Consider the following 288,358-nt stretch of genomic DNA (forward strand, 5'->3'; position numbering starts at 1 on the left):
AAAGCTGTTGGAAAAATGGCACCAACAGATTTCTTGATATTGAATTGCCACAAACCTTTAATTTGTAAAAAATACACTATCTGCAAAGTGCAGTAAAACAAAACACATTAAAACAAGGTATGCCTGTATATTACTTATATGCAGCTATCACCATATATCATCTATCTCTCTTTCCCTCTTTCTCCTCTCTCTCTCTCTCTCTCTCTATATATATATATATATATATATATATATGTATATATATGTCTATATATAATAGATGATATTTACAGCTATATAACTCATCCATAGACAATGTTAACAAATGGATGTGGCTGTATTGCAATACAACTTTATTTATGACAGTAGTCAAATATAATTTGTATGAGGTATGTAAACACATCTATACCACCTATTACATGAAAACATTATTTTAGGCACTGTGAATGCAGCAATGACAATTTTAGATTGCATTAGTGAAATAATTATAGGTTTATGTGGAAGGTTGGCCCATTTTCAACAAGTTGGCTATAGAAGATCCCACTTTTAAAAAGTGACATTTAACCAAACTCTAGCAGCCGAAAGCCAGTGAGCCCTGGCTTTACACGGGAATGCAGGATCCAGGTAGCAGTAAGGGCAGGTAAGGAGGCCCTGAGGTGTGAGTGTGGCTGGAATATCATAGGAAGAGCAGGAAGGTTGGTGCTCAGAGAGTGATGGGGGGATGGAGATGCAATTATGAAGAAACATAGTGGACATTTTAGGAATTTGGGGATTTATTTTCAGTGAGAAGAACAACCTCTGGAGGGTTGAATTTGATTATGGTTGCTTCTTGTATATATATCATAATATATATGTGAGACATTTCCTTTTTTCCCTCTTACCTTGTTACATTTGCAGATATGCTTAATGATTCTTTCCCATTGATCTCCAGTATGTGTGACACAACACATTTGCTTTTGGCTATCTGCTATGCCAGTCCTCTGCCAAGTATTTAATAATCTGTTACCCAAAGCCCATATGTATGCAAGATAATCTGCCTATTTGTCTTCATAAAGAGATTGCCACTTTTATATTATTCTATACACGCTACTTTGTAATTTTTTTATGTTTGATGTCCAGATGTAGTCATGGCAAACTTTAAAATAGGCTGAGCAGTATTATTTGCTCATATCTTTTTGATTGGTAAGTTTATTTTTGTGAAAGTCTAGAGGAAACAATGTTTGAAAATTAATTCTGGCATGCATATAGAATTTGGAAGTCTACATGAATATCATCGACATCTTTTCATCGAGAAGGTGTTTCCATTCATGAAGAAGGTCACATGTGAATGTCTGATGGGTAAAGGAAAACAAAACTAAATAAAAATGCAGAGCATTTTCTATTCCCAATATAATTATACCTTTTAATGTGTTAATAGCTATTTGAATGCAGTAATTTTCTATGATGATAAGGGAGATCGTTTGTCAAAATAATTTTTATTTTTTACATTATTATTTCTGCTATTTTCCTAAGGATTTTGTCAATTACATTTGGTTCAAGAATTTGGAATCGTGTTTTCTATGATTTACCTGGTATTATTGAATCTTTAATTCTATTGCGAACATGTTATAACTACATATTTCTGTTTCAAATATCATAAACATCATATTTTAACATTGCTCCAGTCCTCATTTTCATTCATTCTAATGTGTTGATCAAATAAAAACAAAAAATTGCTATTTCAAACCTATGGTGAAAATGTGTCCTTTCAAGAAACATGACATATTAAGAATTATCAGAAGTATTTTGTGCTTCTTTTATATATCTTCTTATTGCATCACTAAGTATGGGTTTAATAAGTTAACATAGTTATCCTAGATATTTAAATAGAAATTTTAAAATAATTTAAAATTGTAATGGTAAAAATTGAAAAAAAATATTAAAAAGCCAGCAATTAGAGATGAATTAGAGGTTAATCAGGACCAAGCAAAATAAAGTTTCCATTGTGCATGATCATTAAATTGGAGGCAATATTAACACTGACCCTAGCAAGCTGCACTAAGCTGCTATCAGGATTAAAGTTTATTCACCATACAAAATGCATATTTTATTGCAAGCCAAATACTGAGTAATATAATTTATGATGATGATAATGACAAACATGGTGATGATGCCAAAAGCATAACAAACAAAAATGACAATTCTGCTAAATAGAAACTCTTAAGGCCATTGCTTATTGTTACCTTTCTAGCAATTTTTCTATGAATTTATAACTCCTTAATCTGTGTCCTAAGGGTGATATTAATAATGTTGTAGGGAACTGCCAAAAATTACTTATTGTTCTGTTAATCAGTGCTAATAAGAACAGAGAATTTTTCTAGTTGTCCCAGGAAAATTATACTAATTAGAAATGTCTGGATTTGTGCATCTCCTTGGAGATTAATTTATTCATCATAATCAGTTAATCACTTTTCTTTACATAATTAGATAGCTTCTGGTTAAGAGAAGGACCCTTTAGTTCTCTTAGACCAAAGAAGACTATTTTAGCTGACACTAGTGAAACTTAGAAGTCAGCTGAAGACCTTCTTAGCATGTAGCATCCATAATTGCATACTGATTAGTGCTGGTACCATTGTTGTCCCCAGTAAGAAAAGGCTTCAAGAAATATTTAGAAAATTGACACTGAAAAAGTAAAATGGCCTATTGATGGAAAGTATTTTTTTATTTTATGAATTATTCAGCAACTCACATTAGTAGAGATGCACTTTATAAATATGATTAGACTCTACTACTTTCCTCATGCAGCCTAACAATCTAGATCACTCCATATGACCTCTCAATGAGACACCATTTCTATTGTATTTTTCTAATTCTTTAGTAGTGAAGGATGAAACAAAGGGAGTCATTCATTGAAAGGTGAATACATTCAATCAGTTAGGCAATATAGAGTCAAAGAATGAGTATAAGCAGGAAGAATGCAATTAACTTAGAAAGCAATCATTATTTTAACAGAATATCCATCATGTATACTTGAGGGGTTAGTGTTATTTAATTCCATACCTCTTTTTACAAACAACTAAAATAAAAATATTTCTCTCCCAGAATTTCATTGAAAGAACAACTAAAATATGTATTTCAGGGGAAAAAAGTAAATTCAAACCAGAAGTATGTATTGAAAGGCAAGAAGAAGTATTCAAAGATATTGTTAAAAATTTTGGATATATTCAAATACATATCTATTAAACAAAATAGTTGATAATTTTCGCTAAGGTAGGGTATGAAAGCAACATGTCACTATGAAATATTAGAAGAACATAACACGTAAGTTTGACAAGGCAAAGGCACCAATTGTTTTAAAGCATTTTCAACTCTTCATAGTTTAGAAGGAGTGCACAATTAATCACAGAAAAAAATTGTAAAACTTTTTGAATTTTCCTACTCATATATATTAATATATGTATTTTTAATCCCAATATTTTACCACAAATTTTTATCAAATACAATATTAATAAATATTATTTAAAAATAACATTATAGGCATTTGTATTTACTACTAAAATACATACAAAAATTTTAAAAATTTAATTTATGGATTACTGTACTTTTTAAAAGTACTTATTTTTTATATTTTAACAAATTTGTAGACCTAGTGTGTGAATACCTCTTCCTATATATTATTCTAATTGCATGTATTTTTCCTGTTTCTTGGGGTAGTTTTACATTTTTAAATTATTATGTTTAATTATATATAATTTAATATAATATGCCTTATGGAATATTAATTATTGAAAATACACTTAACAATTTTAATTTTATTAGAATTATGAAATTCACATTATTTTCTTTCATAGCAAAACAACAGGGATTATAAACTGCAATATCATGACTATTTTCAAATTTCAAGAGTTAATCATCAGATTTGTAGATGATTATTTGGCACCTACCCACTCTATAGTAAACAAGCAGTACATATAAGAGTCACAATGTAAAACTTTAATTCTAACAACACTTAAAAAGATTAATATATTATACACACTTTATACATTGATTTGCATAATGCATAGCTTAACCAAAAGTACTTCAAGTAAGTGATGATGTCAAATTTTGTTAAAAATCCTAGAAATTTCACATCATAATTTTACATAATGTGTAAAATTTCCTAGAAAACTAAATACAGGATTTCTGATGTGTAAGTCTGTACATTGTCAGAATCTAGACAACTTCACAAGTAGTATTTAAAACAAATGCATTGAAAATATTTGCTATTTCAAGTAAGATGTTATTCAGTGAATGACTAGGCTATAGGATGACAGCAGTAGACAATGTTAACATATACTAAACACTGTCAAAATTTAACACTGTCTAAATTAGGGGGAGAAAAAAAATTCTCCTATCAATGTACATTCCTGCTATTTCTGGTCATTGTCATCATAGATTCCTGGACAAACTAGAAGTAGAATATTGTGGACAGAGCTGAAACAAAGAAGGTCCACATTGGTAACGCTATACCTATGGGTATGATGAGACACTTGTCTCATGTTTATTTTTTTCATTAAATATTTATTGAGCACCTACTTTGTATAGAGTATTTAGCATTAGTGAAAGGTATGGTACAAGAATAACATAAATTCAGTCATGTGGGAATTCCCAGTCTAATGGCATGAAGACATGCAAGCACATTCTGATAATGTAATATTATATTTATAAGATTATGGCTGCTATGGCAACCAACAGATGGGATGTGGTTAATTTGGCATAAGGTGGTCTGGGAAATTTGGACAGAAGGAGTACCATTTTAACCAGATCATAAAGGATAGATAGAAGTTTGCCAGTTGGACAAGGTTCTAGCAAGATTTAATTATAGGCCAAATATCTCACTTACACACATACACAAACACATACACATACAGGCTCAAAGACTAAGTTAGGGTGAGAAAATGCGACAGGAATAAAAGATGAGTTGCAAACAAATTATACAGATATTTGAATGCATGGTTTGAGCTTTATTCTATGAATAGTGGTTATCCATTGAATCTGTTATTCAGGAACTGTCATGATCAAAAGTGTTTGAGAAAGGTCACTTTGATAGTACTCAGGATAATGAGTTGAAGACAGAAGATTAGATACAGGGACCTTGTATCCTCTACTATTTCTATTGCAGTGAATGACATGATTTCCTATGTACTTGCTCAAGCCTTGTAGATATTTGGCTTTTCTCTCATTCAATCCTTCACTAAATCCTGCCATACTGTCATACCTGTGCCCTGAAGTCCAAATTCTGTGTAACTACACTGAGTAGAACAGTGGTCCCCAACCTTTTGGCATCAGGGACGTGTTTCATGGAAGAAAATGTTTTCATGGATGGCAGTGGGGGGGAGCAGGGAGGATGATTTACATGCATTCCGTTTATTGTGCAGTCAAGCCTCTCTGCTAATGGTAATCTGTGTTTGCAGGCGCTCCCCAGCACTAGTATCACCACCTCAGCTCCAGCTCAGATCATCAGGCATTAGATTCTCACAAGGAACATGCAACCTAGATCCCTTATACATGCAGTTTACAGTAGGTTTCATGATCCTATGAGAATCTAATGTCACTACTGATCTGATAGGAGGCGGAGACTAAGTGGTGATGTGAGCAATGGGGAGAAGCTGTAAATACAGATGAAGCTTCTCTCACTCACCTGCTGCTCACCTCCTGCTGTGCAGCCTGGTTCATAGACAGGCCATGGACCAGTACCAGCCCATGGCCTGGGGGTTGAGGATTGCAAAAGTAGAAGATGATTATTTCTCCTGTGTGTTACATTAGCAGTCATGTAATGAGCCGCATGTATTCATTCTTGCTTTGAATTTCCCTAGAATCCATCCTCCCATGGAACCATAGAGACATTAATAAAATATAAATCTTCTCTGAAGAAAATCCAGTAATATGTTCTTATTTCACTTAGAACAAAGTACAACATCCCTGCCATTTCATTCAAGAGCCTTGCTGATCTGGCACTTACACAAATTTTCTAGCTTAATCTTTATTTCCCTTTGCTCCTTTAGGTTATCCCTTGTCCTTCCTTATATCACAGAAATTATCACATCATAGTCAATGTTGTGATTTTACTTACCTGTTTAAACCATCAGACAAAACAACTAACTTTCTGAGTGAAAAGATTAATTAGAGTTTAACTTTTCAGACACCCTTAAAGATTTTCTCCCCTTGCCTCCATTCCACTCCTTCCCTCCCTCCCTCCATTTCTTCTTTTCTTCCTTTCCTCCCTCCCTTTCTTCTTTTCTTCCTTTCATTGTTTATTTCATTTATTCTTTCATCCATTTTTTTTGCTAATTCCTTCCTTCCTTCCTTCCTTCCTTCCTTCCTTCCTTCCTTCCTTCCTTCCTTCCTTCCTTCCTTCCTTCCTTCCTTCCTTCCCTCCTGCCTTCCTGCCTTTTTTCTTTTCTTCCTTTTATTGTTTATTTCATTTATTCTTTCTTTCATTTTTTCTTGCTAATTCGTCATATTTATTTTTCACCTAATACTATCATGACATTGTTCTGAGCGCTATGAAGGTTACAAAAATGTTTTAGAACATCGATAACGACCAGCTCATGATCTAGGGGAGGGAAGAAAACATGTACATTAGCTCACTCTACAAACATAAGTGGGTCCAGGGGGAAAAAAAAATCACTCAAGGTAAACGGAATTAAGAGAATCAGAGATAAAGCAGCATTGATGTGGACCCTAAGTATTGCATATGCTTTCAATGTGCAAAACTGTGAAAAAGGCACTTCAGGCAGAGAAAGCAATTCGAAAAAAAAAAAAAATGTTATGTGGCAAGAAGAATGAGGTCTATCTGAAGAAAAGCAAATATTTCACTTTGGCTGCCCACTTTGGCTGAAATTTTATGCCAAATGAAGAAGTCTGCATTATATATAGTACACCCAGAAAAAGGCAAAAGGATTATTTTCTCCCCCCTCTGGCAGCTGCCTATGAATAAAGCTTTAAGTGGAAAAAAAAAGTCTATTGCTTAAAAGTCTTTTGCCTTGGAAAGAATTTTGCAATGTGGGCAGATTATCGTTCTTTTATCCCACCAAAAAGAAGATTTGAAAGTAAGAATGTGGAAGTTTGAGTTTTCGCAATATTGGTTGCCTGACTTGTCCGCCGGGTACCTCTAGTTTGCACATCCAGAAACCTTTCGCTTTAGTTCATAAGGATGACATGAAGTAACCACTGCATAATCACAATGGCCACAAGGAGAGTTAGGCAGTTAGGAAGTTATTTAAGGTTAACCCCAGAAGAAGTAAACTATTATAACATACGACTTTATAAAAGCAGTTAATTTGAATATTGTATCATTGAAATCTTATTTTTACATTTCAGTCCCATAGAAAAGGTAACATATTCAGTATCTAGGATGCCACTTCCATAAAGAAAGTGGTAAGTTCTGTGAAATGAAGGTATATGCAGAGAGAGGGCAGGAAGTCTTGTGGTTGGCAGTCCTTATTGTCTGAAATTCACAGAAGTATTTATTCTCTGTGTGAGATGGAACCTTAAATATCATCTGTAACTTGTGCTTGAATACACTCAATAATGCTATTGTTCAATTTAATTGACACTAACCACGAATTTAAAATAAAATTTGTATTAACTAAAATTAAAAATTTAGCTTCTTAGTCATACTACTCATATTTCAAATGCTCAATAATGATAGGTGGATACTGACTCAGTATTAGAAGCACAGACATAGAATGTTTTCTTTATTACAAACAGTTTTATTTGGCAGTGTTATGAAAACAACATCCCAACAAATTATTTGAATGAATACTCCTGTAACATGGAATCCACCATCCACTGAGGGAGTTGCTTCTGTTTCGAGGTAATTCTGTCTCTTTAATTGGAAAGAACACCTGTTTTTTTGGTGCTTTTTACTCTTCAATCCGAATTTGATTCCCTATCAACTAAAACTTTCTTTTGCCAGTATTTCATAAGAACAAATTTAAAGTCCTTTCGCAATATCCTTAGACTTTTAACACCAATTCAAGCTTCTTTAGGCACCAAATGCAAAACAGGAGGCATAAACAAACAATTCCTGGAAATTTCAGGATAAAAATCTAATAGAAATGTAGTAATAATTATCATCATTTTGGCACAATAAATTGCATAGAGTTGGCAATAAATATTTTAGATATGTGCCTTTTAAAAAATGATCAGCTATAACTATAAAAATAATAGGCTATAAAAATTGAAATATGATTATAGTTTGTTAAATAAATTTGAAGTGTTGATGTTAGCACAGATTTTGTTACAAGTGCCTAGAATAATGACCACTATATAATAGACATTCAACAAATGTTGAATAAATTAAATTAACATGGTAATAAAGTAATATCAATGGTTAAATGCTTATCATTTTGTCTGCATATGCATGCCTGACAATCAATACCTTAGAGTTCCTATGAGCACATGGCTTCTAAAGGGTGGAGTCAGACTCAGAAATGATGGGCACCATGTTCTGCAGCCCGTTGTTGGCTATCATCATCCTGTTAGATGGTGCTAAGGGTCACCACCCAGGCTTTTCTGCAGCACTGTGAGAGAGTCATTAATACTTGCGTCATTAATGAAGATATTGTGACTAAGAGAATGAAAATTGGGGGCTAGATCACATAGCAGATTCTGGGAAGTTCTGGATTGTTTAATAACCATGGCCTCTAAGTACAGCAGCAACAGCAAAGAAAGCTCTCATCACATGAATCCATGAGTATGAATTGTTGCAAGAAGCTAGGGTCTGTGTTCTCAAAAGATAAATGGCAAAGTCATCAGATGAAGTTTTTGCAATTGCCTAAAAATCAGGTATTAAATTAAGTGAAATTTATGGCAGCTTGACATGGGAACTCTGACAGGGTACAACCATTACTTTTGGTTTGATGACAATTTTTAGCTTTTATTTAAAAAATAAATAAATAAATTTTATTTTGCTTAAAAGTTGGAACTTTATGATTGTCGAAATTATAAAATTATTGTGAGGCAAGTATAAGCTCCTATAGTGCTAGTGTGTTAGGAGTCACTTACATTGGCATTAGAAAGCTGAAGTCCTGTTTTTAGTTTGAATAAAACTAAGAGATAGAAAATTATATTTACTACACTGTAGTTTAAAGGATGGTGGCTATGATAATTCTAAAGGGAAATGTTGAATGAAAGTCTTAGTTGTGTATGTGGTTGTAAAGTGAGGTCTCATACTTCACCCTTCCTTTTTTGGACATGAAAAATGTAGAACCAAACAAGGTAAAGAAGTTGAGAGCTAGTATGTGAGCTCCATGAGATCTGGGTTTCTTTGTCTTATTTGTTTGTGATATATCCCCATATCTTGGAAGATTGCCTGATACTTAGGTAATCAATAAATATTAATATTTGTTAAATGAACAGAAAAGACCTTAGAATTCAAATTCAAATTCATAATCCACTTGTAGTTAACGATGTTCAGTAAACCCAAACCTTGAAGGAGTTTTAGAAGACAGCGACCTCACCAGTCAGATTCAAAAAGAGTCAATGTTGCTAGTTAAGAATGTCACCCCTATAAACTGCTATATACCCATGATTCTTGAGTGTACTTTGCACATTTGCACAACGCACTCATTTGCACAGAAAGGAATATTGAAAAATCCCTGTTGGTTTCAAAATTAGATGTACACTTGAATTTATTTTTAGATTTTAAAAAATTAAAATAAAATGCTGTAGTGCCAGTCATAAGTAAGTACTTGTTAGAAACTATTATATCGCCAAATTAAAAAAAAAACAAAGTAATGATAAACTGTATACAATTATATTAAGTAAATTTTTATTCAATTATTTGGATCTTGACTCATTTATCTATTTGTTTTTGGAAAACAAATGGCTGAAAGTTATATATATAATCTACAGCTCAATTATCAAAAAAATGTAGATAATATATGATTTAGCTAATTAAGAGAATATTTATAGCCATTATACTTTGTAGTTTTTCTGCAACCGTGTAGAATAAAGAGCTTTATTTTTTCTCTTTAACATTTGTACCATTTCTGATGTAATGCAGAATTAGAAATTTGGGATTTCCAGGGTGCATTGAGATTTGGAAGTAAATCTACTAATTTTACTAGGGTTAGCATAATACAACAATGATTTCTTGGATATGATACCAAAAGCACAGGCAACAAAAGCAAAAATAGATAGGTGGAAACATATCAAACTAAAAAACTTCTTCACATCACATAAAATAATCAATGCAACGAAAAGGCAATCTATGGAATGGGCGAAAATATTTGCAAACCATATCCCCTATAAGTGGTGAATTCCCAAAATATGTAAGGAACACCTAGTAAAAAAACAAATAGCCCAATTTAAAAAATGGTCAAAGGACTAGTACAGACATTTCTCAAAAGAGGACATGTGGATAGCCAGCAAGTATATTAAAAGACACTTAACATCATTAATAAACAGGGCAATGCAAATAAAAACTGTAATGAGATATCACCTTATATCCGTTAGGATGGCTATTATCAAAAAGTCAAAAGATAAGTGTTGTCAAGTGTATTAGTCAGGGCTCCCCAGAAAGAACCAATAGGATGTATTTATGCATAGATATATGAAAGGAGATTTATCAAGGTAATTGGCTCATGTGATTATGGGGACTGAGAAGTTCCATGACAAACCTACTGTAAGCTGGAGACCCTGAGATGCTGGTAGCATGGCTCACTCCAAGTCCAAAAGCCTCAGAATCAGAAAAGTTAATCCAGGGGACTGCTGGTTTAAGTCCTGAAATTCCTAGGCCAGAGAGATGAAGATCTGATGTGCAAGGGCAGGAGGAGGGTAATGTCCCAGGAGAGAGAGAGAAGAAACCTTTTTTTTTTCCTTTTTTGTTCTATCCAGGTCCCCACTCAATTGGATGGTACCTGCACACATTGAGGGAAGTTCTTCCCCACCCATTCCACTGACTCACATGTCAATCTCCTCTGGAAACACACTGAATGCAAACCCAGAAGTGATGTATTCTTTTATTTAGTCAAGTTGACACCTAAAATTAGCCATTGCAGTGAGGATATGAGGAAATTGGAACACTTGTACACTGTTGAGAATGTAAAATGGAGCAGCTACAATGGAAAATGGTATGGAGATTCCTCAAAAAATCAAAAGTAGAACTAACATATAATAAAGCAATCCCACTTCTGGTTATATATTCAAAAGAATTGAAATCACTATCATGTAGAGATCTCTGCACTCCCACATTCATTGCAGCATTATTCACAATAAACGAGATATGGAGATATCACAAGTGTCTATGGATAAAATAATGGATAAAGAAAATCTGGTACATACATATGATGGAATATTATGCAGCCTTAAAAAGAAGGAAATCCTATCACTTCTGACAACATGAATAAACCTGGAGAAAATTATGTAAAGTGAAATAAGCCACTCACAAGACATATATTGCATGATTCCACTTATGTAAAGTATCTATAATAGTCAAACTCATAGAGGCAAATAATTCAATAGTGGTTTACACAGGTTAGGGGGTGAGGGAAATGGAAGCTGTTCAATGGGTATAAAGCTTTAGTTATAGTAGATGAATAAGTTCTAAAAATCTACTCTACAATGTATGTCTATAATTAAGGGCACAATATGGTGTTGTGCCCTTTAAAATATGTTAAACAGGGTAGATTTTTATATTTACCATTTATTTATTTATTTAAAGACAGAGTCTCACTCTGTTGCTCAGGCTAGAGTGCAGTGGCATCATCATAGCTCACTGCACTCTCAAACTCCTGGGTTCAAGTGATCCTCCTGCCTCAGCCTCCTGAGTAGCTGGGACTACAGGTGCATGTCACCATGCCCAGTTATTTTTTTATTTTTTATAAAGGTAGGATCGTGCTATTGCCCAGGCTAGTCATGAACTCCTAGCCTCAAGCAGTCCTCCTGCCGTAGCCTCCCAAAGTGCTAGGATTGCAGGCATGAGCCAACACATCCAGCCTAAGAGGTTAGATTCTATGATCAATATTCTTACTATACATAAAAAAAACAAAGCAAACACAAAAAAATAAAAGACGCAAGGAAATTTGGCAGGTATTGCATATGTTTGTTATCTTGATTGTGGTGATGGTATCTTGAGTGCTTACATATGTCCAAACTCATTAAATTGTACACATTAAATATATGCAGTTCTTTAGATATTAATTATACTTCAATAAAGTTGTTTAAAAAATAAAAGCATGCTATAGCTATGTGTACAAAGAAAATACAAAAGATATTTTGAAGTATTGTTGCTCAAAAAAAACCCTCAGAAATAAAGGCATATTGCAAATGTCATGAATAAATAACATGAATAAATTTTTGTTATATATTAACACTATTCTTTATTTTTTAAAAATAGTTTGAAGATGGGGCTAAAAATGTTAATAAACACTGACTTCTTCTTTTGTGCAATTCTGAATCTATAGGTTTTTATATCATAAGTTTTAGAATTTTAATTTAATCCTTTAAAAGATAAGGTCTTTTATTGCTTTGAGATTTGTAAATTTTATCTAAATTTTATCTACTCTGCAGGACATTAAGTTTCTTGATGACAAGTCTCTAATATAAACTTCTAGGTAGCAGAATGCCAGATATTTAATAAATACTTTCTGAGTTAACATAAATTAAAATTTAAAAGATACAGTTTTCTGTTGATGTATTTTGTCAGGCAAGAATATGTTATATAAATATTCGCATTAAAATACTTATTATGTGTATATGTGTTTATATATATAAATACAAATATTATAAATAAATATATGTATGTTACAGCTAAACATATGTATGTTGCAATTAAAAGCATTTTGATTATCAATCCATTGTGACTTAACAAGAAGATTGGTAAGTTAAATTAATTCTCTGAACATTCATTTTCAACTGACATTAATTGTTAATCACTCTGACACCTAAATAAAAGTCAGTTTCCAAGATTACATCTATAAAAGAATACAGTTTAGTGATTATTGTTTCAATAGGTTAACAACTTTGACTTTATAAAACATGAACTGTTTATGAAGATAAAATGGGTGGAAAGAATGTACATGATTTATTTGACTTGTCTTTTCCATACTACTTTTTTTATTATTGCTCATGCTTCACTTAGAATGATTTTAATTGAACCGAAGTTCTTTGATAAATCAAAAATTTTATTAAAATGTGGAAAATTGGAATTAGAACCAATCTTGTACAAACATCCCCTATATTAAAATAACTATTGCCACTTCTAGTCTTTGCAGGGCTAAAGCTATCACTGCAGACTCCATTGATTCTGTTTGCCATGCAATATTTAAAAAGATGTCTTCTCTTGTTATAGAGAATGCAGTAATAGGGAGCTATTGAAGGTAAAGGAGTGACATATTTACATTTATAATTTAGACCTGTGGCCCCCAACCCCAGGCTGCGGACTGGCACCGGTCTGTGGCCTGTTAGAAACTGGGCAGCACCACAGGAGGTAAGCAGTGGGTGAGCAAAAGAAGCCTCATCTATATTTACAGCTGCTCCTCACCACTCAACACCCCTGCATCTGTGGAAAAATTGTCTTCCTTGAAACCAGTCCTTGGTGCCAAAAAGGAAATAAAATCTTTCTTTTATAGCTCCATAGCTTTTCATCTATTTTGAATAATCTCCTGTATTTCTTCCTCCCTGCCACTTATGCTTTCCAACATCACTAGTTAATAGTCTAAATCAGCGGTCCCCAACCTTTTTATTTTTATTTTATTTTTTACTCTGTAATCAGTGTAGCTCACTGCTACCTCAAACTCTTGGGCTCCAAGTGGATCTTCCTGCTTCAGCCTCTTGAGTAGCTGTGAATACAGGGGCATGATACCATACCCAGCTAATTTTTCTATTTTTGCTAAAGATGGGTCCTCTTCTTGCTCAGTCTGGTCTCGAACTCCAGACTTCAAGAGATCCTCCCGCCTCAGCCTCCCAGATACAGGCTTGTAGGATTACGGGCATGAACAACCACACCCAGACAAAAGAAAGGTTTTATAAACCTAAAATAGGCAGGAGAAGAACACAAGATATTTGATTTTTTAAAATATTATAATGAATTACAGGTGCTATTTATGAGTCATGTGCCATAGAAGTAAAAGGCAGAGGAAAGTATATTTCAATCTTTGCCAGACAGCTAATGAGTCTTACAAAAATCTTTTCCAATAAACCTACATTATATGTGATATCATTTTATACCCTTCTCTTAAATTTCCTGAACCTCATTCTCTATGTAAAACAATAAGCTACACCTGATGTAAGCTACTGTGCCCAAGAAAAAAAATAATGATGTCACTTGAAAAGAAGAATTTCACAGTTTTCCACACTACCACTGAAAGAACCTTTTCATACTCTCTGTCTTAGGTCTGTTTCCTAGGTTTACTAAGATATTGATCCTCTCTGGGCCAACATTTGTTGGGTAGTGAACAAAGTAGAATTGGAGAGAAGGGGTTGAACTGCAATTCAGAGCCAACAAAGTCCTTGGCTCTGGGGCTGGCATGGCCCTACAGAGTACTCCGTCATTGAAGCAAAGTGGGCAAACCTTTTAACCTTCATATAACTAGTTTTGGGATGTTTGCTTGGATGTATCTCAAGGAGAGGTGAGTCTTGGGCAGGGCACTCTGGCCCAATTCCTGGGTAGATACGCAGCTGAGAGGGACGCAGCTGAGCAGAGCCAGCCACCAGCAACCTCCCCTTGGACTCCTGCAGCCTTGATGTTAGCACTTCAGTCCTGTAAGGAGAAGCTGGGCAAAATGTCATTGCATCTACTACACAATCAAAAATAGAAATCAACTCAAGAACTTTCAAACTACAGGTTGAGCATCCAAATTCCAAAAATCCAAAATCTGAAATACTCCAAAACCCAAAACCTTTTGAGCATTGGCATGTTGCTCAAATAAAATGTCATTGTAGAATTTCAGATTTGTGATACTCAACCTATATGATGCAAATATTTCAAAATAAAAAAATAAAATCTCACTTCCAAAGCATGTCTGATCCCAAGCCTCTTGGATAAAAGATACTCAACCTGTTTTCTCTCTCTCTCTCTCTTTCTCTCTCTTTTACGTACACACACACACAGAACAAAATCAACAATGACAAGAAACCAAACCAGAAAGACAGTTAGCTTTATGGGAATTGCTTTCTCTTTTATTTATGTTTATATTGCATTTTTGAAAGAGGAAAATAAAGATAAAGGTCATGATAGCTACATTAGTATGGATTGATCTGGCTCAGTGAACTGAATCTCCTAAATGAGAATTTCTAGAGTAGTTAAAATAGAAAGAACTTTTTAACAGGGACTTTGATTGATGACCATAACCTATACAAGCTTTTGCCTTAGTGATATGGTGAAGATGAAATGCTACAGCTTGTTTGAAATGAGGAATGGTATTTACAAAGGACATTTCCTTCTGTTCATTGGACAATGTAGAGACTTGAGAGTCACAGCAACTTCTAGTTCTTTGTGCCTAGAAATTATTAATATTTCTGCTTACAAGTATAAGAGTTAATAATAAGCAGCTAAAGCAAATCTCAAATAAATATCTTTTTCTTCCTGTGGTTATAATTTTAAAATCAAATAAAACTATTCACTTGTTACATTTTGTATAGAAAGAACATTTAATTAACAATTTTCAAGCAGATTTTCACACCCATTCTTTTTTTTATTGAAATATATTAGGTGTTCACTGATCACTGTATTAGTACTTTAAATATTTTATAAGACTTTTCAATCTCTGATAGTTGAGAGAGAAATTAAAAATATTGAAAACAATTATCAGGTAATAGAAAAAAATTGTAAACGTCTTGTCATTTCTCTGAGAATTTTAGAAACACAAGACAACTGCAATTTAACCAAAAAGGACCAGCAAGGTAGCAACTGAATAATAAACATCTGTATAAGGGAATGGATGATAAGAGAATCCTGATGCTATCTGCATCCTCATAGTGAGACTGTAACTAGGGATAAGCCATGTGATTCTCTTTTCCTTTGGTACATAAACTTAGTAATGAGAAGACTATGAAATAACAATAAAATAGGCCACTTTCTGACTCATGTGGTAAAAAAAAAAAGAAATCTATTTGTAACAAAATGGCATAATTAAGCCACTGAGGATAGCTTGTGGATCATATAAACCTACTTGATGTAGTAGATTTTATTATTTTAGAAAACAGAGATGTCAATCTACATATTACCAGTGCAAACTCACTCACTTAACAAAAATGATACTGAGGCCAAAAGACTGAAATTTCTCAAGGTAACATGTGCCTTGTCTCTACTCTCTTCTAGGTCCGTCAGAGGACAAGGCTGTGATTTCAGTACCTAGTGCAGACTTTTTGGTGACCCTTCCCTTAACCTCTTAGTATGTTTTTGATTTCTAAAATATTAAATAATGATCATTTGTAGATCTACTTCGCCAACTATCTCTCAGTTAGTCTATAAACCATGACATCTCTTATTTGTTTTGCTAATATAACTATTGTCTACTCTGCCCTTTAATCTATTGAGGGTGTATCATCGTCCCATTATAAAAATGAGGTAAAGGTAATTGAATTATAGTGTTTAATTATCTTATTCAAGGTCAGTTAAATATTTTGAGAGACATCCTATCTTCAAACTCAAATTGCTGTGGCTCCAAGTTTATTTCTTCATTCTAAATTCCTAGAGAAATTTCTGGTACCAAGTAAGAACTCAATAAAAGTATGCTGAATGAATGAATGAATGAATGAATAAGTGAATAGTGAGCTAGTGGTAGAGTTGGTGCTAGAACCAATATCTCCTCCCTGTAAATTTTTAAGTATGTGTTCTTTGCATTCATAATCACTATTTTCCTCATTTCTACTACCTTATTTCAAATTTCTTCTTTTCTAAAAATTTAGCACCAGCACCATTTCCAAGAAACTTTTAATTTAAATGAGGTAAAACATTTCAACCTCTATTTAAATGAGAAATCAATAGTCATAGATGGAGTTTCCCCCACCCCCTGCCCCAAGCATGTAAGAAAAGAAGAAAATGTCAGTAACTCTCTTCTGGCTTAACAAGAAACATTTAAAAAATTTATTGTTTTAGAAAACAGATATGTCAATTTACATATTACCAGTGCAACAAATTATTACTACTAGTCAGAATCGCAATGTTGTGGAGGTTGAGTCTTAACTTTACAGAATATGACAAAAGTATCCATCGCTTAGGATTCTTAGACAGTTGTAAAATGCAGAATTATATGTGTTTTTCAGATATAAAGAAAAATAGAATATTTTTCTTCCTTTTATTTTGCTGAGATTTCTCTCACTGCAGTTAGGAGGGTTTGTAATTTTCAAAACATAGAGCTACAATTTCATTGATTAGCTCCAAGAGAAGAAATGGTAGGCCTAAGAAGCCTAAAACTCACAGTGTGCAGAGGAAATGACAGAGAACAGGATTATTAAAAAGCAGAATATGGAAAAAGCTATATTTTTTTATCTACAAAGCATTCCCCAAATATCTAGCTGTACAATTTCTATCCCTTTTCTGATTATCTGGACTGTACCTAAAACATTTAATATTTGATCGAATTCTATCCCCTCATTCATTTTCCATGATTCTTACTAAAGTAAGGTCAAGATCTATGAGAACTCTTCCTCAGTGGCCTCTTATAGTATACCAAATACTAGGGCAAGGTCAAGATCTATGAGAACTGTTCTGCAATGGCCTCTCACAATATACCAACTGCTGTGTGGGCACGATCTATGATACTATTTGTTTATTTATTTATTTACTTTTTTTCTTTTTGTCCCCCTCAGACATATGAAAACAATATCATACTATCTATTTTACAAGGAAAAGAATGAATCTTTAATATTAAAGATAGAGTGATTTGACCAAAAATAGTGGTTCAGTTTTAGGGAAAAAAAAGTGATTCCTATGAAATATATTTAACCCTTATGTTATATTTTAAAGGAAGTTTCACATTGTTCAGTAGATAAGATTTATCATTGCTGTGAACACTAAAGTTATCATTTACCTTATGTTCTACTTTCAAGCCTTTTCAAATGCTTTAAAATGTAAAATTTATTTTCATGAAAGTTACCATCTAACAACATTGTTTACACATAAATGTATAGTAAAAATTAACTATATAATAAAATAGGAACTGAATAATAAAAGAATAATCAGTAATGACATATTTCCCACTATTCTTTTATTATTTCACTGAGCTGTAATATATAGTTTTTCCAAAGAAACCAGCATAGTAGAGCAGAAAGAAAACCATTTCTGTATTAACATAAATCTGGCTTCAAAAATTAGTTTGAAAATCTACCTCCTTTGTAACCTTGGGCAAACCACCTAATTTCTCTAAGACTTTGTCTTCTCAAATGTCAGATGGAGGAAAACATTCCTTCTATTTTTTAATTAATCAAAGTCATATACATCTTCCAGTGACAGCATCTGATCAGCATGGCTACTTTTGCCACACTTGAAACTTGGCACACAAAAAAATCAAGTTTATATTAAAATTTGTGAAATCTTATTATGGATAACTGTACAATTCATTCATGAAGTTTATAATATGTAAAAGCACAACAAATACTTCTACAGCTTTGTGAAACACACTTTAGGACAAAGAAAATTTTAGGATAGAATCTACAATATTTGTGCACCATCAATTGGAAAGCACTTATCAGCAGTAGGGAATAATAATTGACCCTGTCACTATTGCCTTATATGTAAGTATAAAGATGAAACAAACCACAAGGTAGTAAGATTTTGTATGACATGAGTGTGGCATTAATAATGCAAAATAATTTCTAAAAATGTTTATAGAAATAAAAATATTTTTTATAAACTTAAAATTGAAATACTTTTAAAAACATGTTAAAGAAAATATTGAGGAATCCATTTAAGGTTGATTTGATTTCTTTACAATTCTTATTTTTCTCAAGTAACTTTCTAAGAGTATATTACCAAGCTTAACTTGAGTACTGAAATATATCTATCTGTCTGGATTTTAGCTGAAAGCTAGACATACATAGTATTTCATCAGAAAAAATTTCCTTTTATTGTTTTGACTAATGTAATATAACTCAAAATAATATTGGTACATTTTGGGAACCAAAAAGAGTCATTTCCAAAGTTTAGGGATTTGAATACTTTTTCTTTATAGCATCTGAATTTTGATTGACTAGAGCTTATAAATCAAAATTCAAATATATAAATGTGATATATTACAATAAAATAAATTTTACTTACACCTAAAATGTTGCTGAATACAGTATAAAATCTTTATATAATTCCAAATGAACATGAGAAACGTCTTTTGCCTTTTGTAACCATACTTAATATCATTTTTCATTTCACCTATAAAAGAGGAAGTGTTAGTTAACATAAATGTGTTAATTCATTGCTCCATTGTAGAATTACTGAATTTGTTTAAACTGAATGGGCAAATACATGTAAACAGACAGGCTAAGGAGTGAGGTATATCTATATAAAACTGCACCCATAGTTGGGAATCACAAGGCATTTATGTATTAAACTTTCTATGCATTGTTAAGGTGAAATATACAGCATCATTTTTAAAAGGACATAATTGAGGACAAAGATGCAAGAAGTTGGGACTGACAGAATGAAGGAAAGGTTTAAAACATTTGATGGATGTAGAAAATGACCAGTAAGTTTAAATAAAAAAGTACTTGAAATGGGTTCTATTCCTTTTTGAGAGATCTTATTTGAAATCCAGCGTCTCATATGCTTGACTTTCTGGTGAGTGATGAACTCTGTAAGTTGTATGCAAGTTCAGAAGGCTGTAGTAGTGAAGGGAACATTAGCTTGGCCAGTCTGATTGGCTCTATCCTTATTGGCTATTAACTCTAAGCTTAAAATTGCAGTCAGATACTCCTGTAGGGGTACATGGGATATGAGTGGTTGAGTTTGGTGCAAAGGTAACAGGAAATCAGAAATGTTAGTGTTCATCTTTATTCCCTGTATTCCTAGGAGATTGTTAAGAGATAGAACACTACAATGGCTTTAATAATAAGCACAAAAGTACATACCACCAGGAAAATGGGTTTTTCACAGTTCCTGGGCAAATGTTCCTTCTTGGCATTCATCTGAGTGGGTGGAAGAGGTGAGACATTTGTGTCTACACAACCTGTATAAATTATGCACTGAACAGAATCTATGACTAGAAGAGAATAGATCTGTATAATCCAAAAGCTTTCAAGGGCAAATTATATTTTTATACATTACTCAAATTCTTATTCTCTTATGAACTCATCTTTTATCTGGGATAAAATCTTCTCCAAATTCCCCATTCTTTGTACCAAATTAAAACTAGGTAAATTTTATGAATCCAACTACAATTACGATTCAATTTTTCTGCAAGTTATTTTTGTCAATGTAAATTGTTTAACAAGGTCTAATGACAATGATTCAACTTGTAATGAAAATTTATCTGTATTTGATAAAATTTTCACCATGTTTTTGATTCACCTCACTTTTGTGAACCTAAGTAAAAAAAAAATTCCATATTTTTTCTGGCTTGTTTTTCTTTTTACTTAAGATCCAAATAGTTATTTTTCTTCACAATATAAGAATTTATTCACCTCTGTCATTCTTGAAATATTTGTCTTTATCTATATATTAGATCCTCCCATCAACTTTCTTTCCAATATACATTACAGACTCATAAAAGAACCAGAGGATTTCGTAGATGTGTGACTTTAACACATCACCTCTGAGCCTGAGTTTTTAAATTTACAATATGTGAAAGCATACCTACCTGTTTTTCAGTACCTCATTCATAGATTTTAAAGCTATGAAACAAAAACATACAGGGGATAAAGTCGAGAGATGTAAGAGTCTGTGGGAAGAAATCTGGAAAATTGAAAGTAGGCACTAGTAGAAAAACAAAATATTAACAGTGTGAACATTTTGCCTGTTCCCTGGTGATATTAAATGTTTGCAAAAAGAAAAAGAGGATAATTTTTTCTTACAATTTGAGTTGTCTTGTTGCTTCCAATTTGAGATACTGAAAGCACTAGACTAGAACAAGAGCAAAGAGGATAATTCTAGGCATTCTCTTTAGCCTAATAAGTTGAGCAATAAAACACACACTATGATGCTATGATTATAAGTAAACAGCATACTCTCCTCCACTTATTAAAATAAAAAAACAAACAAATTGCAGTGAGACATGTAACTGAAATAAGACATGACATCTTTAAAAAAAATAAGCATTTTCACCAAATGTCAAGTATTACTGGTTTAGATGGAGTGAAATACCAATAGCTTAGTATTTCTCATGAAACTGTGACACTTTCAGAAGAGTCTAACTTACACCAAAATGAAAAAAAATTGAAACTCAAAATTGTTAATCAAAAATTTTCTTAACTTTTAGATATAAGCTGTTAGTTTTAAAAATATTCAAATTATACATCTGTGTTCTAATAATTCCATATAGTATGTAATCCATAGGGAAAAAAAGATATGACCTGTGAAAATCAAGGTGAGGCTAAAACAATGATTGGTCTATACTCCTAAATATTAATTCACTAAATATTCCAGATGAAGTGATCGAAAATATTTAATGAATTAATATTTACTACTAATGATGTTTTTAAGTCATTACATTGACTGAATTGAATGTTTACTTTTACCTCCTCTTCAGATTTTCTCTGTGACTTTGTGAAAATCATTGAACTGCTGCCTGCCTGTTTCATCATTTATAACTTTAATCTTCATTCACTCATTTACTTAAAAAATATCTACTGCACACATTCTAAGTGCAAAGCAAATAGCTTGCTGCTATGTCATATACAATGACAAATTTAGACAAGAGCCTCACTGAAGTTATTATCTTGAAGCAGAGGAAAATAAGGTATATAAAGAACTATCAATATTATACATGTTGAAAGTGACAAATGCCATAAAGAATTTCAGATAAAGTACAAAGCATGTTCAGAGAAGGCAAGATTATTTAAGGTAGACATAAATAGAAAGAGTTTGGATGAGTTGAAATCTGATCTGGGCATAAAAATTCAGGCTGAATTTAAACATATGAAAATAAGAGAGAAGCACATTCCAGACATAGGTAGGTATCTATCAAGGATCTCAGTTTGACTATAGTAAAAAATGCAAACAAACTAATAAAAAGTATAGCATTAATTAAATTTGGACCAAAATGTAAGTGGTGCTGATTGTCAGTGTTAGGAGTTCAAGTTTTATTTTGTGAACTTTAGGATGACACTGAAGGTTTTTGAGGCAGGAAAAGATGGAAATTACTCTTTTAGAAAGACTGATCTGTCATCTATACACTATATGTTGTCTTTTCCTAATTGGATATATAAATGAATTCCAAGAACACTGTTACAAAGACTGAGAGAAGCATTTTACTTTATGTGCTACTGTTTGCAGTAATAAAAGGTTATAAACATAATGAGCTCTATCATAGCTTATTTATCTTAATATTGAAGCAATGCTTCCTGTAATAAATCCGTTCACTGAGAATGAAAGGAATAGAGAATAGGTGACAACAGATTTTTTTCCAAGTAGATTAGTTACTAAAAATGTCAGTGTCAGAGAAAATGGTTTAGAGCAGCAGGCCCCAAGCTTTTTGGCACCAGGGACGGGTTTCAAGAAAGACAATTTTTCTGTGGTTAGGGGGTACAGGTATGGTTTCAGGATGATTCAAGTACATTATATGTACTATGCAGTCAAACCTCTCTGCTGATGACAATCTGTATTTGCAGCCACTCCCCAGCGCTAGCATCACCACCTCAGCTCCACCCAGATCATCGGGCATTAGATTCTCATAAGGAGCCCGCAATCTGGATCCCTCACACGTGTAGTTTACAGTAGGGTTCATGCTCCTAAGAGAATCTGATGCCCTGCTGATCTGATGGGAGGCAGAGCTTACATGGTGATGCCAAAGATGGGGAGTGGCTGTAAATACAGATGAAGCTTCCCTCCTTTGCCCACCAATCACCTCCTGCTGTGCAGCCCAGTTCCTAACAGGCCACAGACTGGTACCACTCCACAGCCCAGGGCTTGGGGTCCTCAGATTTACAGTTTGATGCTCTGCATTGCATGAGAATAAGCAGTACTGGATTAGTGGAGAATCAAATGGCTCATAATTCTACCTCAGAGTGATCCTCAAAGAGAAATTATATTTAATCATAAACAACACTAATATATCCGGAGTCATGTCAGCTGGTGTGACATTTGCACTTTTAATAGTGATTATATTCAGTGCAATGTATTCACATCTTCTTGCCTGTTTCTCTTTATGTGTAAACTCCTACATGCCAGCATCACAGATCTCGAAGATGGCTTATGAAAATGTGCTTTGTGGCTTTTCTATAAGATTATCTTTTTCCCAGAAAAACTCACACCGGGATTCCAGTTTGGACATTGAGGGCTGCCTAATTCCACACTCAGCCTGTTACATGATGCATCTTTGCTTCTTCAAATATGGTCTTGCTGTGAAGTGCATTCTCTGTAATCATATTTGCTCATCTTGATATTTGGGTTATCTTCACTGTTTTACAGGCAGTAGGCATAGGAAAAGTAGAAAGTAAATAAGTAAATAAATAAATAGTCCATTTTGAAATAAGAACAACCTGAGTAAAAAAAAAAATGCTATTTTTCAGTCCTTTGCTCACACATGAGTACTTCAAAATCACACCATCCTCTCATTTTACATTAGAACAAAAACACTTCCAATCCTTCATGTGGTTAGAAATCTAAATACTGCCAAAGATACATCTCTCATTTCACACTTTAGAAATGATGCAAAATATCATTGTATCCCCGTAGGGCTTGAAATAATGGGTAGTCATTGCATGTGCTCTGGTTGGAAAAGACTACAGATTATCGACTGTTCCTTTTAACCATACCCGTCTGGATACCACATCATCACCACTAAAAGCTTTATTTTTTTTTAACAGAAAGGGGGAAATGAGATAAAAAAAAAAAAAAAAAACACTTGTAAATGTGTTAACTGCTCAGTAAATATTAATTAACCATCGGGGGTGGCAGCCAAACTCTTGCATCCACCAAGGGGTTGAATGTTTCCAGACTGATTTTATAAATTTCTCTCATAGCATAGCACATGTAAGATTTTAAATCATTGCTTCAGAGAGAAGGCACACTGTAAATTCAGCATATAAATAAATAAATAATGCTTGCAGCCAGGTATTTAGGTCATTTCTTTTTATCTCTCTCTTTTTTTTTAGGTTTATATATAAATTGTGTTAATTTTCCCCTTTCACAAACTTTATTAGTGTTGATGAATTCAGATGAGATTTTTTTTCTAAATAAAAAACATATAATTTTCTTAGTATAGAATTATCAGTTTACCTAGGAAGCTTATAATAGGTTATAAATAAATGATATAAATATTGGATGAGCTATTTTTAACAGTTTTAACAGTTTTGAGTTTCCATTATGGAAACTCAAGGGGTTGTATAAGCACTATAATGTGTTCAGACTTGGAAACCATTTGCTTTTGTTTAGGTGACCTTGAGCTGGCTCTTCCCATTTTCTAAGATTTAATGTTCTTTTTTTATGGTAACATTATTTTTTATTTTATTTTTTAATTCAGGATATTATGGAGGTACAAACATTTTGCCTCTGATGACAAACTCCAAACTCTATAGAGATGTCATAAGGATGTAATTAAATTTCCTGTTACATAGTAGGACTTTTCAAGTGTGTTTTATTTAACCTAATCTAAATCAAACAATTTAGTGTAAATTAATCAGGTTCATATTTACAAGAATCGAAAGGTATTTTCAATTCAGTTGATTTCTATCAAGCAAAGTTCCATTATGAAGCCAACAGTGAATTCTAGTTGGGCACAATATAATTAGTATCTCTTAAAATTAATATTCACTGAGATTTATAAATGAACACAATTAATAGTAAAAGAAAACTATGGATGTTCTGGTCATGAAATAAAAGTGTATATTTAGGTCTCCTCCCCAGCCTAACTATCAAGCATTCTCTCAGTCTATGACTCACTTCCATTGCTGCTATATACAGAATACACACTCTAATATAACAATCAACAAATATTTACTGATTCTCTACAAAATAAGTATAAAGGCATTATGTATAAGTCACATCCCACACAAGATGCTATTGGTCATGATGTACTCGGGTAACATGAATGAGGGCTTGGGGCAAGAATGTTGCTCAATTTCCATTTATGTCCTTTTATTTCTAAGCATATTCATGCATAATGTTCAAAATGATTAAATAAGAAAAAAAATCAAGATTTTTAAACTGGAATGAGAAACATACTATGCACATACACAGAGCCCTTGGTTTGGTTTATTGCTCTACTATCACCTCTTGAAAGTCTTAATAATCTTTGTGTAAGAAGCTCTGCATTTTTATTTTGCACTGGGCTAACGAACTGTGTGGATGGATCTCCATGCAAGTAAAAGTGGCTTTATAAGGTAGTATGGGGTAAGAACCAAGTGAATAGCACTAAAAATTCCTTATATAATTGATGAGGTGAAGGGTTTACTATCCCAAAATTTGGCACCTTGGGAACTGAGGAAATAGCAAAAGCAGGAAGGTCACTCTCACCTTCCTGTCTCCCTTCATCCCTGAAGCAGGCCACTAAACCTGGGCAGGTCACTCTCTAACTTTCCTGCTCCCTTCCTCCCTGAACCCTCTGCAACAGGTGTCTTGTCCTGTACCTGAAGGGAAGATATGTCACATAGAGACAAGAAAAAGCTGAACAAATAGCTTTGGTAAATCTGCCCCATTTTATTACCTTTGGATTATACTCTTTTGTCCTTTAATTATACTTCTGCATGACTGTCCTTAAATAAACACAGATTTCTCTATCTTTTTGGTGTTTATTTCTGAAGGCTGACATGTCACATAAACTTGTTAAATAAATGTGTATGCATTTCTCTTGTTAATCTGTGTTTTGTTAGGGTCTCAGCCATGAACGTTGCAATGAATGTGTGGAAAAGATATTTTTTCTTTCCTATGGAGTGATAGGAAAATAAGAAAAATCAGACCACTGTGTCTAAACAAAGAGGTTAAAGTAGTATAAAATGCATCATCTATAAAAGGAACAGGTTATGCTAAGCATTCTAGTTACTGCTGCAAATGGTCCAATCTCTAACGTGCCTTTACTCATATTGAAAGGGTAGATCTCTCTATTCCAACCACGGGATGGTTATAATTCTATGGTCATAATATTTTTCTACTTTGGTACACTAATATTTCTTAGTAGTATCTGTTCACTCAGAATAAGGGTTTCTAAGTACAAAGTAATGCCTATTAGTACTCAAAAGAGTATAGACATTTATTAACCTAGTAAAAGTTAATTCCTCTCTCCTTTAAATGTAAATCTCCTACCCTTCTCATATATTACTGCTATTGCCCTTTTGAAGAACCCCATAGAGATTGATTACGTCTATAATTCATGCAATAGGAGCAACTTGTTGTCAACTGACTGACAAGATACTGTCAGATGGGTCACTTCGTGACACATTTGAACTTAATTGGTATGAATTGTCAAAATCTTGGCAATGCTTCTGAATGCAAGAGTTTATGGCTCGAAGCCAACAAATTATGTTGCACCATAAAATCCAACTTTTTGAAAAACAGTATAGACCCACAGAATCTTGTACAAACTAGAGAGATAGTTCAGCACCAATGCCCTCCTTGTTCATGCCCCTCTTACAAATTATACATTTATTGATATGAACATGTGGACATGATGCGTTGTGCCTAGCTATTCTTAAGAGAGAGACTGAAACTTGGGCCAAATGATTTAGGGAGCCAAGCTATTGCATCTGACTGTCTCAGCAAACAGATATGCAGAGCTGACACAGTGGCAAATGGCGCTGAGAGGCACAAGAAAATTGGGACAGAAAATGTGCTGGGCAAGACACAGAATGATTGATGGCATGCCTCTTTTGCTGGGTGCCATCTGTTGAAGACTACAAGTAGATAAGTGAATAAAATATAATTTTTAAATAGCTTGCTTCTTTTATGAAATCAATCAATGTAATAGAACTTAAAAAGTACATGTTGACTTGCCCTTCCAGATTCCAGTCCTTTTCTTCTGTCAAAAATATTTTTGGTAAGTAGAAAGAGGCCTTATGCCATATGTGTTTTAATATGGTAATTTTTAAAACTTATATTTTCTTTTCCTTCCCCAGTTGAGGAAAAGGGAAAATTCTATTGCATACATTCTATTTCAAAAATCACTTGAGAAATGATTTTCGGAACAAGTGATTTCCCATTTTGCAGTTGATTATTTAATTCACCAACATTCCCTAGTGTTCAAAGCCATAACTTTAATTTAGAGTAGAAACCAGATAGTCAAAGCATACTAATAGCTCTGTGCTTTTTAGATACAGGGATGGCAAAAACCTTGTTATGCCTGTCATTGATGGGCCTTTAATTTGAGTAAGGTTTCTTAACAATCTTATATGTTTTATAAAATCTGCTTTAATTTTCCAACCCATGCAAACCATCTTTCCTCCTTCCCTCACTTTCATAGAGAAAATAAAAGGATTTCACAAGTATACCTGTACGCACATTAAATTAACATTAGGATATTTTTCAATATTTTTATAAAATGAATACACTAGAGAAGTCTCATATATTGATGCTGGGGTGAAGTCTATATTACACATATTTCATATAAAAATATGCATCATTATTGATGAAGGCAAAGTTGTGTCTACATTTCCATAAGGAATTTGCATAAATCTCCACAGCAATAGGACTTTAAAATAGTCTACAAATTTTTTTTCTTGCAAGTGAAGTTCCTACAATGAATTTAAGATGAGGTAGGTTAGGTCTGTGCTACAAAATGAAAAATTACATAGATTTAATTGCTTGGGTTAGAAAAGGAATAGGGAGATGACTTATTCCATTCTTTCATCCATATGTTGAAGATATGTATACTGATTTCAAATATCATTGTGGATCAATATCAGCATTAAGGCAGCATTTTTAACAGTGGAAAATATATGTATAGTAAATATGAGATCATATTATATGAGATGAGCATTATCTCATATGATCTCATAAAATATGAGATCAGTATTATCAAAAGAAATTTAAACTTTACTAAATTTAATGCAACAATTTACAGCAATTATAGGTCCTTGTTAAAAAGCAAAATTTCATTAGTTAGGTGAGAAAAAGAAACTTAATATCTCTAATGAATTTATAAAGGTATTGCTCTGAGGCTTGAAATAGACATTGCCTTCTATAAATCTGATTTTAGAACAAAATGTGGGTCCAATGTTGTTTCCTGCTTCTTATATCTCAACAATAAAATGGGGGCCCTTTATGATCAATTCTAAAGCACTTATAATATAGAGGAAAATAAACTATCAAAAATACAAACCTAGTAAAAATGTATAAGCCTAACTGTACTTGACCAATTTGAAAAGCCAGAGATTTTTTTTTTCTTATAGTATACTAATTAATTAAAGCCAGAATTTTTTTTTTTTTTTTTTTTGAGATAGGATTTTTCTGTGTTGCCCAGGCTAGTCTCAAACTCCTGGGCTCGAGCGATCCTCCCTCCTTAACATCATGAGTACCTGGGATTACAGGCTTGTGCCAGAAAGACTTTTAAAAGAAGTTTTACATTTGTACAAAAATCAAGTTCAAACCTGGTTTTTTCCCCTTCTAATATCAGTGAGGCTCTTATACAGCTTACTCCTGCTCTGATTTATTTCAGCATGTTGAGCTGTGCTGAAATTAAGTTTTATAAAGATAGTTAATAATACTTTAACACATTAATCCAAACCCAGACCTAGCCATTAATTCATTAAATATTTAATATTTATTGAGACTCTACTAGGTGCTCTGCTAGGCAATGGGTTATGATCTAGGCTTGAAGATATAAAAGATAAAATCCTTATGAACCACAGGAAAGAACATTAAAAAAGTAAAAAAAGAAAAATAAAAAATGAAATTCCATTTAAAACACATAAAAAAGCATTTTCTTGATCCCTACCCAACTAGCTTCATTACTACTATTGTAAATAAACGTGTGAATAGATACGTAAATAAATAATTACTAAAAATTATGAAAAGTGGAATGACAGCATCATGTAGAAAACACACTCATGTGAGATAAATTGTAGTGATGTGCATGTGTTTGCGATTTCACAGCGGGAGTGTTGCTTTAAAGATTCCATTGATGGGCTCCAAATTGCCAAACTAACTATGCCTGCTTTTTGCTCTAACAAAAGGAAGACACTGCTGTGAGGAGTGGACAGTAGACAATGTGGCTGCACTGCAGGAAATAGTCAAAAAAAGGAAAAAGTAATCATAGTGTCTGGGAGAGAGAAAATAGCATAGATTTATTGCCATAGTTGAGGAGTATTTTCTTCTAGGTGTGGTGGTAAAATTTAAAAATCATATATAAAATTATCCAAAATTTGTTAAGAAACTAATAATGAACACATCTATTAGGAGCAGACAAGAGTCTGGAAGGCAAAGTTGGAAGAATAAGAGGGCTTCTGTATTACCATTATTTTATTCTCTTCTTTAATGCATGTGGTGTGGATATACACACACATGCACAAACATTATTAATTAAACCTGCTTCCATATTCTACTTTAAGAGTATATATAGGCAGGAAGCGGTGGCCTGCTTGGTATCATGGCATTTCCATGTGCCCTGGGAAGTTCTGACCCATGTTTGTGGCATTTGTCAATGCCACAAACCAGGAGGTTAAAAGGATTGTGAGAATAGAGGTAATAATGAGAAAGGTCAGAAGAGAACCACCGATGAGAAGACAGATAGGAAAGAAGTTCTGATAATTGAATTATACTAAGAAACAGCATATGAATAGTTAGATTTAAGTCACTCCCCAAATACTTAACTGTTTCTTATGCATAGCAGATGCTCAGTAAATACAGGTGGGCATTGGTACCTTGGTTTCTAGATTCAGCTCTCTGATGAAAGAAACCAGAGCTTCTTAAAGAGATGGCTGATTCCATAGCTGGGCTAAAAAAAATTACAAGCTAAACCTGGAATATCTTTTTGTGCCCGAAGAAGGGACATGACCAAAGGAGGAGTATCATGCCATCATGTAAAAAGGACACAGGAGTCAATTTAAGGATATTTCTTCTACCAAAAATGAGAAAACTGGAACATCTAAATAAATGCTGATAATTATCTATCACAACCCACTGAATTTAGGATTTATTTTTAAAACTTTTTATTATTTTTTTAAAGATGGTGGATCTCACTATGTTGTCCAGGCTGGTCTTGAACTCCTGGCCTCAAGTGATCCTTCTGCCTCAGCCTCGTATGAATTTTGGATGTAAATGGGATGATTGAATAAATTCAAATGGATCTATGAATTAAATAGTAGTATGATATCAATGTTAATTTTCCAATTTTCATGATTTTATTGTGGTTATGTATGACAAATCCTGGTATTAAGAAAATATACACTGTAGTATTTATGAATAATAGATCATTATATTCTCAAAAGGTCAAGACAACTAATAATACATGTAAATTCATATAGAAATATAATGAGGTAAATGTGGTAAAATATTAATAATTTGAGAATTCAATGGAAGACATAAAAGGTTTTTTGTATTATTCTTGTATCTTTTTCTGTAAGTTTGAAATATTTCAAAATAAAAGTTTAAAAAATTAAATAAATCTCTTCTTGTACTCTGTTTCAGTAAGTTATTTACAAGGCAGACTTGGGAAGGTTTATGAAAGCATTTGTCCTGGGACCAAGCAAAATATTTGAGTCCAATTTTAACAACCAAAACAAAACTGTTATGTCACCTTAAGGCATGTTTACCATTTTTAATAAGATGACATGAGATATTAGGAAACATGTTTGAAAAAGAGCAGTGATATTTCCTCATTTATACTAATATTTAGTGTGAAAAATAAGGGGTAGCATTTAGCATTTAATGATGCTTTGAATGATGCTTAGAAACCAACAAACTCTAAGGTCACTGGTGAAAAAGAACCTTCTTTGGAGTATGAGATATTAAATATTTTTTTTAAGAATTACTTTTTAAAGACTTTAAATGGCCATCTGTGGGGTCCATAGACACTGATTCCTACAACATGCACCATGTCCATCTCCGTCTATGTCACCATAGCAATTATTCACACACTATCTCTGAGTTATTTTTTTTTTTTTTTTTTTGAGACAGAGTCTCGCTTTCTTGCCTAGGCTAGAGTGAGTGCCGTGGCATCAGCCTAGCTCACAGCAACCTCAAACTCCTGGGCTCAAGCGATCCTCCTGCCTCAGCCTCCCGAGTAGCTGGGACTACAGGCACAAGCCACCATGCCCGGCTGATTTTTATATATATATATTAGTTGGCCAATTAATTTCTTTCTATTTTTATGGTAGAGACGGGGTCTCGCTCAGGCTGGTTTTGAACTCCTGACCTTGATCAATCCGCCCACCTCGGCCTCCCAGAGTGCTAGGATTACAGGCGTGAGCCACCGCACCCGGCCTATCTCTGAGTTATTAAGGAATACTCAGACACATCTAAATATTTATTTCACAGACAAATGGATATTTTTCATACGAAAACTTCCATGAAATAGTTTAAATTTAAACATACCAGACATATCACATTAATTATTATTATAAATAAGTTTAAAACAACATCACAGACATCAAAGAAGTGATGGTTATTAATTTTATATATTTTCAATGTAACATAAGTCGTGGTCTACTTCACTTGAGGAGGTAAATTACAAGCAATAAGTACCCATTGTAGCAAAAGGAAATATATGTGATAAAAAATTAGTGACAACTATATTTCTATAGTGGAATTATGAGTATTTCTGTAGTAAAATTATGAGATAGTGTCTTTCTCTTATTTTTCTTATTTTCAACAATGTTAATTTTGCTCTTTTACTCTTTATGATTGTATGATTATATATTATAGTAGATACATATATATATATAATATTTTAGTGATTAATGCCTTTGGCTATACAGGAATATCTTCTAACTAAAATTATTATTTTTTTAATGATTCTAGAAGGTTGAGGTTTTATTGTGTGGAAGGGTATTGATTACTGAAATAGAGCACACACTAAAATTGCATGCTAGTTAATTCACATAATTAAAACTGAGAAGATAATCAATAATTTATTTAGCCCAACTTTCCAATAGAGACAAACCATACAAAAGATATATACTAATGTTATGAGAAGTTATCCTAGTCTTGAATTGGCAGATTTCAATCATGTCTTTTCAAAGCTCCCACTGGAAATAAATATTGAATATCAATGAAAGTCTTCTTTATTGTTGTTCAAATAGACATTATGTGCAGAAAACATAAACCACTTTTTATATGCATAAAATTGATTTCATACATGAAATTATATGCTCACGAAAATTTCTGGTGGGTTGCAAGAGTGGATGTTACCCTGGGCCTTCAGGTCCCTTAAGTCTCAAGACCTCAACACTGAAATGGTCCATTGGAGACACCATTTCTGCCAGAATCAGAAAGAAGAATCAGGAGACTCTATTAGAGCTACAATTAAGGAATTGGGGAGCTATCTTTACCATTGTGGCAACTGTCTCATAACAGCCACCAATTGGTACCTGGCCTCTGGAATGCTGCTACAGAGATGCAGCATTCATGACCAGTGCAACCATGACCATGCATTACAACAGCAGCCAAAGGGTGGAGAAGAGATGCTATAGATTTAATGTTGATGTCCCCACCAAAAAATTTGCATGTTGAAATCCTAACTCTTAATGTAATGGGGTTAGGAGGTGGAGCCTTTGGGAGGTAATTCGATCATGAGGGTGAAGTCTTCATGCTTGGGATTAGTGCCTTTATAAAAGAGACCTCAGAAAGCTATCTCACACCTTCTGTTACCTGAGAACAAAAAAGAGATGGCTGTCTCCAAACCTGAAAGAGGGCCCTGACTAGAACCTTAACATACTTGGCAGATTTAACTTGAACTTCCAGCATCCAGAACTGAGGAAAAAAGTGTCTATTGTTTATAAGCCACCTAGTCTATTGTACTTTGTTATAGCAACCCGAACTGACTAGGATGGGAAAAATGTCACTAATTTTTATAATTCAAATAAAGAGCAAGTACATCTATATAAAAGGAATTATTTCCTATTATTACGCCCAAGAGCAAAGAGTTCTGGGATATGTAGTTCGAATTGTTCAACATGTGCTATAAGGGAACGTATATCAGAAAGCTGGGTTATTGAATTATGTTCACTGTTACTATAATTATTTTACTGTTCTATTCAGACTTTCAGAAACATGCCTCAAAACCCTTCATATAAACCTAAGTTGGTCACTTTGTAAACCAGTCATGATCTGGCAACCTATTTTCTCCCATAGGTTTTTCTGCTACCCATCTTCTATTTGAAATCTTTCCTGTATCCAAATGATTTATTCTCATTTTATTCTTCATCTTGTTACTCAACTTCTTTTGAATATGAAAATATTGCCCCACAAAGATAGTTTCTGCCCATCTCCATTTCTGAATATTTCTGTTCTTCGGGATTTGGCTCAAGTTATAATGCCAGGACACTATTCTAAAAATATTCCTAATTTGATGTTAGTTTGCTTTCCAAGTATGATAGTCTTTTATTCTCTATTAAGTTTCACGGGCTTTAGAGTAGCAACTATCCTTGATATTTATTTCAGTTTTCTCCATATCAACTAGCATAATGTTTTGTATACGTTGGATGATAAATATTGTTTACCTTATTCAATCAACTGTATTTTGAAAAATTGTTAATAAAACTAGATTATATTCAAAGTGCATTAGTAAAATAAATTGAGGACAAAGGTTTTGAGCAAAAGGATAGTCTTATATAGTGATAAGATTATTTCTATTATATCCAATATCACAATATATCAAACAAGGGGACTATATAGATGTAAGAGTGCTTGATAAGTATAGCTATAAAGCTTTATGAATAGATGATTTGTGTGAACACAGAAAAAATTTGTTTAGATGACTATATTGACTCTTAGACTTAAAACCCATCATTAAAGCAAAATACAGATATGGTTGAATATTAGGTATTTGAAAACTGTCTCAAAATGCAAATCTGCCTGACTCGTTTAAGGGTCTCCAGAGGCCTATCCCTTAAGATATTAAGAACTGAATTGGAGAAGAGATTACTGATTATACCAAGAAAAAAAAATGTTGAATTTAAAGGAGTAAGTCCAGATGACCCTAATTAGGTCAATCTGATTTCTGTGATACATCCATTTTATTTCCAGATGTTTCAATTCCCAACTGAAATACTTCTGGCAAATGAACTGTGAAGCTACTGATGTTATTTATTTATTTAGTCATTTATATATCTATTCATTTCTTTTACTTTTAGCTGAATAATGAATTTTAAGAATAACTTTTGGCAAGCTATGTAAAAACACTGTGGCATATATATTTGCAAATGTATATCACTAGATGCAATTGTGGGACTAATGTTGGAATTGAGCAAGAAGCTGTGCATTTCATTGTGCCAGCTAAAGCTAAGACGACAGGCTTTATTTCAATTTAAATAAAACCTGAAGGTAGAGCTGTGGAAAGCTGGCCCAAACCGTCTGGCATTCTGCCTAGAAGAGAATCTTTGATAGTGTTCGTCTTTAGACTATATTAGTTTCACCAGTTTTTCTTAGTTAACATTAAAAATTTAATTCTCCAAACAGTATAATACATCAAGATTTTGCTATTCTTTCATTTGCCTTCCTCTCTCTCACATTTATAAAGCAGTTTATTCAAATCAAGAACCTTGAATTTTCAAAGTGAATAATCTACATTTTGCTGACAGTTTTCCTTTCTGTATTCAATATGATATTGTCATTCACAACTTGGAAGTGCCATTTAATTATATACTACTGCAGAAAACTGAGCTCAAGCTGGTAAATACTCCCCAAAGCTAAAGGGGACTTTTAAAAAAAATGTCATTCTTAACTTTATTTTCATGTAAATTTTCAGGGGCTGGGGGTTATCAGTCAAAGTGAAAAGGTGGATTAAGAAGCATTTGTAGGTTGTGATCTGCTTAAGAGAAAAACAGTCTGCATTACATCTGCTTTATAGGAAGAAAGTACACTCTCCAGAAAAGTACTTAGAACATGTAAAGGAAAAAAAAAAATCATAATCCTACATGGACTAGTTTTACATTTGTTTTTTATTTTGAGCTCGTGGTTTCTCTCATCTTGATGTACGAGCAAAACGATTTTCCCACGCCCTGGAGTCACAACTCTGGAGTTAATGTGCCTTTTCATGCATATATTCTACCACCAACCCTTCTAAAATGTCACTACAGAAAACCACTAGTAGATATTAACACATTCTAAAAGTAGAGTGATTTAATTAATTTATCTCTGGACATCGTTTGATGATTTCATGATTTTATTAAACAGATTCCTCAGAGTCATTTAAAATCAGATCAGGGTATCAGCTGTCTGCTCAGTTCCCTGAGACTTGCATTTCAGATAACTCTGTGGCCCCCTTTTATCAGTGTTTGGGGACAAGAGCCACGAGAGATTGGCAATTATGCTATATTTAGCATGTATAAGGGTCTCTACCAATATTGAAAGGAAAATTTCAGTTGAAAAATTCAAATAACCCTTCAATTCTCACCTTTTATCTGATAATTTTTGTTTCTGCCCTGAGACTTAGCTTATGTTTCACTTCCTTTGAGGGTAAAATTTCAATAGAGAGTGCTTACTTATTACTTATTCTATAGTTATTTTCCTCTTAAATAGTGTTTTAATTAAATCTCCATTCCTCCTTTAACTTGGCTTCTTTGCATTTTTTTTAACTTTATGCAGCAAAATATTTAGTGATCACTTACTACATGCAGGATACTACGTTTAGATGTTGTGATAGATGTGCTTTTAGTTACTACGCTTTTCGTTTCCAAGTAAAATAGTAGAAATGTGAGAGAAGCCAAGGATTTTCATGTGTTACTTCATAGTTATGTTTTGTTTTGTTTTTCCTGGCAGTGAGAAACCCCTCAGCTTTCTCTTAATCTGAACGTCCAAGGCTATAAATACTCTCTCCAACAAAAAAAGGACTTCTTACAGGAAGAAAAGTAATATAGATTTCAAGTTAAATATGAATTTTCTTGCTAGGTTATAAATGTGATCAACAGATACAACATAGACTTGTGTACACTAATTTAGCGTCAACAAATAAGGACTTGTAATTCAGAATTTAATAACTGAATGAATACAAATGTTGGCAACTGAATTAAAATAAAGGAAGACACTAAAATTCTACCTGATGGAATATTCTTTTCAACATCTTTTTAATGAACTTCACAAGGTCTCTTACCAGAATTTCTAAATGGTAAATATCACAATTTGGTTCCTTCAAACTCATTACCAGAGAAAAATATTTTAGTGCAAGAAGTTCATTTGGAAGTATGGTAAGGGAATAAGAAAGTGAGACAAAAAGGGAGAAAGTCAATGAAAGGCTTGTTGATGAATAGGTTATTGCTGTGGACACCAAGAGCAGATCTCAAAGGCAAGAATCTGAGAGAACATCACTCAGATGCAGAGGAGTTGCATTGTTCATCTACCAGCTTTTGCCCTGCATTGGTGGATTTGCTCCTGGGGATATGTGTGAAGATACAATCTACCTGAAAAACTTCAGGCCCCTGAGCATGGGGTAGGGTTGTACCTGCAGCTTGGGAAAGCTCCCCAGCAAAGAGAAGCAGGTTCTTGAGGTGAGAACCTACGGCTGGGTAAAGGAATTAGTCACTGAAGTTGCAGAGTTGGTAGAAGCAATTCAGCAGGTAACTAATATCTGCTACGGTAATATTGATAGAAGGAACAATTCTTGTCAATATTTTTATCTACTTTAGAAATTTAAAATATTATAATCCCATTCAATCTTTATGTCTCAAAAGCTTTTAAATGTACATTATGTAAACCAGTAAACAAAATTTGGTGAAAAGTTTGAATACAGATAATACTCTCTTGGTGGAATCAATGCATATTATAAAATATTACTAAATTCTAGGTTTTTGCATTAATATGTTTGACTAAGAGTTTTTTCCCAGTGTTATTTTTATTTAGAATAGGAAAAGAGTTAGTTTTAATTAGATGTATTAAGTCTTACCTTTTAAATATTTTGACTTAACAAAACAAAAATAAATGTTAATAACACAATTATATTCTATTTGGTGTCTCAATTTGAAAATACCTTCAAAAGCAAGCTAAAGAGATACAATTCTAGAATGGTGATATGAGTTTTGCAGTAGAATCTATTCTGAGTGAAATAACCATTTACTGCTAAAAATTATTAAAAAAAAAAAAAAGAGAGAGAGAGAGAAAGCACAACTATTTAAAGTCTGTGGAAATTATCCCAAAGGCATGCAGCAAATGGAGGAACATCTATTCGTAGAAATCTAGTGAATCTCAGCAAGAACATTGAAAGTCTGCGGCATTTAAGCTCTGCCCCTGTTACCAAACCTAACTTGGGTTCCCTTGCCCAGCACACAAAAAAACACTGACAGAAGGATTAGCAGCAAGAAAAAGAGAGACATTTATTGCAGGGCACCAAGCAAAGAAGATTGACTGCTAGCACTTAAAATCCACCCTCCCCAATGACTTACAAGCAAGGGATTTTAAAGGTGGGGGATACATTTCAGGAAAGTAGAGGTTACAAGGAAAATTATAAACCAATGCATGGAGGTTATATATTGATTTGTCCCCAAAAGATGGGATATCTTGAAGCAAGGACTTACAGATCATAGGTGGATTTAGAGATACTCTGATTTGCAATTGGTTAAGAAAGCAAGGCTTTCCCTGAAATACTTGGGGTCGGCAGAAAAAACGTTAAGTTTTGGCTTTAGTATAGACTGCTTAAAATGAGGAAACCTGTTTATTATCATGTGGTGTTATGCCAGAGTCAGGTCACAAAAGCAAGCCACAATATATTGGGTCAGAATGACCCAGTTTAGCAGGATTCATGACTTGGTATGCATGGTTTTCTCCAGGTCCCTTAGGAAGAAATTTAGAACAAAGAATGGCAGTTAAAGCTCAGTCCTCAATTTTCCCTTATCTGAGGTCTAGCCAATAATAACTGCATTCAGCACTTTCCATTCAGTGGGGGTCTGGGTTTCTGCAATACAACTCAAGAACATATGTCAAGCTGTCATCTCTTAGTTTTTTTATTAATGTAATTAACAGTTTATTCCTTATTATTGCTGCCTTTTCATCATAAGTGCTTTTAGTTACTTATTTTATTTATTTATTTATTTATTTTTACTTTGATTTTATCATATTATGGGGGTACAAATATTGTTAAGGTTACATATATTGCCCCTGTCATTCCCCGCCCCCCCCCTCCCCGCCTTACCAAACATCAAGCGTGTCCTACCCCCAGGTGGTGCATATGGCACCTAGTTTTTATAGGGAACCAAAACATCTTAGGACTCTAACTTGAGGGAGACTATTGTTTAAGTAATTATTGTCTTCTCGCTTATCTTACATTTTAACACCAGCTTGGAGCCTGGAATTTCCTGTGAAGGGACTTAAGACTTTTTCTTTATTTCCATGTGTGGGGGTGGTATTGGGGCTGTCAGACCCCTAAGAAGGGTACCTGCTTCATCTCACCTCCTTCTTACCTCAGTGTGACAGAAGCTCTACCCAGGTGCAGCAGGACAAGAATACTAACTTCCTGTCCAGCACTACTGTAGGACTGAATTACATGTTGAAAGAGGTAAGCTGATATGCTCAGAGGTTTTTGCCCCAACTCAAAGACCTACCTATGGAGCAGGGATGAAACTGTAAGAAGTGGGCAGCTGTCCCCCTACCAGCTCCAGTGCAGTGGTACTGCCTAAAGGGAGGGGCAGCTTGTGAAAACAAAACTATCCACTATTCACCTTAAGGGGACTGACTTTATCTGATAAAAAGCGTGGAAAATTTCATTTCCAAGGGTGTTGAAAACAACAGAGATATTGTAGTGAACGATTAAGATGAGGCTGATAACGACATGAGATTTATAGCAACAATCAAAAGGTTAGACCAACTAGAAATTTAACAGAGACAGCCAGGAACAGAGATACTCAAAAGACCTCTCTAGTGTCAGAGCAGCCTAAAAGACTGGCGACATCTTGTACTTGCAAAGGGGCATTATTTCAACAGGATCAGAAGGGAAAAAATTTGGGCCCTGGGACATTATTTGAAAGCAATATAGCAATTAGCTAGCAGTTAGTAGAAGGTAACAGCTGGCTGTGACACCAATAGAGGCAGATCAGACTAAGCATTCAGGATGACTGTGCATGTGCCTAAGTCTTTGTGATCTGAGGAATGATATAAGAGGCTACGCAAGACAGGAGGGGGAGGATATCAGTAATCAGAGTTGCAACAATGCATTTACTTAAATGTCCAGTTTTAACACAAACTTATAAGACATGAAAAGAAATATGAATCTGTTGACATGTGCAGAGGACAAAAAGCTGGCAATAGAAACTGCCTGTGAGAGAGTTTAAATATTGGATTTAGTAGACAAAAATTTCCAATCAGATATTATAAATATGTTCAAAAACCTAGTGAAAAGTAAGTCTAAGAGTTTTTTTTAAAGGGTAATAATTATGTCTTCATTAAGTGGATAGCATCGATAAAGAGATGTATTATTTTTTAAAGTAAGAGCCAAATGGATATTCTGGAGTTAAAAATTATAATAACCAATATAGATTATGCAGTCTGAAGAACAAAAAGAGAAAAACAACAAAAATGAACAAACAGAGAAGTGTTAGACATCTCTATGTGCACCATATACACATAATGGGAGCACCAAAAATAGAGGAGAAAGAAACAGAAAAATATTTGAAGAAACAGTGGCTGAAAACTTTCCAAATCTGCTGAAAAATATTATTCTACATGTTTAAGAAGCTCAAAAAAACTTCAAGTAAGATAAAAGCAGAAAGTCCCACATCCAGGTATATCATAGCCCAAAGGTGAAAGCCAATAAGAGAGAAAATCTTGAAAGCTGCAAAAGAAAATAATTCATCTTATACTAGAAGCTTCTCTAAAAAATTAACAGTTGGCCTTTTCTCAGAGACAAGTGATACCATCCAAAGAGTAAGATGATATAGTCAAAGGATATGGTAGAAAGAGAATGAGAACTGCCAACTAAGAATCTTATATCCAGCAAAATTATCTTTTAAAAATGAAGGCAAAATAAAAGTATTCTTAGGTAAACAAAAGCAGAAAATTTATTTCTAGCAGAATACCCTCACCAAAAGTACTAAAGAAAGTTTTTCGGGCTCAAATCTAGTGACTTTAAACAGTGCTTCAAATCCACACTAAAAAACAAAAAATTATAATAACTCTATGTGGGCAATTGTAAAAATACATAAATATAAACATATCAATAATAACAATAATATCAATAAACATATCAATAATAATATTAAATGTGAATATATTAAATAGTTCACTCAAAAGACAGAAATTGTCAGATGATAAAAGAAATCAAGATCAAACTATATTATGTATATGGGAGATATAAGACACACTTTAGATAGAAAGACACAAATAGGTAGAAATTAAAAGGATGAACAAAAATTAAGCATGCAAACAGCAACTTCGAAAGAACAAGAGTAGTTATACTAAAATAGAACAAAATTGACTATAAGCCAAAAAATATCACTAGAGACAAAGACAGACATTTTAAAGGATAAAAGGGTCCATCTATCAAGAAATTTACAATATTTATAAATGAAGATACATCTAACATAAGAGCCCAAAATATATAAAACAAAACTGGAAAAATTGAAGGGAGAAATAAACAATTCAATAACAATTATTCTAGATAACACCTCTCTTTTAATAGTGGATAGAATAGACAGAAGATTAAAAAGGATATAGAAAACTTTAATAATACTATAAACCAACCTGAAGTAACAAGCATCTATAGAACACTGTACCCAACAATAGCAGAATACACATTCCTGTCTGCTGCACATGAAACATTTCTTTATAGTAGATCATGTTCTAGTTCAATAAATCAAGTTCAATAAATCTAAAAGAATTGAAAACATATAAAATATGTTTTCTGAACTTATGAAATTAAATTAGAGATCAATAGCAAAATACAACTTGAGAAACTTATAAATATCTGGGAAAAAAACAACATACTTCTAAATAACAAATGAGTCAAAGAAAAAATTTCAGGAAAGATTTGAAAATATTTGAGATAAATGAAAACTGAAGTTCAACTTATCAAAATTTTTGATAATACAGGTAAAGGAGTACTTACCAAAAAATGTCCAACTGTAAATGCTTATACTAATGAAAAGAAAAAAAGTTAGAGAGCTTTCACTTCCCAACTTCAAAACATGATGATAAAAAGTTACAGTTATTGAGACACTGTGGTACTGGCACAAGGACAGACATACTATTGAAGGAATGCAGGGAAATTCATCCCAATGTATGGCTCCCTAGTATAATAAATATTTCGAATTAAAGGCTGTTTGTCAAGTCATGGTCTGTTCTCAGTTTGGTTTTTGGTGCACACTGGCAGAAGAATGACAAGATACACTGATAGCAAAGCAAGAGGCAAACTTCATTGAGGAAAAGCAAGACACATTTGTCAGAGATAGCAAATGGGCCCTGTTGCTACAGGAGAACATGACTATTAACTAAATTTTATTTTATATTGTCTGGGTTGGACCCTAGCAGGCATGGCTCATGTGTCACCTTGATGTATAGCTGTTACTTATATAACCTGAATCTTACTGCACATATAGGTTTTCCATGAGTCTCCTTGAAAAGCCCACTTGCATTGAGGGAGGGCATGGAACTGTAATGCAGATTTACTCCAGTGACGTAATAATTGGCCCAAGGTTACTTTTGGTTATTTTCAGGTTTCTGGGACTTCCTTCTTCCTGGAATCCTAGCTGCTTTTGCAGTTAGTATACTGAGTTCTGATTGGCAGTGCACTCTTCCTTCCCCCCCGCTGTGATTATCTGAAGCAGGCCACTTATCCCCATCATCCCTGTCCTGGGAGAGCCAGAGACTCCAACTATCTACCTAACACCTTTAGAGATCAACAGAAGATGGAAGAGACTTTCTCCCTCTTTAAAGATCAGAAGGACTCACTAAGGAGAATACTTGCTTTTCCTTCCTTTCCCTGTAATCTCATTATCTATTGCAGAAAAGAAGACCATGAATGTAACCAAACCTGAATACACAAATTCACAAGATAATGTCCATCTCCCAGGCTCATTCAGTGTCCAAAAAGAACCATTTACAAATTAACCTCTATTCTCCTATCTATTCATCCCCCCAGGTATCCATCAGTTTATTCTCCATAGTAACCTTTTATTATCCCTCAAAAGAATCACCTATATTCTCTATTTGGCCTCTCTCCTCTAAAATAGTCTATATAAATATTTGGGCCCCCATGGTATATGGGTCAATCACTCTATGATCCCCCCAAATATGTTAGCACATTCATATATCACTACTCATATAAATTTGCTTATTAGGAGTTGATTTTTTAGTGAACCTTCAGAAGGGCAAAGAGGAAATTTTTCCCTTAGCCCCTACACTATCAATAGAATAGAATTTTATAGTCAAGAAATAAACCTTTATATTTGTGGTTAACTGATACTGAACAATGATGCCCAGACAATAAAATGAGGCAAATAATCTTTTCAACAAATAGTGATGGGACATGAAAAAAAAGAAAGAGAGAGAATTGACCATCTCTTCACATCACAAATCTAAATTATATTACAATAAACCAGAGATCTTGGTGTAACAGAAAAAAACTCTAAAACATAGAAATAAATCTTTATAAATTTTAATTAGGCAATCATTTCTGGGCTATAACACCAAAACCATAAGCAACAGAAGAAAAAATAGCTAATTAAACTTTAACAAAATTAATTAATAACTTTATTCTGCAAATGATACCATCAAGAAAATGAAAAGACAACCCATGGCATGATAGAAAATGTTTACAAATCATATATCTAATAAGGGACTTTTATTCATAATATACAAAGAACCCTCACAACTCAACAATAAAAAGACAAACAACCTGTAAAAAATGGAAAAAAATATTTGACAGACATTTTCCCAAAGGGATATACAAATGGCTAATAATATATGAAAAGACGCTTAACATCATTAGTCACTAGGGAAATGCAAAGCAAAAACAAGATGAAACACCAATTGACACCCACTAGACAGACAATAAGAAGTGTTGGCAAGGATGTGGAGAAATTAACATCCTCCTATAGTACTGGGGGGAATGGAAAATAGTGCAGTTGCTTTATAAAATAAGTGAGAAGTTTCCTAAAATGTTTATCATAAAGTTCCAATATGACATAGCGATTTCACTTGTAGGTAAATACACCAAAGGGAAATGAACACATAAATGCACACATAAACTTGTGCACAAATTTTAACAGAAGCATTAATCACAATAGCCAACTGATGAATGGCTAAATAGTATTTCCCCTATGTATAGAATTAAAGGTTAAAACTATTAATTTAAGTAGTTTGCTAAATACCAAAACAGTTTTCCTTAAGAGATGCACCATTTGGAACTGAATCCTTTAGTAAACTATCCCATAATATTTGTAACAATGGAACTCTCTGCACAGTCCAGGGCTCGGTCAAGGAGAATGGAATGCTGTGTCCTCTGTCGCTTTCTAATGGATCTATGGAAATGACCAGTAGACCAAAGTGTTGTCATTTATTATTACACTCTGCCTTCAGAGTACAGAAGAGTGAGGAACATCAACAGCTTCACTGTGTCCCGCTTAAGCAACATATGCTCTGGGTGTCTTTATCCAGTAGATCAATATATTAGAGTTTTGGGAAAAGAACCAGATTAATCATCTATGGATTACTACAAGATATAACTCTACTTCTTCATCAAAGAGTGTAAGCAAATCTATAACACATTATATGAAATGAAATATAAAACTCTGATAAATCTAACATTCTATCATTGTTTTAAAACCACTCTTCTTCAAGCAAATATCACTAATTTGGTCTCCATCAAAAACCTAGGCTTAAATTGGACAGCTAACACTTTAGTACATGAAGAGGAGGGTAGAAGCTAAATCCTGAGCCTGCGTAATTCATCTATGGTCTGATGCCAAGTGTCATGGACAATAGAATAAAAAACAGAGTCTAACCTCACTAGAAAATTGCTCTCACCATTATTTTCAGAGACCTAATAATATTATTTAACAATAAATACAAATGAGTTGAGGAATAAATATCATATGCATGCCACGGAGTTTCCCCTTTAGAACCTGAAAACTTTCAAAAATATAGTAGCTTCTGCATAAAGAAAAACGCATTTTTGCTATTTTAATTTTTTTGACCTTTTGCTAAACAATAAGCAAAGCTACTTATATAATTAAATGAAGTACTTACAGTCACATCAAAGAGATAAACCCATGCAAAGAGATAAACCCATTTTTTAAAAATTGCTTCTAGTTACACAGGGGGGGGATTCAATTGGATCTCTGTAATAATAACATATCTGGGTCCCTCAAGTAGTCACTTTGCTTCAGTTCACTGAAAAGCACTGTGTTCAGTAGAACAAATGATTCCAATAGGGAAATTGCCTGAATTATGCTGTAATATTTTCTGACAACATATATAAAGCAGTACTTCTTATCCAATATAATAGGATAAAAGAGAAAAAATTACATAGTGAACAGGCTTATTTATGTATGTATGTATTTATACCTGCTTCATTTCCTAAAAAGAATTTGTGTCTACTTGTAAAGAGTATGCATGCAGGTAGAGAGGAGTGACAAGGTGGTGGTGGGGGCACTTCAGATTTGTAAAGACAACAAAGATATAGTAGAGGTATAATGTTTAGGGCAGGTTGTCCGCTGAATGAAGATTTGCTTTTCACTGAAATTTTATTCAAATATTATCTACGCCAGGAGTTAAATACAGTCATGAACCACATAATACAATTTCAGTCAATGACAGACTGCGTGGTCCCGTAAGATTATAACGGAGCTGAAAAATTCTTATCACCTAGAGATGTTCTAGCTATTGTAGACCAAAGCATTACTCGTGCAAATCTATGAAAAAGGAAAAAAAAGGAAACAAACCAAGAAAACCACCATGGACATAGTTCTGAAAAGACACCTCCTCAAAGAGAGACTCACACACATTCTTCAGAAGTTATTCCAGAAGAAGGCATTGTTATTACAGGAGATGATAACTCCATGCATGCTTTTGTCCATGAAGACCTTCCAGTGGGACATGATGTGGAGGTAGAAGACAGGGTCCTGTTGATGATCCTGACTCTATGCAGTCCTAGGCTAATCTTAGTTTTTACAAAAAAGAAAAAAATTTAGTTTTTACAAAAAGAAAAAATTAATAAATGAAGATTAAAAGTAGAAAAAAGTTTGTAAAATAAGGAAATAAAGAAAATACTTTGTACAGCTGTACAATGTATTTGCGTTTTAAGCTATGTTATTACAAAAGAGTCAAAAAGTTTAAAAAAATAAAAAGTTTATAAAGTAAAAAAGTTACTGTAAGCTAAGTTTACTTTATTATTGAAGACAGAAAAATTTTTAAATAAATTTAGAGTAGTCTAAGTGTAAAGTGTTTTTAAGGTCTACAGTACTATAGTAATGTCCTAGGCCTTCACATACATTCATTACTCATTCCTTCACCCAGAGCAACTTCCAGTACCCCAAGTTCCATTCATGGTAAATGTCCTATACAAATATACCATTTCTATCTTTTATGATGTATTTTTACTGTACCTTTTCTATGTTTAGATATATTTACATACTCAAATAATTGCTATTGTGTTGTAATTACCTACAATATTCAGTACAGTAATATACTGTGCAGGTTTGTAGCCTGAAAGCAATGGGTTACATATACCACATAGACTAGGTGTGTAGTAGGCTATCTCACCTGGGTTTGTATAGGTATGCGTTATGTTGCTTGCACAATGCTGAAATTGCCTAACAACATATTTCTCAGAACGCATCCCAATCGTTAAGCAATGCATGGCTGTAATCCTCAAGGATCCATTAAACAAATCAAGTGGCAGTGAAAGCTCTCAGCAACACCTCTGCAATCATAGAAATCATTTTTTCATCAGGTTTGGTAGGAATGGATTCTCTTAGCACTTACCTTTTGGCTCTATGAAAGTGCGCTGCCAGAAAGAAACTTAAATTGGTCATGTTGCTTTAAATATAATATAGTGATAAGACTTTTCTTTCTAAACATGCAATCCCTTGACCTTGAATTTGGAAAATTTGCATTAACTACCAGCTATGCTACAAAGTGCTTGAATAACTTTGAACAACTTTCTGATGTCTTAACTGCTACACTTTTCTCTCATAAAAAAGAATGGTGACAATATCTCTTTTTTGAATATTATAATATTATAGTGCGAATACAAAAAACTGTAACTGTACAAATGGTTGGTGTAGAAAATAAGAAAAAATAAATTTAGAACAATTTACTTTCTGAAAATTGACTTCATATGAACCCTCAAAGCAGTTATAGGAGCTATAAAGACTCAGAGGTCAGATTTGCTGTATCCCATACGGTGAGAGAGCAGAGGAGATAGAAGGTACCTCTTTGGCAGTAAATTAATGATAAATTAAAATTTGTACCACTTAAGAGTCTATAAAGGATTATATATGCACATTATCTCATTTAATTTTTCAACAACTCTTAATATCTCTATGCATAGATAACAATAAGAACTGACATGTCTGAGTGATTTAGGACCAGGCATCCTTCTAAACATTGCACCCATGCTGGTATTCACTCTTTTTATTACCACAAAAGCTCTATGTGATAAACGCTATAATTCCTTGCATTTACAGATGAGGATCTTGAAGTAAAGAGAGACTAATTAACCTAACTAAAGCCACCCATTTAATAAATGGTACATTTATTAATTAATCTATTAATAATTATCAATCTATTAATTTATTACTCTTTCAAAGCCAGGGCCCATGGTCTTAAGACTTTTCTAGAGATGAAGCTAAAATTCACGCTGCAACATTTTACATAAGCTCTTTAGCTTGTCAGTTATGAAGATCCATAATCTTTACTTTGAACTGTTTAGCCTGTCTTGAAAACAGTGTGTGTGTCTGTGTCTGTGTGTAATGTTGTCATTAAAATGAGAATTAATGGAGAGTGAACGGGCTTCATAGATACAATCATAACGAAAATAAAATGTAGTATTTACATTTGCAGAAAGCAAACATTCTGACTTTTTCAAATCTTATATGAGAGGATATGATTAATGTTTCAATAAAATATTAAAAATATATTGTAAAATATTTCATGTTTAATCAATGTCCCCTTAATGACTGCATTTTACGTCTAATTTATTTATTTATTTATTTATGTATTTATTTATTGCTGGAAACCCATGCCATTCTTCTTGTGTCTAGTTACTAGATCAGCAGCAGTTGCTTTTTGGTTATGCAGTTTCATTTAATATTTAGTTATTTTTCAAAAAGTGTAAATAATCTTTAACAAAAGAAGAAATTCTTATCAAATTCCAACATTCTTATATTGCAGCAGTTGTTTTAAATGTTCAACAAGTACCTGATTCGAAATGCATCCAAATATGAGAATATGATGATATTCATTTAAAAATAAATAAATGTAGGCACTCTTGTTGGAAGCAATTTTAGTATATCACTTGAAGAATGTTCCACTTAAAATTCTGTTTTAGCAACTTGGTTGATTTAATCCTGCTTTATATTCAGATAAACTAGCTGTTATTTACTGCTGTATACTAGCTCTTCCACAGGCAAATACAATTCATTTTTTTTTTTTTTTTTACTTTCCCCTTGCTTGGTTAGCCCATAGGTATTGAAAAGTCTGAAAAAGAAAAAGGTGAGTCTAAATAAAGATTATGTGGATGGGATTAAAATTTGCAAATCATTTGACAAAGCAGTGAACAAAAAATATGCAACAGGGATGTTCGTTCTCTGCCCAAAGGAGCTATAACCTGTACTCAAAGTGTGACTCTTATCATGCCATTTTTTCTCCAGTGGAATAGGTGGCCATTTTACTAACACAGATGTCATTAACTTGCAGAATAAAGGCAATGAGAAAGGCAGTACTATTTTTCCAGAAAGATGTGGATGGTAGCTGCTCAACAGTTATGTTAATGTGGCAGAAAAACTCAGTATTCCCAGGCAAAACTCTAGAGGAAATCCTCATGGTCATGTTTTCTTTCAGTAGACTCTACAGTTTGTATATGTAAAGTTTGGTCTCCAATGTTATGGAACCTGGAAAATAAATGAACATCTTTTCTGAATCATTTTCTAGAAATAGAAGAAAGAAAAACATTAGCTCTTTCTGCTGAAAGGATTGAGTAAGAATAGAGGCAGGAAAAGCAAGAGAAGCACACAAGCTTCTTTTTATTATTTTTTAATAAGCACCATAGTTCTTTATTCACCTTCATCAAATCCTCCTTCTGCTCCCTTTATGATAAATGCTACTGTAGAGGTGAAAAGAGCAGACTGACATCAATCTTGTTATTCCAGGTCTTGGAGAGGAACAGACACAAGCAGATAAAGTGATGTTATAAAAAGGCCTCTGTCTGTTAAGCCAAAGCCAGGTAATTACCATCCTGGAGAGAAATTACAACCAAGATCTCAGCTTCTATAAGGAAGGACCCATGAGTCTAGAATACAAAATAATTCTTCCATCCTAGTGATACATGAAGGTTGGATTGGTTAGCAGTACGCACACCAGACCTGACATGATTTACAGAGCAGGTTGGCATGGCTATAGCATCCAGGAGCTGCAAAAGATAGTGAATACAAGAAGGAAGATTGGTTTTCTGCCTAGAATTGCTATATAGACAGTACAGGCTCTTAAGTGACAAAAGTCTCAAGTGGCCAGGCCAGTCACAGCTATGCAGAGTACATCACAGGTAAGTTATTTTCCATGTTTTCGGTCAAATCAACCTTCACTTGCAGTTCCAAACTCTTGTTTAGATATTGTGGTAGGTTCAATAGTGTCTCTCAAACATCTCTACCCACTGGGAACCTCAGAATGTGACCTTTATTTGGAATTAGTAAAGATGAAGTCATAGTGGATTAGGAGCAAAAGCCAATGATTGCTGTCATTATAAGAAAGGACATGCAGAAACACATGGAAAGAGTAAGGTCATGTGAAGATGGAGACAGACATTGAAGTGTTGCAGCCATAAGCCCAAAAATGTCAAGAATTGCTGAGAGGCAGCCAAAGCTTGGAGGTAAGGAAGGATTTTTCCCCAGAGCCCTCAGTGGTAGCATGGCCCTGTCACACCTTGATTTTGGACTTCTGGCCTCTTGAGCTGGGAGAATAAATTTCTGTTGTTTTAAGCCACCTAATTTGTCGCAGTGGCCCCAGGAAACTAATACAGATGTCATGTCATATTCTTAGAGAAGTTTTATCTGACTGTGCCCTGTGCTTTATCTCAGTACCTACCCCATGAGGTCTAAAAGTTTTTTCCATGTTATCGTATGCTCTTTTCTCTACCACATTTTAATGTGATTCTCAATTTTTAGGTTATTAAATATGAAATGTCCGATTTTGAATCAAAAGTGTCTTTTTTACATCTCAAACAAGAAGCAGTATAATTAATCAAAGTATGTGGCTAAACTATCAACATAGTTTTGTCATCTTAACAGCAGCTTGTTTATGCCAGCAGCAAAGAAGGCTAGAGAATGAGTGGAAGTGAAATTGTGAAAGGCATTTTCCACAGCTTGTTGAAAATTGAATATTTTTCCTTGCCAGAAGTGGTCCAAAGGCTGGAAGAAGTGGCGGTCAGTTGATGCAAGATCTTTTGAATACAGTGGATGACAGAGAGTTTACAAGTCCAGCCTCTGTATTTCCAGCAGCACTGTTGGTTCAACATATGGTTGAGCATTGTCTTGCAAGAGGATTGGCCTGTCTCTATTGATCAATCTCAGCTGCTTAATCACAAGTATCCTCATCATTTCATTCAATTGGTTGCAATAGACATCCACTGTAATCGATTGACCAGATTTCATGAAGCTGTAATGGATAATACCAGGGCTGGACTACCAAACAGACACCATTAGCTTTTTTTTTTTTTTGATGAATATTTGGTTTTGGATTGTGTTTCAGCACTTTATTTTTATCCACCTATTGTGCCAAATGCTTGAGATTGCCAAAAATAATGCCTTTTATCACACATAACAATATGATGTATAAATGGTTTGCCTGTATGCAAGGCAAGCTTTGAGGGAATTTCTCTTCTGACATTCATTTAATTCATGTAGAACCCATCTATGCAGATTCTTTACTTGCCCATTTGTTTCATATGGTCCAATATTGTTGGAATAGTAATGTCTAACCTTGATGCTAATTCATGTGTAAGTTGAGATGAATTTGCTTCCCTTACATCTTTCAGCTCATCATTATCCACCTTGGCCTCAGGTCACTCACCTTGATCATTTTCAAGATGAAAATCAGCACAATGGAACTTCTCAAACCACTGTCATACTGTGAATTCATTAGCCACATCCCTTCCAAACACTTCGATGATATTTAGAGCTGTCTCCCTTCCATTGGTTTCATGATGTAACTCATATTTGAAAATAACTTGAATTTTCAACTTATCCAGGTTTTCAGAAAAATTACTCTAAAAAACAATTGGAAAGATAATCACAAGTCAAACCATGTGCTTGAAAGACTGAAGATGTACCTTCACAATAAAAATAAAACAAGACGTGTCAAAGTGAAATATCAGAGATATCAATGGTCAAACTTAGTATTTGAGGAAATCATACATTTCTTACTTAATAACCTAAATATTCACTTTTCTTTCCATGAAACACTAAGGTGTTTGAGGGCAAGGATTTTGTCTTATTGATCCTTCTATACCTAGGATTTATGTTGGTGTCAGAAAGTCTGAATAAGTGCTTGCAAAATGAAGAGTTGATTTTTTATAAAATCTAATCATTAACAATATAAAGTGTTTCTACATATTAGCATTACTTGATTTAATTAATAATAAATGTCATCACATTCTGTTTATAACAACAGCAATTTCTTTAGCTAGGTGCTGAGAATACTATAATCTAAACATACAGGATTCCTGCCTTCAAAATATGCAATATAATGGAATGGATTTTAAAAAATTAAATAAAGGGTTAAAGAGCAAAGGCAATCTGCCCTTGGTATTCAAACTAAGGTCAGATGGATTCCAAAATGTTTGCCTTCAACCACTTGGATATAATGTCTTTCCCCATGAAAGAAGGGTGATTCTTTCTAGGTAATTTTTATTTGTATATGGAAAGAGAGTCTCAGTACCGACTGGTGTGTACTGATAGTGGGTTTCATGAATTTCAAGTCTACTAAGCTGTACCCACACATGGCGGCTCTCAAACTGTGGCATGCATGATAATAACCAGTGATTCTTTAGATCCACCCCCAAAAAGGTCTAGGTTGAAATCCAAAGATGTATCTTTTAACAGCCTTCCCTGGTGATTTTAATTTCAGCTCTGCCTTTGAGAAACACTGCTTCAAGAATTCTAAAAACATTCCTAAAGGAACATGTGATGTTTGTTCCATCTTATGCATCTTTGTTCATACCATTATGACACTGTGAAATGTGCTAACCAATTTTTCTCTATCAATACTAAAAGATTTTTTGAAATTCATACTCAAGTCTCACAAACTTTCTTAATCATTGCACATCACAATAATTATTTCTGCTATGGCTGCACAGCATTTGTGATGCAATTGCTATTTCACTCTATTTTACTATTTTTGCCTCCATTCAAATGACCAAGCACTTTGTGATGCACCTAGTTGATATTAAATACCCTATTTTAAATAAATGTGTATTTAATGCAAAAAGGTAATCAGTAAATAAATTTAGTAAACTAAATATTTCTCTATAATCAAGTGTCTAAGAATATTTTCTTTTGTATTAACTCAGAGATACTGGTTTATAAAAATTGTGGCAACAAAAAATATAGGAATTGTAAATCATTAATTAGTATTGTGCCTGTTTCAAAAATTTTCTTGGAAAATTTAATATTTGTACATAATAATATTATTTTGCCTGAGGAGGCCAGTAAGCCCAAGTAATATAACTACATGTGTTAAAAGTGGTTCCAATTGCATATATAACCAAAAACCATAGTAACACAGGATTTTATTAGTGCATATTGATATTATAGGTGAAAAAGAGAGTGCTTAAAAAAATCTTGGTGAGACTGATCTTTTCATGAACAGTCTACAATGCAAGATCCTTTTCAACGAATTACTAACAGTGTAAAATGCACTGAATATTGCATCCAGACTGAATTCAGAAATGAAGATTTACCTTTTAATGATCAGCAGGACATGGAAAAAGTTTTCTAATTCAAAATTTTATCTAGTTCTCTATTTATCTACCCTTTCATCCACTAGTCCCCCTGAATCTTGGTTTAAAAAATTGATTTTGCTTTTGCACTTTTAAATACAAAAAATGATCTCCTTTTGTTTCCCACTCACAGCTGCAGAATCCCACTTGGATTAATTTAGTGATTTATTGAAAATGAGCACATTGATCTTCCTTTACCCTTCTCTTCTTGGCTTTGTATAGGTACTCCTGGCCCCAACATCTGCAGTAGTATCTGATATTTAAAACCCTGTAGAGACTGAGCCTCCCTGGTTGAAAATAAATTGCTGCTCATTTTGGTCAAGCTCAATTGGTTTTCTAGAACAAGGCTAAGCTTGATGGTGATGTCATGACCACTCAGTTCCTGGTGGAAGAAATTGATAGATTGATCATACTCAGAATGTCAGAGCAGCAATGCACAGAGCACAAGACATGAGCTGCAGTGGGATTCCTTGGTTGTCTTTGTGGTGAGATTTAAAATCCCTAGCAAAAAGAAAAATAGGACTGTTGGGCTGATATATGTCTCTGAGGGTGGCTTCTTCAATTGTAGCAGGTCATGTCATAGATATTGTAAACAGCAGGTATCAGGTAAAATAATTGCTGCTAGGTCATTTACCGAAAATTCTGAAAAGAGATTTCTTTAAAAAGCATATCATCTTTTTTGAATACAATCTATACCTAGATTTTCTGGTATAGAAAATCTAGGTATAGATTTGACATCTATACCGTTGACATCTGACCAACGTTGAAATCTCTTGCACATTACTCATTTATTAAACATATGTAAATGAAGAAATCTTAAAATATAATGGCTCACAACCAACAAACATCATAGCCAAATTATGCCGACTATAGAAATTTGTAGATTCAGAACTTGAAAAGAGTATGAGAAAAGCATCTGGAGTTGCTTCTTGTCATACAAAAAGCAAGGATATTAGCGCTAAACACTAAAGCTGGTCTTATCTTTCACTCTTTCAACAGCTATCAAATGACAAACATACTAGAACTTTGGGACATATCATAAATACAGCATTTTTTCACCACTATCAAAAAGTTAACTGTATGCTAAGGTAGATTGAATACAGTTTGATGAATGCTATAATATGGGGGTATTAAAATTTCCTATGAAAGCATATATGGAGAAAGTTCAGGCATTATCTATCACCAAGTATAAACCTATTTGAGGGGCTCTTCACAAAGGTAGAGAAGTCTTTACCAGAGAAGTCTTTCTATAGGAAAAAGAAATGGCTGTTTTGTAGTCATCATCCAATTTATTATAAATTACTGTAGATTTGCTGGACTAATTAACCTTAAATTAGGCACCTGATAATTGTCTTAAGAATTTAATTTTGGTTTGTTATAAATATAATATTTTCCTTAATGTTTCTTCTTTAAAAAAAATAAAACATTATTCTTTTGTAAATCCATACAACATGATTTAAACAGATCATGGAAAACCTTTTTTAAGGACATAATTATTCTTCAAATATTTAACAGTTACTCCTCTCAAGATAAAAAGGTAATACTATGGAGAGAAACATATGTGTATGTATGTGAGTACGTGTGTGTACATATATTCTAGTAAGAAGGCTAGACCTTTCTAACAGCTTAGGTAGAAATTATGTACATTTAATATAAGAAAGAATGGAGAGACTAGATCAAATGAAAGAAATGCCAGAAAGAGCAATTTTAAAATATTCTTCATAGCTATATATTGTATAGATTCCTCCTAGTAAATTACATACCAAGAGACAAAGCCAGAAGAAAAGCCTAGGTTAGTTCATTTTTTGTACTCAAAATAAATTGGGTTGTCATAGACCAAAAGGCTAAAAATACTCAACTTTGCATAGTTGGCCCAACTCTGCATAGTATCTTTTACTGTTTTAGTGTAGAGGAGGGTTGTCTGGTGCTAAGTGGGATAAATGTAAAATTATTACTGCAGGGTGGCCAAGTCTCTTCTTAGTATCCTTCATGTTCAAACAGCAGAAGCAGCAGTAGGGAAAGAGGTTGCATGTGGACTCTGATTTGCAGACACCCACCTCCACACAGAACACTGATGATAACATTGTACTCCTTCCTTTGTTTCCTAAACGGGCAACAGAAGTATTCACAGAGCAGAGCATTGTGTATGCCATTGCTATCTTAGTGGTTACAGAAACTTCTTTCTGTGCTCTTGGTCTGCCCTGGCTTGACTTGGAAGCTTCTTTTTATTATGCACAGAATACAGTGGCACTTCAGGTAGTTTTTCTGTTTTATTTCCCTAGGATTAGATCGTCCTGGAAATATAGTTCAATTGAATTTTGAATGACAGAAGTTGTTTGAAGTTATAATTTGGCAACCAGCATTTTCCATTTGTCACAATAACGGATCAATTAATCTATCATTCAAACAAACAAAACACTATTCTGAGTCCTGCACCCAGGAAAGTATACGGAATAGTAGCAAGAAAATTAACTCATGTATTTCTTTATTCTCTGTTAAATTATAATTGGATTTTTAAATACTGGTAGATGTTTTTGGAAGCTGGAAAAGCTTCATGAAAAAAAAAAAAAAGAATTTGTGCCCCATAAAGGTGATATTTTTATATATACTTGAATGATATTCATTCATTTATTCATTCAACTAAAATACACTAGCCATTCTGTTAAAAGCTTGGACCATAGATATTAATAAGATATTGGCCCTCTTTTCCAAGAGATTAGTTTCTAAATATGGGAACAAATAACTTCAGTATATATATTTTGAAGAGATAAAAATACATTATTATAATTGCTATTATACAAGATGCATGCGGTTCTCTGAGAATATATAAAAGAGACATTTTATGCAGAATAGGAGAGTAGATATTACCAGGTAATATTCCTCAAAGGTGGCAATTGAACTGAGCCCTCAAAATATTTCAAAGAGAAACACAATGGAACTCTAAAAGAGGTGTCGGAGGAGGTAGGATGGATGGAATTTTCATCTCTTCAGACCTTGACTGGAAGCATCTTTGACTGAGAAAATGTTATTGTTCCTTATTGTCCTATAATATCTGTTTATAGGTCTATCTCTCTATTATATAGATTGTAAGTTCTTTGACAGCCAAATGTTTACTCATGTACGCATATTAGCTTCCTAGGGATGCTGTGACAAACTACCCCAAACTGGGTGACTTAAACAATGGTGACTTATTATCTCACAGTTCTGGAGGCTACAAGTACAAAATCAAGGTATCTTCAGTATAGGTTCCTTCTAAGAGCTAGCAGGGTGAAATTGTTCCATGACTTTCTCATGGTCTGTAATGGTTTGCTGGCCATAGCCGGCATCCCTTGACTTATAAGTGCATCACACCACCCTCTGTCACCGTGTTCACATGGTGCACGTGTCTGACTCCATGTCCAAATTTCCTCTTTATATGAGAACACGACTTTTTGGATTAAGACCCATTCTAACGACTTCACCTTAATTCAATCATCTGCAAAGACACTATTTTCAAATAAAATCACATTCACAGATAATGAGGGCTAGAAATTCAACATCTTTGGGGGAAGTCAATTCAACCTGCAACAGTATTCTAGATGTTCAACAAGTGTATGCTGAGGATATAATAAATAATGGAAATATTTTCTGAAAATGACTAAAAAATATATAATTATAATAAATTCTGATAACATAGAAGAATATGTTTAAAATCTAACAGTATAATAAAAAGAAGAGGACTGGAGATCACCTACTCTAATGCTTTTTCTCAGTGAATGGGTATGATCTTAAATTTGTAATCCTCGTATTCTTAGCCTCTGTATAAGATGGGTGCAGAATCTCGTGCCATAAATGGATAAATGTCTGTTGAATTGGCTGCCTGCCCCTATCCTACTGTTTTGAAAGTTGTTTCTCTTCCCATTTGGATACATAGGCACAAAGGCAGGGGCCTAGAAAATGTAGTCATTAAACATTATCCTACACTTCCAGCCTATAACAGTTTGGACCAAGGGTGGCCAAGCAGCCCATATTGAGCTAATTGAGCTACTTCTTTGGGGGATTTCAAATTGAAACTATGTGATGTTAACTTTAGGTGACATATATTGTTTTTGAAAGGAGAATATGTATGTTTAATTTCTTCAGTCATATAGAGTAGCATATAGAATAGCATACAAAGAAGACTAACGTGTAGTAAGAAAATAAAATAAAGTAGTTGCCAGAGAGAAATAAGGACAAGAGATAGGGATGCATCTAGTTTCTGGTTCTACTCCCTTTCTAAGCATGCCATTGGTTCCATTAAAAATCCTGATTTTATTTTTCTTTTTACTTACACTAACTTTAGAGAGTTCCATTGAGAAGTAGTATTAATAAAGTAAATTTTTGAGCTATAATTTTCAGAGTCTGAATCCTGCTTGTCTACTAATTATATAAAATTTTTCAAATACCTCTATTTCTCAATATCTAAACTATAAAGGGGAAATAATAAAGTAATATAACTTATAGATTCATGGTAAAATTAAATGACATATGAATATAAATGTCATTTATATATATTATACAACTGTGCATACATGCATAAAGTATGTATGTATATATGTTACATAATTTACATATATGCCAATATATAAACATATAAAATGAGAAATGTATAAAATGAGAAATGTATAAATATCTATACATAAGTAAAGAATATATACAATTGATACTTGAACAACATGAGTTTAAACTGCATAGGTCCACTTATATGTGATTTTTTTAAGATACAATATTGGAAAATGTTTAGGAGATTTGCAATAATCTGAATTGCATAGCATAGACATATCAAAAAATAAGAAAAATATATGTCATGAATGCATAAAATATATTTAGATTCTAGTCTAGTTTTTCATTTATTACCATAAAATATACACAAATCTATTATAAAAGTTATAATTTATCAAAACGTACTCATAGAAACATTTACAGACTGTGTGTGATATCATTCACAATTGAGAGAAATATAAACAAACATAAAGATGTATTATTAAATCATAACTGCATAAAATGAACTGTAGTACATACTGTAGTTTTCTAATAATTTTGCAGCCACTTCTTATTGCTATTGCAGTGAACTGAAGTGTTGCGGGTATCTGCTTAAAATGCTGTGCAGTGCTAATCATCTCCAAGTGAGCAGTTTATCTCTCTAGTAAATTGCATATCACAGTAAAAAAAATAATCTCTCATGGTTCTTGCATATTTTTATTGTGTTTAATGCAATACTGTAAACTTTGAATAATACCATGGGACCCATATGAAATTCTACTAGTGATGCTGCAACTGCTCCCAAGAAGCAAAAAAAAGTCATAATATTACGAGAAAAAATTGAATTGCTTGATAGGTACCGTAGGTTGATGTCTGCAGCTGTGGTTGCCTGCTATTTCAAGATAATTGAATTCAGCATAATGACCAACGTAAAAGAAGAAAGAGAAATTTGTGAAACCATCACTGCAGCTACATCAGCAGGCATAGCAGGCATACCTTGCGTCTTTGGAAAATACCTTTTAACTCATATTGAAAATGTAGCTGTTATGTGGGCAAAAGATTGCTGTATCAAAGGTATAGCTATATACTCTAAAATGATTTAAGAAAAAGTGAAGTCATTATATAACAACTTAAGATAAAAGGAAGGTGAAGGATTTAAAGCTGGAGAATGTAATACCAGCAAAGGATGGTTTGATAATTTCACATAGAGGTTGGCTTAAAAAATGTCAAGATAATAAGAGAAGCAGGTTCTTCTGACCAAGAGAAAGTAGGTTAGTACCCAGACCCCATTAAGAAAATCATAGAGAAGAAAGGATATCTGCCTGAACAGGTTTTTAACACAAACAAAAGTGCTTTATTCTGGGGGGGGGGGGAAGTGTCAAAAGGACATTTATTAGTAAAGAAGAGAAGTGAGCACCAGGATTTAAGGCAGGAAGGGATAGGCTAACTTCACTGTTTTGTGCAAATACAATCAGGTTTATGATCAGGACTGCCCTCATCTATAAAGCTGCTAATCCCCAAGCCTTGAATAGAAATGATAAGTGCCAGCTGCCTTTTGGTTGTACAGTAAGAAGGCCTGAACAATGAAACTCTTTTCCTGTGTTGGTGTCAGCGATACTTTGTTCCTGAAGTCAGGAAATACCTTGTCATTAAGGGGCTGCTTTTTAAAGTTCTTTCAGTATTGGACAATGCCTCTGGCCACCCAGAACCCCATGAGGTCAATGCAGAAGACATCAAAGTGCTCTACACACCGTCTCTGATTCAGCCTCTAGATCAGGTACCATAAGAACCTGTAAGGCTCATTACAGATCATACTCTATGAAAAGGATTTTCAATCCTATTGGAAAAGAATACTAACAGAGAGGACATCATGAAAATATGGAATTATTACACTATTAAAATTGCCACTTTTGTTATAGAAAAAGCTATGAAAGCCATCAAGTCCCAAACAGTAAATTCTTGTTTGAGAAAACTGTGTCCAGATGTTGTGTGTGACTTCACAGGATTTACAACAGAGCCAATCAAGGAAATCATTAACGATATTGTGGATATGGCAAAAAATAAAGGTAGGGAGTGCATGATTTCAAGATATGGACCTTGAATAAATTTAAGAAAATAAACACCACACCACAGTAATTAACAGAAAACAACTTGATAAAGATGAGTGCTTCCAAACCAGTGCCAGATAATGAGTAAAAAGATATAGAAGAAGCAATGCTAGAAAAGAAATTGACATTAGACAATGTGAAAGAAGCATTCCAATTTTTCAAGACTGCTTTTGACTTTTGTTACAACATGGACCCTTCTATGATACTGGCACTGAAACTAAAGCAAATGGTGGAAGAATAATTGTTACCATACAGAGATATTTTTAGAGAAATAAAAAAAGCAAAAAAGTCAGACAGAAATTACAATGTATTTCCATAAACTTTTACTGAGTGTTCCTGACTCTCATGCCTCCCCTCCTCCCTCTCCACTCCTTGTGCCTCTCCCATGCATGAGACAGTAAGATCAATGCCTCTCCTTCCTCCTTCTCCCAAGCCTATTCAATGTGAAGATGATGAAGAGGAAGACCTTTATGATAATCCATTTTTCCTTAAAGGATAGTAAATATATTTTCTCTTCCTTATGATTTTCATAATAACATTTTCTTTTGTGTAGCATACATTATTGTAATAATACAGTATATAATATGCATAATATACAAAATATATGTTAATCAACTGTTTATGTTCTAATAAAGGCTTCCAGTCAAAAGCAGACGAGTAGAAGTTAAGTTTTTGCAAAATCAAAAGCTATATTACAGATTTTTGACTGCACAGGGGGGCCTGTCCCCCTAAGCCCTGTATTGTTTAAGAGTAAACTGTAAATATAGCCCTCATTTAACTTTGTCACCAACTTCTCAGGAAAGTACACACACACTCACACACACACACACACACACACCCCTCTAGAAGAGTAATAATGTCTTACACATAATGTGTACACAGTAAATGTTAGATTGCCAAAAATAATACAGTGGAGGGGCAAACTTCTACTGTCTTCTAGTGACTTTAGGTGTTCTCCAGGAGTTTCTAGGAAATGATTAAGAAGGAACCAGTGCTTTTCCCTCTGGGGGGAGGTCATTCAACTGAATCCTTATTTTTCTCTAAATTTTTGGGTACCTGCAATTGGGCTTCCCAAACAATTCTTCCAGAGAGCCAGTACTGAAGCTCAGATTATATACACCATCTTGGCTCACTAGACTGTTCTCATATCCTACAACAAGTTAGAGTGGCAAGGGTGAGGTCTCTCTCTCCTGGAGCACACCATGCATCCAGCTGTGTATCTTTGTAATCCTCTTCAAGGGAATATAAGAGAACAGGAGGGAATGGTGTGCCTTATCTTACTAATCCTCTGCTTGAAAACAAATTTAATAAAGCTCATTTTGTGCCTGTATTAATTCACTAGGGCTGCTATAACAAAGTACCACAAACTGAGTGGCTTAAACAACATAAATTTATTGTGTAACAAATCCAGAAGCTAGAAAGAAGTCTGAAATCAAGATATTGATAGACCCATGCTTCCTTTGAAGACGCTAGGAAAGGCTCTGATGCAGAACTCTCCCTACCTTCTGATATTAATAGTTTATTGGCTGTGGCAGCATATCTCCGACCTTCATGTAGCATTCTTCATGTGTGCAGGTTTATCTCTGTGTCCAAATTTTCTATTATATGAAGATACCAATCATATTAATTTATAACCCACCTTCATGGCCTATCTTAAGTTGATCATCTGCAAAGACATTATTTCTAAATAAGGCCTCATTCACAGTTAGCAGGGTTAAAACTTCAAGGTCTTTGGGGGGACATAATTTAACCAATTACAGTGCCTGGACTGGATGACCTAGTGGTTTTCCCCTTCCACCAGCAGTGAATGAATATTAATTGTGGAAGGGAACCAGCCTAAGAATAATATTAGGCATTGGGTCTTGGTTATTCTATTACAAATTATTTTCAATCTGACATGAAAGAAGGAATGGTTGAATGATATAGGCACAGAAATAATTGAACCAAGACAATCATCCAGGATTTGACTCCCTGTTGTTCTAGATGAGGGTGCTCCTTAATGCCTCCAGGAGGCTGAATGCCATTGTTAGTTTCTCTAAATATTTGCATATCTAAAAATTTATATTTCAGTCACCCTAAGTACTGGAAGTACAAGTATGAGTAAAGCAAAATAGTAAACCTATTTGGGATAGTAAGACAAAGCTTTAGGGGCACAATCAGTAAATTTGGGTATGGAAATAAAATATCTTTTGAGCATAGCTGTGAAGAACAGGTAAAATCATATGTGATGCAAAACATGATAATGATAATTATGCAGTTGAAAAATACTAATAATATTGGAGGTTGTAATTATTTTATCCATTTTAATATTTAAAAAGTAGTATAATATGTCACATCATTTAAAATGTAAAAAAAAACCCACATATACACAAAATATAGTAGTAAACCCACGTCTACCCACTCCAGTCCTGTTACTAAGAGGGAATTGCTTATAATCATGATTATTCATAATGTAATTGGTGGTTATAGTTTCTAAAAACTCTTTTTGATTTACCAACATTAGATATTTTCTCTTAACTTTTTGTCATGCTAAACGAAGATGTAATTTGTTTGCCCTACCTCATGTTCCCTACTCCTGATATAGAAATATCATTCTATTGCCAGCTTTACTTATTATAACTGACTCAGAACCATGGAGACTGCATGACTTCCCACTTTAGACTGGTATTATGAGTGCTTCCCTTTGCTGCTCCTCCCTATATCTATCTCCTACTTTCATATTGTCAAGCATGGATATATTTATATCATTTATAACAGTCTTTTATAGCAATAATCAAACCTTCAATGCTTTGCCTTATAGGCTGATTACAAATGCTAAATATGCATTGGTATAATTTACATTAGTACAACTATGTCAATATGATTCATTGCAGAGACAAGTCTTTTGAAATGAACATATCAGGCTCTCTAAAACTCTAATACCTTTATCCCTGTGCTACTCAAATCAGGATGCTCAAATGGATTCTCTATAATTCACTAATTGTTCAAAACCAATTAATGCCAATTTAATTCATTTCATACTTGGATCATGCTTTTCTTGTACTGTTTTTAACTTTTTTATTTTAAAATAATTTCAGATTTAGCAATGTTGAAAACTAGTACTGAGAGTTCACATATACTATTCATTCTGCTTTCCTAATGGTGAAAACTTACATAGCCATAATACAGTTATCAAGACAAGGAAACTGACATTGTTACAATGCTGTAAAGTAAACTATAGGTCCTATTTGAATTTCATCAGGTTTCCTCCTCTCCACTCCATGTTCTTTTTCTTTCCGTGGTGTGGTTCCAAACTGGGATCTCACATGCATTTATTTGTCATGCCTCCTTAGTCTCTTCTAATCTCAGGCAGTTCCTTAGTATTTCTTTGTCTTTCATGATCTTGAATCTTTCAAAGAGGACTGGTCAGTTATTTTACAAAATGTCTCTCAATTTTGGGTGTCTAGTGTTTCCTTGTGAGTAGATTGTGGTTATGCATTTTTGTCAAGAATAACACAATACTCATGTGTGTTATCACTGCCTTTTATTCAGGAGTACGTAATGTCCATGTGCTTTAATATCAGTGTTTTTAACCTTTATCACTTGTTTAGGGTGCTATCAGGTGAGTTTCAGCACTGTAGAGTTATTTTTTTTTCTTTGGTAATTGGTAAATCTTTTGTAGGAGATCCTTTGAGACTATACACATAATCCATTTCTACTTTAATTTTTAACCACTAATTATAACACCCATTAGCGAATCTTGCTGTAATAGTTATTAATGTGATGTGTTTGCCTAATGGTGGTATTATAGTTCCATAATTCCTTCTCCAATTATTAATTGGCATTGTCTGTATGGGGGAGCTGTCTCTTTTCCCCTATTTAATTATTTATTAAACTATTGATTTGTATTAGTATGGATCCAAGGATATTTATTTTATTCTATGGCTTATCATGCAAGGATGCCATTATTTAATTAGTTGCTCAAGTTTTTCCACTTTTGGCCATTGCTATCTTCTTGCAGTGGAACTTATGTTTTTTTTACTTGACCCCACCCTTTCTCAAGCACTTCATCATATTTTGGCATAACAAGATGTTCCAGGTACATCTTAAATTTTCTATGTCCTAGCCCTGGAATTAATTTTTTTTGTCAAGAAACCTAGGTTCGTGTTATTAGAGGATGATATTTAGTAACCAAGATTTGGCAGTAGGTGCTCATTGATATTAGGGCATCATGTCTTCAGGCCCTCTTAGAATCTCAACAAAGAAAGTAGGAAATATATGTACGTATACTAGCAATTCAGACACATACATCTATATTTACTTAAAAGCCATGAGCTAATACTTAGACTTCCAATTCCAATCAATTTGGTTCATTCTAGGCTTCCCCTGCAACAACTTTCTCTGAAGAACCTGCCTCCCATTAGCAACAATATACTCACTTATTTGTTCAGTCCATTTACAAAGTGGCTAACACATGTACCTGAAAGTAACAGAATTATTAAATAGAAGACAGTGTTTTTGTTTACAGTTCTTTTAGTCTTTTAGATTTACAGTAGCAGCTACTATAAATAACCTATGAAAATACTGTTTTCCAAAATTAGTTAGGTATTTTATTCCTTACCTCCATGAGTGTGGTTATAGATTTTTTGTTTTGTTTCGTTTGGCTTTCTTATGTAATATAGTTAGGCTTTTTGTTACTGTTTACATTATACTTTAGTTTCCCTCCACATGTTGGTTGATTTTATTTATCTATCTATCTATTTATTTATTTATTTATTTATTTATTTATTTATTTGTTGTGGTGTGGGAACCAGTACAATGATTCTCAAGAGTGAAAACTACACAAAAATGTATACTCCAAAAATGCATAACCTTTATTGCCTATATAATCAATTCTAATTCTTTCTTGTCTTAGTCCATTCTGGGTACTATAACAAAATACTTTAGACTGGATAAATTATAAACAACATAAAAGTATTGGTCACAGTTCTGGAGTCTGTTAAGCCCAAGGTCAAATTGCCAGCAGATGCAGTGTTTGGAAATGGCTTACTCTTGGCTTCAAAGATGGTGCCTTTTTGCTATTATACATCTTCACATGGTAGGAATGGTGAACAAGGTGCCTCAGGCCTCTTTTATAAGGCTGCTATTCTTTTTTATGAGGGTGGCACCATCACGACCTAATTACCTGCAAAGACACCTCTGTTAAATACAATCTCATTGGGTATTAAGTTTCAACATATGAATTTTAGAGGAGGACACAAGCATTTAGAACATTCCATCCTTGACTCCCCTGAACATCCATGTCCTTCTCACATGAAAAATACACTAACAGCATTTCTTTAATCCCAAAAGTCTTCACTCATTTCAGCATCAACACAAAAGTCTGAAGTCCAGAGTCTTAACTAAATATAATCTAATCGGACATGGGTGAGACTCAAAGTATGATTCATCCTCAGGCAAATTGTTCTTCAGTTATAAAGTTATAAAATCAAACATGTTTGTTATATGCTTCCAAAATACAGTGGTGGGATAGGCATAGGATAGACATTCTCATTCCAAAAGGGAGAAATAGGAAGGAAGATAGGGCTAACCGGTGCCAAGTCCATCCAAAACACAACAAGGAAAATACATTAAATCTTAAAACTATAGAATAATCTCCTTGGATTCCATGTTCTACCTTCTAGAAACACTGAGGATCAAATTAGGTCCCCAAAGCTCCACACAGCCCTGCTCCCAAGCTACAGCTCTCATGGGTTAGTGTCATGCCTGTGGCTCTCCAGGCTGGAGTTGCGTGCTAGTGGCTCTACCAGTCTGTGTTGTGGGGGCTACCCCAGCCCCATGACTCCACTAGACATTGCCCTAGTAGGGGCTCTCTGTGATGGCCCTGCCTCTGTGGCAGTTCTCTGTTTAAAATCCTAGGCTCTCTGGGGCCTCCTTGAACTCCAGGTGGAACGGGCAAGCCCCCAGAGTTTGTACATTTTTTGTAGATATGGAGATGGCACTGCTCAGATGTTACTTTGGTTTAATATATGTACCTGTTGGAGGCAACCACATTGATCTCCTCATCAAAAGTTCACTTGTCCACACAATCTTGTTGTTCTCTCTTGAACGTGCTTTCTCATTTTTAACAAGTGGGGAATTTTCCAAATATTTAAAGTTATGGTACCATTCTAATTACAAATTTCATCTTCAATTTGTTTCTCTCTTTCACATTTTGCCATAAGCAGTCAAGAGAGGCCATGTCCTACTCTCAAAATTTTGCTTAGATATTTCTTCCACTCAGTATCCTATTTCATTACTCATGAGTTTCTCCTTCCACCAAATACTAGGACAGAAACACAATTCAGCCAAGTTCTTTGTCATTTTATGACAAAGATGGGCTTTCCTCCAGGTTTCAATAACATAGTCCTCATTTATGTCTGAGACCTCATCAGAACAGCCTTTACCGTCTCTATTTCTACCTACATTCTGTTCAAGACCACTTTGGTAATCTCTGAGAAGGTTGAGCTTTTCTCTCAGCTCTCCTGTTCTGAGCCCTTCCCAGAATTGCCCTTTATGGTCTGTTCATGGTAACAGGCTTTTGCTAACATTCACCTCCAACCTCCTCCAGCCATTACCCAATTTCAAAGCTGTTTCTACATTTTTAGGTAATTATTACAGCAGCACCCCACTTTTCAGTACCAATTAATTTGTTTGTTTTAATATTTCAAATGGATTTTCCTTTTTCTTGTTATTAGAATACATTTTTGCTTTCTTTAACACATCCATAATGTCTTCCAACTTGTTTCTCAATACATGTATTGCTGTTATTGTATTATTTTTGAATCTCATCAAATTCTATTTCCAATTTGTAAAGATTGCTTTATCTTTAAGTCTTGGACTTCTCATATAGTTTTGTTGTTATTGTTGCTGTTATTTTTTTCAGAAGTTTCTAGTTGACATTTTCTTTTAATTTTATTTGTTGAGAAAGAATTTTCTTTCCCCTGGTATCCTATAACCAAGTGCAATCGCATCCGTTAGAGTAATCTGGTGTATAACTGTTCTCTCACCTACTTCTCTAGAGAGGAGGAGTATCTTACCTAGCACGCAAGCTTTGGAGAAGGAACTAAAGATATGATGATGTGGTTCCTTTTCTCCTTTTGTCTTCAGATATGATGTATGACAAGGATAAAGCACCTGAGTAAAAAATTTTTTAAAGGCTATTAGAAAAGGGAGAGATATTTAAGTTCTTATAGATCTGAAAGTGACTGAAGCCCAATGACATGTGACAAAAGAAAGCGAAATCTAAGATAGCAGACTTGAATGACTCTGCCAGAGAAAGCCAGAACCTGGGATGCTTTTAGGAGGCTTTCAAAGCCCCTGATGGAAAATTCTTGGCAATTTTTCAATAGCAATACAGAAAATATCTTTTGACTAACTAAACAGATAAAAGGGGAGGGATTGGCAAGGTCAACATAAAACAGTCAAAATATTTTGAGTGACATTTCTGGGTGCCATATTTATTGCACACAGTATACTTGCTATGGTCTGAAAGTTTGTGTCACCCTAAAAGTCATATGTTAAAATTCTAAACCAGGAGGTAACAGTACTAGAAGTTGGGGCATTTAGGGACATGATTAAGTCATGAAGGCAGAGCCCTCGTGTGTGGGTGTAGTGCCCTTGTAAATGACCAGAGAGTTAGCTAGCTCCTTCAGCCATGTAAGGACACGGCTAGAAGGCACCATCTATGTATCAGAAATCTGCTGACTTCTCATTCTTGGACTTCCCAGTCTCCAGAACTGTGAGAAAAATTTCTATTGTTTATAAACCATACATTTTATGGTACTTTGTTATAGCGACCTGAACAGTCTAAGACAATGCCTAAGAAATTTTACTCTGAAAGAAGTAAATATTTAAGGCAGTAAGGGGATGCTATGTAGAACTATAATAAAATACTTCCAGGCCCGGGTCAGATATTGGTCGACAGGGAAAATAATGTTTCAATGGGTTTATCAAATTCAAGGAAGTCATGGATGAGGTATATGTTCTAGCAGAAACACACACCTCAAATACATTACAGCAACCTAAGTTGAAAGTTTGATGAGGGTCATTTTCCAATTGAAGCAAATATAAGTAATGGATAGGGAAAAAAGGCATCTCAGTTATCTACAATTTGGGCAAAAAGGCATCCATGCTTCAAATATGCTACTTTCTGGGAGAGGAAATAATATGTTTCTGATACTGATGTGGAGTACTAAAATATACCTTTTTAATAGGAGATGGTATGTTTACCAAATGAATTTAGATTTACAGCTGATAGATTCTGGAACATTGGCATAAACTGGAAACCTGATAAGGCTGATACCTGAAAAGATATTTTTTTAACCTGATTTCATTTCTTTCTGATAATCTTTCTATCATAGTCTTTGGTACTAAGTTCTACCTTATAGAAACTAGTACTACATATTCAGTACTAGTTCTATAGTTCTATAGAAACAAATACTACATATTTGGTACTAGTTCTACATTATAGAAACATAATTTTGCTTGTGCCAACATTTCTATGGATAGTGGATGATGATCTTATTTTGAATTTTTTTTAGGTGTGGACCACTACTATGATGATGCTATGAGTCCTTTTATTTTCAACATGAAACTAAATTAGCAACATGAATTTAGACAACCAACTTCAGCAGTGCTAAAGAAATATGTACAAAACAGTTCAGCCTTAAAGCACCTAGTTGAAAAGCCCAGGACTGAGAGTGAACAGAATACAAATTGGAAGTAGGAAGAAACTTTGAATTTTTATTTCTTGGACTTTTAAATAACATGGCTAAAGGGATTTTATATTAGACTTTAACTGTTTGGAATTTAGAAAATGTGTCTTTACATTTCTGGAATATTAATTCATCTCTGGACATTTGACAACAGAATGGGGTTATATTATAAATGTAATCAGTTGATGTCATTGCAGAACCCTTAATGAACTATTAGGTTGGTGCAAAAGTAATTGCGGTTTCAGACCCTGAATTTTAAATCATTGTAACTAGGTTTGAATACATCTTTATTAACCAAAATAGGAACCATTACAACCGAAACATTGTTGCCAATGAGAAATAAGTTTGTTTATTCTTATAGCGTAAAAATCCATGCTTTGACATTCAACGAACTCTTGGAAAGCATTTTCTGCATCCTGTTGGTTGTGGAAGCGTTTTCCCTGCAATAAGCTGTCAAGATGCTTGAAAAAGTGGTAGTCAGTTGGTGAGAGGTCAGGTGAATATGGCAGATGAGGCAAAACTTCGTAGCCCAATTTGTTCAACTTTGGAAGCATTGGCTGTGGGACATGTGACCAGGACCTCATGTTTTGGTGCTCGTTTTGGAACTTCTTCTTGGTCCAACCGCTGAGCTACTCAGCTGATTGTTGCCGGTGGTCATATAAAATCCACTTTTTGTGGCATGTCACAATCTGATTGAGAAGGTTCCTTGTTGCTGCATACAATAAGTGAGAACAACACTTCTTTTGATTTTTGGTCAACTCATGAGGCACCCACTTATGGAGATTTTTCACTTTTCCAATTTGCTTCAGATGCCAAATGACCTGGTCAACGTTGAGTTCTTTGGCAACTTCTCATGTAGTTAGAAGAGGATCAGCTTCCATGATTGGTCTCAATTGGTTGTTGTCAACTTCCCATTCCTGGTCACTGGGTTCCTCATCTTCAGTGCTCTCGCATCTTTTGCAAAATTTCTTGAACCACCACTGCACTATATGTTTGTTAACAGCTGCTGGGCCAAAAGCATTGTTGATGTTGCAAGTTGTCTCTGCTGGTTTATGACACATTTTAAACTCAAATAAGAAAATTGCTCGAATTTGCTTTTTGTCCAACAGCATTTCCATAGTCTAAAATAAATATAAAATAAATAGCAAGTAATAAGTCATCAACAAAAAACATAAAGCAAGAAATTTGCATTAAAATGATTTATAACATAACCACATTTATTTAATAATGTATTCCAATATCAAAAGGCAAATGTCAACAATGCTTAAACTGCAATTACTTTTGCACCAACATAATATATGGGACAATGTGGCTAGACATAATTGAGTTGGAAAATAGAATAGAAAATGCTATTTTAGCTTTAGATACAGAGTGGACTTGAAATTTTTCTGACTTATGTGCTGCTTTAATCCATTTGAGATCCTTCTGGAAGTTAAATTTCAAATTCTTAGCAGTGGGAATTTATACAGTGGCTGGTATTGTGGTGGTGGGCTCAGGAATGTGGAAACATTGCTTTGAGAAACTGATGATCTCCTCGTCTGGGAAACCAGACACACTCTTGGTAGATCAGAGGCATCATGGTTAGAGAGAATGATTTAAGTTAACAAATCTGGGGAAATTTGGAATATGAGATTTAAAAACCTCCTTTCTCCTGGCTTCTTGAAATCCCATCCTATTGGGCCCCACTGTCACTGGAGCTCTTAGGAACCTCTTTGTGTGTATTGAAGCCATTTCTTTAGAGGATTTTAGGCACAGAAAATAAAATTTCACTTATATTTGTGCAATTTACAATGAAGGGTATGCTAGATTAGTGATATTATCTTGATTGCTGGTAGGATACAACTTATCCGTAAGCAACCAATATAACTGCATCCGTGCATAGCTGTTGTGCTTAGTATATTCAATAAACAGTGTGCCTTGTGAGGGGAAAATTCACAGCTGAGAGCCAGGCTACACAGGATAATGTGCACTACTTGTGTACACCATTAATATACTATACAGGTAGGCATTTAAAAAAAATTCTTTTTTTGAGACAGAGTCTCACCCTGTTGCCCAGGGTAGAGTGCTGTGGTGTCAAGCCTAGCTCACAGCAACCTTAAATCTCCTGGGCTCAAGTGATCTTCCTGCCTCAGCCTCCCAAGTAGCTGGGACTACAGGCATGTGTCACCATGCCCGGCTAAGGTTATATATATATATATATATATATATATATATATATATATTTAGTTGTCCACCTAATTTCTTTCTATTTTTTTAATAGAGGCAAAGTCTCACTCTTGCTCAGGCTGGTCTTGAACTCCTGAGCTTAAACAATCCTCCCGCCTTGGCCTTCCAGAGTGCTAGGATTACAGGCGTGAACCTCCACGCTCGGCTGGCAATTAGATTTTATTTGATAAAAATTTGGGAAGTCCAAGACAGGCTTTTATCAGAGGAATGACAACGATTGATCCACACAACCAAATGCTGCTGTTTGGAGGGTGGACAACAGAGGAGCAGGAACTGAGGCAGAGAGTGAGGCAGAGAGACTTTCCTTGCCTGCAAAAGCTTGCATGCAGTCCTGACTCTTTCAGCAGGAAGACCTGCATATTCTCTTAGATGTTTTGAGCTTAGAGGCATCTAATTTTAGCAGAATCCACAAAATATGAACATTTCCATATTTAATGGCACACAGCAGGGAAGCCCCTTGAGCAAGGAAGTCTTGGAGTTTCGCCAGGCTTCCAGCAGGAGGGCTCACTGAAAAATCACCAGGGTTGGATCTGTGTCCAAAAAACGAGCAGGGCACAGGGCAGTAATAAGGCTTTCTCAGATCTAAAGTACAAATCTGCTGATCCTGGTAGAGTCAAAACTTGGCCAAATTCACTTCATTAAAGAAATCTCTGTTAGAATAAACATTAATTCCTTTAGCTAGCTGTCTTCTTAAGTGCATATGAATTAATATACATGGTGTCAGTACACAGGGATGTTTTCAACTTCATGGAGAAATGTTTCTGTCCAGCTACTGTTCTTTAGAAGGGAAGTATGGAAAATTATACACTTCCTTATTCCTTTTAAATATTTTATTTCATAAGTCATAATCCATGTGACAAACACTGGGCTTACAGTTTCTAAATTGTAAGAGTTTTCATCCTAAGTTTAGCAGTTGGTACCAGGCAAATGGCTAGTTGTTCCCTAAAGCAATCATTTGTGCAATTTACAATGAAATGAATGCTAGATCAGTGGATACATATAAATCTAGGGTTCTAGAATTAGAAGGTAATTCTAATATAGATAAGCAAAATCTCTGTGGTACTTAGATTTCCCAATAGTGTCAAATTCAATTGTATACATTGGACATTGATTAAAGGAATTTAAGAAAATGTGTTTTAGGAGTCTTTATTATTAGAAAAGAAACTGAAACATACATACATAGTGAAGGACTGTAATTGCAGCCTCCAGAAAAAGATGTGGACCAGCATCATGATATCAGTTTTGGTTATACTATTGTGCTGTTGTGCAAATTTAGGAGAAAATGTCTCCGACTTTCTTGGCTTTAGTTTTTCCATCAACTGACATCAAACCTATTATTCACTCAATACCATTTCTGACAGAAACAAATAATTTCAAAGAAAAAAAGTACCCAGAGTACTGTACCATTATCAGCAACTAGTGGGATATTTTTGATCCTGGTACTATTGCTTGGGTTTTTCTTAAATAAATTTTAAGTTATTTGCAGTGTTTTGAAGGATAATACATAAGTATCCAGCCAGATAAAATTTCATGAATTGAGTAACCAGCTTGGGTAACCAGCTACTAGCTCAAGAAAGGGAAAATCACCAGCATGTCAGCACTTCCATTTGCACTCTCTGAGTCATTACTCCATTATGAAAATGCTGGTGGAAAACTCTGAGTCTGTTCATGGATCTTGTCAACGATGAACTTTGCTATAGGGAAACTTCCCAAAGACTTTCCTCTTGGATCATTCAAATTCTTTGGAAAAAGAAACTTTAATTTCTGTGTGAATCTTGGCTCTCTGCTGGAAGTCCAGTGAGTTTATCTAATCTCTCTAAATACTATACCTTATTTTGACCTTCAAATGTGCCCAATGGCCATAAGTTCAGAATTACTTTACCAAAGAATAAACTTACTCCTTTTTTTTTTTTCTGTGCTGGAATGAGACAATCCCACAAATCTACAGAAGGGTAAAGAATCTGAGATTCTTCTTGCTGCTTAATCAATCTTTCAAACAATCTTTTTAATTTTCACATTTCCTTTATCTTACATCCAAAAGTATCTGTTTTCCCCAAATCTATAGCCCTCAGATGATTCTGTGGTACGATTCTCAGATATTGTTTCTAGTGTAGGACTCAGCTTTCTTTAGATTTAATACACTATTTATTTCTTTACAATTGTTTTCCTGGTTCTAATTTGTTATTGTTGTTTCCCTTTTTCCTTGTTTTTGTGAATATACACTTATTGCCACTTGAGTGGGGTATAGGAAGGAAGCAGAAATAGATATATATATTCAATATTCAAAATTCTATATCTGCTCTGAAATATGTTACAAATTTTCTTTAATTTTTATGCACATATTGCTATTTTTCAAGATCCAAGAAATAATTTTTCAATAAATATTACATACTTCCTCAATTCTGATTAAGAATCTTATTAAATTTAACTTTATAGATTAGAACTTCAACTAAATTTTCTCCTGAAGAACTTTCTCTTCCATTTTTCCATACATTCTAGGTTTTTTTGGAAGTTCTCTTCCATTTTTCCATATGTTCTAGGTTTGTTTCATATATATTTCCTGGGCCTCCCTGGTGTTTTTTTCCTTTGTTTCTCTGTTTTCTCAGTCTAATAACTCTGATGACTTTTCTTTGTAAGTCTCCTTTTTTTAAGCTAAGAAAATTTTAGATCAAGTTCCTAAGAAAGAATTCATGTGAGATTAATTTTTTAATCTTAAACATATTTGAAAATACATTTATATGCATTTTTTATTGCTCATCTGGCTGCATTGAGAATTCTATGTCAAAAATCTCATTCTTTCAAATTTTGAATGAATTTCCCCATTAGTTTCAAAGCTATAGTTTTGAATTCCTTTTTTTTTTGCATGTCACATTTCTTTTCTCCATATTTATATATTTTTTCTGCATGTATTTTTTTATATGTATGTATATATTTGGGGTGTGTGTGTGCTTGCAATGTTCTGTGCTACAATATTAATATTATTTTTAGTTAAAATTTTTTTTTCTTAGCTTTGGGAAATGTTTTGTATTATTTTTTTGATAACTTACCCATTTAAGTAACCACAGCTTTTCTTCTTAAAACTATTATTAATGGGAAGTTGATCTTCTTGGATTAATCTTTACTTTTTTCACTTTTATATATTGCTTAACCTTCATGTTCTACATTTTAGGAGATTTCCTACCCTGTTAACCTTTATAATGAATTATTATTTTGTTAATGAAAATTTTGACTTTCAACAGTTCCCTCATATTCTCTATATGTTCCTTTTTCGTGCCCTCCTGTTTTTGGTTTATGGACGAAACATTTTCTCTCATCTTTCTGATATATTAAAGATAGGATTATTGGTATCTCTTCCTGATCTGGTGCCTTTCTTGTGAGCTCCTTTAGAGAAGAGATTGTTTATACTAATTTATGTTTCTTGTCGAAGGATTTCTGAATAAGTGTTGAGTTGTGCTTAACTCTTTATTCATGTTTCAGACTGATTGCTCAAAAGCTGACTGATTGCTCTCTGTGTATGGATATAAGGCTTACTGACATGTGAGTTTCACTGTGGAATGATCAGTTGAATTCACTTATTTTTGCTTAATTATTTTGCCCTCTAAAGTGTCAGTGTATGAAATCTTTTCTCTGGGATTATTTAGGTATCCTTGAGAAAAATCCTCTACTCTCCCACCTGAGAGGAGAAATTATGTTTGCCAACATTATGAAAACAGAGAAGGGAAATGGCTTAGAGTCTCAGCATGTAGAATTTACTTAATTCATTTTATTTATTTTTTTAACCCAGTCCTCAGCTTTGCCCTTTTCATGCATAGGATACCAATTGTGTCACTTGAGGGGAAGACCTTGATGTGGTTCCCTTTCTTTACAAACTCATTCCCTACTATTCACACTCACCTTCCCTATGACCTGTGCTTGCAAATCTTGAGGCTCTCAGAATTACATAAGGGTGAAATGCCTTATTTTTCCTGGCCATCCTTTAGTTATTTATGTTATAACTTTCTTTATCCTGCAATATTATCACTTCTACATTTGCCTTAGCGCTTCTGAAAATGTGTTGAGATAGTTCTGTAATTGTTGCCTCTTCTCTCTGTCATTATGTACCCCCAAAGTACAACAGGGTGGGGCTGCATGTTTTACAAATAGTAAGCACTTTTAGGACATGCATCATATTATTTTTTCACCATTCTCTAGGACAGTGTGTGGCATAAAGTTGGAGTTTAGGAAATTGATTAGTGTTAAGGGACTAGTTATTGAAATCAGTATTTATTAAACCATAACAGATTCTGGAATATAAATATTACAGACAAAATTAGTGATAAGATAAATTACAGAACATCTTTCAGGACATTATTAAATTTTTAAAAATGATCATTTTGTCCAACTAGAGTGGCTTTTCCAAATATTATCTGTTGGCAGATCTCTTATTTATCCTTCATCAGGTTGGCCCAGTAAACATGTGATCATCACTTCTAATATGACTTCTCTGGTCTGCAGGGAATTAGTCCCTATTCTGTACTGTTTTTGCATAATGCATATATACTTATGGTTGAATACATCAATTTGTAAGTATTTGTTTTTATGTCATTGAGAGCAAAAACCTAATCTTATCTGCCTTTTCATCTCTAGAAATAAATATACCAGATGCAGAACCAGGACTCCACAAATATTTGCTAAATTTAAATGAACTGACTATCATCTTCTAGGAATTATGGGGATGAACAGAAAACCAGATATTGGTATGGCTGCTAGTTGATTTCAGCCATTTTAACATGACCGCAAAGCCCAGGGAATTTGGTTTTAGTTTCCCTGAAAGGCTTTTGTTGTTGGTTTTATTGTATAGAAGGAAAAGTGTGCTTTCCTACAGAGGGAATAGGAATGAATAGAAAATGAATTAGCCTCTCATAAAGTTTTAAAACACATACCCAAATCAGAATTGGCCTTTTGATTAGATTTACTCTATTAGTTTTAGATTATCCAATATGCCTTTTGGAAGACTGACCATGTGGAAAACCCAGGTAGATTATCTAGTCAAAGTCTTTTTAGTATCAATAATTTTCATTAATACTTCAGCAACTGAGATTCAACAACTTTTCCTAGTGCATTTCTATCCTGAATGTGTGTGAGTATATGTGCATACACACATCAGAATGTTATCCAGGGTCAAATGTTGCCCTATATTTTTAAACAAGAGAGGATTTATCATTTCCTAGAGGCCAGGAAGAATTTTTCCCTCTATGGTTAGATGATTTTTAGGTTTTCACACTTGCAGTGAAAACTCACTTTTTATAGAAAAAAGCAACACCTATCCATTGTAGAAAATGTCTTTTGGTTTGGAGGTAGGGGGAAAAAATGAGGTGGTGAATGAAAAATGATTTGCTCTTCTGTCAACCTTCAAAGAGGTGATTTTTCTCCGGTCTAGTTGGCAATGAGATTTATTTTGATTCAGTTCTATCAGCAATAGGTCAAAGTGCATTGTTGCTTTTCTTTTTCTTCTTTGTTTTGTTTTTCTTTAATTTGAAATTAATCAAATCAAACATTGCTATGCTGTATCTTGTTGGCGATATGAAATAAGAAAGTCAACTTACAGTTGTGGTCTGGATTACCATGCTTCACTATCATTGATTGGGGCAGTTACAGTCTTCTGGTTGAATTTTAAATGTAGCCTGATGCACCTAGGCATGTGTATTCATCTAAACACATCTCTAGACATTTTAGCAATTAGAAAAAAAAGCAATTTCTCTGAAAGTAGTTGGAAAATACAAATTGCTTGTCAAATGAACAGAATTATGTTCTGTTTACCAGAGAGAATATGATGGAGAAAGGCTGGGGAGATAGGAGGAAGATTCAATAGTTAGCAGTGCTGTTAAGATAATTAGCCTTTCTGCATTATAAAGCCTAACCTTTGTTCTATGATTATTAAAATGATATAGGATTTTTGAACTGATAACAGTTGAGTTTAAAAATGGTTGACTTCTATAGAAATGCATGTTGCAAAAGTGCTGTGATTAAGGAATAGATATCTGTGTTTATGCATTTCATATATATCTGCATTTCCTAGAACATAATTAATGTTCAGAATAATTAACAACGAATGTATCCTATTCTTTCTATAAAGATTTCTTATGCCCCACTGATTGAATAGAAAATAGGACATCTGTTTTAAACGTGCCCTATTTTACCTAAACTGAAACAGCAGGAGTGTCTTGTCACTAGAGGGCAGCCATAATCTGCTAGAGTCCAAAAAGATCTTCCTGGATATCCAAGTCCAATTGTGGATGTGAGGGACATGATTTGGAATCAGTGAACTATTTCTCAGCTATACTTATTGTAGAAAGAGAACACTAACATCCATGTTTAGACAACCAACCAGAAATGATCTGATTACAAGGCAAATCAAACAGACAATTGCAATACTGTTTGTGTAAATTATAGGTAAATATATACCCCAGTTATCACAGAAAAAACCTGAAACTAATAAAAACAATACATGAGTTTTCATGTGCATGCACTGGCCCCGTTCACATTTCCACTGGTTTGCTGTTGTCATTGGGGAACCAAAGTTCCAAGCAAAGAAAAGGAAGTCACTGAACAAATAACTATGGAATTCCTATGAGGCTGCTCATTTCTTCAGCATTTAGCTGCTTCAAAATGCATGTAGATCTACTGGAAGCACTTGGAAATTAAAAGCAAAAGAATACTTCATATCAATAGATGTTACCAGGATTTTGTAATGGGGGTAAATGTACTCCATGCCAACTTAAAACACATCACTGCCAAGTAAGCTTTACACGTAGTAGAGTTTAATCTCTTGCCTTTAAAGAGATCTCCATGCCCAGCCAACGTGAATTAAAGATCAGTACCCATTAGTATTAATGCAGACCTTTCGGCTTTTGTCCTTTCTCTTAAGATCACCTGCCCACTGATTTGAAAATTATTTGTGTGATCTATTGAGACCAGTAGAGGTCAGTAATAAGCAGACTCTCTAGTATGTGTTATATACTGTTTCTCTCACTGGTAGTATACTTAATATAGGGGATCTATATTACCATCTGTGACATATACAAGAAAAGTCCTTACTATAGTTGGTAAGAGCATGCTGCTAAAGAAGTCATGTTTTCACTCTTTGCTTTGTGACACAGAAAATTCCACAGCCACTCTCTATTTTACAGGTCACAAGGAGGTCCAGTTGAAAGGATACGGAGAGATAACTGTAACTATTTGTATAGTAGAAAAATAATTTTAAAAGCTTGCCTATTAATAGTATGTCTTATGAGTACAATGAGACCAGATTTCTTTGACATTTAAAAGGAATATATATGGCAGAGTAAATATACACACTATTTTTATTTTTTCAGATGTCCATATGATTCTTCTGTGCTTCATAATTTAAAAGTGCTACAGAGTTCATAGTAGTACTTTGTTATTTCATATTTATCCCAGTTTGCATTCACTAAGAGCAAAACTACAATCATGTGAAGGTCCACAAAGTTTTAAAGAGATTGGCAACCACTACTCTCATGAATCCCAGTTAAATTTAGGATATCCATGAACAATAAAATTAGTGCTTTTTCATGACCTATCTATAGGGGTTTGTAGCTTTGCTCCACTGACAATTTTGAATTTAACCACTTTGTAAAATATGTCAAATTAAGAATAATGGGGTTAGAAAGTTGTAAAATGATATTTACTTCGCTAAGCCAAAATTTTAATTCATTCCATGTATTTAACGTGTCCAGAAACAGTTTTGGTATACAATATTTTTATACTCTTGCCTTAAAGTTATACATCCCAAAGCCCAAGAACAACTAAAGTTATTTAATTTTCCCAAAAAATGATAGTGAAGTTTAAATTTAAAAGAATTCTTGATTTGATATTAAAAAACTTGACTTCCAGTCCTAGTATGTAAAATTAAACTAAACGCTTACTCTTGAGCTCATTTCTTTGCCTATAAAATGAGGTATGTTAGACTGGCTAATTCTGTAAGTTCATTCCTACTCTCACAGTTGTACTTCTCTTTGGCGGTTGGTTCCACCTTGTTCAATATTCATTTGTATACTTGTCAAATCCTCCTTCATAGAACATAAGCTCCAAACTTGAAAGCAAGGAATGCCTCAGTTGTCATATAATAGACAGCAAAGGAACGAGCACATAACAGATGGGAGAGCAGTAAATATTCGTGGAAATAAAGGTGGGGCACAGGAGTATTGTCCTATTCTAGACAAAAAGTACATTTTTGTATTTCCTACAATTACTCATCAACATAGCACTGGACTTAATACATTATGGTGATTATCACTTCTATTTCATCAATGTTAAAATGAAAGATGGACAGCCAGTAGAAAAATGTGTGATTACTCAAAATATCAGAGCTTAAAAAATGTATATGTAGAACTTGATTGAAAAGTTATACCTTCTCTTTTGTAATGTTTTTAAGTTACCAAATATGCAAAGATCCTCTTTCCTAAGAATTAAATTCTATTGCAGCCAAGAAAATAAATAAATAAATAAAATACTTTACTCAAGCTTTCCATTTTTCAAGCTTCCCACTTATATTTGATGTTTTCTGGACATTTTATTCTTTGTAATGGATTTATCTCCACCCAATAACATCAGCACATGTGAGTCAATCATTTAACCTTTGAGCTTATGAGAAGTAATAGCACCTAGGATATTTTATACATTCTCACTTTTTGTAAGTCTAAGAGAAAACAAAATATGAGGAAAACAAAAATACTCACATATCCAGGTGCTTCCTAACATCTCTCCTGAAAAAATAATTTAGACATGTCCTTTTAGATGTAAAGAAAGAGATGTCCCATATCTTGCTGCATTGCATTTTTGCAGTTTTGCTTTAAATTAATCCATAGATTGAAAATAATAGTTAAAACAAAAGTCAAAAGTTGCTCTCATCCCTATGTAAGTCCAAATAAATTTATCATAAAATTATTCAAAACTCCAATAAACAAATTGTTATTGGCATATAGAAAGAAGTAAGAGATTTTAAATCTTAATCTGTTTCCATTTTTCTTAAATGCCTAAACTGTTTATGCAAAGAAATGAAGGTTAAGTTTTACCACTTCATTGTGTGTAAATGAATACCAAAGGCACACATATGCAGTCTTTGAAATTGCAAATGTCTGCTTGAGAAGATGACCTTCCCAAAGCCATTTTCTTCTCCCTGAAACTCTTTGCTGCTCTGGCCATAAGGTGTAAGAAACCACTCAAGATTCTGACGACCAACTACAGTGGCCCATCTGTCTGCTAAACCATCCCCACTACCCTCCTTTGTGTTATTGTCCCCTTATTTGTCATGACACTCTCCAAGGCCTTTTCATAGCTCCCAGAGCATTCACACGTGGGACATAGGACACTGTCCCTCGTCTGCCCTTATTTGATGTGGTTGCTTAGCTTGTGCTGGAGTAAATTTCTGTTCCCTGGGGATAACCACCTGAGAAGACCCTGCTGAGTCCTGTCTCAAAGGAGAGAACAGATCTGCGTAGTTTTAAATTGACTAGACCAGGGGTTAAATGCTGAAGTGACCCTGGCACCTGGAGACACTGCATCCTCGACCTTCAAGCTGCTGGGCCTGTGAATGACTGCTGAGCTGCTGGAGGTGTCACAGAGAGACTCAGTGGGGATGAGAATTTTTAATGATTTATGAAACTTGGCTTAGTACTGAGAAAGATGCTTTTTGTTTATAGGCCAATTTAGATATTATTGCAATATGGAACTGATGTTAACTGCTTTTCAGAAACATATGCACAATCATGTTTATTATTATTAAGATTTGCAATGTGCATGGGTGCTCACATGCATTCTGTTTCCCATGAATCTCAAGTGCAGAGCATTACACTGATAGATGTCAGCTTCTCCATCATCACAATAATAACTAACATTTATCTAGCATTTACCATGTGTCAGTTACGGTGCTAAGAACTTTCTATGGGTTTCTTTATGCAATCCTCACTATAATTCTATATTATTTAATCCACATAATAATCCTAAATGTTGTTATTATTATTGTTCCCATTATAAAGATAAGGAAAAATATACTTAGATAAGTTAAGATTTAACCGGCAGAGAACAACTTCAAACCACTGTTGCATTCATAGCCTGTGCTCCCAAGTAAAACTGAGCATACGACTCATCTCTGAAATGTTTCCTGAGCTGCTCTGTGTGCAAGTTAGAGACAGGAAGAACTTAGGCTGGGAGGTGGACTTTTCAGAGCCAGGCTATAAGAGTGGAAGAGACTATTAAGGTCTTTAACACAACAGCACCTTCAGCTATTATTCTCAGAACACTTGATGCAGTGTAGAAACTTACTAAACATAGTAGAACAAAAACATAGCATCTGAGCTTAATAAAGGACAACATGTAATCACTAGCATTCGCTCATTTTAACCTGGTAAAAAGTGACTCATCATAAGATAAAATGCATGTTCCAGTTGTAGAGAATGATACGTCCTGATGCTTAAAACAGTGACACAGAGCCAGGCAGCCTGAGTTGTAGTCCTGTGGCAACCACTTAGTGGTTGCAAAACTAGGGCCGAAGTATGTGGCATTTTTCTAAGCCTTAGAGATGATAACAACCTTACCTACTACACAAGATTATTGTTAGGATTAAATAAAGTATTTAATATGGCAGATTTAAAGAATACATGCCAGGTACATAATAAGCTCTCTATAAACATCAGCTATTGTGATGGCTGTTTGTAGTTTTATAAATATCTTGGATGAAAAGGGCTATTACAAGTCATCCAGCATACACTAATACTCAATATAAGACCCCTAACTACAAAATTGGTGGACACACTTGAAACTCTGACTCAGGTAGGGTAAAGGCAGTATACGTAACCGAAACACTTTTACCCCCACAATCTGCTGAAATAAAATAATAACAATAATAAAACAAAATTTGGTCGAGACTTTTAAATCTTGCTAGAGAATAATACTGACTACTTCACAAAATACCTTTTTTTTTCTTTTCCTTTTCATTAAACTTCATCTTCCATATAGTGAGTTAAAATTAGTCTCTATAATTTCTATTCATTAATCTGGAGCTCCACAGACTACATTAATTTTCTCATTAAAGACAAATTTTCAAACATTCAAGAACCTCTGAATTATTTGTATACATTTTCTCTTCTAATGTAAGGAGACACCTATCCATTTATTTTTAACTATTTCTCCTATTATATAATTTTGAGATCCTTTTTATATTAGCCATAATTCTTTGAGTATGTTTCAGTTTGAAAATGTTCATCCTAAAAAAGGGTATGGAGAATGAGAGGCAATATTCCAGGTGGAGTCTGCTTTCTAAAAAACAATGAAATATGTACCATTTGTGTTCTAAACATTAATATCAATATAATCTAAAAATGCAAGACATGTTGATGACTGGGCAGAAATTTAGATAGCCAAAACACCTGAGCATTTTGCCACTGAGCTGTTTGTGAATCTCTGTGCATACTTTCATTGATTCCTATTTTATTTTTGGTTGGTTTTATCATTCAAAAGTGTCAAGGTACTTTTGTATCATTATTCTATCAGAGCATTAGCTTCATTTCCACTCTTAATTATCTATTTATTTAATAAATATGTTTTTTCCCTTTTTAACACAAGGACTAAGAAAATGAGAACTAATATAAGGCTGAAGCACAAATTTAAAGATTTTTTTTCTAGGTAGATATCCATTCATTAACCAAAAATATATTACTATCCTGATTAAATCAGTTCTGATTCTTCCAACATACAAAACTTTAAAATGCATATGTCTTTTGACTCAGCAATCTCACTTCCAGAAATCCATCTTGCAAAAATAAAGGCACAAATGAATAAATATATATGCATAAAAGTGCTCATTTTAGGAGTTTTTATACAGCAGAGTTGCATATTTTATGGAACTCAGGTTCTAAAGTTAGTGAAATGCATATCTGAAAATCTCTTAAATACTAGGATCACTATCAGTACAGAAAGATGCTTACATTATGATAGTTTCAAGAGAACTGAGGTTAACTAAGAGAAAAACAGATTTAGTTCTCCTATGGCATTCTCACTCCCAAGTACAACCTCATTGGTAAATCAGGCTCAAAGGAAAAGTCCTGAGGTATGTAAATAATAATCTCTTTTCCTTGCTCTCTCTTTTCCCATGCAATAACAAAATATGATGTGTTCATCTATAAGGAATATTATGTAACTTTTAAACAGTGAAGTAGATTTACATGTGTTTATGTGTCAACTAAACACACACACACACACACACACACACATACACACACTCCCTTCTAGTTACAGGGATGATCACATGATGAAGAGAGGGGAGAACAAGATTATTAATTTAAACCCCTTGAACTTATGTAAGGCTTAAATTTTTATAATGACAATGTGCTACTTTTAAAATTGCTAAGTATAATTCTAGGAATTAAGATATTAATGATGTCTTATCTCTCATGATTCTCCAACAATTTTTGGAAATATTGATGGCATAATAACAATTACATTTAACTGAGCAAACATTTAATGTTTGGCCTGAAGATCTGAATACAGACAAATCTTATTCAATCATTTCTAGAAGCAGACTATCTCATCAGAAAGACAGAAAGTTACAGAATTTATTCTACTTTCAGACTTAAAGTAAACCACAACAGGGAGTTTTCACTAATATGTGCCGTGATGAATCCAAGTAGATCAGGGGAGCTAGTAATGATATTTTAGGTAGAAAGGAGAGCGTGTTTCTGGCAACAAAGCAGATGTGAGTATGACCAATTAAACAGTAGTCCAATTTAACTAACAAGAGTATAGGAAATATGGGACGAGAGATTAAGGGGTGAGAGATGATGTTAGAAAGGGAATTTGCTAGCCGGGCGCAGTGGCTCACGCCTGTAATCCTAGCTCTCTGGGAGGCTGAGACGGGCGGGTGGATTGCTCAAGGTCAGGAGTTCGAAACCAGCCTGAGCAAGAGCGAGACCTCGTCTCTACTATAAATAGAAAGAAATTAATTGGCCAACTAATATATATAGAAAAAATTAGCCGGGCATGGTGGCACATGCCTGTAGTCCCAGCTACTCGGGAGGCTGAGGCAGGAGGATTGCTTGAGCCCAGGAGTTTGAGATTGCTGTGAGCTAGGCTGACGCCACGGCACTCACTCTAGCCTGGGCAACAAGTGAGACTCTGTCTCAAAAAAAAAAAAAAAAAAAAAAAAAAAAAAGAAAGGGAATTTGCTGCTACAATGCCCAGATATAGCATTCTAAGAAATATATCCTGTAGAAACTGTAGAAATGTAGAAGGGTTTTTAGGTAAGAGAGGGGCATGATCATGTAAGTGGGTTTCTTTTTCTTGAAAGTTCAGTTTGCAGCCAGTATGGAGAATTGATCTCAATGAAGAAAGGATGGATCCAGGTAGGCTGGATAGAAGGGTGTTAAAATAACCTAGAAGAGAGCTGATAAGTGTCTGGGCTGGACCTCGGCAACAGAGACAGAGAGGAGTAGGCAAATCCACGAGATGAATCAGGGTCCAGCTACAAGTTATTTCAGCCCTTGGGGATGTAATCAGTCTGGGCCTGGTAATGTGAGCTCATTTAAGTAGCTAAGTGCTCTCTTACTATCTGCTCACTTATCTCAGGATTCGATTCCCTTGTTTGTCCTACCTTTTTGAGTTTGAAGATCATTTTTTTCCTGATTGAGAAAACAGAAGCAAAATAGGAGTTTAGTCCTTGCAATGTCATCTGCTAATATTACACCATCTGGCCCGGGAAGCAGGCCTATTCCTCGTTCAGTCTTTCTTAGAAATTATATTTAAATTGTCTTTTGTGCTTTCCAAAAGGCTCAGCTCACCCTGTGGTTGAATCTTTTTGATACTATTTTTGTAGGTTCTCACCACTTTTTCAATTCTGCCCTTGCTGGTATGTCTTTCCTCCTGGCCATTTGCCTCAAGATTCCAGAAAGAGAAATATCTATTCTTGGTCTGTTGTCAATTTCTTAGGCCCACATTTTCAGCTTTTCTCATTGCAAGAGAATATTAAATAAATATCTCCTCCCCCTTTTTTGTTATTGGATGTTATAGAGTGACAGTGTTAGTACCAACAGACATTTGATAATATTTTCTATATTTGAGTTCCTCTTTCCTTTTCAATTCAGAATATTCTTCACATACATTTTTTTGTTTTATTTTTATATCTTCTTTCTTTTCTTTCTATTTGCTTAGCACTGGTTTCCTTTGCTTTATATAGCTCTTCTATCCAAGGATTGTTTTTCTATCAATTTCTATCTTGATTGGTCTACCTTCTTCTCGATAGTCCAGTCTCTTTTCTGGCTTTTCCCTTTTTCCCAGATTATGTGGTTTAAGTACATTAATGCTAACATTCCTGATATCCCAAAGCCATGAATGCAAAACACCCTATGTATACCTTTTTATTTTTTTCAATAGCATCTTACAGGTGTATAACGCCTTGCTTAAATCACAATTTTCCTAAGGCTCACTTTTGTTTGCATACATAAAATAAGAATGGACATTTTTTGTGGTAAATCACAAACTCGTAAGTATTAAATGAAATGACACACAAGAACTATTTAAAAACTATAATCTTTATACAAATATAAATCATTCTTTTTAAAATTAAGCTCAAAAATTGTGTTTGTTGGCTGGTTTTGTACATAATTCCCTGCATAAAACTTGGGGAAACTAACTTTTTTTTCTACTTGATGATATGAAGCTAAGCTTGATAACCACCTTTTTTTTTTTTCTTTAAGCTAGATTATTACTGAAGTTAACAAAATACAGTGAGTTTAGGTTTTAATTTTTTCTAGCTTATTAATAAAAAAAGCATACTTAGCCCATGGAATGAATTGGTATTGCATTATATTTTCATAGACATATGCCTTCTTGTGGGGAAAAAAAAAGACACAAATAGAAGCTGTTTTGGAAGTGTTCCTTTGTGAAATTAATTAAGGATGTTATGAATACTGTTTGCAAAGGCTACAGATTTGATTTTAATACTTTAAACCATCCTTTACAGCAAGTGTATATTCACAAAGATGATACTAGCAATTGTTCACAGTTTCAATAACTAAAAATGTAAAATTAAACATGTTTTATGGGGTATTGATGATTCCCGAATCTATCCTCTTTAACACTCATGAGATCTACATTACCTTCACTGCAATTAAAGAAGATATTTATATACTGAATTCATCTGGGGATTAAGAAATTCAAAGAGAATGATAGGAACACCTTGAATAAGTAATTCTGTCCTTTTTGATGAGACTTCCAGAGATCCGATGTAATGTTAGTTGCAATTACCATGCGTGTCCTGAGGTTAATCAGGCTCAGGATTGCGGATTAAAGCTGCAAGGGGAAGCATGGAAGGGCATCCACTCAGGACCTCATGTATGTTCTGCCCGTAAGGGATGAGCATATGTTTCTTTACTTATTCAGTGCATATCCCTTTTTATTTTAAGTGAAAGTAAGTTCCAAAGTGCTACTGACCCTATTAGAAAAGAAATAGCAAAGCTCTCCCACTGAATGAAGGAAAGCCTGGCAAAGTGAAATAAGTTAGCCTTGTAAGCAGAAGGTCAGCCTCTCTGGCGAACTGAGGGTCACGGATAGAAGAGAAGGTGAAATGCTGTCGCACTGTTACAGATGCGCCAGAAATTGTCCACATTTGATCTGTGGAGGGGGGGAGCAAAAAGCAATGAGAATCAACGTTCTCACTTAGAATCTGTCAGTTACACACTTCAATGAAGGCTGCGCGTTTCTAGGAAGATTCGGTGTGTTTTTCCTTCTTCCATTTCACCAACACTGGGCATTGCTACAAACCAAATTTAATTTACAGCTTAGCCCCGTACCTTTCATTTTCTTTTTTCTCTTTTATTCACTACTAACGTTTTTCTTTAACCTAAAGAGAACGAGGAAGACCAGATCGACACCCTTGTCAAGCCTTCACTCTCTTAAACCACACGCCGCTAAACTCCAGACAGATCCCCTGATTTTCTAATTCCAAGCGATTCTTGACTGATTTTATGTTTGTGAAATAGAAATGGAATGTGTGCTGATTGGCTGTCAAAGCGAAATTAACATTATATCACATCATCTTGCGGATTTCTTTAACTTTTAAAATGGACAGCAATGCATGTAACATTGCAGTTACTACAGATTTAAATGGTACTCTGTGTCTGTAACCGATTGACAAGATCAATAATTTTAAGATCAAATAGGAACAGCAGTTGTTTTTTTCTTTTTCTTTAATCGGGGCCTCTTTGTTTTATACGTATGCCTACAGCTAGATCCTGTTTTCTGTCTGTAGACAGAGATTCCTGCTGTGCACTGTTGAGAAAATGAGAAGACAAAATGGAGAATCAATTTAAGGAAAAAAGCTTTCGTTGACAAAGCTTTATAGTAGATCAATGAAATCTAGCTAGTTAAGATATCTTTAGTAGCTGAGATAAGATTTTATAATCACTGTAAATACTTATACCTTTTTATTTCTTTCTCATCTTAAATTTCAGTATTTGGAGAAAAATTTCTTAAGTATGCAAAAATGTGTCTTAGGACATTTGAATGAATGTCTCCTTTGTGGTACTATATGTAGCCAACATTATAAAGCAATAATTCAAAGATAATCTGGCTCTATAACATCCCACTTATTAATTTGGAATACATCTACTTAAAAATTAACCTTTCCTTTCAAGAATTGAAAAAAAATGTAAGTGCATTTTCAAGGTAGACATAATTGTTTTATTTCATTACTTAGTACTTAAGGGAATTACTTATTTTAGAGTTATTCTTTTATCACTTGTTTGTTTAAACAGGTTTTCCCATAAACACAGGATGTGCAAGACTGATATAAACCAAGAACATTTGTTTAATAGGCAGATCTATAGATCTGATATTTATGTAATTAGGTTTCACTAAATTTGCATACAAGTAGTAATTAGTTGTTTATAATTCCCAATAGCATTCAGTGAAATATTGTTTAAACTATTTTAGCATACCTTCTCTTTTTTTTCACAATAAACAAATGTTAATAAATATTGTACTAACTGGCTTTTGTTCACTTGACAAAAATATCCCAGCTATGTTACTTAAACATGATATGTAGAAGTAAATGATTTAGAAATTAATTTAAAGCTGTAGCTAGTATGCAAAATAAATAATATGAGCCATACTGCTCACTCAACTTTAACCTAAATATACATGTGGCTGAGATTTCTCCTTTGAAAATACGACTATTTTTACTACACAACATCATTTTTAGATTAAATAATGGCTATTATATAGACAGACTAGTGATTCTGGAGCACAGCTGTTCAAAACTCCAGTGGTAACCATGTAACTTTGAAACAGTCTGATTGCTAAACCCAGTGACACTTAAAATCAAATATTCTGATTACACTCAAGTATGCATTAGCTCCAAATTGAATTACATGGTATATATTAATTTTCACATAATAATTCTTTATTAAAATGCAGTTTCTGGGATTGAGAAAGTATATAATGTATATGCACACTCACCAAATACACCTACATATATTCGTCTACAAAAGCAAACCATTGTATATCATGTAGCACATAGAAATTATTCTAATTGACAATACTTGAGTGTGAAAATTATCATGGTATTTGTTTTCTCTTAAAGACACACATTCAATTTTTCTAGATAAAAATATACAATTATATAGTAGACTATGATTGTTAATAGGGAAGAATTTAACAAATGTTGCTATCAAATGAAAGAGCTTTTGCTATCATGTTCCCACTGGGAAAAGTGTCAAGAACAATCATGATGTCTTTCCCTGATGTCTATGATACATATTTATTTAACAATTCATCTAGCAAAGGTTATTGAGTACTTACTAAGTGTAACATTACAAACTAGGAACAACAGCTGTAGAGATAAATTTGTGAATATGGAGAGAACTTAAAAACTGTGAACATTAGAAAGAATGGTGGACATCTTCTGGATTTGCATCATTCTTTTACTGATGAGGAAAATGAGTCCAATATATTGATTAAGTTGCCCAGGATCACACAGTTAGCTAATGCCAAAGACAACTATTCAAAATTCCACTTTATTTTCAATATATCATGTTGTCTCAACCAATGTCTCAACTTTAATGATATTTTTCTTGAAAAAAGTCTGCAAGGGTTTCTAGGTTGGTGGGAAACCCAGCAGCACGAGAAGCAAATCAACTAACACTTGGTGTGAGCTTGAAAAGATGACTTAAAGCCAAACAAAGGTAAAAAATCAGTTATCATCTTCAGAACCACAAGATCAGGCTGGAGGGTCAGAGAACCTATAGTTGATGTACCCAGGAAAGGAAGATATGCAATTTTTTTGGATGATATTTGGTCAATTGCTGCTACTGCCTCTGGGCTTTCTATTTATGTATCAGACAGAAATGCAGAGAGGCTACGATGGAGTGGAAGTAACCCTTTATGAGATGATGTGCATAGTGTAGTCTGAAGGTTGAAGGGTCTAAATTATAAAGTAGTGTGCCTACCTTCCTGGGGCAAAGAAACTGACAGTAAGTTGTAATGTTATGAGGTTTATTCATAAGAAATAGGTTGAGAAATACCAAAGGAACATCATTCCCAATCCAGAAGCATTGAATTCTTTGAGGAATGCAGGTGGTTATTCTTAAACTATGAGGCACCATTATTATAGATGGAATGTAACAGAGTGGACTCCACTTAACCCCCAGGCTTAGAATAATAATTATAATCTCACTACATTAGCTTCTTCCCAATGGTACCTTCAGGAGGTTTTGACTATAGAGTAATGGATAAAAATTATTAATATGTCATGAGGCTACAACATTAAGAACCATGGTCATGTGGGAAAGAACTGGGTTGCCTTTGGAATTCCCTGGGTGGATCCAGGAGGATAAGTGAAACATTACCTTTTGTGACAGCAGTGGTAGCAGCTTGACAGCAGTGACAAAGCAATAATTAAGACGATGCAGACAGGCTAGCTAGAAGATCAGCCAAATGGACTGGCATGATCAGCCCAGACAAGTATCGAAAGGATTTAGGAATGACTTAACTATCATAACTTCTTGGGTGTGGGATTGAACAGTTTTAAGTAGGAGATATATCCTCCTTATTCTTTTATTGTACTAGTTTGTTTCTGGGAAAGACATTGAGAAAAACTGATTGAGGAAGCATCGTTTTCAGCGTCAGGTAGATTCTGTTTTTCAAAATAATCTGACTTCATCCTATCAAGACTGAAGCATAGTTTATGATTTCATAAACTTCAAGGGAAGCTGTGGTCTTTGAAAGTCCTGGAGGGTAGTGGTGTACTTACCTGGGATGTGTATATGGAGGAGAGGGAGGGAGTTTTTATCATACAGTCTACAGTCACTCTGGCATGTACTTAAGAAAGTGACACATTACTGTTGGTAAGCAAACTCATTTTAGTTGAATCATTTAATTTAAGTAAGATTTTTTTGTTCATGTCTTATTTTGTTTAGCATTTTTTCTGTGGAATAGAAAGTTGGTATTATAGCATATACTACTTCAATTACTTAGCATGCAGTGAGTCTATTTCACAAGTTCTGAAAGGCAAATAGTTTGCAGTTCGTAAGATTGTGGTTTGAATTCTTCCTGTGATATTGAAGCATTGTTGTGATATTGGGTAAATTGATTAACTTAAAAATCTGTTTCCTTTCAATGGCTAATAAAGCCTAACACTCTGTCGACAACATTTGCCGAGATCACTGCATTTCATGGAATCTAAGCATCATATTTTTCACATTTTGATTACTCTGAAATTAAAAAGTTTCCTTCAGTTCATGGCATTTAAAAATCCCTGTCAACTCTAATTGAAGTATATTTCCTTATGAGTATAATTGCTTTTGCTCTGGTAGTCCCTTGAGGATTACCTACCACTAAAACTTTTTGGGCAATGTTGGCAGGATGAACTGCAAATCTGTGTTGAGTGCCATCTTGGGTTCAATTTTCTGTTATTTTTTTTCTACTTTTGCCTTTTTTTCCAAGGGTAAGATGTGCTTTTAAAAATAATTGATTATTTTTAACTATCTTTTTCTGGTTGGCAGAATTGTTTCCAGTTTACCATTTTTTTGATATCTCAGTTTCATTAGATTCCTGACCTTGCATAGCACTTTATAAAATTGATCCATTTCCTTTAGTTATATATATATATATATACACACAATTATATATTTCAATTATATATGGTATACATGTATTTCTAGAAGAATACGTATATATTTATTTAATGAAAACACATCTTTAAAATTTTAGTAAAGTAAGTGTATGTTAAGCAGATAAATAGGAGGAACTATTTTGTAGAATCAATACCTTCCTTCCTTCCATCTATTTATTCAGAAATACTTTCTGAGCACTTACTATATTCCAGCCTTGGAGCTGGGCACTGAGATGCTATTTTTTTGCTCTTCTATAATTATTTTCAGTTTACTGAGGAAAATACCGCGGTGAGAGATAAGTTTTCCCTAGATTCACAGAAACCTGGAGATAAGAACTGTGTGTTGTTTTAAGCCAGTTATTTTGCCACAACTTGTCATGCAGCAATGGAAAGATATCATAAGGTGCATGTAGTATAATGCATGTAGTACGATGCCTAAGTATCATAAAGTGCATGTTGCACAGACATGTGCAAAAGACAAAGGATCTGGGAACAAAATAGAAATGAAGGCTGGAATCTGAGGACAAAGTCAATTATTCAGAACCAAAGTCACAAGGGTGAATAAGCAAAGATGTCTGTGGGTGGTCTCAAGGATCTAGCAGTAGAATTATGGTCTAGAAAAAGTTAAAGATTTAGAAAAAGGCAATGGATTGGAGAACAATTTAGCAGTCCAGGCTATGTTTTATCTAAATTTTTCACAACATGTTCTAATATTACTAAAGGGAAGACCAAATGATAAACTAAGGCTGATTTGGAAAGGATTTGGAAGCTATTGCAAAGGCAGAAGTTTGAGCTTTTCTATTTCAGCTGTGAGGAGGCATCAAAGACATATATGCAGATATTTCCCCCTGGAACTTCACACATAATACAGGAGAATTTTCTGTTATTTGTGTTTGTTCCACCATTCATAGGGTCATAGAAAACATGCATTTCACTTATTAATAAGACATTACATGGGTACTTTTAATTATAGATTTAGAAATATAGTTCACAAATTTGTTCAATATTAGTTGAAGAATATTCAACAGGTTTGAAAATTGAGTTATTAAGGCATCTTGAAAAACTAGCATGATTATAAATCCTAAATATTTTAATTGCATTGTTTCACAAAAAAATACTACAAAATACATTGCAATATGATTAGTAGAATTTTTATACTCATTGAAGTTTGGTATATTAAATTTTCACATGAAAGTTATTAGAATTAAATATATCAAAAATTTTTAATGTATAATGGCCACTTCATCTTGATGTTAGAGTTATCATCACAATGTTTTGATTGCTTGTAGTTCTTTTCTTTGATTCTCAAATATAAGATTTTACATTAAAAAATTCTGTTTCTTTCTTTCTTTCTTTTTTTTTCTTGAGACAAAATCTCACTCTGTTACTTGGGTTAGAGTGCAGTGGTGTCAGCCTACCTCACAGCAACCTCAGAGTCCTGGGCTCAAGTGATTCTCCTGCCTCAGCCTCCCAAGGAGCTGGGACTACAGGAGCACACTAACACGCCCTGTTAATTTTTTCTATTTTTAGGAGAGATGAGGGTCTCACTTTTGCTGAGGCTGGTCTTGAATTACTGACCTCAAGTGATCCTCCTGCCTCAGGCTCCCAGAGTTCTAGGATTACAGGGATGAGCCATTGCACTCAGCTGTTTTTGTGTGTTTTTTGTTCATTCAAAAATATTTACTCTGAAACTTTCTAAAAGAAGACAGAATAATGACGAACAAACATATGAAAAAATGCTCAACATCTCTAATCATCAGGGAAATGCAAATCAAAACCACAATGAGATATCACCTATATCCAGTGAGAATAGCCTTTATTAATAAGTCTCAAAACAATAAATGTTGGTGTGGATGTGGAAAGATAGGAACACTCCTACATTGCTGGTGGGACTGCAAACTAGTTCAAACTAGCTCAACCTCTGTGGAAAGCATTATAGAGATACCTTAAAGCAATACAAGTGGATCTACCATTTGATCCAGCAATCCCATTACTGGGCATCTACCCAAAAGAACAAAAGACACTCTATAAAAAAGACACCTGCACTCAAATGTTTATAACAACACAATTCACAATTGCAAAGATGTGGAAAGAGCCGAAGTGCCCATGAATGCACGAGTGGATTAATAAAATGTGGTATATGTATACCATGGAGTACTATTCAGCTATAAGAAACAATGGTAATATAGCACCTCTTGTATTTTCCTGGATAGAGCTGGAACTCATTCTACTAAGTGAAGTATCCCAAGAATGGAAAAATAAGCACCACATGTACTCACCAGCAAATTGGTTTCACTGATCAATACCTAAGTGGACATATAGGAATAACATTTATTGGGTATTGGACAGGTGGGAGGAGGGGATGGGTATATACATACATAACAAGTGCGATGCACACCAACTGGGGGATGGACAGGAGGGGGAAGCTCTGAATTGAAGGAGGAGGGGGGCAAGGGCAATATAAGTAACCTTAACATTTGTACCCCCATAATATGCTGAAATAAATAAATAAATATTTACTCTGAATTGAAACACTGTAGTATTTGTTGATTCGGTACAAAAAAAGTATGGTCTTTCAAGTGTATTAATTTCATTTTAGTCAAATTGAAAATTGTTTATCATTTGCTACTATTCTAATAATAATAGGGGAAGGCAGAAATAGGTAATTATTTTTGTTACTATTATATACAACAGGAAATAGCCCTAGCAGAGATAATGCTTTAACATTGATATGGTGCTTTAAAGTTTTAAAACTTTATCGTATTTTTTTATATTTTATGATAGAAAGGGCAGTTATTTTTTTATTTTATCTATTTTTAATATTTTATTTTACTTTATTTTTTTGAAATGTGAACTAAGACCTGTAGATTTTATTAATGACTGATTTTTTCCAGGTCATAAAAGTAGTAAATGATGAAATTGTAATTAGATTTTAATCCAGTTGACTCCTAGACCTTTCCCATTATACCAGGCTGCCTCCTATATCAAGACAACAGATTCTGTATCTAATTCTGAAGATAAAAACAATAGCAATCCCCAACCAGAGCCATCTTCCAGGACAAATTTTTTCAGTAAATAATTTGGCAACATTTTAAAATAAAAACAGTTCTGAAATGGTATTTAGGCTCCCAGGTCAATGAACAAATGTGACGTTACTACATAGAATGATTAAATTATTGTTCTATAGTACAATGAGCACAGACAATAATCCAGTGGATTTTTAGTGATATTGTACATTTAAATAAGCTTTTATGAGATGGAAATGAAGATAAATAACTATGTCATTGCTCTCAGAAGAATACATTCTATTATGTGAGAAGAGAAAAGAACATGGTACTTACGTAATCTAACCCTGTAACTCCATTAACCATGTCAACAAAACACAGAATAAATGTGGGAGGGGTCAGGGGTGAAGCTGTTGGGAGCATTCTGCTTTCTTTTACTTTTCTTCTACAGGTAACAATGAAAGCCTAATCACATCATGGAATAAAACAATAGATTTCAAATGCTTGCACTTCAGAGTACACTAAGACCAGATCTATCATCACACCAATTTGCTATTAAATATATCTATATATTAGAACATAACATTTATGATCAGAAATTTGTGTTCCTAATGTTGGAAATGTTAACATCAACTGGGCACAGTGCAGTAGTAAACACTAATTTTTTTTTCATGTTTCATGATATGCATGTCCCATTGCAATGTGACTATGGTTGCTGTCCCATTAAAATGTGGAGCTTGTTTCTCCACCTTTTGACTTTGAGCTTGACCATGTGACTTGCTTTGATCATTGGGACAATAGCAAATGTAAACTATGCAGAGTCTTGAAAAGTGCTTGTGTGTTAGGATTCAACAACTTTTGCTACTGGAACCCTTCTGCCATCAAGTGAGCAAGCCCATGACATCCTCCAAGTGAGTGGGAGACTATGTGGCTAGATGGACCAGCTATATTGCAGCTGTTGGAGTCATCCAAGAAGCTCCAAACATCCCAAACACATCTTCTACACATAGAATGGCAGAATAAACACTGTGTAAAGAACTCAACTCAATCAATCTACAGAATAATGAGAAGTGACAAATGTTTATTGTTTTAAGCCACTGTTTGGGGGTAGATTGTGATGTAGCAAAAGTTTATTGACCCACAAATCTATTCACAGTATTTATTACCAATCTTATGCCTACTGAAAATTTCGGATTTTAAAAATTAAATATTTGAGTGCATAACTAATATCTATATATGATATTGATCTGCAAACAAAATATGTCCAAAACTAAAAGAAGTGTATTTTTCTTACAGGTTTTGCCCTCTTCATATGTTTATAATTCACAGTTTTCCCATTGACCCAAGTGCAAGTTTTGAGCTATCTATTGATCCTTCCTTCTTCCTTGCATGCTATTTAGAACTTACCTTCTAAGGTAGTTGTTAGGATAACATAAGTTTATATAAACAGCGTGAAGGTTGATTTTATGTGTCAATTTGATTGGATTAAGGAGTACCTAGATCGCTGGTAAAACATCATTTCTGGATATGTCTGTGAGGGTATTTCCAGAGGAGACTGGCATGTGAGTCAGTGGATTAAGAGAGAGAGAAAGAGAAGAAACATGTAACATTGTTTGAAATGTATAAGTAGCCTCACAACAGAAGCAATGTGCACCTAATTAAAAACAAAAAGAAAAAAACATAATTCCAACCATTTTTCTGTGGCAACAAAGTCCTCCTTCAGCATCACCTGCATGATTAGCCAGGACATTTTATGATTAGACCAGACTAATCTATGGTAACAAATACCACTAGTCCCCCAAACAAGGTGGCTTCACATAAAGAAGTTAATTTGTTTTTTACACAAAGTCCTCTTTGATGAGTGACTCTCTAGGGCAGTTGTCATTCATACCATGACTCAGTAATTCAAACTTCATACATTTTCGGCACCATAGGAGAAGAAAAGAATGGGAAAGACTTGCAAAGACTTTTCATTACCTCACAACTCATTGGCAGAACTATGAAATCAGTGCCACCTCGCTGGAAAGAAGTGACATTTCTGTCTTCCATGTGCCCAGGAAGGCAAGAACCAGGTACTCAAGCATTATTTCCCTGAAAGACACTCCCATCCGTTGAATTGGACGAATTACGAACTTTGATATTTTTGTCTGCTTTCCTACTCATCATCTACCAGACCATCACTAAGTTTATTATATTTTTAACTTGCAACTATCTCTCACTATCTCCATTTCACTTCATCTCCACTCATGTCAATCAGGTAGGAGATAAAATACATTTTAAACTGGGCTAGTGAAATAGTCTCCTGACTGATTACCCCAGTTACTACTAGACTACATAACAACACCCCCCAAAAAAGCTTAGTACTATAAAACAACAACAATTTTATGATTTTGTCATGCTCACAAATTGTATGGATCAAAGATTCAGATAGGCGCATGATGGGAGTGGCGTTTCTCTGCTCTAATGGCATCTGTCTAGCTCTACATCTTGGAAGACTCAATGGTGGGAAAGGGTAATTCAAGTGACTGGGGGTGATTTGAATGGTTGGGGGCTGAAATAACTGGGGCAGGATGATCCATGTCTAAGATGGCTTCTTCACTCACATGAGCAGGAATAACTTGAAGCCTGGGCTCAGTTGACATTGTCAACCAGAACAACTCCATGTGATGGCTTGGGTTCCAAAAGGAACCTCTGGAAAGCAAACATTTCAAGAGATCAAGACATAAGCTTTAAGGCTCCTTTTGACCTAGAATGAAAGTCATATAACATCTATTATGCCTCATTTTATTATAAATAAGTTAATACGGTCAGCCTAAACTCAAGGGGAGGGGAATTAGGCTCTATCACTTGGTGGGGGAGTAACAAGCTCACATTACAGAAGAAATGTGAAGAGGGAGATACTGTTCACGGCGTTTTTATCAGATATTCACTCAGGTACCACTGCCTAAGGAGGCCACATTATCAATCTCTTTAACTTAAAGCACCATATGTCTCTACGTCTAGCACTTCTCAGAGTTCCAGTTTTAATTTTTTTGTCATTAACTCTTCAATATCTGTCTTCACCAATAAACTTAACACTCACTGTGAGCAGGAACTGAGTCCCCCCCCCCCATCAGATATCTGTGATAGATTGTGTTATATCCATTTGGCTATGACTGGGAATCACAGAGGCAACAGCTGCACAAATGCAATAGGTTTCCTACAACAGTCTCCATAGGTTTCTTCACAAATTCCCCCTTTGTGGTCCCACTTCAGTAGCTCAGCTTCTTGGATTTACTTAGAAGCTCTGACTTATTCCCCTGCCATGAATCAAAAGAGTTAGTGACTTTTTCTCTGATGCTCCTACTACACTTCCATAGAGCATTTTACTTTTGCTTAAGGTCTAGTTTCTATAATAAATCCCATCTTCCTATGATACCTAATAGTGGCTGTTTCCTGATCGGTACAATATCTTTAGAACTTTGCCCAGTACTTGATGAAGTTCTTAATAAATGTTTTTGAATAAAGAAATAAATGTTAAAGAATTGATTTTGATTTGTCCAAAAAGAGTCAGAGTGATTATGAATTTCAGACAAGAATTATCAATGGATGCTAGAACTAAGGTTTAAAATTTGAGAAGTAGCAGGGTAATTACATAATCTTAATGAATTACATAGTCTTAATGAATACTGTGAAAAATACTTATTCATTACAAAGTGGAAATGAAAAAGTTTGTCAAGTACCAGCTCCACCTTAACCAAGGGATCTAATCTACCATCACTAGTAATAAGATGAATAGTTACCATGTGTCTCCAATATATTAATAATACACAGAAGACAGCATTCCTGCTGCGGTTATTTCTACTAAATGTGTATACCTAAATATAACCATGAAAAAACATCAGACAAACTCAAATTGATGCACATTCTTCACAGGTACCAAAGTCCTGAAAGGTGAGGAGAGACCAGAGAACTCTTCCATAATGAAAGACAATAAAAAGACTTGTCAACAAAATGAAATATGTGATCATGAACTGGGTCTTTTTTTGTAAAGTACATAACTGGGACAACTGATGAAATCTAAATAGAGCCTGAAGATTTGATGATAATGATATATCAGTGTTAATCTTTTAGTTTTGATGTTTGACTTGCTGTTGTGTAGGAGAGTGTGCTTGTTTTTTTTTTTTTCTTGTTTTTTTTTTTTGGACAAACACGAGCATATTTTGGAGTAATAGGGTGTCAGTTTGTCAAATTCTCAGAAATAGCTCAAAAAAGAGAGGAGTACAGAGCAAATATGGCAAAATCTTAACATTTGAGGAGTGTCATTGAGCAGTAACTAGAAGTTCTTTGTACAATTATTAAAACTACAATCTGATTTTGAGACATTTAAAATAAAAAGTTTAAAACAAACTAGGAGTGTTAATAAATAACATCACTATTTTTTCCCAGTAAAGTTTACTGTTAAAATTAAGTGCTGGAATTGAAATACAGGATAAGATAGTACTATGATTTTTCTGAAAATATAGAATAATCTCGAAATGTCTAAAGGATTAACCCTCTGATCATTATCCCCACCGAAATGGAAGGTCCGAACACACTGCAACGGATGCTCTGCTTTGTTATCTTGCACCTGCCAGGACTGTTGTGACATAACCTAAGTCTTTCCATCTCCCAAGTCTATCATTCTCTCATATGCTAGATATATTATACTCATCCATGAGGTGATTTTTCTGACATGTGAGGAGTGAGATTGAATATCTTTATCTTGGAATGAATCCTCTATCTCTTCTCTTTAGCCAAGGGTGATTAGGTTCTCTACCTCAGCTAATTCAGGTCTTTATTCCATCTATCAAAGAATGTGAAGAAGCAAAACTGAAGAATCAAAATAGAACTCATAATTTATTAATGTCACATTTATGCACTTAGTTAAATATTTTATTTTGTACTTTTGTAGAGATGCAGCAGAGATTTTTTTCATCAATGGAATAAGAAAGAATTGTAGATAATACTTTTAAAATTATTTTTCTGAAATAAAAAAATAACGTAAGCACACACAGAGAGCTGTGATTTGCATACGATATTGTCATTTCTTCTAGGGTAATTCTATCTGCTTTTTATAGGTCACCTCTTGAGAACCGCCAGTGATGAATTTGCTTCTGGAAAATGCCTTTGCAGAGTTCCTCACTGTCTGAGTTTGAATTCTTGTCTATAAGCAAGAAGATTTTATGTCTGTACTCAAATTATGAAACCTATTTCTGTCTGTTGTACATCAGCATGCTGCATCTGAATCATATCCATTCATTTACTATCTATTCAGCAAACATTTATGTTATCATACAGTGAACTAGGCTTGGAAGATAACAAAATGAGTAAAATCTTGACAAGTCCTCTGATAGAAAATGATTTCTACAGCAGATATCTCTCAGTATGAATGCACGCACACACAACTACTTCCTTTCCCTGAGAAGAAATAATTCCCCTACTATGGCTTTATTAGATTAGGATTGAAGACCTTACACAAGCTTAACCACTGACATTCTCTTTTAATAAATTTAGAATTGAGATTTAAAGGATAAAACTCCTTGTAGCATTTTGCTTAAATTTAAGTGATACATTCTGGAGAGATGTGAGGAAGACATCTTCTCCTAGGTGTGTGAAGAAGGAAAATGCATTTAATTATCATGTAGAAGAATGAAGTAGACTTTCAGAGACAGCAGAGTAAGGCACACAGAAAGAGTGATCAAACCTCAAAGAATAACCATTTGGCTTTCTGGAGGCCCAGATGTACATCCCCAGGTTCTATAAAATACCCATTAATTCTTCAAATCAATCTCCTCTCTTTTTTGTCTTAAGCAACCCAAGGCAGTCTATGGACTACTAATAATAACCAGAATGAATTATAATTGAGCTTGAACAATGCAGGGGTTAGTGTACCAACTCCCCACACAGTTGAAAATCCATGCGTATGATTTTTTGATTCCCCCAAAACATAACTACCAATAGCCTACTATTGACCAGAATCCTTACTGATAACATATGCAGCCCATTAATACATATTTTGTATGTTATATGTATTATGCACTGTATTCTTACAATGCGGTAAGATAGAAAAAAGAAAACATTATTAGAAAATCATAGGAAAGAAAATACATTTACTATTCACTAAGTGGAAGGTAACCAAATAACACTAGACTACACAGGATGGAAGGTTTATTTTTCTTTCACACAAAATTCCTAGCTGATAGATAATCCATTAAGTGTAGGGAAATTCCATTCCACAAAGTGAACCAGCAACCCAGATTTCATTTATCTTGCTGCTCTGCCATGCCCTAGGGCGCTCTTTTCCATATTTTAACCTGCAGGAAAGGAAAAGTGAAAGTGGCGATCAAGTAGCTCCCCTTTAAGGATGTGATCCAGAAATTTCTCACAGAACTTCTGTTTACATCCCACTGGACAGATGCTAGTCATATGGCCACACCTCACCTCACAATAGGGTTGACATCTCTACTCTGTTGGCTATATGATAAATAGTTGAGAGTTTCATTGCTAAGTGGAAGAAGAGAACAATAGATATTGGGGAACACAAACAATTTCTGCTAAAATAGTGCCACTGGAACATAATGGTAGAACTGCTATGTTCATTCATTCAGGATTATAAGAAAAGGTATCTTAGAGAAGGTGAGTCTTTCTTGAATCTTCAGTGATGAATTGAACATTATAAGGTTAAGAAGAAAAAATTCTTTTCAGAAAGAGGAGATATGATGTGCCAAAAAAGAAAAAAAAAAGAAGTTATTATTAGAATTTCTTCTGGCTGGAATATAGACTGTGTATGATGAGGAAATAAGGATGGAACCAAATGAGTTTGAAAGTGAAGACCAAATTGAATTTTTAAAAATTTCCTGTCAAAGTATTTGATTTTAATGTTATTTCAGCAAAATATACTAAAGGATTTTTTTTCTTTTTTTTTAGCAGAGTGGTGATGAAGAGGTCATTAAATATGAAATCTCTGATTTTGAATCAATAGTTTAGTTTATATTAGTTTATATCTCAAACACGAAGCAGTACAATTAATCATTGTATGCCCCTAAACTATTGACACAGTTTTGCCATCTTAATGGTAGCTTGTTTATGCCAGCAGCAAAGAAGCCTGGAGAGCGACTGGTGATAAAATCATGAAAGGCATTTTCCACAGCTTGTTGAGAATAGGACATTTTTCGTTGCAAGAAATGGTCCAAAGCCTGGAAGAAGTGGTACTCAGTTGATGCAAGTTCTGGTGAATATGGTGGATGGCAGTTTCCAAGTTCAGCTTCTGTAGTTTGAGCAGGGTTGTTTGTGCAACATGTGTTCGAGCATTGTCTAGCAAGAGAATTGGCATGCATTTGGCATGCATTGGCATGCATCTCTTTTTTCATGCATTTGTTTTCTATTGATCTTTAAACAATTCACCATAAGTACCACAATCTTAGTGACTTAAAACACCATTTATTTAATATTATCTCACAGTTCTGTAGTTCAGAAGTCTTTGTGGATTTCACTGGCATCACTAAGGGTCTTACAAACCAAAATCAAGATGTCAGCCACGCTTGGCTCTTATCTGGAGGTTTGGAAGGGAAATCTTCTTCCAGGCTTACTCAGATTGTTGACAAAATCAATTATTTGCCAGTAGTAGGATTGAGGTCCCCATTTCCATTCTGGCTGTCAGCAGAGGTCGCTCTCAGCTTCTGGAAACTGCCCACAATTTTTCTCATGTGACCACTCCATATTCAAGCCAGCAAAGTTATGCGAAATTCTTCTCATGCTTAGCATCTCTCTGGCTTCCTTTGCTGCTCCCACCTGGATAAAAGTCTCTGTTTTGGCTCTCCTGTGATTAGGTTAGGCCTACCCAGATAATCTGCCTTTTACCTTATAAAGTAACATTGTCAAGTGAGTTCCCTAAACTCTAGGGAGAAGGGATTATATAAAGTCATTGAAGGCCACTTTCAAATTCTGTCTCCTACAATGCCTATATCGCAGGTTTTAAGAAATGTTCTTAAAATATTTATTGAATGAATGCAAAAATGAATGAATGAATGAATGAATGACTATTGCTACAGTATCACATGCCTATCTAGAGAATGTCATAAGAATAAAACCCTATCTACCTAACATAACAGGCAATAATGATTTATCTGAGGCTGGCACAGGTGCATAGGGTTCTACCTGGGCTAAATGTATAGTGGCACATTTTCTCTCGACTTTCAAATCTCATGAACACATCTAGAAAGTCTCTTTACTCAGGCCCTGCCACGGTAGATCATCTCTCATAGAAACTAAGAAAAGAGCTGATTCACAAAGACCCACCATCTTCTAATCTTCTCATTTCCCTTCCAGCTTCCTTCTTCCTTCCTTCAACAGAATATTCTTTTCTATCTAGATCCTAGTCTTTTGCCAAATACCTCAGTCCTTTTCCTTGTTTTTGGAATATATATCTTTAGGTCTCAAAAGTCAGAAAGAGACCAGTTTATAGAATAAGGGGAAGGATAGAGAGTATGGGAAAAGAAGGTACCAAGGTAGAATTGAGGATCAGGAAGGGAAAAAAATATTTGTTAATATTTCTAACATATTATTTCTCCACTACATTTTTTAAACTCTTATTTTATTTTACTATAATTACAGGGATGTGTTACTTAAGAACAGTGATACATTCTGAGAAATCTATCGTTAGGCAATTTTGTCATTGGGCAAAGATTATAGAGTGCACTTAAACATACCTAGATGGTATGGCTTACTATACAGTTAGGCTATGTGTTAAAGCCTATTGGTCCTAGGCTACAAACCTGCACAGAAAGTCACTGAATAAGCAAATGCAACACAATGGTGAGTATTTATGTGTTCAGACAGAAAAGATACAGTACAAATATGGTATTATAACGTTATGGAACCACCATTATATATGGCAGGGGTGGGAAACCTGCAGTCTTAAGACCACATGTGGCCTTCTAGGTCCTTAAGTGTGGCCTTTTGACTGAATCCAAATTTTATAGAACACATCCTTTTATTTTTATTAATACATTTTTGTTTATCTTTTATCTTTTTAATTTATTTTTAAAATGAACGTATTTAAAATACCAAAGAATAAAATAAGTTTCTATAAAAGAATCTTCCCAACACAATTAGAACATTAGCAAGCCATAAGGGCTAAATTGACCTCTGCTATGCTCATGATTTAGTTCTAACTGCCCCTACCTGACTGGTGCCACTACCACAGAAAGCCGGTTGGTGAAAGCTTATGATGGTCGAATATGCCGGTCTGTTATCAGCTTTTGACAATGGTGCACTGTGTTTCTGTTTGAAGTGGAATTTGTGAATAGTTTCACAGCTCAATATTATTTTTTAAGTCTGTCTGCTCAATAGCCCATCATGTCAAAGACCAAGAGAATGCTGAAGGAAGGAGGATTGGGAATTGTAATATTATCTTGTTTCTGCTAAAGATAAGGTGATTTGCTTGCTTTCTGTTACTATAATATCAACATTAAAGAAATTCAATGCCCATCAGCATTATAACACTCATGAGGAGCACAGATATTTTAAATTAGAGGGAGAGGCATGGAAGTTTATATTGCAGAAATTCAAAGATGAAAAGCAAAAGCAAATGCAATTCTTTCAAGCAGAAATTAGACCTGGAAATAATGCCACTGAAGCAACTTATAAAGTAGCTTGTATACCTAGGAAAAAAGGGAAGCTATTCAGTGATGTAGAAATTATGAAAGAATCACTATCAAAGTTGTAGGATGCTTAGACCTCAATAATGTTTCAAAGTACAAAGAATTGCCTCTTTCAAAGAGAACCATAACTGATTGGCAGCATGAATTTGCCTTCAATTTAACAGAATAACTTCATGCAATACTTCAAAAGGAAAATGTACATTATTCAATCACTTTGGATGAATCAACTGATACTACTAACTCAGTGCAGTGTTTATAGTTCATTTAGGTCATAACGGAAGATTCTCTTTGCTATGAAGAGTTACACACTTGGGGCACTCTTGTGAACAGAACACGGGGAATAGATATCTTCAACAACTTTCAAGATAAATGTCGTGAAGTTGGACTGAATTTGGTAAATTTAGTGAGTGTATGTATAGATGATGCACCTTCCATGACAGGAAAACATGAAGGGTTTTTTCCACAGATAAAATAAGTATTAACAGATCCAAATGCTTTCATTTATTTACACTGTATCTTGCATTAGAAAAATCTCTGTGCTAAAGCTACTATTTTAAGTGATGCTTTGCAATAAGTTATAAATATTGTTAATTATATTCATGCAAAGACAGCTCGGCAACCTCAGTTTGGTAACATGCTAAAGTCAAATGATGAAGTATTCAGTGTGGATTTGCCATATCATTCTAAACTGCATTGGCTATCACAGGAACAGGTGTTAGCCAAAATTTTATCTCTGCAAGAACAGATAGTTAAATTTTATGAGGAATCAGCAATGTGAATTATTGAAAGAAGATTTCTATAGGAATGTAGCATTTCTGTGTGATATCATGTCAAATCAAAACTACTTGAAATATTTCTTTGCAAGGTAAAACTAAATCTATACATAATATGTGGCAAGAAATCCAAGCATTTCAAAAAAAAGCTATCTTTTTTCAAAACATTTCTTCTTCAAAGGGAAATTTCAGATGAACATTTCCCCCATTTAGCAAAGGTCATTGATGAGCAGGATAGCAGGATGATATATGCAAATCATTTGAAGAATATGCAGCTGTTATCGATTTATTAAGTGGAGAATACAATGAAAAGTTCACTGACTTTGAGAATCATGACATCACACTAAAATTAGGCTTTCAGCCTCACCTACGTGATATCATCAAGGCACCTAAAGCACTACAGATGGAACTGATTTAGTTCTCAGTAGGTGACATTTTAAAGTTTTTGTTTGCTGCTAAGAAAGATCCAATTGAAATATGGAAAAAATGCAGTATAATATCCATGCCTTCAGCAACATGTCCAAAAAATGCTTTCTTGCTTTTCAACTACTTATTCCTGCAAGTATTCCAAATCAAGATGCTCTTAAGGTCACAAATGACTGATACCCATCTAGAAGATCAACTGAAACTGTGGACCTCCATGCTGCAACCAAATTTTTAAATGTTTTTCAAGAGAAAGCAGACACAACAAAGTCATTCAAAGTTTGGTTAACTTGAAAATTAACAAATAATTTTCATTTTTTGAAATTATTAAGTACTTAGTAGTTAGATTTTTACAAAATAATGTACATTTTTAAGTATATCTAATTGAAGTTTCTTGGATGTAGCCTTTTTGATTACAGCTAAATTAATGTAGCCTTCCAACAAAAAAGGTTTCCCACCCCTGGTATATGCCGTCCATCATTGACTGAAATGTCATTATATGGTGCAAAATTGTATATGTTTACATGTCTGTCTCATTTTCTTATACTGTAAGATCCTTGAGGGCAGCAGTAGAAACCATCAATTTATTTCTTTATTTCCATCTCATGTCACCATTCAGAGCTGCTGCCCAATAATTGATTGCTAAACAAATTAAAAAATGAATGCTTAAATTAAAAACACAAAATAGAATATGTATGCATTTATTATTCAATTTAATGTGAAAGTTTTCAGCCCCCCAAAAGATACCCAGATTCTAAACACCTAAGCAGATGGAAATATTCAGAAGGGAATTTCAGATAATTTTTCCACATAGCAGAATGGAAAGCTTTTCTATACATTGATGATAAATATTATCATTTCTACTAATATAGTTTTGAATATAATCAAAATATTTAAGCACTGTTTTACTATACATTTTCATGTGCCATTTACCAATGTGAATTAGATTATTAAATGCAAACTTTCTTTCTTGGACTTCAAGTGTATGTATAATTCACTCCAAAAGTTATAAATCTACCTCAGTTGTTTTTTGAGATCTGCTAGAGGATGTTCACATTAAGATAAATGGATTGTCATGTTTCGAGAACTGTTTAGTTTCACTTTTAGGGGACCATCTGTTCTCTGATGAATGGTTCTGTGTATAAGAGTGGGCATGTTGATTTAGCTCTTTTTTAAATAAATGCCATAGCTAATTATTTTTTTGAGAATGCAGTTCTTAACCTCTCCAACTTCCCTGGTCTCTTTGGACAATAACTGTGTAACAAGGGTTCATGTCCACATAAAGTTTTCTCTTAGGATGCAAATATATTCACCATAAATATCAGGAAAAAAATAATTTTGATATGTTTTACTATCTACATTCTTGACTGAATAATACCTTTCCCTATCTGGGAAACTAACTCTCTGAATGAACACTTAGTTGGAAGCACACACACTAAATAATCAGGGAGAAAAAAGGGTGAGCTCATTTTGCTTTGAATCAACCTTATTCATCATGGGGTTGAGGGATACCACAGTATTATAACCCTTCATATTTGTTTGGCCACTGATACTTGGCATCATCAGGCAGAGAAAAACAACACAAATAATATAATTAAAAAACACATGGTTAGCATATAAGGGTCCATATGATCAGTTGCATTGATAGGTACTATTTAATACTTAATTTGATATTTTAAGCGTGTATTCAAATCACTCCAATTATAGCCATAGTTGGGCAATCAAAAGCACAATCATTGAGCATTTTCATTTGTGATTTACATTATAGGTGATAAATGAACCACTCATAGTATAACACATATAAAATATTCACTCATATATTACCATGCTCACATTTGTGAAATACATACATATATACATACATACATACATACTTTTAACACATAGACCCATAGCTTTCCAAACTCTGTTCTCTAGTAGAGTCCCAAGTTTATGGGGACTCTGGCTGAAATTGAACGAGAAGGCTGAGAATAGTTGGCTTACGGACACCCATCCTTTTTTCCAGCAAAATTCCTCTATTCTGAATTTTACAAAATATTATTTTTGAATGTTTGCATTTATAGAATCAGTTCTGCCCCTAAAGTAGCAAGAAACCCAATGCCCTAGATAAATTCATCTCCCCAACATTTTCTGCTTTATAACATCAACCATGACTGCAGAAAATATTTTTTATGAAAAATAATATTCATCTTTGCTAGGAAGGCAGAAGAAATAACTGGTTTGTTGCTTCATATCTTTCTACCTGACTCTCACTATTTTTTACTACACTTAGTAATGAGCCCTCTGCAACATATGAAAAATTATATAACCTTTAAAACCATGATGAATACTCTCCATTACTGGAATTTGGGGTACTACACCAGGAATCTTGGGAAGGTATTTTATGATAGAGAAATCTTTCTACTTAATGTTTCCCAAATTTTCATAAAGACTGATATCTTCATATTGTACTGATCTATCTTATCAGTTAAGGTTTTCTGTACTAAGCCAAAGAAAACTACCCTAGTTAGTGATAGTACAAGGGAATTTATTGACAGGGTGTGAGACAATTCACAAAATCAATATAAGTGCTGAGGAATCAGGCTTTATAAAGGAAGGATCCAGAGTGACTTTCTGAATTTGAGCAGTAGCAACTATAGTAGTCTCTCTCCAAGTAATTCCTATTTGATCAAATCACTTGTAAACTCGTACTTTCTTCCTATTGCACTGGACAGCAAATGTCCTATTTTCATCAAAAGTCAAATTCTCCATTTGCATTCTAAAATTACCTTCTCTCATCTTCTCCATGATTGAATTCTGACAATTTTCTACTTTCCAGGGTATTTTCCCTAATTTCTACCTTTCTACTCATTTTCTTCAGTAGGTGATAATGCTTTAGAATACACATCTTGCAAACAAAAAATATTTTCTTGTTCATCGTTCTACCTTTGTTAAATACAATGGTTAATTATTGCTGTTTCCACTTCCTCATGTGACACTCTCTCCTTAACCCACTCCATTGTTTCAGGACTCAATATTGCAGAAACTATTCATACTTCTGTCAAGAATACCAATAGTTTCTATTCTTGTCAAAACCCATGGTCACTTCTCTGATTGTGCCTTCCTTGTCCTCTGGGAAGCATTTAACCTTGTTGATCATGCTCTCTTTCGAGAAACACATTTTCTCTTACCTGTCACAAGAAGTGTTCCCTGTTTTCATCCTAACTGACAGGCTACTCCTTCTCAAGCTCATTTGCTGGCTTGTCCTTTTCTGCTTGGCTTCTCAGAGCTAAAGTGCCTCCTGGGCTTTGTCTCCATCACTTCTCTCCTGGAATGGCCTACATGTGTGAGTTCATTCACTTCTATCTCACCAATTGCTACTTCAGTCAATGAATCCAATATTTCCCTCTGCAGCCCTGATTTCTCCTCAGAGCTCAAGGCACTCATATGTATTTGTCTACTTGGCATCTTCACATTAATGATCATAATCCTCTAAAACTTACCACATGAAAAACAGAATGTTTAAACCACTCTATCCCACCCCACTCTTTCCTCTATCTTTTCCATCTCTGTAAACCACATCACTACTTAACCAGTTGGCCAAAACAAAAATCTCAGAGTTCTTGATGCTTCTTTTTCCATCATTTTATATAACCAATTCACCAGCAAATCCTATTGACCATGCCTCACAAACTCATATAAAACTCATCCACTTTTTCTGCCTCTACTAAGGCCACCAAGGCCAGCTGCCTCTCTCACTTGGACTATTACCATAGCCTCCTAAATAGTTTTTCATTTTCTATCCTAATAATTCCTTTCTCTTACAATAGAATACAAAATATATTTTATAAATATGACTTGGAGTGTCACTCACTTGTTGAAATCTTTCAATGAAATTTCATCTTATTTTAAATAAATATCTATTCTTCTTCTTCTTTAGCCTGTGATATAACCCTGCTGTCTTTGAGTTTATTTCATATTAGCTTACCTCTCACCAGCCCCACCAGCTTTCTTTAAAATTAATATACTAGATAATATTTCTTTATCCCTTGAAGGCTCTTCTCCATGATTTTTATACAGATAGCCCCTTCTCTTGATCATTCACTTAAGTTAATATCTTTATATAGTTATCAGCCATACCAAATGCAGAGTTTTAGTAGCTTACCACAAAAAAAGTTTATTTTTCTCTCACATCACAGTTCAATTTTATTGTGTGTGTGTGTGTGTGTGTGTGTGTGTGTGTGTGTGTGTGTGTGTGCACCTGGCCTCAAGAGAAAGTCTATGGAGAATTGCACAGGATCCTTTATGGGCCAGGTTTGAGGTGGCTTACATTCCTTACTCTCCATATTCCGTTGGCCAGAATTCAGTCACATAGTGAAACTAAAGACAAGAGAGGCTGGGAAATGTGGCTTAGTGGTTTCCCCAGGATGAAGAAGAGAAGATGAATATTGATGATTACTAGTAGTCTTTGGCCTATCACCTCACCATATAGTTACCCAATGAAATTTATCACATTACCTAGTTTTAATTATGTGCAAATAAATTTTCCTACATTACATTTAATAGTTGACCAATTTTTCTTTTAGTCATTTATTAATCAATTAATATCTCTGTTGTTTCTCTTCAGAGGAATGTAAGCTTCATAAAGATAAGGCCCTTTTCTATTTTGTTTTTTGCTATACTCTTAATTCCTAGTTACAACCCATGACTGGCAAATAATAAGTACTTAGTAAATATTTTTCTAAGTTTAGAGTGTGTTGCTTTGTTTATGTGTAAGATTAAGACAGTATAATTTTCTTGACAAATCCATGAATACTGTCTTAAGAAAGACAAATACAAGGACCGCAAGACTGTTTCCTTCATTTGTTTCCAGTAACTTAGTAAGAACTAGGCTTAGAACTGACTAAGCAATTCTAATTGAGTTAACTGGAAGAACAAGCAGATACCAGAGGCTGAATTTTGGAAGGCTTTCCACTTCTATAATAATAAGGTCATATTTATACACAGGAAGCTTCCCTTATTACACATCTGCACAAATGTTCCCTGAGCCTCTGTTCCTAAAACATGTAGATGATATTAGGATTCAGATCTTTCTCTACTATAATGTTGTCCACAGTGTGTATAGTCTAACTAATCTCAATCTTGACACAATTCCCTTTGGGCTATTGAAAATTTGAGGGGCCATATATTTTAGTCTTGTAATTTTCTTTATAGGTTTCTGGCCAAAAAATTATTATTTTTTGTTTTTATTTTTAAATTTGTACTTTGAAATGTTAGTGTCCATGATTCCTATGTATGATAGTGCAGAGTGAGAGAAAAGTAGGTCACCAGACAAAATCTGGGTATACTTATCAGAAAAAATGGGATTGAATTTGAAGAAAGAAAGAAAACAATAGATTTCATCTACATTTTTTCTCAAGATGTTAAAATCTGAATAAAAAATGTAAACATATATAAGTCAAAAGAAAATGGATACTGAACAATAGTAAAATCCTGAAAGTATAGCAGGTAGAAAAATTAAATATTAATCTTTAATAAGTAAACCAAGATATGCTATTATGTACATAAAAACAAGAGTTCAATATTGTTTATATTGAAAAATGCAATACAGATATTTATTTCAAATATTTTTTCATTAAAATTCTTATATTTTCCCTCATATTTCTATTTTAGGTAGCCAATATTTTTTCAATGAAATATAACTTTTTAAAGTTATATGAATTATAATCTCTCTGGAATTTGAAAAGGACTATGTCTTCATTCCAGTGATTGGTATGCATATAAGCTTTTGGTGGTAATAGTCTGTGTTTTCCTTTATTTTGTATGACAACCTTTAAAGTAGGTAGTTTGCAACTTTTCTCAATTGTTTCTCACGATTTTATATCCTTACTAGTAACTTTTGTCCATTTGTGTCCAGTATCAAATAAATATGCATATAAATTGGTATAATCCATTTGTTTTACAAACATATTTTATTCTTTTTTCCCTTATTCTTAAAAAGCGTATATTAAAGACTGGAGTCTACTATATTGTAGGTACTATTCATTTTCTTAAATATACAATGATACGCAAGAAATACTATCTGACCTCAACGGGTTTGTAGTTTTCCTGCAAAGCTAAACATGCCAAAGTTAAAGTCCTCAGAAAGTATAATAGAAGCACACACAGCTTATTAGAAAGCTCATTTAGTTTAGATTGAAGAGTCAAGTCACACTGTCTAGAAGAAGCAATGCTTGAGTTAAATTCTACCTGATGAGTAGGAATTCACAGGGTAAAATCTAGAAGTGAATTACAGTCAGAGGGAAAAGCATGTAAGAAGGCAGTGATTTGTGACATAACATAATAAATTCAGGTGTGGCAAATAGTTGAGTATGTTGGTGGGGAAAATTGAATTACATGTGAATAAAGAGGTAAGCAGGGTTAGATCATAATGGGTCTTGTTTTCTATGCTAAGGAATTTGGGTTTTGTCGTCTATGCTAAGGAATTTGGAGTTTGCCAAGCTCCTAAACTTCTAAAGTAATTCAAGCATAGAATATACATAATCACATTTAAATATTAGAAAGATCACTATGGAGGATTGAAAGAAGTAGACTAATAAACAAATGGAAACCAATTGATATGATTTATGATGGTGCTATCACTTATGGATTAAATGACTGCCTTTAATTCTCATCAGGTAGAATTTCCTCCATGGAGAGGAACTGGCCAAGCCCCATGCCTAAGCCTCCAAAAGTGCTTTGTGGAACAACTCAGTACATTGTACAAATATCCCCCAGCACTGGCTCAGACTGTGACAACCACAGGGATATGAGATGCCAAAGGAGAATAACTGCAATACAGGCTCTTAGTGCATCTGCCCCTCTCCCACTGGGTCAGTCCTATGGAGTAGGACACAAATGCACTATCTAGGGACCACTTCTTTTCACTAAGTAGGAGAGTTCCCAGCAGGGTTGAACAGGCACACTGCAAACTTACCTGTCTTGAGCTGAGAGAAGAGGATTCACATGAGAAGGACCCAGCATAAGAACACTGGCAACATGAAAACAAAAGCTGTTTCAGTACCTCCAAAGGATCACACTAGGTCTCCAGCAAAGGACCCCAACCTAAGGATATTGTTGAAATGTCAGAGATGGAATTCAGAATATGAATGGCATATAAAATGAATGACATTGAAGAGAAAGATGAAAACACAACACAGAAATATTTCAGGACATGAATAAAAAATTACAAAGTTGCTAAAGAGATAGATAACATAAGAAAAGATATAACAGAACTTAAAGAAATTAAAGAGTTATTTAGGCAATTTCAAAATACAGCAGAAATCTTCAACAATAGGCTAGACCAAGCAGGGGAAAGAATTTCAGAGCTTGAAGACAAGAGTTTCCAACTAACCCAGTCAGTCAAAAGTGGAGTAAAAAGAATAAAGAAGAATGAACAATCACGCAAAGAAATATGGAACTATGCAAAGTGAGCCAATATAAAGATTATAGGTATTTCTGAGAGAGAAGAAGGAAAAGCAAAAAGCATGGAAAACTCATTCGAGGGAATACTTGAGGAAAACATCCAGGTGTCAACAGAGATTTAGATATCCAAATACAAGACAGTCATTAAACACCTGGAAGATTAATAACAAATAGGACATCATATTGTCATTAGCTAGCCAAAGTCAAATGAAGGAGAAAATCCTACAAGCTGCAAGAAAAAAACAATAGCTATCTTACACAGTCAAACAAGAGCTGAGATAATTTATCATACTAGGACCTTTTTTGGGAAGGAAGGAAGGAAGGAAGGAAAGAAAGAGAGAAACTTGTACCCTAGCAATATAAAAGCAATAAATAAATCAAGAAGAAAGAAAAATATGAGTAGATGTGAATAAAGAATATAATGAGGTTTAATGTTTTCTACAAAAACAGTGACAAACAAGACAAAGTGTATCCATAACAACTCAAAACTAGAATACCAGAGGATACCACTGTGGCCAGAGGGAGGAGAAGAGATCAGAGGTAGATGTCTGTGGGCCAACATTCTTTTCTTGTTCAGATGGAATACATACACAGGGAAAACCTTCACACAGTAAGAAAAAAAAAAGCATACTTATGGCTCTTAATAAGTAATGATAGCCAACAGCAGAGGAGAAATAGTATATTGAGCTTTAAAATCAAAAGAATATTCTGTCTACTCAGAGTGAAAGATATACAAGAGGAGGGAAAAATGTATTGTAAATAAACAACACAAAATGAGATAGTAGAAATAATTCATGAAGTACTTGAGTTATAATAAATGTAAATATGTTACATATCTCAGAGAAAATGACAAACAAATTGAATTATAAAGAAGTATTAAGAATACATCATCTACAAAAGCCATATTTAAAATAGAAGGCTGGGCCGGGCCCAGGTAGCTCACGCCTGCAATCGTAGCACTCTAGGAGGCCCAACTGGGAGGATAGCTAGAAGTCAGGAGTTCCAGACAAGCCAGAGCAAGAGTGGGGTCCCATCTCTACTAAAAATAGAAAGAAATTAGCCAGACAATGAAAAATATATAGAAACAATTAGCCGGGCATGGTGGTGCATGCCTGTAGTACCAGCTAATCGGGAGGCTGAGGCAGAAGGATCCTTGAGCTCCTTGAGTTCAAGGGCTCCTTGAGCCCAGGATTTTGAGGTTGCTGTGAGCTAATCTGATGCAATGGCACTCTACCCTGGGCAACAGAGTGAGACTGTCTCAAAATAGATAGATAGATTAAAAAAAAAAAAAGGCTGAAGAAATATTGAAAATGAAACTTTGATAAGTAGTTTATGAATCAACATTTTAAAAAATATAGTGAGGTGGCTAATTTTCTATCAATCAAATTAAAATTTAAGTTATAAACCACCATAAGGGAAATTTAGATATTATATACTGGTAAAAAATACAAAAGAATGACAAAATATAGTGATCATGAACATAAATAAACTCAACAATATAGCTTATTTCAGAAATCAAAAATTGTACTCAAATTTTAACATGTTCTTATCAAAACCTGATAAAACAAGTAGAAAAATAGCAAAGTAACAGAAAATTAAATAATATTTAATTTGTTTAATCTAATAGTAATTAGAAATTATAAGCCCATCAACCAAAAATAAAAATTTTTCTTGAGCAAACAGAATGAATTGATAAAAACCAAATATGTACTATATCAGCAAGAAATCTCAATATACTCCAAAAATCAATATCATAACATTACATTTGCTCACTACAATGTAATAAAATTAGAAATCAATAACAAATCATGGCTCAAAATTTCTTGCATGTATGGAAAATTTTAAAATATAATGAAAAATAATTCTTGAAATAAGAGTTATATAAAACACACTAATATACTCAGAGATTAATAACAGTGGAGTGTTTATAGTTTAAAATTATAAAATAAAGATTACAGAAGTATTATAGATTTTGTTCATATTCATTTAAAAACAAGAATATTAAGAAACACTTAATTCAAGAATATACATAAGTCAAGGGAAAAAATAACAATCTTTTTTTTTTTTTTTTTTTTAAATGTTTTTTTTTTTTTTTTTTTTTTTGAGACAGAGTCTCACTTTGTTGCCCAGGCTAGAGTGAGTGCCGTGGCGTCAGCCTGGCTCACAGCAACCTCAATCTCCGGGGCTCAGCGATCCTACTGCCTCAGCCTCCCGAGTAGCTGGGACTACAGGCATGTGCCACCATGCCCGGCTAATTTTTTGTATATATATTTTTAGTTGGTCAATTAATTTATTTCTATTTTTGGTAGAGACGGGGTCTCGCTCAGGCTGGTTTCGAACTCCTGACCTTGAGCAATCCGCCCGCCTCGGCCTCCTAAAGTGCTAGGATTACAGGCGTGAGCCACCACGCCCGGCAAAAAATAACAATCTTGAGGATAGTTATTCAGGACCAAGATGGATGAAGATAAAAAATAGAAGACCATAAATCAATGGAATGGAGAATAAAAATTAAAAATTGAGATATCTAACAAACAGATGCTGATTCTTTATACAGACTATTAAGGTAAATTTAAAAAAAAAAAAAACATGAAAACTTAAGACACCACTCTTTCAAGGAAGATATACATTGCCAAAATTGGAAAGAAGACATTGGAAAGTGGAATGGACCAATAAAAATTAAGAAATGGCCTTTCAAACCTCCTACACTAGACTATTATGTCATTTAAAATTAAAAAAATTAAATCAGGCTCAAGTATTTTTGTGGGGTGTTCTAAAAGCTCTCAAGAATCACAAAAATAAGAATATTGACCAGTGGAACAGATCTGAGAACCCTGATATAAAACCATCCTCATATAGCCATCTAATCTTTGACAAAGGAAACAAAAACATACACTGGGGAAAAGAACCCCTTTTCAATAAATGGTGCCAGGAAAACTGGATAGCCACTTGTAGAAAGCTGAAGCAGGATCCACACCTTTCACCTCTAAAAATCAACTTACACTGGATAACAGACTTAAACCTAAGGTATGAAACTATTAGAATTCTAGAAGAAAATGTTGGAAACACTCTCCTAGACATCGGCCTAGGCAAAGAATTTATGAAGAAGACCCTAAAGGCAATCACAGCAGCAACAAAAATAAACATGGGACATGATCAAACTAAAAAGCTTCTGCACAGCGAAAGAAATAGTCATGAAAATAAATAGACAACCTACAGAATGGGAGAATATTTTTGCATCCTACACATCTGATAAGGGGCTGATAACTAGAATCTACTTAGAACTCATAAAAATCAGCAAGAAAAAATCAGAAAACCCTGTCAAGAAGTGGGCAAAGGACATGAACGGAAACTTTTCTAAAGAAGACAGAATTATGGCTAACAAACATATGAAGTAATGCTCAACATCTCTAATCATCAGGGAAATGCAAATCAAAACTACAATGAGATATCATTTATTTCCAGTAAGAATGGCCTTTATCAAAATGCCCCAAAACAATAGATGTTGGTGCGGATGCGGAGAGATAGGAACACTCCTATACTGCTGATAGGACTGCAAACTAGTTCAACCTCTTTGGAAAGCTATATGGAGATACCTTAAAGGGATACAAATGGATCTACCATTTGATCCAGCAATCCCATTCCTGGGCATTTACCCAAAAGATCCAATGATACTCTACAAAAAAGACACCTGCACTCGAATGTTTATACCAGCACAATTCACAATTGCAAAGTTGTGGAAACAACCCAAGTGCCCATCAATTTATGAGTGGATTAATAAAATGTGGTATATGTATACCATGGAGTACTATTCAGCTCTAAGAAACAATGGTGATATAGCACCTCTTGTATTTTCCTGGTTAGAGCTGGAGCCCATACTATTAAGTGAAGTATCCCAAGAATGGAAAAACAAGCACCACATATACTCACCAGCAAACTGGTATTAACTGAGCAGCACCTAAGTGGACATACAGGAACTACAGTAATTGGATATTGGGGGGGGGGAAGGGAGCGGGTAAATACATACATAATGAGTGAGTTGTGTACCTTCTGGGGGATGGTCATGCTGGAAGCTCAGACTTATAGGGGGGGGGGCAAGGGAATTATTTGAAACCTTAAAATTTGTACCCCCATAATACGCTGAAATAAAAATAAATAAATAAATAAATAAAAAGAATAGCTTATGCTTATTAAGTTAAAATATTTCTGCCAAATAGTAAAAATAAAAAAATCAGGGTGAAGTTATACAGCTCAATATTTATTAAATACTGTATGATAAAAAGGAATCCAATATCTCCAATGAACTTAAAAAAATAGTCCTATAAGAAAATATTAGCAATGAAGGGAATTCCATTTCTAAGAATGCAGGAATGCAAGATAAGGAAACTATGCCCAACTCTCTCTCTGTCTCTTCCTCCCTCCCCCCTCCCCTATGTATATCTCACACAAGCACAGGCACCTGCAAGAGAAACGAAGCAATCCGGAGCTCAGAGTGCTACACCAACACCACTGCAGTATTCTACCACTGGGGGTGGGAGAGGAGTGGAGAGGACAGAAAATTCTCTTCTGCGCAAATATGCCACAAATCCAAGAAAGAAATTGGCTGTCATGAATAAGAGACTCAAGAATGCAGGGCAAGCCCCACCTCTCAGGCCCAGGCACACAGGATATGGCTAAATTTGCGGCTAGACCAGAAAAAGAGAAAGTTCCACCCTCCCAATTCCCATCACCAGTCTATCAAGCGCCAAGTAATAAACAGTGGCTGACTACTGGGGAAATATAAAGATGTAGGACAGAGATGTCCTCTGTGGCTGGCATGAAAAAACAGAAATGTTGAAAGCTGAGGGTGGAACATGAGGATCGAGACAAAAAAAAACTCCTTGATCTCCAGGCCTGAGAACAAGCATCATTAGAGAAGAGTGAAATGTGTGGTGCTCTGAAGGCAATCATAGCAACAACAGGCCCCAAATCCAGATTATCTCCTAACTAGGTAGACACAACCCCAACACTGACAGCTTGACAGAAGAAATAAGCCCAGTTCCAGATTTAATCACACTTGCCTCAGTCTCTTTTGCCTATACTCACAATGTCTGCCATTAAATTAAAATTTATAAGCCACATAAAAATGTGGGGGGGAATGCCTCACTGTGAAGAGAAAGCTATAATTTCATGGTTAAATTAATACATTTTCCTGTATTTTCTATTCTTTGAAAAAAGTGGCTCTTGCATTGTGGACCCTGTATGAGCAACATGAACACTATCTTACAACTTTTTTGGAAATGCAAACTATCAAGCCCCATGTCAGGCTTAGTGAATCAGAAACTCTAGGGCTGGGGCCCAGTAAGCTGTTTTAACAAACTGTTTAGAGGATTCTGATGGACTCAGAAGTTTGAGAAATATTACAGTAGTGGAGCCATTAGGCTTGTCTACACTTATTTCCTTGAAAATATAAAATTTGTAATGGGTATGGGAAGGGTTATGTTAATCTGAGCATGTGCCAATCTACACAAATTCTTATAGAATCTAAACGAGGAGGATTTTTTTTTTCTTTTTTATAGGAGGAAGGGTTCTTCTCCCAGATGAAAATCCTATTGGCTCTACAGAAGGGAAGTGTATGGTGGCTTCAACCCTCTTACCCACTCATGTGACAGATTTGACTGATCTACCACAAATGACTTGGAAAACTTTGATCCAAGTTTTCAATAAAATTTATTTAAAATAAAATGTCAGCTATATGACTTCTTCATAATATAATTCACTATTGGAAGAAAGTGCATTTTAAATATGAAATAAATGTTAAACGTATCTATCCTCAGATTTGGATTTCCTCTCTAAAATTTAATAATGTCTTTCTAAGACACTTACTAGCATTATAAGTACTAGAGATTGCTCATAATATTTAACATCTGGAACATATGCTGGGAGATGAGCAGCATCTTAAAGTAATTCATCAATCATGATGTAAAAGGGCTTACTGTACCATTTCATGAACTCAAGTGGAGTATATTTCATCTTGATATTTAGTCAAAAACAAGAGATAGGGATAAAATAACCAAAAATAGTGATTATGTATAAAAATAGTTTCTAATTAAATATTCTAACTTTATTATATAAAATAATGATTAGCATACTATATCAACTTTTATAATGAAGATTGTATATAAGGCAAAATTATTCTATCCAACACCTAAAAGTATTCTCATTCTTAGTTTTTTGAGAGATATATGAAAAATCAATATAACATTTGTCAATTTGCCCAAGATGTTAATCCTTCTAAAAATACATTGTAGAAATGTGTAGGATTTTATATCTATTAATACCTAAGAAGTGTTACATGTACTTTTAAAACATGGATTTCATTTAGGAATAATGGAAACGGATGTAGTTTAAAAATATAAATGCCAGTTGAATGTGTCTTTCCTCCTAATCTATTGTACTGATTATAAAAACAGATACCTTTCCATTTAAGCAGCTAAAGCTTGACTGTACCACTTCCTTTTCTTTCTTTGCCTGCCAAATTATTTGAGACTTAAATAGATATACAGCCTTGGTGGGCCAACTTTCATTTTTTTATCTGAGCTTAAAGACCAAAACTCTATTTAGAATCAGCAATAGGCAAGTGACTATCATTATTTCTTACTGCATGTTAACAAAACATTTCAAAATTAGGGAAACTATGTTCTTTCATGCCATGGATTTCTCAGATCCTTTAGGGCTCATGTCTTACAAATGTTAGGATAATGTAAAAGGCTGCTCTCTGTACTATCCATTCAGAGAAACCAATGATGTTATTACAAAACAGCTGGTTTAACTACAGGAGAGAACTACAAATTGGCCTCAGGTATGAAACTACTGAGACAGGGAGCAGCAAAACAAGGTGAGATGCTGAGGAAAAACACTGTGGCAGCTGCACTGGTGGGAAGGTGCCTTAGGATATAATGATAGGAAATGTTAAAAAAAAATTTTTTTTAAAGATCCTGGCAATAGAAAAACCAATTCAGCTCTCAAGGAGCTATCCTTAGAATGAGAACACAGTATAAAGAAATAAATACAGTCAATTTATTAAGTTTTAAAATTCTTATAATTTATCTGGGAAATATAAGTAATTAATGGCAGTCCTCATTCGTTTTTTCAATTAATATTTTCTTAAACTCAAATCTAATCCACACATATTTAGCATTACGACTCATCACATTGAGTAAGAGTAAGCTGTGTTGGTATAGTGTTGGAAAGTGTCAAACACTTATTCATTATTATTTCCATCCTCTATGTGATTATATGGAGGAAATGGGATAGGAGGTCAAAATACAATGTAATGTTGATGTGAAATTGTAAATGTAAAAATATTAATACAATAGTCCCCTTTTTTCATGGGGGATAAATTTCAAGACCCCACTTGATGCCTGAAACCACAAATAGTACTGAACTTGATTGCTATCAATTGGAACACGTTTCTGTTTATGTCTTCAACCTCACATTTAATGCCATTTCCATCTTAACTAAGCTCTTGTCATGCACTGTGGTCATCACTTTTGCAGTTTGTGGTGTTATAAATTTTTTTTTCTTTCCTTACAATTGCACAGATAGAAGATTCATTCTGACTGCAGATCTTAGCAATGTCAGCATACAATTTCTTCTCTTTCCTTTTTAACTGGAGAACTATCACCTTTTCACTTAAAGGAAGCACTTGACACTTCTCTTCGGTGTACCTGAATTGCCAACATCACTATCCTTGTGCTCTGGCGTCGTTATTAAGTAAATAAGGGAGACTTGAACACAGGCATTGCGATGCCCCAACAGTGAACATGGTAACTGGAAAGGCTACTGAGTGACTAAGGGGCAGCAGCGTGGATGGCGTGGGGAACGCTGGACAAAGGGGTGATTGACGGGGACAGACGTAGCTGAACAGTGTGACACTTCACAGTGTTCTTTAGAATGGCCCACAATCTAAAACATGAATTGTTTACCTCCCAAATTTCCCATTTAATATTTTCAGATTGCTGTTGAGCATGAGTAACAAAATGTACAGAGAGCAAAACTGAAGATAGGGGCCAAGCTGTGTACCTCTGACTTCTCCATGTTAAAAACTCTTCAGGACCTTTCCGTTAGATCTAGAATAAAATGTCTCATCTGCATGATTTCTGTGGCCCTTGCATTGCTCACTGTTTTAGCATCACTGCTTGTTCGAAGTTTACAGGATGGTCCAATCATATTAAATGTTTACAATTTCCAGAACTTCCCACTGTCTCATGCCTGCCTTAGCACTATTGACCTTCTTTCCTTCAATGTAGAAAGCCCATACTGCCCCTCAGTTGTCTGTTGAATTTCTGCTCACATTCAAGGTCTATTCAAAGAATTTTCTCACCTGTGAAGGCTTTCCTGATCTGCCCCAGACAAGCTTGAAAATTCTTTCCTGTGGAATCCCAAAAGTCAGTAATAAAGACCATCTATTTCAGCTCATGACACAATTATGTGTTGACATTTTTGTCCTTTCTACTAGATTTTAAATTCAAATGCCCATCTCACTTCCTCCTCCTCTTCTTTCTTACTCATATCTTATTATTCACTTCCTTGGTAATTTTTCTCTTCTTTTCCTTATTGTTCTATTTTTGACTTCACGGCAGTAGGATTAAAAGTGCATATCCAGATATAAGTAACAATATTAGGATTTGTTTCTGAGACCCATTATTTTCCTTTCTTATCTCCATTGATAAGTAATTTTTCTAATAATCAATTATATTTTTTCTGACAAATTTGGTACTAAATACAGGCATATGTATTAGTACAAATATGTTAGGTGAAATAGATACTGTGCAGTGCTGACTTTTACATGGTCTTTTTTCTTCTAACCTCATAAAGAATAAAGAAAAAGTACACTTGTTATGAATAGTACTTATTTTGGCAACTATAAATTGATATGTCAGTTTTAGCCTTTTTGTAGCAATATGACAAATAACATCACAGGGTGGCCTTAGGAAAAATTATTCTATCAAATTCCCAAGCAACTGAAGTAAAAGAACTACCCCCCAAAAAGACAGATGTAAATTGATTTCAACCTCTTTTATATCTAGTGGCATATTATGTTTAATGAATAAGAGTTCATAAGAAGAAAATACACTAAGAATGAAAATGGGATTTAAAAAATCACATGTATCAGAATTTTAGAAAATCAAAGTGCAATATGTCTTAAGTTAAAAACTCAAAGTAGCCAATGTTTTTTATTAGACATTATAATAAAAATGTCATATTTTAATAAGGGCAATGTTAAAAATAAGGTACCAAGAAAATAATTTGTTTTTTTTTTAAAACTGCTCATGAAATGAGTCTATATAAACATTTCTGTTACGTTCCTGACCTGATAAACAAATTTGTAGCAAACACGTCTAAATTTTACTTAGGCAGTGACAACCAGTCTCACATATTCAATTAATGAATTAATTGATGATATTCGTGTGAATCAGATGGAGCAGTATGGAGTAAATAATAATGCAGTTTTGTAAATCTGTGACACAACTTTACTTTGTACCATTCATCATTGAATGACCATACACAAAGAATGTACCAGATAATAACAGTTAGGTCAGCCTGAGTGGAGTTTTCTAGAGTCATACCACTGGGCTACAGTTAATCAGTATAACCAACATTTAGATGAAGACACTGGTGATGCAAGCCCTCACTGATGCATAGGCTAGAAGAAATGGATGAAAGCTCAGTGATAGAATCAGAATTTTGAAAGATTTTGACAGGCGCAAAAAATGAGCCAAATTTATTAACATTCAATCTGAAAATAAATGTCAACTTCCGCATATGCTCTTGGTGTGGATATAATCATTCAGCCTTCTTTGTAAAAATGAGGTTTTCAAAGAAAATACTAAGAAGAAGGATCCTTTCAGGTACAGATTCCCCAACATCCCTGAGTGCACCTTTTTTTCCACTCCTCTCAGAGGCAAGAAATGTAGCACTCCTGAGGCTCTCAGTGAAATGGGAATAAACCTCCTTTCCTTGAATCATCGGAAGACAGATGCTATTCTCCAGAATTTACAAATTAACTTATTTAACATTAAGCAAAAAAAAAAAAAACAAAAAAAACATTAAAGTATAAGAAGGAAACACAAAATTCAAGTTTCAATCCCCACCCTAGGCAACTTCACAGGGAAATTGCTTTCTTCCTCACTCCTCTAGATCCTAGCTCTGACCACAGGAAGGAGCCACCTGGCTTTTTGCCATATGAGTGTGGATCCTGGAAACCTTGGCACCCACGCCACACCTAGGGCACTCTCTCTGGGTTCTCTCAACTACTTATTTTTCTGTGGTGCATTAACTGCCAGAGAAGAAACATTCTACCCGAGAGACAGAATAAATGTGCTTAAGGAAGTGAGTTTTCAGTAATATCTGTGACACGATTTTTTTCTACTGCAAGTCATAGAACAGAAACAAATGTTAAAGACATTCAATTTGGAGTAATTACTAGAGGAGACAGGATCAGGCACCAGGTGTGGCAGGAAGCTATGAATTCTTGGTGATGTGGAGACCAAATGAATATAAGTTTGTAAAACCATAAAGTCTATAAATTTTCTCATGAAATCTCTTAGCAAGCTTGCTTCATGGTAATGTAGTTACTCCAATAGTAGTCTATTCTGCTGTACAATTTAACTTAGTTATATTACCAAATAAATTTAAGATATAGTTCACTCAACAGCTCATGAATTGTTACTATCAAACTTGAATAAAATTATTCTTGAAATATTTTAGCAAGACTATTACGCAAATAAAATGTATCTCGGTCTACCCAAATTACATTAAACATGGTACATATTTTGCTGGGCCAGAAAATCTATAGATTAATATCTAGTGCTTTGAAAATCAAAATGTTTTAATAAAATAAAATTGGTATTGTAATAGCTAATAAGCTTAAGATACAGCCTCTGTGTTAAAAATAATAATAAAAATCTTTGAGATAAGAACATCAAATTGATTTAATCATGAATGCAATTGAACTTTCTAATGGATATATTTAGAACATTATTAGGTTGGAATCGATTTTTAAGTTGGAAATCATCAGTAAAAGATTCTTTTTAAGGTTAAAAAGAAGGCATTTTAATCTGCATTCAAAATTAACACAGCGAAATATATGCAGGGCAATATGGTGCTAACTAAAATTTTTTAAAAAACACAATATGTGTTTTTTCACTGAAACTATCATTTCTTTCATTTAAGGAAAGGAAGCTTAATTTGTGTTCTCTGAATAAATCAGCCATTTGAAAAAGTGTGTGGTCAATCTAAACCATTAGAAAAGAACCTCTTATGGCGTGAATGGAAAAATAAGTATTGTCTCTTTAGATCGGGGAGTTCTTGACCCAAATGGTTGTCCTCTGCCTTCTTGTCTGGACCAGATAAAGACAAAATAACACTGCATATTATTATTTTGGAGTAAGAGTGAAAGGAGAATTTCATAATTTTTTATATTTTGTTCATACATTTGACTGCCTTCTTCTAGCCAAAATGTAAAATTTTTGAGGGTATGTATTTAAATGTTGTATATCCAGACCTAAGAACAGTATCTGAATGGTAGATGCTCAATAAGTATTCATTGAATAAGTAAAAGAAAGAACAAATGAAGGATATATTGCAAAAATATAAGGAAGAAATAAAGAAATATGCCTAAAATTATGGAAAGTTTTTCCAAAAGTAAAGGTTGTCAAATCCTGGAATTTCTAAACATGATTTTGGAAGTCATCATTGTTGTAGATCTTGAAGAAAACGCAATTATTTAGCTTGGAAAAAAAGCAGGCTGAATACAGACGGTATAAAATGACAAACTATTTTATTTTAATCAGGACCCAGAATTCTGCATTCTCTAACACACAGCTTTCCAGACTCATATCCTACATTAATCTTTGCTCCCAGATTCTTGATTTTCTTGCTTCCATTAAGTAATTTCTTATTAAAAAACATAAAATTTAAAGGATTACCTATAAAAGACTACCAAATATAAACCTCCATCTCCAATTTTTCGATGACTGTGGATCACGATTGCCATCCCTTTAGCAAAAGTAATAACTTTGATGACTCCCAGAAAAATGAAACCCATCGAGCTTCTCTTCTTTTCCCTCCACATCTGCCTATGGCCCCTTTTATTTCTTTAAAAAATATAATATCACCAGTAGACCATTTGCCCAAGCTAGAATCTTATGAGGTTTATGTGACTTCTCTTCCCTTCATCCCTGTGGCGAGTTAGTAACTGTGCCAAATTGACTTCCTTCTCTCTGTGACTATTGCCATGACCTTCATTCAAAATTTCTTCTTTTTCCTCAACCAAGGAATTACAATAAATTCCTAGTGGAGCTCCTGTTCTCCAGTTCTTCCTCACCAAATTATTGTTCACATTGATTCTACAGTGATCTTTCTAAAATACAAATGTGATTAATTCTATTGAAAACAAAAAGAAACTTTTAATTATTCTTTTTGTGCCTATGGGGAAATGTCTAACTTTTCAAGAAGCCATACACTGCCCTTTGTAATATTAGGGTGTGAGCCTTAAACATAATAAATAACACATAAATCTCCAAATATGTCATGCCCTTTTACTACACTAAGCCAATCTATGTTTTCCTTTTGTCTTCTGTGAGCATTTCCCCAGTATTCATCTCTTATTCTACTATTACTTATCCTCCAGTTCTAAATGAAATGCCACTTTTCAGTAAACAAATAATCACTCATTGGGTTTCAAAGTACAATGCAAATAATTCTGTTATAGTCATTATTATAGTCTGTCAATTATTTGTTGATGTATTTTTCTCTCCCTTAAGAATGTATTAATATATTCTTTTTATACTAGGAGCTTTTCTGATTCAGATTTATATCCTCTGTTCCTAGTGCTCTCTGATCCTAGGTACTCAATCAATTTTTATAAATGGATGAATAAATGATGAGTGCTATGAACTGAAATAAGCACCCCTAAAATTCATATGTTGAAGCCCTAACCCCACCCCCACCATGTGACTGTATTTGGAGATGGGGCCTTTAGAATGTAATTAAGTAATTAATGAGATCTTATGAGTGGGACACTAATCTGATAGGGCTGGTACCTGTATAAAAAGAGGAAGAAACACCAGAGTTTTCTCAGCTACATGAGGGAACTGAGAAAGGTGGCCATTTCACCAGGAACCATATAGGATGGAACATTGATCTTGAACTTCCCAGCCTCCAGAACTGTGACAAATAAAGCTCTGTTGTTTAAACCATCCAGCTTATACTATTTTATTATGGCATGTAGAGCAAAATAAAACAATGAATTTGGAAAAGAAAAATAACTCCCAGCATAGCACAGCAACTAATACTGGAATTTATGCTATTTGAGGAAACATAGTATGTGTATCTTAGGAAAGATAGCTGTATATAAATTGAAAAAACTACATATATAAACACTTTTTTTGAAGCTTAAATAACAAGGCTTCATGCAGCTACAAACTTGCAATCATAAATACACATAGTATTTCAGTTTGATTAACATTGGAATATTAGACATTTGACTACACTGATGACATAAAGGCAACAGTAAAGAGGGCATTGTTTGAAACTTGAAATCAAGTGGCAAGAATTGGGGTCATGGTATGCTTTCTAAACAAAGCCAGGGGCCAATTTTTGTACACATAAGTTTTCTTAGTAGTTTTCTGAATTATTTTGTGAAAGAGAGTCTAATATTTCAGGATTCTTGAAACCAAATATTTGGGAATATTATTATTAACAAAATTAAATGTAATCCAGATGTTAATGCAGTAATCTTTTATATACTAGTATATATACATTGATAAAACTGGCACCTTACATCATATAGAGTCTTGCAAACTCATGTTTTAAATAACCGCTATTATCTAACAAGTATTGGCAATGTCTTTGGTTCAATATTCATTGAAAGTGATTTTAGTGACACATAATAACACTTAATAACTGTGATCCCTGACCCTGTTAGGAACTGGGCCACACAGCAGGAGAGCAAATGAACTTTCATTTATATTTCCAGTCACTGTCTCTCATCACCCCCAGATGGGACCCTCTCTAGTTGTAGGAAAAGAAACTCAGGGTTCCTACTGTTTCTGCATTATGGGCAGTTGTATAATTATTTTATTATATTTTATAATGTACAATGTAATAATAATAGAAATAAAGTGTGCAATAAATATAATGCTCTTGAATTATCCCCAAACCATCTTCCCTCTTCCTCTGCTCCCCCACCCTGTTTGTGGAAAAATTGTCTTCCATAAAACTGGTCCCTGGTGCCAAAAGGATGGGGACCACTGCATAATAACATATAGTACATTTGTTTCTTAACTTTTAACAATTTTCTTAGTCTGTGACCATTAGGGTATTTTTAATTTTAATTACACTGTGAATATTTTATTAAGAAAAAATTCTAAAAATGCAAATACTAGATTTCAGGATATAAACATGTTTTACTCTTTTGATATATACTGTTATACTTCGTTTGGAAATAATGTACAAATCTACCTTATGAACAATCAGCATATGAGTGTGCCTTTGATCCCAATGTTTATTCATATAACCTTTTTAAATGTACCATTTTGATGGTTAAAAGTAGTATTTGGTTATTTCAACATGTAGTAGTTTTATTATTGATAATTTAAATGTTTTCCTATGTGCATGGCTGTTTGTATGTCTTGTTTGATGAAATGTCTATTCATGTCCTTAGTCCATATTTTTTATTGGTCTTTATATATCAAGGTTATTACTATGTGGCATTTATGTTTCAAATATTTTCTCCAGTTTGTTATTTGCTTTTTGGATTTGGTTATAGTGTTTTGTGCCCTTACTTTTTGAGGTTTTTCTTGTTAGTTGTTTGGAAATTTGAAGAATCAATAAATATGCTATTTTTTTAGATTTTAATATGATTAGTAGTATCTAGCCAAAATTTTCCTAGTTTAGTCAGCTGAAAACAAAGAAAGTATAATCATATTCAAAGGTAGCATAATGGATTTCTGGTGATTTTGTTAACACTCAATTTTGAGACACTCAAAAGAAAAATACTTTCATTCATCCAACAAACATTTATTAAACTTTTATTGGGTTCTAGTACGGTCAATTGCTTCTTTCTTGAATGTTGTCTAGGGCTTGTCTCTTTGAAACAAATTTAGTTTGAGAAATGCAATGCACATGTAGAATGACCAGAAAAGCAAATATGTAGTATATAATTTAATTTAAAATAATATATGAACAAAGAATAGTTTCAAAATAAGGCAGAATTTTTAAATTCCAAATTGTTGAATGTAAAAATATCTAAAAATTTTAAGAAAGTTAAAACACCTCCCACTCTACCTTTATAGACCTTTGAATGTCTATAAAAGCACTTAGGAATTACAGTGAGATTTGTGTGAGTATAATGAACATCCTAAATTCTATTATATATTTTAATACTGGCAAAACTTGTCAAACAAATAATAAGGACCTATTTTGTATGCTGTTTGCTAGGCATACAAAAAAAACACAACAGATAAAACTTCCTTCCTCAAAGGTCATGAATCTTAATAACGGCAGAGATATATATAATCATATATCTACCCAACATCATTATAGGTATAAAAGAGAAGTTTGCTTTAGGGTGATAGGAAACAAACAAATAACAACGGCAACAACAAATTTTAATTCTGCTTGGAAGGATAAGGCAAGAGGGGAGGGTTAAATGAAGATCTCTTTCTCTAGGTGGTAGGTGAGCAAATTGTTGAAATACAAGTAGGTTATGATATGCAGGGTTTAGGTGAAGGTGATTAGTCCAGGAGGAAGAAACTATGTCCAAAATCTGGAGGCCTGAGGCACAGAGGCATGTTGATTTCTGGAAGGGCAGGTACTAAGGAAAATTGAAGTGCAAGACAAGTCGTAGGCCATGACATGAATAGTCTCATATCAGACTAAACAACTGAAATTTGTGCTCAAACATTAGAAACCATTAGACAGTATTGAAATAATCAGATTTATATTTCAGAAAGATTGCTGACTGAAATGTGGATGGCTGACGAAGAAGTGCATAATCTCAAAAGCCAGAAACTCAAACTGTAGCAAAAATCCCAGGTAGTGACAATGAGACTCTGAACCAATGAGTGGATGATGTAGGGACTTAGAGCAACAGTAGACTCAGAAATATTTTAGAGGTAAAATAAACAGATCTTGGTAACCTAAAGAACCTGAAGAAAGAGAGTTTAGCAGAGACCTAAAATGACTTTGATTTTTCTCACCTGGTTGAATAGGTGCATGGCATTGCCATTCTCTAAACACAGTCTTTGGCAGAATTATGGACGTGGTATAAATAATTTACAAAAAATAAGCTATTTTGACTTAGGTCTCCTACAGTATAGTTTGGGTTGCTACAGCTCTCCATTTCCCTAATCTATTCTGGTTTTCAGCAGAAAACTATAAGTGTATTTTTGATATCACTATTAGTACTGCACTTAAGTAATTCTTCCCCATGTACTAGAGCCACCTCACCTGTTGGGTTTTGTTGCTGTACTTGCTGCCACCACCATAAGAGTATTTCTTTTTCTCTGCTTTTCTAACAAAGTAGTTTTATAGCAGCATAAAGCAACATGAAATGGGAAATTTTTTCTAGGGCCTTATAGTGAACATTTGTAATCTCCAAAATGGTTTAGTGTCCCATGTTTGGGGCATTTGGCAAGAACTCCTGGAAAGAGTCGTCCACTTCTGCTTTCTTCTCCTATAGTTATTAGAGGAAAGATTCAAGCTTTCATCATTTCTTTGCTTCTGCCAGTCTAACAAGAGAGAGCCAAAACCAGAGTATTGGTTTACCTAGGATTGTTTGGGCAAAATTCTTTCAAAAACCCGGTATGCTTCACCACTTTGCCTGGAATATTTTGGGATCCTCTCCTTTTTGTTGGAGGTGAGGTTGTCTCTCATATTCCAGAAATTTTGTGCATCTTTTTGCTTTTCCCACGTCTCTTTTGCTTCTTCTGCACCTGCTGAAGAACGATGGGGCTAGAACTACTGATTGAGCCTTTTACCTTCTTAGAGATGTATTGTTTAAGGGAAAGGACAGCAAAAGAACAGAACTTATTTGCAGATAATTTTGGTAGGTAAAAACAGAAGTTTTTAGAAGCACTGGGTATCAGTCTGGATTTTGAAAGAAATGTCTGGAATTATAGACCAGAGTTATCTTTAAAGAGTTGATAGTTGACACTATGGAAATGGATACAATTACTCAAGGTAAATATGCAAAAATATTAATAGAAGAATGAAAGGAGAATATAACAGAAGATAGTACCAAGAATGAGTGGATGAAGAGGTTTTTGTGAAGATGAAAAATATGGAGTGGTTTACAGTTTAAAAATTAACAGGAAAAATCGAAAAGAATGGTGTGGTAGAAACCAAGTGAAGAAACAAACATACACAAAAGCAAAATATAAATTTTTAAGAAGGAAAATAGTGAACATTGTCTAATAAAAATAAAAAATATAGCTTTAGTATTAAACTGACTATACAGATATCGTGGGATAATTTTTCAATCATCTATTTTCAAAAATTCTTTTCAATTCATTTGGCGCTTAAGCCTAGAAAAGTTCAATAAAGCACAAAAGACAAAATGAAAAATGATTACAGAGAAAAAGCATTGCAGTGTTTCTTTATTGTTTCCATGTTTAATATTGATCTATGTTGTTCCAATAACAGACTTTTCTGGCCCATGGAGCTCACTATTGGTTAAGCATTAGGATTGATGTAACAAACCTTCTCTATTATTATAATAATTTCTTTTATGTATCATCAGAAAATTAATACTTATACATGAATAGATTAATGACATTCCCATTTTATCAGTGTGTCATATGTTTATAAATATAGAACTTTCAAATATTAGTCAACCATTCATCTTTATTCCCTGCATTCTCTCTACAGTTAAGTACAAAGAAATTGGATGCAATTTTAATACTGTAAAACCTCTGTAAACATTTTCCTACAGCAATCAAGGTGGATTTTCCAGTAAATCAAATTTCCCTGCATTAGCTAAGAGTTTAAATGCTGATTTTATGAAGGGCCATTAAGGACACATATCAGGTATGCATGAATGTGGTGTAAAATTGATGTATTTAAAAAAAAAACTCTGCATTTTAAACAAAAAGAAAAATATAACTTTATATAAATGTCCTTGTGAAACAAATCTATTATATTACAGACATACAAATAATAACAAACTTTATGAGTTGCCATAAAATATTGATTGTACATATTTGTTATACATCATAATGAAATGTTTATTCTAAATTCAATATGTAAAATTCATATACAGTATGATTCAGTCTCCTTACATAATTCCTAAATTTAACTTTTAAAAATTTAATTGAAATCTTTTAAATACCTTCATAAACTCTAATATTTTGAGAGTACCTAAAAATTATAACATTAACAATGTTGTGTGATAATATGTATATGCTTAGTTTAATTTACTGAAGGCAGGTGATATGATTCTGCACAAGAAAAACAAAGAAACATTCTATAGAAACAAAATGTCATTGCAGAGTTTATCACTCTTAATATTCTCCTTTAAACCTTTGGTGAAACAAATACTGTGTTTATTAAAATGGGTAATTTCTTATCAACTATTGTGGCACTCCAATATAATACATACACGTGGATTGAAAAGAAATTATTAAAATTCATCCATACTGCCCCATCTTTGTCCCTTCCTGTTCATTCAAGAACTGTGGTTGCAAGGCATAGACTATGGCCATGCTAAGAAGTTTTGTTGTTTCTATAAATGTATACAATTGTTAAATCAACTAAGGGTCATGCAATACGAAAAATAAAAATAAATTTTCATATCAGCTGCATTTTAAAATTAACTGTAATATATTAATGATTTTGATTTGTGTTCACCAGACATTAAATTTACCAGACTGTTTTCCATGTGATGGAAATCAACAGCCAAGGTTAAAATCGTCATATCAATTTTTAGTTGAAATCAATTAAATCTTCAAATAAATAAAGTATTTGTGGAAACATAATCAAAATTTTGCATGGAAGTAATAAAGTAGAATTAATTAAAACTACACCATCACTAGGTGATAGGACTTTTCAGCTCCATTATCATCTCATGGGACCACCATCATATGGGAAGCATGTTGTTGACCAAAATGCCAGTATGTGGCACATAACTATATTTTTGTTGAGGACTTACAATGTGCTAGGCAATGTCTATGTGTAGTTTTTTTTTTTTTTCACATTGCCTTTTCCATCTAATGCTCACAGAAAAACAACAAGGTGGATATTAATATCTCCACTTTACAGTTGAAGAAATCAGGTTCAGTGAAATTATGTCATCTGTCCAAGATCACACTGCTAGTATTGGAGGGTCTGAGTTCAAACAAAGTCTGTCTAAGTCTAGAACCTAGCCAATGCTTTCTGACACTCAATCAGAACACTTTCAAGAGTGCTACTCTAGAAAAATTATTCAAAGGTAAAATGTGTAAGAACTAAGTTGGTTCTTTTCAAACCCCAGGATCTAGTTCTGGTGAGCAGAGGAAGACTTAAGATAGACTTTGATCTTCAGGGCCCTTACCTGCAAGGACTTTTTCTTAAGGAGCTCCTAACTCCCACTTCAACTGTATAAAATTCAGGGCATCACAAGTCTTAATTAAGGCCATAAGGCTGAGTCCTTCCTAAACAAAAAAATCCACCCAGGAATAAAGGGCATTGAAGAAAAAAGAAAACCATCCAGAAGAGAATCACCATATTCCCATGAATGGTTAAGCGGATGTCACTCTTTTGCAAGTGGCAATGATAACAGGGTTTGGAGGAAGTCCAGCCTAGAACCTTGAAAATAAGTGACTGTTGATAAACCTCTGTGATGCAGGTCATTTCTTCCAGGAAGCAGACTAAAGAGTGCTCTTTGGATTTAAACCTTCGGAAAAGAAGGAAACAAGCAAGACTGTGAAGAGGAAGAAATTGAGCTGCAATGCAAGCCAGGCAGGCTCCATATTCACAGTCCTGGGAATTAGGGCAGGAAATCATGGAAGGGCATTTTAAGATTCTGCCTACCACATAGGCCATATGGTTTCTGTCACAACTATTCAACTCTGCAAGCTGTAGTGTGAAAGCAGCCAGAAAAAATATATAAATGAATGGAGATGGCTGTTTTCCAATAAAACTTTATTTATAAAAATAGAAGGTAAGCTGGATCTAACCCATGGGCCACTGTTTGCCAACCCCTTGTCTAGTTAACCACTGAAAGTGGAACTGTTAGAAATAGATTCACATTAAGTGCATACTGAATGGAATCCAGGTGAACAAACCCCAGGCAAGAAAACTCTGGGCACAAGAATTATCATATCAAGTATGTATAGTATTGCAAATGTTCACTTGAGAGGAAATGCTACAAAATATGACTTCTGTGCCTAGCGAGATGCCTTCAAAGATGAAATTCTGAATTCTAGAATAAGTTTAGCTCTTACTGGATAAAGAAGCTTTATAAAATGCGACAACCAGAGGATTTTTATAAGAGCCACCCCTAGGATTTAGATAACTATGGGCCAGGAATCTTTGAAAATTAGAGATTCTATGAAATAATATGAGAAGCTAGAATTTAGCTAAGCAATTATGGAATGACAAAAGGTAAAAATAGTAAATTCCCTGATAGATGAAAACTAATATATGCATAACCAAGTATTAACTAATGTGAAAACACTAGTAGCCACTAGAGACATTCAGTTATTATGTTATAGCATATATTAATGAGAATTATATATCTACTTAAAACCCCTAAGACTCTCTTTTGATATCTAAATATTTATTTTATTTATTTACTGAGATATAAGTTTATCCAGGGCAAAGACTGTGCTATTAACATTACTTCATCACTTAATAGGTTGCATAAACATAAAAGAAGCAATTAAGTATATAGAAATACAAAATTTTCTAAACTTGTGAATGAGAACTGAAGAGCTTTACGTTACACTTTGCCTAAAATGAGAAATCATATTTTTCATTTTTATTTTCTCCATGGTACTTAGAATAATGTCTGGCAATAGTAGGTGCTCAACCAATATTTTTATAATTGTTCTCTGCTGCGTTATAACATCATCATCAACAACCACAGCATTCTAGATCATTATACTTCACCTCAATGTTGATTGTTAGGGATCCCAGGAGTTCTTGGCCTATCAGTGGACATTTCTATACATAGATCTTACATGAAGATCATAAAAATATCAAATAGATTGTCCTATTTAACCAAACTTAGCCCATTTTACTAATACAGAGACCTGATAATATGACAAAAAATAATGATTTGATCTCATATATCTGTCTCTCATCGCTCAACACGCAATCCTCTTCACAAGAAGCCAAAGGCAAACTTTCCTCCACTTTTCCAGTTCAGAGCTATCTTTTTATTATACCCTTTGAATTGTCTAGGGGATAATCAGGATAACTGTGTCATTAGCCTAAATTCTCTTTTTATGAAAAACACACTTTAGCTGAGTAGCAAGTGATTACCTATAGCAAAAATAATGTGAAAATAGTACATCCACTATATTATATGCACTTTATTAGATCTTTCAACAAATTTGATCAGAATCTCAAAGTATTAATGTTATGGGAAGTTTTGTCTAAATATATTTGCTCAAGACATTGCGGAATATTCAATATTATGTAAAAATATAATTTTTCAATTTCATTTTACTTCTTGTGAATAACTACAATCCTGCATTAAAACTTGTTCACATTTTTCTTACTTTATCCACATTCTGACATAAAATTCTGTATAAAATAAAAAAATATTTATTACAAAATTAATTTTCTTCATGCTTGAACTTAAAAAAGCTTTCATGGATGTATGATAGAGTGTAATTATTTTAATACAATCTCTAATAGAAGATGCTCTAGTTTTAGGTCACTATTTTTGGGGTAGTGTATTAGTTAGCATTCAATCAGAGAAACAAAATAAGTAGGATAACATGTAGAAATTTATTTCAAGGAATTGGTTTATGCAATTGTGGAGACTGGCTAAGTAGATCATCTGAAAACAGTAGAGCAGGCAGTAAAGAAGGAAAGATCATGATGAGGTTAAAAGCCCATGAGTATGATCTGAACATTGTTGTCTATAGGCAGTGAGGAAGGAACACTCAGAACGAAAGGAGAGGAACTGCTGACTCAACTCTTCTGTGGAGTCTCCGATCTCAGGGAAGGCCTGAGCCCTCTTTTAAAATCTTTCCAACTGATTATTCAGAATCATCCAGGATAATCTTCCTTTTGATTAATTTAAAGTCAACTGATTAGAGACTTTAATTACTTCTGCAAAATCTCTTCACTGTAGCGTCTAGGTTAGCATTTGAATAATTGCAAGAAAGTATGCATGGGCTTCAAAATGGCAACTGCCACCTTTCCATCCTCCAACTCTGAGGAGAATAACATCCTAGAATCATCCTGGAAGCATCCTACAAAGGGGACCCTTGAGATTATAGTTCAGTCTTGCCACATTTACACATCAAAATGCTATCACAGTAGCTAATTGTTTTTGGCCTTACAAGCTTCAGAATAACTAGCATTTTTAAGTGAAACTTAAAAATATGTATTTGGTAGAATTAGAACTATCTTTTATGTCAATTTCATTTACTTAGATATCTTAACTTTCTTTTTGAAAAATAGCAACAAAAGCACTTAAGACATACAAATGAAAATAATCCTGAGATTAACAAAATTTCAAAATAAGTTATAGAGGATAATGTTTAAATTGTTACATAAAGATATTTTGAAGGGAATAGTTTAAATAATGAAATATTTAAAAATATCTTGCTCAATGCATTTTCTAAAGGGGCTTGAATGGTGGGGTACACACATTTTCATGAAATAACATCAGTCTGGCGTCTCCATAGGTCAAATTGAAGGAACACATGAAGTCATGATACTAGCCTGCCCTACTGTGACAAGTCACTCCATATGAAAACCATGGTTTGGTTGAACTTGCAGCATAGTATTCTTGACTGAATTGGGCCAGCCAGCCAGAGACAAAGAATTTTTTCCTAATATGACAGATCCATAATCTCTATTTATTTATGCATACTTTTATTTCTATGTTTAATATGATCTAATGTTGTGCAAAGTACTATTAATGTGTGTATGTGAAAGGCAAAAAGGGAAAAAAAAATGAGGGAAGGAGAAGATGAAGGAGACAGCAGAGAAAAAGAAAGATGATAAGAGGGAAAGAAGAAAGGACAGCAGAGGACAAAGAAGGGAAGATAAGGTGGAAAAGAGGAATACTTAAATCATAAATTCTTTCACTCTTCACTAGTGATCCACTATCACAAATGCTACAGCTATTAAGATCTTCCCAGAATAAGGAAAAATTTAGTGAAAGTACCAGCCTCTGGAAAAGCAAAGAGTTTCAGATGCCTCTGCAGAAAGTTACCACGGTTTTTCATTGTTTTGAAAATAGATATTAGATAGTTGATGTTAGATTATCTCTGCAGGCATTTTGATGAGATAGTTTTGAGGCATACGTGATGTCACAGATGAAAGAAATCACTTACTGGGAAAATGATTTTCCTGACAACATATCCTAACTACTAGAGGAACTCTCTCCCTAATAATAGGGATATTGCAGAATGTCATAGTAACCTGGAGGTCAAGGTGTAGAGTAGTATTCCTTCCTGGAGCTCATCTGTGTTGAGCTATATTTGTTTGCTTTGCAGAGCAACAGTGTGAACCAGTCAGTGGTGGGCTGGAGCCATTTGCACCTGCTGGCAGGAGCCAACTGTGCTCATCAATTCCCAGCTCCATGTTCAAGGGTTAATTATAAATCAGTCATGACAGGAATATTTACACCACAGAAATCAACCAAAGCTAAAAATCAGGGCATTTTACCCCAGAGAGCCAGCTTTTGAACATTGACTATGACAACAGTGGAAATTGACTTTTTAGAATCTTTTCCATCACAGTGTTCCCATGTATCAGTTATTCTATGTATTACTGCTTAGTAATAAGTAAAATGGAAACTTCTCACCCCAGACCCAAATTACTAACCAATATTTTCTTTATATAGAGAATATTCTTGTAAATTTGTTTTATAGTTATTTTTCTAAAACTATAACTATAAAGTTATTTATCTAAAACTAAAGTTCTCAGAAAGACTTTTTGTAATTGATTTCCCTCAAGAATGAAGAATAAGAAACAACTGGTCTTAGAAATCCCAGGGCAAAGAAGATAATATTTTACTGAGTCAAATTTCTTAGTAAATTACAAAGATCAAACTAGTGAAGTTCATCCTGTGATAATGCCTCATTCGTTCATTCTTCAGATTGACATTCTTACGAAAAGACAGGCACTGTAGGAAGTTCATTTCTTCCACGTGAGGCGTTTATTCCTGTGTGTATCTATTAGTTCATACATGCATAGTTGGAATAAGAATAAATCTATACAGGATGATAAACGGTAGGCAACATTATCTAGACCCTCAGAATAAAAAGATGTTTTAGACATTGTTCTTGACTTAAATTCTCATATTTTATACCTCAGGAATTAGTTTTAGAAAACTAAATGAAATTCAAAACTCTGTCATTTGAATCAACAGCCACAAAATTTTCCACTAAATGGCACTGTATATGAAGTGTATTTGATAAATTTTCTGTATATTAAGTATATCATAAATTGTATTAAATATTTCATACATTATGAAAAATAAAATATGTGCAAGGTTCTCACAATTTTTCATCGTAAGTTCAATAACCTAAATTCCAAAATAAAGGAGGATGTGGAAAAACCATTCCTTATTAATAGTGCTTTTCAGGCATAAAAGTTATCTAGGACATATGTAAAAATATAGATCAATGGGGCTCAACTCCAGAGATCTTTCTTTCACAAGACTAAGGGAACTTGAATAAATTAATAAAAAGATGAGGGCATAATTCTAACACAGATGATTTCCATTTGCAATTTGAAGCTCACTGATGGGAGAGATCATCAGGGCTTTCTGTTCAGTGAAATCAAACCTCCAAACCCAGTACTCACCACTGAGGCAGAATGGTTCTCCTCCACGCAGGGCCATGACTGTCCTTGAGCCACCTTCCACCTTTTACAAATGAACAGCATTTAGCACTGTGTCTTTAGCAAAGGCAACTCCAATACAGTGAATAAAAAGTTTCTTTTCTTATAGTTCAGGGTGGGAGCGGGTGGTGGAAAGAGATAATATTTCCTGGAAGTAATGTGATGTTGTAAAGGAATCTTGATATCAATTCAGAATTGGAAATCTCAATATACCTGGATCCCCATTTTCCCATCTCCTCTCAGACTCATAGAAACACATTGTTTTTCTTTAATGTCATCTCCTCACCAAAAACCCAAATTCTGAGGATCACTTTTATGAATATCATTACCAAATTCAAGTAAGTTGTAGAGAGGATTTATTTGGTCTCATGATGAAAAGCAAGAGGTCAAATACCAACAGGTATTTATCTTCTCTAAAACATTCCAATAATAGCCTTTTATTCTCATACCAAACACAAACTAATCAATAATCAGAGCACTTTAAAATGGTAATAAACACATTTAAACCTTTAAGAATTTATTTCTAATTATTTAATTAAATGATATTTGACAGTTACTATTAAAGGACAAGTATTTAAACATCACTGTAAGATAAAATGGGTGGATAAAGAGAGGAAATCTTTTTGTCTTTATAGAACATACTGGTTGTTATTTGTTGCAAAATATTATACAGATACTATTTTCTCAGCAATTATGTTGTATAAGATAGAGTATAATAGAGTTATAAAATTATAGCTTCCTATTATTTGGGTTTTTCATTTGCTAATAAATAAAATTTTTCTATGTATAAGTGTGATATATATTAATATAAATCAATTCTGTGGTTGCAGCATTTGATAAGGCAGATGACAGAAAGAATCAAAAATATCTCTCTACTCTTTTATACAGAAGATGAGATACAAACTATTGGGAAAGAACACACAGGTCTAGAATTTTTATTCTGGTGATTTAGTGTAGCAAAACTAATAGTAAAAGATGAAAATCTTTTTGGAGGCAGAAAAGAGACAAACCTCCCAGTGTTCCATATTTATTGGAATATACCAAGGGATCCGAGTGTGCACACAGTGGAAGGGTAATACCCAAACAGCCTCAATTTTCTCATGAATAATTATCCCCTTGGCTGCTGCCAACTACTTCAAGCATCACCTGATGTTACAGTGAGTTCGTTGTAACACCCAAGTAACACACACTTACACAGGGCTAAGCACAAGTCAGTACTATGATTTAAAGATATCTCTTGGAAAAAGTAAATATCAGTCAATTTTTTAGTGTGTGAGTGGACAGTTTGTATCATAATTTTTGAAAAACCCACTAAGGGGGAAGAATAAAAGGTATTCTCTAAAAGTTTAAAGGTTAACTATTCAATCCTGGTAATTATGCTTTGAGACAGGCAGGCACTCATACGATATTGCCATAAACTTCAGAACTTCAGGAAGAAAATTTATAGTGTGTTAGACATTACAAAATTATGCATACACCTAGACCAAGAAATTTCATGTCTAGGACTTTAACCTAAGGTAGAAGTCAGAAATCTTTTTCTGGAAACAGCCAGATAGTAATATTTTAGGCTTTGCAGGCCACAGGGTCTCTGTCTCAACTTTTAAATTCTGCTGTTATAGCATCCAAGCTGCCACAGACAAAACATAAGCAAATGAGCATGGCTGTGTTCTGATGAAATATTATTTACAAAAGCAGGCAGTAAGCCATAGTTTGATGACCTCTGTCTTAATGAATTAACCTGAGTTAGAAAGATTTATTATACAGATATTCTGAAAACATGTTATTTATAATAACCAAGGATTAAATACAACCAAAATTCTTAATATAATGATAATAAATAATTTTTGCAAATACACATAATGGCATGATATGTCTTTTTAACTTTATTTATAGGAGAATAGAATAAGATATAAAATTACACATATAATGTGACCTAAATTTTATAACATATTCAATATGTAGATTTTTAAAGGAAATTGAGCTGATTACTGGACTTCTTTAAGAATGAGACAAAACAAGTTGTGTTGGGAATTTAGTTGAAATATTTGATAGCAAACTCAAATAAAAAAAATTCAACTAAATTAATGTATGGAAAGTCTTAATGTGATAAGACTGTCAGCTTTCCCAAAATTAACCTATAAATTTGACTAATATTTAGGGTATTAAGTATACAACGTCCCATTTCTTAAGTACAGTTTGACAGTTGATATCTCTGACATTCTCTTTGACACTCCTTGTTTTATTTTTATTGTGAAGGGACACCCTCATTCTTTCCAATGCATGGTCTGGCTTGTGATTATCTTTCGAATTATTTTTTCAAGTAATTATCGTGAAACCATGGATTAGTCAAAAATTCATGTTATTTTCAAATATAAGATCCATCGTGGAACCAATGCAGCACAGACAGCTTGAAATATCAACAAAATGTTTGGGAAGGACGTGGCTAATGAACACACAGTAGTACATTGATGGTTTGAGTTCTGTTTTGGTGATTTTAATCTTGAAAATGAGCCAGGGGGCGACCTGAGACCAAGGTGGATAATGATGAGCTGAAAGATGTAGGGGAAGTGAATCTATCTCAACCTATGCATGAATTAGCAGCAAGGTTTGACATCACTATTCCAACAATATTGGATCATTTGAAACAAATTTGCAAGGTAAAGAATCTGGATAGATGGATACCACATGAATTAAATGATCGTCAGCACAGAAATTGTCTTGAAACTTGCCTTTCTTTGATGTCACAGATAAACAGTATGCCACACCATACTGTTACATGTGATGAAAACTAGATTCTTTTTGACAATTGCAAGCATTCGGCACAATGCTTGGCCAAAGATGAAGTGCCAAAACACAGTCAAAAACTGAATATTCATCAGAATATTCGTCAGTTGATGAATATTCATTAATTGAATATTCATCAAAAAGCTAATGGTGCCTTGTGGTCCAGCACTGGTATTATCCACTACAGCTTCATGAAAAATGATCAATTATAGCTATGTCTACTGCAACCAATTGGACAAAATGATGAGGATCCTTTTGATTAAGCATCCAAGATTGGTCAATAGAGGCAGGCCAATCCTCTTGCAAGACAATGCCCAACCGCATGTCACACAAGCAACCGCTGCTCAAACTACAGAAGCTGGACTTAGAAAATCAGTCATCCACTGTATTCACGAGAACTTACACCAACTGGCTACCCCTTCTTCCAGGCTTTGGACCACTTCTTGCAAGAGAAAATATTTAATACTCAACAAGGTGTGGAAAACGCCTCCTGCAATTTCATCACCACTTGTTCTCCAGGCTTCTTTGCTGCTGGTATAAACAAACTACTATTACGATAGCAAAATTGTGTCAATAGTTTAGGGCCATGCATTGATTATTTGTACTGCTTCTTGTTTGAGATATAATAAACTAAACTTTTTATTCAAAATCAGACATTTCATATTTAATGACCTAAATGATAACAATAGTCATACCTGGTTTTCTTGGCCCTTGACAACGAAATAAGAGCCAAGATAATTTTGAATAAGTAAAACAAGGCTGTTGTTCTCACCTTATGATATATTAAAAATTATTAAAAAGCTATTATAATTATGAAAGGGAGATACTGACACACAGATAGGCTGATATATAACCTAGAAGCAGACTCAGGCCTGTAGAAAACTTTTTATATATCAGAAATTTGATCGTAAGTGCCAATGTTGAATTTTACCTGAGATTTATATTATCAGAAAGCGGCAATAGTTAAGAAAAACAACCCCATCCCAATCATTTTGTTCTCTCAAATCTCCACACACTTTTTTGTTATAGGAAATGCCTAAATACAAAACATGTCCTTGCATAGCTTCAAATGAGACCCATCTGCAACCTTCCACATGACTCCCTAAGATTCCCAGATGACTGTTTTATTTACCTGCCTCTTTAAAACTGCAGGCCCATTTCCTTTCTTTTGAGATGCTCCTCATTAATAAATTTTCTTCTAACTGCAATAACTTAGAAAAATCATCTCTTTAAATTTTGAGTACATTTTGTCTTTTGCACAAGTCAAATGGGAAAATATGGACTATTCAATATAAAGGCCTTGGAAAATCGCTTACTCCTTTTGGGTTAAAACAATTTCCCCCTTTCTCTCCATACAACATACACATAAATAAATTTCTACAGGTAAAATGTAAACTTTACATTCTTTAAGAAGAATATAGGAGACTATCTTTATAGCTTCAAGGCAGAAAAAAGATTTCCCTCTACAAGACACAAAAATACAACCCAAAAAGTAAAAGAGTGATATATTTGAGTATATTATTAATAAAATTAAAAACGTGTACTTCAAGAGATACTGCAAAAATTGAAAAGCAGTGAATGCATTTGATTCAGGTATTCACACTGAAGTTTATTATATGCTTTTCTATAATTATTTTATGTTGCAATTATTTTAAAATAAAAAATTAAGTGTGAGATTCAATCTTTGTCAATCTTCTGCTCTGGGGTGGAATATTCGATTCACTTAGAACTCTCAGCAATCAATCACTCATTAGTCCTATTTTCCCAGATCAAGCAGTGTCCATGGCTAGAATTATAATCTCCATGTTTTAGCAGTATTATTTTAAATCTTTTTAAATAATCACGGGGCAGAGACAATGGTCTGAATGCCTGCATCCTTGCACTGGAGATGAAGGATACTTCCTCAGCTTAGGCTCTCTGAGGCCCTGGTGGTATTTCTGGGTCCCATCCAGTCACTGGCAGTGGAAAGCCCTGGGCAATTACCAGGTCGTCTCATCTCAAGGACAGTCTCCACAGTAGGACTCATTCTCTCTCAGTGGTCAGTGTACTAGTCTGTCAATAACACAGCAACAGCTCCAAAATCCAGGTTCTTTTAAAGTTTGCTTTTAGAAATAATGAAATAATATATGTGAAAGGGGTATAAAAAAGATAAGCTCTGCTTTGTGAAAGAATGTAGAAAAAAGAGGAAGACAGAGAAGGCTTTTCACTGAGAAAACAAATTCAGTGGTGTAGAAAAGAGAGTAATAAAACTGCCCTGGATTTGTATATGGGTGTTTGTTCCTAAGAACACCTAGGGATTTCTCCTTCTATTACTTCACTTTATCCTTGTAAACGGGTGTCCAGTGGAGACTGGAGTTTAAAATTTTTGAAATTAGGAGTTTACAAACATTTCTTACCTTATCATTTGGACATTGATATAAATTTTTGGCAGATTTTCTTTTATTTGGGGACAACTTGGATGATCCAGTCTTTTAAGTCATACAGTTGTTAGGCAAATAACATAGGCATTTAAAGTATTCTTTAAAAGTCCTGAATCAATGCAGCAATCCAAATTATGATGCATTTGTAATAAATGTGAAGTGGGCTGTTTAATAGCATGATTTGTATGTATCTATAAGGTAATAGCTTTTTGTGAATTCAAATATTGAGTCATGGGTTGAATTGTATTCCCCAGAAAGATATGCTGAAGCCCTAACCTGTGAATGTGAACTTATTTGGAAATACAGTCTTTGTAGACGTTTTAATCTAATTAAAATGAGGTCAGACTGGATTAACGTGAGCCCTAATCCAATGACTGGTGTTCTTACAAGAACAGGAAATCTGGACACAGAAATACACAGAGAAGAAAAGCATGGCTCAATGAAGGCAGAGATTGGAGTGATGTGTCCCCTAGAATCGAGGAACTCTAAGAATTGCCAGCAACCATCAGAAGCTATAAGAGAGGCAGGGAACAGATTCCCTCTCAGTGACTTCAGAAGGAACCAACCTTGCAGAAGCCTTGATTTCAGATACCTGGCTTCTAGAATTGTGAGAATAAATTTCTGTTGTTTTAAGTCACCTACTTTGTAGTGCTCTCTTATGGCTGTCTTAGGAAACGATTAATAACATAAATCAAAGTTAGCTTAGCTTTTTTAGTTTAGTTTCATTTTTCCTGAATCTGGATTTAGAATATCTAATGTTTGAAATTTATGCATTCTTTGTGCCATGTGGAAGTGTGTGAGAGGGAGCAAGAGAGAAGGAAAGAGAGACAAAGAGAGTTTTGGTTCAAGCAATTGCTTTGTTTTCATTAGCTACCTGGACCATATTAAGCCAGAACAGATAGTCAGATCTGATTTTCTCTTAAAGTCTCACTGGTTGAAAGGCAATTGAGGGAGCTGGAATGAGATATCTCAGAGATGTTATTTTATATTAATGTAACATATTTGAGAATGTACTGTTAGTTACTACTGACCATTTGACACAGACCACACCATATTCATAGAAGTGGGTGTTAAACTCTAAAATAATGAGAATTCTCACTGCCAATCATTCTGAAGATTAAGTGGAAGGAAATGAGCTAGAATGTGGACTTAGGAAGTCAGGGTTCAGGAAGAGTCTTCTTCTTGTCTCTGGGTCTAAAATAAAGTAGGGCCCAGTTTTCCAGGCATGGAGATAATGTATATTTCCTTTGATGTGAGATGAGCTAGAACTTAACATGTAAAGGTATATGGGTGGTTAGGAAATGGTTTATTTGAGATTTTTGGTCTGTTAGACATAAGAATAGCTACTGCTAATAAGGGTTTGATGCTATATTTATGTGTACTTATCTTAATATCTGCCTTTATAAATTCTTAATACACATTGCTTCCTGGCATAAATTGTGCTGAGAAAAACTATGTAGAACAGTGAAGTTATCAGTGGTCATTGACAGAAAAAGAAACCACATCTAGTAGTTAACCAGTAGTAAATGCAGGGGTGGAATGGCAAAATGAGAAGACAGGAACAGGGACAGATTTGCCCTGGAGCATCAACGGAACTTTCCAGGAAAACTTTAGAAATATGTAGGACATTGCTAAGAAGTCCAAACTTTTTACATACAAGATAGTGTTTGTAAAATACTACATATACTACATGCATACATAGTGAGAACTCTAAATATAACAATTTTAATGTTCAGTCATATAATTTTATGTTATTATTATAGACATGGTCTGGTGAGGCTAAATTTTTACAACATCCACTTGTGTCTAACACATGGTAGGTGCTCAGCAAATGCACCTTAATTAAGCTCTTTCTTTGACTTCAGTTTAACACATTGACTGCTACACTAGAAAAAAAATTTCCTGGAGGACATGGTGTTTTATTACTAAACTAGAATAAAAACTTTTAAAACAAAATGATCCTTCCTAACTTAATGAAAAATGCATTTTTTATTGTTTTATGTGCATGAGTTAGATGCAACTTGAAAAATAGTTTATGCATCTCCCAAGGTAAAGAGACTTGTGAGTTACATATGCTTCATGAGGCCCCAGACTCAAAACTAGCATGAGTTAAATACAACTCATGTGACAGTTAATGCGTTAAAACAAATGAGGAGGCTGGACGTGGTGGATCATGCCTGTAATCCTAGCACTCTGGGAGGCCGAGGCAGGAGAATTGCTCAACGTAGAAGTTTGAAAGGAGCTTGAGCAAGAGCGAGACCCCGTCTCTACTAAAAATGGAAAGAAAATTCTGCAGGATAGGCACCAGTTCTTCTTTGTAGGTGTGGTAAAATTCAGGTGTGAAACCATCTGGTCCAGGACTTTTCTTTTTAGGAAGGTTTTTTTTATTGCTGTATCAATTTCAGTACTTGATGTTGGTTTGTTCAGGAATTCTATTTCTTCCTGGTTGAGCCTAGGGAGGAAGTATGTTTCTAAGAAATTGTCCAATTCCTCCACATTTTCCAGTTTGTGTGCATAGAGGTTTTTGTAGTATTCAAAAATTATATCTTGTATCTCCATGGCATCCATTGTCATTTATCCTTTATTGTTCCTGATGGAGCTTATTAGAGATTTTTCTTTTCTGCTTCTCATTAGATTAGCCAAAGGTGTATCAATTTTGTTTATTTTTTTCAAAGAACCAACTTTTTGTTTTGTTAATCTTCCATATGGTTTCCCTGTTGTCCACATCAAGAAGGATGGAATCCTCTCCAATACAATTTATGAAGTGAACATAACCCTGATACCAAAACCAGGAAAGGATGCAACAAAAAAAGAAAACTACAGACCAATATCCCTTATGAATATAGATGCAAAAAATCTCAACAAAATCCTAGCCAATCGAATTCAGGTGTTTGTCAAGAAAATAATCCATCACAAACAAATGGGCTTCATCCCAGGCATGCAGGGATGGTTCAACATGTGCAAATCTATACATGTAATTCACCATATAAACAGAAGCAAAAACAAAGACCATATGATCCTCTCAATAGACGCAGAAAAAGCATTTGACAAAATTCAACACCCTTTTATAAGAACGCTCAAAAAATAGGCATAGATGGGGCTTATCTAAAACTGATATAAGCTATATATATATGACAAACCCACAGCCAATATCATACTGAATGGGGAAAACTTGAAAGCATTTCCACTTAGAACTGGAACAAGACAAGGTTGCCCACTATCTCCACTTCTATTCAACATAGTGCTGGAAGTCCTTGCTATAGCAATCAGACAACAGAGTGGAATTAAGGGTGTCCAAATGGGAGCAGAAGAGATCAGACTCTCCGTCTTTGCTGATGACATGATATTATACCTAGAAAACCCCTAGGATTCAACCAAGAGACTCCTTGAATTGACAAATGAATTTGGTAAAGTCTCAGGATACAAAATCAATACACAGAAATCAGAGGCATCCATATACGCCAACAACAGTAAAAGTGAGAACCAAATAAAAGACTCAATTCCCTTCAAAATAGCAACAAAGAAAATAAAGTATCTAGAATATATTTAACTAAGGAGGTAAAAGACCTCTACAGGGAGAACTATGAAACACTGAAGAAGGAAATAGCAGAAGATGTAAACAGGTGGAAAAATATACCATGCTCATGGGTCAGCAGAATCAACATTGTTAAAATGTCTATACTACCCAAAGTGACCTACAGAGTCAATGCAATCCCTATCAAAATACCATCATCATTTTTCACAGACATAGAAAAAATAATTTTATGCTTTGTATGAAACCAGAGAAGACCCTGTATAGCAAAATATATCCCAGGCAATAAAAAAAAAAAAATAGGATGTATCAACTTACCAGTCTTCAAACTATGCTACAAGGCTATAGTCATTAAAACAGCTTGGGATTGGCACAAGAATAGGGAAATTGACCAGTGGAACAGAACCAAAAATCCAGATATAAAACCATCCTCATATAGCCAAATAATCTTCAACAAAGTAGACAAAAACATACACTAGGGAAAATAATCCTTTTTCAATAAATGGTGCTGGGAAAACTGGATAGCCACATATAGAAGACTGAAACAAGACCCACACCTTTCACCTCTCACAAAAATCAACTCACGCTGGGTAACAGACTTGAACCTTAGGTGTGAAACTATTAGAATTCTAGAGGAAAATGTTGGAAATACTCTTCTAGACATTGGCCTAGGCAAAGAATTTATGAAGAAGACCCCAAAGGCAATCACAGCAGCAACAAAAATAAATTAATGGGACTTGATCAAATTAAAAAGCTTCTGCATAGCCAAAGAAACTATCAAGAGAGCAAACAGACAACCCACAGAATGGGAGAAAATTTTCACAAGCTACACATCTGATAAAGGGCTGATAACAAGAATCTATTTAGAACTCAGGAAAATCAGCAAGAAAAAAACCAAAGAACCCTGTCAAAAATGAGCAAAGGACATGAACAGAAACTTCTCAAAAAAAGACAGAATAATGGCCAACAAACATATGAAAAAATGCTCAACATCTCTAATCATCAGGGAAATGCAAATCAAAACCATAATGAGATATCACTTAAGTCCAGTGAGAATGGCCTTTATCAAAAAGTCTCCCCAAAATAAATGCTGGCATGGATACGGAGAAACACTCCTACACTGCTGGTGGGACTGCAAACTAGTTCAACCTCTGTGGAAAGCAATATAGAGATACCTTAAAGTGATACAGGTAGATCTACCATTTGAACCAGCAATTCCACTACTGGGCATCTACCCAAAACATCAAAAGTCACTTTATGAAAAAGACACTTGCACTCAAATGTTTATAGCAGCACAATTCACAATTGCAAAGCTATGGAAACAGCCCAAGTGCCCATCAATTCATAAGTGGATTAATAAAATGTGGTATATGTATACCTTGGAATACTATACTATTCAGCTTTAAGAAACAATAATGATATAGCACCTCTTGTATTTTCCTGGATAGAGCTGGAACCCATTCTACTAAGTGAAGTAACTCAAAAATGGAAAAACAAGCACCACATGTACTCACTAGCAAATTGGTATTAACAGATCAACACCTAAGTGGACATATAGAAGTAACATTCATCGGGTGTCAGGAGGGTGGGAGGGGGGAGGAGGGGGTGGGTGTATACAAATACAATGAGTGAGATGTGTAACGTTTGGGGGATGGTCACGCTTGAGGCTCTGACTCAAGGGGGCAGGGGGCCATGGGCAATATATGTGACCTTAACACTTGTACCCACATAACCTCAACACTTGTACCCCATAATATGCTAAAATAAAAGAAAATTAAAAAATAAAAATAGGAAGAAATTAATTGGCCAACTAAAAATATATAGAAAAAATTAGCCGGGCATGGTGGCAAATGCCTATAGTCACAGCTACTTGGGAGGCTGAGGCAGGAGGATCGCTTAAGCCCAGAATTTGAGGTTGCTGTGAGCTAGGCTGACGCCATGGCACTCTAGCCGGGCAACAGAGTGAGATTTTGTCTCATAAAAACAAACAAACAAATGAAGAATAGAAAAGTTGGTAAGGGAAATATTGAGACTTTATTACATGAGTCTGTGATAGTTATTCTTCAGAGGTGGCCCCCAAATTCCTCCCCTCTCTGTACAGAGATGTCACTCCTCACTCTAAGAAACAGAATTATTTTTCCTCTCCTTTGGATCTGGGCTGGCCATGTATGCTGCTTTGGCCAATAAAATGTGGCTTACGTGACATTCTGGGAATTAAGTGATACCAGGTCTTAAGTGGACTGGCAGCTTCTGCATCTTTCCTCTATAATGGCTCACTCTTGGATTGCCCTTTCTGAAGACCCAGGCCCCATATGCTAAGAAGCCCAAGCCATGCACAGAAGCAGTATGGAAGAAAACTGAAGTGCTCTCACCAACAATCCCAGATCAGTTCCTAGTCCACAGGCAGCAACAACTGCCACGCCATGTGAGTGAGCAGCTGTACATTCAACCTGACACCCCAGATGACTGCAGTCTCATCTAACATCACGTGGAGTGGAACTGCTCAGTTGAGTCTAGTAACTCGCAGAATCACTAAAGATAATAAATTGCTTGTTAAGCCACTGAGAGGTCTGATTTCTAACAAAGCAATGAATGACTAAAACAAATCTTTTTATTTCTTTTAATTTTTTAATGGCTCCTCATCAATCAACTTGATAAAAACAAATCTTAAGTGCCTTGGAATTATGCTGCCAAAGCCGTCCAATGAATTTAAAAAGACAGTCTTTCATTCCATATTAAATGTGAATGGACGTACTTTTGTCTTATTATTATTAATACTATTTTGCCATTGAACAGATAAAAAGAAAATAGTGAAATAATACTCTGAATTTGATGGAATATTGATGATCGAATGATGAAAATTCTTCTGAGTACCATCAAGACGACATTGATATTTCAGACAAAAACTCTTTTGCAGGTATCTGTTCATTCTTTATAAGCATATGGGACTTTAAAGTCATTTAAAAATTTCTACTTCATATATTTTTATAAGATGATAGTTTTTATTGTTTTGATTACTTAATTAGTACTGTTCAATTTTAAGTACTGTTCAATCAGTACTTAATTTTAAAATGTATGGAATCTAATTTAATTTAATGTAGAATTCAGAAAGTGAGAGCTCTGGCCTCATTATTTTCATGACATTAATATGGAGCCAAGAAAAATGGGATGGATACAATTTATTGCTTTTACTTTTTTTGTTCCTGCCTCAAAATCATGCCCTCTGTCTTTGATTAGGGCCAAGAATTGCTTAAATTTTGTTGTTCATAAAATGCTTGGCAAAATAGAGGTTAGAGATGTTGTAGAGATAAAAAGCATATGTGAACATTATAACTATGTATGCTAACTTGAGTGTCATTCATCATTGCCAAGTTATTCACAAAGTGGCAAATTTTATTCTTCTTATAAGAACAATAAAGATTGGCAATCAACTTAATTGCAACAACTGGATGATTTTTCAGACTTCAGCTATGATTACTTCTCCCTCAAAAATTTACATTGAATGAAAATGACACCATAATGCCTGAAAGTATAAAAAGTAATAGACTCAAGACAAATTATGACTCTCTGGAGACTATCTATTAAATATCTATAAACATTTTTTATAGAAAATGAACCATTTTAAAATCAGCTTTTATAAAACATTTTCATAAGATCTTCTGTATCTTCTTATGATTTTAAATTAATCTGACTTAGTAAAATTCAGGGATTATCTCTGACACATTTGTGGTAAAATGGAGACATGGAAGATCATCTGATTTATATTGTGATGTTTAGCAAGGTCGATTAAATCTAAGTGATAATCCTGAGTAACACCATTTAACACTTTACTCTTCACTTGTGAAGAATAAGTCAAAATAGTGAACTGAAACATGAAATAATCAATGCTCAAATATAATAAAACACAAAACAAACACAATGAAAAACATTTGATTTTTCTCATTTGATTTTCTTTCCTTTATATTCTCAGACCTACTTTCTGGAAGTACAGTGTACCATTATATTAATATCTTCAAAGAATAAAATCCATTACACAGTCCTTTAGAAATTACAATGACTCTAGAAAGGGTAATACATACCTGGACATTATTCTTTGCCTTGATTCAAACTATTTTTCTAATTTATTTTTAATTGAAGAGGCAGATAACACTAACGAGCTAAATTAACTTAGTTGGGGCATTTGTTTTTGTGGTTAATATGACATTCCCAACTTTTAATATAGTTTTTGCTTCAATGATGAAAATTGGATATGTCATTTAAAGTAAGGTAACAAAATCTGTATGCAAGAAAATCAGCAGCAAGTATATTCCTTAATATAAATAGTACACCTGAGGGTCCACTTCATTAATATTATTCTAATGTTATTTATATATTTTAATTTGATATATTACTATATAAAACATTTGAGAAATGATTTATTTAAATAAAGTAAAATCATTTTGTTCTCTCCTATGTATATCGCAATTTTATAAAGCAACATATTACTGATGCAACATTAAGAGATATTATGTGCTTACATCATATAAGATATCAGCTTTCTTACAAAAATCATGTAATTATTTATATTATAAATAAAACAGAAGTTATAGAACACCTATAGTTAACCCCTATAGCAAGTATAGTCATTGGTGTGCCACCAATCCACACCCATTTCAGGAAGGTATATAAAACTGTCATAGTCACTGAACATCCCATATTGGTTACTTATTGCTTCATAACAAACCACCACACCACCCAACAGCTTAAAATAGCTGTTCTTGCTCATAATTATTTGGAACAGGAATGTGGTCAGGACTCATAGAGCTCAACTCATCTCTACCCCACTGTGGTATTGGCAGGGCTGACATGATTAAGGCTAGAGGATTCAAGATGGCTTTACTCACATGTCTGCCACCTGAATTTTGCCGGCACAAAATGGATGTGGTCTGGCTATCTTCTCTGGGTTATTTTATTCCCTGGTTTTGGCTGGACTTTCTCATCTACCTGGTGCTTTGGTTCTCCTTCACTGAAACTCTTTCTCCACCTGGCTTCTTATCCCCTAGAGTCTTTCTCTCCACCTGGCCTCTCTCCTTACCAGTATAGCCAAGATCCTTTCCATGGTGGCTATGGTTCCCCTGCATGAAAGCAGAATCTTAAAACCTCCTAAATATTTATCTCAGAAGTCCTAGAATGGTGGTCCCCAACCCCCAGGGCCCTTGACTGCTACAGTCTGTAGTGTGCTAGGAACCCTGCCACAGAGCTCCACCCTTCCCACCACTACCATTTCACCCCCAACACCCTGTCTGTGGAAAAACTGTCTTCCATGAAACTTAGGAAGGTGAACAGGAGGAGGTGAACAGCGGGAGAGGAGCGAGGTTTCATCTGTGTTTACAGCCGCTTCCCATTGCTGGCATCACTGTTTGAGCTCTGCCTGCCTCCCACTCTCCCACTCTCTGTCCCCTCCACAGAAAAATTGTCATGAAACCAGTCCCTGGTGCTGAAAACACTGGGGACCACTGCCCTAGAACGTCACTCCCTACCCTGTGTTGGTAAAAGAAAGTCACAAGGCCAGTACAAATCAATACATTTTACCTTTCGATGGCAGGAGAACAAAGACATGGCAGAAACATATGGCCCAAGGGAGGCCATTTTTAAGAATCTGATTTTTAACATCTTTTTAACAAATGGTACAGAGATCTTTTCTAATTATTTTTTTTGAATTGGAACAAAATATGTTACTCTTTGGAGAAGTGTTGTGTGAGTTAGCTAAATGTCTGCTATTTTGTTTTGCTTTGTTTTTCTCATCTGCTTTTAGGCTATGAATTTGGCTAGGAAAATTTCTTCTTGAATTATCATTTTTAAACTCCTACTCAAAGAATGTGGAGCAAAAGCAAGAGTTCAAACTTTTCTTTAAAGTGAAGCATTTGAAATATTATATAAAACCTAATCTTATACCCAACATGTAGAATTTAAAATTCAAAATTATTTAGACATATTTTCCAGTTTCATTTTTTTCTTTAGTGTTGCTCATGAGTACCAAGTATAGATTTATGAAGTTTTTTCCTGTAACCCTACTATAACCTCTCCACCCTTTCTTCTAAATTTCAGCCACATCTTTTCTTTTCTAAGTCTTCTCTTTTTTTGATTTAACTATGATAATTATTCAAAAATTTTATCAAAATTCAAAGTTCAAAGAGAATATAGCAATTTTTCTTCATTCATTTATTCATTTCATAAAAATGGATCATATGCTGTGTATTAGGTACTGGTATTAATTCAGTAAAACATACTCCTTTGTTCCAAAGAGCTTCTACAGAAAAAAAAGCAAACAAGTAAACATTCATTATAATACAATATGCTAACCGAAACCAACGTAGTCAAAACAAGTGTATTGAGCAAAAAAATAGGGATTCTCTTGCAAAAGATTTAGATAATGTCAATGGCATCACTTGATGCAAGCTGGAACTCACAGCAGAGGAGATAAAAGATATATCCCCTGTCCTTCCTTCTTGGTAACATGTGAAGAGGCATGTTTTAGTTAGGCACTGGGGAAATTCCATGAGCTGTGCTCCTGTGTTCCCAGTAAGAAATGATGATTATATGACTTAGAATAGAACTAATAAATACAAAGAAAAATGGATAGGTAGTAAATGCTTATTTAACAAACCTGATTGTAATACATACATTGATATATGAGAGGGGACTTCAGAAAGTTTGTGGAAAACTGGAATTAAAAGATAAAAATAAAACTATAAACTTTATTTCTCAACATAAACTCTGTCAAGGTCAAGACACTTTTGTAAGCAATGATACTACCTATGTAGCCAACACTAAGGAACTAAGGCTCCTAGGACTTTAGTCATGCCAAGGTGGTCTCTCTTTTTTTTTTTTTTTTTTTTTTTTTACATTATTAACTGAAGAAAAATGGATGCCTTTTAAAGATTTTAAAGATTTTTAAAAATTAGGAAACAAAAAGAACTTAGAAGGAGCCAAATCAGGATTGTGAGGCAAATGCCTAATGATTTCCCATGAAAATTCTCATAAAATTGTACTTGTTCGATGAGAAGAATAAGCAGGAGCGTGGTTGTGATGAAGGGCATTCTGGTGAAGCTTTCCCAGGCAGTTTTATGCTAAAGATTTCACTAACTTTCTCAAAACACTCCAATAATAAACAGATGCCATTGTTCTTTGGCCCTCCAGAAATTCAACAAGGTAAAGGCCTTGAGCATCCCAAATACAGTGGCTATGACCCTTGCTCTTGATCAGTCCATTTTTGGTAAAAATGGCCCTCTTCCAACTCTTGGTAGCTATTGCATTGATGTGCTTCATTATCAGGATTGTACTGGTAAAGCTGTGTCTCATCTCCTGTTACAATTCTTTGAAAAATGCTTCAGGATCTTGATCCCACTTGTTTAAAAATTTCTATTGAAAGCTTTGCTCTTGTCTGCAGCTGATCAGGGCACAACAGTTTTGACACCCACTGAGTGGAAAGTTAGCTCAACTTTAATTTTCAGCCAGAATTGTGTAAGCTGAACCAATTGACATGTCTATTATATTGGCTATTTCTTGTGCTGCTAATCATTGGTCTTCTTCAATTAGGGTACTAAAAAGATGATTTTTTTTTCCTAATACATTGATGTGGATGGTTTGCTCCTGCAGGTTTTATCTTCAACGTCATCTCATCTTAAAATGAGTTGTCCATTTATAAATTATTTCTTTGGGGCATTGTGCCCATAAACTTTCTAAAAGCATCAATGATTTCACCATTTTTCCACCCAAGTTTTACCACAAATTCAATGTTTTTTCTTGCTTCAATTTTAGCAGAATTCACATTGCTCTGATAGGGGCTCTTTTCAAATTGATGGTTTATCCTTCTTAGTGTCTCAAACTATGTCCTATTCAGACATGTTTTAATAAGTTAGTATGAGTTTATTGGGTGCAAAAACATCTTTGTGCTTCATGCATAGTTTTTTTTTCATATATGCATTTTCCATGAACTTTTTGAAATCCCTTTGTATATATAATTTTTAAATTTCTTAAATATAACTTATATCTTCACGAACTTTTTAGGTTGGTAGTATAAACTGACCCTTCTCTCAACCCCAGGTTTGGGCTTTGTATCTGCATTCTGGAGTAGCTGGAGTTGGTGCTTACATAAACTCAAGTCATTTAGGAAAAAGAAGAACAGGGGCCTCAGTGGCTAAGAACCACTTTCTTTTCCTATGCCAGTATTTTCTTCCAGATTCAGCTGTGGATGTACTACTCTGTGCCTTTATTGAGCTTCCAAATCTACCAGATGATGAAGTAAGGAGGATTGGTCTCTAATTTTCCTGCATTTATCTCCACTGGCATTTGCTGATATATTTCCTTTGTGTTCCACAGTAGCACAGTCCAATCTAATAGCAGCAGAGTACCTCTTGTGCAACTAAAAAGCCTCTTTGACTGTGCTGTCTTTCAGCTAATTCTGTAATGTTCTCAGTAGGGCAGATGGAATTTTGCACTCACTTGGAATATCAGTCTCAGGCTTATCTGTATAGACTTGGCATGACCACTTCTCCTGTTTTACTCTTTGACAATCAAAATGGTGGGAAAGAACTCAAAAGTTTTTTGTTCACTAGATTACAGGTGAGGATTCAAAGGATCCCTGTGCTCTATGGATCTCCAAATCTTTTCAGGAGTTTTAGTACCCTGTGGGTTTGACTATAGGAGGAGCTCTGAGTGTGTTTGCAGAGACTCATACTAGTGGCTAATGCTATTGCTCTTGTCTTTGACCTTTTTCCTTCCTTGCCTGGATTAAATAAGCTTTATAGTGTGTCAACTATTGCCATCCTTCTGCATATATTGCTTAGGCCAGGACATAGATAGGTATTTGGTGCTCCAAGAAACAGATGATTTATATTCAGGGTCCTTTCCTGCTATTATCACTGCCATCTATGCTTTTGAACCTCAAAGCTAAACATTTTGGCTAATTATATTTCAGAAATGTCTCTAGCAATAGCCCTACATAGAAGATAATAAAGGTAAAATTTCTTAGCTTCCTAAGAAGGAGAAAAGAGGAGTTTTGTCAAGATACAGCAGAACTGAGGCTAGGGTGGTAAAGGGATACATACACATTAAATAGAAAAAGTTTTATAATATTAGTCTGACCCAGAAAGAGTCCAGTGAAGAATGAGTCTGATGAATGGTATTTGAATGTGTTGAATGAAAGAATAAGAAAGAAAGCATGACCTCAGGTAGCTAGGTTGTACTCTTCATCAAAATGGACAGCAGGAAAAAAATGCACATTTGGGAAAAGATGATAAGCTAGGCCAAGTCTCAAATAATAATGTTTTAAGAATTAACAACTCAACCTTAACACTTGTACCCCCATAATACACTAAAATATAAAAAAAGAATAACAACTCAGTCTGAGTTTGAGATTTTTGTTATATAGTATATTGCTGAACTCACAAACAAGTAGTACAAAAGTCATTCATAAGAAAAAATATAACTCAATGCACATGACTGCATGGGCTTCTATGGTAAATGCCACTTGTAGCATGATTTTTTGGTAATTCTGAGGCAAAATGTGGTCATATAGGCAAAGAATTCTCACCATCCTTGGCAAATATCAGAAACAACAGTAGGTTCCCCATGTTCTCTATGCATGGGTGGTATCTCTGCAAGAAATGAGCTTTAAGTTAATTTTGAAACAAAAAAGAGTAAAAAAGGAAGAAATGTCATTTTGTAAATAAAAACTACCTCTGGTAGAGACTACTAATAATCCTTCAACATCTACTTTTCCTATCTCTCATAGTAATATTTACACAATTGCTACTTTTAGCTGACTACTCTGAAAAACCAATACATTTCATAACTGCCCAGTACCCCAGGCCATGTGACTGAGTTCTAGCCATTGAGATGTAAGGAAAAGTGTTTTGTGTTCCTCTTGCTTAATTTCCCTACAATACAGCTGGGATGTATACTTTGGCCTTTCTTCATCATCCTTTCCTCCTTCCTGTTGGTTGGCATGTGAGCGAGATAGCTGGAAAGGACCAGTCTTTTGGAACTAGGAATTGGCCTTTAGACTAAGGAAGAGGAGTACAGCAAGATAGAGTGATGCTGGTACTCCAGGACATTGTGGAGCAAAGTCACCACATCAGCTGTAGACCATCTACTCTGGACTTTTATTGAGGGGGAAATAACATTCTTTCTCAAGTCACTGCTTTGGATCTCTGTTTCTCATAGCCTAAACTAATCATATGTGATATCTGGATTTACTGTTTCTTTTCTCAGGATAAGTTAGACCTGTGAGAGAAACACTTGCCTAAAAAACAGGTAGAAATTAATTAAACATTAGCAAAATATCTTGCTCCTGGCTCTCCCTTCCTCCCTTTCCAAGTCATATTTTTTTGTTCTAACATTAAGTCAATTTGTTAGAATTACTTTATTCATATTTTGTTAATTCCCTTGGCATCATATCGCCATACCATGATGACTTTCTCTTTGTTGCCAATATAATATAGATCAGAACTTGGATCGTCAGACTCTCCTGTGCTTCAATGCCTTTGCTTACACCATCTGAAAGTAAATCATATTTAATGTAGCTAACTATTTCACTGGTTGATCCTTTCACATTTCTCTCCATCCCTGAAATCTATGCCATCAAAGATTTCCACTTTTTATATGTCTACGTGATCTGAAACAATTAATACTTTACTGCTGTAAAAGTTCTGCTGACTCCTTGAAAGCTCTTGGACAATACAGCGTGATGACTTAGAAGTCTTTCTTACTGCCTTAGTTTCACCATTTACTAGCTATTAACTTTAGATGAATTACCAACTCTAAAATCACCCTTTAATTTTTTTTAAATCAAAATGGGGATATTAATAAGAATAAAATTAAACAATCCATGTAAAGCAATTGGCTGAGGCCCTGCTAGAATAAGTGCACTATATATACTAAATGAAAATAGTAATGGATTTTCTTTCCCGCTTTGCATTCTTAAAAAGAATAAAATTTTCTGTTATTTTCCCTTTTGTAGACAACATAGAATACATTAATTCATTTATTCAGTAAATATTTCTGGCTTATTTTTGTGCCAGGCATTGAAAATGCCGTTTAACAGACAAACCTGGCCCCACCATCACGTCTTCTCGTTCACTTGTTTGCATATGAAATTCACCAGCCAAACAATTCCTGTACATTACTGGCTTGATATTCTTTCAGGTGTTTTGTGCTTTTCTTATGTCTCTTTTTATATTTTTACTTTGTCTCATGACAATCATCTAGGTAAATGGTACATCACTGTTTAATTTGTTTTAATTAATTTCTCTAGGTATGTGTATGTGACTACATAGTACTTCAAAGATATTCATTTAATTAACATAACTAATTATTTGAATGATAATATATAAATAAATAAAGTTGGAATAATGGTCTGAAAGTAGTAGCTTTATCTTCATTTTCCAAATAGATTACAGTAAAATCTTAGACTGCCTCTTTACTTATGTTTCTATTTCTCTTGGGAAAAAAAATAGATTTGGAAAGGTTTTGGTTTTTTTCTTAGAAACACAGTTTGGATATTGCCAATGAAAGGTTATTTAAAAAATCTGAGCAGTTTCTCTCTGTGATTTAGCATAAGAAGGGAATATGGAACATCAGGAGCCTGGCTGAGTATAACGGTATACACCTCATTCAGATTAGGATTTCCACATGGCATGGCTCCTGCTTTCCTTGCCCCCTTCCCTTCCATAGCTTCTCCCACCTTCTATTACAACTCCTGTATCAAATAATTGCTCATTTCTTACTGCCAAATTTCTGCTCCAGATCTAGATAGAAAATTTATTTTTCCCCATTGTTGCAAAACAATAAAATAAAAAAGAAATTTTTTTTCTGCTAAAACTTCATTTTTATTATATTTGTTTGCTGCTTTACCTGATGGAAGAAGTAAAATATGAAAAATCTCTGTTAGGATCTTGAAATGGGCATCCCAAAGGGCATCACCAAATATGCACCCCCAAAATCTTCCCTATTTGAGATGATGAAGAAAGCTCATTTATTAAAAATCTGCAACATATCACATTATGCAGTATAAATCAACATAATGTGATGTGATCTGACATCAAGTTAAAAAGTGCCTTTTCTGCTTCTGCTCAGGCCATATGTTCAAATTATTTAAAATATCCACAAATGCTTTTTTGTTTCCTTTTAAAAAACTCAAGCTTCTCTGAAATAAACCATTTCAACTTAGATATTGTTGGGCAGAAGACTATTGATATTTTCTTCTTTGGGTCACTTTTTTATCAATTACTTTTTAGATAATGTTTTTATCTTTTGCTAGAAGAGATTTTATTATATAAAAGAAATGCATACACACACACATATATACACATACGGAATGTAAACTGTCAAAAAGTAGTGTTACTGTATAATGAAGAAATACAACTTATTTGGGAAATATTAAAGTTTACTCTTGGGCTCTATGCTCTTTATAGTAAAAGCTTCTGACTATTCTATTTTATATTAGAATTTTAATATTCAAATATGAGTCATTGAAGATCTAAATATAAGTGCCTGTTCATTGTCACTAATTTTGACCTGAATTCTGTTTACTGAGCAACCTCCAAAAACCTGCTCACCCATGGGTAAATAGAAGCTAAGCTTTCTTTAAAAAATTATTATTCCATGCAATTTATGGGGAAACAGCCAAGTTGGCAAGTTTAAAAAAAACACACACATATAAACGCTGGAACATCTTGACTCGGTTGATGACATGACAGCATTGTAGTATACTACCAGCTGGGAGTTGGCTGGGGTTCAGAAATGGACTCAAGACAGTGGAAGCAGAATGCAAGAGGAGGCAGCTCTCCACTAGTGTGGCTGTTTTGTTAAAACCAGCAAGAAGACCATTTGCTACACCAGCTTTCCCTCACTCTGCCCTTAGCTGATTTCTTGTCGGCACCAGAAAAATGTGACATAAGGGGATACAATAGCATGTGAAATGATACTGCACAATCTGCTCAATCTGCCATTGCAGTCTCCAGGCCTGTTTCTCACCTTGCTCTAGATCCCCCCTGAGCTGATGCAAGCACGGAGTTCTGTGGACTTCCAAGGGGGCTCCATGCTTGTGATAGACGAAAGAATGGGAGGTGGAGGGGAGGGAGGAGCAGAACAGATGAGCCACTGCAAGTTACTGAATTCACTGTCATTTCCTTGAAATAAAGACCAATAGAACGCTAGGTAAAACACACAAAACAAACAAACAAAAACAAAAAACAGGCTACAGAACTGATTTATAAAGGTTTTGAAAACTCACTTTTGCCTTTTTAACGTCTCTGCATTTCTGGACTTTTTTTTTTAAATCTCTTTTTAAGCAGACCCAAAGAATGCTGAAAAAGCAGGGAAAGAGCGTGCAATGTAATATTTTCAGTTCAACCAGAAACATGATGCTCTTGAAATCTTGCAAGTTAGCCCTCCCCCCCCCCCAAGATTTGCCGTTCAAATTTGCAAACACCAGAATTTCCACAGTTTTGATAAAGTTCAAGTAAGCATCCTCCAAACTTCAATATTTATCTGGACCAGTGTGTACGTTGCATTTTCTTTAATTCACCCAACACTAATTACCTTAATATTTTGAGATAACAAATACTGATCTGTAATCTTTCCAGGGGAAAAATAATCTGAGGTTCCCATTAGAAATAGCTTTTTATTAATATCCTTAAGGATCTTGAAACATTGGTTATTGTTATGTCAGCACATCTGTGTATCCTGTTTGGGCAGAGAAATTAACTATCTGGCAATACTGATACAGCAAGGGAATTTCTGAAGTCCTTTGATGAGAGAAAAGTATAACTGTAATGAAAACTTAAGGATTTTTTTTTCCTTATTCTTCCCTTCTCAATTTATATTGCAATACCTCTGCCATTAGAAAAATGGAATAAATAATGTAAATTTCTTAATAGCTAAATGAGGCCTGAAATAGACCTACAAATTTAAAAGTCTATAACCCTAAGCATAAAGAGAAAATAACTACCTTCTAGCATTCTTGTAGAAATGACAACTCTTTATCTAGCAATAATAATAAAGATTGGAAAAGTTTATGTTTTCATTTAATAGCTAAGCATTCTTTTAAAAATTTACTTCTACTAATCCTTTATGCTTGGTCAGCCATGAGAAATAAAATGTTGAAAATCTCACAAGCACTTATACGAATTTGTGTTTGGCATGCAGTACCTCGTTCTATTTGTAAAACAATGTTAATTAGGATTTATAAATTAAAATATGTGAGGTAAAATAAATTCTAATTGCCTGAGCTATGAAATAAAGGACTGTCCTATATTTGAGTGTTGATTACTCCTCAAGAGAGCAGCTCTGGGTATCTGTATAAACTATCAACTCAGTCAATCTACACTCAAGTTTTCTTCTTACAATCATGTGTTCATTTTTTAAATGAATTTTTCTGATGGAAATTCTATCCCTCAATTGACCTCTTCTTTCTCAATATCCCATGAATTGTTTTTCTTATTATTTATACTATTTATCCTTTGCTATATCAGCTCATGGCTAGATTTCAGTAACTTGGTTTTAATTTCTTATAATTTCAGGATTTAAAATAGATACTCAGAATAATAATGAGTGGTAGCTAGCTCTGATTTATTGATTTCTTATTAAATGGGTCACATGGTGCTTAGTGTTCCCCACACGTAGTCTCATTTAATTCGCATAATAATCCCATGAAGCAGACATCCTTATCTCCATTTAAGAAATGAGTAAAATGACGCTCAAAGAATTTAAGTAAATTCAGCAGTATTTCAGGGTTAGTGAATAGTAAAACCATAATTGAATCCTTGGTCTCTCTGACTCCAACACTTATATTCATCAATATTAAATACTCTCACTTATTTATGGACATTCAATACCATGGGGTCTTATGTAATGTCATCATAAAATGTCTTCCCAGATCATAAACAAATTGCAATTATATTTTGTTGAACTTAATCATAAAGTATAGCTCTAACATCTTGTACGAATTGCTTATCAAACATCTAGCCTTACACTGATAGACTTCAGATTTATGTCCTGTGATGATGCTGCCAGATTTGTATGGGAAAAACAAATCTAAAAGTAATAATTCTAATAGTAAAAATTATTGTTTTCTTTATTTTTGTGTAATTCGATTTAATTTCTAACATGATCTCCCATTACTGCATGATGATAGAAAATTTGACCTACTTAATTCTGAGTTCTCGTGGCTTATCCCAGTGATTTGTCAGTCATTATAGGCTCACAACATAGTACCATTTAGCATTAAAATTCTATCTCACAGTGAGTCTCTTTCTTCCTGAAGAAATTTTGAGATGATGCCATTTCAGAACTTCAATTGAATGGAAAAGTATTATCTGTGTCTTCCTCTGTTTTGTTTCTTTCTTTTTTTTTTTTTTTTTTTACCTTTTCTTTCCTTTTTAATTACCTTGTCAGGCTGAATGTAGGGTAATATAGTGATATCTGGGATACCTGTGGGTCTCACTTTGGCTTTCTGTTAGCTCTCTATGTCATTGTCAATGCACTGGTATTTCAGCTATGTCCTTATACCGTCTTCAGAAGGGAATGAGTGAGGTATATCCTAGGATATGCTCCCCACTAAGCTTTACAAGGCCCCCATGAAGGTTGCTGGCACATTTTCTCTCACAATTTCCTATAACAGTATCCTTTTGAGAACCCAAGGAACTTTGCGAAGCCCTCACAAAACCTGAGAACACCATCCCAGGCTTTCTTGTATTTGAAATGAGGGATGTTCCTCTCCTTTGAGTGTGACTGCATTTAATGATTATCTTTGAAAAGTAAAGAGAAGGAATGGGGGGGGAAGTAATGTTATAATGAAAAAATGTCTCAAACACCACCTTAACCAAGTGATCAATCAAGGTTAACAATCACTGATGTGATGTTGATATTATGGACCATAATGTGATGAGAAGGCTAACTCATCTCCATGATATTATTTTCAAAACTCATGAGAAACCATTAGACAAACTCAAATTAAGGAACATTCTACAAAATAACTGATTGTTTCTCTTCAAAACTGTCAAGATCATTTAAAAAATGAGAAATGGAGAAATTGTCATAGATCAAAGGAGACTAAGATGGCATGACAACTAAGTGCAATGTGGTATCATGGACTGGATCCTGGAACAGAAAAAGGACATTAGTAAAAAGAATGCATGATGTGCATGTAAAAATTTGCAGTTTAGTTAATAATAGTGTGCCTGTAAAATTTGCAGTTTAGTTAATAATATTGTATCAATGTTAACCTTGCAATTTAGACAAATATACCATAGTTTTATAAGACATTAACATTAGGGGAAAATGGGCAAACATTTTGAAAAGTGACATTGTAAACAAGTCTATCTTTAGATAAATTTGTTTCTAAAAATAAAGAGTACCACCTATAAAAATTGTCATGTAAGTACACTTTGAAAACCTAGAATTCTCTCTAATCTGAATACAGGTCTATCAAATGAATTGCTGTGACTAGTATTGAACTTAGTTTAAAAAAATGTGAAAATGTTAATATAGCACTTTTTGACATAAAAAAACAACGGATAACATCAGGAAAGCTTAAAAACTAATAGCTTATTTCAACAAAATATTCACCTAATTAGTGAGTAGAATTGAAATAAGAGTTTCAGGATTTTTCAGATGCAGGCTATATGTATTTCTTTCATTTGGATCCATGAATTTTTACCACTTGTCTTTTTCAGTCATGGCAATCATTAAAACAATAAACAGAATGTTTCAATAAATAGAACTTAGAACCATACCTGCAAATCATTCTAGCATAAAGTTTTTTTGTTTTGTTTTGTTTTTTTTTTTTGAGACAGAGTCTCGCTTTGTTGCCCAGGCTAGAGTGAGTGCCGTGGCGTCAGCCTAGCTTACAGCAACCTCAAACTCCTGGCTCAAGCAATCCTCCTGCCTCAGCCTCCCAAGTGGCTGGGACTACAGGCATTCGCCACCATGCCCGGCTAATTTTTTGTATATATATTAGTTGGCCAATTAATTTCTTTCTATTTATAGTAGAGACGGGGTCTCGCTCTTGCTCAGGCTGGTTTCGAACTCCTGACCTCGAGCAATCCGCCCGCCTCGGCCTCCCAGAGAGCTAGGATTACAGGCGTGAGCCACCGTGCCCGGCCTAGCATAAAGTTTTAAATCAAGATTTTTATGACAATTATGTATATTTAATCACTCTACAAGCATCAATTTTAATAAAATGTTAACACCAGTAATAAACAGAAGAGAATAATACTTCCTAAACATGTTTTTATTTTATCATTATCACATCCATTTTAATTTGATGATTTTGTGTACATTATATAAAACACAAATATATTACTACCGTAATATATGCATTCCTTGTGGAGATTATTATAAGCACATGACTATTTACATCTCAAGAAATTATTGGCTTCATTTTTAGCTATAAAGATTGTTTCATAAAAAAAAAAAACACTGAAAACATCTGCCTCTTGCTCTCCACCCTAGACTATGTCTTAGGAAGAGCACCACAAGTTTTCTCTACTCTCCTTTCCAAACTTAAACAAATTTCCAATAAAGAGTAGAACATAGGCAGTAGTGAATGTTCCTTAACTTCTAATTCTTTTCCTAATCTCCAACACCTTGTCATATTTCTTGATAGAGTACAGGGAAAGAAGACTGATTTCAGCTGGGGTATGTATACCTTCAAACTTTTCTGTCTTACATCAACTCCTGAATTTAGAGATAATAATCAGGAGTTATTATTTATTGTCTTTTTACTTTCTACTTGTTTTTTTTTTTTTTTTTTTTTTTTAGAAAATAGCAACCCCCTATCTCCAATTTAAATGGAGTGGTCATTAGAAATAACAGAATTTACCAGTTAATGTGGGTGTTACTGTTTCAACTCATTTGTACGGACTTCACATAGGAAACAACTACTTTAAGTTTATTTAAGGAGTAAACTCTGTCATGAGGGAGGTCTACCATGGATAATTCACATACACACACACACACAAAAATGTGTTCGTGAATTTCCACGGCTGCTTCAGCTAACCCCAGGGCATGGAGCCAAAGGGCAGCCAGGCACCAGGGTATTGCAACCTGGAGTGGGTGTGCTTTGATACAAAAGAAAACCGTCATGCAAACTGCACGTGCCAACGTGGCACAGATTTTAGAGAATGAACCCTCAGGCCCTGAAAAAAATTAATGAGTTCTGCCTCTCCTTTCTGTGACCTTTTAGTTAGGTTTTCATGGGAATTTGTTTTCTTTGTTTTAGTCTGAGCTGTTCTGGAAAGAGTCACAGTGGGATAGTGAATCTGCAGAAGTGCTCTCATGGCACAGATTTTGCAATCTACCACCGAGTCGCTGTCTCTTGAGTAACTGAAGGCCCCGAACAAGATAAATTCACATAGTAGTCAAATATTCTATTTAAAAAATCCAACTCAAGAGTTTCTTTTTTAGGTGTTTTCCTCTTTGATGGTATATTATTTTGCAAAGAGCCTATTCATCTCATTATCATTCCATCTTTCAGACCCTGCTTTCGTTAAAAGGTTAGATTATTTTACTTATCATGTTACAAGAGAGTAGAAAATAGGGACATGAGCAGTGGACTTGGGGTTAGAAAACCTGGTCTAAAAATCTGACATTGACACTATGAGATTCCTGCCTCAGTGTCTTATTCTATAACACAGGGCTAATAACCTCGGCCTTGATTTAAGTAGCAGCCATGCGGATTGTGTTCCTGAATCTGTTTCACTCTGCTCCCTCACCCTGCTCAGTAGCCAGTGAGATTTGAGTGGGATTGTCCTCTCCCCAGTTCCAGAGTGGGTCCCTGCTTGACCCAAGTTTATTAATTAATTTCCTCTCATTTGCCATTAAGTCTGTCTCCTGGGTAGACAGTACTGCAGGACTAAGTGAATAGGACTGATTCTTCCCACAGCAGTTGATCTAGGGGTGGGCTTATTAATCTGTCTAATCAGTGTCTCTTTTCTTCAAGTAATAAGCTGTGTAGTATGAAGCTTGGTCAGATTCAAGGTTACTCAAAAATTTTAAATTAACCATGGAAATATTACTAATAATATCTAATATTCTCAAACTCTTTCCTTCATAGCACTCAATACCTGCAACAAAATAACTCTTAAAGCTGTTAGGAACTGCAGCAGTAATCTTGTCTAATGAACCCAACCCCATTGCAATACATACATACAATACATAAAGTCATGGGAAGGCCAAAAAGGAAGGTTTCTTTTCTTTCTTTTTTTCTTTCTTTTTTTTAGATAGGGTCTTGCTCTGTTGCTCAGTCTAGAGTACAGTGGCATCATTATAATTCACTGCAACCTCAAACTCCTGGACTCAGGAGATTTTCCCACTTCAGTCCCCCTGGTAGCTGGGACTACAGCCATGTGCCACCACTTCTGGCTGATTATTTTTTCAAATTTTTGTAGAGATGGGGTCTGGCTACTTTGCCCAGGATGGTCTCAAACTCCTGGGCTCAAGCAATCCTGCTGTCTTGGTCTCTCAAACTTCTGGGATTACAGGTATGAAATACCACACCCAGCCAAGATATCTTTTCTATTTATGTATTTCTTATCAAATTATTCTGCTTTATTTGAATTTCCTGAAATACAATTCTCCTAATTTTTGAAGGATTCAGAAAATATAAACTCATAATATGAATTAGAAATAGTGGAGGAAAAAGAGAAAAGTAAAGTTAGCAACATAAATTTGAATAAGAGTAAGGCTAATTAAAAAGTATTATGCAATTATACACACATCTTAAGGACAGATTATAAAATTTACTTAAAGCTGGGAAGGTCAATTTGTTTTATATAAAATTTGAAATCTTATAGTTTAGAGATGCCTACCTATAGTATGATGTATTCTTCACTGCATCTTAAGTTTTCAGGAATGTATGATTCATTAGTGGTTATACTGGCTTCTGTCCAGGAAGGAAAGTATAAGATATTAGGAGAGGATTCTTGTGTTTATACTCATCACTGATAGCTTTTCTACAATAAGCAGCCTTGGAAGACAGAGATAGTGTCTCTCTTTGGAACAAAGGGCAGATTTATATACTACTCAGTTTAGCAAAGATAATGTCTCACTATGAGTTAGATTTACTAGCCATTATAAAGATTTTGTTTCCTTTTCTGGGCGTTCTTTTTCCGTAACAGAATCCAATGTGTATGCAGATATCACCCAGCCCTCTCCACATTGCCCTGTGAGAACAGGGGTTAAGGGAACCAGCACAAATCCTTAGAATCTGGCTTCTGCTATTTCTGGAAATACTAAGGGCGTTTATCTGTCATCCAGGAATCTCATATTTCCTACCAGCATGCATGAAACTGGCAAGTTAAATATTAGGTAAGTAGGGTAAAATTTCAGATTCTTCACAGTTCTTGTCATAGTAGGCTTTATTAGTTTTTTGTTTTTTTTTTTTACCACAAGTAACTTTTATTTTTTAATTTTTTTTGTATTAGTTTTTATTGCTATATAATAAGTTATCACAAATTTAGCAGCTTCAACCAATACCCCTTTATTTATTAGCTTCCAGTTCTATAGGTCTGAAGCTCAGGCATGGTATGGCTAGGTTTGTGCTTAGGTCTTCCAAGGCAAAAATCAAGATGTTGGCCAGGATTTGTTACAGTCTGAAGTCCGTGGGGAAAGAATGTTCTAAGCTCATTCACTTTTTGGTCAAATTCAGTTTCTTGCAGCTGTAGAACTGAAGTCCGCATTTCCTTGCTGGGCGCTGCTCTCAGCTGGTAGCGCACACCCGGGCCATATTCCTTGCTACATGGCTCCATCCAGCAAAGCCAGAACAGATACCGTACCTCAAGATGAATCCCTCTCATAGTTTGAGTCTTAGACTTCCTCTGCCTCTGACCTCTAGATTCGGATTTAAAAGGCTTACATGATTAGGTCAGGTTCACCCAGATAATCTCTCTATCTGAAGATCAACTAATTTGGGGCTTTGATTACACCTGAAAAGTCCCTTATCTACAGATTCCACCCACACTCAAGTGGAAGAGAATGTACACGGGTAAAATCAACAGGAGTCATGTTGGAATTTTTTCTATCACAAAATCCCAATATTTGTCATTCCAGCCCTAAGTTCTCAAGCAACCAGTGAAAACTGCATAGGGAAATCAGTTCCTAACATAACAATATCCTGAGATAAAAATGAGACAATTAGTTAGAATAACAATTTAATTTCACACTATTAGAAATAAAGATTTGATTAAAATTTCATAAAAGGAATGCCATGTACTATAACAAATAGTGTCCTCAACAATATTCTTGCCATGGACACCATGATAGGATCTATAGGTATATTTCTTATAACATATTTTAGCATAAACTGATGGGAACGTCAACGCACAATTCAGGACAAGGAATTATATAAAGACTTCTTTTAAAGAATTAACATGCATAATGCTTTGCCAGATAGTCTTAACATAAAGGTAGACAGATATTCTTAAAATATCTGTAGCAAGTTAACAAGGTGAAATCATGTCAAGGACCAGGAAAACCGTGTAATGGTGAAGATGATAGGGAGTGGTGGAATCAGAGGCTAGCTAGAAAGAACACAGCCTGCCTCATGACATTCAATGCATCATGTTTAAAACACTACACCTGATAAACAAAACACATCTTCAGACTGCAGTGAATCAGGTCTCCCTTGCAACCTTCAGCATATCTTCATGTCATTCAAGCAATCTCCTATACTATCATCTTACTTGAACTTTAGATTACCTTTGTTAGTAAGTTCAAGATTATATGCCTTGCAAGGCATATGAAGGGTAGTTATCAACTAAATGTCAGATAGGACTTAAATAATAGATTCTTATTACTTTTGAATTGTTTTATGTTTTTGTGATATTTTTATTCAAAAGCTGCCAATGGTTATTTTGATATTTCAGTTAAAAAATGTTGAGCTACTGAAAAACTAACCACTCTGTGAATCTCTTTATGCATCACTTTATGCAAGAATAAAACCATTTGTATGGTTGTAAGTAAATTGGTTTGGCAATCATTAGAATTTCACATTTAAGCTTAACTTATAAATAGCTATGTATCCTACTTCTAAGCTTATGCTGAGCAGAGTTGTGAGAAATGGAGAGCCTATAGATTTAATTAAACATCACTTTGAAGTCAAAGAAACACAATGTCTATGTGGCACCTGTGCTACTCCTCCAGGTTCCAAACTCCCATATTTAACTGCCTTCTTGATATTGCCTCTTAAAATTTTATGACCATCTCAAACTCAATCGGAATAAATAGAATACTTTTTATCTTAAAACCCAATGTCAGTAAAAAGCACCCGACCTATCTTTTTTTTTTTTTTTTTTTTTTTTTTGAGACAGAGTCTCGCTTTGTTGCCCAGGCTAGAGTGAGTGCCGTGGCGTCAGCCTAGCTCACAGCAACCTCAAACTCCTGGGCTCGAGTGATCCTTCTGCCTCAGCCTCCCGGGTAGCTGGGACTACAGGCATGCGCCACCATGCCCGGCTAATTTTTTATATATATATCAGTTGGCCAATTAATTTCTTTCTATTTATAGTAGAGACGGGGTCTCGCTCTTGCTCAGGCTGGTTTCAAACTCCTGACTTTGAGCAATCCGCCCGCCTCGGCCTCCCAAGAGCTAGGATTACAGGCATGAGCCACAGCGCCCGGCCTCCGACCTATCTTTGAAAATTTGTAGTTATGGATGATTTCTCTTTTTCTTATCTTACTGTATTTAATCCTACCTCCAAAATATAGCTCAACTCAAAGCACATTAGTCCATCTACAGTGCCACCATCTTTGTTCAGGTCATAATCACCTCTAGCATTGCATTCAACAAAACCATCTTAATTGTTCTCCTATTCCATTCATTCTTCAAATCCAGCAAAATTACCTTTCTCGATACTAAGCAGATACTGCTACAACTTCACCTAGAACCCGTTAAGGGCTTCTTTATCACACCACACATACCTCTATCTTAGGGTCTATCTGCTATTTCCTCTGCCTGGGACATCTTTATTTGTGTATGGGGGGGTCCTCTTGGCTCTTTGTCTCATTTCTTCCAGGTCATATTCATGGCCCCTTCTTTATGAAACTTTCTATAACATCCTATCCAAAAAAATAGTTCCTCTATCCCCCCTTGCTTCTGCTTTTCCTTAGCTCTTCTCTCTATATGTAACATACTATTTCTTTTACATATTTTCTTTCTTTGTCACTCAACAATAATGATGATTTAGTCTATTTTTCTCCCTGTTGGAATATTCCTCCCCCATTCTTAATATGATAATTCCAACTCATTGTTTAATACATAGTTTAAATACAATATATTTTGGTAGAAGTCCATCTAAAGTCATTCACTTTAATGTACTATCTATCTTAGCAATTTTTAAAAGCCGTAATAGCACAACTTAAAATCATTTCCCTTGGCTTTATGCCCCTAGGAATTAGCTCAATATATGTCAAATGATTGCTTGAATAACTAAATGAGGGAATGAAGCAAGTGTAGGATATAAATCATTACTAAGTGAAAATGCACCTTGGAAAAATTTTTACATATGAGCAAATTTTTATAAAATGTATACATTTTCAAATCCATTTATTGATTTGATTTTTTTAGTAGTATCAAATTATTTCTTTTAACAATCGACCTTACACACAAAGATTATGTATTATGATACTTGAAATCAGTCTCAGAATTCCATGGAAAAGTCACTGAACGTTAATTTCTTTATTAACACAGTTAGATAATTATATGTTCATTATAAGTTTAAATGTGGTAACATTCTATGAATGGTTTTGTTTTTGTTGTTAATAGTATAAAAGGAAGCTGCTCATAGAAGTTGGAGAAAGCTCTTTTGAATAAGAAATAAAGTACAAGCTCACACTGCACTAAGCACCCTGGAGGTAGATAAGTTACAAAGATTAGAATTTGCATAATTGGTGTAACTCATAGTTTGCATTAACCTTATGAAGGGCAGCCATTTTTCATAGGTGTTGAGAATAATGTTAAAGAATACCAAAACCTAAGCCCTAACAATCATGAAAGTTAGCATGGATTATTAAGCTAATTAAAACACCGGCACTCTGGAGACCTGAATTTTAATACATATTTTGCCACTAACTTATAATGTAACCCTAGGCAAGGGAGCAGGTCTCTTTATTCTTTATTTTCTTCATCTGTGAAGTGAACGTTACCTTCCAGAGGTGGTTGTACTGCATAGCAATGAACTGACGTGAAGTACACTGTGAGAATGGCATCCTTATGATAATTGTAAATGAGTGAAATAAAAGGGATATAACATGGTTAAAAGAAACCTGCATCTAGAGAGATTACATTTTATGTATTCAAATGGTTTACTATGCACAGAGGGAACAGGATCATTTTGGCTTTGACTGTTTGGTTTACTCCGCCCCGCCACCACCACACCCCTTCAAATAGCATCCAAAAATGAGTGATTAAACTGTTCAGAATACTTCAACTACCTAAGGACTAGAAACAATTTATGGCCAGCAAATGTTAATTAATATTAGATCTTTACAAAATATACCTTAAAATGCAAGCTACACAGACTTAACTTCCACCAGAGCACTCATTTATTGCTCCTTAATTAAAGCTCCGATGTCTATTGCCATTGCTTCTCTTGACTGAGCCCTGCAAGAAGCATAATTGGGAAGTAAGATTGTGGTACTAAATGATGAACGAGTGTACCACTCTCTGTACTAAGTGCTGTAGTGGAATACAAAATGGATGGATGTCATCATGGTATAAAATATGGGCTTGAGTTTAAGATAAATTAGCCTACCTATAGCACGTTGCAATTTTCCATACAAAATTTATTTATTTCTCCTGCCAAATTGCTGTACATGTATTAATTTGTATAGGTTATGATTTTTTTTGTAATTATAAAGTACTTTCTCTGAGATCCTGCAAATTTTCTGTCAATGTGAGGAAATAACAAGAATTCAGAAAGTTTGAACTCTTTTATGTAAAATATTACTAGTTGTTTAGAGAAAATGACATTTTTTAATTTAAACATCTTTAAAAACAATACATATTTTTTTCTTTTCAGAGAATTGTCTAAGTTAATGTATAGAAAGCCCAAATTATGCAAGGGAATCTAAATTCAATACTCATCACTCTAGAATGATGGCTACCTCTCACAGGGGTTAATTTTCCATTTTCCTCTTTATACACACTTAGATGTTTTTTTGTGATGTGCCTATAGTTTGCTGATTTGGGCATATGCTTTACCTAATATATGGTCTTATTTTAAAGCCATATGAATAAAGAAAATGAAAATAGAGAAAATAAAACTTCCAGAACATTACATGAGAATATTTGGTAGCCATGAACTTGTGACCTCCACCACATCTATAAGAGACTTTCTGAGATTTAAAAAAAAAATCAGAAAGTATCTGATCAACATATTCTAATGAAATAGATTTTATTTCTGTGTATCAACCAGGAATACAAATTCAGTAAGAAGTAATCATACATTGATCATGCTTATTTCAAAGTAAATTGTGACATTGATAATATTACCACATGCTTTCTAAGTCATGATAAAAACCAATAGTATTCTGAATACTTCCTATGCTTCATCAGAAAAGACAAACTCAAGTACTTATATATCCCCCTAATGTCAGATGTTTTACAGTTTTAGCAGAACTCTTGAAACTATTAGGATTTCTGGAGTGAAGCATGAATACATTAAACCTATCATTAAGGTATTCCGAAAATTGTTGGTTTTTTATTTTCTCTTTCAGTAAACTAATCCATAAGTTGATGGCGATTTTATCTGACCTTCATGCAGGTGTTGCACTCAGAGTGTGGAATGTGGGATGACTAACCCTGCAAATGTTTTGTTTGAAAATATAGTCCAATAACATTGATTTATAGTGATGTCTCGGGACAAAACCCTTATTAATACAACATTCAAAACGAATGGGACAGTGACAGTACATCATTCTGGGGAAAGGGAACAGCTCAACAATATGAATCATAGTCATAGATAACTGGTGTCACTTAGACCACATTAATATAAGGGGTGTAGTTTACATTTTGTTGTTTTGTTTTGTTTTGTTTTGTTTTTGAGACAGAGTCTCACTCTGTTGCCCCATTGACCCGGCTAGAGTGCTGTGGTGTCAGCCTAGCTCACAGCAACCTCAAATTCCTGGGCTCAAGCAATCCTTCTGCTTCAGCCTCCTGAGTAGCTTGGACTACAGGTATGTGCCACCATGCCCGGCTAATTTTTTCTATATATTTTTAGTTGGCCAATTAATTTGTTTCTATTTTTAGTAGAGACAGGGTCTTCTTGCTCTTGCTCAGGCTGGTTTCGAACTCCTGATCTCGAGCTATCTGCCTGCCTCAGCCTCCCAGAGTAGTTTATATTTTGGAATTACTCAGTATGCAAATACTGCATTTCAACTTTACAGTACATACCTAGTCAACATGGGAAACTATACAGCAAAGATTTTAAACTTAAAAAAATGATCACTGACTTTGATCCCTATATAGCGATCAGTAATGATATTCTTTGGATAAATAACAATAATACTTTACATCGTAGTAATAACAACATAATCAATTAGCAAAAAATATCAGAGGCACCGGCTTTCAAAGCTAAGAATTTATAATTTTATATGATGGAAAGATTGGCAACATCCAAGATAGGTTCTGACTAAAATTTATGATTTTCTACATATTTCTCAAAGGAATGTGAAATATATGTGTAATGATGTACTTATACTTAAGTAAATAAAAAAGATTTTGCTACTAAAATCTTCTAGCTTACAATATTTTGGGTACTCTGGAGAATAAAAAATACCTCAACAATTGATGGATAGCTCTCTAAAATATGCCCCAAGAGTGGACAGAAAAAAATTACTGATGTTACACAGACATTAGGAGGCAGTTTAAAGCAGCTTGTTAGTTGAATTGAACAATAGGGAAACTTACAATTTAACAGCTTTGCTAGCAGGTGTTCCTGTGGTGGTATAGCACTATATGTTTTACTCAATGATCATGATAATACGATCGAGCTATCCCCAAACTGTTTGTAAAAACTCAAGTAATAAAAGCACAGTATGATTTCTTTAGTACTCTAGTGTTTCTTTAAACTATGTGCCCCCAAATCTGTCTGCTTTTGATAATGTCATATTTAGGCCAGGGGAAAAAATGGCAATTTTGAAAATGGAGTTTGATTTAACCTTATGTGCTTTGTTAGAACCATTATCTATTATATACATTTATTTTTTTCTCAGCTTCTCAACAGGTCATTAACACTGCAAAAACCTACCAATAAATATATTGCCACCTATATTTACAGTAACTAATTATAATAAAATGACATACTACATTTCCCTATCAGGCTTTCAGATAATACAGGATTTCTTCTGATCATACCCTTTAAACCTTACAATATTTTCAGATTCAAAAAGCTTAGCCTCAGGGCAAGATAAATCAGTTCACTACATGAAAAAAATGACATTAGTTAAGAATATTTATTTTAGTTTGACCAGAGAAGATATATCTTTGTTTTTATTTAGATTTTAATTTCCATGTGTGACATATAGTAAAATGAGAAAATTATAAACACAAGTATGCAAAAAGGAGAATTTAAAATAACCAAAAAAGAATGAGACCAATAACATCAATAGCTATAATTCTCTCACTGATATCTTACAAAGTTTTACTTTAGACTCAGGTACATGAATAGGCTTCCAACCCAAGCTGCTCTCAATTAGAACGTCTGTCTATACTATCTCAGTGGTCAGTCATTCGTTCAAAATTTATTCATTTTCCAATAAAGTATCATGCCAGGTACTGAGGCTACTCAAACAAGGAGACAGGACCTGACCTTCAGGGGCTTGGTGACCAATAGAATATACAGACATATAAGTAAAAAAATGCAGTCAAGTGCTATGAAAGAGCTATGAACAAGGTGATAGCAGAGCACAGAAGAGGGAACAAAAAACACCATCTGACAATATCAGGCAATAGCCTAAGGATTTTATTTGCATAAGATTAGTAAATACAGATCTCCCTGGGGACTGATGGCATGCACACCAGAGTTTGAAGGACAGCACTCGATTAAATCTTTATTCGGACTTCAACATACTCAGGGATGTCAGTTTTCTACTGTAAATGTGTAGTTGCAGTTGTGATATCCTTTTGGATCTCGTCTCATGAATGTATCAGCGAACTTGAGGTCAAGTCTATGAATATATGCAGTGAATAACAAAGTTTAATAAGTCTTATAAACAAGAATGAGATTAGTCATAACAATTTGTTAGAAACAAGATAATGTCTGAATATTCTGCAACTATTTCCATATTCAATGCATGTCTTAATAGAAATTGGTTGCAAATCGTATATTAACGCGGACTTAAAAATAATTCCACTGTAAATTTAGGCATTGTATATTTAAATTTACTCAATTCATTTTCATTGCCTGATTTGGCCTCAAACTAGAATCACTTTTGTCAGCAGCTATGGGAGAACAGATAAAATTTTAAATATCCTGATAAAATATTTGTTCTATAGCATGCAGTAATATAAATGAGGATGGTTGAAGACACAATCAATTCTCAAAAAGTGATAACATAAAAATTTAAAAATGATTATTAATCAAAGAAGTTAATGTTTAAAAAGCAATGAGCCACCATTTTGTCTTATAATTAAAACTTCATGAGTAAAGGCTGGTAAAATTGGCATTCTATTATCCTGTCCCTGCTGGTGTAGCCATTTAGTAAAATATTATAGAAATACTTTCCAGAACCAAAAAATATTTATATTTTTAATCCAGTAATTCAACTTGTAGGAGTTTACACACTAAGGCACACTAATTCCAAATAGCCAAGTAATCTATATACTGTAAGAATTACTTATGCATTATTGATAAATGCAAAAAAAGAAAAAAGCTAGATTAAAACACCAACATGTATTGAATTTTGTTATTACTAATATAACCATTGCCAAAAATCTATTGTGCTTTTATCATTTGTCAGACACTCTAATTGATTGTATAGATTATATCATTTGATGAAAACAAAATCGCTCTGTGTTAGTTTATTGTTCTGATTTATAGATGAGAAAACTGAGGCTGAGAGGTGAAATTACTCATCCAAAATAATAAAACTAGTAAGTAGAACCAATATGCAAACTCCATCTATGACCCAGAGTTTGCCTTTGAAACCCTAGCTCCATAATACATGGTAATATTTAATACTCACAAGGATGTCATTTTCCAACTTTATGTATTACAATACTAAACAGTCACAAAGTTAGTAATAAAGCCCCACGTCTCATGTCTCTAGAGCCAGATTTTTAATTCTAGAGTTATGTTGCCTTGTAAGGTAAACCCTATAGAACTTGGTGTTCCTCAATATTCTAAATTTATATATCCTGGGGCCATATTTTGCTTTGATTACATGAGATCAGTCAGATGTGATCAGGCATGTATATGGTGATTTGAGATAATCAATAATTTAGAAAAGCATATGTAAATAATTAGTAAATATATCCAGTCACTTAATCTTATGATTATGAAGGCCCCAATGCAGCATAGCCAATCTTATGTTATAATGAAAAATGAATAAAGATGAAAAAAAGATACATATGCAATGATTATTTAAATGTAAAATAAATATATGAAAAAGACTGCAGAGAAAGTAAACAAAATTATTATCATAACAGTGGAATTATGGGTGATTATTTTTAATTTTCTTTGGCTTGATGGGTTTTTCAAACTTAAAAACTTAAATGGAGCAATAAATATTTAAATAAAAGTTAAACTATAGCAACAATTTAAATCAGACATTAAGAGCTGATATTCTCCTGCTTATAGTATGTAATGCATTTATTTATGTTAAGTTGTTACAAAAATTTTATAACATAGGTGGAAATAAAGACAATTCTTCAGCTATAGGCTTCCATAATCTTACATATTTTATTTTGCATTCCTGTAATCACTACTTTTAGAAAAAAGTATGACTGATAGTATTATTCTAATGTCTTTAGATCACTATTTGTAAGAGCTAATATATATTAATAAATACATATATGTATCCATATATACATTTATATATATTATCAAAGATATATATGAAAAATTTATTTATACTTAAAATAATCTCAACCATCCTTCAACGTTTCTTCAAGTACTTTGTTTAATATCGTTAACTGATTGTATAGGGCACATGAACCTGCGTATTTATCAACTACTCAGTTATGATTTATATATTTGATGCTGAAGTGAGATACCCTGAGAAAAACAAAAATTTAAGGGAATCAATAAAGCATACTAATGGAAATGCATATATTGTGAATAAGCTGCTAGAATTTACAATACTTTTGTCATAAGTAAAACATGCTATAAAGAAATCAAAAATAGCAAAGACTGAGAATAAGGATAATCTTAAAAGCTCTTATTATGAGTCTTTTATTTCTATATTGCTTATTGACTACAATGTATTTATGACTTTAAATCATGCCTATGTTTCATTACATGTGATTAGGAAGATCATTCAAAGCTTGTTCTCATATCTCTTATAAATCTCCACTGTAAAAGTAGTCCTAACAAGTCAATTTGTTGAAGCTGTGACTCAGGTGGGGCAAAGGCAATATATATATAACCTAAACATTTGTACCCCTGAAATATGCTGAAATTAAAAAAAAGTCATTAGGCCCTTCATATAATTTACCACATTTATAAATTGGTAAGGATTATGGTATTTTCTGCACCAATATTTATTCTAATGGAAGCACCTTAAATATGGCATATTGTATTATAGTATACCACATTACATATTATTATATTAATTACAAATCCCAGTTATGAATTCCCTACTCTTTCCTCATTTTAAAGAAAGAAAAGTCATGCTATCTTTAGTTTTATATGTTTTCAAACTTTTGAAGTTGGCTCTCTTTTTGTTTACATATGTAGTCAACCTATAACACCCCGGGAGAGTGTTGAGAACAAGTGTACTGTATACTGTTATGTAACATTCATTCTGAGTTTTAGCAAAGATAGGCAAAATATACCATCAAGCCTCTTTATAAGTTTAAGCAATTAATTAATTATATTGTAGATATGTTCTCCAAAATATTTACACAGCAAAATAATTGTATATTAAGAACTATTAGTACACATTAAAAGCGCTTGTATATTATGTTCTATTAAGAGATTTAGCAATACTAAATTGTACCTTAGGCTATCTCTTTGAGGCTCACTTTTGTAATCTTCAAAATTGGAATGAGTATCATAAATACTCTTTGATGATTGGTACTGTTCCATTAAAATATTTCCCGTTATCCACATAATTAGAATATTAAAACAAAAGTGGAGATGCTAAATGTACTTAGAAATCTTAAAATCTGTCGACCATATACAGAGATATATGTCTGCCCTCTATCAGTATAGGTGAGTATTTCTGAGGATGTTCAAAGTTATTACAAGATTTTGTTGTTTTGTTTGTTTGCCTCAAATTTCCATTTGGGAATCTGGTCAATCTGGCCTCCATGGAGGACTGGGGAAGTGGTTTTGTTTCAATAATAAGGAAAGAGTCTTGAGAGAGTTTAGAAGGTCAGACCTTCTCGGTCTCTGACAAACACTGATTAGTGAAAGTGAATTTTCAAACACCATAACCGTGGGAACAATTAGGCAAATAAACTCAGGGGCTGAAGGATATAGGCATCATAAAAATTAATATAGTATTTATCTATCTATTATCCTATTTTCTTTTCTTTATGTCCAATTTATACAGTTTGGCACTCTGTAGTTTCAGATATTGGTCTTTATTCTGGATACAGGTAATCTCAAAGGATTTATAAAATACAATCAATCATATTTTAAGAAAATCTATTTTCCAGAGTATTTGATCAATATGACAGAGTGTAAATAGCGACAGAGTGGAGAATTAAAGTGAGAATACAGATCACCTAAAGAGAGTAGGGAACGATGGCAGGACGTAGGTGTTAGAAGCCTGAATTATTCAATTTGACTATTACATTGTTCAAATTTTCCAGTGAAAGTCTAAAAATTATATTCTACATTGAGTGTGCAGATAACACTAAATTACCACTTCAGTAGTTTTGTGTGTGTATAAAGAAAAAATAATTTATTGAATTTCATTGCCACTTTTTTGTAGAAGTGTAAGAACAATGTTACCAGGAAATTATCTATGATAAAAAATGGTCATATTTATAGTTTTTAAATAAACGACAATATTAAAAGGAATATTTTTAAATGGAGAAAAGTACCATTAAGTCCCTAAGACAAGTAATTTTGTTGTAAATTACCTTCTAGTTCTGTCCACACATACATAAAATTTACATTATTACAATTATATAATACATTTATTTTATGCTCCACATATTTGAATTATCTTAAAACCAGTTTCTATGATTTCATTATCTTGATAGTAATTTTTAATGCTTTAAATTTTCTGTCCTACACATTTAAAAGTATGGTATATGAACATAAAGAACTGAAAACCATAGCTGATTATTTTTATAGTATGTTTTTATAATCAACATGAAAACAGCATCAAGCCTCTTTATATATTTTATATACTAATCAACAGATAGTTACTGATGTGTACAATGGTATCAAACTTTGAAACCTTTTAAGTATGTGTGTATGTGCATGTGCAGATGTGCTTACATATCTGTACTATATGTAGGAACCCAAAATATTTACACGGTGATATAACTGTTTATCAAATTAAGAACCACTAGTATAAATTAAAACTACCTATTATATTCTATTAATGGACTTAGCACAAATGTCAATACTGAATTATACAATAGGTTATCTCCTTCAGCCTCACTTTTATAATCTGTAAATTGGAATGAAAATATCAAACACAGAATAAACAAAAATGATAATGGGATTTAATATACTCTGTGTGAATATCAGTTGAATCTGAACTTTGATGGCTACCGATAGACAAAATTAGGCACTATATTATCAGTTAATTGGTGCATTAAAAATGGATTATTGCGTTAATCTACTTATTTAAAATATTTGCAACCCTCTAGGATAATTGGAATTCAAATTGTTCTAAATCTTGAATTAAACTCAACTATAAAGGAAAAGCCTGCAAATGATAGTGACAGTGTCAATAAATCTATTGAATCTTTGGTCTTTATTGCAGTTATGATGTCATCAATGGCAAATAATAGGACCTTGACTCAAACTTACTTAAGCCATAAGGAATTTTTATTATTTCACATAATGAGAAATAAAAATTTAGAGAGCTTCTTTGGTTAATTTAGCTGCTTAGAGACATTATCAGAGATCTAAAATCTTCCCCTTTTTTAATCAAATTTTTTTAGCATAGAAGCATGATCTTCAGGACAGCTTTCTGCAACAATGCAAAATGACTATAGCATTTCTAATTATCATGTTCAAATATGACAGCATCTAGTAAATTCTAAGTCCATCTCTGTGTGTCTGGATTTGTGAGAATTTGTATATCATGAATCTAATTAGATCTCACCATACTTAATAGATTTAATTTGTTCTTGGACTAATTTGCCACACTTTTGTCTTATGCCTTGTTCTAAATCAATATTAACAAAAGGAAGCAAGATGACCATGAGCAGCTTACTAAAGTTGAAAATCAGTTTAAAAGGAAATAGGGAGTTAATTAATTGTTGTATAAACAACCTATACTGGTTCATCCAGGATGCAAGTGCTATTTAAAACTGATTCACTCATAATTATAGGCACTTCCAAAGAAAAATAGAAACAGAGATTAATGGCTAAAGTAGTATGCCAAAGGTACTCTATGCTATGAATTCAAATGGAAAAACAAAGAAAACAAAAGGCCTCAAGTACGTCCATGTACTTTAAATGATGAAAATATCATCACCAATTAAAAGACCTGAGTTAGAGCACTTATTGATTTTCTAGGTGTAAATATTCCCACCACAGGTCCAATTCCAGTTACCAGCATGAAATCTGGTGGCTAGTGGTCTACTTATAAGTAGGTCCAATTATTTTGAGGACCTAGTTATAATTGTTTAAAATTGCAATTTTCCCTCTCTGTAATTTCATCCTTATTCTGTTCTCCTCCTCTAATCTCCCATGCCAAATAGCACCTTCTCACATACTATAAAATTTACCTATTTTATATATCTCTTTTTATTTGTCATCATTGGCTATAATTTAAGCATTAAAAAAACAACTTCTTTTTTTTCCTGATATTTCCCAAGTTCCAGAACATTATCTAGAACATCGTAGGCATTTAATAAATATCTGTTAATTTAATAAATAATAATTTATAATAATCCAAACAATGTTTAAAATGTATACCTTCTTCTCTTGAAAACTGCTGTTCTTTATAATGGTCTTTTCTATATATAAGTACATTATTTTTTTCTTAGTGTGTATCCTAGAAACCATGCGGTTCTCTTATACTTTTAAATGTTACACCATATCCATTTTGATTTGAAATTAAACAAATAAATAATTATTATATTCTCCTTATATGCCAACTATAAAAATCAATGCTTTGATACAAATAAATGACTTATTTATCCATCTTTTATACATAACCAAACTAGACTTTCAGAAATTTTGGTATCTTGCAGTGATAATCAAACAGAAAATATAGATATTTCTTTCTCTCAAGATATATGGTAAATCATGAGAAATAAACACACAAAATTATTTGGCTCTTACAAAATTGTTTTAAATAAAATAGTTTCTACATTCACAGTATATAATTTTATTAACTTGGAATAGTTTCTTTCAAAAAACAATGACCAAATTCTGTGGATTCTTTTGTTATTTATTTTTTCCATACACAAGCTCTTTACTTTTATAGATTTAATGAATACTACCATGAAAAACAAGAAGAAAACATTTTTCAGATTTAAAATTAATTTTATAATATCTTTTACTCTTGAATTCAAGTTTTAACAAAAAAAATATAAAAACACTCTTTTACATATCTGTATGCCAATATAACAATCTAAGAGGGTAGGGACGACTGATTGTATATTTCCAGAGAAAAAATTGAGAGAAAAATTATGAACAGAAACCAAAATGTAACTTGATACTATTTTTCTTATTCTTAAAATTCCCTTTTGAGTCCCTCAACTATTTATCCTTGTTTGATTTGTAGATTTACTCTGGAGGCAACTGAATTATTTGGTTGAGTAGAAAGAAAACTGCATTATCCTCCCCTATGTTTCATGGTGGATCAGTTCTATAATTTTTCTTTAAAACTCAGGCATCTAAATATCCAAAGTTGCCCAAAATATTTCCCATCAACTTGCCTCCAAGGTAATTTTAGTGATTTTCTTTTCCTAAAAGTTAAACACATATGCTTTCCTCTTAGCCTGATTGGAAGATGTGGATATAGGAATGAATATGGGATGCGATCCTTCATTTGTCCGGTAACATACAACTCAACGTTGAAGAAGAAGGACAGTGGAGAACTGATACTACCAAACTTCAAGACATATGATAGAGCTACAGTAATCAAGGCAATGTGATATTGGTAAAAGAATAGACAAATGGATCAATGGAATGGAGTAGGGAATCCATAAACAGACTCACATAAATATACTCAAGTGATTTTTGACAAAGAAACAAAGGTAATACAATAGACCAAAGGTTTCTTTTCACCAAATAGTCCTGGAATAACTGGACATCCCTATACCAAAAGAAAAATGTACATATGAATCTAGACACAAACCTTACACCCTTCCCAAAATAAACTCAGAATAGATAATAGACCTAAATGTAAAATGCAAAATATAAAACTCCTAGAAGATAACAGAAGAAAATCTAGAGGACCTTAGGCATGGCAATGACTCTTTTTTCCCCACCACCATCCCCTGTGACTTTTTAAATATACCACCAAAGGCATGGTCTATGAAAGAAACAAATAATTGATAAACTAGATTTTATTAAAATTAATTATAAATTTATGATCTGCAAAAGAAAATGTCAAGAGAATGAGAAGACAAGTTGTAGAGTAGAAGATAATATTTAGAAAAGACACATCTGACAAAAGACCATTATTCAAAATATACAAAAAGCTATTAACACTGAAGAATTAAAAAAAATCCAGTTAAAAGATGGGCCAAAATCTTAAACAGATAACTCATCAAATAACATGTACAGATCACAATAAGCATACGAAAATTCAACATCGTATGTCATTAATGCAACTTTAAAAAGCCATGAAATACCACAGCATATCTATTAGAATGATCAAAATCTAAAACACAATACCAAATGCTAGTGAGGATATAAAGCAATAGGAACTCTCATCCATAGTTGGTGGGAATGCAAAATGATGAGAACACTTTTGAACATAATTTGATAGTTTCTTACAAAAGTAAACATACTCTTACCTTACAACCAAGCAATTGCATGAATTTACCCAAATTGGATTAAAATGTATGTCCACACAAAAATCAGTACACAGATGTTTATAGCAGTTTTTTTTCATAAGTGCCAAAACTTGGAAGCAAACAAGATGTCTTCCAGTAGGCAAATGGATAAATAAACCTTGTTACATATAAACAATGAAATATTTTTAACAACTAAAAAGAATTTGTGCCCCTGTAATATCCTGAAATAAAAATAAATAAATAAATAAAATTAAAAAAGAAAAATATTATATTTGATAATAGATATTAAAAAAAGAATGAGCTATCGAACCATAAAGACATAGAGAAGTCTTAAATTTGTATTACTAAGTAAAAGAAGCCGATCTGAAAAACCATATACTGTATTATTCCAATCACATGACAATCTGGAAAAACAAAAGTTATGGAGACAGTAAAACGATGAATGGCTGCCAGGGATTAGAGTGGCAGGAAATACGAGTGGGCAGAGCATAAAGGATTTTCAAGGCAGTAAAACTACTTGGTAAGTTACTATAATGTTGGATACATGTCATTGTACATTCATCAAAACTCATAGAATGCACAACAGCAAGATTGAACCCTTATGTAAATTATGGACTTCTGTGATAATGATGTGCCAGTGTCAGTTCATCAGTTTTTATAAATGTACCACTCTAGTGCTGTGTGTTGATAGTGGGGAGGGGGTGTGTATGTGGTGGGGGAGGGGCGGGGAGCATAAGGGAACTATCTGTACTTTCTGCTCAATTTTTCTGTGAACCAAAACTGCTCTGAAAAATAAAGCCTACTTAGAAGTGGAGAAAAAAGAAGAAAAACATTGACATCAAAAACCATATTAAATGTTGAAAATATACTACACACTGGATGAGGATTTTCCAACACATGTGAAGGATTTTAATGTCTTAAGTACACAAATCTTCTGCAAATCAATAAGTAAATGACAAATAATTCAAAACAAAAATACGCAAAGGACATGATGAATCAAGTCACAGAATATGCAACACAAATGGCTAATAATCCATTTAATTCAAACTTAACCTCTTAGATAATACACAAAATCAAATCACAGTGTGATTCTACTATGTCATTCAGATTGTCAAAACTTTAAAACTAAAATTACCAACCACTGTTAGGTATGAGAAACAAGGGCATTCATACATTGCTGGTGGAAGTATAAATTGGCATAATTTTTTGAATAATAATTTGGTAATATCTATTCCAAGTGCATATCCATGTAGACAGCTACTTTTCTAGTTATACATATAAGAGAAAATGTGCCCACATTCATTAAAAAGACATTTATAAGTATGATCATAGCAACACGATTTATAATGATAAAAATAGGTGGGGGGAACTACCTAAATGTTAATGAAAAAGAGAACTTATAGATAAATTATATATATATATATATATATAGTAGATAGAGCATTGGAAATGAATGAATCAAGCTACTTGAATTAATACAGTAGACTCCTATAAATATTTTAAGTAAAAAAGTAAGTTGCTTATGGAAACTGAATGCAATGAGCTATTTTGATTGGATCTTGAATCACAAAAAACTGCTATAAAGGTCATTATTAGGATAATTGGATACATTTAAATTTGGGTTATATATTAGATAATAGAATTACATAGTGGTTGCATGGGAAAATTCAGTTGTTCTTTGGAGACACAAGTAGTGAAGTGTAAAGTTGTAAAATTTATATTGCCCACAACTAAAGCTTCCTAAGATATTTCCTATCTGGTTTCTGATTGTGTATATATATATATGTTATATATATATATATATATATATATATATATATATATATATCCAGGTTCTTTGGAGAACCCTGACTAATACAATATATATCTATTATAATTATAATTATATCCATATATATATGAGGAGATTTATTATAAAAATTTGCTCACATGATTTTGAAGAGCAAGATGTCCCACGTTCTACCATCTGCAAGCTACAGAACCAGAAAAGCTAGTGGTATAATTAAATTTGACTCTGAAGGTCTGAGATCCAGGAGAGGCAATGGTGTAAATCCTAGTCCAAGTTTGAAGGCCTAAGAATGAGGACCTCTGATTCTGAGGTCAGGAGATGATAGCTGTTCCACCTCGAAGAGAAGCAAAGCAGCCCTTTCTCTGCTTTTTTGTTCTATTCAAAAAGTTTGTTCTCAAGAGATTGGGTGATACCCACCCACATCACTGGGGACAATTTCCTTTACTACGTCCACCAAGTCAAATGTCAATCTCTTCCGAAAACACCATTACACTTAGAAATAATGCCTTACCAGCTCTGTAAGTTTCTTTCAGCCCAGTCAAGTTGACATATAAAACAACTATCACAGAGATAATTAAACTAAGGCAACAGGTATATTTTGTTTGGAGAATCTGTGTGCCATGCAAGCAGAAAATACGAATGTATCAATATATTCTTCAGATTCAAACATTTATTAAAACTGAGAGTACATGTGATCAAAAATAAATGCATAACTTATTATAAAAATTAAATTTTATAACTGTCATTTTCTGAATATAATCCATTGAAAAATCATTTCAGCAATAATGACAACAAGATTACTGTAAAAACCTACTAACCACATCAAATTTTAGAAAGAGAATTCTAATAAAGCAAAGTTCAAAGAGCATGGGGCAAATGAATATAACTTTTTTTTCCATAAAGGTGTAACATATTCCTATAGGGGTATTCACAAACAGAAGGTATACAAATGGGCATAAACATTTGGGTAACTATTAAAGAAATGTGAAATATATCTGAAAATCTTTGAAAATATGGAAGGCTATACCAAATCATACAAAGGATAGGCTTTATGAATAGAGAGTCCAAATTTGAAAGAGACAAAAAATAAAACTTATTTTTAGAAGAAGTTCAACTTCAACTTCTTATTTTACTTTTTTTTTCACATTACATTCTGCAAAAAGAAAAACAGGGTTTTGCATTTAACTAATATTAAATAACTTGGTGACGTACAAAGCACTACAAATTTGGAAGAGCTTTACTCAATTGTATCAGAGTTTATAAATATAAAAAAGAATCTCTAGGCATCACAAACACTATATAGTTTAGTAAAACTTTTAAAAAGTACTTAAAAGATTTATCATTTAACAACATATTCCCAGAAAGCAAATTGCATCAAATTGGTGGAATACTATAAAACTTACATCCTGAAATAACTATCCGTGATTGTAGGGAACCAAAAAATAGATAGGGACTATAGAAATACACATAAATCTTTGGTAAGATTAGATTTTAGAAAAACATGTACAAACTATAGGATAAAGGAATATTTTGAAGGGAATGCCAAGAAGTGACAAAACTTTATAAGGAAAGATGAAAGGTAAATATATCCTAGAATAGGCTAATGTCTGAGGAAGAAAAACACTTAAGGATATAAACAAGAAAAACACTTTGAGTTATGTTGGCAGTAAAGACAAAACCAAAAACAGGGGAAAAAGATGTATTTCAAAGTGAAATAGTATAATACTAGTATATACAAATGACAGTGAGAAAACAGAACTGTTCAACTTCTTCTTTCTTCTCTATCAAAAAAAATGATTTTAAAATTGGACAGAATTGAACAAAAATTGTTTGAGTGGACTTGAAAACTCTAAGCTAACTACTCATGCCTGTATCCTATGCATTTTCGGTGTGTCTTCTTTTTCGAAGCAATGATGAATTACCAGTAGCCATTCATCTTCTCTCATTCACCTCCCATTTTGACCAATTACACTCATTTTTGAGATGACTATCTATAAAAGAGTTTGATTTATATATGTAACAAATTTATTGAAAAGTCTAAATTTATTGAGGGAACAAGGAGAAAACCTCTTTACTTTTCTGTAACTCCTGCCTTCAGATATGCTCCATTTGCTCTCTTCTTTGAATTATGAAAACTCCCATAGCTTTCTAGTTCCCTTCAGGAATTAAAACAGCTTGCCATATCCATATTAAAATTTCTTTATATAATAGTGTATAACTAAAAGTTCCCAACTCATCCCTTCCTCCTAATCAGTGTCTGATTTATGGCTTAGGGATCTTCTGTGAATAAGAAGGCATGATCCATCTTCTGCTATTCGTGATTCTTTTAGGATAGAACAAGAGTCATGAGAGGAAGCAGAAAGAGAAAGGAGCAACAGACGTTTGTAGGTTTGTAGCTTGTGTTCTGTGGGACAAGTATACAAATTTTATGTATTTCATGGGGTGCAGTTGTGGAACTCTCGTAGTTCATGGTTCCCTGATTAAGCTATAAACATTTATGAACCAGTCCCCTCTGCTCCTGCCTCTACAAAATGTTGCTGCCTAAATATCTCATCCCAATAGTCCACCTTCTTGACTATGATACCATTCACAATGGCTTAGAGCCACCTATCTTCTTCTAGCTGCCCGATACATGGGAAACACGTACATCCTTGTCTTGCCAAACAATGGAAGTTTAGTTTGTTCTTCTGCCCTTATTTCACATAACCTAACTTTGTGGGCTGTAGCTGTCAGCCTCTCACCTATTCAGAATTATATAGTTGAGAGGCAGGCAGAAGTTCTCTACACGCATACCCTCCGAACTTCAGGGATGACAATTTCCTCCAAAAATTGTCACAGCTCACCAGCTCCTACAGTTTAGCAAACATGTACTATGAAATGGGCAAGATACAAATCTCCTCCTCTGGAAAACACCCCCAATGTTTACAAATAGCTGTCTCGAAGTCCACTCAGTCAAGCTGAGGGGGCAGATCCCTTGGCTCACTCCACAGGGAAAAGAGGAGACATCACAAAGCATTCTCTCAGAGGTCTACAATGCCACTATCTCAATTATCCTGCTGTATTTTTCGGTATTATTCTATATAGGCTTATAGGGAGCAGTGAGTTTGAGAGACACGGGATAGTTTTTTGGTGTCTTTTAAAACACTGTGGAGGAAAATAAGAGTCTGACAGTTAAGCGTCATCTTCAACATGTGAAGACACTTACTCATGTTATCCTGAGAAACAGGACCGATCCCATTCAGTATTATGTTACTATCTATATAGCTACTTCCACTTCTATATATGTACGTTTCTTTCAATAATAAGACAGGGCTTGGTTTTGTGGTACTAGTTGGATTAATACAGAATTCCGTTCACTTGAACTACCTAACTATGGGTTAAAATATGGAGAACGACAGAGTGACTAATTTCTTGGCCATTCGGTAGCTATACTTGTCTCTAAAATTGGCTTCATTTTAGAGTTAGCTCTCTAATTTACATGAATGTATTCAAAGTTGTTAACATTAAAGTTAACCTAACCTTTGGCATTTGTAAAAATTTCTGGATTTCAATGACTCATAACTTCGAGCAAAATCCCTTTGGTTATTTTTAAGCCAGAAGCAGGGAATAAGTGCACTTTTCCAATTTTAAGTTCAATTTAAACTTAGTGTGCTTCAATAATTCAGAAACCAATGAACTTTAAAAACTGAAGGTTTTCATGAGTCCAATCCTCTCCCACTAAGATTAGTTCAGAAATATAGGCAAGATACTTTCAATTATTTGAAAGTTATATATTACAAAAATATTTCTTCTCGATTTATTTAGTATAAAACTGAGTAATTCTATTTCAAATATGAAATATAATATTAAATAAAGCTGGGTATTTTGTGGTACTGCATAAGAAGAAGGTATATACATTTAAGATATTAAGATATGTAAAATAATGTTGTTTGTATTGATCTAAACAAAATATTTAAAAATAAGACTAAATAATTGCCTTATAATAAAATCATTCTGATAAATTGGTCTATTACATTTTAAACAAATATTTACACAGATTTTATATTATACATACATGTAAATATGTTTTTAAGAGAGAGGCTTCACATTACCATAAACTATAAGTTTTATAATTTTAATGATATAATTCTAGAACATCACTATCAAATAGCACTTTCTTCAATGATGGAAATGTCAAATGCCTTTGCCGTTCAATGAGGTAGCCACTAACCATATATGGCTATTGAGCACTTAAAGGTATCTAGTGCAATTGAATTACAGAATGTTTATTTTAATTTTTAATTTTAATCAATTAAAATTAATCTATATACCCACATGCAATTAGTGGCTATCATATTTGACAGTACAGCTCTAGAATGAAAGCATCCTTAATGTTCTCCTAGTATGTGCATTTGCACTTTTGAAAATTATATTTATTACAATACTTTACAATGTTAGGATACACAGGATATTAGAAGACACAAAGACTATTATTTTATTATTTTCAAAATGAAATTGTTTGAAAACAAATTAACCATATATGCAAAAAGGCAGCATATAACATTGATATCTCTAAAAACCTGGCAATGTATATAGCTCATTGATGTCAATGATCACTATGAAATGAGTATATCATTCTATGGAATATAATGTTTTTGGACTTGTGTAATTTTTAAATAGAAATTTATGTCAGATTATGATAATAATCTATTATTACAAATTACAAAAGAACAATCATTTTTAGACATTTTAATTATCCACTTCCACCTTCTGACCTCTAAATAAATTTTTGTTTTCTTATATATCTATAACATATTAAATTGGAAAAATAATAAAGTAGAGAAATCTAAAATTTAGAAAATGTAAACAGCTTGTTTCTTCCATGACACATGTGTTCTCTACAGGGGAACTTTGTAGTGCTGAGTTGCAAAAGATTCCACACTCAAATCTGCCCTTGGGACTGTCTGTCCTGTTCTTATTTCCAAAGATGAATGTTTTCTATACTCTGCCAAATACCAGAAAGAATGAATTCATTCAAGGCTGAATTATTTAAAAGAACCTTTTACACACCTCCTTTCAGGGACTTTGTTTTGTTTCTGTTTGGTTGTACTGTATTCTATAGCGACTTCCAGGATAAAAATTATAAAAGAAAATATGAAGACCATCTGAAACATTTTATTTAAAGGTAATATTAGTTAAGAAAGTGACATAAAATTCAATCCATTCATTTTTATTACAGTCTATAATAGTAATACCTTCTTTATAAGATTGTTGTGAGGATTAAATAAGTTAAAATAAATTGAACACTGGTAACCACACATACAATTAGTGAATATTAATCACTAATTAATATTGAATATTAATACTAATTCTTTTAAGGTAAAATTTTTTTATAGTTGCTGTTAAATTTTATTTTTAGGAAAGTACTAGGAATTCATTAGGATCTTTTCCACAATCTTGCATAGATTCTGAGGAGAGGTAGTGCTTTCCGGAATTGCATAATTTTGTTATGGAAAATCTAAATAAACAAAAATTAGTAATTTGTCTGTTGTATCCTCAAATGATATTAGTGAGCCACCATCAATGGAATCAGTACTTTAAGCTATTTCTCTACTAATGGAAATAAATCTTCCTCTTCCACCCACATTCCCCTGCCCAGCCAATATCATGCTTTTGCGAGAGTGCTGACCAGCATTGTGGGAAAACTGACCCCCAAGAGTAATTAACTCAGAAGTCATGGTTAGTTGCCCTAACTCATTTTAGTCCACTTCTATCTTTCAGTCCAGGTAAATCAAGAAATCATGTCAGGTTTTTAACATTCTGATTATTTCTTTCACTCTGTAAGCCATGGATTGTATTTCTCCTTTTTCTCATGAAACTTTCTTAATTATAGGAAGGAAATATGTTTGCAGAATGATATTTCTACCATATAAATTAAAAGAATTTTAAGTAATATTCTTATATTATTTGTTAATAGAATACTTTTTAAGACATATTAATTAAATAAGCCCATTTACAGTTTTAAAATGAATATGCAAATGCCATAATAGTTTTTTCTATTATACTCAAAAGTAGGGGATTTGTTCGTAAAAATAATACATTAATTAACAGTGAAATAGTATTTATATAAAGGACATGTTTAAGGACATCACCAGGAAAGAAAATAATTTTTTTAAATCTTCATTTTCAAGGAGTTTAAAGGTACTGTTCAAAACATATTCATGGGAAATAAGAATACAATGTTGTATGCAATAAGTATCAACTGCATATTTTGCATAGTAAGTACAAAAGAGTTGGGGCTTTATCTGGGTGGTGCCAGAATTTGGAAACATGAATGGAAGAGTGAAGTGGTAGAGAATAATGTAAACAGAATTTTATAACAGGAATCATAATATGAATGGCATATTTGGTGCAAGATGTATAGACAGGAATCTTTTCAGAAAGAGGCATATGTAAGGAAAGTGGATTGGTGTTTTACTATGGAGTCTGAAATATCAGTTTTAGGAACTTAAACTAGCAGGAAATGGGGAGACAACGAAATTTAAAATCAGGATTAGTCTGTATTCTAAAAATCTTCAGGGAATTAATCAGGTGCTTAGGTGCAGTATGTATTTGAATAGGAAGACATAAAGCAGGGAAACAAGTTAGGATGTTATGGTGGTTTTAAGAGTAGTATAATAGACGTAAGAGGAATAGTAGCGATAGCAGCCATTATATTTCACTTTAAAGTTGTTATTTGACACAGTTGCGTTTCATACTTTACCTTATGTGATTGAAGCGGGAGTGATAAATGACTGATCTAGGGTTGAGGTAATGGCAACATAAAAGAACAGAGAAGTGGAAGTTAAAAAACAATAGTATAGACAAGGCAGGCAGTATTGGTGTGGGGTGTAAGCAAGAGATCAGAGATAGCTCTGAAATGAAAAGAGAAATAGCAGAAAGAGAAATAGGAACTAGTTTGACAAGAAATCCTGTGAGTTCTTTGATAGAGTATTGAGTTTGAAGTGACAGCAAAACATTAAAGTATAAATGCCCAGTAAGTAATTCAAACCTGTCCACTCATTATATAGGAGAAAGGTCAAGGCTGAAGATGAAAGTGAATAATTCTCAAGAGTATCTTGAGAAGTAAAGACTATAGAGAATTACTCACTTTCAGAAGAGAAAGAATGAAGAAATTTGGAAAACCAGGAAAATTTAGTGTCATAGATACAATTAAACAAATGATTCTTGAGCAGAGAGAGCGTGACCAATGGTTTGGTCAAAATTTCAAGATTTTAAATTTCAATGATTGAGAGAGAGCTTTTGGATGGGGATGAACATTACTAATGATCTTCATGTCTGGATTTTCAGATCTCAGGCTGATGGGAAGATTAAGAAGTGAAGGATGGTAGGAATATTGTGTCAGGCAGTATCAGAAAAAGAGGCAAGAAATAAGAAGGGGATAATACAACAGCCTTATGAAGGTAAAAAGGTTTAAAGGCAAAGGGATCAGAGAAGAGAGTGAGATTCAACATGCTAGAACCAGAGGAACAAAGAGATAAGCATAGTGTCCCTAAGGGAGCTGAGAGTGTAAGTTCAAAACCAGGAGGAGGAAATGCCCTCTCACCGAGACATTCTTGACAAAGTTTCTTAATTAAAACTCACTGCAAGTACAATACCAACTGAAGTATTTTTTAAAGTTATTCCTTCAACCAATAACCATTTTGTAATTCTATGAATAATATCTGAATATAAAAAAGGTAAAAAATTGAGCTCAACCTTCCTAGAAAAGGTACACTTCAGTCATAAAGAGTTGTACAGTCATCCACATAGCATTATAGACCTTGAAAGTGGCCTCAAAGGGCAAGTATTCAAACCAACGATAAAGAGAAGCCAGTTCAAAGGATCTTCATATTATGAAGTCATATTTTTGTATTCAGATCGTGATTTTTACACCTTATAAAATTGCTTTTTTCGGATAACACACATGAATGGAATTTATAGTATTTTGTTCTTAATACAAACCATGCTTTCTGCTTTTACTAGTTTTATCCCACATTTGTTGCAATGGTCAGGTCATTTCCTTCTTACCACATAAAGTGAAAAGGACCTTTCTGTGAGGAAGGATGGAAAGGAATTCTTAACAATAGTAGAACAATAATGTCCTGTATGTATATCTCGGAAAGTAGAAAGATAGTGTTCCAGATAACTTCTTTCACCTGCAGTAGCTTTCTGTGTCAGTTAACGATACAGTATTCACATTACAACAAGTTCACACCAGTCGTTTCAGACTAGAATGGCAGTGGCAATATTAATAACCCGTTAAGATGGAAACTCTGTTTAGAAACAATGAAGTGAGCTTTTATAAGTCAGTAAAATCAAGCCACTGTTCCAAAAGAGAACTTGAATTATATAGTCAAGGTTAAATTTGCCTTATAAACTTCTCTAGTATCAAAGTTCTGAAAGGATCAATATTTTTAGTTTCTTAGGCCAAATTGTCTGTAAGATACTCTTATCTTATGAAGAGATAGCTGAGATAGAGTTCTAGTATGAAAATAATAGTTCTCAATTGACCTTAATTTCTCTTCAAGTTTTCAGGGCATTGAATATTTACACTAAAATAATACTCATTTTTTTCCAGAAAGGTATAAAAACAATATTGACTAGAAAATGGTATCTGTCTACTCTTTATATATCCACGATACATCATCCACTTACCCAAGAGTCACTAAGTCAATTCATTATCGCAAGAAACATTTTTCCAACACTATTGTTATTAGTGGTCATTTTTATCTATGCTCCCTAACACTGAATAAGTTATCCCTTTATCCAATAACTATGATTGATTTTTTTTCAGATGTAATTAAATGTAAATACTATGCTATGAATTAGTAGCAGCATTACCAAAATATTGGCAGTACAGATCAACCTGTTTTTCAGAGTTAAAAACTAATTCTGTTGACTTCACTTACAGTATGACTAATGACATTGTTCAGATTACTTGGAAAATAAAGAAAAATAATTATATACAAGGGCCTCTCTTAAATATAATATAATACTTTACTTTTCAGTTTGAATGGGTTTTTTCTGTACTAGTATCTTGTGGCTAAACCCTAGTTTCAATTCAGTAAGATACATTAGTGGTCAACAAAATGATTTCAAAGTATGAGATGGATGGTGCTTGGCACATAGTAGGTCCTGAATAAATACTAGATATTGTCACATTTGAAAAAGGAATCTCAGAGTGTTATCACTTTTCCAGCCTAATAAGAAGAATTTGTTTTTTATGCAATGTAACAAGAGATTGTCTTTGCAGAGAAAGAATAATTATAGTATCTAATAAAATTCTTAAAAACAGACATTTAGATAATTTTAAATAAAATAAATAAGCACAATTTCATTCACTGCTAAATTTTGGTGAAGCATTTTGGGTTTTTGTTTGTTTATTAGTATGAGATTACTGTAGCGAGGAAGTAAAGAATACAAGAATGTAAACTCCTACGAAACAAGCCTATTTAAGACATACTTTCTTTGCACAATTAATTTGATTAATTATAACTAACTTAAATAATTAAGGAACATACTCTGATATCTGGATTTTCTGTTACTATAGTTTGAATGACATTCAGTGAAAATATTAAAATGTCAACTGAATATATCCGAAATCATATAATATTTTATCTTTGTGCCAAGACATATAGCCTAGAAAATAAAAATTAACGAATGCAATCAAAATCAAGCCTCTGCTCCACAGGGCATAGTGATATAGACCATAGATCCTCTTATCCCCTTATAAGTCAGTAAAATCAAGTTCTATTTCTTACTCTTTCAATATACTATACATTGGTGGTAACTACTTATCTCCAACTTTTAATTTGTCCTGATTCTCAGAAACCAATCCAAATCTTTTATAGAAGCTCAATATGATTTATTTTCCTGCCCTTCTTCCTTTCCTTTTATTTCTCTTATTTCCTTTTCCCAAGGAATTAATCTTGAGGTATACGTTACCCATTCCTCCCTTTCCAGTTCTCCTTCCTTCCTCACCTCTCCTCTCCTCTGCTCTCTTCTCTCCTTTTATCTTTTCTCTCTCTCTCTCATTCCTTTATCCCTCTCTTTCTCTCTTTCATTCTCCCTCTTCATGAATCAACTTTTTATATCAAATTCCCAGGAATGGATTTGGAAGTGGCAGAATTCTTTATTGAGAGCAACAAAGAGGAGGCTCTGCAGGCAAAGACGGATTTGCCTTTAAAGGGTGAAGAATCTTGGTGGTGGAAATGGAATGTCTGTGAATAGCCTCTTGTTAAATATTGTTGTCCTTATTACAAAAAATATTGTGCAAGGATTCATATGTACATGCCCAACTTTGAACTCCAGTGTCAATCCTGACAGTGATATTGCAATCCAGAGTTTAACACCTTGCTTTGCAGCTAGCAAGATTCCCCAATTGAAAATATATAAAGCCCATTAGACATTGTGAAGTCAAAAACCTCTCTTTCCATGGATACTTTATTTAAAGATGGAAATGAAACCATTTAAGTCACGAAGATAGTTACCCATCTGCAGTTCTGGGCATGTAAGGACAATGTTTTCCATGGTTGAACTTTATTCTGACTTATTAAAAAGGAGCATATGGAAATAATTCCGATTTTACTTACCTGGTAGGCCAGACAAGAAAAACTACAATCAGTAATACTTCAAACCGTACTATATACGGTTTCCAAAAGCTGCTCACTTACAGTATTGCATTTGACCCGTAGCACCCTGCGAGTTAGCTATTATTATTTCAATTTCATAGATGTGGCAACTCAAGCTCAGAGAGGTTAAATGACTTGTCCAAGTTCAGATAGTAAGTGACAACAGGGCCCGGAACCTATGACTTCTAGAATTGGCTCTAAAGATAGCTATTCATTTTCTCAGACAAAAACTGAGTCTAAAATTTATTATGTGGATAATGGGTTATTCATTGCCTTTTGTGTCTTCTCACAAGGAAGAGACACCAGGACAGAGATGCTCGACATATCGAAAGTAATGGGGGGTAGAGACATCAAGCAAGCGGGTTGGCCTGTTGAGCTTCTGTCTATATTTCCCTATATGGTGCCTTATGAATATGACATCTGTCACAATAGCCTTTGTACCTTGAATCCTTTTAACAAATCATAAAAGATACAATGATTGGGTCTCTATAACCATAGCAAATTGAATGAAAAACCTTGTTCCCCCCCTTTCCATCCAATTTGCCTGGAGTCACCCTATGGTCACACATGCAGTGGGGATCATAGCTTTGTCTCTGATTGAGGTTATGGTCACAGGGATGAGTGGCACTGGGGCCAAACCCCGTACGGTCACATTAACAGCTAGTCTCTGTCACTGGGTTCAGAACACAGTGGCTGCCTAATAAGTGGCTGCCTGACTGAAGCATCAAATGAACACAAGAAAGTAGCTTCTGAAGCCCTGCCTACTTTGGTCTCGCGACCCATTGAAGTGAACTCCTTGAGGCACTTATTCCCTCACAAGTACACTGAGTACTTGTGAGCCCCAGCCTAAGGCCCATACTCAATGACCAAGTCACAGCTCTGCATGACAAAACTTTTCAGGGTCCCTTTCACAAACCACACTACCTACCTTGGTCAGTGGTTAAGTGAGTTACAGAATTGCCTCTGCTTCCAAACCCAACCACAGCGATGTTCCCACCCACCCTCCTGGGTTTCTCCTCCTGATCTTTCCTTTGTAATTGTTACTCAGGGAAACCTTTCTTTTATCCCAAGATTTGTTTTTCTTCTCTTCTTTGAGTACAGTTATGCCTCATCTTATGAATCCCCCACCTAGATATACAAAGGAGAGGCTGTGATAGGAAAATTTTTCCTTCCTATGTTTTTCTCTGGAACAAAACGGCATTTAGTTCTAATGGCTTAGTAATGCACTTGATAAAATTAGTGACATTAAAGCTTGGGCCTTCCTTCTCGATCAGTTTCTCTTTCTCTTTTTTTCCCCCACCTTTAAAGCTTTAAAGAAAGATTTTCTTGGAAACCTACTATAGCATGTGAATAGGATGCCACAAATTAATAAAAGAAGAATTCTGCCATTTACAAAGCAATGTGATCAGCCTACATACCACCCAGAATCTCTCTATGTAAACAAAAATAATCAAGAACATCATTTAAATGGATTTAAATGGATGTTTATGCTTTTTTTTCTGATTACTTGAAATTGTATAATTCTGGATAAAAGTTGGAAACCAAACTAATGAATGCATTATATGAGGCAAACCTACATGGACTCATTTATACAGTAAGTTCAAAAATGCATAGATCTTTATAAACATAACAATTCAGAATGCTTTAATTATTGTGTTAGTATGAGGTAAAATGAAAACATTTTGTGCTATGATTAGGGTGGTTTATGTTGCCAAATATAAAGATGTTTGCTATTTTGCTTAAACAGATGTTTTTGTATTCTGGATTGGCCCTTTATTACTTGAGGGAAAGTAATACTTTGGTACTTAGCAGCACTTTCATGGTACTTTATTATTACTTAAATAAGAGCTATAAATTTGGAATATAAGCTATTTGGAAGAAAGTTCTAGTCTTTCTATATATATTATACATATAATTTTTAATTTAAATTCCCATGATTTATAATGCCTAATTAACTGTATGTATGCTATCATCAGCATCATTTTGTCATTCATAGTTGGGAAATATATATTCATAGATTCAGACTGCCTTCTAAAGTTCGATTATTATATAAATTTATACATATATATATCACATCTCAAAAATGTGTCAAGAAATGTCTTTCTTATTGTGATAAATATGTTTCTCAATGATGCTTATATAGCAGTTGATTATTTTTTGTTTTTCTTGTTAGGTTCTGTGATTCTTTCATGATTTTAAAACTACTTTTATATTTATCTTACAATAATGTATCTAGATAACAATTAAATGAAAACTTCCAGATCCTCATCTTCATGGTTGAAATGTTAATAATAATACTAATAATGAATGATTCTTATTTAATTAAATAATATGACATATCCCTATGACTTTGTAATTATTGCCCTAAATATTTGTGCTTCAAATTTAAGTGAGATATCAATGGTATTCAGTGTTACCTGAACTGACTCTTCTTCCCCTAAGACTGTTCTTCCTCTAAGACCAATTCTTAAACCTTCACCACTTTTTCTCTACATCCTATATTCAGCCTCTCTCTCCTCTCCTGCCCCTCTCTTCCTTACTCTACCTCTTACTCCTATCTCCTTTCATCCCTGTCTCTCTCCCACATCTCTCCCTGTCTCTTTCTGCTGATGACCTTGTGCTACACTCCCTAGATAACTTGTGCCTGTTAGACATAATTTCCTTGACTTCATGTCTTACCAAGAATACATATCTCTATCTTTATTCATCTTTACTTCCTTTCCTTTCATAACGGAAGCAGAGTGATCGGTCCTCCTCTTTGGGTTCCTATCCATGGCTTTTTCCTGAGCATTATCTAGTTTCATTCTATCACATGTCTTCTGGAAAAATCTTGTTACTACTTTTTTCCCCCTATTTTCAATGATACCCCTCTACTAATTGTCTTCTAGATCATATAAAGCAGATTAACTATTTTTCATCCTAAAATAACAAACCAAATCCTTCCCTAATACCATCATGTTCTAGCTCTTGTCTGGGTTACTGCATTTATTTATATGTATGATTCTTACAGTCTTCATTTGACTTTGCCCTATGTATTCCTTCAGCCTGTTGTCAGATAGATCCACATTTACCACATCAAATGTGGTCTTATTGAAGTCACTACCCTGATTACTACACACAGAGGTCACTTCTCATTTCTAATTTTAGCTGAACTTGCTGCATGATGTCAAGTTATGGCTAAATCAATTGTTTTAAGTCTCACCCAACTTTGTTTCTATAGTTCCTCTAGGTTTTAGTCTATAAAGCCTCAGTTTCTTTCCCTTACTTTTCTTTCACATTCTGCTTCTTAAGTATCATTGTGTTTTAGGGCTCTACATTTTATTCTTTTCTGTTTTATTCCACAATATCTTTCAACTTAAGATTTGTATTAAAAGTATAGCTGTACCTTTAAGTAAGATCTCTCTCCTTAGCACCAGATCCATATACTCAATCAAGATGTCTATTTGTATGTGCTATAGTAACTTTTTATTCAGCCATCCAACAACTGATCTTATTATTCATTTGGTATTTTTTTTGTTTTTTCATAATGAGTTATTCAATTTTTAAAATGAACTATAAGTGTTTCAAATCATCCTGTTGGAATATATTGAATGGTGTTTTCTTTTGATTAAACTTCATCTAGGTGTTATTTAATATTCTTGTTAACAAATTTTATGAAGTTTTATATGTAACTTTGGATGATATTCAATGGGCTGGCACAAAAATCCATAAATGATGATATAACAGAAATAAAAGCACATTGTAAACTCCAACTTCTCTCTCTACATATAGATCTGTTTCTATTTCTTGAAAAAATAAAATTATAGTTGGAAGATACACTAACTTATTATACTACAAAATGCAATTTTTATGCTTTTAAATGCTGATTAGATTGGTAGGTCAAAAAATAAAGGTAAGCAGTTTTTCAGATCCAGGCAATATTTAAATTCAGAGTGGGTCTCATTGAAGATACATGTAAAGACAATCTAAGCAATAAACCCAATAGTATTACTGTCCAAGATAAAACACAATTCTTTTATTGAGATATTTAGGTTAAATCCTACCATAATGACAAACATGATAAATCTGTATCCCAGGAAAAATGGACATGACCAACAATCAAACAAAAGCAAAACAGAAAAAGCAAAATATGAAACCCAAAGTACTCAATGGCATTATATAACAATGAGTACTTACCATTGGGCATTGAATAGGTAGCTCTGCCAATCTCGACTCAGTTTACACACATTTCTAAAGCCAGTTGATTAACAGCTCACCTAAAATGACATCAAGTGGATCAATGAGGGGCAATACGGCTCTGCTTATGTGTTCCTTTCCCTCCATCAGACTAGCCCAGGTACTCACATAGTGAAGGCAGAGACACAAGAGAGACCAAACGTAATTACATGAGTGCTTCTCAAATCTCTTATTACATTACACTTGTCAGCATCACTTGGTCAAAGTAAGACACATAGACAGAGTCAAATGGAAAGGTATCATAAAGTTACATGGAAAGGTAGGGTACAGGAAAGAGAGAATATTTAGAGCCATTTTTTTTCATCTACTACATGACAGTTTAGTTTTATCTGCAGATCTCTTGAGATTTCTTTCTTTTTTTTTTTTTTTTACTAAAATTAAGTGCTGGTGATTCGGTAAATGTTTTAGTACATGAGCTCATTTAAACTTTACAACAACTCTGTGAGATAAGTGTTTTTATTGCTATTAATAATTCCTAATATCTTTTATATTATAAACAGGAAACTAAGGTTTGGAGAAGATAATTAGCTCAAGATCACAGAGGTTGTAAATTGAAAACCTGGGATGTGAACACAGATGGTATAATTCCAAAGACTTTTCTTAACCATGACGTTATGTTATGTGTCCACAAATGCTCAACTTAAAAAAAAAAATCAATGTGATGATGCTATCTCTTATTTATGCATGATTTCCATTTTGATTATATATTTTAAAAAGCCTTAATATACTTATATAGTTATAAAGTGCATCTCAATTTTTTATTAGTGAAATTATTATAGACTCTTTTTACATTTACAAGGGCAATATACTGCTTTGGTTTTTGTTTTGTTTTTAAATTTTATTTCTGACAATAAGCAGCTCCATAGCAATACTGGGATTCATAAATGAATCTCACTCAAAAATCTTACGTTGTAATCTCAGGTTTGATGTTAAACTCACCTGACAAGAACTGCTACAGGCTTCAACTTTTAGTAAACAATACAAAGAAAAAGAAAAGGAGATTCATTAAATCCTTTCTACAGGCTTTTCATACTTTAAACTTGAAAACTAGTTTAACCCCGAATGCTTCCAGCATTTTATAATTTGACTTGCAATCAGTTAGGAGAAAGGAAAAGTAATCACCAAAATGGAGTAGTTTACCATCCTGCAAGTGGGACAGCCGAGAGATGGGATTTCACAATAACATCAAACAAAGGAATGCTTAAAAAATACAGTAAAACATTCTTTGTAACTAAAAGCTTGTGCCACACAAAACTGTAATTTTAAAACTTAAACTCATGCACATTATAAAATGATGTTTACATGTTGAAAATTATATTTCATTTCTCAAAACCAAAGCCAAAAAAGAAAAGAAACAAACAAAATGCAAAAACCTTTCCACTCACATCAAACTTTCTTTTTTCCATTAAAAAAGTAATAAACATGTAATTTACCAATTCCAAGAACTTCTTAGAAACTAAAAATGGCAGACATAATTAACTAAGAATTTTGATGAACAGGACTGGAATATCCACGTAGTTATGTGTCCACTGCATTAATTGGGCCACCTTTAGGGTCCTGTGGAGTGGAAATATATTGTCTTTTATGATATTTGTGTGTTTAACAACTCCTTTTGAAAATATCTGCTGTGTGGAAGCATTTTATAAATGAGCTCAGAAAGAATGACAACCTCTTTTTCTCAGATCAGTTAGATTCCTTCCAATTAAGGAGCAGATGCCTAGCTGGTTACATTCCTTAAGATGTTTGAGCTTCAAAGATCAAAAGCTAATAGATTGACTGCTGTTAAATCTCATATAATAGAATTGTTTCTACACCTTGAAATTATGTAAGTTAGCAGTATGATTTTCTAGTTGTAATTTAAGAAAATCCCTACCCTGCTACCCTGCTTTTTTCCCCTTATTTTCTTTTCTACCAGCTGTTGCCTAGTTTAAGGAAGAATAAAACTTAGCAGTCGATTGCCATTCCTTAGCAAGGAATTAAGGAAGTAGTATTTTTCTGGTCACTAGATAGCTCTCCCGAAGCAGAGAGATTTCCAAGTATTGGTTAACTTTTTAATTTTTTTTCTAGTTTACCTTAAATACATAAAAGACCAGTCAATGTACAGCATATTTCCACTTCCAACTGATTCTAATATCATTCTTTAAAATGATTCTGTTTAAGAGACAGAACATGTGGATTTTCACTCAGAAACCCTGTTTCTCTGAATAGTACTTATCAATAATAATAATATTCTCTTAAGCTTAAATGCTAAAGTACTTATCATCTTGATTTAAAATTGTCTATCAACCCTTATAATTTGTAGGTGACTTGAGGTTAGAGGTTGTGTTTTCCCATTTTTGTTTATCCAGAGCATATCATGGTACTAATTAGTAATTTGTTAGTTTATTATTTAATGACATTAATGTAATGAATTTATCTTGGGGTAGTATGTATTGGGGTTTGCTATCTAGATGTTTTATAAAGCAGAAATGGCTATAGGAAACAGATTTGCAAATGGGATTTTGAAGCTGGATCACTAATTACTTGGCTGTCAATAAGGATGTCATCACTGGTGGTAATGGATGATAGAGAAACTACTTAGCCCATGTCATATTGTAGGAGAGCAACTGTTAAAACTTTCACTGGTTATTAACTAAAATAGGAATAGGATGCTGATATAAGAGAATGCATTGGTGGCATATTCACTCAGGCATTTGAAAAGTACAGAGAAAGTAATAATAAGAACTATGAAATTGGATGGCTGTTGGTGGGAGCTATTGATACAATGAAAAAAAGTAATGGGCCGGGCGCGGTGGCTCACGCCTGTAATCCTAGCTCTCTGGGAGGCCGAGGCGGGCGGATTGCTCAAGGTCGGGAGTTCAAAACCAGCCTGAGCAAGAGCGAGACCCCGTCTCTACTATAAATAGAAAGAAATTAATTGGCCAACTGATATATATATTAAAAAATTAGCCGGGCATGGTGGCGCATGCCTGTAGTCCCAGCTACTCGGGAGGCTGAGGCAGAAGGATCGCTCGAGCCCAGGAGTTTGAGGTTGCTGTGAGCTAGGCTGACGCCACGGCACTCACTCTAGCCTGGACAACAAAACGAGACTCTGTCTCAAAAAAAATAAATAAATAAAAAATAAAAAAATAAAAAAATAAAAATAAAAAAGTAATGCAAGGCTGAGGGTCAATAATCCATTTAATCAATGTGTGAATGCCAGAAGCCTTAGCAGCATACAGAGTGACTTACCTTTTAAAGCTGGAGGGCAGAGAAGAGTGAGGATCAGGTCCAAGACTTAATACAAAGGGTAGTAGTTCTTTAGTGAGTTGAATTCTCACCTCATCAAGACTTCCTATACCAAGAATAGGGCCCTGATTGGGTAGATGAGGCACTTGAGACCTCAGGTGGAGATAATAGAGGTAGTGCAGGGGATTAATGACATTATAAAAAGGTTGTAAAACACTGAAGTTGTCCTTTTTGCTCTTCCATCCCTTCTGCCATGTGAGGACACAGCATTTATCACCTCTAGAGGATGCAGCAACAAGGTACCATCTTTGAAAAAGAGATCAGCCCTCACCAGACACCAAAACTTCTAGTGCCTTGATCTTGGACTTCCCAGCCTCTAGACTGGGAGAAACTAATCTCTATTATTTATAAACTATCCAGTCTTGGATATTTTGTTATAGCAGCGCAAATGGACTAAGACAACTCCCTGGCCTGATTTTGATGGTAAGTTGATATAGGCAGCACCCACACTCTGAGAAAGACCTGGTGACCAGGGAATTAGACTTTCAGAGAGGAGGGTCTAAGCAACACCCTGAGGTAACCCACACAGCATACAGACTAGTTGAGGTGCTTTAGGAAGCTGTGAGAAAGCGAGCATGGAAAGTACAGGAGGCAGGGGATGAACATCATCTTTGACTTTAAGGCCAGCAGCAGCAAGAAGATCCCCAGTTGTCTCATTAACATTTTTTTTTTATGTTTCCCCAGAAAAGGAGAAAAATAAGGATATTGGAAAATCTGTTTCTACATAGGTTAAACATTTTTCAAAATAGTAAGATCCATATGGTGTGCTACCCATTCTTCCACCTTCAAGATTTCAAGATATCCATTCAGCCAGTTACTTTGAATGAGTTCCCCCTCCAAATTTCCCTCCACCATATTACAGAGAGCTGCTTTACCTGACTTTGAACTCCCTCCTCTGGGACAACTTTTATTCAATAACTGGTTTATATTGGGGTAAAACTAACTGAAACTTCTTTCTCGATTCAGGAAACTCAAGAACTCCCTGTGGGATCAACTAAGTGCTCTATCATACTTCAACTTCCCCCTTTTCCTGGCTCTGCATTCTCAATTTATTGAAATCAAAGATGTCCTTTTGTGTGCAATCCCTAAAACCTTCTGAATGCAAAGCTCCTCCTCAGAATTTGTCTTTTAAGATATTCAACCTAAGAAATTCTTCAACTAAGTTTTATACTTATCACTTAAGTGACAATCTTTGTATGTTTTCCCATAATTTTTTTTACCCAGTAATACTCCATATTATGTATGTGTCATAATTTATTTATCAATTTAGCCTGCTTCAAAAGTCTTATCTTACAGAGTATTGTACTATAAGCATTTTTAGGCAAGGGCATTGTTGTTGTAGTTTGGTCTACATCCCATCTCTATAGCTACTGATAAGTAATTTCAATATTTATGGCCTTACAGGTTCATTGGTTTCATTTTTGGAAATGTAAAAAGTTACCTATGTCTCAGTTTTTAGAAAATTCAATGAGATAATTTTCAAGAAAGTCATTTTAATATTATTAAAAGTTGTTTTAGATAGCTTTTCTTAATCTTCTATTTTTGTTTTATTCAGCTATCCTGAATCAAACTTAAATAAAAACATTCATCTTTAATAAAAACTCCTTATACTATCTTTCACAGCCCCCTCCTCTGGCAAATCCAACTTATCCTTTTTTTAAACTTTTATACTAGGACTAACAAGTACTGCTGGGGAAAAATTACAAAACTATTTTGACTGATTTTATAAAAAGTTATGAATTCTTACATTAGCTGAGGTTGTTACTGCCCAGCCAGGCTCATTGCTCATTGCTCAAGTGGAAGTCAATACATTGAGATAGCAGGGGTTACAGTGGAGAAAAAGTTCAACATCATAGGGTGCCAAGTGAAGAGACTAGAGACATTTCTCAAATCCATCTCCCAGAGAATTTTTGGATCAGGGTTTTTAAAGATAGTTTGGTAGACAAAGGGCTAAGGAATGGGTCTGCTAATTGGTTGGGGATGAACCCATAGGGTTGGGAAGCAGAAACTGTCTTCTTGCACTGAATCAGTTCCCAGGTAGAGAGAGGGTCATGAGACCAGTTGAGTCAGTTCCTTGATATCAGTCACTGGTCTGGTTGGGTCAGACTGTCCGCTGGAATGCAGGGTCTGGAAGATAATCTCAAAGACCCGCCTTAGATTTCATAAGGGTGATGTTATCTATGGAAGCAATTAAGAAAGCTAAGAATCTTTATGACCATTATGTGACTCTTGAGTAGTAAGAAATTATAGGAAAGCAAACTAGGGAACAATGGCCAGTTACATATATATATATACATACATATATGTATATATATATGTACATATATATATTTATATTTAACAGTTTCATATATATATATATATATGTATTTTTTTTTAACTGTGCCTGTATTTTTGCAGAGTTCAGGCCCTTATCACAGTTCCCACCTTAAAGTGTTTTTTTTGTTGTTTTGTTTTGTTTTGTTTTATTTCATCATATTATGGGGGTACAGATTTTAAGGTTTCAATAAATGCCCGTCCCTCCCTCCCCCAACAAGTCTGAGTTTCCAGCATGACCATCCCCCAGATGGTGCACATCTCACTCATTATGTATATATATATATACCCGCCTCCCTCCCCCTCTCCCCCTGCCCAATACCCTATTACTGTAGTACCTATGTGTCTACTTAGGTGCTACTCAGTTAATACCAGTTTGCTGGTGAATATATGTGGTGCTTGTTTTTCCATTCTTGGGATACTTCACTTAGTAGTATGGGTTCCAGCTCCTTAAAGTTTTTAATCAATTTTATAAATTGCAGTTTCAAAATGTTTATCTGTTCAAAAATATTTTTATTGAAATATACAGTAAAGTCCACAAATGCACAGATACTAAGTGTAAAATTCATTAAACATTTAGAATATACCTGAACAACCACCGCACATATAAGTATAAAAAATTGCCAGCACAAGAATTTTTTTATGTGCCTTTACCCATTCACCTTCTCCTCCAGAGAGGCCCATTATTCTGACTTGTTACCATAAATTAGTTTTGCCTATCCTTGAATTTCATAGAAGTAGAATTATAAATTAGATATTCTTTTTTTCTCTGGTTTCTTTCCTCATTATATATCTGTGAGATTCATTCAGTTTACTGAGTTCAAAAGTAGTTTATTCTTTAGTGTTGCTGTGTGGTTGTGGCATGTAGAAATATATGTTTATATTTCTATAGAGTGGAGGATCTCTGAATAAATTTTACTGAGCTAAGACCAAGCCTTGGGAAGTTAATTTACAATTGTATAGATGGAGAGAGAACTCCAGTGAGATTTACCTAGCATCTAAAGTATATATTTACATTTCAAGAGCAAAAGAAGCCCAAGACTTCGGCAAAGTCTCTAGATTGTAAAATCTGAAGACACTTAGGACTGTCATGCCCTTGGAGAGATTTTTAATTATATTCCAAGAGATTAGAATAAGAACCAGGATCCTTTCCATCCCTTCTCCAAGGCATAAAGTTTTTCTCCCTCCTTTTAAGAGAGGGGAGTATGTCCCTTTTTCTCCTGCATTTAAGCATTTCTTGCATAAACATAGACTTCAAATTTTTTGTGTGTATGGACATTTGACCTGACTTTCAGCATACCACCTAAGGAGTAACAATTGGGATATGGAGGACACAAAATCATTACTAGCTTTTCAAGTGATTAATGATAATCTGTGTATGGGCCAGATCACCTGAATGTGCATTAGGTATAAAGTTAGTGAATATAAATATTAAAAATCCACACTGGTATCTCACTCTATCAAAAAGAACAATGTATTATTCATCCTACTTTTGATGCCTACTTAGGTTGTTTCCAATTTGTGACTACTATGAAGAGCACTGCCATGAACATTCTTATACATATATTTTGGTGGTCATGTGTCCTCATTTCTGAAGGCATACATATTAGGAGTGAAATTGCTGGGTTACAGAAAATTTACATGTTTAGTTTTTTCATATATTGCTATATAGCTTTCCAAAATGATTTTCAATATGCACACCCACCAATATGCAAATGTTCTACTTGTTCTACCTTCTTTGCAATACTTACTCACTCATTGATACTTATTTTTCAATGCTATAAAGATTCTTTGCATTATCTTGTGGTTTTTACAATATTGGTTCAGAAGTTAGTCATCTTGCTATTGTTTCTTTGAAGGTGGTGTTTCGTCTTTGGCTACTTCTAAACTTGTCTCTTTGCCTTTGTCTTTAGTGAACTTTGCTTCTTGAAGACTTTGGACATTGGACAATTTTGGTCACGGTAACTGCCTGAAAATCACATAAGCATTAGAGCTTTTTCTTCCACACATGTTTATTTTTTTATTTTTATTTTTTTATTTTAGCATATTATGGGGGTACAAGTGTTAAGGTTACTTATATTGCCCATGCCTCCCTCCCCCCCGAGTAAGAAAATCCTGAGATCATCATGTGAATAAATGTGAGTTAATCTCCTGGAGAAGAAAAGGCCAGTAAGAGAAGTGAAATATACCAGCCAATAGTTGACCGCCTACTATCCTACATTCTGCCAAATACCAGACATGAGAAACTGTCCTAGATTCAGATGCATGAAATCTAGCCCAGGAGAGAATCGTTCAAACCTGATGAGACTCAAAGAATCATTTAGTCAATGCACACAGTTGTGAAGAAATAATGAATGGCTGTTGTTTTAAGTCACTAAGTTTAGTAGTAGGTTACCTACCAAAGTCTAAATTTCTCTATGCCCCAAATATTTTATATCCTACATCCTCCTTTTCATTTCTTTTATGATTTTGTAATTCACAATGTTTTCTACTGATAGGTCTTTGAGTTTATTCTTTCTTTTTTTATATCAGTTGTTAAATTTGTCCAATAACTTTTTGAGTTTAGATATTAAACACTTCAATTTTAGAATGTCCATTTGATTCATTTGGTGGTAATTTTTAAATTTTTTAAATTTTTTAAATTATTGTGGATACATAAAAATTATATATATTTATGAGGTAAATGTGATGTTTTGATAGAGGCATATAGTGTTTCATTGTGTCATGATCAAATCAGAGTAATTGAAGTACCCATCTCCCTAAGCATTTATCAATTTTTTTTGTGTCTAGAACATTCCAGTTCTACTCTTTTAATTATTTTAAAATATACCATAAATTATAGTTAATTGCAGTCATAGGGTGCCAAGTGAAGATACTAGAGACATTTCTCAAATCCATCTCCCAGAGAGTTTTTGGGCCAGGGTTTTTAAAGATAGTTTGGTAGACAAAGGGCTAAGGAATGGGTCTGCTATTTGGTTGGGGATGAACCCATAGGGTTGGGAAGCAGAAACTGTCTTCTTGCAATTCAAGCGTGTCCAGTCTTCAAGTGGTGCACCCTGCACCCACCATGAAAGTGCGTACCCTTCCCCTTCTCCCCCCTTCCACTTGTTCACCTCCCATTAACAAATTTTTTTTTTTTTTGACATTTTGGTTACAGTGTGTTTCTTTGCCTTTCCCTAAAAAGGGATAGAGGTAATCCTTTCCCCCTTACAATGCTCATTGCATCCTTAATATGTGGGTCTAATAAACATAAATGGTTTAAACTGTCCTCTGAAGAGTTTCATTTTTGGTAAAAATCTTGTATAATTCTGCCCTTTAACTTTCAGCTCCTTTAGCCTACTAGCTTACAAAGTTCCAAAAGCTTTCACGTGTCATGAAAGGAGACTGATTATGTGTTTTGTGCAGGCTATTTTTCATCTGCCTCATCAGCATGGCTTTGGCTTCTGGACTAACCCCTTGCTTTACCTATTACCCAAGTTTAAAAGCATTCCATAAGAAAAACCAGTCATTGTTTGGAGCTTCTTTCATTTCTAATCTATTTATTACTCCCATAATACCATCAAAAGTGACAATTGTTTTAATAAAGATGTATAATGTTTTCAAGGAAGAAATATTTCTCCACATCATCAAGGTTAAATACTCTATTTAAACAGAAATTAGTTGGTCTTTCCTATTGGCATATTTCTATAGGGGAGGTGGATGGATAAACAGATGGATGATAGATATAGATAGACAGATAAACAGATATAAAGATATATATGATAGATTAGATAAATATAGTGTTTCCTTCACTATACCTTTGTCTCATTTCTCTCCTATTATGTAAATATATTTCATTTTAGAATTTCTCTAGTCTCCCCTTTTATTTCTTTTCTGTTGTTGTCAAATTGTCTATATATTATTTCTCAGACAGACATCTTACATACTTATATAGTCTCAGCAATTATTTTTATACAAACATTTTCTAAGTCTTTAGCTCTATTTTTTCTTTCTTTTTAGTTTCACTCTTGATGGCAAAACTTGTTTATTAAATGCCATGCCTAGATGTGCTATAGGTTTTCAAATTTGAGCTACCAGGGATAGAAATATACTTGTTAAATTAATAGTCACTGGATATATTTAAGCAGGCTTCATGCCACCTACTTGAGATTTTCAAGAAGCATAAACTTAGAGGCAACAATCTGGTTTTTAGTTCATGGAAAACAGCAGTAAGCAAATCATCTTAAAGCTCAATGTTTATATCAAGCACCTCAATCACTCACACAAAAATATTTATTAGCATTTATTATGTTACAAACATCATTCTAAGTAATGGCAATACATCAGTGAACAAAACAGACATAAATCCTTTTCTTGTGAGGTTTACATTGAATCAGGGGAGATAGACAATAAACAATAAACAGAATAAATAATGAATAAATATGCCATATAAAGATACTATATAATGTAAGAACATGATAAGCGCTCTAAAAGTAAATAAATATGCAGGCCAAGAAGGATTGGAACTACTGTAGTGCTCAGAATGGGCCTCATTAAGAAGTGAAATTTGAGCAAAGGCTTGAAGAAGGTGAATGAGGAATGTATCATTCAGGTTTCCATCAGAGAAACAGAGCAAATAGGCTATAAATATCCAATGAGAGAGTAAGAAAGACAGGGGATGGGGGCCAGGAAAGAGAGAGAGAGAGCGTGCAAGGATGATAAGTCTGAGACAGAGACAGAGATAGAGAGAGGGAGATAGATAGATATATATGTTTAGGTATGTGTCTGTGTGTATATTTGGTCTTCTTTATTCACAAATTCCATATTTGTGAATTCACCTACTCATTAAAATTTATTTTTAATCCACAAATTAATACAAATCAATAATTATGGAGCTTTTGTGGTCATTCATGAAAGTACAGAGTAGCAAAAAATTTGAGTCACCCAACACATATGTTTTTAGGTGAGGCCAAACAAGGCAACGCTATGCCTTCTTGTTTTAGCTTTTATATTATAAACAAGTCTCCTTTTCATGATCTATTTAGGGCCATTTTTGAAGTACTTTTGTCTTTTTTGCTAGTGTTTCGCACTAGTTTAAAATAGCCCCAGAGCATAGTGTGAGGTGCTATCTAGTGTTCCTAAAGTGCAAACACTTTACAGAGAAAATACACGTGTGTTAGATAAGCTTCATTCAGACATGAGTTACGGTGCTGTGGGCTGTGAATCCAACATAATGAATCAACAATATAAACCTTAAAAGATCTATTTAAACAGGGATACACATAAAATAAGGGTATTTATTGATTGGTTGATGGGAATGTTGTGATTAGTACTTAACCTTGTATTTGCCATAGGAGCAATGATTCATTCAGTATTGGCTAATTTAGTGCTCATGGTGACTTTACAGAGCATCACCACCATGAATAACAAACATGACCTGAATATCCATATATCTATCTATCTATCTATCTATCTATCTATCTATCTATCATCTATCATCTATCTATCTAGAGAGAGAGCACAAGAAAGGAAGAGACAGAGAGACAGTTATTGCAAAGAATTGGCTTACAGGATTTGGGGGGTTGCCTAGGCAGGTCCAAATGTGTAGGGATTTCAGAAAGGGGAGTCTGGAAAGTCTCAGGCAGGAGCTGATGCTGCAGTCCCTCCACAAGTAGAATTTCTTCTTCTTCTTTAGGGAAACCTCAGTTCTGATCTTAAGACCTTTCAACTGATTGGACCAGGCCTACCCAGATTACTAAGGATAATCTTCTTTTCTTAGGATCAGCTGACTTTAGATGTTAATGGGATCTAGAACATACTATCACAGCCACAGTTAGGTTAGTGTTTGATTGAATAACTAGGAACTACAGCTTGGTAGAGTTGACATACAAAACTGACCATCACAAGAAGGAAACACGAAGATATTTGAGAGAAAAAAATTTCAGGTAAAGAAATAGCCAACAAGACAATGTACAAATTTAAGTTCTCACTTTGGGGTAACCAGAGATTTATTGAGTGGTTTTTGAACAACATAAGGTATGATCTGATTTACATGTTAATGTGATCACTTTGGCTGTGGTGTTGATGATAGATTGGAGGAAAGCAGGAATAGAAAGAAGGAAAACACTCGAATGAGAGATTACAGACTTTGATCAGGATGGTAGCAGTGATGCTGATGAGAAAATATCCTCTGGATATATTTTGCAGTTAGTGTCAAGAAGATTTGAGGAAGAAGGACTGAGTGAAACAGAATAGTCAAAAACGGCTTCATGAGTTTTGTCATGGGTAACTAGAAGAATGGATTTGTTTTTAACTAAAATGGGAAGACTCTGTGTAAACATAGTTTGGATTGGGGAAGAAATCAGAGGTGCAGCTTTGAAATGTCATATGGATAACTCAAGTGAAAATGGTAAGAGGGCAGTTGAATATATGAGTTTAGAATTAAAGATCTATATTTGGATGTAAATTTTGGAGTCTTCAATTCACAGATGATGTTTTAACCAATCAAGCTTATAATATCACAAAGAGGAAATAGGCAAAAAGGGAAGCCACCAAAGGACTTGGAATTATTCCATGTTAAGAGTTTGGAGAGTGTGCACATGCACACATACACACAAACAAATGATGAGGAAGGGTAGACATTGATGCTAGAGAAAAACCAAGGATGTGGAGTTAACTGGAAGCCAAATTAAGAAAGAGTTTTCAGGTGGATAGTTGGTAAATTGTAAAGAAATACTTGCTTATTGGATTTAGCAATGTGGATGATATTGGTAAAAGAGACTAAACCCTGATTGGAGCAGTTTTAAGAGATAATGGGAAGAGAGGAAATATATGCAACTAGTGAAATCAACTCTATTAGTTTTTCTGTAATATGGAGATAATAAAGTTCATTGAAAACATAAGAAGATTTGATTATTGGGTTAAGAGGATAACCTCCTTCACCCCCAGACTCCAGTTATCATCATTGAATAATGGTCTTTGAATACACTCTGTACTGCAGCAACAAGATTTTTATTCATATAGTTGTGGGTAACTAGAGTTATCTTCACCTTTCAAAATATTTTCTCTTGCCCAATCCATCTTGTTAAAGTCACTTTATTAATTAATCTTCTGATCATTTCCTTGATTTAGTATGTTCCTTTTCTGTAATCTAAATCCCACACTAATTTAAATTTATGCCTCTTTTAACATTCAGTTATATTCTGATCTATATCCTAACTTTTTGTTATTTTTCTTTATCTCCTGCTAAGAATTTGAGGAGAGGAAATTTTTCTTTCTCATCATTGTATTCTTCTTAACACCTACCAAGATGTTTTGCGTAAAGTAAGTTTTGAATATTTATGTGTCAGATGAATGACTAAATGTGATAGTTCCTATTTGTTAGATAAATATCTATTCCTGAAAGAAAACACAAAATTGGCATAAAAATGTATTAAGTATTTTAACTATCCTTTGTAAAGGTAATATTAAAATGTTGAGTTTAAAAAACATGCAGGCATTGTTTTTGAAATTTGTATTGTTTAATTAGTTTGCCATTTTTTACTTTCTAAGAGTATCTTCAATTTGGGATTTTTTTCTGTCTTTACATTTATGCAGTCATATTTAACTCAGACCTCCATTCAATCTGTCATTATAAGAAGTAGCTTTAAGGAATAATGAACAACTTCGTATCTTGCAGTTTTAAAAATAAGTTAAAACTATTAAACTAAAATTCACTAATATGATTCATTAATAACTGTGCTTCTTTTAATATTTTATTTACAGCATTTTTGCAGAGGGTATATAATGATTTTCCAACAATCTTATTTCTTTTTTTACATTACATAAATACATACAGTAAATATATGAAAGAAAGCATAAATGTTCTGAAAACTCTAGACATAGCAATTAGATAATTTTATTTGTTTAGAAATACAAAATTAGTACCGTGTGACTATGTCAAAACATCCTTTATTATGCATAATTATGTGAATCAAATTTCTTTTGTTTTCTAGTAATAGAAGCAGATTGTAGCTAACTTAAGCTGAAGGGGTTATTTATTAGAAGGAAACAGAAGCTGAAACTCAAAATGGTAAGGAAGTGTGAACTTCCTGACATGGTAATAGGTTTTTCTTTAGAATCCTGACAAATATTTACCTCCAACAATGCAACAATTTCAAATTGAGAGGAAGAAACATCTGATTAGCTTAGCTTGCATTGATTAGCTATAGCCAAAGAACAAATTTTGTTTATTAAAAGCTTACCTTTGTGTATCAGGAGTAGTTTCCAGAAAAGCTGCAATCATTTATAGCTAAGAAAACCACTTTTAGAAAAACAAGTTAAAGTTGTCTTTTAGAGAAATTTTCAATTGTAAAACAGATATACTCTATGTTCACTGGTTTTATTTCCCCATTGATGTTTTTAATGAGAATTCTTTTCATTTATCTGTGTTTTCATTCATTCAGTTGTATACCAAATACCTTAGTTATATGGCCTTTGCATGATGGACTTGACTACAGACTAAAGATCAAGATCAATACCAAAAGTTTTTCCTTTGAGGACCTCTTAGTTGAGTAAATGTGAAACTATGGGCATAAATAATTACAGCATAATATTATGTTAAAATTCATGCAAATTTCTGGACAATCACAAAAGAGAGAACAAATTTCTTTGAGAGGTACTTTTAACTCTCAAAAATTATAAAATCACTAGTTTATCCAATTCTGGATGTCAAATAGCCTTAAGATACAAATCATTTTCAATCATTTTCAGATATTTCATAAGACTTGGGACAGTAATCTGAAATGAAAAGTTTGAAATCCCATTACCATTCCTTAAGCTTCTCCGCATCTGAAAAAAAAATTTTTTTGATGGCACTTCTTCAGTTCTACAAAATGATTAATAGCAGAATATTACTAGAGTTTAAATATTTCTGAGAGAGCAATTCTTCACTCCCTGCTGTTTACAAGTAAAACACTGTCTACAAATAATACATTACATTAGCTGTCCTCTTTATCATAAAGCCATGTTGAATACTTGTAACATTTATAAAAAGACACCAACTGATTGCAAGATGAGCGTTACCCTTGAGCAAATTATGAACACATTTATTTCAGTCTTATGCATTTGAAACTAATTTTCTGGTAATATCAAAAGTGTTCATAGAATTAATTTCCTGTCAGTTCAGCAGTATTCAAGTGAATATTTTATGATTTTGCATTAGCTGTATTTGTCTAGAGTTGTGACATGATCGAGTCATTCTCTGAGGGAAACACATTAATAATTAAACTCTGTCCAATGTGGAGTGCTAAAGATGACAGCATAATTGTACATTTTCCAGAGACCGTTTCGCAAGGCAGAGAGGGAGAATTGCCCTGCTACCATTTAAATGTCAATTTAGAATTTCTTTCAAAACTAAAACAGTGCTTCAGAAAAAAAAAGGAGGGGGTTGATGTCAAATTTGGAAACTGTTCTCTTTACTTTCTCTTTATTTTAAAATGTGAGCTAAATGCAAATAGCTTCCTTCATTCTTTCCTTCTCATGCTGAATAAACTGTCAGTTAGAAGTTCTTTCTTTTGGCGATATAACATCATCAATGGTCTTTGAACTAGAACTGTTTAAATGATAAATACTACTTGCATAGATTAGCTCCCTAGGAAATAGTGCAGCTGACAGAAGAAACTTTGATTGGTTTCAGCTCTTTTCTTTGAATCTTTTTTAACTTAGATAACTTCAGCAATAATTTAGGATTTTAATCTACTTTCCAGTCAGATGGATCACTATATGTGCCCTTATTTATGTTTCCTATTCTGATTCTTAAAATAAATTTACTGGAATTTTAGAAGTGAGATTTTAAAAATTTCTGAGGTCTATATATTATATACATTAAAACTTGTATTTGTGTTTCCTACCTAGACAAACTGCGGTTAAAAATTGTGACTGGAGAGAGCTTAATAAAATTCAATTCAATAGAAACCAAGACTATTGGCACAAAAATGGTCCCAAAATAATTTGAGTTGAAGTTTACTGTTAAACAGAGTCTAGGAGATAACCCCTCAGTGAACTTCAGTTTATTTCAGACATATATATTCCTTAGCAATAATAGGTACTTTTTTATTATCTTATACTGGCTGAACAAATACATAGTTTTGAAAAATTCTACTTCCTGGAATTTATCCTAAAGAAATAATACTAAGTAATTTAACCACAGTGTAGTTCATGGCAGCATTGTTTATAAAAGGAAAAGAAGAAAAAGTAATTAATTAGGTTAGTTGCAAAAAATAAGAGATTTGTTAAATAAACATGATGTATTTATATCATTCAATATTCTAATGCTGCAATAAAAGCTTTTGGTGACTAGGAAATTGTTTATTCATCTATTTTTTCTTTTATTTATTTATTCATTTCATAAATATTCATTAAATATTATTAAGTGCCAGGCAGTATTCCTGATTTTGGAGATAGGGCAGCAGAGAGAAAAACAACCTTAGTTTCATGGAGCTAGCATTCTGGAAGTCTGACAATAAACATATGAAAATATAATGTTCTAGGATATATTAAAAGCTATGAAGAAAAATCAAGTAAGTTAAAGAATGCATTGGGCAGATGGTTATCCAGATGGGTAGCCAATGAAGACTTCTGAGAGTTGAAAATAGTGAGTTAAGCCCTAAGGCATTTCCAGGCAGGGCACCTCAAGGTAGGACAGGTAGGACATTAGGAAACACAAGGCCTCAGGTGGAAGCTGGTCAGATTGTGTGACTGAGAGACAGCAAGAAGGCCAAGGTGGCTACCGTGGGTGACAAAGGAGGCACCCATCAAAGAAAAGGTCATAGAGCAGCCACCAGCATTTAGTGCCTATCGGCCAAGGGGAAGGGCTTGGGACTTTGTTCTGAGTCATTGGGAAGTTGATGGAGAATCTTGAGCAGATACCTGCAACTATTTGACTTTTGAAAATAATACTTTCACGATATATTAAGTGGAATATAAGCAGTTAATAAAAAGCAGTATGTACAAGTTATCATAATGTGTAATGAAGTATGTGTTGGAATTTGTACTTATTCCTCTGAATTCGTAGCTCCACGGGATGGGCGGGGAGATCAGGAGGGGACGAAAACATATGCTTATTTTCCCATCACCATGTAACTGGCACTTAGCTTTACTGCCTGGCTTACATTAGTCACAAAGTAAAATTTGTTGGCTGAATGGATGATTAAATGAATAAATATTGTTAAAAAGATTACATATGCGGGTATATCTCATTTGATTGTTTTACTTTATTGCACTCTAAAGGCATTGAACTTTTTGTAAATTGAAGGTCTGTGGCAACTTTGTGTTGAGCAAGTCATTTTTCTAATACCACATGCTCACTTCATGTTTCCATGTCACATTTTGGTAATTCTCACAACATTTCAACCTTTTTCATTATTATTATATAGGAGGGCTGTCCAGAAAGCATCCAGCCATGTGATATGAAAAACAGAGACATTTACTGAAGAAGAGACAAGACACAAGAAATATTGTACATAAGACAATGATGCCTCAGTCCGCTTCAAAGTAGGCACCATGGGACCTCACACAGTTCTCCCAGCTTCTCTTAACCTACCCCACGTTCAGCATTCTCAGGTGCTCTGCTTGTTGCAGGCCTTTCGGAACATGGATCACTTTCAACAGATTCTCCACCATCTTTGAAGCATTTGCACCACATTTTTATTTTTGCTGCACTCATTGCGTTGTCCCTCAAAGCCTTCTGAATCATCCAAATACCACAGAGGAATGTTCAAGCTTAACATAATATTTGATGCAGATGTGTTGCTGTACTCAGTCATTTTGAATGCAACAGCCACACAACACACAAGCTCACTCAATGGCATCTAGCACCTCAAAAAAAATGACAGTGAGGTCGTCATTGTTCACACATGTACATCCCAGTCCACTCTCCTTGGCTGCCATCAGTGTTGTTATATTATTATAGCAATGGCTGGATACTTTCCAGACAGCCCTCGTATGCTGTGGTGATGTATGATGTTACTATTTTACCTGTTTTCTTGGGCCATAAACTGTACTCGTATAAGATGAACTTAATCAGCGAATGTTGTTTGTATTCTCACTGCATTACCAACCGGCCATTTTTTCATTTCAGGACACTGTATTTCCTCAGGATTCTCTATTTCCTAAGACAAAAAAAAAAATATATTGAAATTAGCCCAATTGATAACACTACAGTGGCTTCTAAGGACTCAAGTGAAAGGAAAAGTTGAAAGTCTCTCTTTAAATCAAAAGCTAGAAATGAGTAAGCTTAGTGGGGTAAACATGTCAAAAGCCATTCTAGATGCCATTAAGAACATTTATGACTTGTACATAGGAGGGCAAAATGTCAACAACAAGAAAAATTTGAAAGAAGTTGATTTCAACTTGTATGGATAACTTGAGCAGTTCAACACTTCAGTGGCAGAAGAAACCACAGATGTGGTAGGAATAATGCAAGAACTAGAATTAGAAATGGAGAATGAACATGTGATTGCTTCAACCTCATGGTAAAAATTGAAAGGGTTTTTATCTTTGATATGGATGAGGAAAGAAAGTGGTTTCTTGAGATGGAATCTATTCCTGGTGAAGATGCTGTGAACATTGTTGAAATGACAACAAAGGATTTAGAATATTTCATAACTTGCTTGATAAAGCAGTAGCAGGATTTGAGAGTTTTGACTTCAATTTTGAAAGTAGTACTAAAATGCTATCAAACAGCATTGCATGCTACAGAGAAATCTTTCATGAAAGGAAGACTCGGTGCCAGAAACTGTTTTATTCTCTTATTTTAAGAAATTGTCATAGCCACCCCAACCTTCAGCAACCACCCTGATCAGTCAGCAACCATCAACATCAAGGCAATATTCTCCAAAAGCAAAACAGTTACAGATCAGTTGACAGCATTTTTTAGAAATAAACTACCTTTTAATTAAGGTATTATTATGTACATTTTCTTAGATTTAATGCTTTTACACACCCAATGGAATACAGTGCAGTGTAAAAATAACTATTATATGCACTAGCAAACCAAAAAGATCATATGACTCTCTTTAATGTGATATTCACTTTATCGTGGTGGCCTGGAACTGAAACTGTTATATTTCCAAGGTATGAGTATAAACAAGATCACTTGTTTTCCTTTAATCATCTGGCTATAACTTTCCAGTTATATTACTGGTTCCTCTTATTATATTGAACTGATCATAGTTGGAGTTTCACAAGGCTTGGTCCTGGAGAGATGATAGGAATTATACCTATTGTTAATTCCCTCATAGTCTCTGAATAAATCTAAATGAGTTAGTCGGTGAAGTCCTTGGCAGAATGTATGTGCTAAATGGAAAATAAGTGTATAAATCTATGTATGTATATACACTCATGCACTGATAATGATGTTTTAGTCAACAATAGAGAGCTATGGTCCCATAAGATTATAATGGAACTGAAAAATTTCTATTGCCTAGTAATGTTGTAGCACAACGCATTGATCATATTTTTGTGATGATGTTTACGTAAATAAACCTACTGTGCTGCCAGTCATAAAAAAAGTATAGCACATAAAATTATGCACAGTGCATAATATCTGATAATGATAATAAATGACTATGTTGTTGGTTTATATATTTACTCTACTATACTTTTTATTGTTATTTTAGAGTGTGCTCTTTCTACTGCTAATAAAAGAAAGTTAACTAAACAGCCTCAAGCAAGTTCTTCAGGAGGTATTCCAGAAGAAGGCATTGTTATCATAGGAGATGAAAACCTCACTCATGCTATTTTCCCGGAAGACCTTCCAGTGGGACACGATGTGGAGGTAGAACACAGTGATATTGATGATCCTGATCTTGTGTAGGCCTTGGTTAATGTGTGTGTTTGTGTCTTAGTTTTTAACCAAAAATTTAAAAGTTAAAATAAATTTAAAAAATTTAAAATAGCTAAAAGCTTACAGAATAAGAATTTTATAAAGGAAATATTTTTGTATATCTGTACAATGTATTCCCATTTTAGGCTAAATGTTATTTTTAAAAGAGTCAAAAACTTAACAACAGCCCCCCACTCCCTTCTGGGCCTTATTTTACTGTTTAAATGGCTGTAAAACACATCTGAAGGTGGGTAGTAGGGTTCTTTTTTTTTTATGATCCTTTAATTTATTTATTATTTCAGCATCTTACAGGGTTACAATGTTTATGTTACATATATTGCCTTTGCCCCACCTGAGTCAGAGCTTTAAGCATGTCCATCCCTGAGATTGTGCGCACCGCACCCATTAGGTGTGTTTATACCTATCCCCTACTCCCCCCTCCCATCTGCCCAACACCCAATGAATGCTATTGCTGTATGTGCACATAAGTGTTGATCAGTTAATACTAATTTGATGGTGAGTACATGTGACCCTTGTTTTTGCATTTTTGTGATGCTTCATTTAGTAGAATGGGTTCCAGCTCTATCCAGGATAATACAAGAGGTGCTAGATCACCATTATTTTTTGTGGCTGAGTAGAACTCCATGGTATACATATACCACATTTTATTAATCTACTCCTGTATTGATGGACACTTAGGTTGTTTCCACATCTTTGCAATTGTGGATTGTGCTCTGTAAACATTCTAGTGCAGATGTCTTTTTTATGGTATATCTTTTTTTCCTTTGGGTTGATGCCCAGTAATGGGATTGCTGGATCAAATAGTAGTTCTACTTTTAGCTCTTTGAAGTATCTCCATATTACTTTCCACAGAGGTTGCACTAGTTTTCAGTCCCCCCAGCAGTGTATGAGTATTCCTATCTCTCCATATCCATGCCAACATTTATTGTTTTGGGACTTTTTCATAAAAATCATTCTCATTAGAGTTAAGTGATATCTCATTGTGGTTTTGATTTTTTAATTCTCTCATGATTAGAGATGTTGAGCATTTTTTCATATATTTCTTGGCCATTTGTCTTCTTTTGAAAAGTTTCTGTTCATGTTCTTTGCTCACTTCTTAATGAGGTTGATTTTTTCTTGCTGATTTTCCTGAGTTCTATATAGAATCTAGTTATTAGCCCTTTATCAAATGTGTAACATGCAAATATTTTCTCCTGTTGTGTAGGGTGTCTATTTGCTCTCCTGATAGTTTCCTTGGCCATGCAGAAACTTTTTAATCTGATCAGGTCTCATTTATTTATTTTTGTTGTTGGTGTGGTTGCTTTTGGGGTCTTCTTCACAAATTCTTTTCCTAGGCCAATGTCTATAAGAGTTTGAAAGTTTAAAAAAACATTTATAAATTAAAAATGTTACCATAAGTTAAGGTAAATTTATTATTGAATAAAAAAATATTTGTTAATAAATCTAGTGTAGCCTAAGTGTAGAGTGTTTATAAAGTCTATAGTAGTGTACACATTTACTCACTACTCACTCACTGCCTCACCCAAAGCAATGTCCAGTCCTGCAAGCTCCATTCACAGTAAGTATCTTACACTGGTGTGCCAATTTTTATTTTGTATATTGTATTTTTAGTATACTTTTTAAATTTAAATATGCTTCATTTAAATACACAAATATTTACTATTATGTTACAATTGCCTACAATATTCAGTATAGTAACATGCTTTACAGGTCTGTAGCCTAGAAGAAATAGTTTATACCATATAGCCTAGGTTATAGTAGGCTATACCATCTAGGTTTGTGTCAGTACCACTCTGTGATGGTTGCACAATGACTAAATCGCTTAATGATGCATTTTTCAGAATGTATTCCCATATTTAAGGGACACATGACTGTTTACATTTTTATATATTTGATATTTTTTAAAACTTTCTGGAAAAGCTACATTTTTCTTATACTGTCAAAATAGGAATAAATAGTAAAAAATTATATTTATAAACATCAGCTAGGCAACTTAATAAGCTTGAAATTTTAAATTCACTTTATCAAAAAATATTAGAAAACCTTTTCTCAAAATTCACTTATTTAGAATTTAGAGACTAGATTAACATTTCTTCTTTGCAATACACATAATAAAAAGAGATGTGCAAAAATATGAACTGTGCAAACAAAAACTCAAGGGACACATCTTAAACATATCAGCTCTAAGTACTGTAAAACCATAATTAACAAAAACCTCAATCTCTCAGAATGCTCAATTGTGAGGAATTGTGATTGCTATTTTTATTTTGCTTATTCAGCACCATCTTCTAGAAGAAAGAGGCAAATGACAAAAATACCTCCAGGCAATTTTTGGAATTTATTCAGAAAAATATCTTCCAGACTACATTATGCTGTCAAAACATATTCCCACCTTTCTCCACTTTCTACATCTACATTTATACAACTCTATGCAGTGACAACCAAGGTATTGAATGACCTAGAGGTGCTAAATTTTATTATGATCATTATACTAGACTAATTTAGAAAGAAATGTGAAACACTGAATTTTACAATTATCTTCTCGATATTGGGAACTAAACTACATTTTATTAAAAAATTTAATTAGTTAACTTATACTCAATTTTGAAAGGTGATAATTAAATTGGGTTTATAATCCATGAGTTTCCTTTTTGATATAATAAATTATATAAATAAAATACATATTATACACACACAGTTAAACCATAAAGGTAACTGTCATACTTGGAGGACTAATTATCTGAATATTTAATAAAGTGGTTTGTCTGAAAAGTAATGTATATGGCAAGCATAAGTTAGCAATATTAGGAATATTCATATGAAATAAAATTTAAAACAGTAGCACAATATGAAATATTTGATCATTCAGAAGACCCTTTGGGAACTAGGAGGCTCATTTTGGAAATTTGTCACAACAGAACTACATTTATGGAGGCCCTAATAAATGGAGGCAAAGAACAGACATGTGTTTGCTAGAATTCCTAACAGGCAACATTTTATTAATCTATAATCAATTTTTGCATGTGCTTGACATCAATGCACAATTAGAATTTCCTTAAATAGAATTATATGTATATATCACCCAAAGTCCAAATTGATGAAGTTTTTCCCCATATGAACTATGTTAGGTTTAGAGCAGTCTGTATAAGGTCATACCTCTGAAAAACATTCTTGTTTCCCAGTTATAGAAAAACAGTCAATAGATTTCACTGACTTTTGAATTTTTCAGGAGCAACTTTTTTATGTTAAAATTATCTTCCTGGGTCATGAAACTGTAATGTATTTCTATTGTAATACTAGTGGTGCATTATTAAAACATTGTCATTTCTCGTTTAGAAAACAATATGAGGATGAGGTTGTTCTGGGGCTTCAGAACTCTCGCAGCCATAGTAGGGGGTTCAAATGCGGATCAGTTCAGAAAACTATCAGCATCTTTCTCAACCTCTTCATTTCCTGTGTTTTACTTGAGTGTCCTTCATTTCAGGGCCAGATAATACTTTTTGCTGCTTCTTTGTACTTCCACCTCAGCTTCACCCCTGGCTTTTCATCTTGCCAGCTCATTTAAATGCATATTAGACACACAGCTGGCCCTCCATGTCCATGAGTTCTGCATCCGTCTGTGGATTCAACCAACCACCAACTGAAAATATTTGGAAAAAAATTTGCATCCTTATGGAACATGCATAGACATTTTTTTTTGTTCTTATCCCCTAAATAATACAGTAGAAACATATTTACACAGCACTTACATATTAGGTATTATAAGAAATCTAGGGATGATTTCAATATGCAGAAGGATGTGTGTGAGTTATGTCCAAATACTATACCACTTTATATCAGGGACTTGGGTGTCTGTAAACTTTGATATCCTTGAGAGGTCCTGAAACCAATCCCTCGTGGATACCAAGAGATGACTGTATACGTATATGTTAATTTAAAAAAATACAATAACATAGTTTAAACATTCACAATAATATACTTAAGCAAGAAATCTTATAATAATTAAGTCTTCCTACCCAAGAAATAATATCTTTCCATTTATTCAGTCCTCTCTCTCCAGCCTCCCACTGTACTAATATTTGTTGGGAGAGAGTTGAAGCATTCTTCATATAGGTTGTATATGGAATAGTCTCTGATCACACTATGTAAATGATGATTTCTATTCGATATACAAATTCTGAATTCAGATCACTTTCATTTGTACCCAGCTCTACCAATTTACTAGATCATTGATCTTGGGAAGTTTACTTGAAATCTCTGTGCCATGGTTTTGTTATCTATGGACTAGGGGTAATAATAGTACCTACCTCATGGGCTTAAATATAATATAAAAAAGGAGTAGATAAAAGAGTCTTAGTCACAATAGTAAGCACTTAATAAATGTTAGCTACCAGGATTATAATTATTCCTATTGTATCATTTTATGTGTTCCTACATAATGTTAAGAAATTTTGTTTTGTTTTGTTTTTATTTCAAGAAAACATGAAAGCACAAATATTTTAGTTGCATTTTATATCTTTGCCTCTCCCTAGCAAGGGTTAGAAGTATGCCCTTCCCCTCCACAATGCTCACCACATCCCTCAGATGTGGGTCTACCTTCACAACCCCCAAATCCCTGGTGAACACCACCACCATTTGAGCACTATAGTGTTAATCAGTCAGTACCAATTTGATGACGAGTACATGTAGAGCCCATTTTTCTGATCTTGTGTCACCTCATTTTGGATAATGGGCTTAAGCTTAATCCAGGATAATACAAGCAGTACTAGCTTGCTGTCTTTTCTTAGAATTGAGTAATATTCCATTGTAAATACATACCAAATTTTAATAATCCCCTCATGATAATGGGCACTTGAGTTGTTTCCACATCCTTGCAATAGTGAATTGTGCTGCCATAAACATTTGGGTGCAGATGTCTAACTCACTCAAGATGGATAACAGACTTAAACCTAAGGCATGAAACCTTAAGAATCCTAGAAGAAGATGTTGGAAAAACCCTTTCAGACATCGGCCTAGGCAAAGAATTCTTGAAGAAGACCCCCAAAGCACTCACTAGCAACAAAAATAAACAAATGGGATCTGATCAGGTTAAAAAGCTTCTGCACAGCCAAAGAAACTATCTTTAGAGCAAATAGACAACCTACAGAATGGGAGAAAATATTGCTCTCTACACTTCCAATAAAGGTCTGATAACAAGAATCTATCTAGAACTAAAAAGAATTAGCAAGAAAAAAATCAAACAACCCTATCAAGAAATGGGCAACAGAAATGAAGAGAAACTTTTCCAAAGAAGACAGAATAATGGCCAGCAAACATATTAAAAAATGCTCAACATCTCTAATCATTAGAGAAATGCAAAACCACAATGAGATATCACCTAACCCCAGTGAGACTGGCCTCTTTCAAAAAATCCCAAAACAACAAATGCTGGCGAGGATGTGGAGAGACAGGAACACTCTTACACTGCTGGTAGGACTGCAAATTAGTGCAACCTCTGTGGAAAAGAATTGGGAGATACCTCAAAGAGCTAAAAATAGAAATACCATTCTATCCAGCAATAGCATTATTAGGCATCTACCCAAAAAAGCATAAGAAATTTGTATTTGTATTTTATTTAGAGGTCTTGAGGAAGAATGTTTTTAAACATTTTAAGATTTCCTCTTCATTGTCTATTGAAAGGAACATATGATCACACATGATCTTCTTAACAATGTACAGATATTCACCATTGAATTTACAGTTATTTTTTTCCTTATTTTTAAAGCTATTTTTCTCAGGTTTTTTTGTATTAATGTCACTCTTTCTTTATAAAAACATGTGGTGGCTTTTCTTTTCTCTATGTTCTGGAAAACAATTAAAAGCATTAGAAATCTCTGTCTCTGAACATTTGTTAACATTATTCATGAATCATTTTAACCTGGTATTTTGGGGCTGGCATCTCTGTGATTTCAATGTTTTTATTCACTCGGGTCAGGGTCACTTAAGATGTTTGACTACTTTGGTGAACAATTATGGAAATTTATTTGTTGCTAGATAAACATTTATTTCTTATAATTTATGAATTAACTTTTATTTGCATAGGGTTGAATTAAATTTCTGTTCTTTTAATTTTTTTCTTTCTGACCTTTCCTCTATTTCCTTACTAATTTTCTGTCTATGTTTTTTCTTTTCTTCTTGTTTCAGATCACTTTCTCAATACATTTGCTGAGTTCCTTGCAATTACTATTATTCACTTTGGGGAAAGCAGAGGTCTGTATGGCGCGCAGTGAACTCCACTGCTCCCCACAACTCCCCTTGCAACTAGAACAGATTTCTGTGCTGATTTACAACGCTGTGACTTATCCATGACCTGCCAAGCCTACCACTCTTCCAGACGGGGATTTAGTCGCCCCTCTTATGCCTCTAATTCCAGGAGAACATAGTACTTGCTTAAGATTTGTAGAGGTCTGTGTCTGCACCTGTCCTTGCTTTGGTCTGACTTTTACAGTATTTGACAGCTATTTTTTATAGATATAGGTTTAAGGTGGTGACTAGCTCCTGTTTTCATTGGCGATGCTTTTTCTTTTCTTCTTGTTAATTTTTGTATTGATGTTTTGACTTTAAACAAAGAAGTGAAATAGAATGCTTCTATTGCATTGTATTCAACTGTAAGTCTTGCATTTTTTGATTATTAAATTTAATTTTATTAATTCACTCATTTCTTTAAGAAGCCTTTCTAAATCTCACTAAATTAGGAAAGGTATTCTTTAAATTTTTATAAAACTTACCCCATACTTTTCTTTTTATTTCTCTTTCCTTAACATTTCTAATTTGTTTGCATTTCACCAAAAGTTGCTAAACTCAGAGATCAGGGACAATGTCAGTCTTCACCATTGTATCCCTAAAACAGTGTCTAACATATAGTAACCTCTAAATAAATATTTATTAAATGAATATTTCCCTCCTTGGTTGTTGTTGGGGATGTGTGTATAGCAAATTATTGTCAGTATAATTGTTAATACAAGGCTTCACTCTTTGATAATGAAACATTTTCATTTACTAGTTAATGAAGGTTTTAGGTATTAAAGTGGTCTGTTTCAAGAGTAGGAAGTGCAGAATTTTGGAAGACCAGAGCAGCCACCTCATCTCCCCTCTTATACCGTTCACATTTGCAAATATCCCTGAACACCATCATGTATCATACCACTACTATAGTTATTTTTTCTCTGGATCACCACAATTTCATACTCAATAATATCTCTCTCTCTCTCTCTCCTCTCTCTCTCTCTTTCTCTCTCTCTCACACACACACACACACACACATCTCTTGAATGAGTACTCTTTTGCAGGTACCAGCTACCACAGGAGCAAGTGTTCTAAATTCAGGTTGTAGAAGTGGGCTGAACTCATCTTTATGAATTAACAACACAACACTACCACTAACTAGCTGCATGACCGTAGGCAATTTGCTTAATCTCCCGATATCTCAGTTTAATCATTTACGATACAATCATGGTAGTATACCTACTTCATAGAATTGGGTGAATTACATGTAAAATGCTAAAGGCAATTTGCTGAGAAAAGTGAAGGAACTTGTATACCTCCTTCTGGATTTTGCCAAGGGCTGACCCTGCTAGAACAAAGTAAATAGCAAAAAAGTAATGGCCTCCAGCAATCTTGATTTCCTACTCTCTGCTCACATTTCTAAAGTTCTAATGTTTTTTAAACAATCATAACCTTAACCTTCCTTAATATTGCATTAAAAGCATTTACTATGCCATGATTTTTTAATGCTAACTTCAAAATGTGCAGAAGGGAAATATACGGCTACAGAAGGTTAAACAGTAAGAAAAGATGTCACAGGGCATCAAATGGTGTCTGCAGCAGTCAGCCAAATGCCTTTGTCACAGGCTTCTCAGAGCAATCCCTTAGGCTAGTTTCAACTTTACTCCTATAAATTCCATATGTTTTCATTCAAAGAACTACCACTGAGTCACTCAGTGGCTGATTATTCAGGTTTTGTTTTCTTCCTTGTCAGCCCATAATCTCTCTGAAACTCTGTAAGTTACAGAGTTAGGTGGTCTTTCTATTAGAACATGGGAGAACAAAACAGATAAAATTTAAATTAGCCTATATCATTCTATCTCTGTATATTTTACGACAGCAACAACAACAACAAAAAAATAGTAGAAGCAGTGATTGATTCCGTAGGTTAAACCGAAGACTTGAAATTTATTTATCTGTTTTCCCACTACCCAGATAATTAAATGTCAATACTTTGGCAATTTATCAGAGCACTGAAAGAACAGCTTTCAAACACTGTAGAATTCAGAGAAGTTTTTAAAATGTGTTTTAAGTGAAGAGAAATATAGAGACCTAAATGAAGAGAAAAAATTTAATGACAAAACTTTAGCAAGGGATCGACTACAATGTCTCTGATGTGGTAAGCATCCAATAGGGCATGTGCTGAACACTGAGGGATTGAAGACTACTAAGCATGAAGAAAGAGCAAGAGTCTAGGATCTTACAGAGGAGAGTGTTGATAAGGAAGAGAGAAAAAGTAGAGGCACAGAGAGAAAAACCTAACAAATGATAAGATGCTAAACCTGCATTAGAATATGAGTATCCAATATTGACTTCTAAGTTGGTTCCATCTAAAACCCATCCATGCTTCAAAAAACCCACCATAAAGGCTGTTATGTTACATGCCCACTGAATGTCCTTGGGTAGGGGTGGAGAATAATAATAATAATAATAATGATAAGGGTATTAATTCTTTACATTAATGATAAATAAAAGGGAAAATAATAACTGAAGGTAAGATGCTGGTGAAATCTATTCTTCACTGGGGCAAAGACTTGAAATAAGAAATAGGAATTAGAAAAATAAAAGTAAGTGAAGATGGGGATGATAGGATACCCCATAGAACATTGGCTAGAGAAATTCTTTAAGATTTGAGAAATAGGATACTTCGTCAGACATTTGGTACATACTAGTTTAGTGTTTCCCTCTTTTAAAATAAGATGTTAACCATATGGTGACATGGTTAAACAAATACTATTAATATTAATGACAAAAAAACTTTCTTTCCTTTCTCTGGCTCTCATTTCATTCCCATCTATCTACTATAATCTATGATATACATTTAGAGCAATTCAACATTAGAGTATCTACTATGTACTAGGATCAACATTTAGAGTAATTCCAATTGCAAAGGATTTTATAAGTACATAATGTAAAGCTCTAGTAGTATAATTAATGAATCGTGAAAGGAGTAGACTGAAGTAGATTTAGGAAGTGAAGATATGACTAAAGAGGTTGGCTATTGTTTTTGATGTGCAGATATTTATCAAAGTCCTTTCCTTATCCAGACAGAATAATCTGTCCTAAACAACTCATTATCTTCTGTAATTCTGCTTGCCCAGTGAATAATTGTGGAAAGATGCATACACATTTGAAAAAAAAATGACATGTAGTAGACACTATAAATTTGGAGAAAAACACAAAGTTGTAATGGTAATGGATATTACTATTAATAATAATTATCGTGTGCTATAATTTATGTACCCTTTTCCTTTGGGTAGATATGTTTCCAGATCAGGGTTATCAATAATGGTTCTATAAACATTCTTGTACATGTATTTCAGTGAATGTATATTCAAATATTCTGTGAAAAAATACCTAGGGATGTGATTGTTGGGTCACAGATTAGGCATATATTCAACTTTACTATATAATGCCAAATAGTTTTCCAAACCAATTTAACATCCCATCAATAATGTATGTGAATTCCGGTTACTCTACTTCCTCTACAATTGTTGATATTGAGAGTGTTTTTAAATTTTGTCCATTCTGATGAGTACGTGATGGTACATTGTTATGGTTTTATATCATATTTCCTTCTTAAGAAATAATAACAAGCCCTTTTTGTGTGACTACTGGCTATTTGAATATCTTCTTCCGAGAAGTATCTGCTCAAGTATTCCGCCAATTTTTTAATTGGGTCATTTGTCTTTTTGTCACTAATTGCAAGAGTTATTTATATATTGTTAGTTATTTTTAGGTTATGAGTATTGTCAAAATCTTTCACACTGTGACTTGTTTTTTCATTTTTTTAACAATGCATTTTTGGTAAACAGATCTTAATTTTAATTAAGTCCAAGTTTTTTTTTTTGTTTTGTTTTGTTTTTTTTTTTTTTTTTGAGACAGAGTCTCGCTTGTTGCCCAGGCTAGAGTGAGTGCCGTGGCGTCAGCCTAGCTCACAGCAACCTCAAACTCCTGGGCTCAAGCAATCCTGCTGCCTCAGCCTCCCGAGTAGCTGGGACTACAGGCATGCGCCACCATGCCCGGCTAATTTATATATATATATATTAGTTGGCCAATTAATTTCTTTCTATTTATAGTAGAGACGGGGTCTTGCTCTTGCTCAGGCTGGTTTCGAACTCCTAACCTTGAGCAATCCGCCTGCCTCAGCCTCCCAAAGTGCTAGGATTACAGGCGTGAGCCTCCGCGCCCGGCTCCACGGTATTTTTTTAATGATCAGTATTTTCTTCTCTTCATTTAAAGAAATCTATGCCTACTATAAAGCCATAAAGATATTCTTCTTTTCTTTCTTAATGCTTTATTTTTTTTCTTCTCACATTTAGTTCTATAATCAACATGTAAGTGAATAACCACATTTTAATAAATTTATAAAATGTAGTACTATACAGTAATAAAAAATTACTCATGTACAATGACATAGATGAACCTCATAGACATTATCTGAGCAAAGGAGTCCATAAAAATATTATATGCTGTATGTATTTACTGTATGATTTCATTTATATGAAATTGAAGAATGAGCAAACTTAATCTATGATTATAAAAGTCAAAATTGAGGCTTTTGAAAGAACAGAGACACAAAGAAACCTTAAAAATTAAATGATGGAAATGTTCTATTTTATCTGACACTAAGCATACACGAATGTAAATATTTGTCAAGTTGTTCACTTATACACTTTATATGCAAGTTATGCCTCAATTTTAAAAAGTGCTTCACTTAAAAAATGCAAGTGCTATTTTAAATCATCTGATTTACTTCTCAAAATCGTCCTTTAAGTTAAGTATTTTTAAACCATTTTTTAATCATAGATTCAAGAACATTAAGTGGTTGCCTAACACCACAGCACAATAAACGTCACAGCCACTTTTTTAAGCAACTGTTTGACTATGAAGTTTGACTTTTCAAAACATTTTACAAAGATAAGCCATAAAGAAGAAACTGAGGCCTTTGTATTCGCAAAAATATCTTTAAGTGTAGTTTTTAGTAACTCATTGATTCTTTCCCACGTAAATTTTTTAGATCCTCAATATTATTAGTTTAATTTGCTTTGCCATTAGAGCCAGTATTTTAGCTAGGGACTATTTTTTGATGCTGGATATTCATTAGGAAATAGTCACATGTTTCAACGTTGTGACATACTGGCAAGACCTCCTCATGAAGGTGAAGAAATTTAGCAAAAGACTATATCATTGGTGAATGTCTTCATACTTTTATGTTCTTCGATTAAAACAAAAACAGAGACTAGAAACCTGCTGTATTAAATTTTTAGGTTGCCATTTAAAAAGAGTATCACAAACTAGGTATTTTTACACAATATAAATGTATTGTCTCGCTGTTATGGAGGCTAGAAGTCTGAAATCAGCTATTCATAGAGTTGATTCCTTCTGAAGGAAGGATCTCTGTTCCAGGCCTCTCTTCCAAACTTGCAGATGGTCATCATGGTGTTCTCAGTCATATAGGATTAGGGATCCAGTCTGCTTCAGTGTAACCTCATCTTAACTAATTACATCTGCAATGATCCTATTTCCAAAGGAGGTCATATCCTGAAGTGATTGTGGTTAAAACTTCAACATATAAACTTGGTGGGACACATTTCAACCCATAACACATCACCACAGTGTCATAAATTCCAATTCAGACACATCATGGTACATTTTGAGAGATATTATGTTAATGTAATATTAACCTTAATTTTTCATGAAAAAGAAATTGCTCAGAATATCTTCTAAAATTTTTCCAAAGATGCATCTTAAAATATGCAAAAGACAATTTATCAGACTTCTAATTATGAATCATTATCTATATAGTTCAAATGTTCTTGTCTTACATTTTACAAATAGCTATACTGAATTGAGTTTATTCTGACCTTTGATTAAAATGATACATTGAAAAAATTAAAAATGCAAATAACTTACATATAAAATTAAGCAGATATTTGATTTACTCAGCCAACTAAAGAGCCCTTAAATCTCTAATGATTTAATTCCATGAACAAATACTTAACAATATTCTGAATTTTGATCTTGGCATAGGAATATATAAAATTCATATTTCCTTTATTCCCATTCCTTCCACTACTTTTTATGATGAAAGCTTTTGCTCAATGCTTTTAGTGTTTATTTTGAATTATATTTCAAAAACTTAAAACATATTTATAATCACAGACACACCATAATGTTGTATAAGTAAGGATCAATTCCATCTGAAATATAAATTGCTCGCCTTACCTTCTCATAGTTTATATTTAAAAGAACATAACATATAGCACTACAGAAGTCATGTTGTTATTCTTTTATATAAAATCATAAATCCATGACTAAAAATAATACAATTCACCTATGCATGCAAACAGAAAAGCTGTATTTGACCAAATCGATGCTGGTAAATTTAAAACAAATCAATTTTAGAGACTTTTTTGTATTTGTTTTTAAATCCATGATCTCATAATTGCAGTATTTTCTTAAGTTCTTCTCACATTCATGTTGGTTAAACAACTAAGATGTTTACATGGCTTTCATTTTTAACATTTACTAAAATTCTGTATTTTCATATTGTGAAAATTTGCATTGGTCTGCCAGAATTTCCTTTAGAATATTTTCCATCTTCTGTATACATTGGTGCATTACTTTTTTTTTCCCTGTGGGAGATGTATTAAGTACTGTACTTATGCCAGTTATCTTTGAGCAAAAAGTATCAACAGAATGAAATCTCATGATGGGTAAATATAAATATAGACTAGTAATAAATGGCTGAATCAATATAAAGAAGTAAAAGTTATACAAAAGGTGCCTACTCTGATCAAACCAACTGCTTTCCCTTGCAGCATACCACACATACACACATGCAGAGTAACTCGCTTTTTTCTTAGGTTACTGAGGAGTTTGCCCATGGTGTCATTGGCTTTAGGATTTTGTGGAAGGCAATTTGTTATGAGTTAAATAATATCCCCTTCAAATGTATGTGTTGAAGTCCTAAACCCCTATACCTCAGAATGTAACTATATTTGGACTTTTGAAGAATTAATGAAGGTAAAATAAGGTCATATGGGTGAGCGCTGATCCAACATTACTGGTGTCCTTATAGGAAGAGGACACTGGGATGCAGACAACACATTAATGAAAGGGTCATCGTGTGAGGATACAGTGAGAAGGTGGCAATCTCCAAGCCAAGGAGAGAGGCTTCAGAAGAATCCAACTGCACTGACACCTTGATCTTGGACTGTCCAGCATCCAGAACTGTGAGAAAATAAATTTCTATTGTGGAAGCCACCCAGTTTGTAATATTTTGTTATGGTGGGCCAAGCAAACTAAAGCACCATTTATTTTTTAGCAGAAGCTGCTCTTGCATCTTTGTTAATTTGCATAACTAGAAAAGACAGTAGTAAAACCATCTTCTGTGTCTCTGAAAGCACATGCTTACTGTTGAATTACAATTGAACTTTAACATCATTGTCCCTTACCATTTTCCATACAACTGAATTTTTGTAGTATTTTCCTTCCTGCAGTCTTATAGCTCCTTCAAGGAAACTCACAGCATTTTATTAATAGGAAAACAGAGTGGATAAATAATTTCCCCATTACAGACTATGTGACAGACGTATGTCTGATTAAGACAAAAAAAATGTTACTTCTCTTCAGAGTTGTTCATCAATAACACTAACTTTTATTTGTTTTGTGGAAATTAATGTTTAGAGAGATTACATGGTCGGTCAGATAGCTCGTAAGTGGGGCATGGAGGATTCTAAACTAGGCTTATAGATTCCAGAGCCAGTTTTCTTTATACTGCTTTTTAATTCATTCTGACTAAAGTTCAGACATGATAATTTGCACTTTCAGGTCATCACTACCTCCAGTATACTTTCCACTTTATAAATCCCCAGAAGAAACCTTCAGTAAATATTTCTTGATGCTTTGGGAGCTCTGTGTGCTGTTCTATTTACTTACTTCTTGGTCCCAAACATCTAACAAAGATACCAATAACAAGGTAAAACTATATCGAAGCAAATATCTGAAAATGGTACGCACCTAGCCTTCCTCATAAAGTATTAAGACTAGTAACTTATCTTAAAGACAACCAAAATGTTGAAGGAGTTCTGAGATTCCAATTTACATCAGACAAACTAAGATTAACATGTGCTAAAATAAATAACAGCAAAATCCGTGGCTATTTTACTTTAGGGACATTGTTGATATCAAAAGAAATTGTCAAAATCAGATGGGCATTATTCATTTGAGGTCCTTAGAGGTCAATACCAGAGCAATTTAGATTGCATACATCATTCAGAATTGGGAGGAACAAAAGTACTTGGGTTAAGTGAAGCTTTTCTAATTAATGATTGCAAAGTACCTTACAACATATCATGCTACACAGAGGCCAAACAAAAATTATAACATCTGGTTTGTAAGAGTTCACCCTCCTATAATGTAGGACTACTTTATAGATCTGATTGCTTCCTCCCTTAATAATATGTCTGGATTGGAATGCTGGTTTATTTATTGGTTCTCTACTATTTAATGGTATTTCCGTTAAGCCAGTATTTTATAAAAATGGTACAATATTTACCCAAGCATTCAATCTATGTTTAAATCTATGAAATAAAAAAGACTTGTAAATCCTTTATTTGATTTATGAGATACTCCATCAAGTAAAACTCTTGTTATAAATATAGTGTGATGGCAGGGATAACCTGGGTGGGTGGCAACAATGGAATGAGAACTTCATTCCTGATCTTTGTTTTCCTAGTCATCTAATTTAGTGTAGGCTTTCACAGCTGGACTCCCCACTCTATAAAATAAAGTGGAGGGAAGTAAAGATGTCTAGCTGTAGAGAGGGGAGGAGAATATTTTCCTATGACCCAATATGAGCAAAGCCTTCACAGCAGCAATGTAGAGATAGTTACTAACAACTGTATAGACAGGGATCCTCAAACTTTTTAAACAGGGGGCCAGTTCACTGTTCCTCAGACAGTTGGAGGATCGGACTATAGTTTAAAAAATATGAATAAATTCCTATACACACTGCACATATCTTATTTTAAAGTAAAAAAAACAAACGGGCAAAAACACCCTCATGTGGGCCATGGGCCATAGTTTGAGGGTGCCTGGTATAGGACTTTATCACCTAAGAAACTATCTCAAAATATTATTAGTTATGTTTTAACAAATATATTGCAGTATGTATATTGCAGATGTGAAAATGTGATTCATTGAAACTATGTTACTTAAACAAAGTCATCTTCTTTTTAGCTGAGCACAGTATGGTGTCTACTTCAGCATGCTTGACATGCCCAGTATGTGTGGATAGAGTGAGCTCTTGTTCATAATAAGATGACAAATCTACTCTTTCTCTCTGCCACATTGATAACTGACACCTGGGTGACAACTAAGGGAATATATTCTTTCTCTATTACAAAGTTTGAAGAAATAGAAATGAGAGAGAAAATCAGAAGAACATTCATTTATTTCCTTGTAAAAAGAAAGCTACATTTTCAAAATTTTCATTTCTTATCATCACTTGATTTTTCTATACTTAAACTGTCTAATGGTTAGGTTAGAGTAAAAATTAAAGAAAAATAGAAGGTAATATTACCTAAAAACCAAATTCTTATATATAAAAAGTCCCCTTAAATGAAATTATTTCACAATATTTTAAAGAACTAAAAAGGTAAAACTGAATTCTACTGGCAAAACTAAAGTAAAATTTGATTATGGAATAAATGAACATTTCTAGGTATAATGGAATTTTTCCTTTTATCTTTGGCATCTTCTTTAGTTATGCTGAATCAGCTTATTGGTTACCTAAATTCTCTTTCCACTAGATCTTGCCTTTATGTGTTATGCAGAATGCTCATAAGCATGTGCCACATGTAATACAAATTTATTAGCTTTAATGGTGTTATAATTGGAACCATCATGAATCTTAAAATGGCTACGATAAGCTTGCATTGACTTTGCTATTTATATAGACTCAAACTTTGTGGTGATTCAACTGCACTCTGAAATTCAAACAACATATTTCCATTTTAAATACTTAACTTTAACCAATAATTTATACACTAAAAAAAAGGGAATGCTATTCCAATGAGAAGTTGGCTTCTTTGGAATTTCTCAACATTTGTATGCCATATGCTTTCAAAAAATAAAATATTCAATATTTAATAAAATAATCCCAAACTGAAATGCATCCATTGCAGCTGGAGTTGTTTCTTTACTTAGAATGGTTTACTAAACTTTAGTTGAGGGGAAGATAATTCAGGAAAAAGCCAAGCTTCTCCCAGTAAGACCACTTTTCTCATCATACTGAAGGTAATTTTATAACACTCTATTAATGGAAAGATCTAAGCAAGATTAAGAGGCCTCTCCAGGTCCCTCCCACAGCCCAGCATGCACTAAAGTACTTTAAAGGAACTGTTTGCATTGGAATTCTCCCATGCATTAGCACTTAAATCTTTAAAATATCTTTGAAGCCCATCTGCTGCAGAGCTTCATTTTTAATGAAAATGAAAAGGGGCAGTTATAACTGTCTCTGATACAGTAGGTCTTTTTCTACAATTCTAATTTGTTGTACCTCAGTGGTGATCTTTGAAACAGGACTTTTTTATTCATAATATAATGAATCCATTGTAAACTACTTGTAGTAATAAAAATCATAGAAAATGGACATATATCAGCAATAAATAGGCCATTTTTATCATTTTAGAGTTGTATTCTATAATATAGAATATATTAATTTGTTGCTCATTCATAAACTGATATAAAGTCTTTATATATAGTGTCCAACACTATTTTCACACTCAAATGTAATGAATACATTGTGTTTTTGAAGTCTTTATTTTTGAAAACAAATGCTTTTGGAATGAATAATGTAAAACAAAGAAGAGAAAAAATTTAATGAATAACCCCCCAATATACATTTTCAGATATAAAGTTTTTTAGATTTAATCACTGTATGATTCCAACAAAAATTTGCCCCATTGGTTTTCTTCTCCAGATGGAGGTATTTTAGTTTCTCAAGCAAGAAAAAGAAAATGATTTCTCACTTTTGAGACAGTATATATAATGCATAAAGTTGGGTTTTGAAGCTAAACCATTCACCACCTACTATCCTATGAGGCCTTGGCTAAGTTACTATGTTGAGTCTTAGTTCCAACTGCAGTAAAATTAGAATAAAAAGGGCATCTAGGTCATAAGGTAGCTGAGAGGTTTAAACATGTTAATACATGTAAAGGATTTAGCACATAAATAATTCTTAGTCCATGTTAGGGGTAATATCATTATGGTAATTTATTTTCAACAAAATTTTTTTTTTCATGGCTGATTGGTCATACTACTCCAGTAAATTTACCTGTACACAGAGTCTAAAGAGTGGAACCACAGAATTATCCCACAGGACAAGTGCAAATTTCTTAGAGAGTCACAAATTTATCTGACTTGAGGCCTCTGAAGGTGTTTTACCTTTTCCTTATATTCATCAGCATCAGGAAATTTTATGTAGTAGTAAAAGCACAAGATTTTCCTTTTTAATATAAAGAGATGATCTTAGAATCTGCTTTTCATAGACTATGTAGATTAGTGAGTAGTTTGAATTCATCTATTAAAGATGAAAAAGATTACACATACTCTGAAATTTTCATGTGAGGAATAAATAAAATCATAGGCAATCCAGTATGCACTTAACAAACATTCCTTTATATAAATATTTTTTAAGAAAACTGGTTCAAGAAGATCTACTCCCAGAAAGAATAAAGGAGCTGGTGGTAGATAAACATTCCAACTGAGGAAACTAGAAATAAGCCAATAAAATGCACAAAACACTGCTGCTGGGTGGGGAGAAAGGATTACAGAGGCCAAGATCCTAAAGAGAAGAGAAAGTTGAACTGAGTTTCTGTAACTGCATTTTCCTTTGGGACTTTTTCAATTCAGAGTGCAGGGTAAAAATCTGAGAATATAGGCTTTGCATGGACAAACCACCACTCTGGGAGATAGAAAACCTAACAGTTTATAGTGATATTTGGGTGCTGATAATACAAAATTGGAAATTTCAAAGACCAAAATGCCAGTGGGAATGGTGAGGCAGAAAACAGAGCTTGACACGCAGGCAGCTTTATCCCAAGACATTTGTCAAAAGCTAAAATTGGAGAGACAATAGGGAAAGGAGTTAATCAGTAAAACTCTTTCCCTTATAAAATGAGAATTTAGGACCATGCAAGTAAGAAGCTCCAGTTAACACACAAGGTTCTCAGTTGAATGCCCTGAATATCTATGACCTGGGCATGCAAGTTAACCAGAGTTATATGGGACCTTAGCAAAATCCAAATCACAATCTTGCTTTATCTCAGCTCAGTCTCTGATTGGTTTCAGGTGATTAGCACCCAATCTGCCCAATAGTAGAAAGGGTAGAAACTCTTTAGAGAAAAGTGGTATCATCTGGATTCTCTGTAGTTTTTATACATAATATTCAATATTTAATTTAAAAATTACCAGAAAAAAAGTTGCAGGACACAAAATCATCATACCAAAATCAGTAGCATTTTTATACATCACTAATGAACTAGTTGAAAATAAAATCAAGAAACCAATCCTATTTGCAATAGACACACACACAAAAAAAACCCCAAAAACCCTTAGGAATAAGTTTAACCAAAGAGGTAAAAGATCTACAGTGAAAACTGTAAAACACTGATAAAGAAATAGAAGGGGATACAAGAAAAACAGAAAACCACTCCATGTTCATGGATTGAAAGCCTTAATATTGTTAAAATGACTAGACTACCCAAAGTGATCTACAGATTCAGTACAATTCAGTTCAATTTCTATCAAAATACCAATGACATTCTTCAGAGAAATGGAAGAAGCAATCCTAAAATTCATACCCAACCACAAAAGACCTGGAATAACTGAAGCAATCCTAAACAAAAGGAACAAATCTGGAGACATCACACTACCTGACTTCAAAATATATTACAAAGCTATAGGAATTAAAACAACAATAGCACTGCATAAAAATAGTCACATAGACCAATGGAACAGAATAGAGAACCAGTAAATAAATACACATTTTCATAGCCAATCGATCTTCAACAAAATTGACAAGAGCATATATTTAGGAAGGGATAGTGTCTTCAACAAATGGTGCTGTGAAAACCAGATATTCACGTGTAGAAGAATGAAAGTAGACCCCTATCTCTCATGATATACAAAAATCAACCCAAAATGGATTAAAGACTTCGATGTAAGACCTGAACTATGAAGAAAACATAGGGGAAATGCTTCTGAACATTGGTCTGGGAAAAGATTTTATTCATAAGACCTCAAAGGCACAGCCATCAAATGCATAAATAGACAAATGGGATTTTATTAATATCGAACTAAAAATCTTCTGCACAGCAAAGAAAACAATAGAGTGAAAAGAAAATCTGCAGAAGAAAATATTAATATTTGCAAACCAGAAAAGGAATTAATATCTAGAATATACAAGGAACTCAACAGCAAAACAACAAATTATCTGATCAAAAATTAGGAAGTGATCTGAATAGACATTTCTCAAAATAAAGACATACAAATGGGCAAAAAGTATATGAAAAAATACTCAACATCACTAATCATTTTAGAAATGTAAATCAAAACTGCAATAAGATGTTTATCTCACCCTAGTTAGAATGGCTATTACCAAAAAATCAGAAAATGACAAATGTTGGTGAGGATGTGGAGACAGGGGAACTCAGACACTGTTGGTGGGAATGTAAATTAGTACAGCCATATGGAAAACAGTACAGAGTTTCCTCAAAAAACTAAAAATGGGACTACAATATGATCCAGCAATCTCACAACTGGGTATCTAGCCAAAGGAAAGGCAATAGAAAATCAGTATGTGGGAGAGATAATCTGCACTCCCATGTTTACTGCAACACTATTCACAAATCCAACACATGTAGTCAACCAAAGTGCCCATCAATACAATAGATGAAAGGATAAAGAAAATATGGTTTATATATAATGGAATTCTATCCAGCCATAAAAAGAAATGAAATTCTCTCATTCACAGCAACATGGATGAGCCTGAAGTATATTATTAACTGAAAAATGCTAGGCATAGAAAAAAAAATACCACATGTTCTTATTCATGTGTGGAAGCTAAAACTCTTGATCTCATAGAAATAGAGAGTAGAATAGTGTTTACTAAAGGATGGGAAGGATAGCGGACAATAGGGAGAGGTTGATTCACAAATACAAAAGTTCCGTTAAATAGGAGGAATAACTTCTAGTATTCTATAGCAATGTAGGGTGACTATAGTTAATGATAATTTACTTTATATTTTCAAATAGCTACAAGAAGGGAATGATAAATGTTTGAGATGATAGATATGCTAATTACTCTGATTTGAGCATTTTACATTGTATACATGCATCAAAATTTGACACTTTACCCCATAAATACATACAATTATTACATGTCAATTGAAAATAAATTTGAAAATTACCAGAAGAACCAGGAAACAGGACTAGAGAAATATGGTGTGTGTGCATGTATGTGCCTGTACGCTTGCACATGAATGTGCGTATGTATGAAAATAGAGAAAAACATAAATAAATAATAAAATAATAATAAATAAATAAAATAAAATAAATAATAAAATAAAAAATAAATAAATAGAGAAAAAATAAATAAATTTAACAAGAGGATAGCATCTAGAAAAAGCGAAATGGAATTTCTAGAGCTAAAACATAAAATAAATTAAATTAATAACTGAAGGAAATATTTTTTTTTTTTTTTTTTTTTTTTTGAGACAGAGTCTTGCTTTGTTGCCCAGGCTAGAGTGAGTGCCATGGCGTCAGCCTAGCTCACAGCAACCTCAAACTCCTGGGCTCAAGCTATCCTCCTGTCTCAGCCTCCTGAGTAGCTGGGACTACAGGCATGTGCCACCATGCCCGGCTAATTTTTTCTATATATATTAGTTGGCCAATTAATTTCTTTCTATTTATAGTAGAGACGAGGTCTCGCTCTTGCTCAGGCTGGTTTCGAACTCCTGACCTTGAGCAATCCGCCCGTCTCGGCCTCCCAGAGAGCTAGGATTACAGGCGTGAGCCACCGCCAGGCCTGAAGGAAAGATTTTAACAGCAGATTAGTCTCAGTAGAATACAAAATCAGTTAACTAAAACTTCAGTAGGAAGTGCACAATCTGAAGTTAGAGGAGAAAAATAAATTTTAAAAGAGAAGAATTTTAAAATAGTAAGAGCCTATGTGACAAGTGAAACATTCTCAAAAAGTGTAATATCTGAATAATTGGAATCCCATTTCTCAACAGGACTGAAACAACATTTGAAGAAGTAATACCCATGAGTTTCAAAGACCAATGAATGACATGAAAACACAGATTGTAGATGCTCTCTGAACTTCAGCAGTATGACACAAAGAAAATAACACCTAGACATATAATAAAACTTCTTAAAACTAAAAAAGAATAAGGAGTAAACTAAAAGCAGCCAAAGTAAGGGAAACAATCACACACTACCTTCACAGGGTCAATAGTATGCCTAAAGGTGACTTCTCAATGATAACAAAGAAAGCAAAAAATAATGGAATGAGTTCTGTCAATATTGAAACAAAATAACTGCCAACTAAAAATTCTATACCCAACAGAAATACTCTTCAAGATAAAGGAAAAGTAAAGACTTTGAAATAATTAAAATCAGAAAATATGTCACCAACTTACTGGCTGCATAATAAATAAATGTAATTCTTCATGTGGAAGGAAAATAATCCAAGATGAAATGTTGAAATAAAAAAAAAAAAGGTAAAGGAAATATATGGGAAAACACATGTGAATTGTCACTTTAAAATATACATTATATAGATACTATCTAGAGGAATTCAAGGTGTAAGAAGAATTTCACCTCGCTTTCTATTTTGTCTAATATTAATAATTCTTTCTTTGCTTTATTTGTCTGATACTTTGTCATCTCTTTAATCACAATATTTTGTGTATTTTTAGGTGTGTTTCTGGTAAGTAGCATATAATTGAATTTGACTTTTGGTTGTGTTTGCTGTTGCTTATACCCTCTTAATTGCCACATACATTTGTAGGATTCTCTGTGATTTCAAATAATATTAATATTTCTACCCTTCACATTCAATGATATTTATGATATAGTTGATTAGGTGTTATTGATTCTATTTTTCTTATTATTTATTCACTTATTTTTTGTTCTAGGGGTTTGAGATATGTGTGTGCATGTGCATGTATGATATGCACATTTCTTCTGATGATCATCTTTAAATATTTAACATATCGATTTAAATGTATTTTATCAGCATTTAGAGTTTATCATATCACTAGCTACATGGATCTCAGAAACCTCTTCCAACTGCCTTCTTGCTCTTATCACAACACTTCCATGTTGATATTATCTGGTATTTCAATTTCATATTGTTTCAATTGTTTAATATTCTATGCCAACAAGTATGTGGATTTAACCACAAATTTTACTGGGCTCTTGCATACTGACATCTGTCTTATTCATTCTTCTTTCTCAGATTAATTTTTTTTTCACTTTTCTGGGATATATTTTGTAGCATTTGTTTTAGTAATTCATGCTTATATGCTCTTTTTGTGTGTTGGAAAACATATTTAATTATACCAGAGGATGCTAGCTCTGCTTATAGGAGATGTTTATAGTGATTTAAGGGACAGTCATTAAATACTACTAGGTTGGGTGCAATGACTTGATTTTTGTAGAAATCTCCTACTCTTTTAGAATGTCATTATCTACTGAGTGCATAGCTTTCCATTTCTAGCTTAAATGCTTATGTGTGCAAGTTCAACCTCTTAGTAAAATACTTTTGCTGACTACTGTTTTACACAAGCTATGGAGTAAGGAGGAAAGACTAGTACCAATTCTCTAGGTGTAGTTTTTCTAAAAGCACCATCATTCTCCTGCTCCTATCTAAAGTGGCTCGTTCCACTTTATCGGCATGTGCTTTTATCTGCATCTGCTCTAGTTTGCTTTCTGTCTTCATTGATTTCTAAAATCAGTGGTCTGATAAACTTACTTATCATTGTTGTACAGATTATTACAAAGCTACTTTTTTAAAGTTCATATTTTATATGTAATTTCTAGGATTCTAGAGTTTAAGTAGTCAGTCATTTGATACAATCTCTTAAACATGGAGTTATTGATAAAGAACAATAATATATGATATTTTAAAAGGATAATAATGTGGCAAATGACCATGATAATTGAATACGAATTGATTTATTTCAAATTTACTTTGAGACCTGGATGTTATAGACTGAATTGTGTCTCCTCCCAAATTCATATGTTGAAGTCCTAATCCCTAAAGTGACTGTATTTGGAGATAGGGACTGTAGGAGGTGATTAAGGTCATAAGGATGGGTACCTAATTCAATAAGACAAGTGTCCTTTTAAGGAAACAAAGAGACACCAGAGATTTTCTCTCTCTTCCCATACACTTGGAAGAAAGTCCATGTGAAGACACAGCAAAAAAATAGTCATCTCCAAGCCAGGAAGAGAGGCCTCAGCAGATGCCAATCCTGATGGCACCTTGATTGTGGACTTCCAGACTTCAGAACTGTAGGAACATAGATTTCTGTTTTTTAAGCCACCCTGTTTGTGGTATTCTGTTATGGCTGCCCAAGCAGACTAATACACTGGGTAAGCGTTCAAGGTGTCTGCTAATAGCTATTCACCTTGCTCTAGAACTGACACAATATGTAGAGATTCCCAAAGCATAAAAGATAAAATAAAATCAATTAAATTAATGTTAAAACAATAAGATATTATATAATACATCATAAAAAATAGTATCTAGCAGGCTACAAAATTACAATCACATTTTTCTCCCTGACAGAGAACACATAATTTCAGAGGAAATAAAATTGGGCCATGGATTCTATTTTGGTCATGTTAATTTCTCTTCTCTGTGACCTCTCAATACTTACTACCCCCATTAGGAAGACAAATTTTATAAATATATTTTATATATTTCTGGAAAAAATATGCATTTTTTTTACCTTTTGGCATTTTCAGCTAGTTTATAGCAGAGCCTATCGCCTTTTTTGGTATTTTTCCATTGTTTAGTAAATATTGGTTAAATTGAATTTAATATCAAGTAAATAAAGTTATACCTAAAGATATTTTCACATGATCAGATCAGGTCATTTTTTTTTCCCTTTTAAGTTGGGCAGGATGTTTTGTTCCTTAGAACTTATTTTTAGTGGTCAGCCATAATACATCACTAATATTTTCTTTCTATTGCTGGCATATTTTCTTTGCTTATTCCAATTGTTATACACCTTAACTCTCTGAGACCTCTGTGACTTTCCCACATCCTCCTCCCACTTGACACACCTCTTCTCAAAGGCATCTAGCTGCAGGACTCAAGAGGAAACTCTACCTACTCAAAAGGTAACATCCTTCAATACTGGTAGGAAACTCATGTTGGATCTTTGCCAATTTCTAGGAGCTGCATCAATCAGACTGAATAGCAAGAAAACAAGGAATAATGCAGCTAACCACTCTTGAGCTAAAGTAAAATAAATGAAATCTTTCCAGATATGCATGAATATGTCATAGATACTGATCCACATTTCCTGAGATACACAGGTACTGTTTTAGAGAAAAATAAATGCTTATGTAGTTAAGATTAAAATCTTTCACCTGGCATGATGGGCCTAAATTGTCTAAGTATTTTGTCACCATAAAAGCTTCACCTATTAAAATAAGGCCAACTAAGGGTTGGTGGAGTAAAACAGATAGATTGGAAATTTGAATGATAACAGGAGAAAGAGGTTTTAAAGCAGGCAACAAAGGAGATTAGCAGATAGTTAAGGCACAGAGAGATAATATGGTAGAAGGAAAGACCCAATTTATGCATAGCAGTCATTTAGTACATAATAGTAGTTTTCCAGTGGAATAATGATCAAAATGCCTTATCTTTGAAGTCAGAAAGAACTGGGTTAAAAATCTCTTCTCTTTGATACCCACGTGCTTGAAAGCTTTTGTTTTCTTCTTATAAAATAATAATAGTAATAAAATCTGGTTCAGAGAGTCATTTTGAGGATTAAATGTGATACCATGGTTAAATAATGTTCACGGTTATTAGCCATTATCATTATATCTATCTAAGGCAGACAAGATAAGAATAAAATGTGAACAAATAAGTTTAGACAGTGAGAGATTAGTACAGTTGATTCAAATTGGGAATAAAGACAAGAGAATTAGAGAGCTAGCTAATAGAAGCCCAAATCACATTTTAGACCTCTAGAGGGCATCATTAGTATCAGAGCCTCTGTGAAAAGCACTTCCTGGATTAATGCAATGAATAATCTATACAGTTGTACCCAGTGGTGGCCCTGGTACCAGATGATAATATTAATGTAAATTATCCATCTAGGACAGGTTATAAAAACAAAGAATATTATGCAAACATCTAGTAATCCATTTGTATGTTTAGTGTGAACTGAGACTAAAAATTTCTTCTAATCCCCAAATACATTGAAAATGCCTAATTTCATAATGAGCAATCTGATCTCTGGAGATTTACCATGTATTGACAATAACATGAAATGACCCAAAACAAAAAAGAAGCTCTTATGAATGAGAGAGAAGACCTTCTCTGAGCGGCAGCTGTTAGTGCCTATGACAATCTTTGTAGAATTTTTTGTAGCATGATCACATTTGGGAAACTTGGCCCTTAGAATTAGTACCTTGCTTCTTGTCCTTAGGCTTTAACTTCCTGTACCTATAAATTATCTTCTTTAAAATAATGCTGGGGGGGGGGTCACACATCTTCATCCCCCCAAACTTCAGCCCCCTTAAGACTCCTCTGGTGGCAACCCTGGATTTGCATAGTGATCAGATGACAGGCACATGATTGACTGGAAGTTTACTGGTTTTGTTCAACTTTCAAATGGGAGGGGAAGCTTGCTACATAAGGTGGCTCCAATATCTCTATTAGTCTTAATATAAGTGAAGGGAAACAGTGTCTCTTAGGTAACCATGATGAATGTTTGCCATAAATTAGTTTAAAGCTCAATATGTAATTTATTCCTGGCTGGAATTTTCTCCCAAGTAGGTTATGCTATATATTACACAGACATACATACAAGGAAAAGAAAAAAGAAAAAAAAGTCAGGAGTTATAATTACATTCACATGTTGGCTAATTGGGCCCTTAGGGGCCTTGTTCCTAATTATAAGAGGGCATACAAAGAAGAAATATCACTAAAAGCAAGTACGTATAGAATGAATATGAGTTTAAATGGGTTATGCTAGCTACATAAAAGCTGTAAAACTTGATAGGAAAGGAATGCTATTACTTGCCAAACATCTCCTACACATTAAAAAAAAAATCAGGTCCACATTAGTGTCATTGACAGAATATAAGATGAGAAAAAAATTGTTAGCTTTAAAGAGAACACATTGAAAAAAGGAAGCCTCCTAATATATATTATAGATATGTTTTATTTTATACCTGTTTTAGAAATAAAAATAAATTATAAATTCATGATGTCATTTTAAATAAAAAAATATTTTTGTGACAAGTTCAATGCTGTATATGTAAGACTTTTGTAAGGCTTCTAAAAAGAAAATTACATAGATACATAAATATAAGCTCAAAAATCTTCAGAGAATTTATTCATTTGCAATGTGTACATTTTGATGATATTATTTTGCAATAAAAGCAAAAGTACAGTTTGATCCCTGATATTGGAAAACTATACATTGTTGCTCTGATAACTCTGAAAGTAAATTTTACAGTTCTTTCTCTTCAATTTCTTTTGTAGATTTAAGATGGCAGAAAGGGTATAGAGTGTACCAAGGTTAGAGTAAATCGTGGAACTTTTTACAAGGTTGTAATTCATTTTATTTCACATCAAGTGGTACCCTTTTGACATGTCTGTAAAAGTCTGAATGTTTATAGTAGATGTGTATATAATATTACATTACACCTCATAACCGAGATAAACTGGCAAGAACCCTAAAGCTCAATAGGAACAAGATTGTCTTTATCTCTTAAAACTGTCATTTTAATTTTCCACACTAGACAATGCTGTAGATGCAGGATGACTTAAGTTCCTGGTGGCTGTTAGACCACAATCTTGTAATGTTTTGAATTTAGTACCTAATCAAATTGTTTTGCTTTTAGTATTCTTATCTTGATTTATGTGAATTGGTATATGGTACCCTCTTTAGTATACCCAAAGGACCAGTGTATTTTATAGCATTCTAAATGCAAATCCTGTTCCAAGATTTATGCCAAGGACAATGCAACCACACCATTAAAAAAGAATTTAAAAGGAAACCAGGAAAAATTGAAATGACAATTACAGAGTCAAAAACCTGCAGCGGCTGGCACTGACGCGCCGTAGGCTGCCATGACTGAGCTGGAGTGTTTGAGGAGGTCAGAGTCTGCAGCCTGTAATTTCAAAGTTACCTTCTGTGGAGTTGGAATTAAATGCCCAGTTAATACAAAGGAAAATTTCCCTTGTGCAAAATCTGATCAAACGTAATATGTCTATATTATAACTACCATTTCTGTGACTATTATAATTCAAGCTCCTAATTATGAGTTCAGTTCATAAAAAAAGAAAATTGGCTTTCATTTGAGCAGCATTTTCAGTCAGAAATGGGAAACACACGTTTAAGTACACAGGTTTTCAATTCATTATTCTCTTTATTTCAATATCCATTATGGGCCCAATTCAACCCTCACATACTGATATCCAACTCCCTATGCAGTCAGATTTATATACAAATCTTGGACTCAGCATAAGTAGGAAAAGTAGAGAAATGATTTCTCAGAAGAAGAGGAAAATTAACCATTCATAGGATAGGTCTAAAAAATTTCTGTGAAGCAAGACTAAATATACAGGATTAAAAAATCTCAACCAGGTATGTTTGAGAAAATAATCAAATTTTTGGTTTCTGTTCTTTTCCACTGAATGTTCCAGCATAGTTTTTGCTACACATGCAACTGTTCTATCCCCATTAAATTCAGGGTTAGCTGAATTTGAGATAGTTTTACTTGGGACCATAGAATATACAAATAGATCCACCACCTAATTTGGAGAATTATTGTTTTAGACAAATTTACAGTATCCAATTTAAAAATCGGTCAGTCCAAAAAATTTTCTTTGTAAATAGTCTTTTGTGGTTGGTTTTTTAATCTCAAAATCTACTTCTACATAAAAGTCAAGGCAAAAACGTCAGTCCCAAAGCCAGGCCACAAAAGCTGATTTAACTTTTAACAGATGAAATATCACAGAGTAGGCTTCAACTCTAAATATACTCCTTTTTGTCTGCACATGAACCATGAGTCCCAAGTATCGCTGACCCCAGAGACTTTCTGACCTTAATCCAGATCACAAATTTCAACTGAAAGTTGAGTGGATTTATGAACTGGGTTGAAAGTAAGCTGGAAAGAATCTTGAACAACTGGACAGCTTTCACAACAAGGGGTACTGCTGCAGTATTATCCTACTAGAGAGGTTGGAAAGGAGAATGGATATAAGTTTCCTGGGCTTCCAAGAAACATCAGGATAGGAAATCCATGAAAACTTGGTCAGGAAATCTGAGAGAGCATCGTCAACAGTGCTAACTGATATGTATTAAAAGGGAAAGCAACAAAAGATCATTAAAATATAAAAGGTCATCTTTATATTTCTGAAATAAGAAGTTGTGGATATTGGCTGTCAAAAAAAGGGAGTTATATGCAAAGTCCAAAAATGTCTGTGTGTTAGTGTTTTGGCACATTGAGAGTAGGAAAGATAACTGTGCCTGAATTCAGTGATGAAACAGACATTCAAAAAATTCACTTGGATATTCTTGTTAAAGTCAAACAAGATTTCCAACTTATAAGAAATGGAATCCCGATAGGACAGGAAAAATTTATTCCTGATTTATTTATTTCTGTTTCTGTAGAGTGAAGAATATATGAATATATGAAGACATGAAAATACTGTGTATATTTTGCTAACCATCATGTTCACAATTTCCACAACCTAATAGGTCTTCAATAAATATTTGTTACATTAATTTACGCATGACAAGATGTTATTCTTGAATTTATTTTCTCTGGTCAAGCTTTTAAAAAATATACTATCATTATTTTTTCAATGATTTGTAAATAGTGATTTTTCTAAAGGAAATCAAGTAAAAATAAAGTAAATAAAGTGCTCCCACTTAATGTGCTAAATGCTCAGCACTATGGTTTGGACACTATATACATTTAACAAACTTAATTCAGGGTTCAGTGAAACAAAACAAAAAAGTGAGGCATTTCAAGAATTCTAAGGCTTATTGAGGCAATAATCATACTGGAAAAGAAAAAGTCAGGGACACTGCCACCACCATTTCAGTTATGCTTTCTTAAATCTATCCTGAAGTCAAAAAGTTGCTAATGCTACTCAGAAATCAAAAAAATGTCGGGAAGCTATTTCTGATGTCACAGCTGACCCACAGTTCTGAGGCTGCAGGTCCAAAAAAACAGTCAGCGGTCTAGAATGGTTCTCAAAACAGGTCACATGAAAAATAACTGAAAACACTAAGGATGTTTACCTCAGAAAGAAGGAAGTTAAAGAAAGACTAGGAAAGACTAGATACTTTTAGGCAGGGTTCTGCTCTGTCCCCCAGGCTGGAGTGCCTTGGAGCAATAATAGCTCACTGTAACCTTGAAGTCCTAGGCTGAAGCAGGGGTACCTATTTAGTCCTAAGCAGAGGAGAGCTGTGATTTGAATCAGGAGTTAATGAGTTTGCTCTAGGTTACAGGGAGAGTTCCAAATTGTAAATGTAAAAGAATTACACTACTAGGGACTGAAGTAGATGTTGTTATCCATCTGTTATTTTTATTCCAAGAAGAATGTAATTGTGAAATAGTTATACTTCACAAATTATAGAATATTTACTCTATTGAATAAATATTCATTAAACAGAAAATTTACTTTGATTTTAGAAACCTAGACAGAAATTGATGAATTCTTCTCAGAAACAATTGAAATACTCTGATAGAAGTAGTTGTAGCTACTAATCGCTTACTTTGAAGTTTTGTGAGATCAGCAACCCAGCTTTGTTTCATTCCCCAAGTATCTCCAGCATGCACATTACTTGTAACTAGTAGAGCCATGATTCAAAGCCATATCTAGGAGGAGCTGAAACCTATCAATAGAGAACTCTCAGAAGCCTGTCAAGGCAACAATATAAAAGTTGAATAAGTTTGGGATTATTAACTAAGATAATTTAGAATTTTATACATACTTCTTAATGAAATGAACATTCCAAAAAAGTACAAATTGGGAATTCCAGTTTATAAGGTTATTTTGTGATATAGATTTTTTTGGAAATTATTTTTAATTAAATTATTTGTCTCCATCATGGTTCTTAAAAATCATAAACAATGGTTTCAATCTGTAGTTCTATCTACTATGTGGTGTACAGTTGACCTAAGTTTTTAAGCCTTAATTTCCTACACCTAAAATCAATAAAATATTTGTGCTACCTAACTTATTGCTAAATAATTTCAATAATGTAAACTATATAAGATAGATAAATTATAAATGTATATGTAAGCCATCATAAAACAAATAATTATTGATATTTTACCAAATGCTAGCTACTCCACTTAGTGGCTTTCATGTATTTTTTAAGTTAATATTTATATTTATCTTACTACTATTATATACATTTTAGAAAAATTCTGTGAAGTAGATATTAACATTATTTTCATCTTAAAGACAGGTCAACAGGGTTACAGAGCTATACATTTTGCTAAAAGTCACAGTTACTAAATAGTAATAGAGTACTTAACCTCATACATTGAAATTTTAGGTTATGCAAATTTTCCTCATTATTACTATACTGCTTATATTAATCTATAATAGGTAAGTAATAGTTAAAATTTTATTTGATATTCACAAAGTTATAGAAAAGTTCAAAGAATAGTACATTAAATACACACATGCCTTTTACTTTACCTGTTATCCTATGCAATGTATACATTAGAATGAAAACAGTTATATATTGCATTAAAATTAATAGGAGACTAAGATTATGCAGAAAGGCATCACACTTACTGCCACTGAGAGGACATTCATTTGCTGAAATTTTAAAAATATCATAGGTCAGGGTATTAGGTCACTTCAGATTAAGAATATGCCTTGTATTATCAGATCTCAATCAAACTAGAAGGCATCTAGAAAGCTAAAGATTAGTGTTACTCAGCCATCTAATTGGAAGCCCAAAACAGAGAAAGGATGTTTATAACTTATCCTACGCCTGTCCCACCATTTTACATTGGGAATATTAAGGTCTGTTAACTTGTCTCTTTAATTTTTCTGGTCCAGAAACAGAGAGGAATTTTTCCGCAAGAGGCATGCTAATCAAATTTAGATGAGATTTTTTAGAGTTTTGAGCTGATAAGTTTAGATTAAATTTTTGGGATCTTAGCTGATGCTGTAATGGTATGAGACTTTGGAAGACATTGGGATGAGGTAAATGCATGTCAAGTTTTAAATGGATATGAATAATTTTGGAGCCACATGATGGCATATAGTAGGAAGAATTCTAAGGATGACCCCATAAAATCTAAGTTCCCTGGTTATTCAAACAAATATTAATGTGTGCAGCTGAAATGGCATTTTGTATATGTCTTTAACCTTAAGATACGGATGTTATCTGGGTGGGCTTAGCCCAATCAGGCAACAGGTGAGTCTTTTTTTTTTTTTTTTTTTTTTTGAGACAGAGTCTCACTTTGTTGCCCAGGCTAGAGTGAGTGCCGTGGCGTTAGTCTAGCTCACAGCAACCTCAAACTCTGGGCTCAAGCAACCCTGCTGCCTCAGCCTCCCGAGTAGCTGGGACTACAGGCATGTGCCACCATGTCCGGCTAATTTTTTTGTATATATTTTTAGTTGGTCAATTAATTTCTTTCTATTTTTAGTAGAGACGGGGTCTCGCTCAGGCTGGTTTCGAACTCCTGACCTTGAGCAATCTGCCCACCTCGGCTTGCCAGAGTGCTAGGATTACAGGCGTGAGCCACCACACCTGGCCCGGGGAAGTCTTTTATAAGCAGGGAGTTTGCATTAGCTGTTAGCAGAAGTCAGAGATATTTAAAGGGTGAGGTGGATTAGGTACAAGGTGGGTTCTCCATTGGTGAGATGGAGGGGTTACACACATGTATGATGTTGACAAGAAGAACATGATAGCAGCCTCTAAAAGATAAAAATAGCCTCTGATAGCCCACAAGAAACCCAGGACCTCAGTCCTATAATCAGAATGAACTGGGTTCTGGCAACCCAAGGAATGAGCAGGCCAGTGGATTGTTTCCCCCAGAGTCTATAAAAAGAGCTCAGCCTGTTCTATACCTTGCTTTGACCCTGTGAGACCCTAAGCAGAGAATACAGGCAAGCCTACACTTCTGAACTATAGACCTGGGAGCTAATAAAAATATACAATTTAAATTCTCTCACCACTATTTATTAAATAGGGCTTCTTTTCCCCAGTGAATATTACTGTCTGCTTTGTCAAAGATCAGTTGGCTGTATGTGGATGGTTTTATATCTGGGTTCTCTGTTCTGTTGCATTGGTCTACGTCTCTATTTTTGTGCCAATACCATGCTATTTTGGTTACTATAGCTTTGCAGTATACTTTGAAATCTGGTAATGTGATGCTTCTAGCTATGTTCTTTTTGCTTAAGATTGCTTTGGCTATTCAGTCACTTTTCTGGTTCCAAATGCAGTGTCTAACTATTTTTTCCAGATCTGTGACATAAGACATTGGTATTTTGTTGAGGATTGCACTGAATCTGTAAATCATTTTGGGTGTATAGACATTTCAACAATGTTAATTCTACTGATCCATGAGCACATGTTGTCTATGATTTCTTTCCTTAGTGTTTTGTAGTTCTCCCTAGAGAGGTCTTTCACCTCCTTGGTTAAGTATATTCCTAAGTATTTTATTATCTTTGTGGCTAGTGTGAATACTATTGAGTCATTGATTTGACTCTAAGCTTGACTGTTATTGATGTATAGTAATGCTACTGATTTGTGTACATTGATTTTGTAACCTGAGACTTTGCTGAATATATTTATCAATTTCAATGGGGAGTCTTTGGGGTTTTCAAGATATAAGATAACATCATCAGTAAAAGATTATAGCTTTGATGTCCCCTTTCCCAATTTGGATAAACTTTACTTCTTTCTGTTGCCTAATTTCTCTGGCTAGACCTTCCAGCACTATGTTGGATAAAAGTGGTTACAGTGGGCACCATTGTTTTGGTCCAGTTCTTGGTGGGAATGCTTTCAACTTTTCCCCATTGAATGTAATGTTGCTGTGGGTTTGTTGTATATGACTTTTATGATCTTGAGATGTATTCTTTCTATACCTAGTTTGTTGAGGGTTTTTATCATGAAAGGGTGCTGAATTTTGTCAAATACTTTTTCTGCATCTATTTAGATGATCATATGGTCTTTGCTTTTGCTTCTATTTATGTGGTACATCACATTTATTGATTTACTTATATTGAACCATTCTTGCTTTCCTGGTATGAGGCCCACTTGGTCATGGTGGACTATTTTTTTGATGTGCTGTTGAATTTGGTTTGCTAGTATTTTACTGAGAATTTTTGTATCTATATTCATAAGGGGATATTGGTGTATAGTTTTCTTTTTTTGTAATGTCCTTTCCTGGGTTTGGTATCAAGGTGATACTGGCTTCATAGAATGAGTTGGGAGGGATTCCCTCCTTCTCCATGTTATGGAATAATCTCCACAATATGGGTACCAGCTCTTCTTTGTGGGTCTGGTAAAATTTGACTACGCATCCATCTGGTCTGGGGCTTTTATTCATTGGAACCATTTTTGTTACTGCTTTAATCTCATTGTTTGTTATTGGTCTGTTCAGGAATTCTGTTGCTTTCTGATTGAGTCTTGGGAGGTTCTGTGTTTCCAGGAATTTATCCATTTCCTCTAAGTTTTTGAGTTTATATGCATAGAGACTTTCATAGTATTCACAGATGACATTTTGTGTTTCTGTGGTATCCATTGTAATACCTCCTTTTTCATTTCTGATTGATTTTTTTGGGTCTTTTCTCTTGTATTCTTGGTTAATCTAGCAAGAGATCTGCCAATTTTGTTTATCTTTTCAAACAACATGCAGAAGATGAAACAGTATCCATATATCTCACCACTCAAAAAATTAATTCAAGATGGATGAAAAACTTAAATGCATAACATGAAACCATAAGAATTCTAGAAGAAAATGTTTGAAAAAGTATGTTAGATATCAGCCTAGGCAAAATTTTATGAAGAAGATCCCAATGGCAATCACAGATACAACAAATATAAATAAATTTGACTTGATTAAATTAAAAGCTTCTGCACAGCTAAGGAAATAATAAACAAAGTAAATAGACAATATACACAATGGGAAAAATATTCACAAGCTTTAAATCTGATAAAGGGCTACAAAAAACTCAAGTATGAGCAAGAAAAAAATGAATAACCCCATTAAAAAGTGGACAAAAGACATGAACAGAACTTTTCAAAAGAATATAGGCAAATAGCTAGTAAACACATGAAAAAATGCTCAACATCACTAATCATCAGGGAATACAAGTTAAAACTGCAATGAGATATCACCTTACCCCAGTTAGAATAGCTCTTATTAAAAAGTCCAAAAACAACCGATGCTGGTATGAATGGAGAAAGAAAGGAACATTTATACACTGTTGGTGGGTTGCAAATTAGTACAATCTCTATTGAAAACAATATGGAGACCTCAAAGAACTAAAGTAGATCTACCATTTGTTTCAGCAATTCCACAAATGGGTATTTACCCAAAGAAAATGAAGTCATTTTATCAAAAAGATACCTGCACTATAATGTTTGTTGTAACACAATTCACAATTGCAAAGATGTGGAAACAACCCAAGTGCCCATCAAATCATGGGTGGATTAGCGAAATGTAGTGTATGCATACCATGGAATATATGCAGCCATGAAGAAGAATTAATTAAGGCCTTTGCAACAATTTGGACAGAACTGGAGACCATTACCCTAAGTGAAGAATCTAAAGAATAGAAAAACAAATACCATATGTACTCACTATTAAATCTATTAAATTGTAACTAACTGATGAGCACACATGTATGCAGAGGGAAGTAGACCTCAGTGGAAACCAAGCAAGAGGCAGAGGGAAGGAGGCAATAAGTAAAAACCTACCTAACAGGCAGGGTGAACACTATCTGTGTGATGGACACACTTATAACCCTGACTCAGGCATAAAAAAAGTGATCCATGTAACCAAAAACATTTATACCCCCATAATATTTTGATATAATAATAAAAAAATAGGAATTAAAAACAGGAAACATTTTTTTCCAAAAAATTTAATCTAAAACTCATGAGTCCAATATATCACCTGAAAAAAAATTCAGCTAGTCAGTGTAGGGGAAAGACTGAAGGACAAATTCTCATACCTGACTAGATGGATCTTTTTAATTTATATCATCTGTATGTATTCATATTTATCTATAGCAAAATCAAATGAAATCTAACATAACTCTAGTACTTGATTTCAGTAAAATTTAAAAACAGACCAAATATCACGTGTAAAATTAGGAATTATGTTCAATTTCAAGTAGATGTATCTTCAAAATTATCTAGAAAATTGTTTTTTGCTTGCAAAAATTCAAATTTCAGGGGAAAAACAAAAGTACTTATTTAACTTAAAAATGAATCCACCTGCAATAATTCCTAAAATCTGATCTAAAGATTATTTTCTTTGAATTATATGCATAAAATGTATTTATGCAGCCAATCATTTTTAACCAGAATACATGTGCATCAGATTAGTAAACTGTATCCTAAACCCAATATTTAGGCATATCTATATTATTTGTTCTTTTCTATATTAAAGTATTTTGAGATACATTTATTCATATATTTTAAAGTAACATATTTTAAGATAAATTTTTAAGTGTTTTCTAATTCAAATCAAGCATTTCAAAACCTTATAAAAATAAAAGGTTTTAAAGTGTATTGTAAAATGTATCACTTTCCATTCACTTACATACATTTTTTATTTTATTTTCAAGAGTATCCTGATTGAATATTTCCCTGATATATCTTTATTTCAAGTCTAATTTCATTAGCATGAGAGCTTAAAACACTATTTATTAATGAGAAAATTTTGATGATGCATATTTTTATTCTCTTGTAGTATTTTATTATCATGGTTATATTAATTTAGATACTATCCAAAGTGATAATAGTTCAACATTAAGAATTGAATGTCTCTTTATCATTTCCAATTATACATTAGGTGACTTAATTCCACATATAAAGAAATTTCATTTTATTCAGAAAACTTCTCTAGAAGAACATAATATAGTTTCATTAGATGAAAAAATACTTGAATGCTAATAACAAATTTGCTTTATCTCTCATATAACCTATGGAACATATATTTATATAGAGAGTCTGTTGTTTGTATAAGTGTAAATGTTTCTTCTCTTATATGTGAAAATGTTTCACATAGCATAATGTTAGGAGCATCTACCTGGGAGCCAGATTGAATAGATTCGATTCCTGGTACCCCACTGCCTGGCTCTGTGTCCTTCAGAAACTCACCCACCTTCTCCCACATTTAGTTACTGATCTGTAAAATGGGGAAAATACTAGCCCTACCTATTTTGGTGGTTTTGAAGATTACTGGGATTAATATGTGTAAAGTTAGAATGGTGCCTATCATATAAAAAAGTGTGATATGTTGGTTATCGAGATACTTATTCCTCAATTACGTATTGATAGATGCCTATGTGCTAGACACTCTCCATTGTGCAGAAAGACTTTCTTAGTTCCTAAGGTTGACTTGGAATGCCATTATGAGTGAAGAACCAGTCGTCACTTTGCTAGTAACTGAGTTTATCGAGATATATGCTCTCTAATCTCAAGAGACTTATAGTCAAGGGAGTAACATGGATGACTGTAACACATTGTGGTATTATGATAGAAACATTCACAGGACTCCCCTTAGAAATATAAAAGACAAATACAATGCAGATCAGTCTAGGTTAGGTAGGTAAAAATGTAAACATCTTTGGAAGAGGTAGTATGTGTACTGATTAACGTAGGCTAAGGGGATATTCCTTGGAAAGTGAGCAACCTTGAAGCACATATGTCAAAAGCAATTTTCCCATAAAAAATAATGAGAAAAGATTACATTGCCTCATTTCTAGGACACAAGCTACAGTTATAGGTTAATTGCTGATTCTGCTGCTGATTAAAGGAGCAGCAGAGGTCTCCTCTGCATCCCCATAGGGCAACAATTGCAAATGTTACAGGGGGGCCGCTTTTAGGAAAGGCTGGTCAATAAAACAATGTCTACTCTGCCCTGTATAATGGCACATAGCAAAGGCTTTATATAACTTATAAGGGCAAGAGAGTCCTCTTGACCTGGATTATTAAATGGCTCTCTTCTGATACAATTTAAGGCCAATTTGAACAGTTAACAAAAAAAAGAAAAGAAATTTCCAGTGATGAAAGGTATAATATATTTTCAAAGCAAAACTACTCAAGTAAAAAAAGTGGAGCACCAATGAGTAGTTGTTTACCAATGAATACTAGCTTAATATTGAGCTAACACTGGTAAACAGTAGTGTGTGTGTGTGTGTGTGTGTGTGTATATATGTAAGTGTGTGTGTATATATATATATATACACACTATTGTGTGTGTGTGCATATATATATATATGTGTGTGTGTGTGTTGCACAGTCTAGAAGAGAGAATGTATGCTTAGATTTCAACTAACAAATGCCATTCAGTTTCCAACACAAAATATCAATGTAGCTGATTGCCTTCTTTTTACTTGTTTTGGAATTCTGGCTGCATGAAAGTAATGAGGTTCATAAAGAATCCAAGAAACAAAGAAATCAAAAAAGAGAAAGAGAGTAGAAGCTAGGAAGGAAGGGAAGGAGGGAGGAGGGGAGTGCGGAAGGAAAGAAGGGAAGGAGGGCAGACCAAAGAAAGGATGCCTAAAGTAAAACTAAATTAAAAAATACTTAATATCAGAAATTTAAAACATATTTGAAGAAAAAAATAATAGAATATATTTGTCACATGACTATCTTTAATGAAACTTTGAAATTCACTTGATTTGCTTTCAAAATGTTATTTTATTTTAGAGAAAAAAATCCTGGATCTTAATACTTGAAATTAGTGAATATGGATGAGCACACAAAAATTCTCAACTGAAACATTTTAGATGATGACTGTGGGAGCAAGTGCATATTTAATTGTATGGTAGTCCTTTTGTGGGATCTCTAAATGGAACAGCTTTTATTCTTTCCATAAGGTAAGAAATGTGGTTCTCAGAGTAAGGAGGTGTGAGAAACCATATAGATGTCCAAAGACTGACTATAGCCTGAATGTAGCTTGTGTTAAATTAGTAACTTAAATTGATTTGTCATAATGAAATTGGTGTCAGTCTTTCTCAGAAATGTCCTCAAGAAAACTCACCTATCAATAAGAAGAGTGTCTGATATCCTTTTGACAACTAATTCCTATAAAGTATATACTCCTCTCAAGTGTCATTATCAAAGTATAGAAGGGGGAAATGAAAACCAGTAAAGAACATGTACTTTTTAAAAATTCTCAACCAGCACCATCTTAGTCCTTCTCTTACCGAACCTTGTCAAAGATAACTGTCTGTTCTTAACTATGTTTTTGTCTGCTTTGTCAAAGATTAGATGGCTATATGAGGATGGTTTTATATCAGGATTCTCAGATCTGTTCCACTGGTCAATATTCCTATTTTTGTGCCAATACCAGATTGTTTTAATTACTACAGCTTTGTAGTATAGTTTGATATCTGGCATATTAATACCTCTCATTTTGTTTTTGTTGCCTAGAATTGCTCTTGATATTCGGGGTCTTTTTTGGTTCCATACAAAGCGTAAAATTATTTTTTCTATATCTGTGAAGAATGCTGATGGGATTTTAATAGGTATTGCATTGAATTTGTAGATCACTTTGGGTAGTATAGACATGGAGATGCATGACCCTAACCACTGTTACCATAGCTATTGTATTTGTTATTAATAAGGAAATTAGCAATGTCTATATTTTTCTGCATATCAATTTCTACTGTGTGGCTTCAGCAGCATTGATCTCATTGATTTCAAGGATGAACTGTGAAGAAAGTAGCGGCAATAGATAGTATTGGAGGTACTGGACAAGTCTCTTAAGTCCTGAGGTTATAAAGTAAAGACATATTTATTCTGACAGTATGTTGTTTATTCAGCAAACCATTTGCTGAGCAATTTAATGAACAAACAGTCTTCTGAAGTAGAGTTTGTGCCCTCATGGAACTTATAGTCAAAGAGTCTCCAATAGGAAAGCTAAAATAATATTTGTGGCAACACCAAAGCTGGCATATCTTGGTCACAACTTATATTTTATTAATTTATATGTTTATAGGAGAGTTTTAAGATTTCAGCTTGGGGATGCCTCACCCCCTGCAAGTTGATATGAGATACCTAATGACAGAGAATATGTATTTGGCTCTGTCACAAAACCTGTCCTGTTAATTGGATCTTCATAAATACTTTGTGGAGTGAATAATTTATTTATACAAGACATGAAGTTAAAGGTTCTATTATAATGAATGTTATTGTTTCCATTATAAATTTGTTAATTATTTTATACAAAGCATGTTTTTAAAATTCATTCAACAAATATCTATTGAATGCTTAGAATTTTTCAGACACTGGACAACTATGAATACCATGGTGAAAAAATAAACAACAAAAAAGAAGAGGCATGATCTTTTCCTTCATAAAGCTTATGTTTTAATGGGATATTAGAGATTGAGGAAATAATTGCACAGGTGTTAAGTTGATTAAAATTCAGTAAGTGTTAAGAAAGAGTGCAAAATTTCTTAGGTCATCTTTATCAAACCAGACCCTGACTCAATCTGGCAATGGTTTCCTATGGAAGTTATGATGGAATACAAAAGTGCAAAAATATGTGAGTTATAAAAGGTGAAAGTGAGGGAAAATGTCCAGTGCAAGGAATCATATATGAAAATATCTGTGGCTATAATGAGTAGCTGTACACCAACAATGAAAATTTCTTGCCTCACAGCATATGATCTTCCCTGGAGGTAGCCTTGGCAGGCAGGGATTATGTCTTATCATACTATTGCATCCACAGCTGCTATGTCACTAGCTCTCATGTAAAGATTTCAAATGAGAGTGTTGTGTATTGTTTCTACACTGAGGTGCCTTCTTTTCTCTGGTTGAATCCCAGGATGGAAAGAGCTTGGGCACCTGAAATACCACATGAAGGAAAGTCACTAGGCTGTAAGCAGCACACAGATCAGATTGTTAGATAGTAAATGACAAACATTTATTCTCTTGAAGCCACTGAAATTTGAGTGTTTATTTTTTCAGCAGTACTATGGTTAATGTTAACAACATCAGCATGAGTTGGAAAATGACTAAGGGTTTTGAAGTTCCTGATAGTTGTAAAGTATGACTAGAGCATGGAAAGAAAAGAGAAAGTGCATTGTACTGCATGCTTACACTTCTGGCACTATGGCAACGCAAATATCCTGAGAAATGTCCCACTACAAAACAGCTAGAAATTATGAAAAATATTATCAGAAATATTTTGAATGGATAGTTAAGCCCAATCTCACCTCAAATAACAAAAACATCTAAGGATCCAAAGCAAAGATAAAGGTGAAAACTTGAATAGTAAACTAAAAGCTGCATCTATGCCAAGGGTCAGAAATCAAATATTTATGAAACAAATCAATGTGGACTTTGGTCCTGCAATCAGAATATAAGGTGGTGGGATTCAGACTTCTCTACAACTACATTTCCCAGACTAGGAGAGAGCAATACATTCTAGAAAGACTGTAAAAGAAAATAAGCTAATAAATAAACATAACAACTCTACTTACCTGTTCTGGCCTAGGCTGTGGTGGAAATTCATAAACACAAGCCATCATGGTTCAGATATTCAGATTTAAACTATTACATTATAGAAAGGCATACAGGTAACTTAACATAAGATAATCATAAGACAGAAACATTTCTAGGGCATCTAAATTTTAAAATACTATCTTTCAAAATAAAGTCCAGATATGGTCCCATATGATTCTCACAGAAATGACCATTAAACCTGAACTCATAGTCCAAGACGATAAACTGTTTAATATAAATAACATGATAAGTGCTCTTCAGCTGAACCATTGCAGAAGAATTAAACTCCTAAATTCTTTAGGCAATTGAATTAATAAATATAGAATTTGAAAAATCATCAAGATGTTTATAAAAATAAAAAATGGAAATTAATACTGTGAAATGAAAGATAATATATGACAAAGATTTGAAAAATAATCAAATAGATCATTCATAAATGTATAAAGTATGTAATCATTGAAATATAACACTAAATAGATGGGTGAATAAAAAAATAAACAGATCTGTGAAGAGAATTGGTAAATTAGAAAAAATATCTGAAAAATATTGCTCAGGATGCATCATATTAATTAAAAATATGGAAAACTCAAGAGACTAACAGACATGGAGGATAGAGTTTAAGTGTTTAATTTTCATCTAATCTGACTTATAGAAGATAAGATGAGAAACATATCCAAGGGTATATATTGCCAAATACAATGGATGAAAATTTTTCAGAATTGATGATAAACAAGAGTTCTTTGGTTTAGAAAATGCAAGGAGAATGAACAAAAAAATATCCACACCAAGAAATGTTATAATGATATTGAAAAATATCTGGAACAGGGAGAAAAACCTAAAGTAGCCAAAGAGAAAAGAAAGATGACTTATAGAGTTTACAACACCATAATGCATATAAATAGCCATAGAATAATATTCCTCGAAGTTCTCAGAAAGGGGAAAAAACACCTGCCAATTTAGAATTAAATTCCCAATGAAACTCTCACAAAAGATTTTGGAAGAAATAAAGATAGAAGAACTATGTCACAAAAGTAAAGTCTTATATGAGATGAAAAAAAGACATGCAACAAACTGAGAAATACATGAATAAGTCCAAACAGATGTTAACTATATGAAATAATTCAAATGATAATTTGAGGCTAAAACCTAAAGAGTGGACAAAAATACATGACAACAATTACATATGTCATGTATGTACAATATACATGACAGCAATTATGTATCATATATGAGAAGGGAATGATTCTATTAAAGTATTCTAAGCCAGTACTATTCAAACTACATTCCATAATCCTTACCAGTCCACAAGCTTTAACTGATCTGTGACAAGAAATATATAGAGATACAGAGTAAAAGTTAGAAACTTTAAAAGCATTTTGACAGAGTAATTTTATGCCTGTTAAATTTAGTAATCAAAAAGGTTTGCTTGTATATAATGTGTTTTTTTAATTTCACTTTTTTAGTAATATATGCCCATTTTATTTTACAGAATTATTAGTCCATGAAGAACTAGACAATTTCAAAAAAACGAAAAACAAAAAAAAATTTTATTTGGTGCAGGGGGAATATGGCAGACTAGAGCCCACCCAAGGAGAGGACGGAAAGTCGCAGGTAGATGCTCACCTGCAGATAAGGCTTCTTGGAAAGAACACGGTAAAACAGCAGAGAAGCTACGGGGGATATTCAGAATGAGGGAGAGAGAGGCAGACGCGGGATTCATTCTGCAAGATCTGCAGGTACCTAGTACACAGGTGGGGAAGGACAGGACAACAGAGCCCTGGGGCTCCACGCTCCTCCTGCAGGCACTAGGCCAAAACTGTGAGGGAACCCCCAACACCACCACAAACCTCTGGTCTGGTCAGAAACCTGTTTGGAGTCTGTGCAGCAACACTGCACCGGAGAGCAGGTGCAGCAGGGACCTGGCAGTTACTGGTTCCAGGTTACTGCAGGTCTGCAAGGGGCTTGTTTGGCTGTAGCCACCTCCATATCACCCATACTGGGCCTGGAAGCCCTATTCAATAAATAGTTCTGGTAGAACTGGATAGCCACACGCAGAAGAATGCAATAGGACCCCTATCTCTCTACATATATAAAAATTAATTCAAGATGGACTAAAGGCTTAAATGTAAGGCAGGTAACCATGAAAATTCTAGAAGAAAATATAGGAAAAACTCCTCTTAGACAATGACCTAGGTAAAGAATTTATGACTACGACCCTAAAGGCCTTGGATGCTAGCAGTGGTCTGAAAATGCAGATGATGGAATGGGATTTGAGATCTGCACAGGGTAAGAAAAACCCTATCACTGGTGGTAAAGCTAACAGAGCCACAGCCACAAGGTGCCAGTGCAATTGTTAAAACACTCACATGTAGTGGTCGGGGATAGAATACTAATGGAGGGAATGGAATAGCTTTTGTAACAGTATGTCCTGGGTTTGAGACACATGTGGCAAATGCTAACAATAAGAACAGTTGAACTGAGTAGGTGTTGCTAAGCCTGAGTGAGGCTTTAGAAAAAGATAACTAAAAGCTGAGAGTGATTACTCAGCAACTAAAAGCTAAATTTGGAAGCTAGAGGGCTTCTTTGTTAGCATATGAAGAGCCTCTCCCATATCTAATAGCCGAAAGGGAGAGAAAATGAGGACCAAGCACATAATTTAATTGAAAGAGGTGAAAAGCTTCAGGTAAAGTTGTACATTCTCAAAATAAGCAGATCTGCTATATTAAAGTTAGGGCTCTATTTGAGAAAGAATGGGACCCGGAGGCATAGATTGGAGGCATAAGCATAGATAGCCCTAAAATATTTAATCACCATATTATTCTGAATTTTCTGAACTGGTAGAAGTGGCCCACTCCTCTTTGCTAATGGTTAGAATTTGCTTCATGAAAGAAGATGCAGAAGCCATCCCCACAAGATCACATGGACTACTCAGAAATTGCCGCTCCCTCCTCTACTCTGTAATAAGACACAACAACATAACCAACACAGGGCCTTACTAAGTACAGGACCTAGCCAATGGAGTCAGGAAAACAAGTGTAGAACTGAATTCTATGAGTGCATAATTAAGGGGACAGAACATGAGCAAATGTGAGCCATGTTTAAGAAGTCACATTTACAAGAAAATTAAACAAATTTTGTAAAAGTTTTGGTCTTCACGAGGGGTACATCATTATGTTACATAAATAATTACATTTTTATAAACATATCATCACCATCTGATTACATGGTGAGGTTCAGTAATGAACATTTCTTAAAAATTCAGAATAATGTATTCTGAATATGCAAAACTTCTGACGAATTAACATGATTTGGGGATAAATATTATGACATAAAAGAGTGGATAAATTGCATATGAATTGAGAAAAACTCCATGAAGTTTATTTCTCACAACAAAATTTTTGGAAAAAAAAAAAAAAGAAACAGGCTTGAGCAACAGAGAAGCCAAGATTGTGTTATCTCTCAGGTACCTAGAGTCAACGATTTCCACATTATCAGATGAGGACTGATGTGTAGGCTTTGGCAGTTAGGTGGGATGTTCATATGGTTGGTAGGAACGCAAGGTAGAACAGCTACCTGAATGGAAAGACATCCAACACTGCACAAACTGGTATATAGAATACATATGAGTAAGTAGACACTTGCCTCAGAAAACCGCTCTGGGTCCAATTTGACACAAAGACAAATAGAAAATTAAGAACCTAAGATCTAGTACCTTAGAAATGTCTAATAATTTTAGTCTAGAAATATTTAAAGCAGAAATAATGAGTTATCTGCCATGACTTTAAAAAGACACTAATATAACATTTTTATGACCAAACTATACCCCACAAAAGAAAGTGGATTCATAAACTGTACCCCTAAGTAATTATAATTTTTGAGCTGATTTTAGGATTATTAGGTATAAATAATTAAATATTGAATATCATTTTTCAATGAAAATACCTGAGCTTTTACTAGTTAATATAAGTCTTTTAAAGAAATTATATAGCAGAACAAGTGCGATTAAGGTGATTTCCAACATATAAGAGGCAAATTAGCTATTGGCATCCATAAGAAAACATATTATTTCAGAAAGACATACAATGAAAATAATAATGTTGTCCAACCATAAAAAGTGCAGATTTTTTTAAAAGATAGATAAAAATAATTGCATTTTGCTTAATTGTTGTCCTTTTTTTTTTCAAGATTCAATTATCTACCTAACTTTCATGGCAGTATATAAATATCAGTATGAAGAAAAGGACAAAAAATAAAACATTCCATTTGAAAGGAAATTTAAAATATCTCAAACCTTTTATTTAGAGATGACATAACTAAAATACTTGATTTACCTCTCTCTAAATATACATATATATATATATTTAAATTTTCATCTTAAGTAAGTAGAAGCTACGTTTTCAGTTTCTCTACCTTTCAAGTAACTATAATTTGAAATACTGAAGGAGCTCAAATTTTAATGACCATTAGAACAGAGTTAGAGTTAGAAATTGTATATACTTGATAGTTACTGTTTTATTTATATCTTGATTGAATACTAGTAAAGAAATCAGTGATATTGCATAGGGCCATAACTGAGAAATGGTAGAAAAAAGAGAATAGTCATCCCAAGATTCCTTTTGATTTTTGTCAAAGAGAAAATCCTACATAGCAGAAATTTTTTACTAAAACAAAACTCCAATTCACTTTGCCATGATGAGAAGATTGAAAGGAGGGATTTTGATTAAAAAGAGGGAAAAAATGTAAAATACATGGTTAGAACTGGATTATTATTGGAAATAGATTCTTATATTCAGGTCTCTATGTTCCTCTGGCAATTGAATATAATGGAAAGAAAACAGACTTTGAAGTGAGAGGAACTGTGATCTATGCCCTTCTCCCATCGTTTATGACTGACTTAGTCTTTCATATCACAACTGTGCCCTGGTATATCCAATTATAAAATATACTCTATGATTGACAATCTAATTAGTTCCTCGATAGTGATTTCAAATTACAAAATAAGCTGAAATCATATATCCTATGTGCATAATGTTATTAATTGGGATTCTATACCAGAAAACAAAATTTATATTATAAAAATACTAAAACTGGTGTTTTAATCACCTTCTTTTCACCCCGTTGGTGAGAATGTATTCCTGCCCTAGGGCTACAAGGATGGCCAAACAGAGGACATCTGATGCTGAACACAGGAGATGAGATTGACAGCAGTTTATTAGTCACATACTCACAGCTAGGGGGAGGAGGGCACAGAAAGCCAGGAAGGGCCACATGAAGGTTATACTAGGAAACAGAGTGAAAAAGCAGGGACTGTTGGAGGCAGCCTTTGTAGGGTCAAGGGGGTTGTGTGACATCCTGCAGGAAGATGAAATTGGCCTAATTGAATAATTCAGTGGGCTGGCAGGGAACTGAAACTGGCTGCTCAGGAATAGATAGGAATTCTATGTGCTCCCCTTTGTGAGGAAGATTATTTGGCTATGGAACTTCATCTGTGGGAGGAAACTGGGGAGGAGAACTTGCAATTAGGCAAACAAGGCCCTCCCAAGGTTGCCCTATGTTAAGGCAGCACAAGATATTCAGCCTCAATTCCAGGCTTTTCATCATCACTGGTCCCAAAAATTAAATTTGTAAAATGAAAATAATGTAGCCTTGTAAAGACATTTTGAAATCTGTGAAACTAAACACTTAAGATGAAAGTTACATTGTAAATGGTCTTTTTAAGAAAACATTTCTACTTAGAATGAAATAAATCACGTCTCTTTTCATAGTAAGTCTTTTGTAGCAGTTAGCAGTATATTTAAAATTCTAAGTGCTTTTGAGATGCATTCGGAAGTTGTTGAAGACCTACTCAATTTCCTCATTCCCCTGAATAGGACAAGATCCCACCCTGCCTTCCAGATAGAATTTGAGACTGTATAGGAGAGAAGGCTAAAACTCTTTTGGAAAGAAAAACCCCCTGAACAGGCATTTTGAAAATCCCTTGGGAAGTTCTCTGTTTCACTTGGCTACCTCTGTCCATAAGACTTTGGTGGGGGTATGACCCCAGTCTGAGAGTGGGGGAACCAACAGCAAGAAGCAGGAGAACAGACTCATGGGAAAAGGCCCAGGAACAAGGGGCCATTGTGAGCTAGGTCAGCAAGGGCCCAGGAGTGTGGGCAGAAGAAACCACTGGTGTCTCTGGGTCTCTTTTGGTGCTCACTCTCGCCAACCTCCTTCTGGGGTCCATTCTGTGTCTCCTCCTCTGAACAGGTGTCATTTAAACTTTAATAACAATTTTAAAACTAGTTTCATCTATCAAAGCTTACCAAGGTCACTTGAACTAAAAGGCATTTGAGTTCTTTCTTATGTTCTAAATAAAATATTTGATGTAAAAAAAAAAAGTTGAAGTTTGTCTTCAACAAACAAAATTTCAAAATTTTGAAAACTTTGAATATTGGCTCCATATTCAAGAACTCCTTCTAAAAACTTTCTAAATGTTAAATTCTTGACAGTTTTCATGGGAATTTCTTCTCCTTCAATGATTCTTTACTAACTATTTCATATACATTAAAAACCTGTTATAAAAAGTATCCTCCCTCATTAATGGAGTTAGCTTTCCTTTTTTTAATCAAAAATCTTTAAAACTTTTTCATGAGGCAGAATTAATAATTCTTTAAATTCTGCTATGCTTCAGTTATACTCCTCAGTAAATTATACCTTACTTTTCTCTCACTAAAATATTTTTCATAGATATTCCATCACTTGTTCAAATATTGCATGGTAAAATCATATTTATGCATTATTTTCAATTATATATAGATGCTATCTGAAGTTTTCTGCTTTATGGATCAGCCATTACGTTTTCTTATTGGTGATAATTATTGCATTGGCCTAAAACTAGTCAATTTGGCACAGCATTATATTCATTATTAGATAGAAATTTTATAGCTCCCTTTGTTCATATGTGTAGAATGTTGGTCTATTATTAATATAAGGATGTTTATGATAAGACTATCTTTAAAACTTGGATTCACAAGTCAAATTTCCTCTAATTAGAGTTCACTTCTAATCCATATGCTGTTATATGCTGTTTATAAGTTTTTTGTCTACTATAAAGCACTATACAAATAATATTCCTCACAATGGTACTTCCTTAATATTTAGGACTCTCTTCTTTATCAAATTCACTAGTAAGTGTTCTTTCTTATAAGTTCCACTTTATTACTTTTCTGTATTAACTCTATATACTATGTCAAGGTGAACTCAACCTTCCACTTTATGCATTTCTAAACCATCTCTGAATTTAATGAATTAGTAGAACTTTAGAACTTTCTCAATGTGTAAATTCATTTTCTTTTTTGTTAACATTAAGATGATTTGATATTTCAAAAAGAATAGCATTTGTGTTTGCAATATTTATCAATATTTTTTTTCTGCTAAAACCATAGAAAAATAGATTTGCACAAAAGAAAGCTTTTGAATGTACTAAAATTATTGAAAACATGTACAGAAGATATTTTGGCCTTTCATGCCTATATGCAAAAGATGCAAATGATTCTGTGATTACACTTAAGCATCAGAACAACCAAAGCTTTAGTCACCACTGTTTTTACAGTTGTTTAAAATATTTAAACTAGATATATAATTGAATTGTGATACTCATAATTATAGTCATGTGCCACATAAGAAAATGATGTTTTATTCAATGTTGGATCAAATATACAATTGTGGTCCCATAAGGCTATAATGAAGCTGAAAAATTCCTTTTGACTAATAATGTGGTAACTATCATCATGTCATAGTGTAATGCATTACTCACATACTTGCTGTGATCCTGGTGTAAACAAACCTACTGTACCACCAGTCATATAACAATATAGCACATGTATTATGTATAGTACATAATACTTGATAATAATAATAAACATCTGTTACTAGTTTATGTATTTATTATACTATATTTTTATTGTTATTTTAGAATATACTCCTTCTGCTTATAAAAAATAAGTTAACTGTAAAACAGCCCCAGGCAGGTCCTTCAAGAGGTATTCCAGAAAAAGGCATTGTTTTATAGGAAATGACAGCTCCATGCTTGTTATGGCTTCTGAAGACCTTCCAATGGGACAAAGTGTGGATATAGAACAGTTATATTGATGATTCTGACCTTGTAGAAGCCTAGGCTAATGTTTGTATCTTCATTTTTAACCAAAAAGTTTAAACAGCACAAAAAAATCTAAAAATAGAACAGTTTATGAAATAAGTATATACAGAAAGAAAATATTTTGTATTGGTATAAAATGTTTGTATTTTAAGCTAAAAGGTATTTAAAAAGAGTCAAAATGTTAAAAAAATTGAAGTTTATAAAGTAAAAAGTTACAGCAAGCTAAGTTTAATATAGTATTGAAGAAAGAAATTTTTAAAAGTCAATTTAATGTATCTTACTTATACAGTGCTTATAAAGTCTATAATAGGGCACTGTAACGTCCCAGACCTTCACATTCACTCACTGCTCACTCACTCACTCACCCAGAGCAACTTCCGTTTATGATAAGTGCTCTATACAAGTGTATTTTTTATCTTTTTTTACCATATTCTTACTGTACCTTTTCCATGTCTAGATATTTTTAGATAGACAAATACTTGCCATTGTGTTACAATGCCTGTAGTTGTCAGCACAGTGACATGCTGTATAGGTTTGTAGCCTATGAGCAATAAGCTGTGCCATATAACCTGGGTGTATAGTAGGCTATCCCATCTAGATTTGTGTAAGTATACTCTATGATTACTTTGCACAACAACAAAATCACCCAGTGTCTTAGAATGTATCCCCTTTGTTAACCTATGCAAGACTGTATTCCTGTATACTCAAAAAGACACCATTTGATGGGGTGGCGGAGGGAGAATTTGTCAAATTTTACTTTTTGTGTGTGTGTGTTCCTCTCTCTAATACTCTCTGTCAGTGTGAATGTCCTACAAGTTATGCGAGCCAAATTATATATAGTGCTGATTCTCACAAATCTATATATAACAGAGGGTGTCCTAATCAATCTATTAATAAACTATTGAAAATAAAACAATTCAATGAAAAAACATTGAATTTAGCATGATTTTAAATCTTAGATTCTGACACTTGAAAAGTATGATATAGATTATAAAGGTCTCACTGCCATCCAAGTAAAGGAAGAAACAAGAATTTATTGAGCCTGAAACTATAATTCAGAGAGCCCATGTTAAGAAAATGAATATAAAACTAGAAGTACAAAATTAACTTCAGGTCTTTTAAATAGGCTGGTGAAGTTAACACGAGTGAAGTGTAAGCTTCATTAGCTTCATCATAAATCTACCTCTGTATGTAAGAATAGAAGTCACATCCAGGACTAGATAAACTTATTTAATTAAATACGAGGTCTGATATCTACCCTAAATCTACCTTCTTTAGAATTTTTACCCACTGGCTTTTGGAAGTTCTCAGAATATTTACTTCTTCCTCATATTAGTTTTTTAAATGTTTTATTTAAACCATCATCTTTAACATTGTTTTCTTTTTCCTTTCTCAGCCCAATAATCTGATTCACTCAGTAATTCTTTATGTCACATGCTTTTATAATCTCTACAAATTCTTCTAGCTTGACATTATTCTTCTCAATGTGAAGGATAAAAACTATTAATATATCCAACTCGACAAATATTAATGTGGAACATTCCTACTTTCCATTTCAATGGTATGGTGGTTCAAAGCACCTGACACCCCATCCTCAATGACACTGCAATGGACGATAATTATCTCTCCTCAAGGTAATTCAGGTTAATGCTAAAGATAGTTAACTGGAATAGCATCACACCAGAGAGTCTGTCCTAGTGTTAGATTATTTTATATTGCTTCAGTGTTAAGCTTTTTATTGTTCACGTTTATTAAGCGATCATTTAAGAAAGAACCTGTCTCTAGATCCCTTCCTTTGTCTGTATATAGCTACCTTTTTAAAACATTCTTCAATGCTTCTGTGTAGGCACTTAAATGTCCCATTGAAAGCAAGTGATATGTCAGCCTATTTCTCTCTTTTAAAGGGATGTTTTCTCACTTTGCAATGAGCATAGATGAAGAATACAAAATGAAATTTATTAAATTCACAAGTTTAATTTAAAACTAAACATTCTTTTTGTTGTATCTGGTTTAGCCCAGAACATATTTTGGCTACCAAAGATGCTATGATCATGGTTGTTCAGTTGTCTGGGGGAATGAATAATACAATTTACAATCACAACTATTCCAGTGGTAACTAAATAGAATGATAGGACAGGACATTCAAATTTCAAATGGAAGTTTATTTCAAAAATACATTTGTCCTATCTTGTCAGTTAAATTTAGAAAGATAGCTGGCCAGGAGTGAGAAAGACCAAAAAAAAAAAAAAAATTATTATTTTTTTTTTTGAGATTTGTGATAAAACAATCTTTCATTCATTATTTTTTTAAGCCGAAAAAAGTATGCAGATATACTTTAATTGCACCAAGCTGTTAGTTAATACCTTGAGGAAATTAGACTTTGTAAAAATTAGAAGCAAGTAGTTGTAACCACAATAGATTCAAACTTTTTTATAATTTATTTTTATTGAGGCTAAATTTACACATATACAGGAGGTCCCCGGGTTATGGATGATCTGACTCAATAGAGTTCTGTACTTAGGAACAGGCTCCCAAGGCTCCCAATAAGGAGAATTTAGAATTAAATAATTAATAATTTGGGAACTGATCTCTTCTGCACATGTAAACAAACACTCATGGCGTAAGCAGTTGTTGGCACTACTCTCATCGTTTATACCGTCACGTGCATCATCACTTTCGTCTTAACTTTTTTATTTGATTTTGTGACTCTGCTTGCCTTTACACCCATGCCTCCAAAGAGAAAGTCCACAGCAAGTCCGCGTGAGCCGGCAGTGAAGAGAAAGGTGATTACGATGGAAACGAAAGTAGAAATAATTAAGCATTGAGAGAAAGGCTAGATGCCATCATTCCTTGGGAAAGCATTAGGCTTCAGTCGCTCAACTAGCACAACAATTACAAAGTGAGAAAAATGGGACATATATGTGAAAGGCAGTGTCCAGTGAGATCATCACTATTACTCAGCAGCATAGTGGATTAGTTATTGAAATGGAAAGGTTATTACTGATTTGGGTAGAAGATTAAAATAACCATTAACATTCTTATTAACTGACCATTTATACAACATTAGGTGAGTGTTAAACTTCAATATTCTTTTTGAAATTTCAAATTTCTCCTGTCTTCTATGTAAACTTTTTGTATGAGTTTGTTTTCATATTCTCTTTGTTTGAATTAAAAGAAAGAGCACAATAGTTTATGTAACCCATTATTACAGTACAAAGGTATTATTACTATTATTATAGCATTACACTGTATTATTATTACCACATATGAGCCACTATAGTACTGCTGTTGTTATTATTATTACTACTACTGTACATGCACTGTTCATCAGGGATCCGAGTTTCATACAAATCCTACCTAAAGATGTTCCCAGGCACACGTCTCAATCTGTAACCTGGGGAGCACCTGCAACTTACCATCTTTACCATTTGTAAGTTCAGTTCCTTCATCTTCACTCTCCCACAAGCCTTCCCCAGCCTCTGGGACGTCCAATTTACTCTTTGTCTTCATGAGATCCACTTTTTAGCTCCCACATATGAGTGAGAACATGCAATATTTGTCCTAATGTGCTTGGTTTATTTCATAATGGCTTCAGTTCCATCCATTTTGCTGCAAATGACAGGATTTGATCCTTTTAATGGCTGTATAATATTCCATTATGTATATATGCTATGTTTTGTTTATCCATTTATCTACCAATGGGCACTTAGGTTGATGCCATATTTTGACTATTGCAAATAGTGCCGCAACAAACGTGAGAGGACAGATATATCTTTGATATACTGATTTCCTTTCTTTTGGATATATACCCAGTAGTGGAATTGCTAGATCATATGGTAGTTCTGTTTTTTGATTTTTGAGGAAACTCCATACTGCTCTCTATCATGGCTGTACTGATTTTCACTACCACTAGGTATATGAGTATTCTACTTTTTACACTAGAATCTGTTATTGCCTGACTTTTTGATACAAGCCATTTTAACTGGGGTGAGATGATATCACATGGAGGTTTTAATTTGCATCTCTTATGATTCACTTACGTTGAGTATTTTTTCGTATACTTGTTGGCCATTTGTATGTCTTCTTTGGAGAAATGTCTATTCAAATCTTTTTTTTTTCCATTTTTAATTGGATTATTCATTTTTTTGCTATGGAATTATTTGAGCTCCTTATGTATTCTGGTTATTAATCCATTGTCAGATGGATAGTTTGTAAGTATTTTTCCTCATTCTGTGGGTTGTTTATGTACTTTTTAATGGTTTCCTTTGTTGTACAAAAGCTTTTTAGCATGATGTAATCCCAATTATCTTTGGCATTGCTTTGCTTTGGTTTCCTTTGCTTTCCTATCTTTGCTTTGGTTTCCTGTGCTTTTGAGCTGTTACACAAAAAATCATTGTCTGAACCAATGCCCTGAAGCATTTCCTCAATGTTTTCTTCTAGTAGTATCATAGTTTTAGGTATTACATTCAAGTCTTTAATCTACTTTGATATGAGTTTTGTGTACAGTAAGAGATTGGGGTCTAGTTTCATTCTTCTTCATAAAGCTATTCAGTTTTTCCAACACTATTCATTGAAAAGACTATATTTTCCATACTGTATGTTCTTGGCATCTTATTCAAAAATAAGTTGGTAACGAATGTGTGGATTTGTATCTGGGTTCTCTATTCTGTTCCATTGGTCTGTGTACCTGTTTTTATGTCAGCACTGTATGTTTTGAGCTGCTATAGTTTTGTAATAAATTTTGAAGTCAGGTAGTGCGATGACTCCAGTTTTGTTCTTTTTGCTTGGGATCACTTTGGTTATTCGGGGTCTTTTGTGGTTACATATACATTTGAGATTTCTTTGTCTATTTCTGGGAAGAATGTCGGAATTTTGACAGAGATTACTTTGAATCTATAATTTCTTTGAGTAGTATTATCATTGTGACAACAATAAATGTTTCAATCCATAAGAATGAAATATCTTGTCATTTTTATGTATTCTCTTATTTCTGTCATCAGAGTTTTATAGTTTTCCTTGTATAGATCTTTTATTTTCTTGGTTAAATTGATATCTAGGCATTTTATTAATATATTCTATGTAGCTATTGTAAATGGGATTGATTTCTTGATATCTTTTTCATGTTGTTCACTGTGGTATATATATAAATGCTACTGATATTTGTATGTTGATTTTGTATTCTGTAACTTTACTGAATTTTGTTTATCAGTTCTATAGTTTTATTGGTATCTTAGATTTTTCTAAGTATAAAATCATGTCATCTGCAAAGAAGGCTAGTTTGACTTCTTCCTTTCCAATTTAGATGCACTTTATTTCTTTTTCTCACCTAATTGCTCTGGCCAGGACTTCCAGCCATACCACCCTGAATGTGCCATATTTCATCATTCATTATTTATCAAGTAGTGTAATGTGTACCACATGATCTTAGCCTAATTAATTTGTTTCTGCTAAGAATATGCTACAAGTAGTTTGGTTTATCTTATATTTCTGGCAGTGTCTTATCTACCAAGCTTTGAACTCCTTAAGGAAAGAAACTTCCTTGTCTTAGTTATCATTCTAACTACTTCCACTAGTTAGGTAATTGATGATCAAATTAATTGAATGTATAGATTGCACAGGTATTGTAGACTTTGAATTCAACAGAGTTATCAGTTAAATTCTGCTTTATTTTTTCTTTTGGAGATTCTGAGGCCAGGTATAATAATCACAACAACTTTCTAGGACCTTATAGGTTTCTCTTGGATTTACTTTTGTAATATTGTTAAGAACAATATGGAAGGCCTCCTGTGTTTCAAAAGAAAAATCTTTCTGAAAAGCTAAAAATAAATGAATTAATGAATGAATGTGTGAATACCTTCTTAAAATCAGAATAAACTCTGGTCATATAATTTTGATTGAAGTAGTCATATAATTCAAGCAATATATTATGTAGTAAAATAACACCTTTGTTTTGTTTATGGTCCTGATTAAACTCAGCTGGAATTTTTTTGCCATATATTTTTTTAAGTTACTGGATTTCATCCTTTCCCACTCCTATTAATTTTCAAACTTTAGATCTTTCATCATACTTCCAATGATTTAAAGATTTTAGATAAAATCTTTTAAAATTTTAGCATTTTAGAATATTCCTGTTCTATTTCAAAATAAGTAACCATAATTTCCCAAATATGTCATTCTTCCATAAGTTTGGAGAAGCTCTAATGAGCTGCCATATAAAATAAATATACAATGTTCTTCTAATATTAGGAGGAAAAACACATATTAGAACAAAAGATACCATGGATATCTTGGGAAGGGGAAAATATCCACTTGAACATTGCCAGCTTCACTGGTAAGCCATCATTTTCCCAGCTTTGTATTTGGTATGACTCCAAGTTTCCCTGAAGCAGACATCTTAAATAATATATCTTGTTTATGTGCTAAATACATGGTAAGCAATAGTCGTATAATTTCCTAAACAAAGTCTTTAACATATTGAAACCTACTTAATTATACCATGTTTTCCCGAAAATAAGACAGGGTCTTATATTAACTGTAATGATATTTTCTGCCAGAAAGCATATTTTCAATATAGTTGTATCAGCTCCTCCCTCCCTCCCTCCCTCCCTCCCTCCCTCCCTCCCTCCCTCCCTCCCTCCCTCCCTCCTTCCCTCCTTCCCTCCTTCCCTCCTTCCCTCCTTCCCTCCTTCCCTCCTTCCCTCCTTCCCTCCTTCCCTCCTTCCCTCCTTCCCTCCTTCCCTCCTTCCTTCCTTCCTTCCTTCCTTCCTTCCTTCCTTCCTTCCTTCCTTCCTTCCTTCCTTCCTTCCTTCCTTGTAGGGGTGTTTATATGGCCCTTTTTCTTTCACTTTTGAACTTTCTCAATTGTTACATCAAAACAGTTTCTCTCATAAGCACACTATAGCTTTTATTATGAGTTATGAAAACAGTACTATCAATAGATTATATAATCTGTTACATTTTGTGTCATTACTGATATATACATACTCTGTTGCTATGTATTTTTTATCAACCAAATATAACTCTATGTTAATATTTTTGCGTTAATTAAATGTTCCTTTTATTATCTAATTTCCTCACTAGCTTGATAGTTACATATATTTTTTAATGAAGCTTTTAGTAGTTAGCCTGGAGATTATCATCTACCTCATTGACTTATAAGTGTTATAAATAAATTAGAATTCTTGTAGTTTCATTTGTCTAGTGTGATGCTTAATTTTGTGAAAACTCGGCTCAGCTATGGTGCCCAGTTGTTTGATTAGTTGTTTAGCCTAAATGTTGTTGTGAAGGTATTTGTGATGGAGATTAATAATTTTACTCAGTTGACATTAAATAAAGCAGATTGCCTTCAAAAAAGTGGTGGGCCTCATCCAAGGAGTTAAAGGTATTAAGAATAAAAAAGACCGAGGTTTCCTGAGGATATAGCAATTGGGCCTCAAGACTGCAATGTAGAAACTTGGCTTCAGTTCCCCATCTGCTGGCCTGCCCTTTAGATTACAGATTTAAATCATGCCCTGTGGATTATGAGTTTAAGACTACAAAATCAAGCCTTAACTGAATTTTGAGCCTGACATCCCTAGAGCTTGCAAACTTGTCAGGTTTCTCACAGTCATATGGCTCCATTCCTTAAAATAATCTCCCTTCCTCTCCATCTCTCTCGTGTGTGTGTGTGTGTGTGTGTGTGTGTGTGTGTGTGTATGATATATGTACATGAGATATATATTATGGGTTCTGTTTCTTTGGAGAACCATGACTAATACATTCAATAGATTATTTTTACTGGGATGAACTTCTAGGTTTCTGATTTCTCACAGCAACAATGGAAGCCAATAATCAATGCAATGGAATTTTTTATATAATTTTATTTCAAAACATCAGGGGGCACTAGTGTTCTTGTTACACAAATGAATTGTATAATGCCAAAGACAAACAAGGCTTTTAGTGTGCCTGTCAGTAGAATAGTGTACATTGTACCTGACAGCTAAGTTTTTATTCCCCACTCCTCGCCCACCTTCCTGCCTTCTTAGTTTCCATGTCCTTTACACCACTTTTTGACCATGAGAACTCATCGTTTAGCTCCAATTGATTAGTGAGAACAAGTGGTGTCTGTTTTTCCATTCCTGAGATACTTCAATTAGGATAATGCTCTCTAGTTCCATCCAAGTTGCTACAAGTGACATTATTTAATTCATTTTTATGGCTGAGTGGTACTCTGTGGGGTGTGTATGTGTGTGTGTGTATCTTTATCCACTCATCAATTGATGGGCACTGAGTTTGGTTCCATATCTTTGCAATTGTGAATTGTGCTGCAATAAATATTCAGGTACAGGCATCTTTTTGACATAAAGACTTCTTTTCCTTTGGGGAGATACCCAGTAGTGGGATTGCTGGATTGGATATTAGGTGTATTTTTAGTTCTTTGAGGAATCTCCATACTATTTTCTATACAGGTTGTACTAATTTACAGTCCTACCAACGGGATATAAATGTTCCTTTTTCACCATATCCATGACAACATCTATTGTTCTTTGATTTTTTAATAATGGCTATTCTGATGGAGTAAGGCAGTATCTCATTGTGATTTTAATTTGCATTTCCCCAATGGTTATGATGTTGACCATCTTTTTATGTCTGTTGGTCATTTGTATATCTTCTTTAAAAAAAAGTTCTGTACATGTCTTTTGCCCATATTTTAATGGAGTCATTTGTTTTTATCTTAATGATTTGTTTGAGCTCTTTGCAGATTCTGGATATTATCCCTTGGTTGGATTTATAGTTTGTGAATACTTTCTCTATTCTATACATTGTCTATTTACTCTGTTGATTATTTCCCTTACTGTGCAGAAACCTTTTAGCTTAATTAAATCCTGTGTATTTATTTTTATTGTTGCTCTATTTGCCTTTGGGATCTCAGTCCTAAATTCTTTGCCTAGGCCAATTACTAGAAGAATTTTTCCTATGATTTCTTCCAGAATTTTTATTGTTTCAAGTCTTACATTTAGGTCTTTAATACATCTTGAGTTAATATTTACATATGGCAAGAGATAGGGATCCTATTTCATTCTTCTGCATGTGGCTATCCAATTGCCCCACCACCATTTATGGAATAGAACATCCTTTCACAGTATAAGTTTTTGTCTGCTTTGTCAAAAATCAATTTTTATAGCTATATTGTTTTACTTCTGGGTTCTCTATTCTGTTTCATTGGTCTATGTCTCTACCTTTATACCATTCCCATCCTGTTTTGGTCACTATAGCCTTGTAGCATAATTTAAAGTCTGGTAATGAGATGCCTCCAGATTTTTTTTTTTTCCTTAAGATTTCTTTAGCTTTTGGGGCTCTCTTTTGGTTCCATATGAAGTTTAGGATTATTTTTCCTAGATCTCTGAAAAACAGTATTGTTATTTTCATGGGAATTTTGTTGAATCTGTAAGTCACTTTGGGCAATATGCACATTTTAACAATGTTGATTATTCCAGTCCATTAGCATGAGATGTTTTTCCATTTGTTGTGTCATCTACAATTTATTTCATCAGGGTTTTGTAGTTCTCCTTATAAAGATCTTTCAACTTCTTAGTTAAGTATATTCCTAGATATTTTATTTTCTTTGCAGCTATTGTTAATGGTATTGTTTTCTTGATTTGATTCTCAGTTTGACTGTTATTAACATATAGAAATGCCACTCATTTGTGTACATTGATTTTGTAACCTGAGACATTGATGAATTTATCAACTCTAGGGGTCTTTTGGTGGACTCTTTAGGGTTTTCTAAATGAAAAATCATATTAGTAAACAGAGATAGTTTTACCTCCTCTTTCCTGATATGGGATGAAACCCACTTGATCATAGTGAATTATCTTCTTATTGTGCTGCTTAATTCAGTTTGTTAATATTTTGTTGAGCATTTTTTTGTATCTATGTTCATAAGGGATATTGGTATGTACTTTTCTTTTTTTGTCATGTCCTTTCCTAGATTTGGTATCAAGGTGTTACTGGCTTGATAGAATGAATTAGAGAAGTTTCCCTCCTCTCAATGTTATGAACAAGTTTCAGTAGAATGAGTGCCAGTTCTTCTTTGTAGGTCTGATAGAATTTGGCTGTGATTTTGTCTGGGACAGTTTTTTTTTTTCCTTCAATTTTGCTACTTATTATTGGTCTGTTCAGGATTTCTATTTCTTCCTGATTCAGGATGGGGAGGTTTTATGTCTCTAAGAATTTATCTATTTTATCTAGGTTTTCTAGTTTGTGTACATGGAGATTTTTATACTAGTCACAGATGATAGTTTGTATTTCTGTGACATCAGTTGTAATATCTCCTTTTTCATTTCTGATTGGGGTTATTTGTGTCCTTTCTCTTCTATTTCCGATTAATCTGGTTAGTGGTCTATCATTTTTGTTTATCTTTTAAAAGAACCAACTTTTTGTTTCATTATGCTTTGTATTTTTTTGTTTGTTTGTTTCCATTTTGTTTAGTTCTGCCCTGATTTTTGTTACATCTTTCTTTCTGCTGGCTTTGGTTTTGTTTATTCCTCTTTTTCTAGTTCCTTGAGATGTGACACTAGGTTGTTAATTTGTGATCTTTCAGTCTTTTTGATGTGAGCATTTAAAGCTATGAACTTTCCCATTAGCACTGTTTTATTTTTCTGTATCCCATAATTTTTTTTTATTTCAGCATATTATGGGGGTACAAATGTTAAGGTTATGTATATTGCCCATGCCCCCTCCCCTCTCGAGGTATAGCTTCAAGTGTGACCATCCTCTAAACATTGCACATCTCACTCATTGTGTTTGTAAGTACCCATCCCCTTCTCCCCCCTCCCCCTGCCCGACACCTGATAAATGTTATTGCTATATGTCCACTTAGGTGTTGATCCATTAATACCAATTTGCTGGGGAGTATATGTGGTGCTTGTTTTTCCATTCTTGAAATACTTCACTTAGTAGGATGGGTTCCAGCTCTATCCAGGAAGATACCAGAGGTGCTATATCACCATTATTTCTTAAAGTATCCCATAGATTTTTGGAAGCTTGTGTCACCTTTGTTATTTATTTTAAAACTTTTTTTGATTTTCATCTTGATTTCATAAATAACCCAAGGTTTGTTCAGCAGTAGGTTGTTTAATTTCCATGTATTTGTGTAAATTTGAGAGTTTCTCTTGGAATTGATTCCTAGTTTACTCCACTGTCATCTGAGATGATACATTGTATGATTTTGATATATCTAAATTTGCTGAGAATTGCCTTGTTGCGTGACATATGATCTATCTTGGAACATGCCTCATGTGCTATTGACAAAACATATATTCTGTAATTTTGGAGTAGTGTGTTCTGTGCATGTCTGTTACTTCCATTTATTCTAGGGTCCCATTTAAGTTCTATGTTTCCTTGTTGATCTTCTGCCTTGATAATCTGTTTGTTTCTGTCAGCAGAGTATTGAAATCTCTGGCAAGTACGATGCTGCTGTTTCTTTCTTTCCTTAGATCTAGTAGAATCTGTTTTTTGAATCTGGGAATTCCTATGTTAGGTGTATTTATATTTAGGATTGTTATATCTTCTTGTTGAATTGATTTATTTATCATTTAATGTCCATCTTTGTCTTTTTTTTTCCATTGTTGATTTAAAGTCTATTTTATCTGATATCAAAATAACTTCTGCCCATCTTTGTTTTGCATGGAATATTTTTTCCACCCATTTACCTTAAGACTATGAGAATCTTTGTTAGCCAGCATATGCTACAGGCACACCCTTAAGGAAGTTAAGAAAGTCCCATCCAAACAAAAGAAAAAAAAAACACCAAAAAAACCAAATAGGTGACACCTACTCCAGATGAGAAGGAATCAGTGTGATTGCCTGAATGGATAAAACAACACAACCCAAATATATGCTGTTTTCATCCAATGGAACTTTCAAGAGATTCAGCAATGTAAATTACAACCAACCTAATATTAAAAACAAAGTAGATAGATTTAACAAGATATTGCACAAAGTTGAAGAGAGCATTAGTGGACTTGAAGACTGGTTAGCAGAAAACATCCACATAGAAGTACAGACTCCAGAAAATATGAGCATAAGGAAAATCCTAACATATATATAATTAGACTCCCAGAGACAAAAGAGAGCAAACAAAGAATGATGAATTTGCTAAATGTTTGATAATTGAATTGTATATGCCTGCATATTATTATATTTATAGTAGTTTCTGAAGCATAATATATATATATAATTAAAATGTATTAAATATAAGATTTAATTCAAAGGTGAAGTAAATGGAGAAACAGTTTTCCAAGGTGTCATTGCTGTTTAGAAAGAGATTTATAGTAGCTTCTGAAGCACAATGTATATATAGAATTAAAACATATGAAATATAGGATTTAATTCAGAAATTAAGTAAATGGAGAAACAGTGTTTTAAGGTGCCCTTGTGCTTGGAAAGAGATTAAAAGTATCAATGTATGTTTTATTTTTATAATGCAAAAGTACATACTATTAAAACAGTAAAAAAATTATACCACCTGAGAGAGAAAACAGAATAATAAAAAATAATTATTTTCAAACAAAAATAGAGAGGAAAAGGAACAAAGGCACAGATATAAACTACAGAATAATTTTGAAGAATTAAACCAACATTCATCAGTTATTGTATTAAATTAAACTGAAAGTAATGCTCAAATTAAAAAATATATTTCAATCTGATTAAAGACAGTTTAAATGACAAACATGCATAATGAATGAAAAAAAAAGATATTTATGTAACTATCATCCCAAGATTGTGTGGCTAAAACTTTTTAAGAGTCTAGTAACTACTTCGACTATAAATACTCTATGGATAAAGATTGTGTCTTATTCACATTTGAACCCTTTGTGAGGCTTTGTACAATGGCATGCATATGTAATATACATGATACAATTCACTTAAATAATGTATAAGAGTTCATAAGTTACAGTAGGACATTATCTTCTTCAGAACAGTCTTGTGTAATAGGGAAAGGTATTATAATGTTTATTTTCATAAATGAATAAAAACAAAATTTGCTAAGAAAGTGACAACATAGCCAGAATTGGAACTCAAATTTAAATTGCTTAACACCTATCTTCTCCACTATTTTCTGAATTAACTATTTGTCAAATTGAACTGAATAGCATCAGTCATACCTTTAATTATTCTCTAAATATTTTGAGACCATTCATTTAAGAATGACTGAATACATGTCTAATTGCTTCATTTACTTATATCATCTTAATGAATGTGAATTATATCTCAGTCAATTTAGTCCTAATAATTGACACTGATGATAAAATTAGATCTCCTACCTGTAGTCCCAGCTACTTGGGAGGCTGAGGTGAGAAGATTACTATGCTATGATTGTCTATGAATAGCCACTGCACTCCAGCATGGGCAATATAGCAAGATTGTTTCTAAAATAAATAAATAATAGATCTAAAACAAAACATGTTAGTTCTTTTTCATTTGTTATGAAGAATCATAGCCTTTGTGTGAAAGAACATATTCTTCACCCATGGAAGAAAACAAGTAAATTTGCATCTTTACAGATCCAATCAGAGACAGTAAAAAGGTTTCATCTGTATTCCTTTTAATCAACTGGAGTCAATTAGCTGGGTAACTGCCATATTGTTACAAGCTGGAAAACAACCATGACAATATTCTGCTAGGTACTGGGAGATAGTTCTTATAAAAGAGTAGACATCTTATAAAACTCATGGTATATTGTGATAGAATAGCAATTAAACAAATAAAACAATTTTAAAGAACAGTTAATGAAGATGACACTGTTGGTCCCTAAATAAGATCATAACAAGTAGAAGCTATTCTCTATCTTCTATGTCTGGACCTATGATTTATTTATTTTACCTATGATATGTATGTTTATTATATCTATGATATCTCATTTAAACCTCATACCAACCCGGTAGGAGGAATATTAAATTGCACATGAGAGAAAAGAAAACTGATACTCTGAATTATCAGTGTCAATAATTTCTACTTTAAATAATAAGATTAACAATAATTTATAAAGCTTAATTAATTTCTAGAACTGGGATTTGTACTGTAGCATCTGTATATGATTTTGAAGTCAAAGTCTGAGTTCTTTTTGCCATATCAGAAGACGATTCTGCATTGATTTACTGTGTGATGACATTGTTCTTTTGTTGTACTATTTGCAGATTTTTCAAATTTCCATTTGCAATCAAAATTTTAAATAGCTTTTTTTAAAAAAAATAAAAGTGATAGTAAAGAAAGTTTTAAAAATATTTTCTTTTTCCCCAGGAAAGTAATTGTCAGTTTTGGTGTATTTAAGTAAAGCCCATAAAATAAATATAAACTATATAAAAAATTGTAATGAGAAACAATTCTAGCATTTGAACTATGCTTTAGAAAGCAAGTAGAGGATAATAAATTGCAATCATATTTTTTCCACTATGGGCATATAATTTTATCATTTAAAATGCAATTATTTTCAAACAAATCTATATAAATAATCTTTGAACACAACAAAATGAATTATTTCTGTTTATATAATGTCCATTAGATAATCTCTGATGATGTATGTGGACTTTTGAATTAAAGAGTTACTAAAATAAGAAAATGAATGACAAATATTTACAACGTATCTACTCACCACCACAATTCTATGTAAAAACTCTTGATTTTAAAACTCCTGCTGAGAAAGCCAGGGTTACATGTTACCTGATAGGAGGTGCCATGTCAAATATCACATATGTTCAATTACATTTTTTTTGGAGATATTTATAGTAACAAGAAAAATAATCAACATGTTTAAAAATAGAAGTAGCAGTATGAAATTTAAAGACAGCTAAGGTCTAGGACAGTGCCTGAGAGATGGTAGAAAGTCAAAAATATTTGTTAAATTAATGAATGATAAGGGTGGGAATGCAAGTATAAGCTCACAGTTACACTCTAATGAGCCTTTTCATTTCTTACTGTTAGCTCCTAGAACAGATATTAGTTCAGACCAGGGAAGCAAGAAATCTGAAAATGTTTGTACGTACAATAATGTGGTCTTTATGCTCTCTTTCCTATGTTGAAAAATATTGGTGTGGGTAGGTAAATGGGTGGATCCTCTGAGAATCAGTAATGATTTTTCACCTTCTACCTGTGGCATACAGACAGATTTCTAGGTGGAGCACTTGCTCGACAACATGTGCCGTGCTGGGAGCAGAGCTCTCTGTCTCTTAAGGATGTACATCGCTGTCTGTAGGTTTTGTCAGAAAGAGTAAAAAAAAAAAAAAGGAAAAAAAAATTCAACAAAGATAATTCACAGGGGGGCGAAATGCACACATCAGTAAAGTGGAGGTGGCAGAGTTTTCTAGCATCCACCAGGAGCACTGTCAGAAAAAATGAAAGCGCTGCTTTGCATTGTAAGGAGCAGCATGGGGTAAACTCCACAAAGGGAGAAAATAACACAAATTGTCTACCTCTGATAAACTAGTCAGGTTCCTGGCTTAGTGGTTTCAGAACACCCTTGTTTCTTCCTTCTGGTCAATTGAATGCTTTTCAAGTGGGGGTGATTCAGAGCATGGGTTGTATTTAGAGTAACCAAGTGGTTGAGGGTAAAATATTTGGACATGTATAATGTTTAAGTGGTTATGGCCAGTAAACAATCACTTGGGCAAAGGAAAAGATCAGAAAGAGAACTACCTGTAAATACATATAAAGCATATTTACTTTTCTAGAACTTTAAAACATATGACAAACAATAAAACAACTTTTTTATGGTCTTATACGATGCGGCAGTTTGAAAGGTTGACATTCAACCCGAAGAGATTATAGTAGACTATAATAAAATGCAATCCCTCACTCTACTTTTTACAGCCTGATATTAGGCAGTGTTTTCCAAATCAGCAAGAATTTGATATTACTCACATAATTTTCATGCTTAAAAGACAAGAATAGGAGCAAAGAAGTCAAAGGTGGGGTTTTCTATCTTGTCTAATGAGTAGAAATTGGGGTTCTTTATTTAGCCTGTGTGGCTTTGGAAAAAGCCCTAACAAATACATATCTACTGTTCCTTTTTATTTTAAAAAAGCAAGAGCTTCATTATTCATGCATTCATTTAGCACATACTATTGTGGATTTTGGTATTCTATGTTTTGCATGCCTTTAATACAAAATCAAGTAAGAATGTCATTAAAATTTAAAAAAAGTATTATGAAACCTATCAACCACCTGACATTTAATTTAAATAAGACCTGCCATTCATTTTTAATAACATTTATGAATCTCTGAGGTGGAAGAAATCAATACACATTTTTAGAAAAACAAAATCAGCAGGAAGTAGAAGACCCTCAGCAATACTTTGATTTTCTTCTGGAAAAGCAGCAAACGATGCTGTTTTGTTGTTCCTATTATCTAAATGCTCCTGAATTTCTTTAGTCATACTGCAGTGTGTTGTTAGAGAAATATTTTTACTAAAAAGCTAAAGCCTTCAAAGTGATTGTTTGCTGTGATCCTTTCACATCTCTTTCTTCTTCTCTATTTTCTCTTTGTGCCTTCGATTATCTAAAAAGACAGACAAATGGACATGAAAAAGACTCTACTTCTTTTGTTTTTCCAAGACTTACAGGAAGCAAGGGAGTAAAATGCCACGGAGTACAGGGAGCATCTGCTAGAGAGAGGGGGGTGAGGAAGAGAACCTACTGAAATACAGATGGAAACGAGTGTGAGGAAGGGAAATGTTTGATAGGAGAGGTGATTTCAAAATACATTCTAAGGCCCGAGGGGTACATGGATTGGCATTCATGAGGACAGAATTTTTATCTTGATGACAGGGCTGATTTCAATAACTAAGGAAAGCAGGTTTTGAAGGAAATGTATTTTCCTGTCTAGAATGGAAACATTCTAAATAACGTTGATGGTAGATTGTTAATATATCCATCATCAAATGATGAATATCCTGAAACCTCAATGAGTTAATAGATCAGAATTCTTTATTGCATACTTTTTGCATACTTTTTAAAAATGTTCAACCGAAATTTCTATCTGTATAGCCCACCAGTCTCTCTACCTGCCCTATTCTCTAGCCCAGGTTTTCTCATCTTCAGCACTACTGATGTCTTGGATCAGACAATTCTTTGTTGTGAGGGGCTGTCATGTGTCTAGGGTATTTAGCAGCACACCCAGTTTCTACACACTAAATGCCAGCAGCAACCCCAACATAACAATTAAGTCTCCAGACATGGCCAAATGTTCCCCTTGGGGCCAAATGTAGGAAAAATGGGAGTCACTGCATCAGCCTCAGTGAACCACTAAATCACTTCTGAGCTAATGAATTACTTTTTATTTCCTGAACATACATGATGTTTTGCTACTCTGTGCTCTGTGCATTCTATTTTCTAAGCTTTCAGCGGTTTCCTATCTTTCTGTGTCTAATGCACTCTTATTCTTTAAGCCCAAACCAAATGTAACTCCCTGTGAAATTTCTGACATCCTATAATAATGTCACTTTCTTTTCTATACTGTTAAAGAAGTTTATTTAGTATTATAGTCTGTATTATAGTATTATAGTCTATAATAGTATTATAGTCTATAATAATCACTCGTGTAAACATACATCTTCTCCATTGCAATGCCCAGTATTTAGGGACTGAAACTTGTCTAGTCCATTTTTTCTGTCCACACTGCCCACTGCAATGCATTATACCTAGTGACATCAACAGTAACAACCACAGAAACACCAGTAAGCACTTGTGTCTCTTTAAGGCATTGTTCTAAGCTGTCTTAGTCCATTTAGCATTGCCATAAAGGAATGCTTGTGGGCAGGCAATTTATAAAGAAAAAAGGTTTATTTGGCTCACAGTTCTGATGGTTAAAAAATTCAAGATTGGGCATCTGCTTCTAGTGGAGAGCTCAGGCTGCTTCCACTCATGGCAGAGGGGAATTGGCGAGGAATTGGCATGTGTAGGGATCACATGGTGAAAGAGGAGGAAAGCGGGGTAGGTGGCAGGCCCTTTTTAACAACCAGCTCTCATGAGACTAGTAGAATGAGAACTCACTCACACTCCAGCAAGGCACTCATCTATCCATGAGGGATCCCCCACACACGACCCAAACACCATTCTTTAGGCTCCATCTCCAATCCAACACTAGGGATCAAATTTCAACATGAGATTTGATAGGGGCAAACAAACCATATCTAAACCATAGCCCAAGCACATAATATTTGCTTGCTCATTTTATCCTCACAATATAACTATGAGATATGCATTATTACTATTACTATTTTACAGATAAAGGCACTGAGGCTTAAAGACGCTGTCTTGTACAAGGTTACACAGGCAGGACACCGTTGGTTTGAACCTAGGCAATGTGACTTTGGACTTATATTTTTAACCATAGTACAATAACAACTTCCCAAATGAAGCAATTAATATTTGTAAAATTAAGATTGTTTATTTTATTTGCATGTGGGAAGACGTTTTGGTATTATCACTTATGATAAAATAGGAGCAATGTGCAGACCACAGAGCTCCATCTTAATGTAACATTCGTATAGTGGACCTAATAGATGAAAAAGATACAACTCTAGAGACATGAATGAGATCCACTGTTTGGCATTTGATAGTATATAGGCTTTAGGGTTGACAAAGAACAATAAAGAAACAGACTGGTCACTAAACTTGAAGAAAATTGAGAAAATTCATAGAAAAGCTTCCTTTTATGTAAAACAAACAAGGCAAAGAAAACAGCAGTATTATTTTGGTTGACATTCCCATGCAAGCATCGGTGGTCTAAGTATGAGACAAAATTATGATTTTTCCCATCTCTATTAAACCTTTACAACATTTTATTTCTACAATAAAATATATGGGAGCCCAAATATACTTCCTAAATTACTCATTTTCTTTAGCAGAATGCCTTAAAGCTCAGCAATTATAATGAATAAAACAAATTTCAGAGTAGTTTTTTTGTTCAACAAGGAGAAATCAAATAACATTTTATAGATGCATTTATGAATTCATTAAGATTCCTATATTCTTCAAAAATCACCTCTGCAGATAATTTCAAAAAGAAGCATAAAGCTCTCAGAACAAGCTTGCATCTGTTGAAGTATAACCTTGAAATTCTCCACAGCTCTCACATATTCATAAATGGTTGGGACTATCATATCAAACTGTGTTCATCCCTTAGGTACTTTTATTTTCCAATACCATGATGTATGAGAATCAATGGAATTATGTTACAAATGTGGAGTATAGTCAGCAGTTCCTTGCACGTATGGAAAAATAGCAAATTTAAATTTGTCTATGGCCATTTGAGAATAGCACTGTTCTTTTTAGTCTACTGAGGTTGAGTAAACTGAAGCAGAAATGTAAACATGGCTTCAATTCCATGTACATTATCAGTGGTCAGACTCATGCTTGTGAGTAATTCAGCAATTGCTATCTTAATATTATTTTAATGTTTAATTCTTTAACCATAATATACAAATGAATTATTTGAAAATAAGTGAAAAGCAGTATATTCATTAAGTGAAAATTGGCTTCTGGAATGTTCCTAAATCAATAGTGCTTAACAGTACATATATTTTTAGCCCATGTCCTAGTCCAAGCTGCTGGGCAGCCTTGCATGTGGTCATTTAGTGACCCAGGCTCCTTTTCATATTGTGGTCTTCCTGTCTCTTCATCATCAAAGTCCTCTATACTCAGGTAATGTTTGGAAAAAGAGAGGGAGAATTACTTGGGAAGGGGGGGTGTTATAAGTTGCACACATCATGATGTGCATATTTTATAGGTCAGAACTCACTGGAATGGCAACTCTAACCTGCATGGAAGCCTGGGAAATGTAGTTTAGTTCTGAGCCTGAAAGAACAAAGGAACAGGGTTTAGTAAACACCCAGCATTCTCGGCCACAAACATTATGAGCAACAAGTTTATTAAATACTTAATGTAGATATATGTACTATTCACACATATCTATTCTTATACATATATATAAACCAAAATACTCAAATATATCTGTTCATATTTTTCTCTTTTTTTTCTCCTTCTTTATTTTAAAATATTACTTGAGTAGAAATATTTTTGGTTACATGTCTTGATTTTGTTATGCTTGAGTCAGGGTTATAAGTGTGCAATCACCCAGATAGTGTTCATTGTATCTGTTATTTCGTTTTTGCCCCTCCACTTCTCCCCCCTTCAACCCCACTTGATTTCTACTATGTTTTAATTCCCTCTGTGCACATGTGTGCTCATCAGATAGCTTCAGATTAATAGCAAATACACATGGTGTTTGTTATTCTTTTAGATACTTCACTTAGGATAATGGTCTCCAGTTCCATCCAAATTATTGCAAAAAGCATTAATTCATCCTTCTTAATGACTGTGTAGTATTCCAAAGTATACATATACTACATTTTGTTAATCAACTCATGAATTGGTGCATACTTGGGTTGATTCCACATCTTTATAACTGTGAATTGTGATGCAATAAATATTTCCACACAGGTGTCTTTTGGATGAAGTGTCTTTTTTTTCCTTCAAGTAAATACCCAGTAGTGGGATTCCTAGATTGAACGGTGATGTACATTTAGTTCTTTGAGGAATCTCCATATTTTTTACATAAAAGTTGTCTAATTTTCAGTCCCACCAATAGTGTATAAGCATTTCTTTCTCCCTGAATCCATGCCAGCATCCATTGTTTTTGGACTTTTTAATAAAAATCATTCTAACAGGTTAAGATGATATGTCATTGTGGTTTTATTTTGCAGTTACCTGATAATTAGTGACATTGAGCATTTTTTTATATATGTATTGGTCATTTCTCTACATTCTTTTGAAAAGCTTCCATTCATGTCTTTTACCTACTTTTTAATGGGGTTGTTTTTTCCTTGCTGATTTGCATTAGTTCTTTGTTGATTGGGTTTATTGGCCCTTTATTGGAAGTATAGCTTGTAAAAATTTTCTCCAATTCTATAGGTTGTCTATTTGCTCTGTTGATTACTTCCCTAGCTGTGCAAAAGCCTTTTAATTTAATCAAGTCCCATTTAATTATTTTTGTTGTTGCTGTGATTGCTAATGGGGTCTTCTTCATAAATTCTTTGCCTCAGTTGATATCTATAAGAGTTTTTCCAACATGTTCTTCTAGAATTCTCACGGTTTCATGCTTTACATTTAAGTCTTTTATCCATCTTGAATTAACTTTTGTGAGTGGTGAGGGATGTGGATCCTGTTTCATTCTTCTGCATGTAGCTATCCAATTTTCC

Source organism: Microcebus murinus, chromosome 2, assembly GCF_040939455.1.
Source record: "Microcebus murinus isolate Inina chromosome 2, M.murinus_Inina_mat1.0, whole genome shotgun sequence".
In the NCBI taxonomy this organism is placed as follows: Eukaryota; Metazoa; Chordata; class Mammalia; order Primates; family Cheirogaleidae; genus Microcebus; species Microcebus murinus.